Source organism: Phocoena phocoena, chromosome 5, assembly GCF_963924675.1.
Source record: "Phocoena phocoena chromosome 5, mPhoPho1.1, whole genome shotgun sequence".
Lineage (NCBI taxonomy): Eukaryota > Metazoa > Chordata > Mammalia > Artiodactyla > Phocoenidae > Phocoena > Phocoena phocoena.
This window is the reverse complement of record NC_089223.1, coordinates 20,229,135-20,517,492: the sequence shown is the minus strand read 5'-3', so window position 1 is coordinate 20,517,492 and position 288,358 is coordinate 20,229,135. Positions and strand designations below refer to the sequence as shown.

The following is a 288,358-nucleotide window of genomic DNA, read 5'->3' as shown; positions in this document are numbered from 1 at the left end:
TATATACACACATACATACACACAGTAAGTCCCCTACGTACAAACCATCAAGTTTCAAAGATGCAAACATGCATCTGGTTTCAGAAAGGAACCAGAACCTGTGCCATCAACGTCAGGAGCAAGTGAAATTGCAGCTTGCCCTCCATCTCCTATTGCTGATGATCCTTCAGCTCTACCATCTCCCACCTCCTCTCCCTCCTCCAGTCAGTAACTCTTCTTGCCTGTTCACTCGATACCAACCCCTGTATGCCAGCTGTTTTACTGTGCTACTGTACTTTCCAAGATACTGTACTGTAAGATTAAAAATGTTTTATTTTTTGTGTTTGTTTTTTATGTGTTTGTGTGAAAAGTATTATAAACCTATTACAGTACAGTACTATATAGCTATTGTGTTAGTTGTGTACCTAGGCTAACTTTGCTGGACTTACAAATTGGACTTACGAACGTGCTCTTGGAACAGAATTTGTTTGTATGTAGGGGCTTACTATATATACAACACCACCTATGAAAAAATAAAATTTTGCCATTTACAGCAACATGGATGGACTTGGAGGACATTATGCTAAGTGAAATAAGTCAGAGAAAGGAAAATACTGTATGATATCATTTATATGTGGAATCTAAAAAATACAACAAACTAGTGAATATAACAAAAAAGAAGTAAGCTCACAGATACAGAGAACAAACTGACCAGTGGGGAGGTGGGAGGGGCACTGTAGAGGTTGGGGAGAGGGAGGTAGAAACTCTTGGGTGTAGGACAGGCTCAAGGATATATTGTACAGCATGGGGGAAATAGCCAGTATTTTATAATGAATGTAAATGGAAACTAACCTTTAAAAATTATCTTAAAAATTGAAAATTTTTTTAAATAAAATTTTCAAAAGATTCAGTATTCTCAAAGAATATTCGAAAAGTAGATATGCATTTCTCTAATTTTTACCTTAATGAATGCACTTTAAAGATGTGAGAAAGTATAAATATATGACAAGGGTGGGGGGAGAACAAACTGTGGCATCACAATTTATAACACACACACAGACACACACGCAATCAACAAAAAATTCTGATCTGTTGATTCAGTTATAATGTGCTTTATTAACATAGATCATGACTTCCTTTGTGAATCATCACATATGCATTCATGGCATCATTTTCAAAGGCTTCTGTCCATTCCCAACACAAAGTGTTAATCCACCCTCCACTGCTGCCTTTGATTTACTTTCAGACAAATCTGTGATGCAAACAACTCCGTGCTCTGAATCTTTTGGGGTATGGGGTCTCAGCTCCCCTGAGGACAGGTGGTCATGCCCTCCTCCCGAGTACTCCTGCTGGTCAAGTGGGCCCTGAGAGGAGAGGGGGCTAAAGGACCTGAGGACTAAGGGTATCTTTGGGTAGATTTCTAAGGGCCACCGTCACACAACCCTAAACCCAGCATGTGATCCCCACCAACCCAGCAGCATGTCCCCTAGGCAACAGCAAGCCCATACCTATTCCGGAAGGAGCTCAGCCCCTACGAATCAGGCCCAGGGAACCTGCACTTCTGGAAGTTCTTACCCCAAACCTTCACGCTACTCAGTGGTCTCAGGTGGCCTCTGCCATATAGCTCTAGCTCAGTGCTACTGAATACGGGTCTGACAGAGTAACATCGGCACCAACAAAAAGCTTGTTAAAGATGTCATTTCATGAGCCTCACAGGAGAATCATAATTAAGAGTGGGGCCTGGGTTCCCCCCAAATTTGTAAGCGCTTTAAAGCCTTGGAAGAAATGTTTGCTGCGTGGCTCCCATGCAGTTTCTCGTTAGTATCACACGATGAGTGTTTAGCAATCACATCACCTGTGCCCTCCCCACAGCGTCTATTGGTCTGGGTGGGAGCATCTGCGTTGTTTTAACTCCAGGTGATTCAAAGGTTAGGCCCGGTTTAAGCGCGAGGGCTGCTTGGGTACCTTGATGAGAGTTGCTTCCAGTCTTTGGTCCTTTTGCCTCTGGGGAGGTATCGGTGTCTGCTCTACGTGGGATTGGAAGGGGCAGGGCGGTGCAGCCCACTTGCTCTATGCTGTAGCAGAGTTTCTGGGCATCTGTGTGAGGGGAGAGCACGTGCAGACAGGAAAGAAAAAGCTCACAGTTTGGTCTCCACGCGGGAGCTCATTGTTCCTGAATCTCTCTTTTTCTGAAGGTTGGCATTTCAGCGTTTCAAGGTCTTTTGCCTGTGGGTATGGTGGGCACAGGTGAAGGAGTTGTGCTGTTGCCGTTGAAGGCATATTCTCAAGATGCTGATGTGATTCCTCAACATGGTATCAATGAGAAAATGATCAAGAGCAGGAGGTAGAAGAGGACGAAATGGCAGCTTCTCAGGTAAATGTCCCGTCCTGGGTCAGAGGCTGTGTCTGCTTTTCCTCCTGAAATGTCCTGGATTGAGAACCTGCAAACCTTTCATTTTCTAATTCTGACGTTCCTCCCTAGCAAGGTTGTTTTCACCCACTTGTTTTTTTCCTTCTTGTGATAGTCATAGTCAGCTCTTCAGAATATTTCTCCCCTGTTTTCCAGAGCCTTTTCCCCATTGTCTGCATCCAGGCTCCCTATAGAGCACGGAGAATTCTCACCATGAATTAATGACCTTCAACTCTCGAAATTCCTATTCCTTTTGTGAAAGATCAACACGGGAAGGCATTAGTATCCAAACTTCCCTATGGGATAATTTCAGGTGTTGAGATATTAGTGAAGAAGGGGAAATGGAATGATTAATGTACATCGGAATGCAACATCAACTTATCACGACAGGATTAAGAAAATGCACTTTTAAATGGGATGGCATTAGTGGTCCAGATAACTCAAAGTTCTGAAAAAAAAAGTAATTAGGAGAGACTTGCTCTGTATATTGATAAGAAAAACTATTTAAATACAGCATTAGAGGCAGAGAACATGGGAGGTATATGTGGACTGAAATTTGCATAAAATTGACATTTTTTCATGTTAGTTTCAGATTATGTTTTTCTTATGTATTTCACCTAGAATACCACAGCAGTGATAATGTGTCTTGTGTGCTTCAGTCACCTGATAATCATTTGTCCCATTACTCCTGCTGTTCACTGGTTCAGGTGCTTCCTGCAAGATTCCTTGGCTATGAAGCTCATATATTTCTTGTATCTTTAGTAAGGATTTGGTGTCATTTGCTGAGAAATGTGCATAAGCCATCATGGTAGGTCTGGAAACTCGAATTTCTTCTTAGTTTTCCTTTGCTTGTAGTTTGCTTTGAAAAATAAACATTGTCACCTTTGTTTATTAAAGACATTGGCTTTTCAAGTGGAGTCTGTAGTCAGTCAAGCCTTGCTCTTGTAAGTTTCCATTATACTCCACACTCATGCAACAGACATATGGTTCTTTTTCACTTCTTTGTATTTTGAAGAAAGTTTACAAGAATCATTTTATTAATGTATGTCAATTGTGTTAAATTTCTGAAATATAGCCCAACTCAAATGATAAATATTTTCAGACATCAAAGATTCAGAACCAATAGCTCTAACTTATTGTATATCGTTGAGTGTATGTCTCCCCAAGTAAATTTATAAAATGCAAAGTGTATCATCCACAAATAGCTTCGTAAGATTTATCCAGTTAAAAATAATTAGTATTAATTCTTCTTTAAAAGTCTGGTAGGATTCACCAGTGAAGCCATCTAGTCCTGGTATTTTTTTGTTGGGAGGTTTTTGAGAACTGATTCAATGTCCTTAATAGTAATTTTGTCAGTTTGCGATTGTTTTATTTCTCCATGATTCAGTCTTTTTATTTTTTATTTTATTTATTTATTTTTTTTGCGGTGCACGGGCCTCTCACTCTTGTGGCCTCTCCCGTTGCAGAGCACAGGCTCCGGATGTACAGACTCAGTGGCCATGGCTCACGGGCCCAGCTGCTCCACGGCATGTGGGATCTTCCCAGACCGGGGCACGAACCCGTGTCCCCTGCATCGGCAGGCGGACTCTCAACCACTGCGCCACCAGGGAAGCCCTATTTTGTATTTTTTAACTCTTTCTTTGGCCCATTGATTCCTGAGGATCGTGTTGTTTAATTTCCACATATTTGTATATTTTCCAGACTCTGTCCTGTTGTTCATTTCTGGTTTCTTACCATTGTGGTTGAAAAAATACTTAGTAAATGAAGTAAATCAGAAAGAGAAAGACATATCATATGTTATCTCTTATGTGGAATCTAAAATATGACACAAATGAACCTACCTATGAAACAGAAACAGAAGCACGGGCATAGAGAACTGACTGGTGGTTGCCAAGGGGGAGGGGTTTGTGGGACAGTGGAGTGGGAGTTGGATTTAGCAGATGTAAGATTTTATATATAGAATAGATAAAACAACAAGGTCCAACTGTATAGCACAGAGAACTATATTCAATATTATATGGTAAACCATAATGGAAAAGAATATTAAAAATATTAAGAATGTGTATGTGTGTGTATATATATATATATATATATATATATGTAACTGAATCACTAAAAAAATACTTAGTATGATATCAGTCTTCTTAAATTTGCTAAGACTTGTTTAGTGACCCATCACATGATCTGTCCTGGAGAACGTTCAATGTGCAATAGAGAAGAACATGTATTCTGCTGCTGTTGGATGGACTGTTCTGTTTTTGTCTGTTAAGTCCATTTGGTCTAATGTATTATTCAAGTTCAATACCTCCGTATTGATTTTCTTTCTGGATGATCTATTCATTGTTGAATGGTGGGTATTAAGGACCCCTACACTTTTTTTGTATTGTCTAGTTCTCTCTTCAATCTGTTAGTATTTGTTTAATACATTAAGGTCCTCCACTGTTGGGTGTATATTTATTTGAGTGTTGTCTTCTTGATGAATTGACAACATAATCATTATATAATGACCTTAAATTTTTTCTTGTTGCAGCTTTTGCCTTAAAGTCTATTTTATCTGGTGTAACTCTAGCTACTGCTGCTTTCTTTTGGTTTCCACATGTATGGAATATCTTCTTCTAAACTTCACTTTGAGCCAATTTGTGTTTTTAACCCTGAAGTGAATCTCTGGTAGGCAGCACACAGTTTGATCTTGTATTTTTATTTATCTAGCCACTCTATGGCTTTTGACTAGAGAATTTAATTAATATATCTATGTTTATAGTAATTATTGATAGGTAAGGACTTACCACGGCCATCTTATTGTTTCCTGGATGTTTTGTTGTTTCTTCTTCCTTTTTTCCTCTTTTGCTGCCTTTCTTTGTGAATTAGTGATACCCTGTAGTGGTATGTGATGATTTCCTTCTCTTTATATTTTCTGAATCTACTGTAGGTTTTTGCTTTGTGGTTCCATGAGGCTCATGGAAAATGTCTTGTAGATACAACAGTCTATTTTATGTTGATAACAATTTAACTTCCATCAGATACAAAAAATCTACTCTTTTACTCCCATCCGCGAATTTTTGTATATGGTGTTACAATTTACCTCTTTGTATACTGTTTACACGTTAAAATTATTATAGCTGCAGTTATTTTTAATAATCTAATTCTTTAACCTTTATATACTAAATTTAACTGTTTAACACGCCACCATATCACACTATTAAAGTATTCTTACCTAACTATATACTTACAAGTCTACTGTGTATCCTCATATGTTTTCATGGTCCTATTAATGTCCTTCTATTTTAGCTTGAGGAACTCTTACAATTTCTTCTAAGACAGATCTAGTGATGATGAACTCCCTCAGCTTTTGTTTTTTGAAGAGTTTTTAATCTCTTCATTTAAGAAGGATAGTTATGATGGATAGAATATTCTTGGTTGGCAGGGGGTTTTTTGTTCTTTTAATTGAGCAATTTGAAAATATCATCCCACTCTCTCCTGGTCTGTGAGGTTTCTGCTGAGAAATCAAATTTTAATCCTATGAAGGTTCTCTTGTAAGTTATAAGCCTCTCTCCTCCTGATGCTTTTAAGATTCTTTGTTTTTGATAGTTGACAATTTTACTATAATGTGCTTTGGAGAAGAATTTTTTTTATTTTGAGTTAAGTTTGTCTGGTACCCTATGAACTTCATGAACTTGGATATCCAAATCTATTCCCTGACATGGAAAGTTCTCAGCCACTATTTATTTAAATAATCCTTCTGTCTATATCTTTTCCTTCTAAGACTCCATAATTTATAGGATGTTTCTTTTGATGGTATCTGTAGATCACATAGTCATTCTTCACTCTTTATCTTTGCTCTCCTCTGAGTGTATACTTTCAACCTACCATCTGCTAACTCATGGAAAATTTCTTCTGCTTGATCTGTTTTGATATTGATGATGCTTATTGCATTTTTTTCTTGTAATATATTGAACACATAATATTATTTAAATTTAAAGCGTACAGCATGGTGATTTGATACATTTACATATTATACTATGATTGCCATTGTAGCAATATTTATCACCTTTATCATGTCACATAATCATTATTTCTTTTTTTAAAATTTTTATTGGAGTATAGTTGCTTTACAATGTTGTGTTAGTTTCTGCTGTACAGCAAAATGAATCAGCTATACGTATATCCCCTCCTTTTTGGGTTTCTTTCCCATTTAGGTCACCGCAGAGCATTGAGTAGAGTTCCCTGTGCTATACAGTAGGTTCTCATTAGTTATCTGTTTTATACATAGTACTGTAGATGTGTCAATCCCAGTCTCCCAATTCATCCCACCCCCCCCTTTTCCCCCCGTAGTGTCCATACATTTGTTCTCCAAGTCTGTGTCTCCATTTCTGCTTTGCAAATTCGTTCATCTGTACCATTTTTCTAGGTTCCACATATATGTGTTAATATACCATATTTGTTTTTCTCTTTCTGACTTACTTCACTCTGTATGACTGTCTCTGGGTCCATTCACGTCTCTGCAAATGGCACAATTTCATTCCATCTTATGGCTGAGTAATATTCCATTGTATATATGTACCAGGCCTTCTTTATCTATTCCTGTGTTGATGGACATTTAGGTTGCTTCCATGTCCTGGCTACCTTAAATAGTGCTGCAATGAACATTGGAGTGCATGTATCTTTTTTAATTATAGTTTTCTGTGGGTATATGCCCAGGAGTGGGATTACTATGTCATACGGTAGTTCTATTTTTAGTTTTTTAAGGAACCTCCATACTCTTCTCCATAGTGGCTGTATCAATTTACATTCCCACCAACAGTGTGAGAGGGTTCTCTTTTCTCCACACCCTCTCCAGCGTTAATTGTTTGTAGATTTTGTTTGTTTGTTTTGGCTGTGCTGGGTCTTCCTTGCGGCATGTGGGCTCTTCTTTGCTGCGAGTGGGCTCTCTAGTTGTAGCATGCGGGCTCTAGAGCAGGGGTCCCCAACCCCCAGGCTGCACTGATCTGCAGCCTATTAGGAACCAGGCTGCACAGCGGGAGGTGAGCAGTGGGCAAGCAAGCAAAGCTTCATCTGCCACTCCGCATTGTTCCCCATCACTCGCATTCCCACCGGAACCATTCCCCCCTCCCCCCATCCATGAAAAAATTGTCTTCCACAAAACCACTCCCTTGTGCCAAAAAGGTTGGGGACTGCTGCTCTAGAGCACGAGCGCTCAGTAGTTGTGCTGTGTGGGCTTAGCTGTGGTATGTGGGATCTTAGTTCCTCTACCGGAGATTGAAGCCGGCCCCCTGCATTGGGAGCATGGAGTCTTAACCACCGAACCACCAGGGAAGTCCCTGTTTGTAGATTTTTTGATGATGGCCATTCTGACCGGTGTGAGGTAATACCTCATTGTTGTTTTGATTTGCATTTCTCTAATAATTAGTGATGTTGAGCATCTTTTCATGTGCCTCTTGGCCATCTGTATGTCTTTGGAGAAATGTCTATTTAGGTCTTCCGTCCATTTTTTATTTTTTAATTGAATTGTTAGTTTTTTGCTATTGAGCTGCATGAGCTGTTTGTATATTTTAGAGATTAATCCCTTGTCAGTTGCTTCGTTTGCAAATATTTTCTCCCATTCTGAGGGTTGTCTTTTGGTCTTGTTTATGGTTTCCTTTGCTGTGCAAAAGCTTTTAAGTTTCATTAGGTCCCATTTTTTTAATTTTTGTTTTTATTTTCATTACTCTATGAGGTGGGTCAAAAAAGGTCTTGTTGCAATTTATGTCAAAGAGTGTTCTGCCAATGTTTTCCTCTGAGAGTTTTATAGTGTCTGACCTTACATTTAGGTCTTTACTTTTTTTTTTTTTTTTTTAATTTGGCTGCACTGGGTCTTAGTTGCTGCACACGGGATCTTCATTACGGCATGAGGGATCTTCAGTTGCGACATGCAGGATATTTAGTTGCAGCATGTGGGATCTTTAGTTGCGACATTCGGTCTCTTAGTTGCAGCATGCAGGATCTAGTTCCTTGACCAGTAATTGAACCCAGGGCCCCTGTATTGGAAATGCAGAGTCTTAACCACTGGACCACCAAGGAAGTCCCCTACATTTAGGTCTTTAATCCATTTTGAGTTTATTTTTGTGTATGGTGTTAGGGAGCATTCTAATTTCATTATTTTACATGTAGCTGTCCAGTTTTCCCAGCACTCCTTATTGAAGAGGCTATCATCTCCATTGTATATTCTTGCCTGTTTTATCATAGATTAGGTGACCATAGGTGTGTGGGTTTACCTCTGGGCTTTCTATCCTGTTCCATTGATCTATATTTCTGTTTTTGTGCCTGTACCATAGTGTCTTGATTACTGTAGCTTTGTAGTATAATCTGAAGTCAGGGAGCCTGATTCCTTCAGCTCCATTTTTCTTTCTCAAGATTGCTTCAGTGGGGACTTCCCTGGGGCACAGTGGTTAAGAATCCACCTGCCAGGGCTTCCCTGGTGGCGCAGTGGTTGAGAGTCTGCCTGCCGATGCAGGGGACACAGGTTCATGACCCAGTCCAGGAAGATCCCACATGCCATGGAGCAGCTAGGCCCGTGAGCTATGGCCTCTGAGCCTACATGTCCGGAGCCTGTGCTCCACAACAGGAGAGGCCACAACAGTGAGAGGCCCACGTACCGCAAAAAAAACAAGAAACAAAAAAAGAATCCACCTGCCAGTGCAGGGGATACGGGTTTGAGCCCTGATCTGGGAAGATCCCACATGCTGAGGAGCAACTAAGCCCATGTGCCACAACTACTGAGCCTGCTCTCTAGAGCCCCTGAGCCGCAACTGCTGAAGCCTGAGTGCATAGAACCTGTGCTCCACAACAGGAGAAGCCACTGCAATGAGAAGCCTGCACACCACAATGAAGAGTAGCCCCCGCTAGCCACAACTAGAAAAAGCCCACATGTAGCAATGAAGACCCAACACAGCCAAAAATAAATTAATTAATTAATTAAAAGAAAAGATTGCTTTGGCTATTTGGGGTCTTTTGTGTTTCCATACAAATTGTAAAATTTTTTGTTCTGATTCTGTGGAAAATGCCATTGGTAATTTGATAAGGATTACATTGACTCTGTAGATTGCTTTGGGTGGTATAGTCATTTTCACAATATTGATTCTTCCAATCCAAGAACATGGTATATATCTCCATCTATTTTTGTCATCTTTGATTTCTTTCATCAGTATATTATAGTTTTCTTAGTACAGGTCTTTTGCCTCCTCAGGTAGGTTTAATCCTAGGTATTTTATTCTTTTTGTTGCAATGGTAAATGGGATTGTTTCCTTAATTTCTGTTTCTGATCTTTCACTGTTAGTGTATAGGAATGCAAGAGATTTCTGTGTATTTATTTTGTATCCTGCAACTTTACCAAATTCATTGATGAGCTCTACTAGTTTTCTGGTGGCATCTTTAGGATTTTCTATGTATAGTATCATGTCATCTGCAAACAGTGACAGTTTTACTTCTTCTTTTCCAATTTGGATTCCTTTTATTTCTTTTTCTTCTCTGATTGCTAGGACTCCCAAAACTATGTTGAATAATAGCAGAGAGTAGACATCTTTGTCTTATTCCTGGTCTTAGAGGAAATGCTTTCAGTGTTTCACCATTGAGAATGATGTTTGCTGTGGGTTTGTCATATATGGCCTTTATTATGTTGAGGTAGCTTCCCTCTGTGCCCACTTTCTGGAGAGTTTTTATCATAAATGGGTGTTGAATTTTATCAAAAGCTTTTTCTGCATCTATTGAGATGATCATATGGTTTTTATTCTTCAGTTTGTTAATATGGTGTATCACATAGATTGATTGATTTGCATATATTGAAGAATCCTTGCATCCCTGGGATAAATACCACTTGATTGTGGTATATAATCTGTTTAATGTGTTGTTGGATTCTGTTTGCTAATATTTTGTTGAGGATTTTTGCATTTGTGTTCATCAGTGACATCGCTCTGTAATTTTCTTTTTTTGTAGTATCTTTGTCTGGTTTTGGTATCAGGGTGATGGTGGCCTAGTAGAATGAACTTGGTAGTGTTCCTCCCTCTGCAATTTTTTGTATGAGTTTGAGAAAGATGCGTGTTAGCTCTTCTCTAAGTGTTTGATAGAATTCGCCTGTGAAGCCATCTGGTCCTGGACTTTTGTTTGCTGGAAGATTTTAAATTACAGTTTGAATTTCATTACTTGTGATTGGTCTGTTCATATTTTCTATTCTTCCTGGTTCAGTCTTGGAAGGTTGTACCTTTCTAAGAATTTGTTCATTTCTTCTAGGTTGTCCATTTTATTGGCATATAGTTGCTTATAGTAGTCTCTTGTGATCCTTTGTATTTCTGCAGTGTCAGTTGTAACTTCTTTTTCATTTCTAATTTTATTGATTTGAGTCCTCTCCCATTTTTTCTTGATGAGTCTGGCTAAAGGTTTATCAATTTTATTTATCTTCTCAAGAACCAGCTTTTAGTTTCATTGATCTTTGCTACTGCTTTCTTTGTTTCTGTTTCATTTATTTCTGCTCTGATTTTTATGATTTCTTTCCTTCTACTAGCTTTGGGTTTCTGTTTGTTCTTCTTTCTCTAGTTGCTTTTGGTGTAAGGTTAGGCTGTTTATTTGAGATTTATCTTGTTTCTTGAGGTAGGATTGTATTGCTATACACTTCCTTCTTAGAACTGTTTTTGCTGCGTCCCATAGATTTTGGGTCATCATGTTTTCGTTGTCATTTGTTTCTAGGTATTTTCTGATTTCCTCTTTGATTTCTTCAGTGAGCTCTTGGTTATTTAGTAGCATATTGTTTAGCCTCCACCTGTTCTGTTTATTATAGTTTTTTTTTTTTTCCTGAAATAGATTTCTAATCTCATAGTGTTGTGGGCACAAAAGATGCTTGATACTATTTCAATTTTCTAATCATTGTTTCATTATTGTGGTTGGAAAAATTAAGATCTAGTCTATTAGTAAGTTTGATTATAATACAATACCATTGTTTATATTCACTATACTGTGCATCAATCTTTAGGAATTATTTACTATTAGTTAAAAGTTTGTACCCTTAAACATCTCTCTTATTCCCCACATCTCAGCCCCCTGATAACCAACATTCTTGTGAGTTTGGCTTTTTTTTTTTTTGGATTTTACATATAAGTGATATCAGGTAGTATTTGTCTTTCTATTTTTGATTTATCTCAGCATTATGTACCCAAGGCCATCAATGGTAGAAAATGGTAGAATTTTCTTCTTTCTAATGGCTTAATAATATTCATTGTGTGTATGTATATGTAGATAAATATATAGATATAAATATCACATCTTTCTTATCCATTCATCTGTTGATAAGAACCTAGGTTGATTCCATATCTTGGCTATTGTGGGTAATGTTGCTGTAAATATGGGAGCGCATATATCTTTTCAAGTTAGTGCTTTTATTTTCTTTGAATAAATACCAGAAATTGGAATTGCTGAATCATATAATAGATCTATTTTTACTTTTTTGAGAAACCTTCATATTGTTTTTCATAGTGGCTGCAAAAATTATATCCCCACTAACAGTTCCCGTGTTCCCTTTTGTCCACATCCTCACCAATGCTTATCTCTTGTCTTTTTGATGATAGCCATTCTAACGGGTGTGAGATAATGTCTTACTGTGGTTTTGATTTGCATTGTACTGATGATTACTCATGTTGAGCACATTTTCATATGTCTATTGGCCATTTGTATGTCTTTTTTGGAAAAACAAAAACCATTTCCTTTACCCATCTGTACATTGGATTAGTTGGTATCTTGTGGCATTTTATGAGGTTTTTTTAATGTACTTTGATTGTATGCCCCTTTATTGAATATGTAGTTTGCATTTTTTCCCATTTGGTAGGTTAACTTTTCATTTTGTTGATTGTTTATTTTGTTGCACAGAAGCTTTTAAGTTTGATTTATTCTCAGTTGTTGATTTCTGCTTTTGTTGTTTGTGCTTTTAGTGTCATATCCAAAAAAAAAAAAAAGTCACATCATCAAAACCAATGTGGAGGAGTTTCTTACATTTTCTTTTAGGACGTTTATGGTATCAAGTCTTAGGTTCAAGTCTTTGATCCATCCTGAGTTAATTATTGTGAGTTGCTTTATATAGGGGTCCAATTTTATTTTTGCTTACATTTATCCAGGTTTTCCAACACCATCTATGGAAGACACTATTATTTCCCCATGGTTGTTCTTGGTTACCTTGTCAAAAATTAGTTAGTAGTGTTCCATGTAGAGACTTTTCACCAACTTTACTAAATTTATTCCTAAGTATCATATTATTTTTGATGCTATTGTAAATTAGATAGTTTATTTTTTCAGATGTTTTACTACTTGTGTGTAGAAGTACAACTGATGATGTATGTTGATTTTATATACTGCAATTTTACCTACTTTGTTGATTAGTTACAACATTTTGGGACTCCTTTGGATTTTTTGTATACAAAATCATACCATCTTCAATGAGAATTTTCTTCCTTTCTGATTTGGGTGCCTTTCTTTGTCTTTCCTGATTTCCCCAGCTAATACTTCCAGTACTATATTGAATAAGAGTGATTCAGTGGACGTCACTGTCTTGTTCTTGTTCTTGGCAGAATAGCTTTTACCTTATTAGCATCAAGTATGATGTTAGCTGTGGGCTTGTTATGTATGGCCTTAATTATGTGAAGGTATGTTCCCCCTATACTCAATCTGTTCAGAGTTTTTAATCATAAAAGAATTGTATTTTGTCCAGTGCTTTTTCAGCATCTACTGAAATGATCATGTGATTTTTATTTTTACTCTATTAATATGGTGTATCCCACATATTTGTTTGTGTACCATTGAACTATTCTTATATCCCAGTGATAAATCCCATTTGGTCCCAGTGGATAATGCCTTTCAGGTATTGTTGAATTTGATTTGCTCATATTTTGTTCAGAATTTTTGCATCTATATTAATCAGTTTTATTGGCCTCCAGTTTTCTTTTCTTGTAGAGTCTTTATCTGGCTTTGGTGTCCCAGAAATCCTCCTCTCATAGAACAAGTTTGGAAGTATTCCTTAGTCTTTCATTTTTTGGAAGAGTTTGAGAATTACTGGTGTTAATTCTTCATAGGTTTGGTAGAATTCACCAATAAATTCATCTGGTCCTTGAGTTTTCTGTGTTGGGAGCTTTTTTGATTACTGATTCAATCCCTTATCATTGGTCTGTTCAGATTTTCTTTTTTTTTTTTTTAACATCTTTACTGGAGTATAATAGCTTTACATTGTTATTCAGATTTTCTATTTCTTCCTGATTCAGTCTTTGTAGGTAGTGAGTTTCTAGGAAGTATCAGTTTCTTCCTGAGTATCTAATTTGTTGGCATACAATTGTTCATAGTAGTCTCTTATCATCCTATGTATTTCTGTAGTATGAGTTGTAATGTCTCCTCTCTCATTTCTAATTTTGAGTCTTCTATTTTCCTAGTCTAGCTAAAAGTTTGAAAGTTTTATATTTTTGAAAATCCAGCCTTTAGTTTATTGATCCTTTCTTGTATATGTTTTATTTATTTATTTCCACTCTAGTCTTTATGATATCCTAACCTCTGCCAACTTTGGAATAAATTTCTTTTTCTACTTCCTTGAGGTGTAGAGTTAGATTGAGAGCTTTCTAATTTCTTGTCGTATGCACTCATCACTATAAACTTTCCTCTTTGAACTTCTTTTGCAGCATCCAATAGGTTTTGGAATGTTGTGTTTCCATTTTCATTGGTTTTGAGATTTTTTTTAAAAAATTCTCTTTGGCTTTCCTTTTTGACCCACTGAAGTGTACTGTTTAGTTTCCACATATTTTTAGATTTTCCATTTATGCTCTTGTTGATTTCTAGTTTTATATAATTGTGTTCAGATATTTGGTATAATTTTGATCTTCTTAAATTTGCTAAGACATATTTGTGTCCTATCATATGATCTTTCCTGGAGTATGTTTCATGTGCACCTGAGAACAAGTTGTTGGATAGAATGTTCTATATATGCCTGTTAAGTCCAGTTGATGTAAGGTATAGACCAGTGTTTTCCTGTTGGATCTATCCATTGCTGAGAAGGGAGTATTGAAGTCCCCTACTATTACTGTATTGTCTATTTCTTTCTTCAGATCTGTGTTTGCTTAATATATTTAGGTGCTTTGATGTTGGGTGTGTATATATTTACAATTGTTATATCTTCTTGATGTATCAACCCTTGTGTCATTATATAATGACCTTCCTTGTGTCTTGTTATGGTTTTTGGCTTAAAGTCTGTTTTGTCTGATATAAGTATGGCTACCTCCACATTATTTGGCTTCCACTTGCATGGAATATAATCATCCATCCCTTTACCTTGACCCTAAGCGTGTCTTTAAAGCTTAGGGGACTTCCTCTGGAAATGAGGGGATTTCCCTGGTGGTGAAGTGGTTAAGAATCCATCTGTCAATGCAGGGGACATGGGTTTGAGCCCTGGTCCAGGAAGATTCCACATGCCGCAGAGCAACTAAGCCCGTACGCCACAACTATTGAAGCCCTAGAGCCCGTGCTCCACAACAAGAGAAGCCACTGCAATGAGAAGCCCGCACACTGCAATGAAGAGTAGCCCCCACTCACCACAACTAGAGAAAGCCATGCAGCAACAATGACCCAACGCAGCCAAAAAATAAACAAATAATTTTTTTTTAAAAAGTTGAAATGAGTGTCTTATATGCAAAATGTAATTGGGCCTTATATTTTTTTATCCAGCCAGCCACTCTAGGGCTTTGATTTGTGAATTCAATCCATTTACATTTAAAGTGATTTTTGATATGTAAGGACTTATTACTGCCATCTTATTAATTACTTTCTGATTGTTTTGTAACTCCATTGTTTCTTTTTCCCCCTCTGTGTCTATCTACCTTTGTGAGTTGGTGGTTTACCGTGTCAGTATGCTGTGTTTAATTTTTTAATGTTTGTGATTCTACTAAAGATCTTTGCTCTGTAGTTACCATGAGGCATACATAAAACATCTCATAGTTAAAACAGTACATTTTATGCTAGTAGCAACTTATCTTTGTATGCCTATAAGTGTTTCGTTCTTTTATTCTTCTCCTTTCATATTTTTATGTCATGAGGTACTTCATTTTATCTGCATATTTGTTAAAACACTATCATAGCTATACATTTTTCTATTAATTTTTTCATTTCATTCATTTCAGCTCCAGATTTTTTTTTTGGTTCTTTTTTACAATTTTTGTCTGTTGTATTTTTCTTTTCTTCATGTTTTTTCTGATTCCATTGAATTGTTTTCCTGTCTTTCCTTGTAGCTCACTGAGCTTTCTTACAGCAGTGTTTTCTCATTATTTATTAGGTGGATTGTAGATTTCTAAGTCTTTGGGATTGATAAATGAAAGACTGGCAATCCTTTAATGTCATTAGATTACTTTGATTTTTTTAAATTTTCTTGGGGTTTTCTGCTGCTGTTTTCACTTCTGAAGTAGTAGCCACCTCCTCCAGCATTTACTAATTGTCTTCAGGAGAGAAACACCTTCTGCCAGCCCTCTAGAGATTCTGAAGCTTTCTCAGACCTTTATGGATAAACCTGTTTCACGGTTCCTATCACATCTTTGGCGGAATTCTTGAGCTTATATGCTGTCTTTTGATCTTGCAACACAATAGGCTGGGTACTGACAGCCCCTCTTTTCTTCTCCTAAGGGTGGTGCTAATGCAGAAATTTATGGTCTGTCTCTGGCCTGCAGATGTGAGCCATCTACCTGTGTGAGTTCTCAAGCTGTGTGCCAAATCTTTCCCTCAGTGCCTTGGTTGGGAGCACACATGCTGAACTGACCACAGTGTGAGGATTTGTGTTGGTACAATTTACAGAGGACCAAGGGTGCCCATTGGCCAGTTGGGAGGATCTATGGGTGAGGCCTCCCTGTTGGCTCATGGATGGGCTTCTTGATGGAGTCTGTAACACAGCTAGTAGACTCTGCAGCACATTAATGCCTTACCAGAATCCTATCTGCTACGTCTTCCCCACCCCCGTCATGCAGCTCAGGATTCAGCACTCTGGAAGGGGCCAGAAAATAACAGGCCTTTTTGGCTACATCCCACACAGTTGGAGAAGCTTCATGCTCACTCACATGCCTTCACTTGCCCCTGCAGGGGAAATCATGGGCCAGGAAGATCTCTCTTGGCCCTAAATTGTGCAATCTTGGTGGAGGTGTGATGTTGGTAAAGTGAAACTATTCCCTTTACTTTGTCCAATGTATCCAAACTCACATATATATATATATATATATATATATATATATATTTTCCCCCTCCAACATTGTGCTAGCACTTCTCTACTAGAAACCTGGATATCCTCAAAGCCTCTTTTATTCATGAATGATGGATTAAAATAGTATTTTCCAGGTGCCCCTGGGCTTTATCCAAGAGAAGCCAGTTAACAGATGACTGCCAAGTCCAGAGCTGGGACTGAGGTCTCTATGCCTATTACCCTGTGCACAGATGGGTGAGATTCCTCCTGGTCCCCTTGATGTATGGTGCTGTATACTACACCTCCCACAAAGACACTTGTCTGTGAATGAAGCCAAGTTGTTGTTGAAGGGGGACATGAAGCACATGTTATTCAAACTTAATGCTGATGGAACTCCTCCCTGAAATATATTCAAGTCAAATTGAGTAACTCAACGTGAGCTTCCTTTACTTTGCTTTTATCTTTTCTTTGGTCTTGAGACCTCAACCAGGAGGCCGTTTGGAGTCTTCCTCACTAAGGGAAGAAATCCTAGAGAGAGAGAGAGAGAGAGAGAGAGAAGCTTCCCTGAGACAGATTCTCACATGGAAAAATGATTAGGTTCTTTGCCCTTCCTAATACAATCCCATTCTCAGATAAAACCACCCACACTTTCTTGACCCAGGTCAGAGTTTCTTCCCATGTTGGCTAAAGACCAGAACAAGTCAGGGAACTGTTTCCCTTGCTCTTCACCTATAGGAGTTCTCAGACTTTGCCTCACATCATTATTACTTGGAAAACATTAAAAAATTCCCATGCCCAGGACTGAAAATGATTCAGTAAAATAGTATTTCTGGGCATCAGTATTTTTAAAAGATCACCATGTTATTCAACTTTGCTGTCAAAGTGAGAATAAGTACTTTCCCTACTTAGTAAACATTGTGCATGTGGGTCACCTGCGAATATTGTTAAAATGCAGTTTTTGTTCCAGGAGGCCTGAGTTGTGCCTAAGAGTTTGACTCTGACACAGTTTAGGGACATAGACTACACTGAGACTACTAACATCCTCTTTTACACTCAAGTCAACAAAACTTGGTGACAAAACAAAACCAAAAAACCATATAAGACATGACTGGAAGTGAAAGTATCTGTACAATATGTAACATTGAGAGGATCTCATTATCATGAAGAAACCAACCAAATACAATTTCTAGTGAATTTTAATAACCAAAATTTATAAGATGAAGACAATATCCTCTATTATGGTTTTCAGTAGAACTCTCTCTCAGAGAGACAAAAATTCTAGGTTCAGGAAAGGCTCAGCTTAAAAAACACAGAAATTTTCATCCCCATAGGTGTCTATTTTATCCTGTTTCCCAAATTCCAGTCACTTGCACACTGAATACAAGTAAATGTTAATTAATTAATAGCTTCCTACTGACATTATAACTTAATATTTTCCTATGTGTTGACTCAGTTTCTTATTAATTTACTAATATTTTCCTTTATTTTTCTTTCAGTTCTATTGAGATATTATTGACATACAGTACTGTAGAAATGGTGGGTGTACAGCATAATGACATATGTTGTAAAAGGATCAGCAAACAATTTAAATTTTTAAAAAGTTTACTAAATACTTCATATGACAGTTTGGTGACCTCCATTTAAAACAAGTTCAATTTACACAATTCATAACATTACATGAAATGGGCTGTGCAATTCTCAATATTATCTGATGTTCTGAAATTTGTACATAAACCACAGCTGGGGAAGTGCTAATTCATGAGGCAAATTCTGCTCCTTTCTTCTTTCTTTTACTCCAGTAGTCGCCTCTGAGCCCTGTTAGCTTGGAGGCTGAATCTTCCGTGCCTTGGGGCAGGGCGGGTCACTCCCCTCAGAGGAGACCAGAAGGTCCTCCTGGAGAACGTGGACTGGGACATGGGTCAGTATCACCCAGGTTCCTCTAAGAGGTGAAACATCTGACTTGTAGGAGAAGGCTTCTTAGGAGGATGAAATGAAAGGTGTTCTGAACCTGGAGCCCTCCCCGCATCCCTTGTCCCATCATGAAGACAATTCTGAGGGGTTGGTCTGGAACATGCGTAGATGGTGGAGGTTGGGGGACAGTGCAGGCCTGGATTGGGCTCAGGTGAGGTGAGTTGGGTAGAGGCTGGGAGTCAATGCTTAGCATTGGGGCAGGTGTCCTTATGGTCATTTGGCGTGCCTGTGTGAATCCAAGTCCAGTTGTACTGGGAAGAGGATAAAGGCTGTGGATAATTCCACAGATCAGGTCTCTGAGTATCCTCAGAGGATAAAAGGGTCCTGAGTCTTACTTTTTTGTGAGAAGGGGGTAGGTAGGAGGGGAAGACCTAGCAAAACAGGATGGAGACCCAGGCAGATCTCTTGCCTGCTGCCTGAGTTTGGAGTCCTGATCACATTTATGTTTGACATTCTCTGGTCTGCACATTGAGTCTACACTTCAGTGCTCTGTGGTTGGTGACATGGTCCAGACCAGATGTATGGTGACAAGCTGGGGAACATCATACGAGAAGCTCCCAGGCCTGTTGGCAAGGATGTTTGAGCCTTGACCAATGTGCTTCGGCGTAGGTTGTGAGGTTTAACGATATCCTCATCCTGTCCTTTAACTGGTCCACAGGTTGAGAGCAAAGAGCTCAGTACAGAGCTCTTGATGTAAGGCTGTGCATGGCAGATGGCCCTCATATCAAGTGTCTTGAGTGATGGATGACCTGTGAAAACAAGTTCCTTGACAAATTTTTTTAGTGACTGTGTGCACAGCAATTGGCTTGGAAGGATGCGGGAGAAGACACCACAACTCTAAAGTATATTTGAATTGCCTCTCAATCAAGAGAAAAAAATAGAAGCAAACAAATAAAAATATTTGGAACCTATGGAATTAAATTTCACGGTCAAAGAAATAAAAACAATCATTTTACATATGAAGAGGACACAACGTCAATGATGGTCAGGGGAAAATACATTACAATGCCAGTGTTGTAATAGTTTTTTCCTCCCCATTATATTGGAAACTTAAAGTGCCTTTGTAGCATCTCTTGTCAACATCAGTGGAAACAAGCCCCTTGATATATTCTTGCAGGTGGTATACATGACTAACGTCCTTTTTAAGTCAGTTTGTCCCCTCTTTTGCTTCCTCAGGTTCTTGGTTTTAGGAGTGCTGTGGGACTGAAGTTTGTGTGATGACCTTGATATTTCTTGTGTCTTTGGGCCTCTGGTCAATCTCCTTCAGGCATTGATAACCTGATTTCCTGAAGTAGAAGAAAAAAGGCAAAAAAGTCATATAGAGATTGAATCAAGATGGAGGAATAGAAGGACATGGTGTTCATCTCCTCCCATGAATATGTCAGAAAAAGTCTACATGTGGAACAGTCCTCACAGAATACCTACCGAACGCTAGCAGAAGATCTGAGACACCCAGAAGTGCAAGAAAGGTCTCCATGTAATGAGATAGGATAAAAGAAAAAAAGAAGAAAACCTGCACCCCTGGGAGGAAGCTGTGAAAGAGGAAAGGTTACCTCACCCTGGGAAGCCCCTTCACCAGTGAGGAGATCAGCTGGGGCAGAAAAGGAGCTTCAGAGGGTTGGAGGAGAGCACAGCAGCATTTGCAGCAGACAAAACAGAGACCTGCACAGAGGATCTGTGCTACCTTGTGCAGTCCCCAGCCCAAGAAGTGTGCCTACTGGTATGTGGAGTGGGGCTGGGTGTTAAAACTGGGGCTTCAGAGGAAAAACCAGGGGAGAGGACTGGGGTTGGCTGCATGAAGACAGCCTGAAGGGGCTGGAGTGTGGTACCGGCCCAACCTGGGTGTATGCAGAAGAAGCACAGGCCAGCCATAGAAGCAAAACACCATTGTTGGGGGGGCGGGTGAAGGGAGGGGCAGAGCTGCCATAGCAGCCTCCTTCTTGGTGCCACCTCTATGAGCTCTGGGAGCTCACAAGCAACTCTTACGAAAGTGGCTATTGAGGGAACATATCTCAACATACTACAAGCTGTTTCTGACAAACCTACAGTCTATATGATACATAATGGTGAAAAGCACTTAGCTCTGGAACACAGACAAGGATGCCCACTCTCACCACTTTAAGTCAACATAATATTGGAAGTCTATCCATACCAATCAGATAAGAAAGAGAAAGGAAATGTATGCAAATTGGGAGGGAAGAGGTAAAATTGTCATTATATGCAGATGACATGATACTATATATAGAAAACCCTAAAGACTCCACACGAGCTACTAGAACTGATAAACAGATTCAGCAAGGTAGCAGGATACAAGATTAATGTACAGAAATCACTTGCATATGTTTACATTAAAAATGAAATATCAGAAAGGAAATGGAAAAAAATCCCTTTTAAAATTGCATCCAAAAAACTAAAATACTTAGGAATAAACCTGACAAAGATAGTGAAAGACTTGTATGCTGAGAACTATAAAACATTAATAAAGGAAAGTGAAGATGACTCAAAGAAATGGAAAGATATCCCATTGGACTGGAATTATTAATATTGATAAAATGGCCATAGTACCCAAAGCAATGTACAGATTTAATGCCAACCCTATCAAATCACCCATGACATTTTCCACAGAACTAGAATAATTTTAAAATTTATATGGAACTACAAATGACCCAGAATTGTGAAAGCAATCCTGAGGAAAAAGAACAAAGCAGGAGGCATAACCCTTCCAGACTTCAGACAATACTACAAAAGCTACAGTAATCAAAACAGCATGGCATTGGCACAGAAACAGACATATGAATCAATGAAACAGAGCCCAGAAATAAACCCACACACCAATGGTCAATTAATCTTCGACAAAGGAGGCAAGAATATACAATGGAGAAAAGACAGTCTCTTCAGTAAGTGGTGTTGGGAATGTTGAACAGCTGCATGTAAATCATTGAAGTTAGAACACATCCTCACACCGTGCACAAAAATAAACTCAAAAGGGCTTAAAGACTTAAATATAACACATAACACCATAAAACTTGTAGAAGAGAACATAGGCAAAACATTCTCTGACACAAATCGTACCAACATTTTCTTATGTCAGTCTCCCAAGGCAATAGAAATAAAAGCAAAAGTAAACAAACAGGGCCTATTCAAACTTACAAGTTTTTGCACAGCAAAGGAAACTGTAAAAAAAAATGAAAAGACAACCTACTGAATGGGAGAAACTATTTGCAGATGATGCAACCAACAAGGGCTTAATTTCCAAAATATACAAACAGCTCATACAACTCAATCACACACACAAAAAAAATAATTTAAAAAATGGGCAGAAGACCTAAATAAACATTTCTCCAAAGAAGACATACAGATGGCCAAGAGGCACATGGAAAGATGCTCACCATCACTAATTATTAGAGAAATGCAAATCAAAACTGCAATGAGGTATCACCTTAAACTGGTCAGAATGGCCATCATTAAAAAAGTCTACAAATAATAAATGCTGGAGAGGGTGTGGAGAAAAGGGAACCCTTCTACAGTCAGTGGGAATGTAAATTGGTGCAGCCACTATGGAAAACAGTATAGAGGTTCCTCAAAAAACTAAAAGTATAGTTGCCATATGATCCAGCCATCCCTCTCCTGGGCATATATCTGGAGAAAACTATAATTCGAAAAGATGGGTCTCCTGGGTGGAGGGCTAGATAGTCTGGTGGGACAATCCTTCATCCATCATCAGTGCCTGCAACCTCTGCTCCTTCACCTACTCCTGCTGTGGTCAGCAGTGGTCTGAATGATCTATTTGACCTCTCCATGAGGATAGGCATGGCGCCTGGTGGATATGTGTCTCCAAAGGCTGTCTGGCTGCCTGCAGTAAAGGCTGAAGGAGATTTCGGGAATATTTACTCACCGCCAAGGGCACATCTATATGGAAATGACCTTCACCAACAAAGCTCTGCAGCACATGACAGACTTTGCAGTTCAGTTTAACGATAATAGGTTTGGTGTCATCCCCAGCACTCCTCTGGCCATCCCTACACCACTGATGCCAAACCAGAGCGTTGATGGCTCCCTGCCTCTCAGCATCTTGGGCCCATTCATGAAGATAGAACCTCTGAACAACCTGCAGGTGGCTGTGAAAAACAGCACTGATGTCTTCTACTTCAGCTGCCTCATCCCACTCAACGTGCTTTTTTGTAGAAGACAGCAAAATGGAGTGCCAGGTCTTCCTTGCAACATGGAAGGATATTCCCAATGAAAATGAACTTCAGTTTCAGATTACGGGATGTCACTTAAATGCTGACACTGTTTTCAGCAAGTTGCAAAACAACAATGTTGATACTATTGCCAAGACGAGTGTGGAAGACCAGGACATTCTGTATCAGTCCGTGAAGCTCACTAATGGCATTTGGATTTTGGCCAAGCTCTGTAGACCAGCCAGGAAACCCCAGTTACACGCTGTCACTAAGTGCAGAGCTCCTGACGTCTCCCAGTACATCTTTCAGGTCAACAACAGTGTTTTGAAAAACTAATAGACTGGTCCGGTGCCCTCCAGCTACCGTCATTGGTGCAAGCCAAGAACTCTTAACTGGAAGAAATTGTATTGCCATGTACAATCTGAAGCCAAAAATACTGAGGCCACACACCAAGGTAGTGACTAGTCTAACCTGTACTAACATTAGGGCACACTCTGTTGGATAGTTTTAGCTTCTTGTGAACATTTGTAACCACTGCTTCAATCACTTCCTACCTCTTGCCACCTGCTGCTATATGTCCTTACTTGTGGGCTTCTCCATCCTGTGCCAGTGGCTGGCATTTTTGACTGTCATTTTTGTTTTGTTTTGTTTTTTTGCGGTACGCAGGCCTCTCACTGTTGTGGCCTCTCCCATTGCAGAGCACAGGCTCCGGATGCACAGGCTCAGCGGCCATGGCTCACGGGCCCAGCCGCTCCGCGGCATGTGGGATCTTCCTGGACCGGGGCACGAACCCATGTTCCCTGCATCTGCAGGCGGACTCTCAACCACTGCACCACCAGGGAAGCCCTTGACTGTCATTTGATATTTTGTAATCAAGAGCTCACTTCAAAGGCAGAAAAAGACAAATATTAAAGCAAAGCAAAGTGTCATTGAAAATAAAATCAGGTTGTTTGTTGTTTTTTTCCTACTCAGTTGTTTGAGCATATTATATATTTTATATATTAGATATGTTTTTCAAATGTTTCTTCCCATTTTGTAGGTACACTCTTCTCTCTGTAAATTGTTTCCTTTGCTGTTCAAACCTTTATAGTTTTTTAAAAAATAATTTCCCTGGAAACTATGCAATCTTTTTTTTTAAATTAATTTATTTTATTTTATTTATTTTTGGCTGCATTGGGTCTTCGTTGCTGGGCATGGGCTTTCTCTAGTTGCGGCGAGCAGGGGCTTCTCACTGCGGTGGCTTCTCTTGTTGCAGAGCACCGGCTCTAGGCACACGGGCTTCAGTAGCTGCAGTGTGTGGGCTCAGTAGTTGTGGCTCGCGGGCTCTAGAGCACAGGCTCAGTAGTTGTGGCGCACGGGCTTAGTTGCTCTGTAGCATGTAGGATCTTCCCAGCCCAGTGCTTGAACCCGTGTCCTCTGCATTGGCAGGCGGATTTTTTTTTTAACATCTTTATTGGAGTATAATTGCTTTACAGTGGTGTGTTAGTTTCTGCTTTATAACAAAGTGAATCAGCTATACATATATATATATATATATATATATATATATATATATATCTCCCCATATCTCCTCCCTCTTGCGTCTCCCTCCCACCCACCCTATCTCACCCCTCTAGGTGGACACAAGCACCGAGCTGATCTCCCTGTGCTATGCAGCTGCTTCCCACTAGCTATCTATTTTATATTTGGTAGTGTATATATAAGTCCATGCCACTCTCTCACTTCGTCCCAGCTTACCCTTCCCCCTCCCCATGTCCTCAAGTCCATTCTCTACGTCTGCATCTTTACTCCTGTCCTGCCCCTATTGTTCTTCAGAACCTTTCTTTTTGTTTTTTTAGTTTCCATATATATATATGTTAGCATACGGTATTTGTTTTTCTCTTTCTGACTTACTTCACTCTGTATGACAGACTCTAGGTCCATCCACCTCACTGCAAATAACTCAATTTCGTTTCTTTTTATGGCTGAGTAATATTCCATTGTATATATGTTCACATCTTCTTCATCCAGTCATCTGTTGGTGGACACTTAGGTTGCTTCTATGTGGCAGGCGGATTCTTAACCACTGAGCCACTAGGGAAGTCCAAACCTTTATAGCAATCTATTTTTCAATTGTTTTTGGTTTTGTTTTTGTTGCCTGTGTTTTGGGGGTCATATCCAAAAATACATTGCCCATACATACCACTGTAAAGAAGTTTTTTTTCCCCTATATCTTCTTCTATTAATTTTACAGTTTCAGATCTTATATTTAATTCTCTAAACCACTTTGAATTAATTTTTGTATATAGTGTGAGATATGGGTCTAATTTCTTCCCTATGCTTGTGAATATTCAGTTTCCCACTAAATTACTGAAGAGAGGATCATTTCCTAATTGTATATTCCCAGCACTTTTGTCAAAGATCAATGGATTGTAAATATGTGGATTTATTTCTGAGGTCTGTATTTCGTTCTGTTGTTCTATATGTCTGTTTTTATACTACTACCATACTGCTTTGATTACTATGCTTTGTAGTATGGTTTGAAATTATGAAACATGATGCCTTTAGCTTTGCTCTTTGTGCTCAAGATTGCTTTGGATATTTTGGGTCTTTTAAGGTTCCATATGAATTTTAAGATTTCTTTTTCTATTTTCTGGGGAAAATGTCTTCAGAATTTTGACATGAATTGCATTAACTCTGTAGATTGCTTTGGATAGTATGGACATTTTAACAGTATTAATTTATTCAATCCATTAACATGGGTGATCTTTCCATTTTTTTGCGTCTTCAAATTCTTTCATCAATATTTTATAGTTTTCAGTGTATGGGTCTTTCACATTCTTGGTTAACTTTATTCGTAAGTATTTTATTCTTTTGGGTGCTACTGTAAATGGGACTTGTTTAACCTTTTCTGATAGTTTCTGTTGTTAGTGTATAGAGCCACAAATGATTTTTGTATGTTGATTTTGTATCCTGCAGCTTTATTTATTTATTAGTTTGAACAGTTTTTTGGAGGTGGCATGTTTAGGGTTTTGTAGATATAAAATCATGTCATCTGCAAACAGAGAAAATTTAGCTTTAATTTTATGATTAGGATTTACTTTCTTTACTTTTCTTGCCTACTTATTCTGGTTAGGAATTCCAGTACTATGTTGAATAGAAGAGGCAAGAATAGGTAACCATGTCTTGGTCCAAAACTTAGAAGAAATGCTTTCATGATTCATAATTCAATATACTGTTAGTTTTGGCTTGTCATATGACTTTTAATGTGCTGAGGTATATTCCTTCTATAACTAATTTCTTGACAGTAATTTTCATGAAATGAAGTTGGATTTTGTCAAATAATTTTTCTGTATCTATTAATATGACCATATTTTCCCTTTATTCTCTTAATGTGATGTAACACATTTATTGATTTGCATATATTGAGCCATCCTGCATCCAGGCATAAATCCCACTTGATCATGGTGAATGATCCTTTTAATGTGCTGTTGAACTTAGTTTGCCAGTGTTTTGAGTATATTTCATCTATGTTTTTAAGGGATATTGATCTGTACTTTTCTCCTAGTGCCCTCATCTGGTTTTGATATTGGAGTAATGCCTCATAAGATGGTTTGAAAGTGTTCCCTTCTCTTTAAATTTTTGGAAGTATTTAAGAAGTCTTAGCTTTAATTTCTCTTTAAATATTTGGCATAATTCACCAGTAAAACCACCTGGTCCTGGGATTTTATTTATTGAGAGGTTTTTCGGTACTGTTTCATTCTCTTTACTCATTACTGGTCTGTTCAGATGTTCTGTTTCTTAACTACTTAGTCTTGATAGGTTGTATGTTTCTAGGAGTTTGTCCATTTTTTTCTATGTAATTCAAGTTGTTTGCATAATACTTAGTAGTCTCTTATTGTCCTTTGTATTTCTGTGGCATCAGTGTAATGGCTTTATTTATATATATATATATATATATATATATATATATATATATATATATATATATATAAAATGTATGTATATATACTCGCTTTTTCTTAGTTATTCTAACAGTTTGTCAATTTTATCTTTTTCCAAAAAAACTCCTTAATATTATTATCTTTCTACTCTATATGTGGTCTTTATTACTTTTTTTTTCTTTTTTTTCTTTTTTTGCTGTACACAGGCCTCTCACTGTTGTGGCTTCTCCCGTTGCGGAGCACAGGCTCTGGACGCGCAGGCTCAGCAGCCATGGCTCACGGGCCCAGCCGCTCCGCGGCATGTGGGATCTTCCCAGACTGGGGCACGAACCCATGTCCCCTGCATCGGCAGGCAGACTCTCAACCACTGTGCCACCAGGGAAGCCCTTTATTACTTTAAAAAAAAAATTGATTGGAGTATAGTTGATTTACAATGTTGTGTTAGTTCCATGTGTACAGTAAAGTGAATCAGTTATACACATATATATATATATCTACTCTTTTTAATATTCTTTTCCCATATAGGTCATTACAGAATAATGAGTAGCGTTCCCTGTGCTATGCAGTAGGTCCTTCTATTACTTTTATAACTGCTAATCCTTATTTATTTCATTCTGCCAATATTGGGCTTAGTTTGTTCTTTTTATAGTTCCTTTTGTTGTAAAGTTAGGTTCTTTATTTGAGATTTTTTTTCAGAGACAAAAGACTTTATTACTTATGGCACAGCAAGCGTGAGCACAATATTGTATTGGGTTTCCCTCCCCCCACCAGTTCCAACAGGGATGACACAGAGGGATCCAGTGGAGTGTTATGTGTACTCAGTTGTGTTACATTGATGAACTCCACTGAGTTTGAGGATTCCATTGCTTTTAAAATGAGAGGTTAGCAAGCTTACTGCTTGTCTGAGGGAGACACATTACCTCACTCCTCAAGGCTGTTTGTTACAAACACACTCCCAAGAAATGGCTCCGTTAAAATGCTGTCAGGCATGCATTCCTTTTCTTTTTTTTTTAATTGAAGAATAGTTGACATACAGTCGTATGTTAGTTTCGGATGTACAACATAATGATTCAGCATTTAAGTTTATTACAAAATAATCACCATGATGGGTTTAGTAACCAACTGTCCCCATCCACAGTTATTGCAATATCATGAACCATATTCTTTATTCTGTATATTAAATTCTTGTCAATTTTTATTTTATAACTGGAATTTTGAACTTCTTATGCCCCTTCACCTGTCTTCTCCAACACCCACTCACCTCCCCTCTGGCAACCACCAATTTTTAAACTCTGTCTGTAAGACTGGTTATTGTAGCTTTGTAGTCAGGGAGCATGCTATCTCCAGCTTTGGTCTTTTTTCTCAGGATTGCTTTGACAATGTGGGTATTTTGTGGTTCTATATTTATTTTAGGCTTATCTGTTCTAGTTCTGTGTGAAAAATGTCATGGGTATTTTGATAGGGATTGCTTAAACTCTCTAGGTTGCTTTGAGTAATATGGTTATTTTAAAAAGATTAATTCTTCCAATCCAAGAGCATGGGCTATCTTTTCATTTATTTATGTCATCTTCAATTTCCTTCATCAATGTCTTATAATTTTCAGTATATAAATCTTTCACCTCCATGGTTAAATTTATTCCCAGGCATTTTATTATTTTTAATATAATAATAAATGTTTTTGCCTTAATTTCTCTGATAGTTTGTTATCAGTGCAGGGAAAAATAACGGATTTCTGTACATTAATTGTATATACTTCAAATTTACTGAATTTATTTATCCTAATTTGTTGGTGAAATCTTTAGGGTTTTTTTTACATATTATCACGTCATGTGCAAACAGTGACAGTTTTACGTCCTTTACAAATTAGATCCTTTTTTTTTTTTTTTTTTTTTTTTTTTTTTTGCGGTACGCAGGCCTCTCACTTTTGTGGCCTCTCCCGTTGCGGAGCACAGGCTCCGGACGCACAGGCTCAGCAGCCATGGCTCACGGGCCCAGCCGCTCCGTGGCATGTGGGATCTTCCCGGACCGGGACACGAACCCGTGTCCCCTGCATCGGCAGGCGGACTCTCAACCACTGCGCCACCAGGGAAGCCCCCAATTTTTATTTTTATTTTTGTCTTCTTGCTGTGGCTAGGACTATTAATACTGTGTTGAATAAAAGTGGTGAGAGTAGGGATCCTTGTCATGCTCCTGTTCTTAGAGGAAATTCTCTCAGCTTTTAACCATTGAGTATGATGTTAGCTCTGATTTTGTCATACATGCCCTTTATTATAGAAATGTATGTTGCCTTTATACCCACTTTGTTGAGAGTTTTTATCATAAATCAAAATTTGAATTTTGTTGAATTTTGCCATCTGCTTTTGCTGGAGGTATGAAGATGGTGATATGATTTTATCCTTTCTTCTGCTGATCTGGTCTGTCACTTAAATGATTTACATATATTGAATCATTCCTGCATTGGCAAGATAAATCCCATTAGATCATGGTGTATGGTTCTTTTAATATATTGTTGAATTCAGTTTACTAATATTTTGTTGAGGATTTTTGCATCTATGTTCGTCAGGGCTTTTCACCTGTAATTTACTTGTTTTGGTAGTGTCTTTATCTGGTTTTCATCCATGGGTGTTGCTGGCCTCAAAATAAGTTTGGAAACAATACTTCTTCAATTATGGGGGATAGTTTGAGAAGGATAGATGTCAACTTTCCTTTGAATGTTTGGTAGAATTTATGAGTGAAGCCACCTGGTCCTGCACTTCTGTTTATTGGAGTTTTTCGATTACTGATTCAATTTCATTTCTAGTAATTGCTATGTTTAGATTTTTTATTTATTCCTGATTCAGTCTTGGAAGATTGATGTTTCTGGGAATTTATCCACTTCTTCTAGGTTGTCCAATTTATTGGTGTATAATTGTTTGTAGTAATCTCACGATACTTTGTATTTCTGTGGTGTCTCTTGTAACTTCATCTCTTTCATTGCTGATTTATTTGGACCCTCTCTCTTTAAAAAAAAATACTACTTTTGTCTTTTATTCTTTACAGAAGCTTAATAAGTGTTTGATCTACTACCCTTACTATATGTATACTTTTTCAGTGAGATTTTTACTTTTGTGTGTTTTCTTGTTACTAATTAATGACACTTCTTTTAAGCTTAAGTAAATTCCTTCAACATTTCTTATAAGGCTGCTTTATTAGTGATGAACTCATTTAGCTTTTGCTAGTCTGGGAAACCTTTTTTAAAAAAAATATTTATTTATGGCTGCCTTGGTTCTTTGTTGCTGTGCGCAGGCTTTCTCTAGTTGCAGCGAGTGTGGTTACTCTTCGTTGCGGTGCACGGGCTTCTCATTGCACTGGCTTCTTTTGTTGTGGAGCACGGGTCCTAGGCGTGTGGGCTTCAGTAGTTGTGGCACGCAGGCGTCAGTAGTTGTGGTGCACAGCCTCAGTAGTTGTGGCTCGTGGGCTCTAGAGCGCAGGCTCAGTAGTTGTGGCGCACTGGCTTAGTTGCTCCGTGGCATGTGGAATCTTCCAGAACCAGGGATCAAACCTGTGTCCCCTGCATTGGCAGGTGGATTCTTAACCACTGCGCCACCAGGGAAGTCCCAGGTATAGGAAACTCGTGATCTCTCCTTCAATTCTGAATTGTAATCTTGCTGGTAGAGTATTCTTTTTGTAGGCTTTTTTCCTTTTAGCCCATTGAATATATCCTGTCACTCCTTCCTGGTCTGCAAAGTGCGCTGAAAAGTCAGCAGCTAGCCTTACAGGAATACCTTGCACATAACTAGTTGCTTTCATTTCAGTGCTTCTATGATCTCTCTTTATCTTTAATTTCTAATACTTTAACTATAATGTGTCTTGATGTGGATCTGTTTGTCTTCATCGTGTTTGGGACTCTGTGTTTCCTGGACCTGGATGTCTGTTTCCTTCCCCCAGTTAGGAAAGTTATCAGTTATTATATCCTCTAATAAGTTCTCTGCCTCTTTCTCTCTTCTTTACTTTCTGGGACCCCTATAATGCTCATGTTAACATTCTTGATGTTGCCTCAGAGGTCCCATTACCTATTGTCTTAATTCTTTTTTCTTCTCGTTACTCAGCTTGGGTGAGTTTCACTACTCTGTCTTCCAGATCACGGATCTTTTCTTCTGTATTATATAATCTAATGTTGCTTCCCTCTAGAGTGTGTGTGTGTGTGTGTGTGTTTTAATCTCAGTTACTTTGTTTTTCAGCTGTTTGGGTTTTTTGATATTTTATTACTCTTTGTTGAAGTTTTCACCATGTGCATCTGTTCTTCTCCTGACTTGAGTGAGCGTGTTTAGAATCACTACCTTGAACACTTTTCTTGGTGTGTGTGAGGAGGGGGTACAATGCTTATCTCTGTTTTATCTAGTTCTTTTTCTGATGTTGTGTCTTGTTACTTCATTTGTAACATACTCCTCTCTTTCATTATGTTTCCTAATTCTCTGTGCATTTCTAGTCATTAGCTCCAGTTCATTACCTTTCCTGGTCTTGGAGAAGTGGCCTTATACAGGAGATGGCCTATAGGGCCCAGCAGCACATTCTCCTGTGGCCAGCGGAGCCAGATGTTCCAGCGGTGTCCCCTTTCTGGGCTTCATACACCTTTCTGTTCTGGCAGAGCCAACTACTGTGGACAAGCTGGGAGGCGGTGTTGGACACTGACCTAAACTGACGTGAGGCCCAGCATTATGTGATTTCCGTGGGTGCTGGTAGGAAAGGCACACCTCCATTATGGGTGGCTGTGTGGCGCTCCAGGTGCACAGGTAGATAGGGTAGGCCCCCAGTGTGTCTGGTTGTGAGGCCTGGTGGTGCAGAAGTGCTGTAGGCGTGGTGGTTGATGGGGCAGGCCTTTGATACTAATCAGTTAGAGGGAAGACTCTAAAATGTTGCCTGCCAATGTCTCAGTCCCTAGCAAGAGTCCGAGCTGCCTCTTGCCTTTCCAAGAAGCTCTCCGAGATGAGCAAGTAGGTCTGAGCCAGGTATCTTTCAAACCACCAGCACTGCACAGGGACTGAGAACATGTGAGATTTTGTGTGTGCCATATGAGAGCAAAGTCTCGGTTTCCTTTAGCCTCCAGCTCTCCTGAAAGTAAGCCCTGCAGGTTTTCAAAGCCAGACCCACTGTGTTCTTTTCTTCCCAATGCAGGAACCCTGGGCTGAGCAGCCTAGTGGAGGGCTCAGACCTTGCCCTCCTTGTGGAGGACCTATGCAGTTGTGAGATCTTCAACTGTGGGTCATTGTGTTGGAGGTGTGGGCTCTAACTAGACTGTGTTGCCAATCCTCCTACCCGCCTTGTGGTTTCTCCCTCTTTATATCTTTAGTTGTGGAAAATTTTCTCTGCTAGTCTTCAGGTCATTACAGAGGTAATTTCTGTGTAAGTTGTAACTTGGGTGTGTCCATGGGAGGAGGGGAGCTCAGTATCTTCCTACTCTATCATCTTGATCCCCTGTCAAGAACTTTTTTAAAATATATGCATTTATAACTGTAAATACAACTCTTTGAACGGAATTGTGTTTTCTGTATTCCATAAGTTTATGTACTTTGTGTTTCCAATTTTGTTTGCTTTATGTCTTTTATTTCCCTTTTGATTTATTCTTGTATGCATTGGCTCTTCAGAAGCTTGATGTTCAATTTCCAAGTGTTCTTGAATTTTCAATTATTCTTCTTAATATTGAATTTCAGCTTCATACCATTGTGGTTGGAAGAGTTACTTGATACAATTTCAATCTTCTTGGATTTTTGAAGACTTCTTTTGTGGCTTAACATTTGATCTATCCTAGAAAATGTTCTATGTGTACTTAAGAAGAATGGAAAGTTTGCTGCTGTTGAGTGGCATGTATTATATATGTCTGTTAGCCTCACTTGATATCAAGTGTGTGTTCAAGTTTCTGATTGATAATCTGTCCAGATGATCTATAGTGTTGAAAGTTGGGTATTGACATTTCTTACCATTATTTCATTTCTGCACATTTTCCCCTTTATATGTGTTAATATTTTCTTTATATGTTTAGAGGCTCCAATGCTGGATATATACATATTTATAATTGTCATAATTTCTTGATGAATTAATCACTTTATCATTATATGCTAACCTTTGTTTCTGTGAGAGGTTTGACTTAAAGTCTTTTTTGCCTGATAATAGACTAGTCAGGTAATTATCATTTGCATGAAATATCTTTTTTCCAGTCATTCAGTTTTATCCTACGTATGGCCTTAAAGTTCACACGAATCTCTTGTACCCAGTATATAATTGATCTTTTTTTAATCCACTCAGCCACTGTATGGATTTTTAAAATTGAAGTATAGTTGATTTACAATATTACATTAGTCTCAGGGGTACAACATATTGACTTAATATTTTTATAGATTATGCTCCATTTAAAGATATTACAAAATAATGGCTATGTTTCCCTGGGTTGTACAATATATCCTAATTTGTTTATTTTCTACATAGGGGTATTGGATTAAGAGAAACAAACTACCATCATTCCCTCCCCCCTTCACTCTTCCCACCAGTAACCACTAATTTATTCTCTGAGTCTATTCCTATTTTGTTGTATACATTCCTTTCTTGCATTTCTTAGATTCCACATACAAGGGAGAACATAGAGCATGTGTCTCTAACTTATTTCACTAGATATAATACATTCTAGGCCCATCCATGTTGTTGCAAGTGGCAGAATCTGATTCTATTTAATGGCTGAGTAATAGTCTATTGTGTATACATCTTCTTTACCCATTCATCTGTTGATAGACATTTAGTTTGCTTCCATATTGTGGCAATTGGAAATAATGCTACCATGAACATTGGGGTGCATGTATCCTGTCAAATTGGTGTTTTCATTTTCTTTGGACAAATACCCAGCGGTGTAATTGTTGGCAAATATGATAGTTCTACTTATAGTTTTTTCAGGACCTCCGTATTGTTTTCATAGTGGGTGTACCAATTTACAATCCTACCAACAGTGTACTAGGGTTCCCTTTTCTTCATATCCTCAATAACATTTGTTATTTGTAGACTTTTGGATAATAGCCATTTTGACAGGTGTGACGTGATGTCTCGTGGGTTTCTTTTTTTGCCATTCAATAAAATTTTGTTTACAAAAGAAGATGGTGGGCTGGATGTGATCTGCAGGTTTGGTGTGCTAATGCCTGGTAATTGGAGGAGAATAAATACCTTTACAATGTTAATCATTTTTTTCAGGTTGACATTTAATGACCTGTAATAGATTTTAAAATTTTTCTCCCTAAAGGATATTTGAAGTCTGTGAGTCTCTTTCTGTTTTGTAAATTAGTTCATTTCTATCATTTTTTTAGATGCCACATAAAGGTGATATTGTATGATATTTGTCTTTCTCTATCTGACTTACTTAGTATTATCATCTCTAGTTCCATCCACGTTACTGCAAATGGCATTATTTCATTCTTTTTTTATGGCTGAGTAATATTCAGCTTGTCTGTATGTACCACTTCTTTAGCCATTCATCTGTCAATGGACATTTTGGTTGATTCCATGTCTTGGCTATTGTAAATAGTGCTGCAGTGAACGTTGGGGACCATGTGTCTTTTCGAATTCTGGTTTTCTCCCAATATACGCCCAGTAGTGGGGACTGCCAGATCATATACTAGCTCTATTTTTAGTTTTTTAAGGAACCTCCATACTCTTCTTGATAGTGGCTGTTACCAGGTTACATTCCACTAACAGCATAGGAAGGTACCCTTTTCTCCAGGTCCTCTGCAGCATTTATTGTTTGCAGACTTTTTGATGATGGCCATTCTGACGGGTGGGAGGTGACAACTCGTTGTAGTTTTGATTTGCATGTCTCTAATAATTAGTGATGTTGAACATCTTTTCATGTGCTTTTTTTTAAAAAAAAAAACAGTGTGAGTAAAATTTACCTCATGAAATTGGCCTCTTGAAAGTCTGCCCTGTTTTGAATTGTTTTTCCATTACCTACCCCAGGACATTTATTGGGGGCGCCTGTCATTTACAACCGTGAAGTCTTTGTGAATATTAAAAGACCCAAAAGCACTGGTTTTAAACTTGCTGTTACAGTAAATGGCCACAAGGTGGAAGGATTTCTTCATACCCAACTCTGGTTCCTGGGGCACAAGAACCATAGTGGAACTTGAGTTCCTGGGTTATAAAATAGAGTGGAATGTGCCATAAAAAAACACCCCAAAACTTGTCTCATTACTTCTTGTTTTTTTTATATATTTAGTTTTTTTATTGGAGTAAAGTTTATTTACAATGCTGTGTTTTGTAGGTGTACAGCAAGTTGATTCAGTTATACACATACACATATCCATTCTTTTTCAGATTGTGTACCCATATAGGATATTACAGGGTGTTGAGTAGAGTTCCCTGATCTGTACAGTTAGTCCCTGGTGATTATCTATTTGATATGTATTCGTGTGTATATGTTAATCCCAACCTCCTAATTTATTCCTTCCCCCCACCCGTCAGCTTTGTTAACTGTAAGTTTGTTTTCTAAGTCTTTAAGTCTGTTTCTCTTTTGCAAATTAGTTCATTTTTTATCACTTACTAGATTCCACCTATAAGTGATATCATATGATATTTGTCTTTCTCTGACTTACTTCACTTAGTATGATCATCTCTAGGTTGACCCGTGTTGCTGCAAATGGCAGTATTTCATTATTTTTTTATGGCTGAATAATATTCTATTGTGCCCATGCGCCACTTCTTCTTTAGCCATTCACCTGCTGATGAACATTTTGGTTGCTTCCATGTCTTGGCTATTGTAAATAGTGTTGCAGTGAAAGTCGGGGAGTAAGTGTCTTTTCAAATTCTGGTTTTCTCTGGCTATATGCCCAGGAGTGGGACTGCCAGATCATAGGTAGCTCAATTTTTAGCTTGTTAAGGAACCCCCATAGTGGCTGTGACCAGTTTACATTCCCACCAACAGCATAGGGGTTTCCTTATCTAGCATTTATTGTTTGCAAACTTTTTGATGATGGCCATTCTGACAGGTGCAATGTGATACCTCCTTGTAGTTTTGACTTACATGTCTCATAATTAGTGATGTTTAGCGTCTTTGCACGTGTTTTTTTTTAACAGCGTGAGTAATATTTACCTGTTGAAATTGGCTTCTTCAAAGTATGTCCTCTTTTGAATTGATTTTTGATTGCCTACCCCAAGACATTTCTTCCGGGCAAGTTCATTTACAGCCCCACAGTACTTGTGAGTGTTACATGCCCAGAAGCGCTGGTTTTTAACTTGCTGTTATGGAAAACGGCCACAAGGCGGCAGCATTTCTTCATGACCAACTCTGGTTACTCAGGCAACCAGAGCTTTAGTGGGATTCACGTTCCTGGGTTGTAAATTAGCGTCAACTATACCAGAACAAACACCCAAAAGCTTGCGTCTCATTACCTATTTTTTAATTTTAATTTAATTTTTATTTTTTGTTGGAGTAATGTTGATTTACAATGTTGTGTTCCTTTGTGGGTCAACATCAACTTCTTCAGTTCTACATATACATATGTCTATTCATTTTTGAATTCTTATCCCACATAGACTATTATAGAATGTTGAACAGAGTTCCCTGTGCTACAGTAGTTCTTTTTGATCACCTATTTTATATGTCTTAGTATGTATATTTAATCCCAACCACCTAATTTATCCCTTTACCCCACCTTTCCTCTTTGGTAAACATAAATATGTTTTCAAAGTCTGTGATCTGTCTTTTGTAAATCAGCTCATTGGTATTAATTTTTAGAATCCACCTACAAGTGATATCATATGATATTTGTCTTTATCTGACTTACTTCACACAGATGGACCTAGGGATGATTATACTATGTTGCTGCAAATGGCATTATTTGTCTATTTTATGGCTGAGTAATATTCAGTAGTCTCTATGTACCACTTCTTTATTGATTCATCTGTCGATGGACGTTTTGGTTGCTTCCATGCCTTGGCTGTTGTAACTAGTGTGGCAGTGAACGTTGGGGTGCATGTTTTTCGAATTCTGGTTTTCTCCAAGTATACGCCCAGGACTGGGACTGCCGGATCATATGCTAGCTCTATTTTTAGCTTGTTAAGGAACCTTCATACTGTTCTCCAGTGGCTGTGACCAGTTTACAGTCCCACCAACAGTGTAGGAGGCTTGCCTTTTCTCCACACCCTTGCCAGCATTTACAGTTCGTAGACTTTTTGATGATGGCCATTCTGGCTGGCGCGAGGTATACCTCGTTGAGATTTCGATTTGCATGTCTCTAATAATCAGCTAGCTATGTTGAACAATTTTTCACGTGCTTTTTTTTTTTTTTTAATGGTGAGAGTAAAATTTACCTATTGAACTTGGCATCTTGAAAGGCTGATGTCTTTGACTTCTTTTTCAATTACCTACCCCAGGACATTTCTTGAGGGTAGGTGTCATTCATAGCCCCAGAGTGCTTGTGAATATGAAGTGCCCAAATGACCTGGTTTTTAACTTGCTGTTAAAGAAAATGACCACAGAGTGGTGGAAGGATTTCTTCATGCCCAACACTGGTTACTGGGGCAACCAGAGCCTTAGTTGCACTCCTCTGTGCGTCGTAAATTACAGGGGAATTAACCAGAACATATACCCAAATGCCTGTGATAATCGCTTCTTGTTTTTTTTAAAATTTAATTTTTGTTGTTTTCCTGGAGTAAAGTTTAATTACAATGTTGTGATTTGTAGGTGTACAGCAAGTTGATTCAGTTATACATATACATTTATCTATTCTTTTTCGGACTCTGTTCCCAATAGGTTATTAAAGAGTGTCGAGTAGAGGTCCCTGAACTATACAGCTGGTCCCTGTTGATTAGCTATTTCGTTTGTATTAGTGTGTTTACGTACATCTCAACCTCCTAATTTATCCCTTCCCCCCAACGTTCTCTTTTGGTAACCATAAGTTGTTTTTCTAAATCTGTGTCTCTTTTACAAATTAGTTCCTTGGTATCACTTATTTGATTCCACCACTAAGTGATATCATATGACATTTTTTTTTGTCTCTATGTGACTTACTTCACTTAGTGTGATCATCTCTAGGTCTATCCACGTTGCTGCTAATGGCATTGTTTCATTCTTTTTTATGGCGAATAATATTCATTTGTCTCTATGTACCACTTCTTCTTTATTGATTCATCTGTTGATGGACATTTTGGTTGATTCCATGCCTTGGCTGTTGTAACTAGTGTGGCAGTGAACGTTGGGGTGCATGTTTTTCAAATTCTGGTTTTCTCCTGATACACGCCCAGGAGTGGGACTACCGGATCATACGGTAGCTCTATTTTTAGCTTGTTAAGGAACCGCCCTACTGTTCTCCCTAGTGGCTGTGACCCGTTTACATTCTCACCAACAGTGTAGGAGGGTTCCCTTTTCTCCACTCCCTCGCTAGCATTTACAGTTTGTAGACTTTTTGGTGATGGCCATTCTAACTGGTGCAAGGTGATACCTCTTTGTAGTTTTGATTTGCACGTCTCTAATAACTAACTTTGAGTCTGTTTCTCTCTTGAAATTAGTTCACTGGTATCACTTTCTAGAGTCCACCTATAAGGGTTATCTCATGATATTTATCTTGCTCTGTCTGACTTACTTCACTTAGTATGATCGTCTGAGATCCCTCCGTATTGCTGCAGATGGCATGATTTCCTTCCTTTTTATGGCTGAATAATATTCTGTCGTGTCTATGTACCAGTTCTTCTCTATCCATTCATCTGTTGATGGACATTTCGGTTGATTCCATGTCTTGGCTATTGTAAATAGTGCTACAGTGAATGTTGGGGTGAAAGTTTTTCAAATTCTGGTTTTTGCTGTTTATACGCCCAGGACAATGGAATGTTACTCAGCCGTTAAAAAAAAAAATGAAATAATGCCAGTTGAAGCAACACGGGCGGACTTAGGGGTGATCATACTAAGTGAAGTAAGTCAGAAAGGAAAGAGAAATATTACATGATGTGACTTAAAGGCGGAAACCAGACATTAATACAAAGGAACTAATTTACAAAACATAAACAGCCTCACAGGCCTAGAAAACAAAAGTATGGATACCAAAGTGGAAAGGCGGTGGAAAGGGACAAATGAGGTATAGCATGTTCCCCATAATATATGTGAAATCGATAATCAACAAAGACCTACTGTATACCACAGGAAACTCTACCCAACACTCTTTAATAAACTATATGGGGAAAGAATCGGAAAAAAACCCAGATATATTTCTATGTAAAACTGAATCAACTTGCTGAACACCTAAAACAATACAACATTGTTAAACAATCTACTCCAATATAAAATAAAACAAATTCAAAAACGAAATGCCTCCTACGTCCCTCTCAGCCCTCGGTGACCTGCGCTTGTGTCACATCTCCGGCATGGCTCCCAAGGATGGACTGACCTGGGACAGAGGGACCTGGGAAGGATGGTGCAGAAAATTAGCCCTCCTTGGACCTGTAGTGCCTGGTCCCGACGGCATGGGACCACAGTCTCCAGATCCAGGTGGGCACTCCTACCCCTGAACCAAGCCCAGTGCACCCAGAGGATGGTGGACTCTCTGGGCTGGAAGAGCTCTGAAAAGTCAGCTGGTCTCCTGCTGGTGAGTTTCCTGCCTCCAGAGGACAGCTCTCTCTGCAGTATGGTGTCCCAGGGGTTGGAATTTGCCCGGGGGTGAAGTGTAAGGGCAAAGAATTAATGAGACGCAACCCCTTAGGTTGTTTTTCTCTTTTTTTCTTTTTCTTTTCTTTTTTTTTATTTTTTATTTTTGGCCACGTGGCATGGGCAATCCAATTTCCCAGACCAGAAATTGAACCCGAGCCCCTATACTGGAAGATCAGAGTGTTAACCATTGGACCGCCAGGGAAGTCTCCTTGATTGATTGTTCAGTCCCATACCACTCGAATTTACACCCAGAAATAACAACTTTCTCTCAGGTTCTTGTGGCGAGAATAACCAGCTTTGGGGATGAAGAAATCCTGCCACCTTGTGGCCGATACCGCAACGACAGCTTTAAAACCAGTGCTGAGCACTTCATATTCGCAAAGCCTGGGGGGCTGTAAAGGACACCTGCCCTCAAGAAATGTCCTTGGGTAGGAAATGGAAAAAAGAATTTAAAACTCTGACGACCGTGAAGAAGCCAATTTAAAGAGGTAACTTCTACACACATGAATAAAAGAAAAAAAAAAAAAAAGCAAAAGTCAAGGTGCTCAGCGGCCCTACCTATCAGAGAAACGGAAATCAAAACTACAAGGAAGGGGGCTTCCCTGGTGGCGCAGTGGTTGAGAGTCCGCCTGCCGATGCAGGGGACACGGGTTCGTGCCCCAGTCCGGGAAGATCCCACATGCCGCGGAGCGGCTGGGCCTCGGACCAGTCACAATGGCCATCATCAAAAAGTCTACAAACAATAAGAGCCGGAGAGAGGGTGGAGAAAAGGGAACCTGCCTACGCTGCTGGTGGAAATGGAACCTGGTAACTGCCACGATAAACAACAGTATGGAGGTTCCTTAAAAAATTAATAATAAAGAGACCAGATGATCCAGCAGTCCCACTCCTTTGGAGATATCCAGAGAAAATCAGCATTTGAAAACACCTGTGTACCCCAACGGCCGTAGCATCCGTATGTTCAATGGCCAAGACATGGAAGCAAAGAAAATGTTCACAGATCAATGAATGGACCAAGAAGATGGAGTACATATAGACAATGGAATGCTGCTCAGCCATAAAAATGGAAATAATGCCACTTGCAGCAACACGGATGGACTTAGAAGTGATCATACTAAGCGAAGTAAGTCAGAAAGGAAGGGGAAATCTCACATGCTATCACTTATAGGTCTAATTCAAACACTGATACAAAGGAATCAATTTATAAAACAATATCTGGCTCATAGACTTAGAAGACAAACATGTGTTCACCAAAGGGGAAAGGTAGCAGGAAGGGACAAATGAGAAGGTGGGATTAGCATATATGCCGGAATATGTATGAAATTGATCATCAACAAGGACCTACCGTTTAGCACAGGGAACTCTACCCAACACTCTTTAATAACCTATATTGAGAAGAATAGGAATAAAGAACATATATGTGTCTACGTGCGACTGAATCAACCTGCTGAACACCTAAAACAACACAATATGATAAGTAAACTGCAATATAAAATAAAAATTAAATTTAAAACAATGCCTCGTGCGTTCCCCTCAGGCCTCAGTGACCCGGGCCGCTGTGCCATCCCTAGAATATGAGCCGGCTTGGGTCCCAAGGCTGGGCTGACCTGGGACAGAGGGACCTGGGAAGGATGGTGCAGCAACTGAGCCCTCCTTGGACCTGTAGTGCCTGGTCCCATCTGCGTGGGACCACAGTCTCCAGATCCAGGTGGGCACTCCTACCCCTAACGAAGCCCCATCCCCCCAAAGGACGGTGGACTCTCTGGGCTGGAAGAGCTCTGAAAAGTTACCTGGTCGCCAGGTCTCTTGCTGGTGAGTTTCTCACCTCTAGCCTCCTCCCTTACAGTCTCCCCACCTCCAGAGGACAGCTCCCTCAGCAGAGTGGTTTTCCAGGAGTTGGGATTTATCTGGGGGCGAAGCGTGAGGTTGAAGTAATGAGACAGAACTATTTGGTGGTTTGTTTTTTTTTTTCTTTTTGAACTCCACGTCCTTCTATTCCACTGTCTTGTTTCAATGTGTATATGATTTTTTTTGCCTTTTTTCTTCTACTTCAGGAAATCAAGTTATCAATGCCTGAAGGAGATTGACCAGAGGTGGAAGGACATAGCAAATTTCCAGATCATCTCACAGACATCAGCACCACAGAACCCCTAAAGTCCAGAACGTCTAGAAGCAAACGAGGGGACAAACTGCCTCAAAAGGGATATTAGTCATGTATACTCCCTGCAAGAGTACATCAAACGGCTTGTTTCCACTGATGTTGACAAGAGATGCTACAAAGGCACTTTACATTTTCTATATAAGAGAAGAAAAATGATTACATTGGCTTTGTAATTTATTTCCCCCTGACCATCATTGAGGTTCGGTGCCTCTTCATATGTAAAATGATCATTTTTCTTTTACAGTGAAATTTAATTTCATAGGTTCCAGATATTTTTGTTTGCTTCTATTTTTTCTCTTGATTGAGAGGCAATTCAAATATACTTTAGAGTTGTGGTGTCTTCTCCCACATCCTTCCAAGCCAATTGCTGTGCACACAGTCACTAAAAAAATTTGTCAAGGAACTTGTTTTCACAGGTCATCCATCACTCAAGACACTTGATATGAGGGCCATCTGCCATGCACAGCCTTACATCAAGAGCTCTGTACTGAGCTCTTTGCTCTCAACCTGTGGACCAGTTAAAGGACAGGATGAGGATATCGTTAAACCTCACAACCTACGCCGAAGCACATTGGTCAAGGCTCAAACATCCTTGCCAACAGGCCTGGGAGCTTCTCGTATGATGTTCCCCAGCTTGTCACCATACATCTGGTCTGGACCATGTCACCAACCACAGAGCACTGAAGTGTAGACTCAATGTGCAGACCAGAGAATGTCAAACATAAATGTGATCAGGACTCCAAACTCAGGCAGCAGGCAAGAGATCTGCCTGGGTCTCCATCCTGTTTTGCTAGGTCTTCCCCTCCTACCTACCCCCTTCTCACAAAAAAGTAAGACTCAGGACCCTTTTATCCTCTGAGGATACTCAGAGACCTGATCTGTGGAATTATCCACAGCCTTTATCCTCTTCCCAGTACAACTGGACTTGGATTCACACAGGCACGCCAAATGACCATAAGGACACCTGCCCCAATGCTAAGCATTGACTCCCAGCCTCTACCCAACTCACCTCACCTGAGCCCAATCCAGGCCTGCACTGTCCCCCAACCTCCACCATCTTACGCATGTTCCAGACCAACCCCTCAGAATTGTCTTCATGATGGGACAAGGGATGCGGGGAGGGCTCCAGGTTCAGAACACCTTTCATTTCCTCCTCCTAAGAAGCCTTCTCCTACAAGTCAGATGTTTCACCTCTTAGAGGAACCTGGGTGATACTGACCCATGTCCCAGTCCACGTTCTCCAGGAGGACCTTCGGGTCTCCTCTGAGGGGAGTGACCCGCCCTGCCCCAAGGCACGGAAGATTCAGCCTCCAGGCTAACAGGGCTCAGAGGCGACTACTGGAGTAAAAAAAAGAAGAAAGGAGCAGAATTTGTCTCATGAATTAGCACTTCCCCAGCTGTGGTTTATGTACAAATTTCAGAACATCAGATAATATTGAGAATTGCACAGCCCATTTCATGTAATGTTATGAATTGTGTAAATTGAACTTGTTTTAAATGGAGGTCACCAAACTGTCATATGAAGTATTTAGTAAACTTTTTAAAAATTTAAATTGTTTGCTGATCCTTTTACAACATATGTCATTATGCTGTACACCCACCATTTCTACAGTACTGTATGTCAATAATATCTCAATAGAACTGAAAGAAAAATAAAGGAAAATATTAGTAAATTAATAAGAAACTGAGTCAACACATAGGAAAATATTAAGTTATAATGTCAGTAGGGAGCTATTAATTAACATTGATTTGTCTTCAGTGTGCAAGTGACTGGAATTTGGGAAACAGGATAAAATAGACACCTATGGGGATGAAAAGGTCTGCATTTTTTAAGCTGAGGCTTTCCTGAAACTAGAAGTTTTGTCTACGAGGGAGAGTCCTACTTAAAACCATAATGGAGAATATGGTCTTTATCTTGTAAATTTTGGTTATTAAAGATCACTGGAGGGCTTCCCTGGTGGTGCAGTGGTTGAAAGCCAGCCTGCCAATGCAGGGGACACGGGTTCATGCCCCGGTCCGGGAAGATCCCACATGCCGCGGAGCAGCTAGGCCCGTGAGCCATGGCCGCTGAGCCTGCGCGTCCGGAGCCTGTGCTCCGCAACGGGAGAGGCCACAACAGTGAGAGGCCCGTGTACCGCAAAAAAAAAAGGAAACACAGCAACATGGTAAAGCACCAATTTACAAAGGTAGACACAGAGGGGAAAAGGAAACAATGGAGTTATAAAACAATCAGAAAGCAATTAATAAGATGGCAGTAAGAAGTCCTTACATATCAAAAATCACTCTAAATGTAAATGGTTGAATTCACAAATCAAAGCTATAGAGTGGCTGGCTGGATAAAAATGTATAAGACCCAATTATGTTCTTTATATAAGACATTAATTTCAGCTTTAAAGACACACATAGGCTCAAGGTAAAGAGATGGATGATTATATTCCATGCAAGTAGAAGCCAAATAATGTGGAGGTAGCTATACTCATATCAGACAAAACAGACTTTAAGCCAAAAGCAATGACAAGACACAAAGAAGGTCGTTATATAATGATACAAGGGTCAATAAATCAAGAAGCTATAAATATACACAGCCAACATCAGAGTAACTAAATAGATTAAGCAAATACAGATCTGAAGGGGAAAATAGACAATATATTAATAGTAGGGGACTTCAATACTCCACTCTCAGCGATGGATAGATCATGCATATAGTAAATCAACAAGAAAACACTGGTCTATATACTACACCAAATGGACTTCACAGGCATATATAGAACATTACATCCAACAACTTATGCTCAAGTGCACATGGAACATACTCCAGGATAGATCATATGATAGGACACAAACATGTCTTAGCAAATTTAAGAAGATCAAAATTATACCAACTATCTGAACACAGTGGTAGAAAACTAGAAATCAACAAGACGACATCTGGAAAATCTGCAAATATGTGAAAACTAAACGGCACACTTCCAAAAAATAAAGTAGGTCGAAAAAGAAAGCCAAAGGAAATTTTTTTTAAATCTCAGAACCAACGAAAATGGAAACAACATACCAAAACCTATTGGATGCTGCAAAAGCAGTTCATCGAGGAAAGTTTATAGTGATAAGTGCATACAACAAGAAATTAGAAAGCTCTCAAACATCTAACTCTACACCTCAAGGAAGCAGAAAAAGAAGAAATTTATTCCCAAGTTGGCAGAGGGAAGGATATCATAAAGACTAGAGTGGAAATAAATAAAACATATACAAGAAAATCAATAGAAAGGATCAACAAACTAAAAGCTGGATTTTCAAAAATATAAAATTCACAAACTTTTAGCTAGACTAGGAAAATAGAGAAGACACAAAATTAGAAATGAAAGAGCAGACACTACAACTGATACTACAGAAATACATAGGATCACAAGAGACTATTATGAACAATTGTATGCCAACAAATTAGATACTCAGGAAGAAACTGATACTTCCTAGAAACTCACTACCTACAAAGACTGAATCAGGAAGAAATAGAAAATCTGAACAGACCAATAACAAGGGATTGAATCAACAATCAAAAAATTCCCAACGCAGAAAACTCAAGGACCAGATGACTTCATTGGTGAATTCTATCAAACCTATTAAGAAGAATTAATGCCAATGATTCTCAAACTCTTCCAAAACATTGAAGAGAAAGGAATACTTCTAAACGTGTTCTATGAGGCCAGCATTTCCAAGACACCAAAGCCAGACAATGAGTCTTCAAGAAAACTAGAGGCCAATAAAACTGATTAATATAGATGCAAAAATTCTGAACAAAATATTAGCAAATTCGACAATACATTAAAAGGATTATACACTGGGGCGAAGTGGGATTTATCACTGAGAGGGAAGAATGGTTCAACATACACAAATAAATATGTGGGGTACACCACATTAACAGAGTAAAAATAAAAATCATAATCATTTCAATAGATGCCAAAAAAGCATTGGACAAAATATAATTCTTTTATGATGAAAAATTCTGAATAGATTGAGTATAGGGGGAACACACCTCCACATAATTAAGGCCATACAAAACAAGCCCACAGCTAACATCATACTCAATGGTAAAAAGGTAAAAGCTATTCTGCCAAGATCAAGAACAAGACAGTGATGCCCACTTAATCACTCTTATTCAGTATAGTACTGGAAGTATTAGCTGGGGCAATCAGGAAAGACAAAGAAAGGCACCCAAATCAGAAAGGAAGAACAAAAATTCTCATTATTTGAAGATGGTATGATTTTGCATATAAGAAATCCCAAGGAATCCCAAAATGTTGTAACTAATCAACGAAGTGGGTAAAATTGCAGTATATAAAATCAACATACATCATCAGTTGTATTTCTACACACAAGTAGTAAAACATCTGAAAAAATAAACTGATTTACAATAGCATCAAAAATAAGATACTTAGGGCTTCCCTGGTGGCACAGTGGTTGAGAGCCTGCCTGCTGATACAGGGGACACGGGTTCGTGCCCCGGTCCGGGAAGATCCCACATGCCGCGGAGTGGCTGGGTCCGTGAGCCATGGCCGCTGAGCCTGCGCGTCCGGAGCCTGTGCTCCGCAACGGGAGAGGCCACAACAGTGAGAGGCCCACGTACCGCAAAAAAAAAAAAAAAGTACTTATCTCAACACCCGCCATTGGTAGATTCAAAGAAATCTCTCTAAAAAATCCAATGGCCCATCCACCTCACTACAAATAACTCAATTTCGTTTCTTTTTATGGCTGAGTAATATTCCATTGTATGTATGTGCCACATCTTCTTTATCCAGTCATCTGTCGATGGACACTTAGGTTGCTTCTATGTCCTGGCTATTGTAAATAGAGCTACAGTCAGAAAGAGAAAAACAAATACCATATGCTAACACATATATATGGAATATAAAAAAAAAAACAATGGTTCTGAAGAACCTAGGGGCAGGTGTTTATCCTGTTCTGGTATTTATCCATCAACAGATGAACGGATAAGAAAGATGTGATAGCTATACGTATATATACATACACACAATGAATATTATTCAGCCATTAGAAAGAAGGAAATTCGACCGTTTTTTATATTGATGTACCTTGGGTAAATTATGCTGAGATAAGTCAAAAAGAGAAAGACAAACACTATGTGATATCATTTATATGTAAAATAAAATTTAAAAAAAAGCCAAACTCATAAAAACAAAGAGTAGAATGTAGGTTACCAGGGCCTGAGGTGTGAGGAATAGGAGAGATGTTGTTTAAGGGTACAAACATTAACTAATAGTAAATAATTCTTAAAGATCTGATGTATAGTGAACATAAACAATGGTATCGTATTATGATCAAACTTGCTAATAGACCAGATCTTAATTTTTCCAAACACAGTAAAGAAATAATGATTATGTGACATGATAGCTGTGATAACTACTGCTACATTGGCAATCATAGTATAATATGTAAATGTATTAAATCACCATGCTGTACACCTTAAATTCAAATAATATTATATGTTCAATATATTACAAGAAAAATAAAAGAAACACAATAAGCATCATCAATATCTAAACAGATCAAGAGGGCTTCCCTGGTGATGCAGTGGTTAAGAATCCGCCTGCCAATGCAGGGGACACGGGTTCGAGCCCTAGTCCGGGAAGATCCCACATGCTGCGGAACAACTAAGCCCGTGTGCCACAACTGCTGAGCCTGTCCTCTAGAGCCCACGAGCCACAACTACTGAAGCCCATGCACCTAGAGCCCGTGCTCCGCAACAAGATAAGCCACCGCAATGAGAAGCCCGCGCACCGCAACGAAGAGTAGAACCCGCTTGCCGCAACTAGAGAAAAGCCCGCACGCAACAGCGAAGACCCAATGCAGCCAAAGATAAATGGATAAATTTGAAAATAAATAAACAGATCAGAAGAAATTTTCTGTGAGTTAGAAGACAGTAAGTTGAAAATATACACTCAGAGGAGAGCAAAGATAAAAAGAGTTGAAGAATGACTATGAGATCTATAGATACCAACAAAAGAAACATTCTGTGAATTATGGAGTCTTAGAAGGAAAAGATAGAGATGGAAGGCTTTTTAAAATAAATAGTGGCTGAGAAATTTCCAAATCTCGGGAGAGATTTGGATATCCAAGTTCATGAAGCTCATAGGGCACCAGACAAACTTAACTCAAAAAAAAAAATTCTTCTCCAAAACACGTTATAGTAAAACTGTCAACTCTCAAAAACAAGGAATCTTAAATGCAACTAGAGGAGAGAAGCTTATAACTTACAAGAGAACCCTCATAAGATTAAAAGTTGATTTCACAGCAGAATCCTCACAGGCCAGAAGAGAGTGTGATGATATATTCAAATTGCTCAATAAAAAAGAAAAGACAAGAAAAACTGCCAACCAAGCATATCCTACCCACCATACTTGTCCTTAAATGAAGAGATAAAAAAATCTTTTCAAAAAACAAAAGCTGAGGGAGTTCATCATCACTAGATCTGTCTTAGAAGAAATTCTAAAAGAGTTCCTCAAGCTAAAATAGAAGGACACTAAATAATACCGTGAAAACATGAAAATACACCATAGAGTTGTAAACGTAAGTACACAGTTAAGGTAAGAATACTTTAATAGTGTGATATGGTGATGTGTTAACCAGTTAACTTTAGAATAAAGGTTAAAGGATGAGATTATTAAAATAACTGCAGGTATAAAAATTTTAATGTATAAACAATATTCAAAGAGGTAAATTGTAATACCATATACAAAAATTCACAGAGGGGAGTAAAAGAGTAGGTATTTTTGGATGTGATGGAAGTTAAATTGTTATCAACATAAAATAGACTGTTGTATCTATAAGACATTTTCTGTGAGCCTCATGGAACCACAAAGCAAAAACCTATAGTAGATTCAGAAAATATAAAGAGAAGGAAATCATCACATACCACTACAGGGTATCACTAATTCACAAAGAAAGGCAACAAAAGAGGTAAAAAGGAACAAGAAACAACAAAGCATACAGGAAACAATAAGATGGCATTGGTAAGTTCTTACCTATGAATAATTACTGTAATCATAAATACATTAAATTCTCTAGTCAAAAGTCATAGAGCGGCTAGATAGATAAAAATACAAGATCAGCCTACACGGGGAAAGAATCTTTAAAAAAAGTGGATATATGTATACGAATAACTGATTCCCTTTGCTGTACACCTGAAACTAACACAACATTGTAAATCAACTATACTCCATAAAAATTAGGAAAAAAATACAAGATCAAACTATATGCTGCCTATCAGAGATTCACTTCAGTGGAAAAAACACAAATTAGGCTCCAAGTGAAGCTTTAGAACAAGATATTCCACACAAGTGGAAACCAAAAGAAAACAGCGGTAGCCAGAGTTACACCAGACAAAATACCAGACAAAATAGACTTTAAGGCAAAAGCTGCAACAAGAAAAAATTTAAGGTGATTATATAATGATTATGTTGTCAATTCATCAAGAAGACAACACTCAAATAAATATACACCCAACAGTGGAGGACCTTAATGTATTAAACAAATACTAACAGATTGAAGAGAGAACTAGACAATACAAAAAAAGTGTAGGGGTCCTTAATACCCACCATTCAACAATGAATAGATCATCCAGAAAGAAAATCAATACGGAGGTATTGAACTTGAATAATACATTAGACCAAATGGACTTAACAGACAAAAACAGAACAGTCCATCCAACAGCAGCAGAATACATGTTCTTCTCTATTGCACATTGAACGTTCTCCAGGACAGATCATGTGATGGGTCACTAAACAAGTCTTAGCAAATTTAAGAAGACTGATATCATACTAAGCATTTTTTTAGTGATTCAGTTACATATACATATATATATATATATATATACACATTCTTTTTTAATATTTTTATATTTTTAATATTCTTTTCCATTATGGTTTATCATACGATACTGAATATAGTTCTCTGTGGACCTTGTTGTTTATCCATTCTATATATAAAGTCTTACATCTGCTAAATCCAATCTCCCACTCCATCTGTCCCACAAACCCCTCCCCCTTGGCAACCACCACTCAGTTCTCTATGCCCGTGATTCTGTTTCTGTTTCATAGGTAGGTTCATTTGTGTCATATTTTAAATTCCACATAGAAGTAATATCATAGTATTTGCCTTTCTCTTTCTGACTTACTTCACTTTACATAGTATTTTTCAACCACAAGGGTAAGAAACCAGAAGTGAACAACAGGACAGAGTCTGGAAAATTACAAATATATGGAAATTAAACAACATTAAGAATCAGTGAGCCAAGGAAAAATTTTAAAATACAAAATAAAAAGACTGAATAATAAAGAAAGAAAACAATCTCAACAGACCAAATTACTGTTAAGGAGATTGACTACTGTTAAGGAGTTCTCAAAAACCTCCCAACAAAAAATACCAAGACTTGACGGCTTCACTGGTGAATTCTACCAAACTTTTAAAGAAGAATTAATATGAATTACTTTTAACTGGATAAATCTTATGAATCTATTTGTGGATGATACAATTTGCATTTTATAAATACACTAGGGGAGACACAATGATATAAAAGCAGTTAGAGCTATTGGTTCTGAATCTTTGATGTCTTTGAAAATATTTATCATTTGAGGTGAGCTATATTTCAGAAATTTAACACAACTGAGCATACATTAATAATATGGTCCTTGTAAACCTTCTGGAAAATGCAACGAAGTGATAAAGAACCATATGTCTGTTGCATGAGTGTGGAGTATCATGGAAACTTACAAGAACAAGCCTTGACTGATTACAGACTTCACTTGAAAAACCAATATCTTTAATAAACAAAGATGGCAATGTTCACTTTCTAAACCAAACTACAAGCAAAGGAAAACTAAACAGAAATGGGAGTTTCCAGGTTTACCATGATGGTTTATGCATATTTCTCAGCGAATCACACCAAACCCTTGCTAAAGATAAAACATAAAACTCCATAGAGGAGGAAGCTTGCAGAAAGCACCCGTGAACATGAGGTGTAATGGGACAAATGATTATCAGGTGACTGAAGCACACAAAACATTATCACTGCCGTGGTATTCTGGGCAAAATACATAAGAAAATCATAATCTGAATCTATCACGAAAAAAATGTCAGTTTTAAGCAAATTTCAGTCCACATATACCTCCCATGTTCTCTGACTCTAATGCTGTATTTAAATAGTCTTTCTTATCAATATACAGAGCAAGTCTCTCCTAATTACTTTTTTTTTCAGAACTTTGAGTTATCTGGACCACTAATGCCATCCCATTTAAAAGTGCATTTTCTTAATCCTGTTGTGATAAGTTGATGTTGCATTCCGATGTACATTAATCATTCCATTTCGCCTTCTTCACTAATATCTCAACACCTGAAACTATCCCATAGGGAAGTTTGGATACTAATGCCTTCCCGTGTTGATCTTTCACAAAAGGAATAGGAATTTCGAGAGTTGAAGGTCATTAATTCATGGTGAGAATTCTCCGTGCTCTATAGGGAGCCTGGATGCAGACAATGGGGAAAAGGCTCTGGAAAACAGGGGAGAAATATTCTGAAGAGCTGACTATACTATCACAAGAAGGAAAAAAACAAGTGGGTGAAAACAACCTTGCTAGGGAGGAACGTCAGAATTAGAAAATGAAAGGTTTGCAGGTTCTCAATCCAGGACATTTCAGGAGGAAAAGCAGACACAGCCTCTGACCCAGGACGGGACATTTACCTGAGAAGCTGCCATTTCGTCCTCTTCTACCTCCTGCTCTTGATCATTTTCTCATTGATACCATGTTGAGGAATCACATCAGCATCTTGAGAATACGCCTTCAACGGCAACAGCACAGCTCCTTCACCTGTTCCCACCATACCCACAGGCAAAAGACCTTGAAACGCTGAAATGCCAACCTTCAGAAAAAGAGAGATTCAGGAACAATGAGCTCCCGCGTGGAGACCAAACTGTGAGCTTTTTCTTTCCTGTCTGCACGTGCTCTCCCCTCACACAGATGCCCAGAAACTCTGCTACAGCATAGAGCAAGTGGGCTGCACCGCCCTGCCCCTTCCAATCCCACGTAGAGCAGACACCGACACCTCCCCAGAGGCAAAAGGACCAAAGACTGGAAGCAACTCTCATCAAGGTACCCAAGCAGCCCTCGCGCTTAAACCGGGCCTAACCTTTGAATCACCTGGAGTTAAAACAACGCAGATGCTCCCACCCAGACCAATAGACGCTGTGGGGAGGGCACAGGTGATGTGATTGCTAAACACTCATCGTGTGATACTAACGAGAAACTGCATGGGAGCCACGCAGCAAACATTTCTTCCAAGGCTTTAAAGCGCTTACAAATTTGGGGGGAACCCAGGCCCCACTCTTAATTATGATTCTCCTGTGAGGCTCATGAAATGACATCTTTAACAAGCTTTTTGTTGGTGCCGATGTTACTCTGTCAGACCCGTATTCAGTAGCACTGAGCTAGAGCTATACGGCAGAGGCCACCTGAGACCACTGAGTAGCGTGAAGGTTTGGGGTAAGAACTTCCAGAAGTGCAGGTTCCCTGGGCCTGATTCGTAGGGGCTGAGCTCCTTCCGGAATAGGTATGGGCTTGCTGTTGCCTAGGGGACATGCTGCTGGGTTGGTGGGGATCACATGCTGGGTTTAGGGTTGTGTGACGGTGGCCCTTAGAAATCTACCCAAAGATACCCTTAGTCCTCAGGTCCTTTAGCCCCCTCTCCTCTCAGGGCCCACTTGACCAGCAGGAGTACTCGGGAGGAGGGCATGACCACCTGTCCTCAGGGGAGCTGAGACCCCATACCCCAAAAGATTCAGAGCACGGAGTTGTTTGCATCACAGATTTGTCTGAAAGTAAATCAAAGGCAGCAGTGGAGGGTGGATTAACACTTGTGTTGGGAATGGACAGAAGCCTTTGAAAATGATGCCATGAATGCATATGTGATGATTCACAAAGGAAGTCATGATCTATGTTAATAAAGCACATTATAACTGAATCAACAGATCAGAATTTTTTGTTGATTGCGTGTGTGTCTATGTGTGTGTTATAATTGTGGTGCCACAGTTTGTTCTCCCCCCACCCTTGTCACATATTTATACTTTCTCACATCTTTAAAGTGCATTCATTAAGGTAAAAATTAGAGAAATGCATATCTACTTTTCAAATATTCTTTGAGAATATTGAATCTTTTAAAATTTTTATTTTATTTAAAATTTCTTTTTAAATTTTTAATACAATTTTTAAAGGTTACTTTCCATTTACATTCATTATAAAATATTGACTATTTCCCCATGTTGTCCAATACATCCTTGAGCCTGTCCTACACCCAAGAGTTTCTACCTCCCTCTCCCCACCCCCTATAGTACCCCTCCCACCTCACCACTGGTCCCCACTAGTTTGTTCTCAGTATCTGTGAGTCTGATTTTGTTTTATTGTTATATTCACTAGTTTGCTGCATTTTTAGATTCCACGTATAAGTGATATCATACAGTATTTTCCTTACTTTCTGAGCTTTGTGCGTTTCAGACTCTGTAAATTGAGGGAGTTGAATTTGTTCCTCACCCGAATTTTGCTCCATCAGGACAAGGAGGTTTGTAAACCCCAGAGGTCCCCAAGGTGACAGTAAGAATACTGCAATGACATTTCTGGAGGACTCGCCAGGGGCCAAGTAAATTCTAAAACCTTCATATCATCTCAGCCAGTCTGCACCAAGGCACAAGCCACAGAAGTTGCCCTCGTTAGGCCCATTTTACAGATGAGGAAATGGAGGCCCAGGGAGGACATGTAACTTGCCCATCTTCTTCACCTGTATGTGGTCAGGTCAGGATTTTGACCAGAGCATGCAATCTCCCACCCTCTTCTGCCTCCTGTGAGAGACATGGCAATAACATCTAACGTTTGTGTAATGATTTTGAGCCTCCAAACTGGTCTTGTGGGTTCCTTTCCATTTAAACTTGCTCTTCTCAGAATGACCTTATAACACAGGCTCAGCCTCCCCATTTCACAGATGAAGAAACTGAGCCTGGGTGAAATCAACGTGGTTGTCAGAGGGAGGCAACAGAGCATTGTACAAAGAGTGTGGAAACGGGGCATACTTGGATTTCCCTTTCGAGCCGTGGGTCATTAAGAGATGTCCTTTCCCTCCCATGCCTCAGTTTCTCTATGTGCCCAGTGCAGCTGGGGGGTGGGGGGGTGCAGGATGTGTGTCTCCTCATAGTAGAGAATACTCCGCACACACCCGGACACATCATGGCCCTTCCTAAAGTGGCAAGTCTTCAGGCTCCAAGTCCAGCGCATCCTGCATCCCGCCCGCTGCCCTGACGTGGGGGTGAGGAGTGCCCTGGTGGTGGGTGGATGGTGGCTCTCACTGTGTGCCTGTCAGACTTGAACCATGAGGCTCAGCCGAGCATCAGGCCAGAGTCTTGCTGCCAGGTTTTATTTGTTGGGGACTGTGTTTGGCACTCCAGGACGGCCTTGTCATCATCTGTTTCAGGCAGCCCCTCATCTGTGTGTGGCCGGGTCGTTTTTCACCAGGATGGTATGGCAGGGCTGTCGCGAATGTGGGACAGAGAGATCTTGTCCAAAAGGAGGGGTGGACGGTGACACACACGGACAGAACTGCTCTTTCCCTGGGGCTTGTAGACCCATCACCCTGGGTCTCTGCCTCGTCGTCACATGGCATTCTCCCTGGGTCTCAAATCTCCCTCTCCTTCCTCTTGTAACGACCTCCCCACAAGATCCGTAACTTAATTACCTCTCACAGACCTCCTTCCCAGGTTTCAGGGTTTGGCACGAATGTATCTTTTTGGAGGGCCACCACTGACCCTGCAGCAGGATCTGACACCAGCTGCCAGTCTCCCCATTCGGCTTAAAACCATGCAGCTGGCTCAGAGCTGGGAGCTGAGCCAGGTCTCGAAGATTTGGGAGTCCAAGCTCTTTTCCACTCCCGTCAGGCACCTCCTTAGCCTAAGGAAAGGGCGTGTGATGTGCTGGGAAAGAAGCCGGGCAAAGGGCTGTGGGAGGGTGTCTGTAGGGGGATCTGTGCTGAGCTGAAGCTGGAGGCGCCTCCGGAACACCCAGAGGAGGGCCGCGCCTGGGACAGTTTGTGTGCCAGAACCCAGCCTGCAGGGCAGGAGTGACAGGAAGCCGTGGGTAGCCTGCGGGCTGAGGGCAGGGGGGAGGGCTGATCAGCACTTTCCATCCAGGTGCTCCAGGTGAGGGGAGACGCCTGGGGGAGAGGCTGCAGCGGAGATAGGAAGAGGAGAGGAGGGAGAATGAGGCTAGGCTGAATTCCGGGGTCGTGGCGAGGGAAGCAGCTGAGGTGCCCTCCAGGGAGGGAGGGAGGACAGGCTCCGGAGGCCCAGGTTTGTTCTGGGCAGGTTAAGTCCATGCCTGTTGGCTGTAGGTTTAGGAGGGAGTGGAATACCAGGGGCCAATAAATCACCTGTTTGCCAGGTTTGGAGCCAATTAAATGGCACACACAAAAAGGGGGCAGAAGGGACATCAAAATAGCAGCCTTGTGACCAAGGAAACTGACAATGGAAAATGTGGTTTATGTCTGAGGACAAGCGGCTCCCCAGACTGAGCCCCAGAATTGGCCGGACTCACCCCAAGCCCAGGCAGCCCTGGACCGCAGGCATCCCCACTGTGCCGGGACACCCAGGGCAGGGAGGGGCAGAGGCTCAGTCGTGCCAGGAGCGCAGCAACTGCGATCTGACCACCGTCTGCCTGGTTTTCACACCCACGACTTTTCCCTCCTTCCCAAACCAGGGATGCCTGCTGAAATGATGAACGAAGGAAAGGAGGATAGGGAGGGATGCGTCTCTGTAGGAGGACTTCCCAGGTAGCCTGTGAGGTAACACCTTCTCTCTCCTACTTCCTAGTGATGCAGAACCTGTTTCCTCGTCTGCAAAATGGGGATGATATGTACTGAGACTGGTCGTAATAGCAGTGCCTAACACATAAGCAGGGCTTTCTGTGTGGTAATGTTCTCCCTTGTCACATGTACTCTTCATATGATCCCTGGGAAGTAGTCACTCTCGTTACCATTTCACGGAAGAGGCGGCGAGGTTCAGAGAGGTTAAGTAAGTTGCCCGGGCTCACCCAGCTGCCAAGTTGCCTAGCCTGGCTTTGGACGACATGATGTGGGCTGCTTCTAGGGTACCCTGCTGCGTGGAGATCAGGTGAGCTGTGTTTGCGGCATGGTGCCTGTCACACAGGGCAGGTACCCGGCAATAGTCCCTGGGGGTGGGCGTCATCAGGGAGGGCCAATCCCACCCCCGCGACCCACAGGGTCTGCCCACCTTCTGCCAGGTGAGCCACCTGGTGGCCTCACTGGGGAGGAGGGTGGGTATCCACATCGTGCTCTCTTTCTGGCCACCAGGTCCTGGGGAAGGGGAAGGCCCACCAAGTCGTTTTCCAGGAGTGTGGGGAACTGTGGAGGAGCCAGCTGCGGCAGAGCTTTTTAAAGACAACTGTGCTTATCTATAAATAGCCCCTGACTCCTTCTGAGTTCCTGACACTTCTGGGATGGCGAGATAGGTAGCGCCCTGCCTGTGCACTGCGCACCACGACTGTTGGGTGATCGTACAGTGGAAAGGAGTCCGGGGCCAGCTGGGGCAGGGTCTCACGAACCAGACACATCTTCCACGGAAACTCAAGGGCCAGCCATGTCGCCAGCTGTTCCTTTTGTCAAGTAAGGACTTGTACAAACAGGATCACTTATTATCACCATCGTGTCATAAAAGAAACACTCTGTTAATGCCAAAAAAAGAAGAAATTGCATAATCTCAGAATGAAGGGCCGGCCAGGGAACTGAGTACATTGTTTAATGGAAAATTCAGTGCAGGGTCCTAGCTGTTCTAATCCTTCCAGAATCTGATGAAAACAGTGATGGACAACACGTGCCCCTGGGGCCTGGTGGTGGGGAGTCCCAGACCCTAAAGCTTTGAGGTGCTGACCACACCTAGGGCAGAAGGGTGGACAGATGGACAGATGGCCTGAGATCGGGAGGCTGGGCATTATGCTGGGTCCCTTGGGTGTGGGGTGAAGAGGATACCTAGCCCCTCTCTGAGATGCAGCTGGCTTATCTGCAAATAGGGATGCTGACTCCCACCTCGCAGGATGGTACTGAGAGTGAGATGGGGCAATGGATGAGAATTTGCAGTAGCTCTGTTGTCCGGACGAGAAGTCCTCGTCACGATCCCCTTTGCAGGTTGCACAGTTAGGGTGGTCCTGGGGCCCCTGGAGTTGCCTGGGTCAGGGTTCTGGGGGTGCACTGGAGTTAGTGGGCAGCTGGGAGCATGCAGAAGTGTGTCCTAAAGAGGCCTGCCAGAAAAAGAAATTACCAATGCTGATATGAATTGAATGGAGTCCCCTCAAAATATATATTGAAGTCCTAACCCCTGGTGCCTTGGAATGTGACCTCATTTTTATTTATTTATTTCTTTATTGGCTGTGTTGGGTCTTCCTTGCTGCGCACGGGCTTTCCCTAGTTGCGGCGAGCGGGGGCTCCTCTTTGTTGTGGTGCACGGGCTTCTCATTGCGGTGGCTTCTCTTGTTGCAGAGCACCCGGGCTTCAGTAGTTGCGGTACATGGGCTCTGTAGTTGTGGCTCACAGGCTCTAGAGCACAGGCTCAGTAGTTATGGTGCACTGGCTTAGTTGCTCCGCGGCATGTGGGATCTTCCTGGACCAGGGCTTGAACCCGTGTCCCCTGCATTGGCAGGTGGATTCTTAACCACTGCGCCACCAGGGAAGCCCCATGACCTCATTTTGATATAGGGTTCTTGCAGATATAATTAGTTAAGATGCAGTCATACTGGATTAGGGTGAGCCCCAATCCAATATGACTGGTGTCCTGGTAAGAACAGACACACATGCAGATGGCCGTGTGACAACAGAGACAGCGATCACAGTGCTGCAGCTAGAAGTCGAGGAAGCCAAGGGTGGCCCAGGGGAAGGCCACGAAGGATCCTCTGACACCTCTACTTCAGACTTCTAGCCTCCAGAATTTTGTGGCAGTACTCCGTTACGGCAGCCTTGCAAACTGACACAAATGCCTAATGCAGGTAGGGCACAGAGTGGGAGCTTGATAAATGTTTGCTGAAGGAATGATGTTTATTGAGTGCCTGCTGTATAGCAGGCAAAGAGCTGAGGATGTGATGAGAAGTGAACTTTCCCTGTGTTTGCTCCGTGCCGTGTGCTCCTGTGAGCACTATAGGGTACTCATTCATCGATGCACAGGACAATGCTTTGAGGAGCGTACTACTGCTGTTCTCATTTTATGCAGGAGAAAACCAAGACACAGAGTGACAAGCCACTTGCTAGGGTCTTGTAAGCTGCTCTAAGTCCAGAGCCCTGGCTGGTCAGCACTGCAATACTGCCTCCCTGCTGGTGGCACGGTATACAGTAGGTGCTCAATACATGCTGACTACCCCATATGTGTTCACTGCTTTTCCCCAGCTCTGCTGAGAAGGTTCTGGGATTCTATGACAGTCCTTGGTTTTCAAACAAGAGAAGGATTTCCTTTCCCACCTCAGGCTGCCAGAGCCTCTGGTTTGCTGGTTGAGATACACTGAATAAGGGCTGATTTGATTCTATCTTTAAAATTGTCACTTCCTCCAAGAGGCCTTCCCTGACCGGCCCTCATCTCTATTAGCATCCTGTTGTAGATTGAATTCTGTCCCCCCCAAAAGATATGTGAAGGTCCTAACCCCTGGTATCTGTGAATATGACCTAGTTTGGAAATAGGGTCTTTACCAAGGCGAGCAAATTAAGAAAAGGTCATGTTAGATTAGGGTGGGCCTTAATGTGACATGATGGGTGTCCTTATAAGAAGAGGCACAGAGGGCTTCCCTGGTGGCGCAGTGGTTAAGAAACCACCGGCCAATGCAGGGGACATGGGTTTGAGCCCTGGTCCAGGAAGATCCCACATGCCGCAGAGCAACTAAGCCCATGCACCACAACTACTGAGCCTGCACTCTAGAACCTGTGAGCCACAACCCCTGAAGCCCGGGTGCCTAGAGCCTGTGCTCTGCAACAGGAGAATAGCCCCTGCTCACTGCAACTAGAGAAAGCCAGCGTGCAGCAACAAAGACCCAATACAGCCCAAATAAATTAATTAATTAAATGAATTTTTAAAAAAAAAAAGAAGAAGAGGCACAGAGATACACAAGGAAAATGCCATGTGATGAAGGAAGCAGAGATTATAGTGATACATTTAGGAACCAAGGAATGCCAAGGATTGCTAACCAGCACCAGAGCTAGAGGGAGGCCTGGAAGAGAACTTCCCTGGGCCTCCAGAGAGAGTGTAGCCCTGCGAGCACCATGAGTTCACACTTCTGGCCTCTAGAACTAAGAGAGGACATATTCCTCTTGTTTTAAGCCACCCCGTTTGTTGTACTTTGTTATAGCAGCCCCAGGAAATGAATATATACCCCAAGCTTCGCCACAGGCCGACTGTGCTCCTCCTCTTCTAACTTCTACCCCACGTTCTTCCAGCATATTCCAGAACTCAGGTATCTGAACTTCCTCGATTTAATAGTTCAGAGGACATGAACATTCTCCCCTCTGTGCATTACATCTCTGTGTATGCAGGGCAAGGAGGTGCAGTTCTAGAAAAATCAAGGGCTCTGGAGTCAGCCAGTAGTGGATTAAATGCTCGGCTCTGTCACTTACCAGCGCTAAGAACTTGGGCCCACCGGGCAACACCTCAAGCCGCCTCTTCCAGAAAAGTGGCCACAATGGCACTGCCTTGAGAGATGTGAGGACTAAGTGGGACAGATGTGCAAACACCTGGAGAGTACCTGATTCTACCTGATCTTCTACAAACGTTTCTTGAATTGAAATGAATACAATAACAAACCCCCAGTGGGGTGGTTCATTCAATAGATGAAATTAAATTTCTGTTAATATCATAGGCTCACAAAATTGAAAAGATTAATTGCACCATATTTTCACCTGCAATTTAGATACATGGGGAAAGAATAACTCAATTATACCAGGTTTTGTACTTTCTAAAAAGAAAAAAATGTGAAAGGGAGGTAAGTTATTCTTTCCCTACATTAAGTGAATTCACTGCTCATTAACATGGCTCTGCTTTTGTATTCTTCAGCTTCCTAAATATAAGAGGCCCGATTTATACACCCCACTTGAACACTTTTAGAATGCCTCAAAATTAGTGTTGATTTAATTTATTTTCACCAGAGATTTGCAAAATATTTGCCTATTTTGAACTGTAGGTGATTCATTCGGGGAGAGAATAGGTGGTGTCTGCAGGGCGGGTGCTCCCCGATGCACAAAACCGAGCAAGCGGGGAGGAGATGGGGGCTTGCAGGGACCCTTCCCCAGCCTCCCGCCTCTAGGTGCACCCTTCCCAACCCGCCAGGGGCTTCTCCTGGGTGCAACCTTTCCCTGAGTCTGCATCACCCAGAGAAGAAAGCTGAAGCTCCTTGGCTCGGTTGGGATGCCCTTCATGAACTAGCCCAGGCTTGTCACACAATGCACCTGTACCCTCATGGTCACCTGCCTCACTCCAGCCCGCCACCTAGTGGCTCAGAGCCGCACAAACAGGCATCAGTCTGCGCAGCCTGGTTACCAAAGCCCCTCCCTCCAAGTTCCTGTGGAGCATCCCATTTCCTAGGAAGGCATTCATTTGCTCACCCCTCCCCCTCCTTCCCAGCCCGGGAGGGCTCCTCTGGGCTGACACAGCCCCCGCTCTTCCTGCTGCTCCACAGCTCCTGGAAGGCAAAAAACCTTCGGACAGACCCCATCCCAATCCAGTGCCTGTTCGTCCCACTGAACTGAAAAACAAGGCCTCCAGTAACACAATCAATTCATTAATATCTGAGGTCCTCGAAATTGAGCATATTTTTGAGTGGAAGTTTATTAAATGTTTGTGAATGAATGAATGAGTTCGTGGGTGAGTGACTGAATCAGGTGTTCTCCTTTGGAAGATTTTTCAAGCCCTAAGATGTAATCAAATTATATTAGCTGCAGCAAGTCTTTTTAAAACCCTCACATTGAGAGCAAATTTAATTATATTATTTTAAAAATTCCCCAAGATGCAATAAAGTGCAGTGAAGTCCTTTCCATAATCCTGATATGACCAGCTAATGCTGTTAAATCAGAATTTTATAAGCATGGTTATATTGGATCTGATTTCACTGAATTTTATCATAAGATGATACATTTGTTTTGAACTGAATGGAATGGAACTGAAATCTATAGTTCTTACCCTTCATCAAGCACCATGCTGGGCACTTTTATATACATTCCAGCATCGTACGGAATGCTGGGCCCAGGTGACGCTTCATCCTGAACGTTTTCTTCATCAGTCATCACCATCACCATCAGCACCACCACCATCATTACCATTATCACTATCATTATCACCACCACCATTACCACTGTCACCGCCACCATTATCACTATTACCATCACCACCAGAACAACTAATATTGGGCACTTTACTCCATGTCAGGCACTTGCCTCAGTATTTAACATGTTTTTTCAGGTAGACCTCACCCCCCCCCCCCATAAAACAGACACAATTATCTCAATTTTTAATAGAAGAGGAAACTAATATTAGGATAAACTCAGGGATTTTCTCAAATACCCAGCTAGTGAGTGAAAGAGCTGAAAATCAAATCAGATGCTCAGTCTCATTCATTCATTCAGCAAATACTTTCTGAGAGGGTATCCTAGTATCAGGCACCGATCCAGGGGCTGAGAGGTACAGAACTAAGAAGACAGAGGCAGGAGGTTTACATTCCACAGTGCATGTGTATGTGTGTGTGTGCATGTATGTGTATGCGCATGCCTTCAAGCAAGCATGGGTGTGTACATCTGAGTGAGGCAAAGACACAGACAATGAAGAAGTAAACAAATAAATGAACAAAGACAATTTCAGAGAGATACAAGTGCTGTGATTCAATTAAAGCAGGGTGATGCGACAAAGGTGACGAGGCAGGGCTACTTGAGACTGGCTGGTCAGGGAATACCTGTGTAGGTGACATTTGAATTGAGGTTGAAAATACAAGGGGTTGATCTGTTGGCGGAATTCCAGGGAGAGGGAACAGCAGGTGCAAAAACCCACACCAGCCACAATCCAGCCATGTTTGGAAGAGAAAGAGGCTAGTGAGTCTCCAGGGTCCTGAGCAGGGGAGAGAGTTTGGAGTAAGGTTGGGATGAGGGGCAAGGCCAGGCCATGTGGGTAAGGGTTGGAGTTTGGGTTTATTCTGTGTGCAGTGGGAAGGGTTTTGAGTAGGTCAATGGCATGGTCTTTCTTATGTGTTAAAAGGCCATTCATGCTGCTGTGTAGAGACAGAATTGAAGGGAAGCAGGATTAAAGATGGGGAGACCAGTCTGAAGGAGCCTGTGGTCATCCAGGCAAGAGACGGTAGTTGTCCAGACTGTGGTGATGACCATGGAAGTGGGGGAATAGAAGCATTTGAGATCCATTGGGGAAACGGAGTCAACAAGAACTGATCAGTTAGACATGGGGGGGTGCAAGAAAGAAGGCTAAAGACCCTGATGACAGCGAACACTTACCCAAGGCCAGACACCGTTCAGGTGTGTTGTTGGAATAGAAGAAAAGAGAAGGAAGGCACTGCTGTTGGCACTGTGGAAACCAAAGGAGGAACTGAGGTATGGAGAGCTCAGCTCACACAGATAGAAGGGAGCAGAGACAGATTCAAGGGCAGGTGGAAAAGTGAGTCCAGGGTAGCCTTGTTCACACCTGATGGCTGTGAGCTCCTGGCAGGGGTGGCTTCATCAGATCAGAGGTAGGTGGGTCCCTTGAATGCAATTGGAATTTGTGTGGTTGGATTTCTGGGTAGATTTATTGAACGTGCCATTTCCTCTAGTGTAAAGGTTTATCTCCCATTTACTTTATGCCACAGTCTGAATTGGTTTTTTTCATTGCACTTATTGATTTCTAAATTTCCCATTTCAACTTTCCCTCTTGAATATCTCTTGTGTTTCAGCTCACAAATCCTTGACACACTGCTCTAGCCCTGTCTTTGGATTGTTATGGGAAAAACAGAGATGCAGACTAAGTCACCATCTCTCAAGAAGGTCTCCTGTTTGAGTCTTTTGTTTTCAAAGTTAGAGTGTTGTAACTTTGTAATTGTCCTTTCTCAACCACAGGAAACCCAGTTTCACCTAGCTTCCTGTCTGAAAAGTTTGAGATGTTTTCAACACTGTGGTTAAAACAATGGTTGGATTATCCTTCTTAAGAATTGAACACTACATTGTCGTTGTTTTCACACCCTGACGTTCACTCTAACTTTGAGTCAGGTCTTTCAGTGTTAGCAAATTTCCAGAGCTGAAATGTACTTCAGCAACTATGATCAACCCTACCTTATGATAGATGAGGAAACTGTGCTCTAAGCAAGGAAAGTGATTTGCCCAGAGAATGAGGGCTGATCTTGAACAGGACCAGTTTAGGATAGGACATGGGGAGTGGATAGATGGGCCTTACTTAGTGTATCAGTTAGATGTCACTGTTTAACAAACCACCCCAGAATCTAGAGGTTGAAAACAACAACCATTTATTTGCTCATGATCTGTAATCTGGGCAGGTCTCAGCTGGGCGGTTCTTCTGCTGGTCAACCTGCTCAGTGACCTCCAGCAGTCATGTGGATGCTGACTGGGTTTCAAGATGCCCCAGCCAGGATGGTTAGAACAGCTGGAGGCAGACTGGGCTGCTCTCTTTCCAAGGGAGAGTCCAGCAAGGTAGCCAGCCCTCTGCAACCTCATGAGGAAAGTCAAGAGGAACAGCTCGGCTAAGCCTAGTCAGTCTAAGAACCAGGGAAGGTGAAAAGGCACTGCTGTTTAAGGAAGAGTTTGTAATGCAGCAGCAGCTGACTGGAACACTTACCCAAGATCTTCCCTTTTCTGTCTCCATGTCTGAAAATTCTTTCCTCAGATCTTTCACAATTGATCCCTTCTCCTCAATCATCTCTTCAAAGGTCACTTCTCAAAGGCCTCAACCAGTCCTGTGTGCTGGTTGCCTCAGTAGCTGCCTTGTGCTCTGAGTTCACGGGAACAGGATCTGGTGTGGACATTGGTGGAGCTGTGTTACAGGTGGGGTTTGTGTCAGCGGCTTGTCTTCTGCCTAAATGCCAAAGTCATAACACAGAGATCCATGTCAACATTTGAAACAAAAAAATTTTTATTAAGGTATAATTTCATGCAGTAAAGTGTATCCTGAGAGTACAATTTGATGAGTTTTGACAAATGTGTAACCTTTACCCAAATCAGCTATTGGACACCCCATCACCTCAAAAAGATCTCTGGCTCCCCTGTCCAGTCAATTGTCCTGTTCTTGAGACTTTGGTTGTTATTACTTTAAATTTCCTCCTCTATTCTTCAGATTGGGTAAATTCTTTTGATCTCTCTTCAAGTTCACTGAGTTTTTCTTCTCAGATTTGTACTGCTTTTTAGTATATCTAGTGAATTTTTTATTCCAGGTGCAATATTTTTCAGCTCTAGATTTCCCATTTAGTTCATTTAGTAGTTTCTATTTTTCTGCTGAGATTATCTTTTAATTCACTACGAACTTATTTTCCTTTACATCCTCGAGCACAGTGATAACAGCTCTTTTAAAATTATCAGCTGCAAATTCCAACATTTGGGGTCAGTCCCAGTTGATTCCTATGTTTCTTCTTATGTCAAGTGATTTTGGTTTGTACCCTGAACTTTGTGAGCAAAATGTTGTAGACACTCTGGATTCTATTATGTTACACCTAAGAGTGTTGCCTTTTTTTTGTTTTATAGATAGTTAACTTCTGAATTCAAACAGTAAATGTGTCCCTTGCAGAACGGAGCAGCTAAAATCTCAGTTTAGTTCTTCTAAGCTTGTCAGAGCCTTTTGGTATCTGCCCTGTGAAGCCGCCTTCTCCTGCAGGGAGGAGAGGGGAAACCCTGGGAGACCCAGAAGAGGGACTGGACGGGTGTAGGGGCCAAGGGGCCAAGGGGCTGGGGAGGAAGGAAGGGAGGACCCTGTGCCCGTGTGACAGGGGAAGCTCCAGGGCCCACTGGTTCCAGTGCTGAGAAGCTCTGAAGGCAGGAGCGTCATTCTGACACGGAAAGAAGCCCTCTGTCCCACTTGTCCTCTCCCCAGAAATCCACCACACCCAACTCTGCTCATCCCACTGCTCAGGCAGCCCTTCAGATCAGAAAGGACAGAGATGGTCCCTAGCCATCTCCTTTCCAGACCAAATCCCTCTTGATTTCTGGTTTAGATTTAGGGGCACCCGCTGCAATACCAGCCTCATGAAGATAGATAATGAGGTCCCTCCCAGGATGGGGAAAGATGACAAAAGTAACCAAGGCTCAGGGAAGAGACCTTTCCCTTGTTGGTAGCTGTTGGAGTCACCCTGTGTCCCCCCCACTGGCCCTCGCACAGCCTGGGAGCATCTTGGGCTCCACAGGTGTCTCTTGCACAAGAGAATGAGACATCTGCTTGGGTGGCTTCTGCTGCCCTGGTTTCCCAGGCTCTGTACAGTCATCTGCTCCTACGCCTTGGAACGAACACTGAGGGTGTCACCCTTCACAGCCCCCTTGGCAAACTGCTGTCCCTCATTAATATTCCACAGCAAACCCAGTGAATCATTCCCACCTCACTTCTGTTTTAAATCCTTGGCACTTTTAGTTTCTATTTTTATATATTTTAAAATTAAGGATTATTTGATACATACAAATAGATATACCATAATGCTGTGTAGATCATGGAGCAGAACAATAAGTAAAAACAGCTGTGGGGTTTCCCTGGTGGCACAGTGGTTGGGAATCCACCTGCCAGTGCAGGGGACACAGGTTCGAGCCCTGGTCTGGGAAGATCCCACATGCTGTGGAGCAACAAAGCACGTGCACCGCAACTACCGAGCCATGTGCCACAACTGGTGAAGACCGTGTGCCTAGAGACCGTGCTCCACAACAAGAGAAGCCACCGCAATGAGAAGCCCACGCACCACAACGAAGAGTAGCCCCCGCCCACCACAGCTACAGAAAGCCTGCGTGCAGCAACGAAGACCCAACACAGCCAAAAATAAATAAATAAAATAAATTTTTTAAAAATAATAATAATAAAATTAAATTAAAACAGCTGTGAACCCTACCCTGAACCTAGAACATACTATTCTATGTGCTCCTTCCTGCCCAAACCCTCCCCCTCCCCCTCCACAAAAGTAACCACTCTCTTGAATGGTATCTCTATCATCACCTTGTTTCTTTACAGTTTCATCACAAAGCTGAAGCCCTAAACCATCTAGTGCTTAGTTGAGCCTGGTTTTTGAACTTATGTAAACAGAACATTCTGTGTGTGTCCTTCAAGGAGCTGCCTTTTCCACTCAAGGTTATTTGTTGATACATGTAGCATTCTGCGTTTCACTTTTACTGCTGTGCACCATTCCCTTATATGAATGTGCCAGACTTTATCCATCCTCTTGTGAGTGGACATTTGGGTTGTTGCCCATGCTTTGTTCTTAAGATGATGCCCTGTGGCCATTACTGTACGTATCTCCCAGGATATGGGCTGTAAGAGTTTCTCTAGAGTGTTGACTAGAGAGAGATTGCTGGGTTTGGGGTGTCACGTCATCAGCTTTATTCATGGAACACTGACAGTGTTCTGAATCCGTTGTGCCAGTTGACTATACCCAGCAACGGAAGACCTCACCAACTCTCCATATTCACAGACCTTCTAGATTTTGCCAGTCTGGTGGATGTTAATGGTCTTGCCTATGAATTTAATTTAATTTTCCCTGGAGATCTTTTCATATGTTTCCAGGCACTTCTCATGGTCTCCTGTAGGAGATAACATTTCCTGGTTTGGGCAATCATTTTTATCACCTTCTTTCACTTCTTGTTGACATTTACAAGTTCTTTGTACATTTTCTGTATTAATCACGTATTCATCGCATATGTGGCAGATGCATTCTCCCTGCATGTGTCTTGTCTTTGTTTATGGTGTCTTAAGTTCTCGATTTAGTGTAGTAGAATGTCTTCCTCTTTTGACTTAAGAAATTCCATCCTACCCCAGGGTCATAAGGATACTCTTTTATAATATCAAATGAAAGTTTCAAGTGCAAAATGTTTTTCACATTTAAATCTTTAATTTGCTTAGAATTGATTTTTCTGTAGGGTTTGAGGTAGGGATCTAAATTATTTTTTTCCAAAGGGAGAACAAATCTTCCAGCACCATTAGTGAGTGGCCTACTCTTTCCCACTGATTTATAACATCCTCTCCACATTACATCTAGTCTCCTTACATGTGTTGTCTGGATTCTATTCTGTTCCTAATTGTCTACCCTTGCACCAATATCACACTGCCTTAAGGTTTATAATAAGCTTTATAATGTCTTGTTATCTGATCGTGCAAGTGCCCCTCCTCCTAAATCCATTCCTCTTCTAAAGATAAGTAACTAGCTACTCTATTCCTGCATTAGTGAACACACTCAACTGTTTGTCATACTGCCTTTGCACTGGTGCTGTTTCACTTCTCTGGGGCGCCCCTCTCCCTCTTTCCTCTGAGTAACTCCTGCTGGATCATAGGCTCAAATCAAGCCTCATTGCCTGCAAGCCTCTGGAACCATCTTGCAAGACGAACCAGGTAGTTATTCTTTTGGTATAACCCTCCTGCACTGAGTTGTTCTTGCTACTTTCTGCTCCCTCCCGCCTTGCCTCCCACTAGCCCTGACTTGCTTCATTTTCACACACCCATCAGGAGAGAGCTGGGAAAACTAGCCTAGAGCCTTCCTCCCTCCTGGACAGTGGTGCTGTTCCAAAGCCTTTGATCCCTTCTCTTGGAGTTGATGTTCTCCGCAGCCTGAGGAGAAAGGCTCGGGGACCTCTATCTTTATTTTCCAGGCAGAGGAAGTGTCCTCACCCCTCTCCCCTCCCCCCACCATTGCTTTCCTTCTGAATCACTGCTAGAGCCTGGGATGAGCCCAGATGGGACCTCAAGCCTGTCCCCTCACTGGGAGGACGTGGGGGGAGACAGAAATGTCACTCAGCCCACATGGGATCAGTCATCTCTCTGCACCAGGCCCTAGGCCTCCACCACGTGCCAGCACCACGCCCGGCACTGTCCCTTCTCTTGGGTCTCAGTTAGTGGACCTCATGTCCAGCCCATCAACTGCCTTGGCTGCCCCTGCCACCATGTCCCGGAGCCCAGCCTCCTCGCTGGTTGGTGTGGCCTTCACTTCGCTGACACCGACCTGCTGTCACTAGTGTGGGCTCTGGTGAGGCGGCCGTGCCAGTGGCAGAGGGGCAGGCTGTGTGGCGGCCCCTCCGTAGCCTGGTCCAGGCTCTCCCACCTGGACCCAAAGAGCTGCTGGCTGGCTCAGCAACACCACAGCCTCGGCTAGAGGACTCTCGTCCTGGTTGTGGAGGCCACTTGGCAGGCGAGCTGGCAGCTGGAGATAGGGCCCTCGGCGGGTGGGGAGCTTGTGGGCGGGGCCAGGCTCTTCTATGCCTCTTCCCGCACTTGCTCCCTCGTGCCCAGCTTCCCTGGTTGCACAGGCACAGGGTTCTCCCTTCCTCTCCCACAGCCCCTCTGTCCCTGCACCAGACCAGTCCAGCTTCTGGGACTTTCAGTGTCTCCCCTCCTCTTGCCTGCAGTGAGTCACCAAGCCAGGCCACCAGTACCCCAGGCCCTGCAATTGCAACATCCCGGTCAGCAACCTGCCTCCGTCCTCACCCCCACGGCAGCCTCTGCTCCCAGCAGCTAGAGAGAGGCCTCCGGATCAAAACTTTCTGCTCCTGTCTCCCACTGGCTTCAAACCCTGGTGGCAGCAGCTCAGCATAGCTCTTCTGCTGGAGTCAGCACTGCGGGGTCAGCCCCTGATTCTCCAGCCACACTGGATGGCAGGCAGCTAGGGAGGGGCCAGGTGCACCGTGCTCCCCTCTTTCCCATGCCTAGAGCCCAGCTGATGCCTTCCCACTCCTTCAGCTTCAGGGCAGACAGCCCCCACTCCGTGAAGGCTGGTCTGGCCTGCCCAGTCATGTGGCCCTTCTCCAACCCGCCCTGTGCACCGTGAACTTCTGTGCATGGTGCGGCTTGCCACTCTGTGGTGCAAGCATCTAGAGTTTGGTATAGGGTTTGTCTTGTTGCCTCTTGTAGCCTGAGTGTCTGCACTGAGTATGGCCTCAGCCTGGGAGATTGTGTCGCTTCTGCATTGCTGTGTTCCGGTCAGCTCCTCCCCAGTGGAATGAGAGATCTTTGAAGGCAGGGACCAGGCCTTATTCCTCTCTGCCTATAGAGGCCTAGCATGAAGGAGGTGTTCTGTAACTGTTTGTTGAATGACTGAATGATTGAACAAACGAATGAGTGAATGCAGGACAGACGTCATTGTGAGGGTACCCAGGGGAGGGACTTCACATCCATACCAACCCACTCAGGGTACCATGTGGACAGGCTATTTGGGGACCTGCAATAAGGACCGAGATCCCCTGTGTCCAGACACTCTGCAGGGTTGATCCAGGTCCCCTGGCTGCAGGGCTGAAGTGCAAGCATGCAGGCTGGACAGACAGGCCTGGTCCCATTCCTGGGCAATGACCAGAGTTCGGAGAAAGCACAAAAGATTCCTGCTGCAAAATCAGACTGGGCATAAGATAGTTTAAAAATATACAAACCCGGGCGCTCTGTGAAGCCAGTGGTGGAAAGGTGGGTGCAGAAGAGGCATGGGGGCAAATGAACATGTTTGGCTTTAAAAACAGCCGAAGCGTCTAACAGCCGGGGAGCTTGGCTTGAACATTCCAGCATGTTCTGTTGATTTATGGCTGTTGCTAGGTAACAGAGTACACTGAGGCGGGTGTGATTTTAAAGCTGCGGCTCCTGACCAAAGAAAAAACGATTAATCGGGCTGGGGGCTGGGGGGGAGTGTAAATGCAGCCCAGAGGATAGGAACGGTTAGCAGCAATTAGAGCAAAGCCAAGGGTAGCCAACCCTCCATGTCTGCAGTCCTTCCCGGGTGCGTTCAGCTGCGAGGGTGGAGAGCCAGCTGCTGACATGGCTTCTCCTTCAGAAAGACGCCAGCGTGAATTTATCTTTTAGTTTGCAGTAAATTGATTTAGTACGTGTCCGATTTCTAACACAGCACCGCTAGTGTGCAAAACTAGTGTGAAGTGTGTCATCTTGATGGGCAGGAGTCATTGTCCTCACTTAGCTTACAGAGGGCTCCAGCCTCTCAACAGCTCTGTTCACCTTCTGATACTTCTGTGTACCCTGTTGGGGTTCCAGGGTGAGCGAGACAGAAGTCCCCACCTGGTGGAGCTGACATTCGGAGGAGGGGTTGGGGGGAACAGATACTAAATAATAGTCACACTTAACAAGCAAAGTGTATTTTATGCTACAAAGTAAAAAAAGCGAAGCCAAGTAAAGGGGTCCAGGAGTAGGGGTGAGTGTCTTTTGTGTGGGGGCTGCAGTCATAAGTAGGAGAACCCTGGTTGGCCTCACTGAGGAAATATTTGAGCAAAGTCTTAAAGGAAGTGAGAGACTAAGCCTTGGAGATAAAGGAAGAACAATACAGGTGGAGGGATAATCCAGCAGGTGCAAAGGCCCTGAGGCAGGTTGGAGAAACAGCAGGGAGACCAGTGTGTCTAGAGTGGAGTGAGGTGGGAGGAGTGGGGAGAGGGAAGCAGATCATGTGGGGTTCTCAGGCCACTGGGAGGACATCGTGGCAGGAAGAGGGGGGCACTTGGTGGGGAGGGGAAACTGCAGTTCACTGGACCATTCTGTGCCAGGTCCTGTGCTGGGGGTTTGTGCATCTGAGAGGGGTGAGACTCACTTACCTAGTTCATGGACAAGCAGGCTGAGGGCCCTGGGGAAGGGCCAGCAGGAGGTCCAAGCTGCTGAGTGACGGAGACTGAATTTGGGCCTTTACCTGCTGGCTCCTTACCTGCATTTTCCTCCTACAAACTCCTACTTATTCTTCAAGCCCCAGCTCAAATGTTCGCTCCCTCTGAAGCTTTTGCTGAGCCCATCTGTACTCCTTGTGTTTGGTGTCCCTGCAGCCCCAGGACCTCCCCCCGACACACACACTTATATTAGGGCTTAGGATCCCTCTTCTGGACCATGGGCCCTTCAGGGCCTGTCCCCAGGCTGATTTACACCTGGTCCCCAGAGCTCACTCAGCAAGTGGTTATTGAACAAATGAATGGGAGGGAAGGGGAGAGGGAGAGAGGGAGCAGGTAGAGGGGGTGGATGGACATGTGCAGAGCAGCCTGTGAGAGAGAGGGAGAGAGACGAGTGATGTATGGGGCAGAGGGCGGTTAGCTGGGAGGAACGTACACTGCAGTTTGTGTCTCTCCCACACTCACACGCTCTTTGCAGGCCCATGTGTGTCCTGTGGCTCCAGGATTCCATCTTTCAGATGGCAGGTGCTGGTCCCAGTCCTGGAGAACTGGGCTCTGTCCCATCATACATATACATATGTACATACATACATACGTACATACATACACACATACATACATACGTACATACATACATACTTACATATGTACATGCATCTTCACTGTGTACACTGGTAGCTGCCCCTGGAGCCCTAACCCTGTACAGACCCCTGCAGGCCCCCCTTGTCTCTCTATCCCACCTCTATCACCAATACAGGGACTTCCCAGGGGCCTGGAGGCAGCTGGGCTGAAGGGCGGGACAGCACGGCCTCCAAGAAGCTAGGATGTGCCTTCTGGGGTCTCAGCCCAGCTCCAGTTCCTCTGGCTGCATCCTCTCTGACTCAGAGCCCCCTTCGGTCTCTGCTTGGATGGGGGATTGCAGCAAATGTGTAGGACTTGGCACCTGGACGCTGGTGACTGTGGGGAAGTAGGAGAAGAATGAACTCTACTTTTGTAGAGAAACTATTGCACATTTACTATGGCCTAGTACTGTTTTAGCTGTGGAGCCCTGTGCTCATGAAGTGTATATTCTAGAGACACAGATGGAGAGTGAATAAACAAACAAGGAAATGATATTTTGTCAACTATGTTCTTCTAAATTATCACATAATGCTAAGTGCTGTGAGAAAAATGGAGCAGGGAAGGAATCGGAGAGTGACAGAGCTGCCATTTGCAACGGCGTCACATCCAGGAAGGCCTATCTGAGAAGGGGATATTTGCACAAGGACCAGAGGCAGAGAAGGAGGCTAGGGAGAGCCTGAATCCGCCCGGGGAACTCACGGCTGCGTGGACGCTCCACTTCCTCAACTGCAAAGAGGCTCCCGTGACACCCACCTGGTCTATTGCCAGCAAAGCACCTAGCGCCATGCCTGGCACGCAGTAGGTGCTCATCATACGGCAGAGAGGACAGCTGTGAGAGCCTCCAGTTCTGGGAGTGGCCATCCCTCTGGCTCCCTGGGCGGGAGCGGCTCATGCAGCGCCCCAGCCTCAGCGACCGCTCGGTGCTCCTCTCATGCTGGTCGCAGGTCAGAATCCCGACCCCGAAATCCAGTCCCAGACCCGAGGCCCGTGCCCTGCACACAGACCTCCCTGCTGCAGGGGGGCGTCTTGCTCCTTGTGTCCACGTTTCAGAGTCTCCCAAATGCCCTGGGCCCTCTCGGTGATGTGGCTGAGTGTGAGGTCCTGGCAATCAGAGCCTGGAAAGCATGTGGGTGCAGGCAGTCTACCTGGGAGGGGATCCCAGGGCTCATCGCTTGCTCCCTGCTGTGGGGAAAGGGGGTTCCGGTCCACTGAGACGTGGAAGGAAGGTTCTGGAACTGATCCCTGAAGGAGAGGGGCAGCAGCAATTCTCCAGGGATTCTTCTTCAAAATAAGTCAGGGGTGCCCAGGTGGCACTGACTCCCCGCACTCCAGGTTGCATGGGCTCAGGACCCAGGGGTGTTGGTGAGGCCTGGGGGCAGAACGCAGCATGACGCCAGAGTGCTAGAGGGGACCTGGCAGCCGGGCCAGTCGGAGCCTGGCCAATGGTCCACCGCAGCTGTGGCTAGAACCAGAGGACGGCGGAGGCTGTCGTGGCGTCTTTCCCAGCACCAGTCTCATTCTTCAGCACCATGACCCTGGGCAGGCCAAAGATGGGACCTCCCTGGACTCAGGGACTAGTCCAGGAGTGGGCAGGTGTCCAGGCTGGGGTCTGTGAGTGCAGAGAGCAGGGACGGCTTTCCTGCTCCAGCAGAGATGCTGTGAGATGTGAGCTGCTGCTAGCCGTGGTCTCCCCACACCCAGAGAAGTCCGCCTGTAGCAGGCGGAGAACGAGGCCAGCCCCTGGGAGAAACAGAGAGGAGAGGCGGATGATGTCCGATGAAGTTCACGCCCCAGGAGCCATGTGTCCCCCAGGTTGGGTCTGCTTTCTGAGGCTTGGATTCATGTCCCCTTTTTGCTAAGCCAGTTTGGACCGCCTTTCTGTCACTTGCAACCCGAGGGTGCTGGCCAACTCTTCTCATCATCCCTGGCACCATTGGGCCCTCAAGGACCCTAGTTCTCAGGCTCTGCAGCAAGGTAGTAGGTAGATCCCAGCCACAGTGACAGATGCCCCAACTCCAGCCCTGCTCCGTGACAGGCCCAGGTGCCCTCCCGTATGAATCTGTTGCCTCTGCCTTGGCTCTCCAAGGCCCCCTGGGTTCTGACAGCCCCACTGGACTTGCCTCTCTGGTTCCCTGAGGGATGCTTGGGATGGTCCTGCCACCCAGCATGGCCCCTGGCTTGACCCACCAAGACATCTGAGCCGGCCCAGCACCACCGGCCCATGGCAAAAACTTTGTGGGGCAGCCTGCACCACTCCCTATGGGAGCCACTGTGGTGGGAGGGAAGGAGAGGGGCTGGCCATCTGCGTTGCTGACAGCCTTCCCCAATCATCCATTCATTAATCCATCCAACAAGTACTGCATGAGCTTCTACTTCCTGCCAGGCACCAGGGGTGGGGGTGGGGTGGGGGGGATGGTGCGTGGTAGGTGGGTGGGAACACAGCACTGAACACACAAGCAAAACTCCCTGCAACTGTGGAGCTGACATTCTCCAAGGTTGAAATGGGGGAAGCGGGGGAAACAAACAACACTAAGATAAGTTGTTAAAATATATGCTATGTTAGTGATAATTACTAAAGAGATAAAAAGTAAAGCAGAGCAGGGGGTATGAAATGATGGGGCTAAACCTGCAATTCTAGATGGGGTGGTGCCCGTTTTTTAGCATGGGGAGAGGTTGGAACCCAGTGCTAGAGCCAGGCTGCCGGGCTTCACCTCCCATCTGTTGCTCATGAGTGATCTGATAGAGATTACTCAACTGCTTTAAGCCTCAACTTTCCCATCTGTGAAATGGAGACACTAATAGTGCCTACCCATTGAGGTTTTGGGGGTGGAGTGAAATAATGCATTTAGAGCATTTGCACAATGCCATGTGAGTGGTTCCCCAATCTTACCTTCTCTTCGTGGCCTGAGATGTGTAGATTCCCTCATGCTCCGTGTCCAGGAATGTTACGCTCAGGAGAAGCGAGGAGTATGACCCTCATTTTTGAGGTTTAAACGCTAATGTGGTCTGTGATCATCTGGATGGCTCTCGTCCATCTGTCCGTCTGGTTCCCCATGAATCTGTCCCTCGAGTTTACTTGAGACCTTGAAGTCAGGAATGTGTGTTAATCATTGGTCTCTGCTCCAATGTCCATTGCAGGCCTGATACTTAATGGTGATCAATAATTTCTAACTAAATTAATGGATGGTGAATAAATGCTGTAAGGACTCAGCAATGACTTCAAACATTGAAGTAATCAATGAAGGCTTCATGGAGGAAGTGTCACGAGAGGGTGGCTTGGAACTGCCAGTGGGAAAGAAGAACCCCGTCTCACTGTGGCAGGCTGGGTCCTGGAGCCTCCCCTTGAAAGATGAACGTGTGTCCCCAGATGAGGGTCTGGCTCTGGGCTGCTGCACCGATCTCCTGGGAGCCTGCCCTCAGGAGACTTGGAGTCTTTTTCCCTGATACCGCCAGGTCTGGGTGGGACATGGGGATGAGCATGGGGCCTTCAGGACCCTCTCCCAAGGTCTGGTCAGAGGGGAGGCTGAGCGGAGGCTGCACGCTTGGCTGGCAGTGCTGTGAATTATTGATCACCAGAGAGTAATGTGTAGGCAAGGTCATTTCCCTCCTAGGCCAAACTGCTCCATCGTGTCTAATTACCTGTTTTCCAAATTTCCCTAGGGCTGGCCTGGTGTGTGGGGATTAGTTCTGTGCCCATTTATTTTGCTTGAATCCAGTCTGTGGGGTAAAACGGGATGCCGTCCATTTCTCTTTGGTATTAAGTTTGAAAGCTGTGGATGGGATTAATTCAGGTGCTTAAATGGGGGGAGGGACTCTTGCTTTACCTGGTACTGCAAAGAGGTGTTGCTCTGAGCACCCCATCCCCTCAAGGCTTGACTTACTTGTTTGAGCGGTGGGCTGGCAGAATCTGAGAAATGAGGGGCAATCCATACTCCCTGAGCACCTGTGAGGTACCAGGCTCTATGTATATCATCTTCTTTAATTCTCACTGAGATATCCAGATAAAATAAATATAATACACCAAAGTGGGTAACCAGATGAAAAAACGGGTTTTCAAAGAAAAATGTTAAGAGCAGGTTGCAAGGATTGTTCCACCCCTTCCTAACAGGGTAGGGTGGTGGGTGATGATGGGAAGTTGTGAGGAGTGTTGCTCTGGAGGGGGCTGTGCTGAGGCTCCTAACACTGCCAAGTGGGAGGAAGGGGAGGTACCTGCCCATTCTCTGGAGCCAAGTGTGGATGGATGACTCAAAGCTTAAAATGTACCTGATGGGTTTCCAGCCAAGAAAGAATAACAGGGACCAGATTTACCTTCCCACCCAAAACAACTGAAAAACAAGACACAACATCGGAAACAGTGGTTTTCAAGAGACTGGACAACAGGCAGTAAAGGATAGTGATCACTGAGAAATGAAAACACACAAGGAGAGCCCATGATTGCTCCAGCTTATGCCTTGAGAGTTTCCTGGCCATGTGTCAGGGAGACATTGTCCAAGCTGAGTCTGGTAAAATCCTCAAGCTGAGGAGACTGAGCTGAGATTCTGGGGAAATCAAGGAAGCTAGAGTACCCAGGGCAGAACAATGTAGAGGAGAGAGCTACAGAGAGAGTTCTGGAGGTATGGAGAGGTCCAGCATGAGCACTCAGCTCAGAACTGTTCAGCCCATACGTGGGAGGAAATTGCCCAAAGTCAGGGAGAGAACCACCCAAAAGGACCAGAGGGAACAGTGTTTCGAGCACACACAGATTTGGGAAGAGTGCCTGCTGGAAAAATTCACACTTCACAGGGCACTGGGCAGCCTACTCAGGCAAGCCTTGGAGAATAATTTGTCCCAGATTGAGAACTGGTCCAAATGTGCTTAGCAAATCACCAAAGTAAGACTTGAAAGGATCAAACTGTTTCTGAGTTAACAACAAGCCAGAACATAGCTCAAGAATAGCTATAGAACTACAAACATACCCAGCATCCCACAGGGTAAAAGTCACAATGTCTGATATTCAGTAAAAAATTACCTATAATGGAAAAGAATCTAAAAAAGAATCTATATCTATATCTATATCTATATATATATACACACACACACATATATATATATGAATCACTTTGCTATACACCTAAAACTAACACAACATTGTAAATCAACTCTATTTCAAAAAACTTGTTTTCAAAATTAAAAAAATAAAAGACAGAAAACAATGTAAAAATTACCAGCCACGCCAAGAAGCAGGAAAATACAGCCCATAATGAGAAGAAAAGTCAGTAAGTTGAAGCTGATCCAGAATTGACACAGATGTTAGAATCAGCAGACAAAGATGCCAAACCAGTTATTATAACTCTATTCCATTTGTTCAAAAAGTTAGAGGAAAGATGGAACATACAATAAATATAGGTTTGGATATTAAAGATATTTGGTTTAGGATATAAAAAATCCTAAACCAAGCTATTGCAGATGAAAACTACAATGTCTAAGATGCAAAACACAACGGATGGGATTAACAGCAGGGTAGACATTGCAGAAGAACAGATTAGTTAATTTGAAGATAGCAGTAGAAACTATCCAAAAAGAAACAGAGCATAAAAAAACAAAAATAATAATTTAAAAGAGAGACAGAGCTTTGGTGAGCTGTGAGACAACTTCAAGATGCTTAATATATGTGCAATTGGAGTCCCTGAAATAGTGAACAGGGAGGAATAGAAAAATATCTGAAGAAATAATGACCAAAAACTTTCCAAGTTTGATGAAAACTATACACTTACAAATACAAGAGTGTCAATGAACCCAAGCACAACGAAAATGAAGAAAACCCACACTAAGGCATATTATAAGTAAATTGCTCAAAATCACTAATAAAGATAAAATCTTAAAAGTAGCTGGAAAGGATGAGGGTGGGGGGAGAAGAACATGTTACATACAGAGGAACATAGATAAGGATTACAGAAGATTTCTTGTAGAAAACAATGCAAGTGAGAAGGCAGTGGAGTAACATCTCTAAAGTACTGAATAAGAAAAAATATGTACTGTCAACCTAGAGTCCATATCCAGAAAAAAAAGGTCTTTCAAGAATAAAAACAAAATAGGGCTTCCCTGGTGGCACAGTGATTGGGCGTCCGCCTGGCGATGCAGGGGATGCGTGTTCGTGCCCCGGTCCGGGAAGATCCCACATGCCACGGAGCAGTTGGGCCTGTGAGCCATGGCCGCTGAGCCTGTGCGTCCGGAGCCTGTGCTCCACAACGGGAGAGGCCACAGCGGTGAGAGGCCCGTGTACCGCAAAAAAAAAAAAAAAAAAAAAAAAAGAGAGAATAAAAACAAAATAAAGGCTTCTCAGGCCTATGAAAACTAAAAGAATTCACCTCTAGCAGATCCTAAATATAATATGTTAAAGGATGTCCTTCAAAACAGAAGGAAAGTGATACTAGATGAAATATGGATCTACACAAAGGAATGAAGAGCATTACCATCAGACGTGGTAACTGCACAAGTAAATATATAATATTTTCCCTTATTATTTTAGTCTCTTTAAAATATAATTGGCTCTTGAAACAAAAATAATGACAACAGAGTGTGTGGTTTATGGCATATATAGCACAATGTGTCACAATCTGTGACTAAAATAATACTTAGAGGGAAATTTATAGCACTAAGCATCTATATTGGAAAAAAAGAATGTTCTCAAACCAATTATCCTAGGCTCCACCTTAAGAAACTAGTAAAAGAAGAGCAACTTAAACCCAAAGTAAGAAGAAGAAAGGAAATCATAAGGATCAGAAGAGAAATTAACAAAATATAGAACAAAAATAATAGGGAAAATTCATGAGGTCAAAAGCTGTTTCTTTGAGCTTTTGTATCAATAAAATTGATAAACCTCTTGCCAGATTTATGAGGACAACAAGAGAGAAGACAGTATTACCAGTAGCAAGAATAAGAGGGTGACATCACTACAGATCCTATAGATATTAAAAGAATAATAAGGGAATATTATGAACACCTTTTTGCTAATAAATTCAGTGACTTAGATAGAATGGATAAATTCATTGAGAGACAAACTACCAAAGCTTACTGTAGAAGAAGATATCCTGAGTAGTCCTATAAGTATTAAAAGAAATTGAAGTGATAATTTAGAACCTTTCCACAAAGAAAACTCCAGGCCCAGTCACTGATGACTTCTATGAAATATTTAATGAGTAAATAATGCCAATACTACACAATCTCTTCCAGAAGATTGAAAAAGGGGGAACAGTTCCCAAATCACTCTGTGAGGCAGCATTACCCTGGTATCAAAACCAGACAAGGACATTTTGAGAAAAGAAAACTACAAACAAATATCAATATCCCTCATGAACATCAACACAAAAATTCTTTTTTTTTTTAACATCTTTATTGGGGTATAATTGCTTTACAATGGTGTGTTAGTTTCTGCTTTATAACAAAGTGAATCAGTTATACATATACATATATTCCTATATCTCTTCCCTCTTGCGTCTCCCTCCCTCCCACCCTCGCTATCCCACCCCTCCAAGCGGTCAAAAAGCACCGAGCCGATATCCCTGGGCCATGCGGCTGCTTCCCACTAGCTATCTACCTTACGTTTGTTAGTGTATAGGGGGAAGGGTGAGCTGTGACAGGGCGAGAGAGAGGCATGGACATATATACAACACGAAAATTCTTAACAAATCTAATCCAACAACAGGAAAAAATGATAATACATCATGACTGAATGGGTTTATCCCAGGCGTGCCAGCTGGGTTTAACATTTGGAAATTGATCAATGTAATTCATCACATTAACAATAAAAAATGCAAACTATACAATCATCTAAACAGACACACAAAAAGCATTTGGCAGTACCCAACCTCTATTCCTGATTTAAAAAAAAAAAAAATCTCTCAACAAACTACAAATAGAAGTGAACTTCCTTAATTTGATAAAGAACATGTCTGAAAAACCCACAGACTTAATGGTCTTAAATATGGAATACTTCCCCACAAGACAGAGGACAAGGCAAGGACAGCCACTTGTACCATGACTATTCAACATTGTACTAGAGGTTAGAGCCAGTGCAATAAGGCAAGAAAGAGAAATAAAAGGCATTCAGATTAGAAAGAAGGAAGTAAAACTGTCTTTATTCACAGATGACATGATTGTCTGTGTAAAAATCCAATGAGATCTACAGAAAACTACCAGAATTAATAATACATTTAACAAGTTTGCAGGATATAAGATCAATCAGAGTCTAAATTTTAAAGATATCACTTACAATATGAAGTATGGAGAAATAAATCTAACAGATGTGAAAAACCTATGCACTGGAAATTATAAAACACAAGATAAATTAAAGAAAACCTAAATAAGGAGAAAGTGTTCTATCGGTTGGAAGACTCAATATTGTTAACATGTCAATGCTCCTCAAGTCTATAGACTCAGCCCAGTGCAAATTAAATCTCAGTAGGCTTTTTTTTTTAACTGACAAACTGCTTCTAGAATTCATATGGCGATGCAAAGGATCTAAGATAGTCAAAACAACTTTGAAAGAAAAGAACAAATTTGGAGGACTAATATGATCTAATTTCAAGAACTTATTATAAAGTTTCAGTAATTGATATTGGTATTGGTGGTATTACGTCAAGGTAAACAAATAGATCAATGGAACAGAATAGAGAACCCAGAAATAGACCCACACATTTATGGCAGCTGATACAGCTGATTTCGAACAAAAATAAAAATGTAGTTCAGTGGAGAATAAATAGACAATTGGTGCTAAAACAATTGTGTGTGTGTAAAAATGAACTTCTATACTTCAAAAAGCATGAAACTTGTCTCGCATCATACACAAGAATTAATTCAAAATGAACCATAGACCAAAACGGAAAACCCAAGCCTATAAAATTTCTAGGAAAAGTTAACAGACTTTTCTGAAAAAAACAGATTGTAAATATTTTAGGCTTGTGGACATTATGACCTCCATTGCAACTATACAACTCTGCAATTAGTGGCCATAGAAAATGCATAAATGAATGAGTATGGCTACGTGTCAGTAAAACTTTATTACTATGTTGAATCCACTCTGGGAATGCAAGAATGGTTTAAAGACAAACTATTAATTTAACTCACTCCATTAATAGATTAAAAGGAAAAAGCCAGATAATCATATCAATAGATACAGCAAAACAAAGCAACTAGCCAAACAAAAAAAGCCCACATTAGACAAAATTTGACAGTAATTCTTGATAAACTCTCCCAGAAAACTAGGAAGGGTGAGAAAGGGCACCTATCAAAACCCAACAGTAAACATTTTTTCATGTGGAAATTTAAAAGCATTGCTAGACCAAAGACAAAGATGCCGTCTGTCACCACTGCTATTCAACTCTACCTTATACTGGAACCAGCTGAGCCAGACATAAAATGGGGAAAGACTGGCAAGAAAAGGCACAAATTGTCTTTAATTGCAGACATGATTGTCTACATAGAAAATCCAAGGTAATCTCTCAAACTATTTAAAATCATATAACAGTTCAACATAACTGCTGGGTACAAGACAGCACACTAAAGTTAATAGCACTTCTCCTGAACAGGAATACAATTGAGAACATATAAGAGAGGCAAACTCCATTCACAAAGGCAGTAAAATCTATAGGGTACCTAAGATGAAATCTAAGAACAGATGTACAAGCCCTGTATGGAAGCAATATAGCAGCACGGGTCAGAGAAGAGCCTCCAACTCAGAATGCCTGGTTCTACATTATAGCCCTACTGCTAATTGGCTTGGGTAAAGTACTTGACCACTGTCTGCCTCAGTTTCCCCATTTGTAAAGGGAGACAATAATATGTACCTCTGAGTTAAATATAAGCGTTTAGAACAGTAATTGGCACATATAAATGTTTGCTATTATTGTTGGGAAGAAAATTACAGCACAATTGAACATGAAAGAATATCTGAATAAATATAGAGATAGACCATGCCCATGGATGGGACAATTCTGCATTAGAAAAATATCATTTTCCCCTGGTTAAATTTATAAATTCTTTGCTGTTTCAATGAAAATGACAACAGGCTTTTTAATGGGATCTGATAAACTGAAAATTTCTATAGAAAAGCAAAGGTCCAAGAATAGTCAAGACAATTTTGAGAAAAACAAAGACTATACCATTTGATCTACTTGATACTGGCTTATGATAAAACTATAATATCTAAGGCACATAGGCCAGATAAAAAGACCAATGGAATAGAATAGAGAGTTCAGAAATAGACCCACACATATACAGGAACTTGGTATAGACAAGAGCTGGCATTATAATCAGAGGGAGAAAGATGGATTAGTCAATAAATGATTTGGATATTACGTACTTCGTGTGGAAAAAAAGTGTATAATTAGATCCCTACCTCACCCCAAACAGAACATTATGTATAGATGGGCTAAATGTAAATATAAAAGAAAGACGTTCTATAGCTCACCTTCATAACTCAGCAGGTAGAGAAGTCTTTATTGAAGAGGACACAAAAGGCAAAATACTTAAAAGAAAATATTGATAAACTTCACTACATCAAAATCAGCAACTTCTGAAGGAAAACAATACCATAAACAAATTTAAGAGAAAAGCAACAAATTAGAAGAGAATGTTTGAAACACACATGATGAAACAGAGGATAGGTAGTAAAATTATATAAGAAGGGTTTCCCTGGTGGTGCAGTGGTTGAGAGTCCGCCTGCCGATGCAGGGGACACGGGTTCGTGCCCCGGTCCGGGAAGATCCCACATGCCACGGAGCGGCTGGGCCCGTGAGCCATGGCCGCTAAGCCTGCGTGTCCGGAGCCTGTGCTCCGCAGCGGGAGAGGCCACAGCAGTGAGAGGCCCGCGTGCCGCAAAAAAAAAAAAAAAAAAAAAAAAAAATTATATAAGAAGCTCCAGGGAATCAGTAAGAAAAAAGCCAAAGGAGCAAAGGAAGATCAGACAATTCTTAGAAGAGGAAATGGAGATTCTCAGCCTCACTAGTCATCAGGAGATGCAAATTAGACAACCATCATCTATCAGCTCACCCACCAACTTGAGGTGCATTTACTCAGTTTCAAGTGCTACTCAAAATTCGATACACTGCTGTAGGAGTGTAAATTGTTTCTTGCTGTGGCAACATGTACGAAGTTAACTATATACATATACCATAACCCTGCCTCCAGGTGTCCATACTTGTTATGAGGAATCAGGTAAAATGATGTCACTGTATCATTGTTTGAAATTCCTACAGGTTGGAAACAACCTAAATATGCATCCAAGTGGGTGGAGAGGATGGGAGAAATAATAAATTAATTGCAGTCACTGCTCATAAATGTTTAACAACCTACTACCTAAGGGAAAAAGCCTGAATCTGTAGCATTTGCTGATTTCCGGGCTGTAAATAACTCCCACCAGGGCTGATTCCTAGTTACCACCATGACATCACTGAACACAGAGTCTGGAAGAGAAACACGCAATCCGTTCCTGCAAGAAGGTTCTTGGGGCAGGCTCCGGCACACCATTGTTTGTTTTCTCCTAGCATTCGAGATCAATAAAGAAACTAGGTAGAGCTGAAAAAATAAGGCTTAGAGAAAAAGCAATTTGCAATATGGTGCAATCAATGTGGTAATGTTTGTATAAATTTTAAAATTACACAAAATGATATAATGCGTGTACATGTGTTAAAGAACAGAGCATGGATGAGAAGAAAACATAAATTTGGGGGCAGAATTTGTAAAAAGAATGGGAGGATTAAGACTAGGAAGGGATGCAAAGGAGCTTCAATATCTCTGATTTTATTTCTTACATTAAAAGATTCTAACATATTAGATGTCAGAATCTTTTTTCTTTTTTGGATGCATTGGGTGTTCATTGCTCTGCGTGGGCTTTCTCTAGTTGTGGCGAGCGGGGGCTACTCTTGTTGTGGTGCGCGGACTTCTCATTGCAGTGGCTTCTCTTGTTGCAGAGCATGGGCTCTAGGGCACACAGTCTTCAGTAGTTGTGGTGCGCAGGCTCAGTAGTTGTGGCTCGCGGACTCTAGAGTACAGGCTCAGTAGTTGTGGCGCACGGGCTTAGGTGCTCCGCGGCATGTGGGATCTTCCCAGACCAGGGCTCGAACCCGTGTCTCCTGCATTGGCAGGTGGATTCTTAACCACTGCACCACCAGGGAAGCCCAGATGTCAGAATCTTAATACTGATTCCTTTGAATCGATATTCAAAAGGTGGGGGATTGTAATAATATACTCTAGTCTCTGTTTATTTACATCTCATTAAAATAAATACACTACAAAAAATAAAGTATGATCATGTTTGTGTAAAAACAAAACTCTCTCTTGAAAGGCCCCAGAATCAGACACTCCAAAAGGTTTCTGGTAATTATGTTTGGATTCAGGACAACACTCTTCCTATTTTCCTTTCTTTCCACATTTTCTATCATGAGTGTTACTTTTGCAGTGGCAGAAAATCACCACTAAACTTTGAGTGTGTGGCCAGATGACAACCCTGGGTCCTTCCCTGGTAACATTGCTCTTTGATGGGTCTTAGCACATTTCAGCGTTCTTAGACATTCTCTATCCAGAGGCACTGTGACCTAGACTAAGGTGGGTGGCTGGGTTTTTTGTTTTTTTTTTTTTTTTATGTATTTATTTGGCTGTGCCGGGTCTTAGTTGTGGCATGCGAACTCTTAGTTGCAGCATGTGGGATCTTAGTTCCCTGACCAGGGATCGAACCCAGAGCTCCCTGCATCGGGAGCGTGGAGTCTTAGCCACTGGACCACCAGGGAAGTCCCAAGGTGGCTGGGTTTTTGTCTAGCCTTTCACTGGAGAAAAATCCATCCGGGTACTGCTTCAGGCCACCTCTCCAGATAGTTCCCAGTGGCGAAAAGAACCAAGAGACCCCCTTGAACTCCCTGTGGGACCTGGGTAGTCACAGAGGGGAAAGGTGGCAGAGAGGTAGTTACATTAGTACCAGCTAGTATGGGCTGACTGTACAAGATTTGGATTCACACAGACCTGGGTAAATCTCAGCTCAGCCACTTACTAGTGCATGACTTCGGAAGTGACTTGGTGCCTGTTTATTCATTTATAAAATGGGTACTGTTGTAGATTCTGCTATAGTGCAAAATATTTGTAGTCCCTCCTTGGGGGAGGATTGTACTTATATGTGCCCTTGAGGTCATGTGGTCATGTGACCTATAGTGTCCCTCCCTGCCCTTTGAACCCATGAGTCGTGGTTATGTGACTTACTTGGGCCAGTGAAGTTGTAAGAGTGAGCTCATGACACTCATCTCTTGTTCACCTCTATCATGACCCCAGCAACGCCCAAATGTAGGGCTGCTTGGTCAGCCTGGCTCCCAGAGTAAGGATGACGATGATCAGAGCTGCAGCCAACTTGTGACGGGCATGAGGCATGAGTGCGAAATAGATTCTATAAGGCGCTGCATTTCCAAGGGTCATGCATTGCTGCAATACAACCTAGTCCATTCTGGCTGATACAGAGCCCTCATGTTTTGAGGACAAAATGAGATAGCACCTGTAAAGTGTTTAACTACAACCAGCTGGCATACAGGGTTGGAGCCGTCGGGATAAGTGAGGTTATGTTACAGTAGCAAATAACCCACAAATCTCGGTGACCAAGCACAGCACATGTTTATTTCTCACTCACACTACACATTTAATGTGGTCCCTGTTCTTTGTAATCATTCAAAGGTAAAGCCATCATCAAGATAAAGATCATGGTTTTATCTTGACATTTGCTTTTTCAAGACCCTAAGTCAGGAGGGAAAAAAAAAAATCTGGCAAACCACACTCAGGCTTTTAAAGTTCTAACTCAGAAGAGACACCAGTCACTTTCTTTACATTTCACTACACCTTCTTATGACTATGCCTAATTTTTGAGGGGACAGGAAGTGCAGATCTATCCAGTACGCAGGAGGAGGTGGGAAGCAGGACGTGTGAGGTCAGCACGAAGACCTCCCTGTGGCCATTCGATGAATGGGAGCTGCTGTTAGAGTTACTGTTCATGATGACATTTAGGTTGATTCCAAATGGAGACAAATGGATGTGGGAATGGCATTCTAGGCAGGGGACAAGCATGCGCAAATGCACAGAGTCTTGAAAGGGCCAGCCTTGTTCAGAAAATTGCAGAACAGGTCGAGCATACAGGGAATTGGTTAGAGATGCAGTTTGGGACCACATTACAAAGACCTTAGAATTTAGACTTTAGCGTGTAGAAACTGGGAGCCTTGAAACATTTTAAGCAGGAAAGTGAATGGTCAGCTTTCAGTCCACATGAGGGAGGGGTGAGCCCCTGAATGCTGGTGGGGTGGTGAGGCCGGCATGAGAAGGGGGAGGGTTTGAGAGCTCTGAGAGCAGGTCAGCAGGACTGAAAGATGGACAGGCTGTGAAGGCTTAAGGGTGAGGGGTCGAGGATGACTCCAGCTCATCCCGAGTGGGAAGGAGGACGAGGGCCAGTCTCGGTTTCTGGAGAGGATACCTAGTGCAATGCTGGAGGTAGTGAGTAGCTAAAATCACAAACAACGGTAATATCTTGTTTGACAAGGTTGTGGAGCAACAGGAACTCTTACATTAGCTCTTTGGTAAATTCTTTGATATCAGTTACTGGAGCTCCACATACACAGATCCCAACATTTGGCAATTTCCTAATGAGCATATACGCCCAACGGAAGTAAGTCCAGGCAGACCTTTATTCGTCACAACCTCCAACTGAAAACAAGCCAAGTGCCCATCACAAGGAGGGTACATTGCAGTGTATCTGTACAATGGAATACTATAAAACAGTGGAAAATGAATAAACTACAGCTGCATGTATATAATAATGAGTGAAACTCAGACACATAATATTGAGCAGAAGAAACCAGATAGGAAAACATTCACACTCTATGACGCTACACAAAGACACCCACCAGCAAAATTATAGTGTTAGAAGTCGAGATGGGGATTATCTTTGGGGTGGAGAGAGTGGGTCGTGAGGGAGGCCTTATGAGGATGGCAGTGGCCTCTTTGCCTGATGTAGGTGGTAGTTACACAATTTCACTTTCTCAGAGAGGTCCTCTCCACTCACCCTTTATAAAATAGACCCCTCCATCCATCTCCATCCCTGCGCCCTGCTTTCTCTTCTCACTCATCATGACCTCCATGTTATACGTTTACATTGTCTTGTTGACCTCGCCCCACTAATACGTCAACCCCATGGGAGCAGAGAGTTTGGTCTGTTCTGTTCTCATTACCCCTGTGCTGGAAATGGGCCTGCACATAGTAGATGCTCAACAAATAGTCTTCGTTAATGAAAGACAAGGGAGGAGGAGGTACAGAGAGAGAGGTTGGGGTCAGGAGAACAGAGGGGCAGGATGTGCCGAGGGGCAGGGATGCCTGCAGATACAGGAGAGGAAGCAGTGGATGGCATGAGTTTGAGTGGGGTGGAGGTGGGCACGAGCACGGGAGGGGCCTTGGCTCTGACGTAGGGGTGCTTCAGGAGAATGGAAGAGACAGTCCAGAGGAGCCCTGAGGGAGTCAGAGGAGACTGCATGGGGGTGCAAGGGGCTGAAGCTGAGCCTTGGGGCCCAGCAAGGTTCAAGACCATCGACTCCTGGGTCCCCAGCCTGGCTTACAGGTTGACGAAAGGGGTGGATCCTTGTGTTTGGCCAGGGCAAGGCCCTTTTCACTGTGATCCAGGGCATCCTGGAAGACAGGGTGGGTATTTCAGCGGGACTGCCAGATGGGGAGGCTGGGGGTGAGGGGGTCTCCCCAAGATCAGAGAGGCGAGGGTCAGCACGATGATGGTAACGTCTAACATTCCAGAGCACCGATGAGGCCAGGCCCCTGCTAAGCGTGAACTAGGCACACCAGCCTGTGATCACGTCCATTTAACTGACAAGGTTGTGCTTGCCTGGGGCCCCTTCACTGTTAGGACTTGAACCCAAACTGTCCAATTTCCAGTATCTGAGGCTGCAGCCACTTGCTGTATGAGCTAGAGAGGTGAGTGGGGAACAGACAGAGAGTGGGATGCTGAGTTCTGTTGTTAGGTGCGGGACACTTGAGCAGATCAGGCTGGTGGGTGATAGAGAACTGGATGTCAGCCTCTTTCACATCCTGAGGGTCCTTGCGTTCACCTGGCCTTGGAACTGGATCTGCACACCTGTGCTATGAGGTGGACCTTGTGAGAAAGCTGAGGTGGGGACAGGTGCGGGACCTGTCCCGGCTCACTCAGCAACCAGGTGGTGGCGCTGGCAGAACCCCAGGCCCTTCCTGGGTCCTGCCCTTTCACTTATGCCCTCCAGGGTGCTGGGGCGGGGGGTGGGGGGGGGGTGAGGGGGGAGAAACTTTCACCTCCTTATAGGTTCATTCTGGGCATTTCTATGGAATAAAAGCTCATATCTAGCTTCAGAAACTCCCTCTCACCTCCCAGCAAGAAACCTCAGGTGGCTTCCACCTTCCCCAGTCTCTCTCACAAACCCATCCTCCTACCCCAGCCCCTTCTGGACTCTCCTGTCCCCACTGCAGTTTGGGGAGATGCCTGGAGTCCCCAGAAAGCCAGTTGAGAAGAGGAAAGCATCACAGAATTGCAGGAGTGAGAGAGACCAGTGGCACCTCCCTCCTGTGGCTTGAACCACCCCCAATCTCAGGCCAAGGGCCCCTTCAGCTTTGGCTCCCCTTGGAGGCAGTCTGAACCCTTCCTACTCTCCCTTTCCAAACTGGTTTTGCCGAGCACCTAGGAAAGCCTGCTGGTGTGTGTGTCGGGGGAGGGTGCTGGGGGGGGGTGTTGATCCATACCCAACACCTCTGACACACCCACTGGGGGCTGGGCTCCCTGCAGGCAAGGGGTCAGCTTGGAGGAGGTGGCAGCTCCCCAAAAGAGGGAACAAATACGTTTTGAGCGCCTGCTCTATGTGAAGCACTGTGTAGGATGCGAGGGGGTGGCGGGTACACTTATGACTAAGGGAAGGGAGGGGGTAGGTTCCTGCCTGGCAGAGGGAGGAGGGACCCGCACTTCCCAGCCTGTTTTTGGAGCGTACCCAGCACTGTTTCACCACTTTATCTCACCAGTAAGTAGAGAGGTGAGCATGAGAAGAGATCTCGGCGCTCTGCCTGGAGGAGGCCTACTACCTCCAGCCATCTCATCCAGAGTTTTGCCTTGTTTGTAGGGTGCTGATTCCCCCCGCCGCCCGCCCCCCCCCCAAGTCCGTCCCCTAGCTTCTTCCCACGGGTCCAGTTTTGCCCTTAGGAGGTTCCTGGAAGTGCGTCTGCCTACCCTCTTTTACCAATGAACGGGGGCTCTTGTCCCTACTCCCCACCCCCGGTCTTCGGCCGCTGTGAAGTCTCCCATTCTCCAGATTCGCCTTCAGCCGCGCCCCGCTCCCTTCCCTGTTCTTCTGGTCGCCGCGGCCCTCGGCCTTGTGAGGCTGCCCACCTGTCCTCCCCTTTTCTAATCTCCCCACCCATGGGCCATACACAACTGGAGTACCTGGGCACGCAAGGTGACCCTCAAAGGCTCAGCTGACCGTGTGCCCCCCAAGGTGGCCATCTCCTTCCTCCCTCCCCCGCTGGCAGACCCAGGGACCAAAGGTGCCCACCCGCGAGGCCGGGAGCGCGGAGACGCAGCCTTTGCCGGGGCGCCGCCGCACCTGCAGGGTGCCGGGCTGCCCGCGCGCGCGGCGGGCTGCGCGGGACGTGGGGGCGGAGGAGCGGGCGGCGCGAGGGAGGGGCCTGCGAGAGTGGCGGCGGCGGCGGCGGCGGCCCCAGCCCTAGCAGCCTGGCTCGGCCTCGGCTCGGTCGGCGCAGCGCCGCGCGCGTCCCCTCCCGCCGCCGCCGCCGCCGCCGCCGCCGCCGCCGCCGTAGCCAGGCGCACCGGCACCAGGCCTCCGCCGCCGGGCGCACCGACGCAGCGCGCACCGCCGGCCGGGATGCGCTCCCGGGCCCCGGTCCGCCCCCACCCGCGGCCGCCGCCCGCCCGCCGCGCTCAAGCCTGACCGCGGCGCCCGTCCCGGCCGCCCTCGCCCGTCCCCGGCTGCCCCCGGTCGCGATGCCCGCCCCCCGGGGCCCCGGTGGCCCGCGCCCCTGCTAGGCTGCGGCGGCATGGCCCGCGCGCCCGGCGCGACCTCTGCGGATTGCAACGGTGTGCGGCGGCGGGGCATGCCCAGGGCACCGGGCACGGCCTTCAATGGGCGAGGACACGGACACGCGGAAAATTAACCACAGCTTCCTGCGGGACCACAGCTATGTGACTGAAGGTAACGTACGTGTTGTCTGAGGCCCCCTCCGGCCGGCCGCGGCGTGGGGATGCCGTCGCACCGAATGCCCTCCGAAGGTTTGGACCGCGCGCTGTGTGTCGTGTCCCCCCACCCTACCCTACCCCGCCCCGGGTCCGGGAGGGAGGGAGCCTGAGGGCGCCGGCCTCCGCTGCCCAGCAGCCCGAGAGCGCAGCGCCCTCCTCCGCGCCGCCCTCCGGCAGGCAGCTTTCCGCCCCCAGGCCTGGTGGCATCCTGAATCGGCCCTGGCCCTCATTTTTAAAAAGGCCACCTCTGCGGCTAATCTGGTGAAGAAATACCGGGGAAATTTAGTGGCTTAGAATACTGGGTTTGCCCTGTCCAGAGCCCGCAGAATTTTCTAGGCTGCCCACTCCCTGGAGACGAAGTGGGACCCGGGGGTGGGGGTGGGGGTAATCCATTGCCAGATTCCCCTAGAGGCTCGCGGTCTTCGGCCCCTCCCTGTACCTCGAGAAGCAGGGCCCCTTAGTGGGTGGGAGAAGGTGTCTGGTTTGGGGTTCATCTTTTATTCCTGGCGAGTTGAACTAAGACAGGAACAGCTGGCCCTAAACTGTCAGAATTTTCCCCCAAAGTGGGACATGCCACCCCAAACAGGCCCTGCATTTGAAATCCCCTAAATTGGCCCTACAGCCCAAGCCCAACCGCCACTCCGAGGCTGGTGGGATCTAGAGGGTAAGCGGCCCTCTCTTATAAGCCTGTAACTTCCAAGGGTCCCTCTGCTCCACCTTGCCCAGGGAACGGTGGGGACAGCTCCCGGGCCGCAGCCGGGGGCCCGCGGAGTGGAGCCTCCATTGAGGATGGGGAGAGCTAGCCGCGGGGTGTCAGCATGCAGCGGTGGGGACACTTGTGCTGGAGACCTTCCCGGGTGAAGGGGCCGTCTGCATCTTCCCTGGGGGCTGCTGGACTGGCTGCAGAAGTGTTTGTGGGTTTTTAGCAAGAGGTCCCCTGATGGGTGCCTCGGTGGGAGGGGCCCTGGGCCTTGCGTGCCACGGGACTGGTGCGCGTGGGAGCCTGTGTCAGGAACCCGTGTGGGTTCGGAGCGGTGACTCGACTCCAGGGTGCTGTCCGCCGCGCTGATGCCTGGCTCCGCCGGACATGAGGCCGAGGAGCCCGTAGCCCGAGCCCTGCGGAGGCCTAGGGAGCACTGGGCCAGCGCGGGGTGGGCTCCTGGGCGTCCTGACCCAGGGGAGCAGAGGCTGGGTGTGTAACCTGGGCGGACATATGCTGAAGAGTGGCGCTCCCCGCTCCCCGGAGGAGAAGTGCTGAGTCACGCTTTGCTGATGGGTGTGTGTAGGGAGAGGGGGCAGGGCTGCTCAGGCCGGGTGAGGGCTCTGCCCCAAGCTAGGGGTTTCGGGGTGGGGGGCGTCCCCAGGCAGCTGAAAGCGGTCTTTTGTCGCCTGCCTTGGAGAGACTGAGGAAGGATCAGCGTGTTTCCTGGTGTTCTTTCTGCTGGCAGCCTGCTGAGAGGCAGAGGTAAAAAGGCTGCTGGGTTGCTGGCAGGTGCCCCAGTGGTCTGGCTGGAGCCAGGAGAGAGAGGGGATCTTGGCAGGTCATTGTGGTCTGGTTTTCTGGAGGAAGCCTCCGTTTTCCCATCTCTACATTGAGGATGATGGGACAGGGCACTGGGCGCCGTGATTTAAAGTATTTAAAAAGCACTGCCTGACTCATAGCGGACATTTGCAAACCCTAATTCCTTCTTTATTCTGTCTCCCGCTGTTTCTCGCACAAATTCACCAGCTCTTAGAAGGGAGGAACAAGGGAGAAGTGCATAGTTATCAGAGTAAGAAGTGATGATTTTAATTCTTCATTCATAGAACGCATATTTACTGAGTACCTACTATGTTCTGGTCGGTTTTAGCCCTGGGGACTGGACACAGTCCCCACACTGTCCCGTGGGCAGCCTGTATTCTAGAAGGGAACGCCGTTACGTGGATGGATCTCTTTTCCCCATCTGTGAAATGGGAGTGAATAATACCATTCTGCCTAGAGGTATTAAGGTTTCTGTGAGGGTCAGATAAGATGGTGGATGAAAGAGCTGCCTCGGAACTACAGATTGTGAACTGGCAGCCCAGGTATGTGGAGGACCCATTATGTGCTGAGGCCTCACAGGAGCTCCACATACCCCGCATCCCTATTTTATAGATGAAGAAACTGAGGCGTGGCCTTTGTCCATGTCCCAGATTGAATGCCAGAGTGTGGAAGGCACAGAGCTCAGGTCCTAGGGAACCTAGGACCAAGATCTGAAGTTCCCGCCCTTGAGAAAGCAATAACAATAATTATTAGAATTATATGAGATTTCTGGCCTCCCTGCATGAAAACAGACTTTCACACTGTTGATCTTGCCTGCATTTTGTGCTCAGAGCACAGAGTAAGTTACAGATTTGGATGTCAGACAGACTCGTATTCGAATCCTTCTTCTGACTCTTCAGGTGCTGTGCAACCTCGGACAAGTTACTAAATGTTTCTGGGCTTCACTTTCTCCCTTTAAAGGGAGGAGTAATAGTGACTCATCTTACAGGGCTGTTGGAATGATCAGTGGTTTTGCTAATTTAGGAAGCACCTGGTACAGTGTTCGGCCTGTTGGAAGCACTTAATAAATGGCATTGTTATCATTTAAAAGTATTGTTCCTGGAGGAGCTTCACAAGCAAATAATGGATGCTGGGAGTTTGTAAAAGAACCAGGTGTACAAATTCCTGTTCCACCTGGTCACTTGGTCACAAACACTCACAATACCCCAGTGGCTCTGATCTACTTCCTGTTCCTTAAGCAGGAAGTTTTTTCTTTCTCTTGGGGTATTTGCACTGGTTACGTCCACTACCTGGAACACCCACTTCCTGCTCTTCCTTCTCATCCTTTAGGTCTCAAGTTAAATGTCATCTTCACCAGTGTGAGTCTTGCTTGAGTTCCTCAATTTCTTCTTGTAACATCTCAAATACCTCGGGGAGAGTTTAGGTTTTGTTAGTCATTCACACCTTAGTGTGAATTAGAGCAGTTTTTTCCCCTCTAACTCTTAGCTCAGCTCGGCTGATTGAGGGCTGTTGTGATCATAAGGCATGAGTGCATGTCACTGTGGGGCACAGAGAACTTGGCAAGGATGGGTGAGTGTTGGGGAGAACAGTACAGTTGACAGTAGAAGGACCTGAGCCCTAGAGAAAGGGGCCCCAGGGATAGGAGAATGCCAAGGAGTCTCTGTTTAGGCTTTTCTCAAGAGCCAGATATGGCTCTTGGAAGGACTCTTCCTGGCTGTGATCTCTTGCTGCAGCCCCAGGACTCAGCTTTAGGGTGGTTAAATAGACATTTTTAGGCTAGATTGAATCTACAAAATACATTCATCCTCCTTCATGCAGTAGCATTTACCAAGCACATCCTTTTCTGAGTCTGGCCCTGGGCAGGCAGTGATGGACCAGTGTACTCCCATCCCCCTTGCAATGACTGGTCCCAGAATGGACGTGGGAGTCCTTTCTGGAGGTTGAGTGGAGAGTAGAGTGAGCTGCAGGAAGCTGGTCCCTCTCTTGTGATGGAACACAGAAGCCTCCATTGTTGCTGGCGGCCGCCTTGAGACCATGGAGGGAGCCAGTCTGAAGCCAACAACACCGTTGCTGGCAGAGCAGACAGTGAGTGAGAACTGGGGATGTCGGTGACATCTATGACTCCTGGATTAACCAGGCCTGATGTCCACCACACCTCTGGGCTTCCAGTTCCGTGAACTGTTACATTTACTCATTGTTTCAAACTTTCAACCAAGTCTCTGTTACTTGCAGCCAGCAGTACCCCGACTCGTACAGCCTTTACTGACTATCTGGAAAACAGAAAGACTGCCCTGTCACTCACGAACGAGATGCGAGATACAGAAAACCAGGAGGGATGTTGATTTGTTTGCTTTTTGTTTTAGAAATCCTCTTTGATTTTTTTCACGCGCTCAAGTCCAAGCTGCAGAGTTCTGATTTCCCCTCCTCGCGTTTCCAGCCAGATGAGGTATCCCAAGATCTGGTGTCAGGAGATCTGGTGGGGTCTGGAGACCTGCCTTCCCAGTGGGGTCCGCTCTGGGTCTGTAATCTTGGGCAGGTTTCTCTGAGCCTTAGTTTCTTCTCCAGGTTGCTCCTTAGGTCACTTGAAACAAGGGACGTGCAGTTATTTGATGCTGTAGCATCTTCTCTGTGGACTCCCCACCGTGCTTCATGAATGGAATATGTTCAGTGAACTCATGGCATTAAATGGCTTGGTGTGTGTGATTGTGCCCAGCCCAGGGCCTGGGGCACAGTCAGTACTTAATAAATATTGTCCATAAATAACTATGTCTGTTCTTCAGGGGTTAGAGTTAGACTAGCCCTTAGAACTGTCATCAGACTGGCTAACCTAATTCCATCTCCACCCCCAGAGAAATTGTGCTGAGAGGGGAGTTATGTCTGGCAGGGACCTGAGCCAGCCCAGTAGGAGAGCGGAGAGCCAGCCTTTGATTTTTGAAATATTTGTTCCCTTTGCTTCCACTTAGGAGCACCCCTTCCATAAGTTTGCCTGGGTTTTCACGAGCTCATGTTGTCTCCACTTCAGGGAAGGAGGCTGCAGTGGGACACCGGTGGCTGTCCCCCATTAAGTCACATCACCTCTCTGAGCCTCAGTTTCCCTGCATTGCTTCCTGCCCTGGGTTGTCACAAGGTTCTGAGGAGTAAAGACCATGTGGACTCCAAAGGTCCACCTTTGGGAAGGGGTTATTGTTATCCGTTTCCCCAAACTGTCAAGGAAGCCAGACCTCACTTAAAGGTTGGTGCAGTCACCAAGTAGGGGTTTTCTCATTTTCTTGCTGCAAGATGGAGATCAAGAGCTAGTAAAATGTTTCCGCATCATCTCCTGGTTTTTACTTGCTACGGTTTGGGGGTTTTATCCTTAAAGTCAGCAGAGCTAAGGGATGTTTCTCTAAGGTGTTTAGGTCTTGACACCTGAAGCGTGGCTGTATGAAATACTGGGGCTTAAAGGGGAGGATTACAGAGTAACAGTGCAGATGAAGAGGAAAGACCAGCCTCTAGATACATGTTGTTAGCCATTTGCCACAGTTCCTGCCCATCTCTTTTAAATGCCCATGTCTGTTTTTAATAAAAGCTTTAATCTCTCCATATAAACCATTTGGAAGGGTACTTTTAAGTGTGAGGTTATAAGAATTTTCCAGTGCTTTGCTGCAGAGCTGGTGTCCTCTGAGTGTGCAACCCGTGTAGGTCCCATATTCGGAAAGACCAAGAACCCTGCGCTCCGTTTAATTCTCTGCTGTCCCCATCTTGAAATTTTTAATAATTGTATCTTTGGACCCGTGTTTTGTAAGTGACATCTGATGGGACAATGGAGCACACCTGTGAACACAAGTGACACATGCAACAAGCGATTCCGCTGTTCCTTGTGTGGCTTCCGTAACATGCTTACCTTGTGTCACTTTAAGTGTCATGGAGCTCCCCAGCGTCCTGGGGCCACCAGAATTCTGAGCATAGGCACCGATCAGCATGTCTGTGGTTGCGTAAACAGGGGCACTGACAGCTCGAGAGGCCACGCTTTCCTTTTGAATCAGAACTTGTTTTGAATGCAGAAAGGAGGCAATGACATTCTAAGAAGCATAAGGACCAAGGAACCCTATCATATCCTTTGTTAATCGTGTGACATCCTTGGGCTAGCTAATCAACGCTTCTGAAAATGATGGCACCAAAAGAAAGGGAAAGATGGACAACCATAGTTCCTGTTCCCTTCAACCGTCATTCATCGAGGGTGGAGGTGTGTGCCTAGAACGTGCAAGCGTCAAAAGGTGAAATAAAACGTACAGTGTTCCCACTGCTCTGGTAAGAACAAGCTACGTATGCCTGTAGGAGCTACCAGATACGAATTGTGTAATTCAGGGATTCTGCATTCGAGTTCAGTGCTCTTCTGTTTGCATTTAAAGCTGGAATTACACAACAGAATGAGCGATACAATTCATGCTAATAATTTAAATTTTTTTCAATTGTCATTAAATAGCAAATAACTAAGACAAGTCATGGGAAAAAAATGAGGAAGCTTTATATTTTTGTACCTTTAATGATACTTCTCCCTGCTTTTTATCCTCTGCATTTTCACTTTGCACCGGGGTCCGCAAATGCTATAGTTGGCCCTATTTTGCTGGAGGGAGGAGGCTGGAATTCCTGGGATGGTGGAATCCTTGGCCCCGCCTCTCACCCCCTTGGCTTTTGTGATTGGTGGAACTGGTGAGAACCTGTCACTCATTGGACAATTTTTCTCTGTTGGGCGGGGCTGTAGTATTGAAAGTCTCTGCTTCACCCCTACCCATGGGGCCCCAAGAAGAAGCCTATGTTTCCCTCATTTCAGAGTCCAGCCTTTAGACCTATCTCTCCCCACAGGCCCAAGAGGAGGGGCAGTGGAGTAGGGTTCCCTAGCTCACTCCCCGCCGCGAGTTTACCATCAAGGAAGAAGAATTTTTTTGATTTCCTTCTTGTCCATCTTCCCCGTGTGTTCTCAAGTCCTCGCAGGGAAGGGTGTGTAACTGGTTACCTCGGCTCCGCCCCCAAATTCCACCATTTTATTGGCTGCGCACTCTTCCTGTGATAGGTGTCATAGTTCAACTCTTCACCCCCGACTGATGGATAACTAGGTTGTTTATTTTCTTTTATAACTAACACTGAGGGAAGGAATGCTATGTGTGTAGGAAGACACCCTATTCCCATCCCTCGCCCCAAATCTGGAATAATTTTCTTCAGAGAGAGTCCCGGACATGCAATTTTACCTAAAAATCATGAACGTGTTTAACGTTCTCGACACACGTTGACAGATTTTACCTCATGCTGATCAGCATTAAGTATTCTCATTGGTTTGACCTTCGCCAATATCACAGATGAAAAATATTTGTTTAAATTCATGTCTGAATACCAATGAGGTTGAACATTTTTCCCCTTTTGTTCAACGGACATTTACTGATCCCCCTTAAATGCCAGGGGGAGGTTAGATGCCAGACGTACAACATTGAAGGACAAGGTCATTCATTCATTCGTTCACTCAACAAACATTTCTGGAGCACCCACTACGTGCTAGGCAGAAAAGAAGCCCATGTCTCTGGGCAGGGAGAGTGAAGTGGGGGTGACAGGAAGGAGGGAAGAGAGCTGAGGCCAGAGCCCCACGGTTCACCAACATCTAAGGGACAGAGAACGAGAATTCTTGGTGGCCACCCAGGTGGGAGATAAAACAGGAAGGCTCTGGAGTCACAAAACGAAGAGAATCCTGGAAGGGAAGGGAGAGAGAGGGGGCTGGCAGGAAGAAAGCTGGGTCACCCAGCCTTAAATGCTGCCAAGCAGCCAGGACAGCGTTGGGAAGCATCTCTCAGGTGCCCACACCCACCCAGCACCTGGTTCCCTTGCATTCTATTTGGTGATGCCATCTCTCCATGAGCCTTTATAGTCTGCACCCCTAGTTCTCCCCGTTGGCACACAGAATAGGTTGCTCTCTGTGACCTGCTCTCCAGGATGTCTCCTCACGCACCTGACACCCCCGCCCCAGTCTTCCTGCCCTGGGACAAATGCTCCAGGCCCCAGAAGGCACCATTTCTAGAGCTCCACGCTCCTGGTTTCATTTCGTGGACACAGGCCAGGCTGTGTCTTTGAAACATGGGCTCATCTCTCCCAGGATCTTGGATGCCAGTGAGAGAGTGGGCTGCCTCAGGAGGAAGTCTGGAGTTGCTGAAGCAATCTGCCAGCCCCACAGCACCCTGGGGTGTCCTGTTAATTAACCTTGGTCTCCTCACCAGTCAGCCCTTGTGCAAAATTACTCACCTGGTCTTCAGCATTAAATAATTATGAAACGAACATAATAGCCATTATTATGATTGACCATTTACTGATGCCAGATGTGATACTGAGTGCTTCATATGATTGGATCCTCACAAACCCCAGTGTGTGTGTGCACGTGTGTGTGTTTTACCCCATTTTACGACGGAGAAAACTGAGGCTTGGACACTTGCCCAGGGTCACATGGTTTGTAAGGGGCAGAGCTGGGGTTTGAATGCCGGCCATCTGCCTGCAAACCCATCCTCCTAACCTCCACATTGCCTGGTTGTTGGACCAACAGGGAAGGGACAGGTGGCCCATTCAGTTCTGGCTTTGCACCCAGCTTCAGAGGGTCTCGCAATTTGAACCCAGGACTGCCTGGCATGGTGCTAACGCTGGACACGTAGCAGCACGGCATCTCTCCTAGCCACACGTGGTGAAGGTAATCCACGTGGGTCAGTGGAAGAAGGGATCCCCTCCACTGCATCAGTGGGGGGATGATCACAGTTCTATAGAGGACGGGTGCTTTGGCGCTACAGGGAGTGGCATTCACAGGGTCGGGAGTGATGGAGTGCTGAGGCACAGATTTCTAGTGCATTCCAGGCAGAAAGAACAGCATGTGCAGAGTTACACATGCTTGTCCCTTGACAGCATCTAGGCTCCTCTACCTGAGCCCAGGTTGTAGTTGCCAGCCTGCCTGGGGACCAGGGCCCACCTGGGGCCTCTGCGCTGCCCAGGATGGCATTGCCTCCTTGCACAGTGGGATCCATTGTCCTCCAGAACCCTGGGCTGAATGGCACATTGAGGCAGAACAAAGGCTGCTCAGAGGTTCCGGCTGCCCCAAGCAGGGATGGGATCTCCAACTGCAGACCAGGGCCTCCTCTGAACCAGCCTGGCCTCTTGCGTCCTCCCGCCCCCACGCCCTGCAGAGGTTGCAGCCCTGACCCCCCAGGGCTGCCAGCCCTGCGCTCTGCTCCTGGGCATGGCTGTGAGCCTTTGGCAGGTTCTCCAGCCTCTGAACCAGTCGACTCATCCCTAAAAGAGAGGGAGAACTACTAGCCACGTGGGCTTTTTGTATTAAGGGCAATAATGTGCGCATTGCACTTACACCCCAATAAAAGGGAGCTACTTGTGTTGTCATTACCAGCTTTTGAATTTCCTTTTATAATTTCAATAACGTTTCAATGAAAACTTTCAAATAGGTACAAAAGTAGAGAAAATCGTATGTTGAATCGTTCCTCATCCATCCCCTCGCTTTTCAGCTGCTCTCAAGATTTTGCTGTACTTTCTTCATTTACTTTCCCATCCTTAAGAATATTTAAGTAAATTCAAGACTCCTGTCATTTCACCCCTACGTCAGCAGGCATCTCTGAAAGTACCACTATCTCACCAAACAAAATGAGTACGAATTTCTTTCAATCTAAATTCTGGTCCATCTTAGCAAGACAACTATACTTCAGTAAAAAATAAACAAACAGGTTGATTCATTCTGGTTCACCTCAGCAATGTCTCCAGTTATCTCAAAAATGTCTTTTTAAAGTTGCTTGGTTTGACCCAGGATCTAAAGTCCTGCATCTGCATTTGCTTGTTCTGTCTCTTAAATCTTTTCTGATGGAGATCAGTCCTCCATCCTGACTTGATAAAGACATTCGTTACTGTTTCGTAAGGATTACAGTTTCATCCCCACAGTCTGTAGTCCCTTTCTGAATCCCAGTTGCCTGATGGGACCGGATGCTGACAGGTGTTTGCCTGGATCCTGGGAATCCCCTGGGCGCGCCCCTCTCTTTTAAGGACCCCTCCTCACCACTGATCAGCCGAGAGGTCCTGGGCAGGTTGTTCAGCAGTGCACACCATCTCCACCAAGAGCTACCCAAATTGCAGACTCAGGAGCAAAAGGTTTCTGTTTGAAGACATTGAGTTATAAGGTTATTTGTTACACAGCGATAGGTAACTGGAATAGTCATAGATCCCCGAAATTGAATTCCCAGTACTGTCCGGCTCCTTCTGAGGCCCCTTGTCCAGCTGCTGTGCTCTCTCCTAGATTCTGTGGCTCCCTCAGGACCTTCCAGTAACTTCCTTCTTGCTTATGTTAGCCTGAGTCAATTTCTGTTCCTTATAACTTAAAGAACCTTAATTCCCAGTCCCAGCCAGGAGGGACGACTCAGCTCAGATCATAAGACAGGACTGGAACCTGGCCTTTCTGAAACATTGGACCCGGAGTCCTGCCTCATGCAACATCAGCGGATATATATCTTGGACATGCCTGTTTCCTCTGTACACAGCTCGGCACCTGGTACCCACCTGGTGCCCACTAGGTGCTGGATAAATGTGTGTTTGAATGACTGAGTGAACAAATGGCATGTCTTCAAATCTGACCCCAGAATAGTCCAATTATTTTCCCAAATGCCACACCTCCACCCGGCGATCTTCAACTTTGCACAGTTCCAATGTGTACGGATTTTCAGTCACCACAGTTTGGTTCAGTGATGCCAGTCCCCCAATCACATAGCCCAGATTTCAGCTACCACAAAATGGTAACTGTGAGTAATTGCATAAAGTGGAAACTTCGCCATTTGCTCTCCAGCCCACAAATCACTAAGTAAATTGCAGACGAGTATTGTGATCTGAGACCAAGTCACTTCTTTCAGTGTCTGTCTCTGGTTGGTCCCTGTGTATCTGTTGGTTCACACGTAGATAGAAAAGCATGTGGTGATGTTGCCTCCTTGTTTCCTGGTGATAAACCCACATGACATTTTACAAAAATGGATAGTCAAAAGAGGAAATCTGGCCCACAAAGATGATGCTCAGCAAAAAAGAAATAAAAGGAAGAAGAAAAGTAATAATGCTGGCAGAGAAATTTGGATTGGATGTAAATGGAGTTATAGAGGAAACTGCTGATCCTGGGAATGTTGAAGCTGTGACCATTCGAGACTCTTATATGCAGCCAGCGGAACTAAGTAACTAAGTCAAGGTGAACTTATTGACATAAATGAGAGAAGTGCCTGTGACAGAAAAAATGAAGATGTCCCAGGGGAGGTGACACTGGCAGCACACTTCATGTTAAAGGAACTCTTGAAGCTATTCCACAGTGTTGAACGTGCAGAGGATAGAATCTTGGAAGCGGATCTGAACTTAGAAAGGCAGTTCTTCAAGGCATAGAAAAGATGTTTGCCCAGCGTCGCAAGTTATCCAACAAGCAGAGGAAGCCAGCACTGTTGAAACTAGTCTGGATACACTTTTTACCAAGAAATAAAACACTTGAATTCTCAGTGTTTCTAAGGTTTTACATGAATGTGTACTAAATAAAATATTAGTTTTACTCTTTCTTTATTACCCTCTACATTTATAACCATCAGTAAGAGAGTTTTTCATGTCTTTAAAAAGTTTTTTTTTAAGATCGTGGAACTTTTGTAATTTCCACATTGATTATTAAGATCACTTTGAGTGTTTCAGCTTGCACGGTCATTTTTAGGGTTCCACACAGTTGTGCAAAGTGAGGTCTCCCTGAACTCATGCCAGATGGGCAGTGTCTATCCTGTGTGGCCCTTCCACATGTCAAGGGCATGGTGATGTTGAACCATGGCTGGAGGATTGGAGTTAGTATCCTCCTTATTGAAAGCAGCAGCTCAAGACAGTTAGGTAACTCAGATTCCTCACTGCAAAAACGGTTAGGCAGCCAGTAGATCAGTGGGAGAGAGGCACTTCCGTCCACTGTCTTCACTGTGCAGATCGCTAGCCAGCCTGTCTGCTTCGGGAACAATCCGTCATGGAATGAACTGGCTGAAGGAGTCAAGGGCTGAGCGATAGTGGTTCCTATACCAGCTTTCAATGTGAAAGGTGATTAAAAAAGAAAAAACACCTGAATATTTTCCCCAAGGAGAGGTAAGGCTCTTTATTGAAGCTGTGAAGATATAATCCGTCATCATAAGGTATCCCATATTGTCATACTCTGGGGGCTAAGGTGCATGTATGTTAAGATGCTCCTTGCAAGATTTTTCTTTATTTTATCTCATTGCAGAAACGTTTGCAAGTGCAGAAAGTAGAATAAAGAGGGGGAAAAAATAACATCCTTGACTCCATTGCCCCAGAAACATTGTTCCAATTTTGTTATATTTCTTTCTTACTGCCCCCCTGTAGATTGTAATATAAATACAGTTGTTTCTTTTAAAATACTTAACGTGCTGAAACATTCCCCTCTATTATTACAGACTCTGAGTAAACAGTTTTTAATGGCTGCATAATAGTCCATCATGTAGATTTAATTACTTATTCAGTAGCTATGCAGGCTTCATCTGCCAGCCTGGGGTTTGCTGCCTACAGTGGGTATGTGGGTGGGGAAGGAGGATACAGGAAAGAGCAGGAATAAGGCACAGCCCCTCCCTTGAGAACCTCTGGAGCCAAGGAGACATGAACAGGTGATCATAATACAGTGTGATGGGAGCTGGGATGCAGTGGGGTCCTGTCGCAGCCTGGGAGCAGATGGGCGGAGAGGCTGAGTCCAGAGCAGAGGAGCGGCTTGTCCAGCAGGGTAGTAGCGCGCAGGGGAGAAGGCATCCCAGGCAGTAGGGGTGTTATGGACAGAAGCTCGCAGGTGAGAAACAGTGTGGCTCTAGGGTTGCCGGAGCATTAACTTGTGGGTCTTGGAGCTCCTGGGCAGTCGTGGCGGATGAACAGACAAAGGGGCCTTGGTAATCTGTCCAGGCAGAGAAGAAAGAGGGAACCGAGAGTGACCAGAGGTCTCTGGGAAGATTAGAGAGTGAAGTGGGGGAGTGAGGGTCAGAGGGGGACGAGGGCACTTCCAGGAGAGGCGAGAAAGCCCCAGTGAGGCGCCCAGAGCCGGCAGTGGAAGGGGATGGAGGTGAAGGCGGTGGGAAGGAGAGGTTGTCGAGGCAGGGCTGGGGCAGCATGCATGGTGGAGAAAGGAGGGTTGAGCCTCCTCTCCTCGTCTCTGGTCGATACCAGCGTGTTCCCAAGGCTGGTAGGTGTGGATGACAGTGTGTAGAGGGTGGAGAGACCTCCCACTCTCGGACACTCATATCCCAACTTTGGGTGTTTTTTTTGTTTGTTTGTTTGTTTTGCGGTACGCGGGCCTCTCACTGTTGTGGCCTCTCCGGTTGCGGAGCACAGGCTCCGGACGCGCAGGCTCAGTGGCCATGGCTCACGGGCCCAGCCACTCCGCAGCACATGGGATCTTCCCGGACCGGGGCACGAACCTGTGTCCCCTGCATCGGCAGGTGGACTCTCAACCACGGCGCCACCAGGGAAGCCCCCAACTTTGGGTGTTTTAAATTAAGATATGTTGAGCATCCTTGAGAATGTACATTTTTTCTGTATTTCAGGTTATTCCTATCTCTGACTATATGGGAATGCAATTTCTTCATGAAAACATAGGAGTGTTTTTAAAGGGCTTAAATAAGGATTTGAATATCATGTCTACTAAACTAAAAATAAAATGTATCAAAATTTTTCATGTGGTGATCTTTAAAAGAGTCCACATGTATAATGCAGCTCTGGAGTAATCTGTAGATTATAGCAAACCCCTCAGTCTCTGTCTCTCTTGCTTTAAAAAAAAAAAAAAGGATCAGTTTCAGCTCCAGTACATCGTGACTTATGGCTGTGATCATTGTCTCTTGATGTGTGTCTGATGGGTGATGGGGCTTTGACTGCACAGGAGAGGAATTGTGCTGTGACCCTTCTCTAGCGTGTACAGGTATCTCGTCTTCATGGTAGAATAGTAATGGTGACGGCCATGACGAGGGAAGCTGCCATTTCTTGACTGCAACGATATCATGAGACACATGTTTATGATCTCATCGGAACTTTATACCCACTATGAGAGGTGGTGGGAATGACCCCCTTTTATATCCCAGGAAACGGAGCCCCAGAGAGGTCAGGTCACACACCTAAAGTCACACGGTGGTGTCATGGTTACCACTACTACGTAACAAGTCGTTCTAAATCTTAGTGGCTTAAGACAACAGCGGTTTTATTATGTGCCCTGGATTCTGTAAGTCAGGAATTTGGGCAGATCTGTTCTACATGGCAACTGCTGCATCTTCCTTCTAGGCTGCTGGGCAGGCTGCTCTGGGCGCGCGAGGGTCCAAGACGGTTTCGCTCACGTGTTCCGTGTGTGGTGGGGCTGGTTCCCTGGGGACCATAGACGTGGCCTCTCCAGCATGGCGGTGTCAGGGCACTGGTTTGCCAGATCAGGTGTCCCAGGATCCAGGTGCGAGACCCGACTTGCTGACCTCCTCGGAGTCTCCCATCACCAGTTGTGTGACTTTAATTCAGTCCCGTCACAGGCTGGCCCAGGGTGGAGGGGAGTTAGATTCTGCCTTTGGTTTCGGGACAGGCCAGGTCACACTGTGGAGAACAGATGGGATGGGAGACAGTGCTGGGACCCGCTTTGAGAAGCAGTCTGCTGCAGACGGCCGGCTGAGCCAAAATCCGTCCTGGGATGCGTCTGACCTTGAAGGTGCTGCACCTCCCTTGTCTCCCTGACCAGTAACAGGATGCAGAGGCCTTGTCCTCCAGACCACTTCTCTGTCCAAAAATATGAAAAGCATCCCATGCTTTTGCCTATTAAAATACAGAATTTGTGACAATGTAGATCAACCTTGAGGTCATTATGCTAAGTGAAGTCATACCGTATGATCTCACTTATATATGGAATCTAAAAAAAGCCAAACTCAGAGAAACAGGGGCTAGAATGGTGGTTGCCAGGGGCTGGGAGTGGAGGAAATGGGGAGATGTTGGTCAAAGGGTCCAGTTATAAGATGGATAAGCTCTGGTGATCTAATGTATAATCTATACATTATATAATCTATAATCTATAGTATAATCTATAGCATGGTGACTATAGTTAATAATACTATATTATATATTTGAAAGTTGCTGAGAAAGTAGATCTTAAATATTCTTCCCACAAAAAGAAATGGTAATAATGTGCTGGGATGGTGATTCAGCTAACAACACGGTGGTAATCATTTTGTAACATGTAAGTATATTAAATCCACACATTGTATACCTTAAACTTATTCAGTGTTATTTGTAAATTACATCTCGATAAAGTTGGAAAAAATAAATACAGAAAACAAGAGGTGAGTAAAAGCTTTTTTTAGGAGGTAGAGTAGATTCCCACAGACCCGCCTCCCTGTGTGCATCAGGCTGAAGTTATTGATAGAAATGGGGGGTCAGGGGGCTTCCCTGGTGGCGCAGTGGTTGAGAGTCCGCCTGCCGATGCAGGGGACACGGGTTCATGCCCCGGTCCGGGAAGATCCCACATGCCGCGGAGCGGCTAGGCCCGTGAGCCGTGGCCGCTGAGCCTGCGTGTCCGGAGCCTGTGCTCCGCAACGGGAGAGGCCACAGCAGTGAGAGGCCCGCGTACCGCAAAAAAAAAAAAAAGAAGAAGAAGATGGCTTGTTCTGCGGGAGGGAGAGGCGGGGAGGAGGGACCCCACCGTGCACCAGCCGCAGCCCCGTCACACACGGTGTCCTCCTGAGTGGACAGCTTCCCAAAGGCCCTCCTCTGCCCCAGCCAGGGGACACGGTGGGGACAGATCCACCACCCACCCCTGCCAACCATTGCATCTTCTTGTTGTACCTCATCTCACTGAACTGTGAAGAGCCCTAGAGGAGGGGGTGGTTCTGTCCATTTTACAGATGAGGGAACTGAGGGTCCCAGAAGTTAAGACCTCCCTCAGCCAGGAGGAGGCAGAGCTGGGGTACACTGGGACTGGTTCCCGATACCGCAGGCACTCCGATGCCTTCGAACTCCACTCCTTCCCTTTGGGGGCCCCTCCCCCCCATGCTTTGTCCCTGGTGCGTGTACATCTGTAGAGCGGACGGGCACCAAGGGACTCAGGTACCCACTGCCCATGCACAGTTGACCTGCCTTGGCCCCCCTCCTGCCTCCATGTCTTCAGCTCTAAATCGGGGCCAGAGGACTCTTGGGGTCTCCTCAAGGGTGGTCTGAGATAACATGTGCACCTGCTACTCAGAAAGGTCCCGTCAGATGTTTGTCTTTCTGCTGAGCAGTGGAACCAGAGGAGGGAGCCGCACCCAACACATCCACGCCTATCAGCATCCCAGGAAAGGGTGCTCCAGGGTGGCTCCAAAGGCCTTGACCCTTGACTCTGACCCACCAGAACCCCAGTCCTACCTTTTAACCAAGCGAGGGTGACCTGCAGCGTGGCCGTGAGGAGCTGGAGCCGGGCATGGGGGAGCAACCCATACAGGCGGTGGGTGGCAAGCCTGCCAGGGTGGCAGCCTGGCCACCTGAGCCTCTCAGTCTCCTGCAGCCCTGTGGTGTTCTGAGAGGGTCCTGATCTGTGCTGGGCCAGAGGGTGAATTGGACCTCTCCAGGAGAGCTTTGGGCCAGGACATCCACAGGACAGCAGGACCCCAAGGACCCACATGGCTTTATGCCAAGGACTCAGTTGATAACTTTGCTTCCAAATGCTTTGGAGCATTTGTTGGAGCTGGGAGCCCCTGTGGTCCACCCTGTGAACCCCAGGCATGCCTTGTTCTGGCATCTTCCCTACGAGTGACCCAATTTTCATTACTCCAAACTGGGACACTTTTCTGGCTACATGTGCTTGTCCATATGGGGACAGTGGGACGGCAGGTGATAAATTGGGGCAACGGCTGAAAACTGTGGGGTTGGACTTGTATCCTTGTAAGGGGCTGTGCAGCATGGTGACAGGTGACGACGCTGGGCCTAGAGACCCCTACACAGGCCCAGGCTGTGCTGCTGATTGGCTGTGTGACCCCGGGGGAGCCGCATAGCCTCCCCGGGCCTCAGTTTCCTCATTTGTGGAATGAAGACTCTGCATTGAGGGCGTAGATGCCAGTGTGTTCTCTGAAGCAGGCGCGTGTGTCGAAGGAGGGGGCATGTGGGTATGAGGCACACTTGCGAGCAGGGTCCCATGCAGACCCAGGGAAATGACCCAGGAGGACTTAGATGGGACGAAGGGGAAACGGGATGTGCCCCAGGAGCTGGGAAGTGCGGAAGAGCCGGCTGCACCCTAAGGGTTAAACTTCCATGTTCATAACGCTGGGGATCTGACTGGCGGATGGATCTGATCGGGGGACATGCAAGTCATTCTGAAGGGACAGATGGCCCACGGGCCAGCAGGAGGTGGCTAGATCCATTTCTGTATCTAAGGAAGGCACAAGTCTGGTTTTGCAACAAGCAGAGAGGGATCTGGTCCCCCGTGTCTCCCATCTAGGCTGCTGGGGACCCCACTCCCCAGCCCTCATTCTGGGGGGAGGGTGCTTCCGGACCCCCTCTACCCTCACTTGGCTACTACTGGGCAGTGGGGATGGGGACTTGACTCTGATTTGTGGGTTTAGGGATGAGTTGTGACATGAAGTACAGGCCTGGGTTGGGTCAGTGCTGCGTGCTGGGTGAGGCCCTTTCTGGGTTCTGGGAGAGCAGGTCCCACTGGGGTTTGCATGTACACCCCGTATGCCTGATGTATGCCTGATTCTACGTACCTGACTCTTCTCTCCCCCTCGAGGCGTTTCACACTTGGACAGGAACAGGGGTGCCATTTACTGGGTCGCCAAAGCAATCCAACCAAGTCCCTCAGAGGACTGGGGATGGAGGTGGAGGTGGAGGGGGAAGGGTACTTAATACAGTTGATGGGGCTCAAAGGAGAGAACATCCTTTGTCCTCCTTCAGCCTGGCCACCCCAAACCTGGCTGCATGGGACAGCTGGCACTGCGGGAGGTGGCCGAGAATTAATTATGCTTCGGCTTTGTAAACAGGCAGCTATAAAAACCTATCAGCAGTGGAGCACCTTCTCCATAAAACAGGCTCAGCTGGATTTATAACCTGAGGCCTCTTCTCCAGGGCTGCGCACAGAGAAGGAACAAAAGCCACAGCCCCCCACCGGCCAGCTGGCCTGCCCCCTCCCACTCTCCCTGCCCCTCCCCTGACTACTCAGAGGTTTGATACTGTCCATTGCAGAGAGCACAGAAATCCAGGAAATGGAAGAGAAGGCACATTTGCTGTTAATGTTTTAGATGGAATTCATCACAATAAAAAGTTAGATTTAGTTGGAGAGCATGGGATGTTTAGGAGAGGAAATATCCAGAATAGGAAAACTTAATCATGCTGAGAAGGCTGGCCATATAGGAAGGGAAGGAGACTGACAGGTTTGAGAGAATTTACAGAAGATGTTCAGGAATCTTTGTTTGTGGATTCACCCAGACAGCCCACAATTTATTAAGCACATACTATGTATCAGGCGCTTTGCTGGGAGTGGGGAATATGGCCATGGACATGACTGACAAGGTCCATGCCCTGAGGAGTCCCTAGAACAGACCAGATGGACAAGGGGTCAGTGACGGGACAGTGGCAGGGAGGAACCTAGGGGCTGGGCCGCCCAGAGTGGGGCCCGGGTGGTGGGAAGTCAGGGAAGGCTTCCTGGAAGAAGTGAATTCTTTCAGTGCATATTTATCAGTGCCTGCTTTGCACCGCCATTGAGATTGGTGTTGGAGATACAGGACCCCAAGCAAGTTCCAGAATCTAAAGGAGGAGCACGAGTCGGGGGAGAGGGGAAGAGGGTTCCAGAAGGTGAGGAGGGATCAGTCAGTGTGAAGGGGGAGGCAGCGACAAGCCTTGTTCAAGCCCCGCCAGGATGTGGAATTGTTATCTCTAATTGACAGACAAGGAAATGGAGGTGAGGGCTTCACAGCTCCTAAGTGAGTGGGCTGGGATTTGAAGCCAGGTCTTCGGAGGCCAAATCAGCCCTCACTTAGGTCTGCACGGACCTCCTTACACTGAGGGCTCGGGGATGGGTACCACGTCCAGGATGGCACATGGGTTCGTTGGCCGGCTCTGCCGTCAGCCTTCCTTCGTTACTGGCTGGGCTGCTGAAGGGCCGGAATTCCCTGAGCTGACCCACTGTGCAGATCATCTGGCGTTTCCCTCCAGCGCTTGGCAAGTGTTGAGAGTGCGGCTGAGCCATTGCTTGATCTTTCTTGGACCCAGATGAAGAACTGGGTAGCCATTCACCTGTCCTTTGTTTAGCTTAAAACTGGGGATGTTGATGCAGGCAAGGGGAAGCCAGTGTTTGTGGAATAGGTGCTAGACACTGGCCAGAGGTACCCCGACGCTTATCTCAACAGGCCTCTGCAGTTGGTGCTGGTACCACCCACCCCCATCCCCTAGATAAGAAAACCGAGGCTCAGAGAGGTCAGGCTCCTTGCCCAGGGTTGCACAGCCAGCAGGGTGGTGGAATTGGGATTCAGCCTCAGCCTTGCCTGACTCCAAAGCGAATGCTGTTTCCACCATACCCTGCACCTCCCAGAGCTAATTTTGCTGCTGCAGGGAACTCCACCCCCCAGAGCGATCTAGGACAGGCAATGTGATGAAAGAAAATTAAGAGAGGGCATCCCACAGAAACTCGGCTCAGAGGTTCCCATGGCAGCCTCTGTGGGCAGATTGGGATCGGCCTCTTTTCAGTCCTCGCTGGCCCTGGGAGCCCCATTCCCGCGTCCAGGACTGGCCGTTTCTCTGGAAATCATAGCCCACCAGCATTTGGCATCTGGTGAAAGGAGAAGAGAAAATTCTGGCTTCTCAGACCAGGGCCTGTGGGGGACGTCATGCGTTTCCAGAACTCTCAGGCAGGGGCTGGAGGGGGCCTGCGCGTGCTGCCCCGGTGACACGGATTTCCAGGACTTAGAGATTCTCCTCCCTGCTGAATATATTGCTGTCCTGCCTGTTTTGTGCACAGGGCCCAGATGGAGAACTGGGTAGCCAGAGGAAGACCTCCTGCCATGCATGGAGCGGTGGACATCGTGACCCCGGAGCCCCGACCCACGGAGTTGGGGACCAGCTGAGGGGCACGGGGTCGGGGAAGGGGCTGCAGGGTCGCGATGCCTTCCGTCCGTACGGCTCTATGTTTTACTTTCTCTCAAAGACATATTTCATGGAATTTTATTAGCCATTGCTTTTATAGTCATTAAAAAATCAAACTCCTTTTATTATTAAAAACCAAAGTCATGTATTCCTATGGCAACAAATATTTAGAGTAGCAGAGTGGTATAACGTGGCAATACGGTTCTTCCTGAATTGGCGCATGGCGTTTGCACCGTGCTCTTTAACAGATGCAGAGGTTTCGTTGTGAGAATGGAGCACAGTCGATTAAACAGTCACCTAGAGAGACTTTAGGTTGTGTCTAGTTTTTTGTTGTTGTTTTTCCTCTTTCACGTGATGCTGCAAATCAACACCCGTGCTGTGTATCTGAGGACTAATTCCCACAAGTGGGTACTGGGGGGTCAAAAGGTACATGTATTTTTATTCTGATTAACGTCACCAAGTTTGCAGTGCCTGTTTCCCCAGTCCTCACCCGCACAAAGCCTTTCTTTGTGAAACAGTCTCGGGACCTCCTCGGTGCCCCCGGCGAAGTCCCCGGCTGCCCATGTGGGAAGACGCTGAGCCGAACGTTGTGCCCCGTCCCTGCCCTCAGGTGCCCTCGGTCACAAGAGCTGGCCGGGTTCTGCAGGGATACCTCTTAGGGGTGGCGGTTGGCTGGTTGGTTAGTGAGGCCGAGCGTGGGGCACCTGCAGGGGCCGCGAGGGGCTCCCTGCTGGAAGGATCGTCGTCATGGACATTTCAGCCATCTGCCAGGATGAGCACTGAGCCCCCATCCCGGGTTTAGCAGGACCTTTTGGGTTAACCAGTGAGCAGCTTCCCTTGCTGATGCAGGTGCCTCTTAGTGGAGCACGGCCCTCTGGGGTCACGGCCATTGCTTTGTGGTCCCTTTGCTTGTCTGGGACGAGGGACCAGCCAGGCACAGATGAAAAGGGCTTGGAAGTGGCAGTTCTCCAGGAGTTCTGCTCCAGGAGTTCTGGCTGAAGGCCCTGGGGAGGGTCACTTGGCTTCCACAGCCCCAGCTTGCCCCTCCCTGGGAGGGAGGAGTGGGCCCTGGGACCAGGGGGAGGGACAGGGTGATTCAGACACAAGGAGACAGAGACGTGGAGCGGCGTGCTCGGAGGGCCTCGTTGGGACCCCGGCCTGAGCCTTCATCTCCGCAGCTCGGTGGGCTGGGCCAACCCAGGCAGGGCAAGGAGGTCCCGGGACTGCTGTTAAGAGGGCTGCCTGCAAGGCCAGGTGACCTGGGCCTAGGTCCTGGCCGGCCACCCATCTCTGTGTGACCTCTGGGGCCTCAGTGAGCCCATCAGCAAAGCAGGGATAACAGATCTCACATTAAGGGTGGCTGTGAAAACTACGTGGGAAACAGTGGAAAGGGCTTTGGAAGTGTCTGGTGCAAAGTGCCCGGTGTTTGCAGGAGAGACTTCTCAGGAGCTGGCGGTCTTTGGAGACCCTGCTGAGGCAGGAGTGCTCTTCTCATATGACTGTGCATGACGGCCCACTGCATCCCACAAGGGCGTGCAAGGAGCCGGCCACTCTCCTGCCCCCAGGAGGGCTCGACGGGTATTTGCTGCATGAACCAGAGAAACTTTCCGTAACATTTTAGGATTATTAGACAAACGCATACAGAAACCAGTGCGAGGAGAGGGAAGCAGTGATTTCGGAGCTGCAGGGGGTGTGGGTGCTTCTGTATCCCTCTGCTGTTACCCAAGGCACTTGAGAAAAGGGGACTCTAAGTTCAGGGGCTTGTCCAGGTCACGCTGCTGGATTTGACCCCGGGCCATGTCCCTGCAAACCTGGGCCTTCCTGGGCCGGTGTGAGCCTTCTCCAAGGGAGACAGATGGACGTTGTTTTAGATGCAATTGCCAGTCTTCTCCTTGTCCTTCAGTTGCCAAGGAAACGGTCTTGTTGCCCCCATAGAGGCGGGAGTGAAGGCCAAGTCTTCCCCGAGGCCCTGGTCGTCTCCGCTGGAGAGAGTGGGTAGGTGGCGTGGGGCTGGGCCTTGACATTTCCATGGCGTCCTGAGCGCCAGTGAGTGCCTGCCTCCCTCCGTCGCATTTATCCTGAGCTCTTCCGCTGCAGAGAAGAACAACAGCCGTTATGGGGTTATTTCAAGGGGATTCCCATGGAAACGGAGAGTGGAAGGAGGCTCCTCTGAAGGCTTGTGCAGTGGGAGTTGCCACGGCTGCGTGTCCCCCCACCGAAGGGTGTAGGCGCCTCTGCCGGGACCTTCTCTGCACCCCCCTGCATGCTCTCCTCGGCCAGCAAGGGTGAGCCCAGCCAGCACTGCCCACCCAGGCCTCCAAGGCTCCTTCACATGAGACCCCAGCCGGCTCCCAGGGACCTCAGGACCTGGCTTTCGCCTGCAGCTCCCTTTTCTGCAGCGGCTCTTGAGCTGCAGCCAGCAGCTTCCCAGGGTTCCTTTGGAGGGCCTCTGTGCTTTTGAGCCCATTAACCAGCCATTGCCTGGAGAAGTCTGTACACCCCTTGGTTTTCTCCTGCAGCCCTCATGCATTCATCCACTCACTCCTTTATCCGGCAGATTTGTTTTTGCACCAGAGAATCCTTTGGTCAGTGAAAGAGTGCTGACGTGGACTGCATAACCTCTCTGAGCCTCACTTTTCTCATCTGATTAATGGGAACATGGGTGCCTGCCCTGCTTGCCTCATAGATGACTGGTGAGGGGCAATGAGAAGGTGGGCTGTAGGAGGGGAGTGCTGTGCAGGTGTCATCAATATTTCCATGGCCACGGGATCGTGGCTGATGGACAAAGCTCCTGGAGGCAGGGAGACCCCTGGGAAGTGCGTCGGGGTCTCAGACCCCTGCACAAGAGCCCTCAGGATGGTGAGACTCTCATAAGCCCCTGCGTGGGCACAGCGTGCAACGGGCTTCCCACCTGTAGTTTTCATTGATCCTTGCACCAGTCCCATGAGGTGGGTGATGTTCATTTCCATTTTACAGATGAGGAAACTGAGGCTCAGGGAGGCAACATGATCTTTGCTCACACCTGGGACTCAAGCCCGGGTCTGACTCCAACTGCACTGCTCTTTGCAAGGGTCCAGTTGCCTCCCAGTGGCCTGGTTGCCAGTCCTGCAGTGGAGGTGGGTTAAGACCACACTGGGGGGAATATGAGTCTCAGCATGTGCTTAGAAAGGTCTCTTGTGCCACTTGGATTAGTGATGCTTAGAACTCTGTTTTTCTAAAACTTTACCATCTCCGCAGCCTGTTTACAAAGCTCTGCTTTTGTGGGAGATGAGAGCAGTTGCTTCACTTGTTCTTGGAATATTTGGTTAACAAGTGTACAGGCTGAACTTCCTCTGACAGTCTGTCCTTTTACAAACTTAGGTAATTAAATTCCCCTAAATTGGTTCCAGTCGGATTAATTAAGTGCACAGTTGCTGACGCAGACATGCAGATCATCTTGGCGTGTCCTATCTTACCTGGGGAGCAAACACAAGAATCTGGAATATTCTTAGGTGTTACAGAGAGATTACTAGGAGTCACCCTGAAAAGGCTCGGAGAGAGGTTTTTGGTGCTGCTGGGCCAGGGGTGTGAAGGTGCCGCACAGAAATGACTCTTGCAGCCTACTTATTGGCCTAGCGGACGTTTTCTGACCTCTGCAGGATTGTCACGTGTGTCACAGTAGAAACTGCTGAGTGCAAAATCATCTGCCCAGCTAGTCATCGCTTGGAAACATGGAGACGTCTTGTCAGCCTCCAGCCCCATTAGTAGCCTCTGAATTGCAGAATTACTGGTTTTTCTGATCGGGTGTTTGGGTCCAAACTCCATCATAGGCAGAGAGCACAGGCAGTTAAAATATGTGGCCGGGCACGGTGGCTTGCACTGCTGTTGGATCGGGCGGACTCAATACCGGCCTCATCACACCGCCTTCAAGCCTGCGTGGGCCGAGCTAGGCAGCCGGGTAGGATGCACCCAAGGAGCCATCTGTTTGCAGCCCTTGGACCAGATGGTCTGCAAGGACTCCTGGGAGGTGGAGTTGGGAAGGAATACATTTACTGAGCACCCAGAATCTTCCAGAGCCTCTTTATAGCCCTACAAGCTGGGCATTGCCATGCTGTTTATACAGACCAGGAACATGAGGCTCAGAGCAGCTGAGTCACTGGCGAAGGTCCCACAGCTAGGAAGTAGCAGGGCGGGATTTGAACTCCGGGCTTCCTGACCTCTTAGCTCATGTTCTTTCCACCAGTCTGCTAAGGTTCGTGATCACCGTTCCAGCTAAGTGCCGCGGCAGTGACTTGTGGGAAATATCCATAAATAGAGAGTGACTCACACGAGAGTAAGGTGGCTCCTCTCAAGGCGCCTGATGACCCCCAGGTCCCGGGGTGCCCTTGGGCTTTTGCATGCCAGTTTGAACTGCTTCCTGCAGCAGTATTGGTCAGCCAGAAGGGCAGGTTTGGTCTGGAGGGCACCCTGTGTGTGTGTCGCAAGATGCCTTTGCCTATAAAAAACCTTTGTAATAAAATCAGTAGGAGATGGAGAAGCCAAATTCAGTTTTGAGAGATGGCAGTGGTCCTGTTAATGCTGATCTGGCTGGAGTATAGAGTTAGTCCTGGCGGCTGTCAGGTGCGTGGCTGGGGTCATTGTGAGAGTGGGGCCGAGGAGGAGAGAGGCAGGGACCTCATCTCTGCTGGAAGTTTAAAAAGTTGGGGCCACCGTAGGGCTTTGTTCTCCAGGATCCCTGGGGGGAAAGCAGGGATTCCGACAATGTGTGGAAATGGATGGTGGATGACAGCAGGCAGGGGGGCCGCCAAGCACAGTGTGATTTAGGATGTGGGCTTCAGAGCCCAGCAGACTGTGGCCCTGGGCAAGTCATGAGAAATCTCTGAGCCTCAGTCTCCTTGCTGGGATAGAAATAATATAGGTGCCTCCCTTGGGTGAATTCTGGGGACCGAGAATGCATCACGGAGAGCACGGGGCCCAGCCGTGCAGCCAGCAGCTGCTTCATGCTGGGGCGGCAGTAGGAGCCTAGACTCTGGAGTCAGGCGGACCGCATGCATTCAAAGCCCCGCCCCTCTTATCGCTGTGTGGCCTGAGGTGGGTTGCTTAATCATTCTGTGCCTCCATTTCTTCATCTGTAAAATGGGGATAATTAAACTGTACTCAGGCCTTAGGGTTGTTGGAAGCTTAAAGGAGCTAATTCACATAAAACACTTAGGGAGTGCCTGGGACACAGCAAGTGCTCAGTTTATGTTGGCGGCTCTGGTCCTGGCCGTGGTCATAATCATCCTCACCGCATCCTCTCCGCTGGGGCCTTGCTCTTTGTGGTGCGCAGTGGGGCCTGATGCCACCTGAACGAAATTGAACTGAATGGTCAGCAGAGCGTCACGATCACGGATCGGTGGCCCGCTTCCTGGTGTGGGTTCCGGAGTGTCCAAGTAGGTTGGTCCTGAGCCCGAGCCTCTGCCCACTCGCCCACCTTCCTGCCAAGAGCAGGCAGAAGCTGATGCTCTCACCTCCCACCACCCCAGGCAGGAGAATCGTCTGCAGTGTGACGCTTGCAGGGGAGCGCAGGCCTTCTGCTGGGGGCGGGGAGGGGGGGCAGATGGCCGGGAGTGGCAGGCCAGGTGCTGGGACCCAGTGAGAGAGATGGCATGTTAGTCTGGTGGCCTCCTTGCCCTGGGTCCACCTGAGCCACTGTGGCAGTCTCATCGCTTGCCAAGATGCCACGTGTCACAGCCTCCTGAGTCAAATCAGAACATGACAGCCTGGGCTCAGCCGCTCAAGGAACAGGATGAATCCGAGAGCGAGGTGTCATCTTGGCCAACTGGCTTCTCCCACCCACAGTCAGTGTGTGCCTCAGACGGGCTGTGTACTGGGTCTGACCAGGTGGTTGGGCGCCTTCTGCCATGGGCTGTGAACTGTGCAGGGAGGAAGTAGGGTGGAGAGGGAAGAAGCCACATTTGACCGAGAGTTGTGAGCACCAGACATTTACTTCCGGTAGTGCTGGGAGCGTCTGTGTCCCCGAGTTACAGATGAAGACATTGAGACTCAGGTGCTGGGTCCTTGCACAGAGACGTGGTGCCAGGTGGAGTCATGATCTCTCCCAGGTGTGAGGGCCCCATCTCCTCTCTTTCCACAGCACCACCCCTTATGACAGATGCAGTTCACCTCTGAGGTCCCTTTCCTCCTCTCTGAGATGGTAACGAGGGGAGCAGAGGCCCGGCTGAGGAATGGAAGTCTAGGCTGGGGTGAGGGGCAGGGACCCGGGCGTGCTGAGTGGGTAACACAGCTGCAGAGCAGGAGGTGATGCCCCGACCGTGAGCCAGGCAGGCATGCCTCGGGGGGCACTCCAGGAGGGGGTCACAGCCTGAGCAAAGGCCAGGCAGTGAGAAAGTGTGTGTGTGGGGGGGGATTGCAGACCATTCAGTAAGCAGGGTTGTAAAGTGCAGGGTGGGCGTCGAGGTGCAGGTTGTGGAGGCTTCGAAGGGCAGGCTGAGGGGCTGGATTTTCCCTGCAGCCAGCAGGGTCAGGCAGGGCTTTGAGCTGAGCAAGAGACCGGAGCTGGGTTGAGAAGGACCACTGCAGTGGTCAGTGTGGAGAGGGGCTTGAAGGTGAGGAGATCGGAGGTGGAGGCTGTGACCGAGGTTGTCCAGCCTCTGCCCATGTCCCCTCAGACCCCGGCACTGTTTTCATGCAAAAGGCCCCCAAAGTGCTTTCTCTTCCAGGAGCCTGCCCCTGGGTCTCCCTCAGGCAGCTGGATCCCCCTTTGCCTATGCGCCGGGGAGCCAGAAGCTCCTGGGGATCTCTGTCTTCCAAGGGGCAGCCCTCACCCAGTGCCTGACAGGTGTGGTGCCACAAATACCCCAGCCCCCTTTCTCCTGATCTGGACACTCTGATGGTGACCTACGGCGGTCCCTAGAGCTCCCCACAAGATTGAGCCGAAGTCGCCCTCCTTGGGACTTTTCATGGTCTCACTGCCCTCTTGGCCTCCTTTTCGTCCTGGTCACATTCCCCACACCCTTCCTGGTTTTTCCTGGGAACACTTCCTCATCACTTCCTCGCAAATCCTTGCCTCAGGTCTGCTTCTGGACCCAAGCTAATACAGGACAGCGAAGAGGCCAACTTCGTGCTCATTCAGAAGGAAGTTCAGGGCTTCCCTGGTGGCGCAGTGGTTGAGGGTCCGCCTGCCGATGCAGGGGACACGGGTTCGTTCCCCGGTCCGGGAAGATCCCACATGCCGCGGAGCGGCTGGGCCCGTGAACCATGGCCGCTGAGCCTGCGCGTCCGGAGCCTGTGCTCCGCAACGGGAGAGAGAGAGGCCCGCGTACCGCAAAAAAAAAAAAAAGAAAAATCTTTAAAAAAAAAAAGGAAGTTCAGGGACATGTCAAGAGACCGGACCCAGGAAGTGGCTGTCAGCTGTGCCAGGAGGCTCTGAGGCAATGCCAGGTGGGGAGGGAAGTGCTGGGGCTATGGGCTGGACCCGAGGCCGGGAGTCAGCACCATGGACAGAGTCAGGAAATGCCGTTGTGTTGCTCTGCACCGTGGACAGCTCCAGGGAAGCCCCACCCCCTGCCTACTACCTAGGGTCTCTCCATTGGCTGGGCCCCAGAAACCACAGTGGGGTTTAAAGAATCGAGCGTGTTACATCCAGCCTGTTTTCCCACCCCTGAAAGCCAGGTCATCTTCTGGTCAGTACCATGGTGCCCAGGGCCTTGGGCCTCCCTTAGAGAGTGGCTGTTCCACCCTCCCGACACCCACCCTGCAAATCCTTGGCCCAGAGGGACAGGAGCTGACAGGACTCTGGGTTTCCCTGTTTCTGCTTTCCTGTTTATAAGATTGAGATTCTGGCTTGAGCTTGGCAGGGCATAGGACTGACTGTTTAGGCCTGAAGTTCTAAAGGTAGGTACCCTTTTCTAAGATATTCCCAGACAATGAATCCATGGGGCATTTGCTCACCTGTCCATCTGTCCATCCAGCTTGTGTTGCTTTCCAATTTTTGGCTGATCCCCTGCTAGGCACTGGGGACCTAGAGATCGCTAGGTTCCTATAGTCATGCCCTGGGGAAGTACCTGTGTAGAGAAGGACAGTTGGACAAAGAGACAACTACAGTGTCATCTTGGCAATTTCTAGGAAAGAAGGGGCCACGGGGCTGTGAGACCTCTGTGTAGTGATGGAGAGATGGAAAATGGTGGGGCAGTGGTCCTTTAGCTGGTCAGGGATCAGTAAGAGTTTTCCAGACAGTGAAGTAAAAATAGAGGGCAGGCTGGGTGGAGGTGTTGGCCCCTAAAAAGTGTGAGATGGCACAAGGAACAGCAGATAGCAAGGTGTGGTTTAAGCTCAGGCTGGCCAGGATGGGGCTGGAAGTGTGGATTTGGCTAGTAAGGACTCTGAGAAGTGTGTGAAGGCTCTTGGACCTGACCATGGATGTAACCTGGAGGGAAGAGTGGACAAGATGGGGGAGTCTGGAGGAAGGAGGGCGGTGGGGAGACTTGCAGATTTTCCAGGGGAGGGGAGTGGGTCCAGGGCCTGGTTGTGACCAGAAGTGTCCATCAGCCCAGATTTTGTCTCCCTAATTTAGAAGAAAATGAGAAGATACTTTTCATCTCTGCTCTTCTGGAATGGAAATGAGCTATTTTGAACCATGCTAAAGTTAGAGTTCTAATTTTCCTTTTAATCCATGTCTCATTTAGAGCATTAGAAACTGGAAAAGCAGCCCTGTATGAATGTAGTGCCATAAATCAGTGCACGTCACGAACTGCAGAACAAGTCATTACGACAAGAGTGCACACCCTTGCATTTATAATAAATCTAATTCTTTATGTTTTTAGGCTTCAGACTAGAGTAATTAGTCATTTCTGCTGATCCTGGCAAAGCAATGCTTATGCAGGGTTAATGGAAAGCAAATTTGTTTGAACTGCTTTTGCTGTTGCCGTGAATGTCACCACGGGCTCTTCTGCCTGTTTCTAGAGAGGAAGCATCCTATTTATTTCACTCTTGCCTTTTCTTTTTGGCAATCATAGTAACAAACACCGTTTATTGAGGTCTAACCACATCCCTGGCACTGTTCAGGGATTCAGTGTAAAAGGGTCCCTTGTCCACAAGTAATCTGCCCTGTGTGTTCTGAGGTCCTCTGACTGAGCACGTCACATACTATGTTTTCTCTGTGCCCACATCACGCCATGTCAGGTTTCTACCCCCTAAACTATAGTGAGTCAGGAATCACTTGTATACCACTCATATATTCACATCGTACTTTTTGTTAAAAATTGGCCCTCTATCATAAATGGAAGCCAGCAAACCGGGCCAAAAACAAAAAGTAACTATGAAGATAAGTGCAGGTGTTTCCGCCCAAGTAAGATATACGCATTCCCGAGAAACCTCTTAATCTGCAAAATTGCATGCTTACCACCATCCAGGCTGATGGACAGAATAAGGCTGGGGCAGACCACCGGAAACCCATGCAGCTTCTAACCAGAACTAACAAAAATAGTAACAATCCTATAAACATCTAGCACGGTTCTAAAAAAAAAAAAAGTTAAATTCCTAATAAATATTCCAGCAAATTATACAACTTTATCTCGAAAAAAAGGCAAGGGTCGTGTGATGGAAAAGGCTATAAAGAAGGGAGCTGAAGTACAGATGGTAACAAGTCCCAAGTACAGAAGAGGGAATGGCCCACCAAACACTTCCAGACTGAGCCATAAGGAAGAAGTGCAGTGAAGGGCGTGGTTTCCTGTGCTGGGTTCCTCTGCAGCTGCTAGGTAGGTTCAGCCCTTGTGTGTTTCGCGTTCAGCTGCTTCCACTGGCTGGCACAAAACACACTGAGACAAATTGTGTTTGAACCAATCCGACTTTCACATTAAACTGACAGCACTCTCCTGTTAGCGAATCATGTATGACCTAATTTGCAGTGGTTGTAGCAGAACTGGCTGTTCCATGGCAAGCAGCATGATTCAATGCAGGCTAGAGATGGCTGTGACAGAGCTGTGGTTCGGAACTCGTAATCCAGTTCCTGGGACGAAAAAGGACAGGAAAGAGAGGTTTTATGGAATTTCTGGCACAGATCCATGAAATGCAGTCTGTTTGCCTTCCAGAAAACCTCGTGAAACTGCAGCTAAGCCAACAGCAGAACTCTTTGGTCCAGAAGCTTGAAAGAAGAAAAATTAGCCCAGAATTTCTATACCCTCCCTGCCAAAGGTCCATGGTTCTGTTATGGTGGGAAAACTTACTTATAGAGGCAGGAGACCCCGGTTCACTTACACAAAAGTGAAGGCAGTTTATCTGGATGGGGTTGTTGTGAGGATTCAGTGAACACGGTGTGAAGGAGAAGACAGTGGAGGTGGGGACGATGGCATTGAAGTGGTAAAGGAGATGCTCGAGTGACACCACCTGTTGTTTCCATAGGAGGTTGGGAGAGGATGACACACACCATTGGCCGCTGTGCCTTTCTCTGTGCACTAAGTTCCAGGGCCTATTTATGAGTCTTTACAAGTACATTTCAGTAAACACACAGAAGACAGATGGCAGGGGACACAACTCCTTCTGCTTCTCCTCTTTGCCACAATGGAGTTCAGTTTTGAAGAAAGGGCCCCAGCAGATTTATAAATGACGGAGTCCTGGATGAGCTCTGTTCCCAGCTTCCTCTGGCTCTGGTCAAGTCCTACTCCTCTCTGAGCCTCAGTTCCCCATCTTTAAAAGAAAGGGTTTGTGCCAGATGGACCCAAGAGGTTTTTTCAGGCCTTACATCTCAGTTCTCCTATTGCCAGCAGAGTACAGGGATGGCTTAAGCGAGAGATATTCTTGATATGAGCAATTCCAGTTGCATTTCTTAACAGCCCAGCCTAGCACTTCCCCGGCTTTTTTTGAGGAAATAGAGCAAGATGCTTGTCCTTCACCTTGGTGACCACTAAACTGGGATGTCCAAAGAAACCAGGAGGGGCATGTCAATGAGCAAAGTACAAAATGTGTAAGGGAAAACAGTGCAGTGTGATGCTGGGAGAGGCAAGGTGACATCCAGGCCTCGGAGTGGTGGGGACTGTAGCATGGGGGCGAGCACAGCCTTGTGGGGCTCTAGAGTGGTCAGCGCTCACAATTTCTGAAAAGAAATAAGAAATTTGGGGTTTTATATCAAATCTTTCCTGAGAAGCTTTTAAGCATTCAGGTGTGGGCTGAGTCACCAACAGACAACTTGGGCACTTGCACTCTGCTCTGTACTCTATAGAGAGAGAGAGGTTGGTAAACTGCGGCCCGCTTCTGTGAATGAAGTTCAAAGGGGACACAGCCACACCGGTTGGTTCAGAGATTGTGGATACTTTCATGATGTAGCGGCAGAACTGAGTAGTTGCGACAGAGACAGTGTGGTCTGTGAAGCCCGAAATGTTTACTGTCTGGTCCTTTATAGAAAACGTGTGCTGACCCCGGTCTATATTATAGAGTCTTTATGGGGCAAGGGAAATATTCTGGATTTAGAGCCCGGATGACCCAAGTTCAAAGCCTGGCTCAGGGAATTCCAGTTGTAAAATGACAGAGTAAAGACAGCATTTCCCTTTTCTCCTTTTGGAAATTATCCTGAAGCAACAGGTGGAAATGCAAATGCCATCTTTGATGAAACCAGAGCATCTGGAAACTCATACATGGGGAAGTCCAGTAAAGGTCAAAAATGGATGCAGGAGAGGTCCAGAGGGAGAGGAAATTCACAGCTGCAGAAGAGCTCAGACAGAGCAGGAGAGCGGAACGCTCTGCACCCCGTGTTGTGCACACAGAGGGCAAAAGCTGCAGCCCCTTTTGTGGAGCAGGACTGAGTGCATCTGCTAGCATGGGAGACCCCCCCCCCATATCTAGGGTTTTGTTTCTAATTGAGGTATAATCGCCATACAGCATTTTATTAGTTTATGACACAATGATTCAGTATTTGTGTACATTGGGAAATGATCACCACAGTAAGCCTAGTTAACATCTGTCACCACACAGTTACAATTTTTTTGTGTGTTGAGAACTTTTAAGAACTACCCTTGGGGCTTCCCTGGTGGCGCAGTGGTTGAGAATCCGCCTGCCAATTCAGGGGACACTTTTCGAGCCCTGGTCCGGGAAGATCCCACATGCAGCGGAACATCTAAGCCCGAGCACCACAACTACTGAGCCTGTGCTCTAGAGCCCGTGAGCCACAACGAGAGAAGCCACCACAATGAGAAGCCCACGCACTGCAACAAAGAGTAGCCCCCGCTCGCCACAACTAGAGAAAGCCCTCATGCAGCAACGAAGATCCAACACAGCCATAAATAAATAAATTAAATAAATAAATTTATATAAAAAAAGAACTACCCTCTTAGCAAATTTCAAGTATACAATACGGAATTATTAACTATCATCACCATTCTGTACATTGCATCCCCGTGACTTATTTATTTTACAGCTGGAGGTTTGTACCTTTGAACCACTTCATCCATTTTGCCTACCCTCAAACCTCTGTCTCTGGCAACCACCATTCTGTTCTCTGTATCTCTCCGTTTTTTGTGTTTTTAGGTTCTACATATAAGTGAGATCATAAGGTATTTGTCTTTCTCTGTCTGACTTATTTCACTCAGTTTAATGCCTACAAGGTCCATCCATGCTGTCAAAGATGACAAGATTTCCTTCTTTTTATGGCTGAATAATATTACATTGTATCTCTCTCCATATATATGTATACACACACACACACACACATATAGGTACACACACATATATATATATATCACATTTTCTTTATACATTCATCCATCAGATCTAGTTTTAAACAAAGTAAAAGCAGAGAAGTTTGGACTGAACATGGTCTCACATGGACAAACCATAGTTTATAGAAGCATCTCCTGGGGAGACAGGGTAGGGAAAAGAGGCTTTATATGGGGTACAGACCTGCAGCCTCTGTTCCTTGCCCAGAAAAAAAGTAAAGGCTGAAAGAACTAATCCTCACACCCTAGATCATAAGAGCTGTCTCACTTTTTGGACTATCTTACATGTGACTCTTGTATAAACTGATGGCTCAGGAAGAACTCACCTCATACAAAGATGAGTCATAATCTGTAAGAACTGGCACAGGCTCTATATTAAGTTACCATAAACAACCAAGAAAGTAACAGGTGAAGAATATGCATAAGAAAAATATTGCCACAACAGGGATGAACATTTCAACTGTACATAATGTCTTCAATTAATGAAGACATGCTGGAGGCAATCCCACCTATAAAACAAAAGTACAAATTTGAGATACAAGAACTCAGGAGAGGTGGCAATGTGACAGAAGAGGATGAAACCTGATACAGCAGAGCTCAGTAAAATAGATGGGCTGAAAAATAAGCCCAACAACAAGTGAAGCCCACAGTGGAATTATCACAGCAGGAAATGCAGGAAACACAGCGAGAGATCTGGAAGAGCAGTTGTTGGTAAAAGCAAGGCAAATTCATGTAAGTAAAGAAGGGGTAGAGGGGTAGAAAAACAGTGATACAGAAGGCAGAAGGGGATCCAACATCCACATAATTGGTGTCCCTGAAGATGAGAATGGAAATAATTAAATTTTAAAATATCTATACAATTCAAGAAAACTTTCCATACATAAGATGTGAATTTATGGATTGAAAAAGAATATAGTAAGTGACTGAGGATATATTGATATGGTAAAGTCAACACAAAGACATATCACAGGGAAAGGACTAATTTCCTTATAAATCAAAAAGAACACCTCCCAAAACTTCAATAGAAAATAAAGGATATAAGAAGACTGTTCAAATAAAAGGAAATATAGATATCTTTTACATGAAAAGATGTACTCAATCCCACACATCATAAGAAAATTTCACGTTAAAATGAGATACCAACTTCATCTATCATATAGACAAGGTCCAAGATATCTGATAATATATCATGGTGGTGAGGATGTAGGGCAAGCAGGAACTCTCAGGAACTTTTGACTCAAAAATTTCACTTCTAACCATTATCTAATAGAGATACTCACACAAGTGAGAAATGACATTTGTCCATGAGATTCATCATAGCATTGATGGTACTACAAAAGGATGGAAATAGCTGTAATGACTGTCAATAGGGAACTAGTTAAATCAATTATTCCAGAGTATGATCATGTACAGTAATGAAAAGAATGAAACACGTTGATGTACGCCGATACAGAACAATGTGTGAGATTCTTGGGTGAGTTGAGCAGGGTGCAGAAGTGTGGATGAAGTATGGCACTGTTTATGATTAAAATACGGTATCTTATGATTGCTTGTCCATAGAGTATTCCTAATAGGGTAATGCACTTGAAACTGTTAACAGTGGTTGCCATTAGGCAGAAGAGCTGGGTACAGAGGGAGAAGGGTGTTAGGGAAGCTCATTTTCACTGTCAGTTTTGTTGTACCCTTTGCATAACCAAAGGCTACACAGCTTAGAGAGCTTCTGGCCCTAAGCTGTTTGAGTCCAAATGCTGGCTGGTCCACATACTAGATGTAACCTTGGGAAAGTTACTTCACCTCTGAGGATCTCAGATACGTATAATGGAGTTAACGATAGTACCTACTGCTATAGACTGAATGTTTGTGTCCTCCCAAAATATATATGATGAATCCTAACTCCCAAGGTGATGATATTAGGAGGAAGGGCCTTTGGGAGTTGATGAGGTCATGAGGGGAGAGCCCTGATGACTGGGAACAGTGTCTTGTCCAAGAGACCTCAGAGAGCTAGCTTGTCCTTCCCACCATGGGAAGTTATAGTGAAAAGACAGCTGTCTATGAGGATGTGGGCCCTCACCACACATTGAATGTGTGGCACCATGGTCTTGGACTTCCCAGCCTGTAGAATTGCAAGAAATAAATGTTTGTTATTTATAAGCCACCCAGTCTAAGGTATTTTTGTTATAGCATCTGAAGTGGGCTAAGACACTACCTCATCAGGTTGTTGAGGATTAAGTGAGTTTATTCAAGTGAAATAATTAGGACAGAACCTGGCAGTAACAAGTATAGTCAAATTAACTATTCTATTACCGTGTCCGTGGTTGAACCCAGGGTCTGGATTTGGAGCCCACATACCTCTTGGCCCAGTGGAGATGGCTGACTTTCCAACAGATCAGCCACAGCCAGGCAGTAAGAGGTCTGGAGAGGGGTGCTAAGGAGGGGACCACCAGCTCATGCTGAGGGAGGCAGCCCAGGAAGCCCATCTTGCTGGGTCTTAATGAATGAATGGGAAAATGGGGCAGTACCATTTCACACCCCTCAGATCTGCAAAGAGACCTTGAAGTCTTGTAATACCAGGTGTGGGATGGGGGTGGAGAAATGGAGGGTCACATACACTTCCATCGGAAACATAAATGAGAGGAAACCACTTGGAAAGGAATTTTCCAACATGTAGAAATGTGAAAGATGTCCCAGGCCTACAGCCCAGCTAGTCCCTTTCTCGGTAAATAGGATAGAAAAACTCTTGCAGCTACACACATAGAAATCCATTCAACAGTATTCTAAAATCCCAAAAGCTCCAAAAGCCAAAAGATATTTTGTAACTTGTTTGGCAGGAAAACATGACTTAAATTGATGTCTTAAATTGATTTAAAGTCTTTATCTTTTTAATGTAAATTTTCATGTGTTTTGCTACCAAAATAGAAGTGCGTTTGAGTATGGAGTGCTGGCACACCCCAGATCCTCCCAGGGTGTGATTGTGGTATACAGAAGCAGGGCCGGGACCTGGTCTGACTTGTGCTTGGCAAGGTCCCTGGAGGCTGGCTCAGAGCAGACAAGTGTGGAAGGGGAGCGGGGAGACCAGAAGGGCCAGTTGGTTTTTTTGTTTTGTTTTGTTTTGTTTTTAATTTAATGGCTGCGTTGGGTCTTTGTTGCTGCGCGTGGGCTTTCTCTAGTTGCGGCGAGCGGGGGCTACTCTTCGTTGCGGTGCACCGGCTTCTCATTGCGGTGGCTTCTCTCGTTGCAGAGCACGGGCTCTAGGCGCGCAGGCTTCAGTAGTTGTGGCTCGCGGGTTCTAGAGCGCAGGCTCAGTAGTCGTGGTGCACGGACTTAGTTGCTCTACTGCATGTGGGATCTTCCCGGACCAGGGGCCGAACCCGTGTCCCCTACATCAGCAGGCGGATTCTCAACCACTGCGCCACCAGGGAAGCCACCAGAAGGGCTAGTTAAACGCTGGCCCATCCTCCACCCCAAGACTGCACAGCTGGACAGTGTCAGGGGCACGCTTGAGATCTTGGGGCTCCAGGCTCTCTCAGCGGGTTCCCCAGAAGCTGACCCTGAGTTGAGGGTGGGAGCGCAAGTGATTTGTTAAGGAAGTGTCGCCAGGGGAGACCAGGCAGGAGCGAGCTGGGGGAGACAGGCTGGGGGAGGGTGTGGCTGCATGTGAAGGGATTTTCAGCCTGAGCTCTGCAGATGTGCCCTGAGCTTGTCCACACTGCTGTGGGCCTGGAGTGTGGAGGCCTCTGGAAGCCGCTGAGGCCCTGCCTTATTTTACCCAGGAGGTGGGCCTCATCCAGGGGCATTCTAGGAGGCTCATACTAGCTGTTGAGAGCCAACTGTGAAAGCTTTGATTCTGTGAGCTGGTCATCATCTGGCTGGTAGTTTGAAATTGGCTGTGGTGGGAATATTCACACCATGAATGTGGGCAGATGCTACAATTCAGGACCCAGACAGTTGTTAAACTTTTGCCAGCGCGCTCCTGCCTGCCTTTCAGACCTTCTCCTCCCTCAGAATTCCTCTCCCCCTTTGCTAGATTGTGCTGACTTCTGGCCTTGAAAACCGAACAGTATCTGTCATCTAGAATCTCAGGCACCCTCCCCTCATGAGTGGGTTCCCTTAAGGCCACTCTTCTCAAAGTAGGGCAGGTGGCCGGGTGCCCAGCTCTAACATCCGCCTCTTCTAATATTTACATTAAATAAAACAACGATAAGTATCTTCAAAGTTGTAATTTGGTGAAAGAAGGAATGAATAGATTACAAAATTGACCTGAATTTTCTAAATGAACGTATCAAAGACATTTTATAGTGGCCAATGGCCACGATTTTTCCAGCCGCATCTGCAGGAGATTCACTGTGAAGTTAAGGGTGTTCAGTATAATGGGGAACCTCTGGCTTTGGGCCTTTTCTCACACTGAGACTTTGAAAACCAGTTCTCCCAAGCACCCTGGGGGCAGGGGTTGTCACATACGGAATTCACCTCTCTCTTCCAGGACCTGTGGGCCCCTTGGGCATTTCACTGATACAAGGCAGTAGGGGTGGAGCAGAGGAAGCATGGCCTTAGGAGCCAGACCACTGGTGCAGGCTCTGTGACCTCAGGGTACTTGCTTCACCTCTCTGGGCCTCAGCTTCCTTCTGGGAAATCTGGATGATCCTCATGGACCCCCAGGGTTCAAGGGAGTCAGGTGAGACAGTGCAGGTGGCTGCCATGAAGGACTGTACCCATCAAGGATATAGTTGTGGCAACTTTCGTTGATTCTGGTTCAGGGGAAAATGCAGCTCATCATGGAAAAGGACACAGATTCACACGGCCATTTCTTGGGAAATTCACATCCCCAAGTTTGATGCTGGCCCGGATACAAGGTGGTACGACCACCTAGGCCCTGGGTAGCATACTAAGATTACGAAGGATACTGGAGGATACAGGTGGGGGTCAGGCTCCTGTGGCTGCAATATATGACCTTAGGCAAAGCATTTGGCTTCTCTGGGCTTCTGCGTGGAGCAGGCCACCTCCATAGAGGGTCCTCAGACCTTCTCGGATGCAGTGGAGGCACAGCTGGCCCTCATTCCACGCCCTGCTCTTCAAGGGCCGTCCTGCACTCTCAGACCCTTGCTTCTTGGATGTGACTGGGCGTTTGTTTATCTCCCACCAGGAGTTCGATCAAGAATCGATGTCCGTGGTGTCAGCACACAATAAAGCTTCAAGGAGCTAGTTAAACAGTATGAGATGGGTCATAAGTTTGGCTTTTCATTCCTGTCAGAGCTTCCTTAGTACAGAAAGCGAGAAGCCAGACAGAGCAGCGTGGTATATTCCGCAGTGTGTTTGATTTAGAGCAATGGTCAGGCCTGCCGAGCACTTCATGCTGTTTGTAACTTCAGACTCTCAGCTGTAATTCTGATCCACGGTGTGGGAATTTATCATCATTCTCAACTGCTTACTTTTAAGTTTCTTTTGAAAATGTGTTGATCTCTTTAATGATTTTTCTTCTTTGCTGTCTTCAATTAAAACCCATCTTAGTGAGGCTTTTGAACTTCGTTATTGTCTTCCTACCAGGGGCTGGGGCCTGAGATTTACTGTTAATTGGTCATTGATTATCTGATTTGAGCCACACATTAATTATTTTAAGGGATGTGAAAAATTAGCTTAGAAATGAAAATTTGAATGGGGTGCTTAAGTTAGAAAAAAGGTAATGTCGTGGTCAGAAATTAAGACTGCTTCTGCGCTGTTGTGTGGTTTAAAACAAGGGTGGCAACAGCAGCCTGTGAGCCAAATCCGGCTCACCACCTGTTTTTGTAAATAAAGTTTTATTGGAACCCAGCCATGCCTGTTCATTTACATATTGTCTGCAGCTGTTTTTTCACTACAAGGGGGGAGCTGAGAAGTTGCAACAGAGGCCGCATGGCCTGCAAACCTTACATATCGACTATCTGGCTTTTATAGAAAGACTGCCAATTGCGATTGTTAATTTTGTCTGTCAACTTGGCTGGGCTGTGATGCCCAGTTATTCGGTGAAGCATTATTCTGGATGTTTCTGTGAGAGTGTTTTTGGATGAGATAATCATTTAAATCAGTAGACTTTGAGTAAAGCAGATTATCCTTCGTAACGTGGATGGGCCTCATCCAATCAGTTGATAGCCTGAATAGAAGGAAGATTAACCTCCTCTGGGCAGAGGGGAGTTCTGCAGCAAATGCATTTGGACTCAAACTGCAGCATCAAGTCTTTCTGGGTGTCCTGGCTGCAACTTTGAGCTGATCCCTTCACCTCTCAGGGCTCTGTTCCTGTACCTATAAATTTCAACCAAATACCGCCCACTTTGCAGGGCTGTTGTTCGTGACTGACACGTTTAACAAGGGGCCCAGCACCTGCTGGGTGCCAAGTTCCCATCATTGTCAATTACTGTGAATGAATTGTCTGGCTTATTCATCAGTCTCTTGTGCGTTTGGCCCAAATGAGTCAGCCCTTCAGGCCTGCTAAGCTCCAGCTGCCCTGACAAGATGTGGTTTCTGAACCCGAAAAATGGTGGCCCTGACCCTTGTCAGCAGTCACAGGTGGCTCTGTGACATTGATCTCTTCCCTGTCCCCGACCCCCCTCAAGAGAACCAAATAAGCCCCTGGACTGTGCGGTCACCCAGGCCCAGTGGGAACCCATGGCTTGGCTGTAAATGACAGCACCAAGGACACGGTTGTTGAGTTAGTTGGGAGGAATTGTCCTGCTAGGATCTCCCAGGCTTCATTTGAGCTCTGAGGTGCTGAACTTTGAGACTTTGTTCTCCAGCTCAGTTCTTTCATTCATTCAACAAACATTTATTGAGTACTTGCTGTGTGCCAGACACTGTTCTAGGCATCAGGTATACAGCAAGGGCCCACCAGACTGGTCCTGGCCCTCCAGGCTCCATGCGTGCAAAGCATAAGTACCAGGGCTTAGAGTGTTACCCTCACCCACTTTGGCACACATTGACACAGACTGTTTCCAGGTCAGATTTTCTCTTCTTGGACTGCAGTTCTGCTCTGTCCCTGCTGGAGGTGAAGGTGCAGGTCAAGGTGGAACAGACCTACCGGTGTGAGCCCCACCCTACTAGTCATCTCCCTGTGGCAGCAGCTTAGTACGGGACCACAAACCACCCCCCCACAGACGCACCCTCTGTGGTGTGTGCCAGTTTCCAGCTCACTTTCAGACCCATGGAAACGATTATTAAAGTTAGCTTTTGAAACTGGCTTCTCCCCATTGGGGCTCTCAGGGACAGTGCAGCCCGCAAAGCTGGGTGAGCAGGAATCGCTCAAGTGTTGTGCCTTGTGGGCACTGTTGGACCAAACCTGGGCCCAACCCAGCCGTGTGGGTCTCACGAGCAAAGAGGAGGGCTCTGGGCCAAAGAGGGGAGTGGGAGTGACCTGCAGTGAGGTGGGCGAGATGCAGGCTTGCAGTCAGGGCTGGGCATAAATCCCACTCTGCCAGCTGACCGCTGGATGACTTTGGGCAGGTGGGCCAACCTCTTGGGGCTTGTCCTTCTTTATATAAAACTAGGAGGCTGAATGCAATTTTTCGATGGTGCATCCAGCATCCACTTTCCAGGATGCTGTTCCAACGCTGCTCCATGGTAGTCCATTCTGTGTCTTCTAACCTGACACTGAGTGTTTCAGAACGCTGGCAGGGTGCACGGAATGAAGTGGGAGCGTTGCAGGCTTTGTGGGATGATACTGTCCTCATGTCTGAAACATAAAGACCACCCTTGTCATGTGGGTGTAAATGGCTGCAGCAAACTTTTGCATGCTTCCCCGAGCAGACTGAGCAGGCCACTGCCAGTCTGGGTCCCAAACCCTTTGAGGACATCTGTCCGGCCTGGCCTGAGGTCACAAGCACTAGGGCAGGGCCCCTTCTTGTGTCTCTCCACCCCAGTCCTCAGCCTGGAGCCTGTGGCACGCGGTAAGCAGACAGGAGGTGCCTGCAGAGAATGCACATGTGGATGGAAGGATTCTCATGGTGGGGATTTTTTGCAGCTGACCATGGAAGTAAGCTGGACCCCAAGGCCACCTTCCCACCCCTCCCTCCCTGGTGCTACCAGGCGATTAGTGTGTACTGCAAGGGCTGCAGGCTCCTGGCCACTGTCTTATCCAAGTAGCTGCTTCCTGACACTCCCAGGCTGGGCAAAGAGACCCAGTTGCTCCCCAGGACTGAGCCAGTTAGAAGGGGAGGCGATTGGTGTGGCCCTGTGGGCACCATAGCAACAACTGGGTGCCAACTGGGTCCTTGGATCCGAGACGCAAGGGCAGCAGGGCCTGTCTCTGGGAAACGGCACATCCCACCCCCACCCGACCCGGTCCTGATGGGCTACAGAGCTCTCCAAGGCGTGCCCAAGCATTGATTCTGGGGCCCTGTCCTCTGGGCACACCAACTTGCCTGAGCAGATGCCCTTCCCCACTATCTCAGTCTGCTCGGGCTGCTATAACAAAGTACCATAGCCTGGGTGGCTAAACAACAGACATTGATTTCTCACAGTGCTAGAGGCTGGAAGGCCAAGATCAAGGTGCCAGCAGATTCGATTCCTGGTTAGAACCCACTTCCTGGCTTGCAGACAGCCACCTTCTCACTGTGTCCTCACATTACCAATGGAGAGAGAGGAAGCAAGCTCTCCTGTCTCTTCTTATAAGGGCACTAATCCCTCATGAGGGCTCCACACCCATGACCTAACACCCCCCAAAGGCCCCACCTCTAAATACCATCCCATTGGAGGTTAGAGCTTCAACATGTGAATTTAGGGGGATACAAACATTCAGTCCACAACCCCTGGGTTCCAAAGGTAGAGTGGATTCACAAACATCCAGCTTGTGCTGCTTTGCTGGGGACGGGGAGGGACATGCTTTCCCAAGGGTCCTGTGTGTGCCGAGTGAGAAATCCCAACTGCTCAGGCTGCCCTGTCCTCTGCTCCCACAGAAAGGCAGAGGGGTTCGCTTTTGCTCAGAAACCAAAAGCCACATGTTCACACCTGGGCAGGTGGCAGAGGTGAACATACGCTCCTGAGTCTCTGCTTCTGCACATGTGCTCTGAGCCCCACGGAGCTGAGAGCAGGCTGCTTCAGGGAGAGATGGCAGGAACCCCCGGGCTTCAGGCTGCACCTTTGTAAGACCCGGCTGACCCCAAGTCCTCACCAGACTCCCGGGCAGGGGCTGGCATGACCCGATATCCAGGTGACACCACTGCCCCCAGGTGGTTTAGATCAGAGAGGTTATGCGTGAGTCAGGGACACACAGCAACACGAAGAGCTGAGTGCGGCCAGCATCAGGCTCCCGAGCCTGTTCTTAATTTGTGGAATGGATGTCGCCGAGTGCCTGCCCTGGGGGCTGGCTGTGTCCTGGGAGGGGCAGACAGTGAAGGGATCATTAGGGAGCAGCTCGGGCTGCTGTAGGGACACAGCAGTGAAGGCCCTTGACCTTCATGCAGCCTCTCACACGGGGCACTCAGCACTGCCACTTTCTTCCTCTCGTCCTCACGACAAGCCCACATGAATGAGGATAAGAATAACAAATGCTTTCTTGGTACCTTTTGGGCACCAGGCTCAGGCTGAATTCTTTGTCCATATAAACCAATTATTCCTCAAGACAATCCTAAAGGTGGAGGAGACTCTTGTATCCCTATTTTACAAAGGAGGGAACTGGGACACAGAGAGGCCACCTAACTTTCCCAAGGCCACACAGCTAGGCAATGGTGGAGTCAGGATTTGAACCGGAAAGTCTGGCTCCAGGGTGTTTGGTTGGCCATTTACAGGTGAAGAAACAGAGTCTCCAAGGTGAGGTCCTCGTACCAGCTCTCGTGGGAGGTGTGGGAGCTGGTCCCATACAGTTCCAAACACAGGGATGTGGTCCTATCCCCACACCTTTGCACCCCTAGCCCTCTGCCTACACTGTCAAAGCCCATGAGCAGTGAGGAACCTGCAGCAGGGCCTGCTCTGAGGAGGCCTTTCCTGGTCTCGTGCAGGTGCACCTCACCGACAACGCCTACCTGTTCGGGCTCTGTCTCCCCCACTAGAGTGAAACTTCCTAAGGGCAGGGACCATGTGTTGCATGCTTACTAAACTACCCCCAGGGATAACGCAGGGCCTGGCACGCAGCAGGGCTCCATGGATATCTGTGGAAGGACTGAGTAAGTGCTGGGTGAGGGCGCTGCAGTCCCTTCCATGCAGGGCCGTGGCAGAGAGCGAGTGTCCGACAGGCCTGGGACAGATGACAAACACAGGTTGTTCCCTGGATTAGAGATGGTGCGTGTAAAATGAACACTGTGTGGCTGGCACTTAGCAGGTGCTCAGTGGTAGTTTTTATTTTAAAAACTCCAGTCGAGCACGTGTGACATTTCTTGAGGCCCTACTATGTGCTAGGGCCTTTGCATTTGTTACTGTGTTAAGACAGCATAGTGTCCTCCCAAATTTATATGACAAAGCCCTAACCCCCAGCACCTCAGAATGTGACTGCATTTGGAGGTGGACCTTTAAAGAGGTGATTAAGGTAAAATGCGGTCACTAGGATGGGTCCTAATCCAATCTGACTGGGATCCTTATAAGAAGAAGAGATTAGGACACAGATATACACAGAGGGATGACCATTTGGGAACACAGAAGGTGGTCACCTACAAGCCAAGGAGAGAGGCCTCTGAAGCAATCAGCCCTGCCGACACCTTGATCTTGGACTTCTAACACCCAGAACTGTGAGAGAATAAGCACCTAAGTTACTTCTTTAAGCTCTGGAAGGGGAGTACTTTTCCCATTTTTACAAATGAGGCTGCTTAGGCTCAGAGAGGTCACAGTACTTGCTGGTAGGTGTTGGTGCTGACATTTGAACCCTGGTCCACGTGTCTTTCTCCAAGGCTGGTTCAGGCCAAGTGGATGCTAAGCTCAGAGGTGGCCGTTGAAATCTCAGTGTCGTGATTGGCTGGTTGCAAAGTCACACAGTGACATGAGGGTGTAGGAGCCCCATCAGCCTCCCAGACTTAGGTCTCAGTTTCCCCTTTGGGTCTGTGCCTCTTCAGGGTTGTAAACTATTTGTGAGACACGGGTTTTACCACTCAATCCTCTACTGAGTTTAAAAAAAAAAAAAAAAGTCCACCAATGCCGCATCAGGGCTGTAGTCTCAGGGGCAGGACTCAATTTATGCAGCCTGAAGCTGTTCCTGAAACATGAGGAATTCTGGGTTCTTTTCTCCCTTCAAGTTGACTCAGCACCCTGCATTTAGCTCAGCACATGGTGGGCATCTGGTTACGGGGAGGTGAAGTAAAATGACGGTCCTTCTGTAGACTGTCTGTACCTGGCCCGTTCACCACGCCCTTTTACACCCCATCTTTCATTTGATGCCATGATCCCTGTAAGTGGACGGGGAGGGACTGTAATTTTTCATCCTCCGGGTCTCAGCAGGTGTGGAGGAGCTACCGGCAAGCCAGGCGGCTCCCTCCCTGGGCAGCCCTGTGCCAGGAGCCCTCTCGTCTTTACTCTGAGCCCCCTCCCCTTGGAAGTCACCTCGCTGGTTTGCAGTTTGTGGCCCATCTGCCTGTGAGCCATGCCAGCCAGGTCTGCGGCAGCCAGTGGGGACCTGGCACAAAGCAGGTGACGCTACCCAGAGCTGTTTGTCACGGTGATCCACAAACACTTACAAAGCACTTAGGTGCCAATTGGGGTGCTCTGAACTGCCAGGAACGGGACGGGCCTGGTCTCCAGCTGGGGCTTGAAGACTCGGCGAGAACTGGAAAACCAGAATTTTAAATGGCAGCCTGGGAAGCAAAGAAGCAGGAAGCACGTGACTGCCTTTCAGTGGGGCCGACCAGCCGCTCGACCCCACAGTTGCCTCCAGGGCCACTGAGTCCCGGATCGAGTCGAAGACTGATTCTCCCTCGGCAGCATTCCTGCCTGAGTCCAGGGGAGTATCTGATTGGCCCACGTCGGTCAGGTGCTACCCAGGAAGCACTGTGATTGGCTGATCCCAGGTCACATGCCCTGTATGGGGGAGGACGGAGGGAAGGGTCTGACACCTTCGTTTCTGTGGACCGTGTGCAGTGAAGATACGCCCCAAATAACAAGAGAGTTCACGCAGACCGGTTAGATGGAGTATGGAAGCCCACCACTCCCACTGCATGCCCCCCAGCACGTTTGGGGTGAAGGGAGACAGGAGGAGATCAGACTTCGGATAGAGCCATGCTCTGTTACGCGGTGCCGACATGGGGTCGTGCTTCCTGCCTTTGATCCCAGTGGTCCCTCTGCCTGGAAGACCTTTTACCCTTTTAAGAGCCCAGCCCCTGCACCCCCTCCTCCAGGAAGCCCTCCCCAAGCCCACCAAGGAGAACCAACTGCCCCCCCCACTGCAGGCAGCAGCAGCCTCTCTCCCAAGGCTGGTTGGTGGGCTGGGAAAAGCCGGGGCTTGATAAACATGCTGGACATTCGCCTGAAATATCCCATCAGTAACATTCAGCACATATTTATGAGCATTTAAGAGTGCAAGCACAGTCCTGGCCCCTGGCGTCAGATACTCCTTTGTGTCACCATTGTCAGGGTTTGCACTGAATGGCCATGCTATCTCATGTTTACCAGCTCTCTCTTCTCAGGCGTTAGGTTTCTGTCTTACTCTGTTTAATACCATCTGCAAGGTCCCAGAATCCATCACTTCCATCAGCATGCCCTGCAGTAGACTGAAGAGCACGGTCATGCAGTCTAAGGGTGACCGTGTCCCCAGCAGGTCACCGGCCATCAGCAGGTCCCTTTCTGGACCTGAGCAGGTGGGAGTGAGAGGTGGGTGATGGGAAGCAGTGAGGGGCCTACCCCTGGGGTTCACAGGCAGGGGTGTGGCCGAAGCTCTGTAGAAAAAGTACATTGGTCCCCGGTACCAGAAGCCACATGGGCAGCTCCGAATCCCAGCTGGGCCTTGTGAGAGCCTTGCTGCCTGTTCACTGGGTGGGAGGGAGGTGATGCTCTTGATTCGAGCACAGCGAATGAGCTTATCCTCACCTTTACTGCCAGTGGTAAGTTCTCATGGAAGGAGACATTGGCAGTGGGGCTTCGCAAGAAACAAGCCATTTGTCGTGGCCATGTGCCAGCCTGCATGTCGTCGCACAGCCTGTCCTTGGGAAGTCTTGCCCGCCTGTCATGTGGGGTAGAGCATCTGTGTGCCTGCCTGTGTGTGTGTGTGTGTGTGTGTGTGTGTGTAGGACAGAAGTGTCCTTACCCCTGATGGTACAGTTCCCCAGAGGAGGCAGTATTAATGGGTGGAAAAAATTGGAAGCTCTATACTATGGTGGGTTGGATATTGTCTCCCAAAATTCATGTCTACCCAGAACCTCAGAATATGACCTTGTTTGGAAATAGGATCTTTGCAGATGTAATTACTTAAGATGAGGTCATACTGGATTAGGGAGGACCCTAAATCCAATGACTGGTGTCCTTGTGTGAGGAGGAGGGAGAATGTCACGTGAAGACAGAGGCAGAGTCTTGAGTGACGCATCTGTAGACCAAGGAACACGAAGGGTTGCTTGCAAACACCAAAATCTGAGAGAGACAAGGAACGGCTTCCCCCTCAGAGCCTCTAGAAGGGGCCCACCCTCCTGACACCTTGACTTTGAACTTCTGGCCTCCAGACTGTGAGACGATACATTTCTATCGTTTCCGGCCTCTCCATTTGCAGTGGGAAAGGAAATGAAGACACAGCCCCAGCCCCTAACTTTCTGACTCCAATTTTCTTCATCTGCAAAGTGAGGTATTGGACTAAAGCAGGGGCGACACACCTTTTCTGTAAATGGCCAGACAGTAACTATTTTCGCCTTCGCGGGCCTAAAATACAGTGTCTGTTGTATATCTTTCTTTGGTTTGTTGTTTGTCTTATTGTACAATCCTTTAAAAATTCAAAAACCATCCTTGATCCTGGGCTGGATTTGGTCCACGGGCTACAGTTTGCCAGCCTGGAACTCCAGGCATTAATTCTGCCTGTAGGGAGACCCAGTCCGTCATCAGGCCACATGGTCATGGATTCTGCTGTTGGGCCATGTGCCAACGAAGAAGGAGCCAGTCTGGAGCCCCCAGGGGTCAGTTTTCAGAATTGTCAGTGGGAATGATGACTGGTTTTCCCAAAGGAAGGCCACAGGGGACAGTGCTGGGCAGGGACATGCCTCCCTGTGTCCATCCCAGGGCTTGTCTCTCTTGTTCGACTTCACTCCCTGGTGCTGGGCACAGGGCCTGGCATATCGGGAGCTCAGGGGAGATTTGTTTGAAGGAATCTTCTGGAAGCCCTCTCTGGTCTGGGTACTTGTCCAAGTTCCCTCTTCCATAGCAGTGACTTCCCCGGTGTCATTGTCGCTTTGGGAGGGCAGGTGCTCTGGCTGAGTCACCTCTGTACAGTGTTTGATGGCGAAGGGGTGAAGAGTCAGCCAAAGTGAGGTACCTCTGACAGGTATCGTCCAGGCCAATTGGAGCCTCAGTCAACCCTAGCACAGCCAGAAGTTCAGTCGAGGAGATGCGGAGTGTAGAGAAAAGGGAGAAAAGGGAAATGATCTCTGAAAGCAGCATGAGCTGGTGTTGGGGGCACGGAGTTTGGCGTTAGACCCGAATTTGAATGCTGGCTTTGCTGCTTGGCTGCTGTGTGACTGTGAGTGAATGTCTTAACCTTGCTGGGCTTCAGCCTCCACTCCAGGAGAGTACAAGCCCTCCCTGTCGTGTCTATCCTGAGGACGGGGTGAGGTGTGCGCAGCCTGGCACACAGGGTACCTGCGCTTAGCGACAGCTCTGTTGTTAGGTGGCTCTGACTGATAAAGCCTTGCATTTTTGTCAAGGCCTCTCTTCCTCCAGAGTGGGTTTGTGTCCCCTACCCCTTTGGCTACTTCCCATCCTGGCTCTGTCCGAGGATTGCCATGGCCACCTCACTGTACAGATGAAGAAACGGGCTCAGCAAGGGAGGTGACTTACCCAAGGCTACAAGGCAAGGCAAGTGGAAGAATGGGGACCCGGCCCGGTCTTCTTCCTACCCTCTTCTCCCCCGTCCGGGTTACTGCCTGCTCAAGGCGTTGTCTAAGCTGTGGACGGTCAGGCACATGAGCCAGAGCTAAGGGAACACTCCATCATCTCAGATCATTGGACTGAATGGCAGAAATCTGTGGGGAAGGCTGCCGTTTGAGGCGTGGTGACCCCACCGAGCACCCCCATGGTAGCTACTCCAGGCACCCACCCTCCCCTCCCCATGCATGCACACACAGCCCAGATTCCATCCTTAGTTAGATTCTCCTGCCTTAATCAGACTGTGCCCTGAGAAGGCCTGTTGCTTGCCCTCAACTAGAAGCATCTTTGAATTATTGCTGCAGGGCTGAAGCCATGGACTGGGGGTCTCTGGGGCCTCCCCTACCTGAGAGCCTCTGCAGGAGAATGTGTTTACCCAGAAGCTAGAGCAGCAACCAGAGGGAACCAGGCAGGCTGGGCCCTGGAAATGAACCCACTTGAGGTGCCCTTGGGATTCTAGGAGCTCCGAGCTCAGCCTGTTGCAGGGAGGGGGATGGGCACTCCCAGGAACACCAAACCCAGGTCACAGAGAGGCAGGGGCACCAGGAGCCCCGGGAAGGGTGGTGCTTTCTAGCAGAAGATTCCCCAGGAGGCCTGAAGCCTGGGTCAACAAGCAGTAGAATTGGGGGAAGGGCTGCGCCCTTGATGAATGTAACCCAGAGGAGGATCCAGGTGAAAATCTAGTCCATGGGGCCTAAGGATCTCTATACTCTTCTTGTTTTCTTTCTTGTTTTCTCAGAAGCAGCATCACCACCAGCCTCGTCCCGTCCCCTTTCACTTAGTCCCTCCCGCTCCTCGTCCTTTGTGATGTCCTTACAGGTGCCCCATCGAGACATTGGCCAAAGGGGGCGGCATAGAGCAGCACAGTATCACTCCTGGCACCTTGCTGTGGACACTGGAGGACCTGGCTTAGGTGTGCTGGCCAAATGGGCTTCCTGCTGCTGAAGCCCAGAATTCACTGGCACACCCACACATCTCTGGATTCTGGCGGCATGCAGGGGCAGAGCAGAGCAGGCTTCCCATGGGCACTGGGCTCCCAGGGAGGGGAAAGGAGGGGCCACGCCCCTCACACCCAGCCCTCCTTCCAGATGCACTGATCAGAGTGGGTCACCCTCCCTCCCAAGGAGGGGAGAGGCCGGGTGCTTGTGGTGGAGGACACAGCAGGAGTCAGGAAGAGGTGTCTTTTGCTCCCCCAACCCTGTCAAATGGTCCCAGCCCTCCTGCAGGGTGGCGACAGTGTGGCCCAGTGGTCAGAGCCGAAGTCTTGAGAAACAGAAGGATCTGGATGCAGAGCCTGGCTCTGCTATTAGGCATCTGTGCAGCTGGAGGGCATGTTGGCAGCCCAGGACTGGCCAGAGGGTCAGTGGAACTGGAGCAGAGGTGAGAGAAGGCAGAGCGGGATGACAGAGAAGCCCGGACCTGGTGACCAGCCTGGCCAGGGCTCCCACTTCGTCCTGGAGAGAGCAGCTGAAGAGGGGTTGGGGTGGGCGAGACTGGAGGCAGTGGTGGGAGGTGCTAAGCTGGGCCGAGGCTGGAGGTCCCAGAGGAGCATGACAAGGGACATGAAGATGACAGAAGAGACAGGCTGTGCTGCTGGATTGGCTGTGGCATTTTTGTCGGGTGGTAGAGGCAGACCTGGGTTTGAACACTGGCTCCCATTCTTGGGAGCAGGATGACTGTCAAGTTGTGTGACCGCTCTGAACCTTAGTTTTCTCATCTGTGAAATGGGGATACTCCCCGCTGTGGGGTGGTTGTGTGCATGTAAAGCACGCAGTCTGGGGCTGGGCATACAGGTAGCATGTCCTGGCCCATATGTTATCACAAGGGAGGTGGGAGGGGGCACTGAGCTGACTCCAGCTTTAAGGGGGCTGACGGGTGGAGGTAGTGGAGGAGTGGGTTTGTTTTGGAAGACGGTGGGCTCAGTCCTAGACATCTTGTGTTTAAACTGCTGGTGAAAATCCAAATAGAAAGACTCAGCTTGACAAGCAGGGATTGGAACAGAGTTGGACCTGAGGTCCTTATCACTTGTCCTGTGGATACAGGAGCTGGACGCTCTGTGTGGGCTCAGCTAGACCTGGGACAAAAGGGGAAACCATTAGGGGGAGACCTGAGGGGAGTACGTTCTCACCACCACAGCTGCCTTAAATTGGAATGGGCTGTGCAGGGAGACAGTGAGTTCCCCATCAAGGGAGGTATGAGAGTCTTGGCTGGAGATCTCCTTGGGGGCCCATGGAGAGAGGACACCAGAGAGGGTTGGACTGGATGGCCTTCAGGGGCCCTTCTGAGCATCCGCAGCTCTTCAAAGCCCTTGACGGCTGCCTGGCCTCTGCACAGCGTTTGGGACATAGAGATCCTTTCCGAAGTGTCACTGTCACCGTGGCCCAGACACTCTTGGGCCTCAGGCTGGGCAGAAGCAGTAACACAGGCACAAAGTTACCTTTACAATAAGATACTGAGCAGCCACCAAATACAAATGGATTTGAACAGCTGGAGGTCTCACTCACCTTGAGATGTGTCGCTGGTAGTTTCAGAGGGGCTCAGAGACCCCGTGTGGGCTGTAACAGCGGCCCCGCCGGCACTGGCGGGTTTGGGCCTCCTTCTTGGCAATTGACTGGCAGCATGGCGTCGACTGCAGAGCCACTGATTCTGACGAAGGGAGTGTAAAGAAGCGACGGGGGCTGGGGCCGGGGCTGGAGGAGGAGAATGAAGCCCCGGGGGAAGAGGAGGGCATGAGCTGCGGCTTCCGGCGATGGTGAGGGGCTGGGAGGTGGCCGATCCAGGGTGGGGACTCCAGCCCTGCCACTTGCCGGCTGTGATCCTGGGCCAGTCACCCCGCTTCTTGGGCCTCAGTTTCTCCACTTGCCAACAAGAGGGTTATTGGGATGTTAAAATATAAAAGTGGGGCTCATGCGCCGGCTTGCAGTGGAAATCTGAGTTTGCTTTGCTGCCATCATCCCAGGAAACAAGGCCCGTGCTCTTGTGTAGGCAGAGAGGACGGCCAGGGTGTTCTCACCCAGCAGGGGTCAGGCCCTGGCTCTGATGACCACACCAAGGCAAGTACTCGTGGCTTCCTGGATAGGCACCCAGCAGCATCTCTCTGACAAATTAAATTATGGGTTGAGATGGGTTTTGCTGGCGTCGCCGATGGGGCTTCATCAGCGATAAAATTGGATCAAGTGTGGAGACTCTGGCTTTGACCCCAAGTAGCTGAAAAAGCCGAGGGTTCAGCTTCAGCTGGTGGAGTGTGTGTGCGTGTCAGTGAGTATGAGTGCGTGTGTGTGTTCACTCTGTTTATTCTCAGGGGGAAGAGCAGGAAATTTTAAAGAAATGTTTATGTGTCAGTCGCATAAGTGGGGCGGGGCGGGCGGTCTGTGACTCTCTCAGTCGCATAAGTGGGGCGGGGCGGGGGGCGGCGGGCGGTCTGTGACTCTCTTAGAATCAGCTTTGGTGCTTGGCTGACTTTTCTAACACAGGGCTTTAGATGAGGGTGCTGTCGGACGTCGAGAGAAGGCAAAATTGTCAAGTTCCAAGTACACAAAAGCTCTAGGTGGGGCCTTCTGAGGTACTCGGGTTGGGATCCGAGTCCTGACTCTACCCTCAGAAGTTGTGCTGCTTTGACAGTTCTTCATTTTTTGTTCAAGCACACAGTCGGCACCTAAGGAGTACCTACTGTGTGCCTGGGGACATAAAAATAAAGGTGCAGGGCTTCCCTGTTGGCGCAGTGATTGGGAGTCCGCCTGCTGATGCAGGAGACACGGGTTCGTGCCCCGGTCCGGGAAGATCCCACGTGCCGCGGAGCGGCTGGGCCCGTGAGCCATGGCCGCTGAGCCTGCGCGTCCGGAGCCTGCGCGTCCGGAGCCTGTGCTCCGCGGCGGGAGAGGCCGCAGCGGTGGGAGGTCCGCGTACCGCAAAAAATAAAAAAAATAAAGGTGCAAATTATCATAATATTTGGCAGGGGACTTAGCCTCCCTAAGCCTCATCTTCCTCACCTGCAAAATGGGGTAATACCACCTACCGTTTGTGTTATTTTGAAGGGACAGTACAATGCGTAACAGCAACATCTAGCGTGACACCCGGCACGTTGTTTATAAATAAATATTATGTCCCATCTCTTCACCTTCTCCTGGCTGCTTTCGACTGGCAAATAATTATCAACTTCTGAAGTCATTAAGAGAACGGCTTTTTTATTATTATAATATCATCAAAACTGACCTTTTATCCAAGGCAGCTTTTTAAAGTCATCCAGTGAGGATTTACCCTGTGTGCTTCTCACTGGGCACAGGCCCTGTTCAAGCCATTGCTGGGAGGTGTTGGCAGCTGCTCTGAGGCACTCACGCGCAGGGTGGGCTCGGGCTGAGAGTCTCAGAGCCAGAAGAAACCCAGTGCCTAAATGATGCTTCAGTTTCCCTCCACAACATTTTCTATGAGGGAACCTGCCCCTTCTGTTTGCACACCTCTGGTGACAGGGAGCCCACCACCTCCCTGCCGTTCTACCTTCTGTTGCAACTGGTAATTTCTCTCCCTGAGTTTCCACTCACTGGACCCGTTTCCGCTCACAGACCAGGCCAGCTCACTCTTAATAATAAGAACCTCCAGGATACCTAGCAGTGAGCCTTGTCTTCCCTGAGTTTTGTCTTCTCCTGGTTAAACATCCCACATTTCTTCAAGGGTGCCTTTTGCAAAAGGGTTTGGGACTCCTTGTACCCCCTGAGTGCTCGGCTCAGAATGAACTTGGGTTTGTTTCTGTTCCCCCAAAGTAGCTCGGCTATGATTGAACCCAGCTCCCCAGCAGACGGCAGCTCAGACCATTGTCTGCCCCGGTCCTCATGGCACTGTCCAAAGTAACACTGGAAAAATCCCTAGAACACCCTCAGTTTCTTCATCTGTAAAATGCGAATTCAATGAACACTTCCTGGTGTTGCCATGGTGATTGCGAGAGGAACAGCGGGTGTGCAACGCATGGAGATGCTCAGTCCACGTGGCTGCCGTGATCATTATTCATTTATTATTGGCCTGGACCCCTGGAGAGTTCCTTTACTGAGCTGGGCTGGCGGATGTGGCCCAACTACATCACCAGTCTGATGTAGGGCCTGTCACACCCACTGCCACAAGCAGGAAGGGCTAAGGGGAAAAGAAGGAACCTGCGACTGACCTTCTTTTTATTACTGGGGTTTTTTTTTTTTTTTTTTGCGGTACGCGGGCCTCTCACTGTTGTGGCCTCTCCCGTTGCGGAGCACAGGCTCCGGACGCGCAGGCTCAGCGGCCATGGCTCACGGGCCCAGCCGCTCCGCGGCATGTGGGATCCTCCCGGACTGGGACACGAACTCGTGTCCCCTGCATTGGCAGGCGGATTCTCAACCACTGCGCCACCAGGGAAGCCCCTGACCTTCTTTTTATTAATGAACACTTAAGTAACCCTTACTGGAGAACAGACTTGTGGTTGCCAAAGGGGAGAGGGGTGGGGGATGGAAGGATTGGGAGTTTAGGATTAACAGATGCAAACTATTATATATAGGATGGATAAACAACAAGGTCCTACTGCATAGCACAGGGAACTATATTCAATATCCTGTAATAAACCATAATGGAAAAGAATTTTTAAAAGAATGTATATATATATATATATATATATATATATATATCTGAATCACTGCCATACAGCTGAAATCAACACAACATTGTAAATCAACTATACTTCAATAAAATTTAAAAAATAAATAAATAGCCCTTACTGTTTGCCAGGCACTGTTCTAAGTCATTTTCAACTATTAACTCATTTAATCCTCAAAACAATCCCTTGAGATGTTATTATCCCCATTTTTCAGATGAAGAAACTGAGGCATCATGAATATTAAGTAACAGAGGTAAGTGGCAGAGCCACCAGGATAGGAGGCTGTTGGAAAAGTCCAGGTGGAGAAGAGACACAAGCTTGAAAATTTACAAGTGTGTGGTTGGTTTGGGGAGAAACACAATTTGTGTGGAGCAGAGGGAGAGCATAAGGAGGAAAGACGGGAAGAAGGTTGAAAGGGTCCGGGAGAAGGGAACCTCCTTCATGATCCTCTTTGCTGTGTGCCAGGCCCCAGACCGGAGCATCACGCCATCAGCACTAATCTTCGCACCAGCACTGGAGGTAGGCGCAGGCAGCCGGGCTGGAATCCTGGCCCTACCACTTCCTGGCTCTTTGACTGTGGGCACCTGACTTGCCCCTCTCTGACCCTCAGTCTCCTCATCATTAAAATGGGAGTAAATAATAGTCCCAAGTCCACAGGGCCATCGTGAGGATGAAATTATCAGCGTACATGAATGACTTTGATTGTGCGCATTTCTAAAAAAGAGCGACTTGTGCAGACTCACTCGGATGCTAAGTGGCCGGGCCGGGTTTCATCCTCACCTGTCCACACACCAGCCAGGATGGTCACCTCCATGGCCCGTTCCTTTCCATGCCAGACACACTCCTGCCACTGCACCACATGGTACCTGTCACTCAGCGTGCCCCGCCCCCCATTATCTTTTTGATATCTTACCTTCTACCTAAATCTGAACTCAAATCCCAGACCCCCCAGCGGGTGCCTGAGCTCTCCTCTGCCCTACAGGATCTCCCTCTAGTGAAGACTCCCAATTATTGTCACTACGGCTGCTTCCGGAGTTGGGTTGAGGTCTCCTCCTTCGCGGTGGGTGGCCAGGGCACACCCGGAGCGGAGGGTTAATTAAATCATGCAGCGAGGTTTGTAGAACACGGGATGCTTCATTAGGCCCTGCGTGAACAAGCACGCCCAGCCCGCTCCCGCCTCACATGCAGCTGTAATTACAGCTTACACGTGGCTTCATTAGCTCCGTGAGGCCGCCAGGCGGGCTCCTGCCTTTGGGCCCCGTAGAAAGTGGCCCTGAGGCTCAGAAGCCCAGTTCTAAGCAGGCATATCCATCTCTTGCCAGCTTGGTAGTGGTGCGGAGCTGGGGCCCTCTGTTTAATTAAGGGCATCCGAGGGGCACATGTCAGGTTTAGATGGTGACGCAAGGCTGGCTCCTTTGTATAAACTGTGCTTCCTGAGAGAAGATTTCCCCAAACTCTGAAACCAGAGAAGGCTTTAGGTGGAGGTGAAAACGGAGGTTTTATCAAACAACTGCCAAGTGAAAGACGGGAAGGGCATTTCAGGTCCCTCTGCTCCAAGCTAGTGAACTGCGTACCTGGCACTCACTGGCCAGTTCTCCAGAAAGCTCACTGAGGCCACGTCGGATGGGGGCTTCATGGTGAGGGTGCCCTGGGATCCTCTTGGGGCCTCTGAGACAGCGACGCCCCCAGCTGGCTCTGCCCTGCTGAATTGGACCCAAGGCAGCCACCCCTGGTCTGCTTCTGGTCTACCTCCTCAGTAGGTAGGCCCCTCTACCCACTGGCCTCCGCAACCTTTGCCCTTGGGACTTCTCACAGTGTCACCCACAGACCTTTAGCAGACGCACTCGGGGGCTTGTTTAAAACACATATTCCCAGGCCCCACCCAGGCTTCCTGGGGCGGGACCCCAGAATCTGAATTCTTAACAAGCACTGATGTAATTGCCATGCCCTGCTCTAGACTACAGCCATCCCTTGGTATCTACGGGGGGGTTGGTTCCAGGGCCCAAGAGGTCCAAACTCAGCTGATGATCCCTGATATAAAATGGCCAAGTATTTGCTTATAACCTATACACATCCTCCTGTATACTTTAAAGTTGTCTAGATTACTTGAAATACCTAATATAATATAAATGCTGTGTAAATAGTTGCCAGGCTCGGGGAAAATTCAAGTCTTGCTTTTGGGAATTTTCTGGATTTTTTTTTCAAATATTTTTTCAGATATTTTTCAAATATCTGAGGATGCAGAACCCACTGAGGACCAGCTTTATTTGTGCTTCTCTGTGACCTCAGCCTGCAGGTCCTGCAACCCCTAGGAATCCTTACATTTCCTGAGCTCCCCGCTCACACCTGGTCTGGGTTCCACTCTGGAGAGAAACGTGATTGGCTCAGCTCTCTGGGCAGCCTGGTGGTTGGCTGCCTGTAAAAGGGGATGTCTACCTCTTGCTCCAATCAGCTGAGGTCAGTGTGAGGATGTGGTCATATGGTAAAGAACCCTGTTGCTGCTGATGCCAGTTGGTGGACAGGGCTTAGGGGCAGTAATGAAGTCACTGCTGCTGTTAGTTTATCAGCTTATCTAACATCTGACCCCTTTGGGGTTCCTAGTCTTTTCTGCCATTAAGTGTTTTGGTTTTTTTTTTGCGGTACGCGGGCCTCTCACTGTTGTGGCCTCTCCCGTTGCGGCGCACAGGTCCGGACACGCAGGCTCAGCGGCCACGGCTCACGGGCCCAGCCGCTCTGCTGCATGTGGGATCCTCCCGGACCAGGGCACGAACCCGCGTCCCCTGCATCGGCAGGCGGACTCTCAACCACTGCGCCACCAGGGAAGCCCCATTTAAGTGTTTTTTAACCAACCTAATGACACACACAATTTTTTAGTTCCCAATAATTATTAAATTTTCACCATACTCTAAATCAACACTGAGCAGTAGAAATGTAACAGGAGCCACCTGTGTAAATTGTGATGTTCTAGTAGCCACATTACACAAGTAAAGAGAAGTAGGTGCAATTAGCTTTAATAGTTTACCTACTTATCCCAAATATGACCAATACGTAATCCATATAGACATTGTTAATGAGATAGTTCACATTCTGTCTTTCATACTAAATCTTGAAATCTGGTGTGTACTTTACACTGACACCACATCTCAGTTCGGTCTGGCCACATTTCAAGGGCTCAGTGGCCAGATGTGTCTGGTGGCCACTGTATTGGACAGTGCGGCTCTGAATGATGACCTTGCTTTATATCCTTTTGAATGTATTTTTACCCCCTTTTGAATAGTTAAAAATAGCTTAGGGACTTGACAGCCCATTGGTTAAGAGTATTTGACTTTAAAATGTTGGCTTTCCAACCGGAAGTGCTCATAAAATCTGCTGGAGTCTTGGAGGATTAAGTCCATCCATCCTGACTCACTGTGTCCTGTTTATGTCGGGTACTTGCTGACCAGGCCAGGTAGCCCGTCATCAATGTGCATTTCTGATCAGTGAGTGTATTTGTTTTCTGGGGCTGCCATAACTTGTTACCACAAACTCAAGGGCTTAAAACAACAGAAATTTATTTCTCAGAGTTCTGCAGCCCAGAAGTCTGAGATGAACTTGTTGGGAAGGCTGTATTCCCCCCTAGCCTCTAGGGAAGAATCCTTGCTTCTTCCAGCTCCTGGAGGCTGCCCGCATTACTTGGCTTATGGCCACAGTGTTCCAATTTCTGCTTCCTTATCGCGTGGCCTCCTCTTGTCAGTGTGTCTCTCCTCTGTGTGTCTCTCTCTTTTTTAAAAATTTATTTATTTATTTTTGGCCGCGTTGGGTCTTTGTTTCTGTGCACGGGCTTTCTCTAGTTGTGGCGAGCGGGGGCTGCTCTCCGTTGCGGTGCGCCCGCTTCTCATTGCGGTGGCTTCTCTTGTTGCAGAGCATGGGCTCTAGGCGCGCAGGCTTCAGTTGTTGTGACGCACGGGCTCAGCAGTTGTGGCGCACCGGCTTAGTTGCTTCGCGGCATGTGGGATATTCCCGGACCAGGGCTCGAACCCGTGTCCCCTGCATTGGCAGGCGGATTCTCAATCACTGTGCCACAAGGGAAGCCCTGTGTTCTCTTATAAGGACACTTGTCACAGGATTTAGGGTTCACTCAGATAGTCCTGGATGATCTCATTTTGAAACCCTTAACTTTATTACATCTGCAAAGACCTTTACAAGTAAGGTCACATTTACAGGTTATGAGAATTAGAATGTGGACACATCTTTTGCGGGGTCACCTTTTAACCCACCCCAGTGTAACACTAATGTGTGACAGTAAGATTGAAGAAGCAAGGAGGACGAGACGGCGTTTTATTTTTCTAAGCTTTGAAATACATACAATAATAGTGGGTTATGAAAAGCCAGCTATATTCGGCATCATTTCCCACGTAACGGGATGTGCTGGTCCACATGGTCTGGGGTTCAGATCACTTTGGCCAGGACTGGATGGGGGTTAATTTGATAAACAGGTATGTCAGATGCATTCAGGAAAGCAAACTGAGAGACAGCAGAAAGGCAAGAAATTGTTCAAAAGTAGACATGGTGATGCTTGTAACATGCTCTGAATAGGGCCAGGCTTAGCACCAGCACTTTATAAATGCTACATTTCATCATCATCATTGTAATTATCATTATTATATATTTATACCCATATCATATACCTCTGTATTATTAATGCGGCCGATGATAGGTAAAATAAGGGAAAAAGAGACCCCTGCAAGGATACAAAGCAAAGAATTGAGCTGAATCCGTAAGTCATCAAATGGGTTTTGATGGCAAAAACCTTTGTTTATGAGCTCTCCCAGCTCCTCACTGATGCCGTTACCCACGGTCATGCTTGTTCATGGCTTGCTTTATATTCCCATCCTTCTTTTATATGATCGTCAGAATGGCAGTAATTTGGGTTTGCAAATGAGGTTTTCTTGATGCTCTCGTGTCAGCATCTGGATTCAAGACGGGCTGCTTCCCAGACCCGGACCCTCCAGTGTGGCCCCGGGAGCAAGCCCAGCCCCTCCCCCTTTCTAATCGCCCCCAGGAGCCTGGAGGATTTGCTAATGGGCTCAGGAAGCTATAAACAGTAATGAAAGTGCTTGTATTACTGCTGGCATGGGATTGCCCTGGGGGTACCATCCCCGTCATTAAATTGGGGATCCTCCTGCCTTTGAGAAGGCTTATCCTCCCTGTGGCATTCATTCATCCTTTCATCCCCCCTCCCAGCCCCTTCATTTGTTCATTCATGTATCCATCCATTCGTTTGTTCAGAAAACCACTGTCAAGTGCCTGTTTAGAGCCAGTTTGGAGCGCAGTACTTCCATTCCCCGCAGGCAGTGTGGGAGGTGGCCAGGCTGCGGTGGGAGCAGGCAGGAAGGGCTGTGGGAGTGCCCTGACCTGGCTCTTCTACTCAGCAGCCTCTGGATCATGGGAAGTTCCTTTCACCCTTCTCTCTTGGCTTCCTCATCTATAAAATAGAGAGACTAGTGTAATAGTAGCTACCTTACGGAGTGGCTACGAAAATTAGAGGAGGTAGTGGATGTAATGTGCTGCCTGTCACAGGGCAGTGACAGCCAGAACCCCTAACCCTTATGTAGCACTGCTTTTGTGCCAGATACTCTTCTGAACACTGTTCATCTATTAACGCACCTCATTCTCCCAGGAGCACTCCTCTGTTTGCCTCTTGGCTCGCGTGGGACCCCACTCTCCTGGGCTGCCCACTCCATGTCAGAATCTCCACTGCAATTGGCCGGGGCCCTGAATCCACCTCGCTCTCCCATACTCCCTGCTTTCGTGCCCGCTGCAGACCCTCGCTGCCCGTGTGCTCCTGCTTCCCCCAGGGAGACTGTTAAATACTGCTTCCTGGGCTCTACCCCAGTCCTCCCCCCAACTCAGAAAGGTCATCCCTCCACGTCTCAGCTCCTTTGTCTCTAGGATGACAAGCTGACAGCTTGGATGTCTCACAGTTGATGTTCCAAATGTTCAACTAAACACACTCAGAGGACGCACCTTGGATCTGCAAAGTGCCACGCAGAGGGACTAGTTCAGGGGCATCCCTTCCCTGTGGGCCTCGGTGGCTCTGGTAGAATGGGGTGGAAGGATCTACATGTAGCTGCTTTCCCGGCTATGGAAGAGCAAGTTCCGCGTGCATTTGTAGGGCACCTTCTGTATGCCAGCTCCTTGCCGGGCCTGGGGAGCCTTGGTGCCCTGGAGGAACTTGAACTTCAGGGAGATTAAGGCACCTTCAGCCTGGCCTTGGATGGGGACCCCTGCCCCACCGAAGACCCACAGGAGCTTTCCAGAGGCCCATTAGGTGCCCAGCGCTCTCCCACTAGCAACTCCACCTCTTGGTTAAGGAAGGAAATCCCCACAAGTCCCCTCCCAGGGATACCAATTCCTCAGAGTGGACAAACTCTGATAGCCTCCAGGAGGAAGCAGGGACCCGAGACACCACAGGTGGTTTCTAGTCTCTGCCAGGTATGAGTTACTTGATCTCTCTGAGCCTCAGCTTCCCCATCTGAGAAGTGGGTATAATAATAATCTACCTTATAGGAGGTGGGGGAGGGTCAGTGAGGCAAAGCCTGACATGCAGTGAAAGCTGATTAACCTCATGTTAACCAGAGACAGGGAGCAGCTGGGGGAGGGGGGGGGATGACTAACTCCCAGGAAGACGGCAGCGGGCCTGCCTGCTGCTGGTATGTAGCAGTGGTCCATGATGGTCAGCCGACCGGAACTCAGTTGAAAGACATGAGGAAGGGCAGCTTCAAAGGAGGCCCTGTGAGACCTGGCTAGGAGCAGCTGCAGAAACCAAAGCTCAAACCAGCATCTGCATGGGACACGTGACCTGGGGGTCCTCCGGGTGGGCCTGGGGGCCCAGTTCTCGGGGCGGTTCTAGCCTTGGGCCAGCCGTGAACCTGGGCAAGTCCCTCCACACTCTAGGTCTCCCTTTCCTCATCTTTACAATGGGAGCCTCCGTGCCAGGCCCCTAACCCCCTCCTGGGCTGTCATGAGAAACACACGGCTGGGGAGGCACATACCTGAGTATCCCGAGCAAGGTGTGTCCCCAAGAGCTTCAGTTTCCGCTCGGAAATCGTAGGCTCTGCTTTTCCCGGCTTGGTGATTCTCACCAAAGGGGGCTGATCTGGAGCGATTCTCTTGGGAGGTCCATCCCCTGTCTCCCCTCCCTGCCCTCCTCCCACCCTGTGGGAATCACTCCAAGGATACAACTTAGAATAGGTTGTATCCCTGACAGGGATGCCACGTGCGGCAAATAAAAAGACAGACTGCCCAATTAAATCTGATTTCAGGAAACGATTCTTTTTTAGGATGAGTATGTCCCATACAATATTTGGGATATACTTATACTGAAAAATGATTATCTAAAGTTCAATTTTAACCGGGTGTCCTGACCTTTTCTGGCAACTCTAGTCCCTAGATACACTGGGAAGTTGTAGAGCTGCAGAATTTCTGATCCAGCCGCCACTGCCCACTTTACAGATGAGCAAGCACCAGAGGCAGGGTCAAACAGCGAGGCGGTGGCCAGCTGGGAGGGAGCTGGGTCCCTGACCCCCACCCAGTGCCTCCCTTCCACTGTGACAGCGATGGGGGTGCAGTGGCACAGTACAGCCCCTCAGATAAGAGGGGGTTGTATTTTTAAGCCCCCGGAACCAGAGGAAAAGGTTCTGAGCTGAGAGAGCATCACCCGCTGCCTGAGTAACGACTGTGATGCTTCTAGGAACCGGGACCCCAGCAGCCTCACCTCCCACCCGCATTTCTCATAAACTTCACACACTCGGCAACAGAGCTGTGATTTAAGCGCCATCTCATTTCTGCCTTTTTTTTTTTAATCAAATGAAACATTGGGGAGGGGGAGGGGAGCAGAGGAGGAGGAAGGACCAGAGTTCTTCTTTTTCTCGTCTGCAGACCAATTCCTGACGTGGGCATTGCCCTGGTGTTTCTGGGACCCCGCCTTTTTTTAATGCATTGCACTGTGAGTGACATCCCGGCGGATTTAATTATCCCACAGATGTGGGGATGCGCCTTCCTGCCGAGAGCGGTAATTGAAGTCCTCAAACTGCTCTGCGGTTCTAATTAGCCCAAAGCGGCTCCTTCTGGCCTTGGTAGAATTTACAGTGCCTCTTCCTCCTGGTTTACCAGCCGGTCCTAGAACGTGTGTGTTAGACAAGAGACAGCAAGAGGACACACAGATTTCCTTGATGGGCTGGTCACCGCAGTGGGCCATTCAGGGCCTTGCAGACGGGTGGTACTGGAGGCCCCGTCTGCCTCCCTCTGCCCCACTGCCATCGTCCACAGGACGGGTGCTTCAGCCGTGCACGTGCACGCCCCTTCCCGCCGGAATGCCTCCCCACCAGCAGTGACCTGTCAGGACTCAGCTTGGGCACCTCCTTCTCCAGGAAGCCACCCCAACATGGAAGCACTGGCCACCCCACGTGGTGCTTCTTTACCGCTCTGACTCCCCCATGAGACTGGGAGCTCCTGAGGGCAGGGGCCTCGGCGTCCAATTCACCCTTGGCCTGGTGTGGTGGCACAGCACATGTCTGCTGAGATGGAAGGCAGGAGAAAGGAAACAACGAAAAGGAGAGGAGAGAAGGAAGGAATGGAGGGAGGGTGGGCAGCATTTTAGCCATTCTGCAGAGGAGAAGACCAGGGACGTGTGCCTGGAAAGTTGCCGAGCCAAGCACCCCACCTGCTAGTTCATCGTGCTTTCCATCTTGGGTCTAAAGGAGCAAGGATGAGTTTCTCTTTGATTTGATGAAACAGGAACAGCTTTTGAGAGAAGCCACAGGTAAAGCAGAAAGCACAGAGGCTTCAAGTGAGGCAGGTGTGGGCGCAAAGCCCAGCTGCACCTGCCGCAGGACCTCGGGCGGGCACTTCAGCCTTCCAGCGTGGGTCTCCTCAGCCGTAAAGTAGAGACCATAAGCCTCACCTCCCTGGTTGCCCGGTGGACCAGAGGGGATAAGAGCGGCAATATCTGCTTCCCACATGTTACTATTTATCCTCCAGCAGTCCCGTGAGTTACTCGATGCCCTCATACCATTAATCCCAATGTGTAGAGGAGGACGCCAGGGCACAGAGAGATTAAAAAGCTAGCCCAAAGTCACACAGCTAGTGAGTGTCAGAACCAGGGTTGGAACCTGGGTCCCCAGACTCTGATATTGGTGCCTTTGACTGTTCTGCTCCACTGCCTGAGGTATGTAAGCTCTAGTACCGCATCAGGCATCCAGTAGGTACTTAAGTGGCAGCCATTATTGTCATCATCCCCAGCACCCTCTTGAGCACTGTTGTCCCCCACCGTGGTGTCCGGGTGGGAAATGCCCCCTCGTGGATTCTGCTGTTTGAGCTTGTGACTTTCCTCCGTGGGTTGACTGCCAGCGCGCTTGGAGCTGATCTGTGGTCACCGCTCCACGGTTGTGGCCCCCCGGAGCCACTTGGATAAAGTCACGATGACAGAGGGCTCTCAGGCTCACAGTCCTGCAGAGGAGAATGGAGTCCTCAAGCCCAGCTCCAAGGGGATCTCAGGCTAGGATGCGCCAGAGCTTAGGGCTTTGCATGTGTTGAGCCCCGGGCTGCTGTTCCACACTTTGGCCTTGCCCTTGGTCTCTGGGAGGCTGGATAGCTGCAGCTTTTCATCCATGAGCTGTCTGGGATCAGAGGTCCTAGGTTTATGAAGATCACCCTCATAGCCAACGCGTGAAACAACTTACAGGAGAAGCACGTGTAAAAATACTTAACTGTGGAGATGAGGGAGGCAGCCTAAGACCGCTCCTGGAAGTACACAGAAGCACCTTCGTTAAGCATTGCTGCAGTGTCCATTTGTGGGGTTGCTTCATAAAACTGCATCCTTACCATCAACGGAGCCTCGGAGATGGAGAGAAAAGTCTCCATCAGATTTTTCTAGAAGGGCAGGCAAGCTGAATAATTTCTAACAAGGTTAATAATTCAAATGTTAGATACAATTTCAGACTTACTCCCATAATGCAGAAGTTTTCTCTGTGGTGATAATTATCTTTGGCCGAATACCAATTTCATTTTATTTTAGTTTTTTCAAATACCAATTTTAGTACCAGCCATGTGCCATTTGGCCAAAATGTGCATTGGAAACGTGTATACTTTCTTTTTTTTTTTTTCTTTTTTTTTTTTTTTGCTGCATTGGGTCTTCATTGCTGTGCACGGACTTTCTCTAGTTGTGGCGAGCGGGGGCTACTCTTCGTTGCGGTGCACAGACGTCTCATTGCGGTGGTTTCTCTTGTTGTGGAGCACAGGCTCTAGGCGCGCGGGCTTCAGTAGTTGTGGCGCGTGGGCTCAGTAGTTTCAGCGTGCGGGGTCTAGGGCGTGAGCTAGTAGTTGTGGTGCGTGGGCTCAGTAGTTGCAGCGTGCGGGGTCTAGGGCGTGGGCTCAGTAGTTGTGGCACATGGGCTTAGTTGCTCCACAGCATGTGGATCTTCCTGGAGCAGGGATTGAACCCGTGTCCCCTGCAGTGGCAGGCAGATTCTTAACCACTGCACAACCAGGGAAGCCCAAGGAAACCTTTATACTTTTTTTTTTTTTTTTTTTGCAGTACGCAGGCCTCTCACTGTTGTGGCCTCTTCCGTTCTGGAGCACAGGCTCCGGACGCGCAGGCTCAGCGGCCATGGCTCACGGGCCCAGCCGCTCCGCGGCATGTGGGATCTTCCCAGACCGGGGCACGAACCCGTGTCCCCTGCATCGGCAGGCGGACTCTCAACCACTGCGCCACCAGGGAAGCTCAACGTGTATACTTTTGACAGAGTGTCTATGTGGGTTGAGACCCTTTTTCCCCTTGAGATGTTCTCTTGGCCCCTTCCAGCTCAGACTCCTTCACACACACCCTTGACTGTAACAACCCCGTGAGCAGAGGCAGCGGGTTATCCGAGACATGGGAGCCATGAGCTCATCATCATGCCTCGTTGACTCACCTTAACTCCTCCTTTAGGCTCTGGGCATTTTGTGACAAATGGCACCATCCTAGGAGCATGGGAGAGTCCTCCATGGGCCAGGAGCTCTAAGCACTAAGGAATGTTGCTCAGACCAATAGATACATTAATAGGTCAAATACTCAAATTGCCCAGCTACTTTTAGGACAGTGATTGTCAAACATTTTGATGTTAGGATCCTCTTAAACCCTTAAAAATTATTTCAGATCCCAAAGAGCTTCTGTGTATGTCGGTTGTATCCATTGATATCTACCATATTAGAAGTTAAGACTGAAACATTTAGAAATATTTATATATTAATCCATTTAAACATAGAAATAACAAACCATCACATAAATAATATTTTTTCTGAAAAATAACTGTTTTCCAAAACAAAAAAAAATTAGTGAGAAGAGTGGCATTTTTGTAAATCTCTTTAATGTCTGGCTTAATAAAGGACAGCTGGATTCTCACATCAGCTTCTGCATTCAGTCTGTTGTGCTATTTTGTTTGGTGGAAATGTGGTTTCCGCCACACAGATACATCACACGGATACGTCGTTGGAAAAGAAGGACCCCAAGAACACCCAGGGGTCCTTGGACCACAGTCTTAAGAACTGCTGATTTAGGTGATTGATGAGGCTCAAGATGAAGGTGGAAGAGAAAGCATGTGATCCCCAGGTCACTTCCTGCATTGACAAGGAAGCTGCATCTTAGGGCTCTGACAGCATCCAGCCTGGAGCTGGACCAAAAGAGAAATAACAGCAGTGATTGGCTTGTCTTCAGGTCCCCAGCCAACACCCTTTGGCTCAACTGTCCCCAGCAGTTTTATTTTATCCAGCTACAGATATTGTCTGCAGCTTCTATCATGCCCCTGGACTGGACATTTCTGGAGGAAGCCTGCATCTGACCCCATATCAGCTGCCCACTGATTTTCAAATTTCTCTGCTGTGTTGCGTGGTCACCCCACCCCCTAATGCCACATCAGAATGGTCCTGACTTTGCCTTTTCTCGCTGTTTCAAGCCTCGGCATCTGAGCGTGCCCTGGAAAGGGCTTTGTCCGCGGAGGAACGCAGCCTTGGGTTTCTCCCAGGGTCAGCTCAGGCTGCCCACGCTGGCTTCTGGCTTCCGGTCGGCCACTGACGAGCTGTGCGCACTTGGAAAGGCGGGGCGATTATTAATTCATTCAACATATGCAATTAATGAGATTCTACCACGTGCCTGGCACAATCCATTTCTCATGCCCAGGCCAGGGTGGGTCAGACCTCCTGGGACAAATCTAGATGAATTAGAAGCTTGATAAATATAAATGATCTCAGTTGATGAAAAATGTACCAAATGATTGTTTCCCTTGATGTAATTACTCGGGTGGTCGCCTTGCCCATGGAGCCTGTAGGGTGTTAAGTCAGCAGTTTTCTGGAGGCTTCAGAAGAGAGTAGGTGGCCGCTGCTGCTGTTTTTTCCCCTTTACTGCAAACAAAGACTTTTAAAAAATGTTATTATGAGGCTTCCCTGGTGGCTCAGTGGTTAAGAATCCGCCTGCCAATGCATGGGACATGGGTTCGAGCCCTGGTCCAGGAAGATCCCACATGCCATGGAGCAACTAAGCCCGTGAGCCACAACTACTGAAGCCCGCACATCTAGAGCCTGTGCTCCGCAACAAGAGAAGCCACTGCAATGAGAAAACCGCACACCGCAATGAAGAGTAGCCTTCACTCGCCCCAACTAGAGAAAGCCCGCACGCAGCAACGAAGACCCAAGACAGCCAAAAATAAAATAATTAATTAATTAATTTAAAACATGTTCTTATGTGCCATAAACTGCATCTACTTAAAGTGTAGAGTTCCATAGTTTTGACAGCTGTATGTGCTTGTGAGACCACCACCAGGATTAAGAATCAGAGCATTTTCCATCAGCCCCCAAAATTTCCTTGTTCCATTGTGTGGTCCATCCCTGACTACATTCTGTGTCCTGGTGACCACTGATTGGCCTGCTGACAGTATATATTAGTTTGCACTTTCTAGCATTTCATGTAAATAGAATATAATACAGGGCGCACTCTGCCTGGCTTCTTTTACTCCACATAATCATTTTGACATTCATCCCATTGTTGTATGTGTCAATAGTTTTTTCTTTTTTATTCCTGAGTAGTCTTTCATGGTTTGGATCTATCATAATTTGTCCATTCCCCTGTTGATGGGTATTTGGATGGTTTCCGGTTTTGAGCAACTGTGGGTGAAGCTGCTGGGAACAGGTGTGTACAAGTCTTTGGGTGTTCGTGGGCTTTCGTTACTCCTAATGGGGAGAAATGGCTGGGACATATGATAGGCATATGCTTAACTCTGTAAAAAGCTGCCAAGCTGTTTCCCAAAGGGATGATATGGTTGTGCGTTCCCACCAGCAGTGAAGGAGATTCCTGGTTGTGCCACATCTTCACCAACTTGATATTATCAGTCTTTTAAATCTTAGCCACTCTGATGAGTGTATACACTGGTATCTCACTGAGATTTTAATTTGCATTTCCCTGGTGACTAATCTTCTGAGCATCTTTTCGTGTGTTTCTTGGTCATTCATATGTTTTGCTTTGAGAGGTGTCTGTCCAGATCTTTTGCCTGTTTTTAATTAGGTGGTTTGTGTTCTTATTATTGAGTTGTACGAGGTCTGTATACATTCTGGCTACAAGTGATTTGTCAGATGTATGGATTGCAAATATTTTCTCTCATTCCGTCCTTGCCTTTTTATTTTCATAACAGTTTCTTTCAATGAGCAAAAGTTTTGAACTTTGATAAAGTCCAATTTACCCATTTTTTCTTTTGTTGTTGATGCTTTTTATGTCTTGTCTAAGAAATCAAAGTTGCAATGATTTTCTTTGATATTTTCTTCTAGAAGTTATTTAGCTTTAGCTTTTATACTTAGGTCTCATTTCAACAATTATATTTTGAGCCTTTTCCACATAATTTTATATATGGTGTAAGGTAAGGGCAGATGTTAATTTTCTTCCCCATTTTATCTATTTATTGAAAAGACCATCCTTTCCTCATTGCTTGGGTGCTTTTAACAAAAACCAATTGACCATGGATTGGAGGGTCTATTTCTGGATTCTCTGTTCAATTGATCTATGTGTCTATCCTTTTCCTGTACCACACTGGCTTGATTCCTATAGCTTTAGAGTGAATCTTTGAATCAGGTTGGCTAGGTCCTCCAACTTTGTTCCTTTTTTGTAAAATTGTTTTGCGAGTCTATGTCCTGTTCTAATACGAACACATATTTACTCATTCAATCCTTGCAACCCTCTGAAGCAGTATTATTTCATGAGTATCGAACCCATTTTACAGGAGAGGGAAACTAAGGTTCAGAGGGGATGAGTAGCTTTCCTAGGTAACTGAGAGGTGGAGGTGAGGTTTGAACCTGGAGTGTCTGGCTGCAGCGTCCTGGTCTTAACCACTAGGCAGTCCTGCCCTCTATTTTGGGTTCTACCCATTCCCTGTACAGACCTCCACCCCAGCACCTGGGCGGCTGGAAAGAGTTTATCAGTTTCCTTGTCCATCTCCCTGTAAGCTGCAGACTCCATGAAGACAGAGACTGTCTGGATATCCATCACTGTGACTCAGCCCTGGGGGGACCTGATGCAGAGCGGACATTTGGTGAATGTTGGGTGAATGAATGGATGAGTGGGTGGACACCAGTCAGCTCTGGCTGGAGGGCCAGGTCCCAGCCAGCCCAAGACCTCAGTTGGGAGCTACTGTCCAGATGAAGAAGTAGAGGCGGAATCCTATGGCCTGGGCTGGCAGCAGGGATGGGGAGGCTGCAGCTTTCCTAGGGACACAAGGATCACCAGGTGTAGGGCTGAGCCCCGCCTCCAGGTCGCCCCGCACATGCTGTTGAGACAGAGATGCCTAATATGCTTCTAGGAGGGGAGAGGGGAGGGTGAAGGAGGAGGGGAGGGTCTAGGGCCTGCAGGCACCTCCTCCCGGCCAGTGGCCGGTGCAGAGTAGACTGGGGTGGAAAGGGGCTCCGCGAAGCTGCAGGAACAGGTTTCCCTCGAAGAGGGGCAGATTGAGGGGAGAGGCGGCTGGAATGGATGCTGCTGTGCCCACCATGCTGCTTGCCCGCCTCCTCTGGCTCCCATATACCCTCCCCCTCCTCCTCCCGCCCAAGCCAGCGAGGTCGGTGGAGGAGACCCACGTGGCACCCGGCTGTCACCGTCACCGAGGCCCAGTTCCCTCCCTCTGCGCCCACAGCCTCAGACTCGCACAGCACTGACAACATCACCCGGATTTCTTTCCCAGGCAGTAAACTTCTGTTTTCTGAAGCTGGGCCCCGGCATTTCCCATGGGGGTGATGGTTGTTCGCAGCTAGGGGGGAGCAGTGGGTGGTGTACGGGGGCGTCTGGTCCTGGCATCCGTGATGCCAGGCCAGGTGGGGGCTTGCAAGGGATGGGGAGGGTCCTGCTGACGGAGACATGGGGTTTCCAGGGGCAGGCTGCCCTCAGGGTGCCAGCAGTGGGGCTGCCGGAAGAGTCTCGCTCAGACGCCGAAGGCTGGGACTTAGCCCTGAACCAGGTTGTCTCTGCCAGTGTGGACTTGGGACCTTACTTCACTCAGGGTGTGTCAGGGCCATCTCAGCTCAGGAACTATGTGAGCTGGTTGTTCAAGTTTTAGGAGTTTCATGAGCCGGTCGTTAAACCATGGGTGGCTTGAAGCCCACAGACTCAGCCACGACTCCAAGTTTTCTCCTCCACACCCCCTCCCCGCCCCCGCAGAGCCAGTGGTCAGTGTTCACCAGCACACCGGAGCCTTAGTTTCGCCATCTGGAAGTGGGGTCACAACCTGTAACTGAGGTCCTGGGTGTGAGGTGCTCGAGATGGAGCGTGAAGCCACATAGAAGGGCGGTTACCACGCTGGCCGACAGCAGTCATCCACTCAGCAGTTGCTGAATGGCATGCTGGGAGTTTATGTCTCCAGGAAAAACCCAGGAAGGGAGCCCCAGAACCCACAGCAGACGGGGCAGAGGAGGGCTCCAGACCTGCCCGGCCCCGCAAGTCCTGCCTGCGGGTGCCTCAGTTTGCTCATCTTTATAATGGGTGCAGGCATCCCTGGGTGGGAAGGGGTGTTGGTGTGGTCGGGTGCAGGGCACCAGGCACGAGACGTGGCCTGGGAGACCATGGCCCCATCACATCCCGTGGAGGTGCACGTGGTGAAGGCACCTGGGGCCGGCCTGACCCACTTTACCGTGTTAGGAGCGCAGGCCCTGGGGTCCACCTGGTGCAGAGAAGCCACCTGTTCCCAGCAGGAGGACAAGTTCAACCCTCAGAGCCTCGGTTTCCCCACGTGGAAATGGCAGAATGCCACAAACTCCTCGGTCTGCCGCGGGCTAATGCACATGGTGGGTGAGGGTCCTAGCTGGTGCCCAGTGAATGTGACCTCCCCAGGACCCAGCTCCCACCAGGCGGTCAATGTGTAACCAGGATGGGAACACTTCCAAAGCCACTCCTTGTCCGCTGCCCCGTGATCCAAGTGGAGCGGCTGTGCTAACGGCCTCAAGGCTGGAGAAGGGAGCCACAGGAAAGCTGGGACTCTTTCTGCCAGGGAGCTAGGCAGCGAGCCTGGTGGCCTAAGGAGCTCCCACCAGCAAAGTGGGTCCCTTGGAGATGACAGCACCAAAACAAGTGGGCCTGCTGTGCGCCGAGTTCCATGCTGAGCCTCCATCCACAGCATCTCATTTCAGATGCACCCTTGTGCCCATTTTACAGGTGAGGAAACCAAGCCTCCAGAGGTTGAGCTAACAATGGTCTGCAGCCAGTGCAGAGCTGGAGCGCCCCTGCCCATCTGCCTGTCAAGCCCATCCCAGGCTGTTTCAGCCCCTCTCAGGGGGGTGCCTCAGCCACACCTTAACAGGATGAACTGTCACCCTCTACCAGACTGTCACCCAGAGGCTGGGACACGGGGTCTTTCAAGAGGACGGGCGAGGTGTGCAGCAACATGGATGGACCTAGAGATGATCACACTAAGAGAAGTAAATCAGACAGAGGAAGACAAATATCATATGGTATCACTTACATGTGGAATCTAAAAAATGATACAAGTGAACTCACTTACAAAACAAGAAAGAGACTCACAGACATAGAAAACAAACTTATGGTTACCAGAGGGGAAGTGGAGGGGGATAAATGAGGAGTGTGGGATTAACAGGTACACACTACTATATATAAAATAGGTAAACAACAAGGTCCTACTGTGTAGCACAGTTATACTCAATATAAAATATATATATAATTTTTTATAGATGTATAACTGAATCACTTTGTTGTACACCTGAAACTAACACAGCATTGTAAATCAACTACGCTTCAATTAAAACAAAAAAATTATTTTAAAAATAGGAAGGGGGAGGAAGAGCAGGCTGGTTGTCTCCCCCAGGACACGGGACAGACTGGTGGGCGTGGGAGGGGCTGCGAGGTGCCCATTAGGCCGCCTCTCAGTTCCCACCGCCTAGCATTAGGGCTCAGTAAATACTTCTTGAATAAATAAATGGCCCCGCTGGGGTGCCTAAAGGGTGAGGGTCGTGTTGGGAGTGGAGAGACAGAGGGCTGGCGAGGGCCACGGGGAGCCACATAGGGCTCTAGGGAGGGTTGGGGTACGATGAGTTTTCAGTTTCAGCAATGTCCCTCTGGTCACCGGGTGGCCTAGTCCAGGATAAAGGCAGGAAACCCAAAGGGGAGGCGGCCGCAGTTGTCCAGGAGAGAAGTGACGATGGCCCAGGCCAGGGCAGAGGCAGGAGAGGCAGACAGAGGAGAGGCAGACAGAGGACCCAGCCGGCTCTGCCAAGCATGACCTCAGCACCCAGCTCAGCGCCTGAGCCCCGTCCGCCTACCTGGCGCAGACACGGGCCTGGCGAGGGGACAGATGGACACACTGATGTGACGGAGCCTGAAGGGTGTTCTTGTCACAGTGGCATTTGGCCCCTCTTGCCCGCCTGCCGGCTGGGGCCTGAGGAACTGATACAGAAAGGATGGGGCCCTCGGGAGCCAGGCACTGAGAGGGCAGAAGCCAGCCCCGGCCAGCTGGCCCGGCCCAGACTCAAGCCATCAGTCTAGATTAGCATCAGGCCTCCATCCCCCTCCTCGCATTGCGTTCCCTGCCCTGGCACGGGACAGCATATTACAGCTTGCAGAGCCCTCCAGCATGGCCAGCTCTTACCATCACCACCGCACAAACCGGAAAACTGAAGGATGAAATGACAGCCAGAACTGGGTGGGATTCAGAGCCAGGTTCCCCCCAACAGCAAATTCTCCATATCTTAAACCTCTCTCTTTCTCTCTCTCATTTATTAATTCTTCCCCACCCCACTTTCTTTTAAAATCCAGACAGTTCTCTGATTAGGTTTGCACGTGTAATAATAATATACTACTAATTGCAGCTAGTGATTTTTAAGTAGCTTCTTGTTGCCTCATTAAATCCTCCCGATCAACCCTGAGATGACAGTATTATACCCATTTTAGAGATCAGAAAACTGAGGCTCAGAGAATGTCTGTAACTTGCTGAGAATCACGCAGCCCCACTAAAGTGAGTGCTCTCACTCCCAAACCTCTTAGCACTTTACCAGTGGCTCTCAAACCTCAGTGCATCACTGAAGAACCCATCAAAATGCAGATTCCGGGTGCCAGCAATTCTGATCCGTGGGTCTGAGCAGGGCCCTCGGAATCTTCATCTTTAGGAGAGAAGCCCAGGCAATTGTGCTGTGGGGCCTTCAGGAGCTTGTGCTGAAAGCAGGCAGGCTAGGAGCAGGTGGTCTTCTCTCTGTCCCTTTCACCTTGACCCTGTCCTGAGGCCAGCTGCTGGCCTCAGGCCACCTGGCTGCTTTGAGGGGCCTGGAGGGCCATGCTTCAGTCTGATGTGGGGAGTCATCCCTGCTGTGAGCACAATCCAACCTGTCCTAGCGTCAAACCCAGCAGGCTGACCGGGTCTTGCTGACCACAGGCCAATCCACAGCTGCCCTGCACCCCTGCCAAGCCCATCTGCCTCTGTGCCAGTCAGGCCAACAGCTACTTAGCAGGGGCCCGTCTGGGCTGGCGCGGAGGAGGTGGCAGCCATGGTCCGTGGCCTCCCTCGCACCCTGACCCTCCTGGAGCACCCACTGTAGGGGCAGCACTGTCCCACCCTTACTCTGGCTCCTGCAGCAGCCCCTCAGCCTGCAGAGCTGGGAGCAACCATGGGTCAGGGTTCTGGGGACACAGGGCCATTCTTAGGTGCCCAACCCCCTTCAAGCCCTCTTTCTGGGGCCTGCCTTCAAAACCATCATGATCACAATGGAATATTATTCAGCCATGAAAAGGACTGAAGTCCTGGTTCACACTGCAACACGGGTAGACCTTGGAAATGTGATGCTGAGTGAAAGAAGCCAGACACAAAAGGCCACACACTCTGTGGTTCCATTTATGTGAAATGTCCTTAAAGACAGAAAGCAGACGAGTGTTTGCCAGAGGCTGGGGAAGGAGGGAATGGGGAATGACTGCTGCTAAAAGGTATGGGGTTCCTGTTTGGGGTGCTGGGAATGTTCTGGTATAGATAGTGATGATGGGTGCATAACACACTGAATGTACTCAGAACCCCTTACGTATACATTTTGAAATGGTGAGTTTTATGTTACCTGAATTACATCTCAGTTTTTTAAATGGTAAAGTAAAAGCAACGACGGTAAAACCATCATGTTGCCAACGCCTTTCTTAATAGACGAGGAACCAGAGTGAGGCCCAGAGAGAGGAACTGCGTTAGGCAAGTGAGTGGCAGGGATGACACAGAGGCCCCTGCTATCCCCCACATGCCTGGTGAGCATCTGCTTCTCTGGTATTTACTTAACAAACCCTTCCCAGCAGTCGCCCATGTGCCAGGCCCTGGACAGGGCGCAGAAGGGAAGAGCCCATCTATGTTAGCGAGGGATACACATAGGAGTGTCATTAAACCCAAGTTGGATCATGACTTCCCAGCTCAAAATGCTGTGTGGTTCCTCTTTCACTTAAATAAAATCCTAAGTTCTTCTTTGCAAGGTTCAGGGACCTGGCGCAGCCCACCTCTCTGAGCTCATGTCCTGCCCCGTCACCATCACACCCTGCCCTCCTTGCTGAACTGCAACAGACCAATCTCTCTCCTACCTCAGGGCTTTTGCATGTGCTGTCCCCCCAGATATCTGTGTGGCTTCCTCTCTTGCTTTCTGCAGGTCTCTGCTCCAATGCTCCTCTTCCAGGAAGTCTCCCCTGACCTCCCCAGCTAAAACAGCACCTCCAACTCTCCCATCCCTTATCATACTTTAGCTTTTATCTTAGCCCTTTTCTCCTTCCCAGAAATTTGCTTATTGTCTGTTTTCTCCACTAGAGAGTGAGCTTCTTGTGGGGTGTGTACACTGCTGAGTTCCCAGCATTTGCAACAGTGCTTGGGATACAGTAGGTCCTCAATTAATTTTTTAAATTAAACTTCTTATTATGATAAAATATACATAAGATAAAATTTACCACTTTATTTTTAGGTGTACAATTCAGTGGCATTAATTAGAGTCACAGTGCTGTGCAACCATCACCACTATCCATTTCCAAAACTTTTTCATCATCTCACACAGAAACTCTGTACTTTTCTTTTTTTTGAGTCTTTTATCCAAAGTCCACATTAAAAACATCACACTCTAGCCAACATTTTCCCTTTAAACTATAACTTAAACCACAGCTCCCCATTAATATTCTTTTGAATAATAAATGGACAGTGAACAGATTTACTGAGTGCCTGCCACATGCTAGGTGATACGTGGGTAAACCTTCCAGCAGCCTTGGAGGGTGTGTATGACCATCTCTTTTTCACAGACGATCAGATCAATTCAGAGAGGTGAAGTGCCTTGTCCAAGGTCATGCAGCTAGTAAGAGTGAGATCTGAACACAGATCTTGCCCCTTACCAGGCAGTGCCAGAACCATGGAATAACTACACTTTAAGGACCTAAATTCAACCAGCCACAGACCCTCTGGCTGTTCCGTACCCAGACTTCCCTCTGCTACCCCTCTCCCCAAAGGTCATTATCTGAGCCAAATATTCCCAAGCATACTCAGCTCTGGCTGACTGACTATATTTTATATATATGTACATATATACACATATATATTATGGGAACCATAATTCAAGGTTCCAACATTCCATTTCACCTGGAGCTCTTGGAGCAGGTGCCGGGATAATGGAAGTGTTTTTCTCAGCCTTTAAGATTAATCAGTACTAGGCCCAGTTTAAATGTTTACATAACTTGTCATCCACTGGGTGTCCTGTTTGGGTGCACTTTCCTTTTAAAAAGCTAGCTTGACGGGGTGCCGTTGGATCCAGGACTCACCCAGTTGGCCCTGTGGGACATGGAGAAGATGAGATGTGGCACCGTGGGCAAGTTCCCAGCACAGTGCTTGGCCCTCAGGTTCTTGGTCTGTGTTCCCATTGCCTCTCGTCCTCAGAAAAAGAGGAGGTGACCTGCCCTGAGTCACCAGTCAGAAAGAGGCGGAACAGGCACTAGATCTCGGGTGCAGGGTGGATGTCCCATCCGTGAGGTGGGACCATGGCTCCTGTGTGATTCCAGGGGGCAGCGTGGCCAGTTCCATCTCCCACCTGTGGGCAGCTGGGGCTTGACACCCCCTTCCTGCCCTAACGTGAGAGCTCCGGCCCCTCACAGGCAGAGCCGGGGTCTTGGGCCTCCGGGGTGCATGGGTGGGAGGTGGAGGGTGCTACGTGCCCCACACAAACCCTCCCAAACCTCCCACCAGCCCCTTCACATCTACCTCCATCCAGGTGACCCAGGCACTGTCCAGGGGGACTTGCTTTGGCCCAGCCACGGCATCCCAGCTGTCCCCACCCCGCCTCTGACCCCGGCCCGAGAGCTGCCCTCACCCTCCACCAAGTTCAGGCTGCAGGAGGGAACTTCTCACCAGACCTGCTTGGGGATCGGGGACTCAGGCAGGTCCACGCCTTTCCCATCACCCTCGGAGAGCTAAGTGGCCCCCATCCAGCGCTGAATGTCTGGTGCCAGCTAACGGTCCAGACTCCGAACCAGACGTGGCCTTTCTCCTTCTGCACCTCCACAACAGGGCCTGTTTGTGCTGGAGGCCAACGGTGGGGAAGGGGACGGGGTCCTGCAGCCTCTCGCTCACCACTGGCCGTGAGCCTGCTGGTGGCTCTCCTGCTCTGGGAGGGCCTGGCCGGTGGATATAGCTGCCCGTTTCTCTCACGGGTTCTGCATTGGGTGGTCTGGAAATTTCCTGCCAAGCTACCTCTTGCAGAGCCCTTGACCTGGGCAGTCAGAGCTGTACGTCCCGTGGTTTTCCTCAGCCCCTGGGCACAGTGGCCTCCCTCTGCCGCTTTCTCTTTGCCCGCAGGGGAGCCAGCAGGCAGGACTAAGATGACATAAGCCAGCCTGCTCTCTCCTGTCCCCGGGAAGCACATGGATAAAAGCCATTCGTCTTTCCACATCCCGGGCAGAGTCAGAGTCCAGACCCTAGACCCCTTTTGCTCTCCGAGTCTCAGGCTGGGGTCTCCTACCTTCAGGAAACATACTTTGGAGCTCTGCGAGGGCCTCACTAGGCTTGGGGAGGGAAGGTGGCACCCTCCCCCATTCCCCCCAAAAGGTGTAAGTGGAAACCCTCCCTCAGCATCTGCTTTCTCCCAGGAAATGTCTTCACCAATCCCCAGCCATCTCTCTTTTTTTTTTTCTAATTTATTTATTTTATTTATATTTATTTTTGGCTGCATTGAGTCTTCGTTGCTGCGCGTGGGGGTCTACTCTTTGTTGCGGCGTGCGGGCTTCTCATTGCGGTGGCTTCTCTTGTTGCGGAGCACGGGCTCTAGATGCACAGGCTTCAGGAGTTGTGCCCCGCGGGCTCTGGAGCGCAGGCTCAGTAGTTGTGGCACACAGGCTTAGTTGCTCTGCAGCATGTGGGATCTTCCCAGACCAGGGCCCAAACCCGTGTCCCCTGCGTTGGCAGGTGGATTCTTAACCACTGTGCCACCAGGGAAGCCCCCCAGCCATCTCTGATTCCTTTAAATGTCTTGAGAAGCACCAGCCTGGGGGTCAAGGTCAAGGGGTAAATCCCAGCCCCGCACACACCAGCTGGGCAGCTTTTGGCAACTTATTAATCCTCTCTGTGCCTCAGTTTCTTCACCTGTACAATGGAAAGAGCACTCGGGTGGCTTCAGCAACACAAGCTGAGACCAGAAGAGTGATTAGGGTTGCCGGGGTGAGCCGTGAAGGAGCAGTGCTGCCGTCAGAGCACAGCGTATACAAGGCACCTTGGTTGGGTGGGGATGGGGTGGGGTGTGGGTGTGAGTCCTACTGAAAAACTAGGCTACAGTCAAGAGCTTTTTCTGATCAGGAAAGTCTTTCCTTTGAAATGACTTCCCCACCTCCAAAAAAGGGTGATCTACAAAGCAGAGCTGGGTGGAATGGCCACGCTCTACCCAGCAGCCCTTCTGTCTCAGTCAGCTACTGCTGCGTAACAGACCCCAGGGCTCAGTGGCTGCAAACAACAAGCGTGCGCTTCTGCCCCTTAGTCTTTAAGCCGACTAGGCATCTCCTCGTGTATTGGCAGTGCTCATTCTGACGTGTACGGTAGCTCTGGGTCAGGAGGTATCTCTGCTGGGCTTGCTGCCATGTTCAGGGGTGAACTGGCTGTGGGCTGGCCTAGCATGGCCTCAGCTGCACTGGCTCGCCCACATGGCCTCTCGTCGTCATCCGGCAGGCTCGCTTGGGGTTGTTTCCGTGGCAGAGCAGGGGTCCCAGAGAGAGCAGAAACTGAAGGCCTCTTGAGGCCCAGGCCTGGACCGGCACCCCCTAACTTCCTCTGCATTCTGTTGGCCAAAGCAAGTCACAAGCCAATGCAGAGTCAAGGATGGGCGAACAGTCTCTGTCGCTGGACGGGAAGAGCCCCGGAATCACATTGTATAAGATGTGGATACAGGAAGCCGCTGATGGGGCATCAACGTTAAGTCTGCCACCTTTCCTTGTTCTGCAAGACCCCACTCCCATTTTACTGTTTCCAGGAGGCCCTCTTGGATCTCACCTCACCCCATCCTGAAGTGGTCCCTTCCCCTGGCCACCTCTTCACCTCCTGTGCATCTCCCTGGACCCAGAGCAGCCCTTGAGGACAGGCTCCTTATCCCCAGGGTCCAGCCTGGCCCCTTCTCTCCAAACCCAGAGAGGAGGCTGGGTAAGATGCTTGCTCACAGAGTCCCGTCCTGGGCGGACGCTGGGCACACGGAGCCTCCTTCCTCGCACCGAGCTCTTTCATTCAGCAGCAGACAGAACCTGTTTCCTCTCCCACCTCCCTCCTCATCAGCCCTGATGCCTCTGACAATACTAATTAAACGCAGCAATCCCATCAGGAGGATGAAGCTGGGCTTTCTGAGGGCCCTCACTCTGCCGTGAGCTGTGATGCCGATGGACCATTAATGGTGGCGACAGCACTTACAGTGATGAATGGTGAGATGAGCGGGGGGGCGTCTCCCTGATGAGCAGCTTAATCTCCTCCTCGAATTTGCAGGCCTCTGCCACGATTTCCAGGGAGATTTCCAGTCCACGGAATCCTTTGAATTTCACAAAATCCCTAGGAGAACTGTGACCAGGCAGGGATGACAGTTCCTATTTTATGGGTGAGACAGTTAGGGCTCAGAGCGTGATTTGGATGCAGTCACACAGCTAATAGGTACCGAGGCTGGGACTGGAATGCCTTCCTCTTGATGAAAAAGACACAAGGGGCACCTGTGAGATCCAAGGGCTGATCCTCCCCACGTGACCCCAGGAGGAGCCGCAGCCCAGGGTGCGGCCTGGGTCTGCAGAGCGTTGCCCGCACAGCCTCTCGTTTCTGCTCTGTTCTCTCCGTATGTTGGCTGGGGAAGCTGTGACAAACTACTCAGTGGCTTAAAACAACAGAGGTTTCTTCCCCCGAAGTTCTGGAGGCCGCAAGTCTGAAGTCAGGGTACCCAGCAGGGTCGTGCTTGCTCGGAACGCTCCAGGGAAGGATCTGTCACAGGCCTCTTCCAGCTTCTGTTGGCGGTCAGCAATCCTTGATGTTCCTCGGCTTGTAGATGCATCACTGCAGTCTCTGCCTGCATTGTCACATGGCCTTCCCCCCATGTGTCTGTGTGCCCCTGTGTCTTTACATGACCTTCTTCTCAGGACACCAGTCGTTGATTTAGGGCCCATAGAATCCAGTATGACCACATCTTAACTTGATCATCTGCAAAGACCCTATTTCCAAATAAGGTCACAGTGACAGGTACCAGGAGTTAGGAAATCCACATATGTTTGGGGGACCCCGTTCAACCCACAGCATGGTCTTTGCCCGTCCCTGGCTCTGGCTCTCACAGTGCACCTGTCACTGGGCTGGTCACTTGGGACAGCACTCCTGACTTCTTCCTGAGCCCATGCTGGACCACAGTGTGGCTTTCTGGCTCCCAAACCAGTTGGCTCTGGGCTTGCACTGATAGAGCTGCGCCATACCCAGTCCCAGGGGGTTGACTGCTGCCTCTTTGTCCAGTGGTCCAAGCTGCCCCTTCCAACTCTGCCTTGCCATTTGGGGGACTCCCAGAGCTGCAGCAGAAAGAAAAGGGACCTCACAAGTAGAAGGGCACCTTGGGTTTTCATGGGGCTGTCATCACCCACAACAGGGAGGCTTGGAGCACCCTCATACGTGGGCCTGGCGGACCTCTCCCAGTGGCTGAGTTGTGACCCTGAGCCTGAGGCATCAGCTGTTTGGCAACTCGGCCCTGTGGTGCAGGGACTGGGACCTGCCAGGGGAATACACTGCAAAAGCCCTGCCCTGAATGGGACTTTGGGCCAATGCCTCACCTCCTGACCAAGTTCCTTATCCGTAAAGAGTGAGTGATGGTAGGGCAGTGGGTTTGTCCTGAGATCCAGTCACTGGTCCGTGGAGAGCTTTCACCAAAATGTCTTTATTTGCCCTTTATCCTTGAAGTATAATTCCACTGGATACAGAAGTCTGGGTTTACAGGTGTTTAAATTTCCCTTCATCACTTTAAAAGCCTTCGGAACTCTGTTATTTCTGATGAGAAATCAGCAGTTATCTGAGTCTTGGAGCCTCTGAATATAATATGTGGTTTTTGTTCTACCTGCTTACAAATTTTCATTTTTGTTTTGGTTTTCAGCAGTTTGACGGTTAGGTGTGATTTCTTGGTATTTTTCCCACTTGGAGTTAGCTGAGCTTCCTAAATTTGTAAATTAAAGTCTCTTACCATATTGGGGCATTTTTCAATCATTACTTCAAGTCTTTCTTCTACTCTATTCTCGCCTCTCCTTCTGCAACTCCAAGTACACACAGACATTGGATGTTTTCCGGCAGATCCCCGAGGCTCTGTGCTTTATCTTTTTAAATTTATTTTCTCTCTGTTCTTCAGGTTGCGTAATTTCTACCGATATATCTTCACGTTTACTAACTCTTTCTTCTGTCATCTCAAATTTCCTGTTGAGCAGTTCCGTGATTTTCATACGTGGTATTTTTCAGTTATGGATTTTGTCCATTTAACTATTTTTAAAATAGCTTCTATTTCTCTGTTGAAATGTCCTTTCTTTTCATGCAGTGAGAGCAAATTTTCCTTTATATCCTTGGACATAGTTATAATAGCTACTTTAAAAATCTGCATTTGCTAATCCCAGGATCCAGGGAACTTCAGGGTCTCTTTCCTTGATGGTCTTTTTATTCAGTATGAGTAATATTTTCCTATTTCTTTGTATATCTTCGTATAATTTTGGCGAATATCCTGGGTGTTGAGAATGACAATACCGTAGAGACTCTAGATGTTTAGTGTGTCCCTCCAAAGAGTGGTTTGGTTTTGTTTTGCATTTGTAGGCAGTTAACTTGGTTGAACTCAAGTTCGAACTCTGTCCCAGCACAAATCCTGGCTCATGTCTTTTAACCTTAGCAGCTCTGCCTGGAGTCTGTCGTGTGTACGTGTGCAGTTTGCAGCCAGCTAAAGATTGGGGCAGAGTTTATGTGTTGCATTTGGGGACTGCTCTTTAGACCCCATTTCCAGGATTAAATACCTCATTTTGCAGCTACTAGGATTTCCCCAGATTCTGTCTTCTGGTTTATAGAGCCTAAAGTATGACTTTCTATCTGAGTTTCAGTAGCCACGTGGCACAGACTGGGACCTGTCCTCAGGCTAAAAGCCGTGAAAATAAGAAGTTCACCCAGTGTTGCCTCTTCTTCCGATTGCTGTCTCCCCTGCAGGGCCTGACATCTAATGAGGGGCACATAGTGGGCATGAGACCACAGTTGTAGGAGAGACTACTGTACTGGGGGGCAGGAGGGCTCTCCAGGAAGGCTTCCTGGGGGAGGTGGTATTGAGGCTGGAGATGTGTCAAACATTCCAAAATGAGAGCATGGACTTTCCAATTGCATGATTTTACTGATGACAACTTCCAGCTCTCAGGGGAGGTAACTTTTCCTAAGGCAAGCTCTAGAAGACACTGTAACAATGAATGGATGTTAAATACCCACCAGCCCCTTCCTGGGACGGAGGAAGCAGTGCCCTGGCCTGAGGTCTGTAGTTGCTCTGTAGATGTTTGCAGAAGGGGACTGGAGGGGCTGGTGGTCAGGACTCCCAAATGTGTACAGTGAGGTTGAATCTCAGATTTATCTGGCACATTTCTGAGCTGGCAGGCCAGAAGCAAAGATGAGAAAAAGCTTTGACTTTCTGTCTGGTAAATTTTGGTTAGTCATCATTCCTTGGTGTTACGGTCCTTCAACCCTCCCAAACCCTCTCACCTCCAACATCTCTCCTGAGTTTCTAATCACGGGAAGACTGTACTATAGCCATGCTACAGAGGACAACCTGAGTCTCAGAGCAGTGAGGTAGCCCACCCGAGGTCACGTAGCCCAGGCGTTGAAGCCAGGACTCCAACCCAGGACTTCAGATTGGTCCATGAACAGCTCAGGGGGTTGTCACTGTGGATGGGCCTCCATCCATCTCCTCAGTTGCCAATAGAAATGATAGTCATATCTCCCTCAGGGGCTGGCATGAGGTTCAAAGGAGGCAGTGGATATAAAACTGACATATAAATTGTAAATTCCTGCAGGTGTTACTGTCTGTTACTGTGGTAGCTGCCCAGCATTTATGGACCACATTTGCTCTGGATACCAGTGGTTACATTGGCGTTTTAATTAATAGTATTGTTATTTTTCCATCGTAAAAATAATATATATCATGCATATGTCCAAACTCATTAAATTGCCTACTTTAAAAATGTGCATTTTTGTGTATATCAGTTACACCTCAGTAAAGCTATTAAGAAATATACATTCATTACAGAAGATCTAGAAAACATGGAAACATAGAAAGAGAAGGAAAAAAAATATTTTCTTTCAACCGCCCTAAAGCAATCTCTGTTTAACGTGGTAGAAAAGTCTCTCCCAGCTTGTTTTCCCTCTGCCCAGTTTGTTTGCTGTTCAACATGGCTGTGATCACTGGTCTATATAATTAAAGACATTTTACATACAGTTTTATATCCTGCTCTTCCCCCCTAAGGGCGTGCTGACATGAAACAGCAAGAACCAGAGCCACGGGCAGGAACGCGGCACTGCTGGGCTGTGCCTCCGGCTGTGGCCCTCCTGTGTCCCTGGGCCAGGCAGGCTGCCCACACAGGGACAAGTGTCAGGCAGCCGGGCCAATTCCACACTCAGAGAGCATCTCCGTGATCCCAAAGAGCGGCTCTCCTTGTTTTTTATTCCCTTTATTTTCAAGTTTAATGAAATGTGCTCTCATCCTGATCAGTGAGTACATCCAGCCCATTATCCTGCTTCTGAACCGCCTTCCCTCTGTCCTCTTTCCTTTTGCCGTCAGAGTTGGCATTTACCTGTGGCTCAGAGGCCAGTGCGGGTCAGGAGCTGCCTCTGAAGGCACGTGATTGGAAAAGGAAAAGGCATGTATGGAATAGCAAATAGGACTGGGAAAACCACTGCAGGCTGAGAGAGCAGTTCTTGAGACAAAAGGTAGCTGGTATTTTGAGAATCAGCGAGGAGCCTGAGTCGGAGTGGGAGAGCAGGGCTGAGAGTAGTAGGAATTGGGGTGGGGATCCGTTACCTTTCATTGAGTTAAAACACGGGGCATTCAGCACTAACATTTTTTGTCACACATCTGCCAGCCCTGCTGATCTAGGATTGGTTGGACTGGGTGACCAGGCAGCTCAGCTGGACGGCTTTGCTGCGGGCCTGGGCAGGTCCTCCTCCGGGGCCGCGGCAGAAGCGCAGGACGGCGGCTTGTCTGCTGGCGTCCCGCAGGCCAAAGCCCATCACAGGGCACGGTACCCGGCTCAGGGTGGGAGGCAATGCCAAGTGCCAGGGGCAAGTGCGGGACAGGGTGAAGTTTTGGGCTCCTGACGTGGCCTGCCTTGGGGGGCCACAGGTCGCTCAAGGCTTTAGATACTCTGAAGACCTTCGCTTTTCCTCTGTCGGTGGGGAGCCTCTAGAGGGGTCCGAGAAGGCTCCCTGTGGCTTCTCTGTGGAGGCCAGCTTGCGTCTGGGCCAGGAGAAATGGAGGGGATCGGATGGGAGACTGTTGCAGTCATCCAGGCGAGAGGCGGGAGAAGTGATGGAATCTGGATGTATCTTGAAGGTTGAGACAATAGGACTGGATTTGGAGGGTGAGAGAGAGAGAGGAGAGAGTCACGGTGACCCAAAGGCTCAGGGCCGAGCCAGCGGGAGGATGGAACTGCCTTCATCTGAGGCAGGGAAGGATGCAGACGAGGGGGTTTGAGCAGAAATACCCCATGCGTCGGGGTGGGGGAGGGGTGACCCATCATCCTGGCGGCTGGAAGGAGGACACAGTACGAGAACCTGCGTGGGGCTGCCGGGAGGAGTAGTCAGATGTGTGGTTTGTTTGAAAGTAGATCCATTGTGCTGAAGCCTTTGGTGCCTACAGGGTCCAGGCCAGGAATGGGAAGGTTACAGGGGCGCCATCCATGGGGAGCTCAGTGGAGGCAGGGAGGGGCACAGTTGGTCTCTGTGGCCCCCCAGAGTTGGGCTAGTGTCAGACTTGCATCCCAGTCACCTGGTCAGCACACGAGGAAACCCCAGACTGCTTCAGGAGGAAGGGGAGCAGGAAGGAAGGAAAGACACCCGTGAACGGGTCTCTGTCCCACGGCCAGCGGGGAGGGGGCCGGGCCCCTGGTCAGTGCTCTTGCTATCCGATGGGGGCCCTGGGGCTGGACGCGCAGCTCTGGCCACCTGCACAGCACTGGGTCCTAATGAGCCACATCCTCCTGTCTCTGTTCCACCACAGCCGATATCATCTCTACCGTCGAGTTCAACCACACGGGGGAGCTGCTGGCCACCGGCGACAAGGGTGGCCGGGTCGTCATCTTCCAGCGGGAACCGGAGGTGCGGCGGGGCCTGGTGGGAGGGGGACTACGGCTCAGCCCGGGCTTTAACCCGCAGGGGGCCTCTGGGCATCCTGCCGGGATGCCTGGGCTGGATGAAAGGGCGCCGCGGCATGCAGGGATGGGACCGGGCAGGCCCAGGGAAGGGAGTCCACCGGGTCGACTCACAGCACCATATTCTGAACCCCCTCCGCTGAGTGGAAGTTTGCTGATTGGCCACTGTGTCCTAGACCCTGGAGAAATAGACTCCTGATTAAACTGCCCTCTGCCTTGGAGAGCTGGTGCTGTGCGGCCAGAGCTGGGTGGAGGGGAGGACGGACCCTTCTGCAGCTGTGGGTGGCCCTCTGTCTGGGGTTGGCGCTTTTGCTCAGCCCCGGGCCTTGCCCCAGTGAGGTCTGCTGTCTGGAACAGCCTACCTGAGGCAATGTTTCTGAACCACTGGAAGAACCTGGTGCTTAAAAGGCCCCATTTGTTGAGCACCTACTACATGCAGACTCCTCACTTTGTTCTCCACGTGCTTTTCCCAGTTACTTTTCACTGCCCACCTCTGAGGGTGGGGACTGACACCCCGTTTCATAGATGAGGATGCCTGCACAGTCACCCAGCTAGTGAGCAAAGACCAGGGATGGAAACCAGGACTGGGTGTGGTCTGTCACTCACACACCACCCTGCCTTTCAGGGCTGGGATTAGATGCTGAAGACAGGATCTAAGGTGACACCAAGGTGGGGGGAGGAGAGGAATGGGGGAGGGAGGATAGGGGAAGCAGGACGAGGAACAGAAGGAGAAGAGGGGGCAGGAGAGAGGATGAAGGGGGGAGAGGAGCTGCAGTATCATCCTCCCCACAGCTGACGTTCCCTGAGCTCTGACTTCACCTGTGTTCACTCCCATAACCCTCCCTCATGACAACCCTCGTGGTGCCATTAGGTGCTATTGTCATCCTCATTTTACAGATGAGGAGATCAGAGCTCAGAGGGTTGCAATAACTTACCAAGAGCACAGAGCCAGAAAGCAGGTAGCTGAGAAATTGCTTATCCAATGAGCCCAGTACTGTGGCTGGAGCACTTTGATTCATGAGAAGGACCAGAGGATCCCACTGGGGATTGCAAAGCCAAGTCTTCTTTTTGCCAAATTGCAGAAAGAAATTAAATTGGTAGGTGCGCAAGTTTCTCAGTTTTGAATATTTCTCCTTTAATTTTTTTCTTAATTCTGGTCCCACTGACCTTCTCCATAGCCAGTGCTTACAGGAGATGAAGTGAATTAGAGGCAAAAATATTGAAGAACTTTAAAGCTTTCCAAAAACACAGCAGGAAAAGAAATATATAAATAGATACTTTTGAAAAACCAACAGAAAACTTGAAATTGTGCTTGGTTGACTACCTTTGTTTTGCTCCCGGGCAGTTTTAGTTGTAGTTTCATGTTGTCATATAAACTTGAATTGTCTACCAGGAAGTGGTCCCTGGTACCTGCGATGGACTCACCACCTCACTATTTTGGGGGCTCCACCGGGAGGTCCTTACTATAATGAGCTTGGCTGACCAAACCAGAAGGGGACCCACTCAGGAAAGCTGGGGGGAGGATACGCTATCCCAGTCTATCCCCGTGTCTGTCTGACATTGCAGGGTGTCTGGCCCCAATGTTAAATTTGCTCCAAAATGCGTTCATTCCTCCAGTCAGACCCAAGTTGGACACAAGGATGTGGGAGCAGATCAGAGCCTTGGCCTTGGTGCCAGACAGACCTCAGTGGAGTGAGTGACAGCACTTTGTGGACATGTGGCTTTGGGGGAGGGGCGCGGGGGTCGACTCACCTCTGAGCCTCTGCTTGCTCATCTGTAAAGTGGGGGGAGTCATGGTGCCCATCACAGAGGGGCGTCGAGGATAGAATGAGAGGAGGCGTGAGCAGCACTTAGCTCAGTGTCCTGTGTACAGTAGGTGCTCAGTAAACATGAGCTGGCGTGGTTGCCCTTGTTCTTGCTTACTGGACGGAGGAGGTGATGGAGCTTGGCCATGGCTGCACAGCAAGGTACCGGCCATTTAAAAAGCAGAGAGTTTCCTTGGACCCTGGCTCGGATGCCCGGTCACCATGGCTGTTCCAGGCCCTGCGTGGGTTGGACCAGTCCCGTCCCTGTCCCAGTGCCGGCTTCCGCCCCGCCCCACCATCCTGGAGCTCAGGGTCTGGTTTCCTTGCAGAGTAAAAATGCGCCGCACAGCCAGGGCGAGTATGACGTCTACAGCACTTTCCAGAGCCACGAGCCGGAGTTCGACTATCTCAAGAGTCTGGAGATAGAGGAGAAGATCAACAAGATCAAGTGGCTCCCTCAGCAGAATGCCGCCCACTCCCTGCTGTCCACCAACGGTGAGGCGTGTGTGTGCACGTGTGTGCAGGCACGCGTGCTCTTATGCACACGTACTGTAGCAGTTTGTCATCAAATGCCATGTCTCACCTCACTTACATTGTGAGCTTTTTCCTAGGTCTTTAGAACTCCTGAAAAATAGTATTTTGAGCAGCGGGTAAATTCCATGCAGCGAATACACTTGCTCACCGTCTCCTGGTGGTCGGCTGGGGGCTTATTCCCTCTGCTGTAACTAGCAGCTCCTTGAGCATGTCCGTGAATACTTTAATTTGGGGACGGACAAAGGAGGCCAGGTCAGGGAAAACAGTCAACACTCAATTCAGACTTGCCTCTTTATCCACAACCCCCATAATCCCAGACCACCCCAGAGTGGAGGGTGTCACCGGGTGATCTGGGGTCCTCAGTGGATGGTGCAGGAGGAGCGCTGGTTGCCCGGCCGCTGGCCATCTGCCTCTGGGAGACGGTACGCATCCCCAGGGAAGCCCCCAAGGAGGCTCCCGGCCAGACCCCTGCTTTGCTGCGGTCCACTCAGAGGCTGCGGTTCCTGGGGCCATCTGGCCTCTGCCGGCAGTGGGCCTGGAGCCAGAGGCCCCGCTTCCCACCTTCACGTCCACCGCTCATCCTCCTTCACCTCTCAGCCCCATCATAAAAGGCGCCTGGGGTGGGAGTTAGGAGGGTCCTGGCTTCTGTCCCAGCCTGGGGACCTTGGGGAGTGGCCTTGCTTCTCTGAGCCTCAGTTTCCTCACCTGTACTCCCTCTGGAGTTGCAACAAGGGTGGAGGGAGGTGTTGCCCACCCAGCACCCCAAGGCCAGCCAGTACTGCTTCAGGGTAGATGAATCTTATAAGATGATGCCACCTGCCTACCAAAGGGAGTCAGACTCCTTAGGGCGGTCTTCACGGCATCCCTTAAACCGGTCAGACTCAAGCCACCACCCCATCTCTGTGTCCGAAGGCCGGCTCTCCCTGCCCCCACCCGGCCAACACCCCGCCTCACCCCTTAGGCCTCCGCTGGGTGTCAGCTCCCACTGAGCCTTCCCTGCCCGCTCAGCAGAGTGAGGTGTCCCTCCCGTGGGCCTTCCCACCCCTGCCGACCCTCCAGGGCTTGCCCTATGGAGCTCCTGCCATTCTGATTGTCTGTGTCCCCTGAGGGGTGCCTGGCACGGAGTCATGTTCAGCAAACCCCGTCTCAGAGGCAGAGGGGCCCTTCCCAGGTGCTGGAACAGAGGTAATGAGAGGTCCCCCACCACCAGAATAGGTCACCCAGGGCAGAAGTCCCTAATGCAGTTAACACCCTGGTCCTGCCACTTCCTCTTCTGAACTTGATGGCTGTTCTTGCCTCATAGGGTTTTGGGGAAGCTGGAAGGAAATGACATCGTAAGGAGCTTAGAACAGGGCCGGCGTCTGAGCCTCGTTCACGTGTTGCTTTTTTGTTTTTAATCATTTAACAGAGTGTCGTTCTCTGCCTGCCTCTTCGGAGGAAAGGGCAGCTTCAGGAATTTCCTAACACCCACACCCTCAAAGCTTCCCACCCCCAGTTTTGAATCCCAGCTCCACCCTTTCCTAGTAGCCTGTCCATGGGCACCTGTCAAGTGTGTAATTGATAGCAGTTTCTCCCCTTCCTCCTCAGGAGCATGGAGGTGATTGTTTTGGGTGCTGTACCAAGAGCTAACAGGATGGGTGTATGTGTGTGTGTGAGTGTAGACAGATATGGATATAGACGTAGACTTAGGTATAGATATATAAGCAGAGGTTTATTTTCAGGAATTGGCGTGCCTGATTGTGGAGGCTGGCAAGTCCAAAATCTGCAGGGCGGGCTGGAGACCCAGCGAAGGGCCTGGGAGTCTGAAGGCCATCTGCTGGCAGAGCTCCCTCTTCTTCAGGGGACCTCGGTCTTTTTTCTCTAAAGCCTTCAGCTGACTGGGGGAGGCCCACCCACATGGTGGAGGATAATCTGCTTTAGTCCATGGATTTAAAAGTTAATCTCACCTTAGAAAATACCTTCAGAGTGACATCCACACATTTGACCAAATATCTGAGTAGCGTGGCTTAGCCAGGTTGACATCTAAAATGAACCGTCACAGCTGGGAAATGTTACTCTTTTGATGTTCTTGGCAGGATTCCAGAGAAGTGAGGCTTCCGGAGAGCTGAGTTTCTGGATGGGCGGGATGCATCTCAGGAAATAGGATGCCAATGAAGTGTAAAAAACAGGAAGCTTCGTTAGTACAGTTTTTGCGGAGATTAGTTGAAAGACTGATAACTGCCCTTGAAAGGGTCATGCCCTTTGACCCAACACTTTCACCTTTGGGATCCATTGTGAGGAGCTCGAGCATGACGACAAACGTTCCCTTTGCAAAGATGTTCATAGCATCAGTTGACAGGAGTCAAATTAGAAAGAAACTTCACGTCCAAGAACAGGACAAGGTTAAGGAACTTGTGGGTTCATGCACCCTTATCTAGCAGACCCGAGTGGGAACTCCATTCTCCATGCTGGTGTTCATCATGTATCTTGTTTCACTTTGTTCTATTTTTAAAGATAAAACTATCAAACTATGGAAGATTACCGAACGTGATAAGAGGCCCGAGGGTTATAACCTGAAAGATGAGGAGGGGAAGCTTAAAGACCTGTCCACGGTGACATCACTGCAGGTAAGATGTGACACACGGACAGTTCTGGCAAGTGAAGAGCAGTTTGTGCTTTGTTTATTACACAGCGAGGATTTCAGGACTGGAAGGGCCATGGCGATCTGAACCACGGTCAGGTTCCGATCCAGAACTTTAAGAAGCCGGGCTGCTTACTTGCTGGGTGGCCGCCATCATTCTCCTGCTCTGTGCCTCAGTTTCCTCCCCAGCAAAGCAGAGAGGATCATCTTTCTTCTGGAAGTCCCGTGAGGATGAGGCAAGGTGATGCGTGTCCATGAAGCCCTTTTCAGCTGCCCCCGAGGCTGGAGAGCAGGGTCTCTAATCCCTTGTTATACAAATAGGGAAACCGAGGCCCAGAGAGAGGCAGCAACTCTCCCAGAGCAGCTCAGCTGAGCAAGTGGCAGAGCCAGGAGGAGAACCTGTGAGCGGAGCGTTGTGGGTTCCCGGCCCTTTGCCGAGGGCCAGAGGGACACCCAGAACTTGTGATTCTTGCAGCCTTTATGAAGGCTCAGTGCAAAGATTGCCTTGATGTAAGAGCGGCCTGGAGGGGTTAAGTGGCAGAGCCGTGTGAAGGCAAGCTTTTGCTCCCGATGCGGTGAAAAGCAAAAGGACTCATGTTTCTTCAGCAGGGAGGCTGGGAGATATGAAAGAGTTCTGGAGTCACAGGACCCGGGTTCAAATCCTGCCTCCGCCGCGTCCTGGCGGTGTGACCCTGGGCAGGGCTCTTGGCCACCACGAGCCTCTGATTCCTCATCTGGAACAAGAACAGACACTTGAGCATGTGTCTCCCAAGCACTCTGGCTATAAAATCATTCAGTCCTCAGCAAAATCCTATAGAGGGTACGTGATTGTCATCCCCATTTTACAGATGAGGAAACTGAGAGCTGGATCCAAACCCAGGGAAGTCTAGCTCCACAGTCAGCATCAGCATCCAGTCTCCTCCGTGAAGTGGAAGTGAAGCTCCTGCCTCCCAGGGGAGCCATGGGGATGGTTAGCGGCTTCTTGCAGGAAGCACACTGAAGCCGCCTTGTCTGTCCCTGGCTTCCAGAACCTGGTGGCTTTCAGCCACCCCTGTGTTTGCTGGAGGTGATGCCAGATTTATTCATTCAGCCACACTTACTGAGCGCCTGCTGTGTACCGCCCAGCCCTGCTCTAGGCACCAGGAGGCCACAGTGAATGAAGAGTCTGGGGGCAGATCCGGTCTAAGCCTGGGACAGGCCCTGCTCAGGGAGGGGGCCTGAGTCCCAAGACTGAACAAGGTTGAGCGTCAGGAGGTGACTGCACTCTTCAGCAGATTTGAAAGGTCTGAGTTCACATCACACGGAATGCTGTCTCCCTGGGTTCCTACCGTGGCTGTGTTTGCTGCTCCGAGCGGGCAGTGGTGCTGCCTGGTGCCGCGGTGGTGCTAAGGCCCCTCCAGGCTCCCAAACTGCTCACAGACCCACCACCGCTGGTCAGATGGCTGTGGCCGTTTCCCTTCTCTGTGCCTCAGTTTCCTCACCAGCAAACAGGAGATAACGATTCGTTTTCTCTGCAACGGCTTAGCAAGCACCCCACACTCAGCACCCAGCCGACTGTCATAAATATGAAATGGCAATCAGTGTTGTTCCCAGAAGGAGGAATAAATGTTTAAACACATTGGCCTCTAAATGACTGGCAAATTGCACAAATAAATTCTGAGAAAGCAGGGGAGCCAATTAGCTTTGACATTGAATAACGGGAGTGAGGGTGCCCCCCGCTCCCCCCACCTCCAAGCCCCAAGAAAGTTTATGAGGGTTTCATCTGGTGGGAGGAGGCAATTATCACCTCTTGATTGGCCTGGCATTTGCGGCAGAGCCAGTGGCCCATGAGAATCTTGTTTATTTCCCACCCAGCGTCTGAGATTTTTCTCTGTATGTCACACACATCCCGAAATGGCACTTAACTGTAAACTAAGGCTGAAGGAGAAGAAAGGGGGAAAGAACGTGGGTGCCTGGGTCTTTCCTCATCCAGCCTCTCACCTCGTCTCCTCCCCAGTTCACCCAAGCCTCCCGAACCCTGGGAAGCTCTCTACGTAATCTGGGCCATTTGTGCTAGAGGCAGCTTTTATTTACCGAGAACCTGCTGTCTGCTAGGCCCTGTGCTAGGTCTCTGGGATCCCAGAGCTGAGCAAGGTGAGATTGAGTGCCTACCCCCGAAGTGTACCCAGGCCCCCAAGGAAATAAGACATGGAGTCACCCCCACACTGGAGGTCAGCTCTGTGACACAGGGACACACAGGAATGCCTTTCTCTACTTTGTTTATTTGGTGAACTCCTATTCATCCTTTAAAACCCTATTAGCCTCCACCTCTGAAAGTCTTTCCTACACGAGCCAGATGAATCCTTATCCTTCTCTGTCCCCTCTAGCCTTTTGCATCCCACACTGCTCTGTCCTTAGTGTTCATGTGTCTGTCCTCCTGGCCTTCATCTTGACTACACTGTACCTTCTGGAAGAGCGCGGGTGCGAGGAAAGTTTTATTCATGAAACCTCCAAACCTTCAGGGCAGGTTTCTCTTCCCTCTTCCTCTCCTCTTTTTGCTTTCTGGCTTTGAAATATGGTCTGGGGATGGCGGTGCATGGCTGGAGCACTGGGTGAACAGTTCCAGGGCTGCCAGGGGAAAACAACGTTGCCGGAAGGAGGGGAGAACAGACTGAGATGCTGAGACTTTGTTAGGCCAGCGATGCCCTGACCTTCTCCAGGAGCAGGTGTGGCTTGAGAGAGACTCCAGGGATCCCCAGGGCAGGTGGTGGCCATGCCCTGAGGGAAGGGAAGGCAAGATTCAGAGCTGACGTAGAATATCTGACACCGGCGGACATGCGGAAGGCCCCATAGAGGGGCCCAGACACACCAACACTGACGCGCGAGCAGACAGTCCCGAAGCACAGGCTCAAAACAAGAACCACCCAGAGCCAGGTGCATACACACGCATGCACACTCGGGCACATGCATGTGCACGCTGACACACTCATGCACACATACCCAGGCTCACACACCCACACAGGCTCACACTGGGCGCCCTGGTACATGAGAACATCTCACGGTGGCTGCAGAGCTGCCTTGTACCAGAAGGAATGCTTAGTGCTTACCCACCCCGACTGCAGCACCAAAGCTGTCACCTCCCATCTCAGCTGTCCCCCAGGGAGGGACATAGCTCATTTGTTCATTGACTCACCCATTCACTCATTCACCTGAAGACCTGTCTGTGCTGGGCCCTGGGCTGAGTACCAGAGATACAGAGATGAACACAAGAAGACACACAGCGCCCCTAAGTGCTGCCCAGTCCATTGGGGAAACAAACAAGAAGACAACAACTTACCACGTGGTCAAGGCCATAATGAGGGATTACAGGGCCTTGGGAGCCCCAGGGAGCCCCAGGCCTAGCCTAAGAGTAGGTGGGTTTGGGGGAGGTCCCCTGGGAGAAGGAGATTCTCTAGGGTCCCACGTCAGCCTGTTTCAGCCCCTCCCCATATGTCACCTCCTGGTCACTCTTCCAGCCAGGCACCAGCCCCTGCTGCCCTGTCACTCTGTCCCCTCACCTGTTTTATTTTTCTTTAGAGCACCTACTGCTTCCCGAGACCACACACACACACACACACACACACATGTATCAGCCTATCATCTTCTCTCCCACGTGAGTGCAAGCAGTGGGTCCCCCATCACCTGCTGCCACCCAGTTCTGAGTGGATTCATGCCATTCTACCTGGTGCTTGCTGCCCGGGGCTCAGGAGCCCTGCAGGTAGCTGACAAAGGTCTGCATCCCCCTTCACCGGAATGTGCTCTGTTCCTCACTCCGAGGATGGCCTTGCTGCCTCTCTCCTGGGCACAATTCCCACTGCCCCTGCAGCACCCCCCTCCCCCCACCCCCGTCCAGGCCCACTCTGGAAACTGTGTCTGTGTAAGCCCTGGCTCAGCCACCCCTAGTCACCCCCCGAGGAGGGGGAGGAGGGCACTGTGGACCGAGTGATGTTCCAGGCGCACTTGACCTGCATCAACTCATGGAATCCTCACAGAAGCCCTGAGCAGGCACCAGCATTACCCAGTGTACAGATAAGGAAACTGAGGCCCAGAGAGGTGAAGGCCGCAATGGAGGTTAACACTAGTAGGCAGGGTTGAAGCCGAGTCAGGTTTCAGGTCTACACCTTTGCGCCGTGACGCCCCGGGGGCAGTCACACCTGGCTTCTGGTCCTGGCTCTGTCATTTCCTGCCTCTGTGACTTAGGAAGCCCAGTTCATCTTGGCATCCAGTCTTCTCATTGGTCACATGGGGATGGCAATGCCAGCCCTCATTTTCTGGGGCTGGGCCAGGGAGAGATCAGTGAGGCCGTGTCTGTCTGTCTGTACCTTTGAAGACCTTACAGTTTACTGGAACGGAGAGTCGTGCCCAAAACACCCCGCAGTGCACACCGAGAGCCCTGATAGCAGTGTGTGCAGTGTGCTGGGGGTGAGCAGGGGTGTGGCAGGCTGTACATCCAAAGGGCTGTTAACTCCAGATCTTGCAGGAGGAGTTGGGGTGAGCATTCCAGGCAGAGGGTGCAGAGAGAAGCAAAGCCGTGCTATCTGACACTGTCTCTGGGAGTTTGTACGAGTTCCGCTAACACCAGCGGCTGTAACAGCCCCCGGGCAGAGTACACAGAAATGTATTTCTCACTCAAGGAAAGCTCCGGTATAGGCATCCTGGATGGCACACGGCTCTCCTGCAGGGACACAGGCTCTTTCCATCCCATGTGCCTCCATCCCTAAAGCCTGGATCCTCACCTTCTGGCTGTGGAAAGGGAAGAGGGCGGAGAAGGCACAGCTGCCTCTTAACCGTTAAGCCTTGGCCCCCAGGTGCCGGGCATCAGTGTGCTCACACCCCAGCGGTCGGGAAAGTCATGTGGCCACGCCCAGCTGCAAGGGCAGCTGGGAAATATAGTCCCTGCCTGGGCAGCCACTTCCCCGTGACAAGGGGACACAAATGTTTGGTGGAAAATCTGGCTCTGCCACAGTACCTTCTCCTTCCATTTTAGAAGTGAGGAAATTGGGGTGCAGAGGGGTTCAGCCATTCATTCAAAGTCACGCAGCAGGTTCAGAACCAATCCCAGGAGGCCAAGCAAAGGAGGCAGGCTTCCCTGCAGGGCTGGTGCCGATGGACGTGGCCCCGTGGCATTCCTGACTTCTGACACGGGCAGGATGGACACCCACTGGCGGGCTCCAGGCCTCTCCTTTTGATCACGTGGCCCTGGACGTTTCCTGCCAGCACCCCTCCCCCATCACCTCTCCCCTTGCTCTGACCGCCCCTCCTCCTCCGCAGGTTCCCGTGCTGAAGCCTATGGATCTGATGGTGGAGGTGAGCCCCCGGAGGGTCTTCGCCAATGGCCACACCTACCACATCAACTCCATCTCCGTCAACAGTGACTGCGAGACGTACATGTCCGCGGACGACCTGCGCATCAACCTCTGGCACCTGGCCATCACCGACCGGAGCTTCAGTATCCTTTCCTGCCGTGGCGCGGCCCCACCGTGGACGCCGCCGGCCGGGTGGCTCCCAGGTGGGAGGTCAGTTGGCCTGCTGTAAGCCAGCGGGCTTGGGAGCTTCCGCTTTGTTCAGCCTCTTTGGCGGGGTGCCTCCTGGCTCACAGTGTGAATGAGGCCGAGGTTTGGAATTATGATGAGTTTATGAAAACTTTACAACCGTGGCCGCTGAGGGTTACATTTGACCCCTCGCCTCCTCCAGGGTGGCCATCATCCCGTCATCTGGGGGCCTCACTGGGGACCATGGAGGGGATGGAGTCCTGGCTCAGCCCTCCCGGGCAAGGGGTGGCCGACCTCCCTGAGACAGTCGACTGAAGGCTTCTCTGGACCTTCCTCCCTGGGCCTGAGGCAGGCGCGTCAGTGTTTGATGAACAACCTTGGGGTCCCGCCCAGGGCTTAGAGGGACACCTGGGGTGTCATAAGCCCAGCTGGATGGGGTCAAGGTAGGCAGCCCCGCTTGGTGGCCCCATGTGTCTGGGCAATAGGATTATAGGATTGACTCCGGCCCCCACTGACTGGTGAAGAAAGAACATAGGCCTGAAGAGGGGCCCAGGCTGAGGCTTGGCCCAACGAGGGCTACAGTGGACAGAGCAGGCAGGTTACTACCTACAGGTGCCACTACTCTACAGACAAATAGCAACAACAACAATGATGGGAATAGGAATAACGCCCAGTGAGGCTCTGTACCTGATAAACACCTGTTAACGAGAACTCGATTCACCCCCATGTTAACGAGAACTCGATTCACCCCCACAGTAATCCTGGGAGGCAGGTTCTCTACGGTGAGGAAACGCAGTCACAGAGCGCCCGGGCTAACGTGGTTAGAGCTCACAGCAGCCACTGGGAAGCTGGCTTCAAACCCGGGCCCTCCAGCCCCAAGTCCTCATTTCCAGCCTTTCCACCCAACTGCCCTTTGTGAAGGATGCTGCCCAGACGTGGGGTGGAAGAAGGTGGGATGACCGCCCCCCCCCAAGAGATGTCTCTGACTGTCCACTTGGTGCTGGGTGCCGGGTGGCCCTGGACAACCAGAGCTGAGACCATACAGCTCCTGCCACGAGAAGCTCCCAACACAGGGGGTCGTGCCTGCTGTGCTGTCCTCTCACAGGTCAGGATCGGGCTGTGTCCCTTGGAGCAGAAGCCAGAACTGGCGGGGAGGGAGTGGGGTGGAGAAGGGAGCAGTCGTGGGGTGGGGGGCGCGGTTAGAGGAGAGAAGGAGTGATAAACGGCTTCTGGGGGGCCGAGAGCCAGAAACTGGCCAGAGACCACAGGTCAGGGAGACCTCGGAGCTGGGAGGGCTGAGAGCAAGCATCTGATGTTCCCTGAGCCCAGCAAGAGGGTGCGGGGCAAACGCCTGGGCTTCGGAGGAGCCACTGGGAGTCTCTGGGAGTCTGCTTCTACCACGTTAAGCTCTGTGACCTTGGTGAGTCACTGCACCCCTCTTGAGCCTCGGTCTCCTCCCTGACCCTTCCCCCATAGGACGGCAGCGTTCAGCGAGCCCCCGTGAGACACCCAACACCACACCGGTGCTTAAAGCGTGTCAGGAAACGTTAGCATCTGTTTGCTTCCTCCCTCCTTAGTGCTCGGGGCCTGGAAGGCAGAAGTGGATTGGGATGGTCGGGAAGGTTCCAGGAGGAGCTGGGGCTGGAGCTGCTCTGAGGGGTGGGAACTCAGTCTGGCCGCATGGAGAGGGCCGGGCTGGGCTGGTCCTCTGCTGGACCCTCCACTCAGGCACAGACCCCAGCAGGTCCCACCCCTCCCTGGTCCTTAGACACCAGCTAGTCAGGGGTCAGAACACCCGTCTCCAGCTGGCTCACGCAAAACAGACGTTTACTGACTTATGGAACCAAGAGAGCTGCGAATACAGGTGGATCCAGGGGCTCAGACAGTGTCCTGGGATGGCTCTCTCTGCTTCTTGCTTCTGATCTCTGCTCTGGCTTCAGCCTCCACATGGTGGTGAGTTGACACCAGCAGTTCAGGCCCCGCCCTCCCAGAGTAAAGTCCGGGAGAAAAGAGACCCGCTGTCTCTGAACTGTCCCACCAAGTCCCCAGGTGGCACCCCGTGGGCTCTGCCTGGACCTCAGGGGCACCCCTGAACCCACTTCTGTTGGGGGTGCAATGCTCTGGTTGGCCAGGACCCTCCCTGGTGCTGGAGGGGTCAGCTCCACCTCCAGCAGTGTCTGGATCTGGGAAGGGTGGTCTCCTTGGGAGAAGCACTGCTCCAGGAGCTGGGGGCCCCTCGTGGTGGGCGGCACAGACAGACATCCACTGCCAGGTCTGAGGTGCTGACCTGCTTCCCAGCAGAATGAAATGAGGAGTCACACAGGAGCTCCAGGTCTGCAAACGGGGCAGGCGTGGGACTCAGCTTCCTGCACAGCACTCTACAGCTTAGAGAGCAGCTTGCCATTCACAGTCTCACTTGGCGCTCACAGTGGCATGAAAGCCACCCATCAGTGGCAATGTTATCATCACCCAACTTTATGGATGAGGAGATGCAGGCTTGGGGAGACCGGGGCTTGGCCCAAAGTCCCCCCGCCGGGGACAGAGTCCCGTGGCCTGGCCCAGTGCTTCTTGCCTTGCCCTCGGGCTGCAGCCTTGGGACAGCGGCACCCACCCTCCTGGAGCCTGGGTTTCCTTATCCTAGGACTAGGGTGGGGACCGTAAGCCCTGACCAATTTATCTCCCTGGGCTATTATAAGGATTCTATGACACCGTGAATGCTGAGGCCCTTTAAAAATTGCAAAGCCCTGCAGCTGTGGAAGGGATTGTTTAATTTTGTTCGTTTAACCATCAATTTCTCTTCTGTCCCAGGCTCCATGCTGAGCCCGGGGGACACAGGGACAAATAAAAGAAACTCAGCTTCTTCCTCAAGGGCCTCATGCACTGCTGGGAGACCCAGCCCTGACCTGGGTGGTACCGGTGGCGCCATCCTTGCTGTAACTCAGGTCTCCACACTGTGCCTGGGCTACCAGGGAGGACTGAGGAGGAGGCAGGGTTGGGATGCTCCCAGTGGCTTGAGGAGGCTACCGCAGGGCCCAGGGCGCACGGGGGTGACGTGACGAGGCAGGAAGGTGGGGGGTGGCCAGGACAGCTGCAGCGGGCCTGGCTGATGGTGTCAGTGGGGGACTTACTCCTGGGGACCCCGATCTCCAAACATCGATCATTTGCAAACCTCCTTTGCAAGTGTTACTACGTCTGTACACCATGCGTTCTCTCATTTACTTTTCCAATCTTTTTCTAATTTGTATTAATTTTCTTTAAGTCAAGTAGCTTTAAGTTTGCCTAAATAAATGCATTTTGAAAGGGACTTTAATTTTACTAGCATAAATGAAAGTGAAACGTATCATATACCATAAATAGGAGGTAGCTATAGAGATAAATGCCGTGGAAAAAAAAAGCGGGGGGGAATAAAATCCATCTTCAGCCCTGTCCAGTAGAACTTTCTGTGATGCTGGAGAAGTTCTCTGTTTGCACTGTGTGGTATGGTAGCTTCCAGTCACGTGTGCCTATGGAGTACCTAAAATGTGGCTAGGGTGACTGAGGAACAGAAATGTTTATTTCATATAGTCTGAATGAATTCACACTTCGAGTTAAATAGCCACACGTGCAGACCCGTAAATGCCGCGTGTTAGACCCCGAGGCAAGTTCTTTCTGTCGGACGTGGGGACGAGGAAGTACTTCAGGTGTTAGAGATATGATCCCGCAAACAGAGAGCTCCTCCCTCGTTCAGCAAAAGGACTAGAAAGTATCAATAACTGAAAGCCTTGCTTGGTGTCTGAGTCTGTGTTCTGAAGACTGTCCAACTCCCTAACTGCTGTCAGGTAATAAGAAGCTATCGCTGCGCTGTAAGCAGGGGAGCAGTACTGGTCACCTTGCAGGGGGCCCCCTAGGGCTGTGGGTGTATGTCGTGGGTGGAATGGATTCCAGCAGACGAGTCTGGAAGCCAGGAGACCGAGTAGATCCAGGGAGACATGGAGATGGGTAGGGTGGAGCGTGGCCATGGGCAAGAAGCCGGGAGGTAGAGCGATAGTTAAAATATAGACTTCGTAGATATGGGGCTGTATCATAACTGACTTTTGGACTAAGGTGGCCAGGGGACATTGGAACAGGTTAGTTGTTATTAAGAAAAGAGGACTAATCCATCCCAGGACTGCAGGCAGACCTGCCCAGTCATTACTGTCAGCTTCACCTCCTAACACAGATGGTGCCCTGTCCACACATTGGAGGGTACACCGTTCGCCAGTATATTTAGTGAGCACCTACTGTGTGCCAGGCCCTGTGCCCAGTGCTTGAATTAAAGAGACAAAGATCCATGCCCTCCTGGAACGGACATATAATGTAATGTTGATAAACCGTTAGTATAATAGACAAAGTATCCAGTACATGAGCAGGCGATAAGTGCTGTGGGGAATGAGTGGGACCAGTGAGCACAGTCGTGTGAGTTTTTCTCCAGCCACGTTTTGCTGCATGGCTGCAGGGGCAGAGTAGGTGGAAAGGGAGCCAGGGTAGCGGGTTTGCAAAGTGAAGATGCAGACATGGGGCTGATGGCATATGCAAGGGAGTGAAAATAATGGTTGGCTCCAGACTCTAAGCCAGGTTGAGGAGGTGACAGCTAGTGACAAGGGGGGAGCATCAGTGGATTGGGGGGTCCCCGAGGGATGCCAGAGGGGCTTCTCTGGCTGCAGATCTTGCCACATAACTCTGTTGAACCTGTGTGTAGCCTTTAATTTTGTGAAAATGAATTGTTAGTTGATCAAAATATACAAATGTTTTGGCCCTTAGAGATAGGAGAGTGTGAGCGTTACAGAATACTGGAGACACCAGGGCGGGGCTCACGGCAGCCCTGGCCTGTAGAACCTAAGTACCAATTAGGCAGGCAGAAGCAGCTGAGTGGAGTCTCCAGGGTATGTGGTGGCTGTGGAAATGTCCCTTGATGAGATCAGTTCATCAGGGAATGATTTTGCACAAGGCACTCCCCATGGCCTGCTGCGGCTTGGCGACTAGAGTGACAAGACACAGGGACCCAGAGCAGAGACACCTGGCACCGTCGCATGGCGTTCAGCCTCCCCTGGCAAGAAAGGTGTCAGGACTGTGGGTCGTAGGTGTGATGATGGGTCTGATAGCAGCCAAGTAATTAGAAGAGGCGTTGCATTTCCAACGTGGGAGGAGGCCAGAAAGGCAGCTGTGACTCCACGCTGAGCTGGGGAATTGCTCTGAATTTTGAAACACCTTTTGAGCAAGTACCTCCTGGGGGATTCTGGACCTAGGGGTTCACATTCCTTTAACTCTTGCTCTTCAATGTCTTGATTTGCCCTGGTGCTGCTGTTCAGTCCTCAAGGCCACTGGGAGTTTTCTGCTATGTTACCATCTCCTTGTGTCCAAATAGTAACACTTTCTACTTAGGCAGAATTGATTTTTTAGCAAAGGTTTTTAAGAGAAAGGAAAACCTTTTTAATAAAGGAGAAAAAGTGTGCATTGTTTTCACCAGTAAGAATAGTGATAAAGCTGACTCAGAGGACCTTTCCTCTTCTAATTCTAGACTTGGCTGCTCTGAACAGAGGGAGAGGAGCCTGGTACTTCCTGAGCCTCTGCCATGTGCCAGGCACATACACGGTGCAGCGCCTTTGTCTGTCACCGAGGCTTCCAGCCTCCTTCCTCTCTCTCACCCACAAAATGGAAAGACGTGCCAAGCACTTTCCATTCTCCCCCGATGGCTCTGGAATCATGCCCTCCTCTCCACTCGAACCAAGGCCCAGCTCAGGTCGTACCATTCCTGCCTGGACTGTTGCCTGAATCCCACCTTGCCCAGCCAGCTGGCCCTCTACAGAGCTTTGAGAGTGGCTCATCAGAGCCTCTGGTCTGACCACATCAGTCCCCTGTGGAGAGCTCTCAGTGGTCCCCAGCAGCATCTGGAGAATGTCCAGATCCCTCAACAGTGCCCAGCAGCTCTTGGTGACCAGCCTTTGCCCACCTCCCCAGAGTCCTGTGCGTCAGGCTTGCCCACACCTTCACATCACTGGGTTTCCCTTCGTGTTACAGGGGTGGGGGCAGTGCTCTGCCTTCTGCTGATGCTTCTCTGGAGGAGCCTTTCTCCCTCCTGTAGCCTGGCTGGCTCCCGTTTGCCCACATGCATCACTGACAGCCCCCTTTGCCTGGTCACCTCTGCTCTGTCCACCCTGCACCCCTCCCAGGCTGGTCCAAGTCCCTCTGGGCCCACACTCCCTGGTCACAGTGGGCTTTCATCATCTGTTAGTATGAATGCCTCCCCCATTTTCTGCTGAAACCCTTGGGATTAAGAACCCAGGCTGAGCCCTCTCTGTGTCCCCACGCATAATGCAGGGCCTGGCACATCGTAGGTGCTTATGAATGGTTGTAAATGGTGACTTTGGAGGGAGGAAGTTCACAGTTTCCATCTGGTCTTAGGATATAGATGCCTCCTTGCAAACCTGGGCTCCAGGGTCGGGGGCTCCGAGACCCCAGACACTAAAGAGAAGCGCTCTGGGCTCCGGCAGAATTGGGCTCAGACTCATTGCTTTACCTCCTTTGTCATCGATTTCCATGACTGCAAAATGGGCCAAATTCCTTATCATATGGATATTTGTAAGGAGTAAAGGAAGCATTCACATAAAGGGGCCTGGCAGTTGGCCGGTATTATTTTCTCCCTTAGACGGTGGCCCCTCAAATACTTAAGGCTGTTTCTCATCTTCTCTGGTCATTGAAGCCCTTTTTCCCCAGTGCCATCTCCACATCTATTTAAACAACCTCTCAGTCCTTTAATGCCAATATTTTGAGGCTCTTAGGCGGCACTGGGTGATTTTTCTTGAGTTTGAAGCATCTTAAAGGTAACAGATTGCACAGGAGGCCTCAGCTGACGGACCTCTGCTTTATTTTTAGCACCCAGAAACTTCTAAAGATGGTTCAGTTGATTTTTCTCCCCACTGAGCGATTTCTCATGGTGGAAGCTGGCATCACACCAAGTCTTAGCCTGGAACAAATTCCTAATTCCTATTTATGGAGCAGGTGCTGAAGCTAGGCTGGATGTTGAAGCAGTTCCAAATCTTGGTTAGCACTCGGCCACCTGTGGACTGGGCTTCTTTTCTGCACAGGGAGCTAAGGAGGGGATCGACCAAGGCCCCTCCATGTACCAGACTCTGTGCTGGCCAAAACCCTAGAGCCTGGGGTTCAACCCTGCCTTCAACACTCACACAGCGACCCTGACAGTCACTCAGGCCTTCTGAGCCTCACTTTTCTCCTCCATTCAAAGGGGTGTGCCTCCTGTGCTGGGGGCTGTGAGAGCAGCACGGCAGGTGAGCATAGGGGCTGATAGGCTATAAACACAGGACCTATACCAGCCCATGACCACCATCAAGCACCTCACAGGCTGCCTCCTTTCATCCTCCCACAGATAAGGAAAGTGGGGCGAGTCTGCTTAGAAATGCCCTGAGTCTGAATCTCCAAAGTCAACATTTCACCCAGAAAGCATGTTGTTAAACTGTTATCAGCACCACTGCTTTGGGGGCTCAGCAAGGCCAGGCAGTTGGTTGGGTTCCGCGGCAGCCGATGGCTCCTGTGCGCTGTCCGTGGTGCTGACCCCATCCGAAACCAGAGCTGCATCCCACCATCACCCTCACCACTTCCCACACCACCTTCACCTCTTACTGAGTGCTTTCTCTGTGCCAGACAGCACTCTGTCACCGTGCACATATTCACCTATGTAATCCGCCCGACATCACTGTGGAGTAGACAAGATTAACATCCCCCTTTTAGCGGGGAGTAAACTAAGCCACAGAAAGGTTAAGTAATCTACCCAGAGTCACCCAGCTGGCAAGTGGGTGGGATTCAGACTTGGGGCCTCTGGACGCAGAACCCATGCATGTCATTGTCACGCCACACTGCCCCTCAGTCGTGATGGTAACGGCCCCCAGGACGGCCACTGTTACTGCACGTTTATCGCAGGCACCGAGCTGAACGCACCGCACTTACTACACTTAATCCTCACGGCAGCTCGTGTAGGTGGCGCTGTCATTCTCTCCATTCTGAGAAGTGGGTGCACCTGCCCATGGCCCTCCTAGCCCTCAGCCACTCAGATTGTCCGTCCAGTCCTGTCAATGCAATAACGTTTCTGGCTCTTGTTTTACATCCTAAGGGAAGCAGGTGCTTTTTGCACTGTTGCAGGACAGAGTGGGGATTGATTCGTAACATAAGTGGCCGGATGCATGGGGTTTGGCGGCTGTTTGATGTTTCTAACATTTCCTCTGGGTGGTGGGACATGCAACTCTATGGCGCTTCCTGTCTCTTCCTGAAAGGCCTCTGTGGCACTTCTGTAACACACTCCTGATTAAAACCCCCTTGACCCCAGACCACAGCCCTGTCAGCTGCCCTGTGTCCCTCCGTCTTGGGGCTCCAGCAGCCTTACCCTCTGCCTGGATAACTCCTGCTCACCCTCTGGCCTCGGCTTAATGCCTTTGCCTCAGAGGACCCTTCCCTGACTCTCCAGACCAGTCAGGGCCTTGTTATAAATCTCATCACGTGCACCCTGTATGTCTCTCCTGGAGCATCCATCATGGGGCTAATATCTGGTTTCACTGCTGGGCTAGGAGCCCTGAGAGGTTGGGACAGGGTCTGGTTTGCCCCTTCTCGGTGCCATGAGAAGGTAGCCACCTAGGTGTGTGTCCAAGCTCTGTCCCACCTTGGGTTTCCCCTCCCAACTCTGGGTTGGATACAAACCCAGGCATGTAATCCAGCACAAACCCTCACTGTCTTTCCAGAGTGTCCTTCCAGGCAACAAACATTATACCTTTTGCACCCTGCTTAATTTCATATTTGTTTCAGAGGAAGAGAAATACTGATTCTGATTTAACTCACTTTAATTGCTGTCAAAAGCACCAGCCATGTGCTAGGACCTTTATCTCCTTGATGAAGGAGATGTCATCTCCTTAAATCTTCATTACAGCCCTGCAAAGCAGATGGTATCCACTCATTCTACAGATGAGAAAAGCAGGGCACAGAGAGGCTGAGAAGTTTTCCAGAGGTCACACAGCTGTTATTCGGTGGGGCTAGACTGTCAAGCCCTGGTTTTTGTGACTCAGAAGTCATTTCTTGCCTGTCTAAGCATTTGGGAATCACATAAGCTGGCTTTTGGAAGAGGTGTGCAGTCTGGCTCATCACACAGAGAAAACACTCCAGGGTTTCAGTGGGCTTGCGCAGTGAGCGGTTACTCAGAACAGCCCTTCTCCCACGGCCCAGCATGGTCCCAGCGACCTGGTTCTTCTGTTTGAGTGAGATTGCACCATCATAGTTAATAAGGTTCTGAGCAGGGAAGGGAAGGAGGCTGTTGTGGGGTGAATTTTGTCTCCCCAGAATCTGTATGTTGAAGCTCTAACCCCCAGCGCCTCCGGATATGACTGTATTTGTAGATGGGTCTTTAAAGAGGTGATTAAGGTAAAATGAGATCATTAGGGTGGGTCCTAATCCAGTATGACTGGTGTCCTTATAAGAAGAGGAGATCAGGACACAGACACATACAGAAGGATGACCACATGAGGACACGCGGAGAAGATGGCCACGTGCAAGCCAGTGAGAGAAGCCTCGGAGGGAGCCAGCCCTGATGACACTTTGATCTTGCACTTTCAGCCTCCACAACTGTGAGAGAATCATTTCCTATTGTTTAAGCCACCCAACTGTGGCATTTCGCTATGGCGGCCTGAGCAAACTAAAACAGAGGCACAGGTAGCCAGGAACCTCCAGTAGGATCTGACGCGATGAGGCCAGATTGTTCACAGTTCATGTTTGTAGCCAGGTCATCTTTTGGAGAAAATTTGCTGAAAAAAAGCAGCTTTGCTGGCCACACCCCAGCGAGACTGCCTCCCTGTGCAGGAGGCCTACAGGCCCCTCCACACTAGTGTCCTTGGGGGGCCTGTGTAGGGCACCTCGGGCGGTGTGGCCTTTGGCAGAACCGCCTCCATCCTTACTCCGCAGCTGCCTGGTCACCATGGTAACAGGCCCCCCGCCACCCCGCTCCTGAGCGTATGCTCCTACCAGGACATCTGGATAAACCACACTTTGGTCAGTTCAACCAGTGGAGCTCAAGGCCACATCCTTCTCCTCATGGAGCCCTTGCCCACTCTCAACACCCAGCTTGCCCAGGATACAGCCAGTCCAGCGAGCCCCAGCAGCAGGGCCTTTGTGGGCGCTGACCCCGTGGGAGAACTCCACGTTGTGTGGAGGTGCATTCACTCCAGGATAGAGTGGGCAGTGGGAGGAACACCGGCTGGAAGTTCGGAAGCCAGGATTCCATCCTTGTTCTGCCTCCACCTCTGACCCTGTGCCGGTCACCTCCCCACCCTCATCTCCCTCTCCTCCTTTGTGGGATTGGAGGGTGGGTGGTCCCTTCCGCAGGGACATCCAGGTCCCCGACCTGAAGGGGGCTGCCCTCACCAGCCCTCCAAGGGCTTGACTGTGTTTCAGAGCTCAGTTACTGGCTGTGTCTTTACAAGCATTTGTCGTGGCGTAGCCGCTAAACCCCATCACAGTAGTTGATACTTGTGTAATTCTTTGGCATATATGGAGTGCTTTACATACCTATTTCTCGCTGGAGCCCCTCAGTGGAACGAACCAATGATGTTTATTCATTTCACGTGCCTGACTCATTTTATGGTCAGCGGAGATTTGCCCAAGAGATGAGTGATGGCCCTCATACCGGTGCTCCTGGGATAGGTAAGGGAGACCAAGGCTCTGAGAAGTGCACCTCAGACCTCAAAGGAGTGAGGGCCACAGCAGCATAGCCACCTTCTCTCCAAAGTTTCAGGACCCTCCCAGTGGGATCCCACAGGGCGGTGTGGCTTGGAACTGATCGGCCATGGTGCCTGGGGCTGGTGTCACCCCACTGGTTTCAGGACACCAGGCGATGCTCTTGGCAGCAAGAGATGAAGGAGTTTCTATAAAAATCTCTGCAAACCTGATGACTCTGCAGAGGCTCACCTGGATTACATTCCTGTGTCCTTGGCAGTAAGAACCACAGACTTCCTTCTGGAATGGAACAGGACAAACCCGTTTCTGCGCTTTACTGACCCCCAGGCGTGTGGCACACTAGCAATAAAGGGGGGCTTCTGTTACAACAGCAAGATTGCAATCCCTCTTCTAAACCTGGGCTACTTCTACACCAGTGGGGAGAGGTGGGAGCATGAATCCACCAGTTTATAAAGCTTGATGGGAACACGGCCACACCCATTCATTTCCATATAGTCTGTGGCTGTTTTTGCATCACAGAAGTGGAGTTCAGCAGCCTGGACAGAGGAGATCTTGTGACCTGCTAAACCTAAAATATTTCCTCTGGCCGTTTACAGAAAATGTCTGCCAACCCCTGGTCTAGAGGGTTACATGTGTGCTCATTCACACTTGGCCACTGAAGGAAAAGGGGACTGGAGCCAGACAGCTGCCCGAACCAGAGCTATCTTCCCAGGCCCCCGGGTGCCCCAGGGAGGCAGCAGCCCCTCCTGCCCACTTGTCCACACTCCCGTGGCTGTGTTTTTCCTCTCGTGTTCCTGGAGCCTCAGCTCACACTGGTCCAGAGAAGTTGAGTGACTGGCCCAAGGGAGGCGCCGCATGGATCTAAGGCAGATTTAAGCCACTTGCCTGCCGTGTTATGCCATGTGCCTTCTTAGGAGTTCACTTCCAAAGCACCTACTCCTTGCCAGGCCCTGTCCTCAGCACATCACGTGCGCCATCTTAATTAATCCTACCGCTACCCTAGGAGGTAAGGCGTACCATTGCCATTTTGAACTTGGGGTAACTGAGGCACAGAGAGCTTTAGAAACTTGCACACACAGCTAGCAAGCAGACAGAGCCCGGATTCAGCCCCAGGCTGTCAGGGGCCGGAGTTCTCGTCCCCACTCTGCTTTGCCTCCCAAGTCACAGCATACTGCATACTGCATATTGCAGCTTCCGGAACTCAGTTCCAGTCCCAGGCTGGTTCCCCCTCTGCCTGGCCCCAAGCAAGTGGCTTCTCTTTGCGGAGCCCCCATTTCCTCAGCCACAGAAAGGGGGGGGGCACCTCACTCACACGTGGAGAGGATTGAACAGACACAGATGTGAAGCTATCTGATCAGCCCGCAGGGCATTTCAGGTGGGCACAGGTACCAGTCTGGTATAAACTGGAGCTTGGGGTATAAATGGTCTTGCCTGCACCCAGATGAGTGAAACAGATGATAGGTCAGCCAGTATTTGCAGCCTGAACAGAAGGCCTTCTCTTGTGGGTGGGGAGTAGGGGAACCCAACCCCCATTTTAGGGAGTTCACTCTAGCTGAGACTGGGGGGCTAACCAGAGGCGGGGAGCCCCACTGAGGCTTAGGCAGCCTGGGCTGAGGGCCAGAGCAGAGGGACCTCCAGGTGGACGAGCACAGGCCACGGAGGCAGGTTGGATGTGATGGAGGGAGAGGGAGGGATCCAGAAGCCGCCCTGACTCCTGGCTCTGCGTTTCAGGGCTGGGGCTGCTAAAACAGGGAACTGCAGGGAAAGAAGAGGTCTGGAATGGAGGTAGAGGAAGCTGTCCGTGATAACTAGCATTGCACCCGTGTCTTTTCCCCAGCTTCCAGGAAGCAGACTGGGTGTCTGAGTTCCCAATGGATGCCATAACTTCCCACAAACTGGGCAGCTTAAAACACCAGAAATCTATCGTCTCATGGTTCCAGAGGCCTGAAGTTTGCAGTTAAGGTGTTATCAGGGCTGTGTTCCTCTGAAGCCTCCTGGGAAGGATCCTTCCTCGCCTCTCCTAGCTCCTGCGGCCCAAGGCATCACCCCAACCTCTGCCTCAGATGCCACATGGCCTTCTCCTCTGGGTGTCTCTGTTTCTCCTTCGGTGTCTCTTATAAAAACACTTGTGATCAGATTTAGGGCCCACCCAGGTAATATAGGAAGACCCCATCTTGAGATCTCAACTTGATCATATCTACAAAGACCCTTTTTTCCAAATAAAGTCACATTCACAGTCTGTGGGGGTTAAGATGTGGACATGTATTTGGGTTGGGGGGGCAGAGGGGAGGCACCATTCAACACACTGCACTGGAGGAAAATACATCGCGCTCAGCCAAGGGGTGTGGACCAGAGCTAGTCTACCTTCTCCCTTCATCCTCTCCGCGTGACCTGCTCCCCTCTCCGCCTACCTGTGTCTGACACTTTCCTAGGAGGGAAAATTGTTCTTAGCTGCCAAAGTGTGATTGAAAGTTAAGCAAAAGCCATCAGACACTTGGAGGACAACTAGATGGAAAAATAGAACATGAATAATTCATCCAGCTTTGCCAGGGGGCGGGGGGCTTGTAAAGGAGTCTAACTGTGCTCCTTCCCAAGAGAGGTCAGTCCTGCCATGAAAAAAGCACTGGCTACACGTGGGATTCATGCAGCTGATTCTGAAGTGGGCATGGGGGAAGCCACCTGTGGGTTAATCCCCGAAATGAAAGCGTGCTCCAGGGTCATACTCAACCCCTGATTTTGCAGATAGGGGAAACCGAGACTTACAGATGGAAGTGATTTCTGCATGTGGAACTGAACATTCCAGAGAGAGGTAAAACCAGACCCTGGCCCAAGGCCCCCAACTTCCAACCCAGCACTGGTCCTGCCAAAGTCTAGGCCACTGTGTATGGTCAAGTGTCTCAAAGTCCACAGGCATGTGGCCACTCAGGTGGGAGTCCCGGAGGAGTGTTTGTGGTGTCTGTTTGGGACGTAATTACCGTGCTCTGGAGGCTTCTCCGCACCTAGTTCGCTGGTCAGGAGTCCGTCTCCAGGCCCCTGCTCTGTGATGTGGCCATGGGGATTCAGTAGGGACATACCCTCTCGATAATTTGGCTCTCACACACCCGATGGCGGTGAGGAGCTGGGCACCCACAGGGAGATCCTCGTCCTGTGATGAGCGGAGCCAGAGGTCTTGGAGAAGCCGTCCCGGGACTGGGTGATGGTGGACCCGCTTGGATGGCCACGCCCTGAAGGACGCTGTGCTGTCCTGGAGGTGCTGGGTCAGGCTGTGGGCCCTGGGATTCAGAGGCACACATTGGCCATGACTGTGCTTTTGTCTTCCTCCCCCAGCATCAGGTGGAAAGGAAGCTCTGTGCTTCACATCATCTTTCTCCAGCACCCACTGTATCCTGTCCTTTGTTTGAAACAGCAAGAGAGATTCCCCGAGTGATGCATAGGCTGTAAGAGCCGTGGTCCACGGCTGTTGATGGGACCCAGGCATTGGAGACTCTGTCTCCTCAGCCCATGCACAGGGTCCCCGGTCCACGTGGGTTCCCCCCATGGCCGGCTCTGTGTAGCCCTGGTTCAGGCATGTTAGCTGTAGAGCCTGCAGACATGACTGAACCCCGCAGACTTAGCCATCATGGCCTCGTTCAGAGTTCTAGCAAGTGTTTGCAGAAGGCAGGCCAAAGCTGAACATGGTGGTTGTGATGCGGTCGGGGGCAGTTGGAGTGCTGTGGGTCACGGGAAACAGGAAGCAGGAAGCACGTGGACTATAATCAGGCAACACCCATTTGCTTGGCTTTGGCCCCTATGTGAGCCTGGGACCAGCGTCTGGGGGCCTGAGAGAGGAGGCTTCACGCCACCACACTGCCCTCTCTCTGGCCACTGGCGTCCACAGCCTCCCAGGTTAGAAAGATGGTTCATAAACCCCAGTTTCAGTCTCCAAGAGCCAGAGTTCAGACGTCATACCTCTGATCCCTTCTCTGTTGGGCTGGATTCCAGAACATCTTGAGGCCGGGAAGGAAAGAGTTTGGACACTGACGCAGTCAAGGGGGTTAGGTGATCCTGAAGTAATAATCAGAAAGTCTCAGAGGTGACAAGAGCCTGCTGATTGGCCCTGAGGCTCACGGCACAGTACGTGCCGGCTCTCAGAACTTCAGCCTGGAAGTGACACGCATCACTTGTCGCTTCTGCCCTCCATTCATTGGCAAAAGCAACAAGTCACAACGGCCTGAGCCCCCTCAGGCCGGGTGACAGGTCTCCCTGGGGTGCTGAGGGAACCACCTACAAGGCGAGGCATCTTTACTCCCTGAGGAGGGTATAACCCTGGGAAACACGGTAAAACCCCACGTCCCCTGACAAGCGACACAACCGGGACTCAAACCTGACCTGCGTGCCCTAAGGCCTGGCACTGCTGTTTCTCCCAGGCCCTCTTTGGCTTTTGTGTCCCAAGTCCTGTGGGAGAACCTCAGTCCCCGTTTGCAGAACATCTGACAGGTGCTGTACTCATGCGCGTTTCTTAAACGACGGCACTTTTTCTCCAGACACCATTTGAAGTTCAGTAGGAAATTAAAGCCGTTCTAAGCAGGCAGAGCCCATGGAAAGTCATGAGCGGAGGCTCAGGCTGAGAAGGATGGGGCTGCAGGTTGATGATGGAATTCACATTCCAGAAGTCTTGGCTCTTTTTCTCTCTCAACCTTTAGTCTCACTTTTTCATGATTTAATCTCTGCTTCTTATCGTACCAGAAAACCACAGTTTCCTGGGAAACCAATTCAGGCGCTGACGACATAGCTCCTTTTTTCCCTCTCTTTCTATTTTGATGTGATTCTAAGTTTCTGGTTAATGGTGTGCTTCTAGCAAGCAAGATTTGAGCATCTGCACAGAAAGCCTCCTCTGATTGCACAGATTCAACCATCTTTTCTGATGTTTTATAAATTCTACTGTTTATAGAAGTCAGAAAATGCCTCTTTCTTACTGAGAGAGGAAGCAGCCTGGGGCAGGTGGAGGAGGGGGTGCTGACAGCAGATGAATGTCAGAGTTTCAATCAGTATTTTCCAGATAATAAAAAATAGGGCTTCCCTGGTGGCGCAGTGGTTGAGAGTCCGCCTGCCGATGCAGGGGATGTGGGTTCGTGCCCCGGTCCAGGACGATCCCACATGCCGCGGAGCAGCTGGGCCCGTGAGCCATGGCCGCTGAGCCTGCGCATCCGGAGCCTGTGCTCCACAACGGGAGAGGCCACAACAGTGAGAGGCCCGCGTACTGCAAAAAATAATAATAATAATAAGAGCAACTGACATTCGTTGAGCTCTGCGATGTGTTAGGCAGTTGCCGAGGGCTTTGCCTCTTCTCATCTTCACAGCAAACCTATGAGGATAGAACTGTTAGCCCATTTTACAGATGAGGAAACTGAGGCATGGGGAGCTGGTTGGATGGTGGGGGGACTCACCCAGGATCACACAGCCAGGAGGTGGCAGAGCTGGCATTCTCTGAATCCAGAGCTCACATGAAAAGAAGAGGGAGGAGGGGGCATTTCCATAAGAGGGAACGGGCTGTGCAGAGCCCCCAGGGGACTGGAGAGACCAGAGACCGAAGGTGTCGCTGTTCGAGAGGAAAGTGCCTTTAGGGCAGAGCGACTAGTAGGATCTGAAGCCAGAAAGGTAGAGAGAGGCCAGGGCATGCCAGGCCTTGAATGCTACAGCAAGGGGTTATGATTTGCTGTTGTAGGCAACAGCGAATGGCCAGGAATCCAGCCTCACCACTTACTGCTGAGCCACCCTGGACAAGTTGTTTACCCTCTCTGGGCTCCAGCATTTCAGTCAGAGATACTTCCTTTCCAAGCAACAAAATTCTTGACACTAAACAGAAAATGGACTTATTGGGCCCTATATTTAACCGTCCAGGGGTTACCATTTTCGGGTGAATCCTCACCTAGGATTCTAAAGGTACTGACAGATCTTTCTCTCCATCCACTCTGTCTTTGGGGCGGTCTGCCCCAGCCCCAGGCTCCGGGTTTCCCCTTGTCATGGCAGCAGATACAGTCCCTTCCTCTCCACACCACCCAGCCCGCAGAGATGACAGAGCTGCATCCCAGCGTTCCCAGTATTCCAAGTCTGGAGCCCCTCCCCTGGCACATCTGACACCAGATGCTATCCCTCGTGGTGACTGTGAGTGGGAATGGAAGGCACGGATTAGAGCTGAAAACCCAGAAAAGCAGAGAACCTTTTCCCCAAAGCAGAGTCTTGATGCTGTGGGCGGAAGGGAGTGGGCGCGGGTGGGGGGTGGGGGGAGGGGAGAGGGGAGAAGGGGGAGGGCGGGGCGGGGGCGGAGGGGAGCCAACCGATACCTGTCCACTCAGCTCAGACACGATTCACAGAGTGACGGGGAGAACTGCAGTTGTTCACCTAGTGTGTCCACAGCCCAGCATGTAGTAGGCACTCAACAAACGCTCCTGGCCTCCTGCTTGGCAACTGAAAGAGGAGGGGCAGAGGGGAGAAGCCTCAAGGGTTGCCCTGCGTGGGGCAGGGCGGCGGATGGGCACTGGCTGGAGAAAGGGCACAGGTCAGGGAGGAGGCGGCAGTCCCGCCTTATGGGAACAGTGGGCGGGCATCCAGAAGAGACAACCAGCAGTTGTTCGACGACAGTCAGGTCTGCAGCTTGGGGACTGCGTGGCGGGGTGTTTGTCCAGGAGTCTCAGGAACGGAGCCAGCTCAGATGCGGGGTAGGTGGGTGTGCCGACGAGAGGCGTCGGGAAACCCGAGGGTCTCTGAGCTGGGAAAGGCAGAGCCGCGAGGGCGCCCTTCCTTCACCGCCCCTTCCTTGACTCGGCCACCCAGACATCGTGGACATCAAGCCGGCCAACATGGAGGACCTGACGGAGGTGATCACCGCGTCCGAGTTCCACCCGCACCACTGTAACCTCTTCGTCTACAGCAGCAGCAAGGGCTCCCTGCGCCTCTGCGACATGCGTGCGGCCGCCCTGTGCGACAAGCACTCCAAACGTAAGTACGCATGCCCGGCGGGGCATGTCTGGGTCTGCACTTGTTGGAGCTGCAGTCCCCCGTCCATGAGCCCCAGGGCTCCTCCAGCGGAGTCCTGGGAACAGCCCCTCTCTGTGCGCCGAGCCTTCTCCTGAGGGCTGAGGTGTCAGCACTCAGGGTGGCGAGGGCAGATCTCCCTCTCTGGGTGGAGCGAGGGCCAGCGGGGCACACACAGCCATCCAGGCAGGCTGTCTGTACCTGCCATGCTCCAGGCACTATTCTTGACACAGGGCTGCAGCAGGAACCAATGGACAGACAATAAACTCCTAACCAGGTGATGTGATGTCCAGAGTGGTGAGTGGTTTAGTAAACAGCCGCCAAAAAGCAGAGTATAGGGAGGGTCGTGTCAGTGCCACTGACTGAGGAGGTTACAGTGGAACAGTCTCTCTGAGGTGCTGAAGAAGTGCGCCATGCAGATCTCTGGGGGAAGAATCTTCTAGAGGGGGGACACTGCAGGGGGCAAGGCTCCAAGATGGGAAGGCACCAGTGTGGCCAGATGATGATGTCTGTATAATGGAATATTGTTCAGACATTTAAAATACTAACTTAGGAGGTTTTTAATGACATGAGGGAATGATGTTTAAAGATTCCATGGGGGAGAAAAGCAAGGCAATGGCTACTTCACTGAAAGAATGGAAACAGAAAAGCATGGAAAGAAATACTTCCAGAAATTGTCCCTGAGTGTGTGTGCAGGAAGGATGGAATTTAGGGAGAATAGAGATGGTTTTGTGTCCGCCCACGCTGCTTGAATGACGTTCTTCGTGGGCTGGATGTGAGAGTCAGAGCTCCTCTTGGCTTCTGTAACTGTGTTAGCTGGTTCCCTGGGGTCTGAACAAGCAGCCACCCACCAGGGCGGCCACCACTCATACATTTCCCCAGCCCAGGCACACAAGCATAGATTCCAGGCACGTCCTCGTCATACGCCCGGTGGTGTGGAGCTGCGTGTGAATCAGCCCACAAAGTCAAGTGCAAGAGCTGTAACTTTATTTTGATGACTCAACTCCATTGAATTTCTCGTCCCCTCTCCTGGGGCTGTGATGAGTATTAATTAACTATAGGGCCACGGAGGAGTCTGCCTCTGGAGAAGTTCCAGAAGGCTTTGGCACGGCCAAGGTATGAAGGGAGGGACATCGCACCTTTTGACTACCAGGGGCTTTTTCAGTGGCTGGTGACACTGAAGGCAGGAAATTTTTGCATAAATGCAAAAATTATGCTTTTGGCATAAATGTTCATAGATGAAGTTGGCCTTTAATTTTCTTTGCCTACACTCTTTGCCCAGTTTTATTAAGAAGATGGTTCTCTTGTAAAATGAGCTGGCCGATTTCTCTTTTTTCCCTAGAATATTTAGTATAATATATCAGCTCCTTGAAGTCTTAGTAAAACTCAAGTGTAAATCTTTTTTGATTATTGGTTTATATAGGTTTTCTATGGGAGTTAATTTGCATCAAAAATGTATGTTAAATTTTTCTAGAATTTTCTTTTCATTCTCAAACTCAATACTCTGCACTTTCTCATTAATGCCAGTGGCAGGATTGTTCATCAGTCTTTGTACAATACATTACAGCTTCTGTTTTCCTTCCCTCATTTAATTTGCCATAAGTTGTGAGTAGAGGAGATATCTGCCCTGCTGTTTGCTTTCTCCAGATCGCGTTTGTTCTTAGCCCTTGTCTGGCAAGGCCTTGTCTTGCCAATTAGGTAGTTATTTTTAATCAGATCAAATGGTTGTTATTGGAGCCAGGTCTCTTTATAAAGAGACTTGGAGGTTAGGACCCATTCTTTGCATCTCACTTCTATATATTTACTTAGTTAGTACTCAGAACTCAGGGGATGGCTGATAGAGACACCCCCAGAGATGAATGGTCACAGCATCATTTTCTCAACAGATAAGACCGTGATTTTCTGTTCTCTGAAGGAAGGGCGTCCCGGATCACAAGTGGATCACGTGTTGACTTCTGCCGTTGGGCCGATGAGGAAACCGAGGTCAGAGAAATGCAGTGGCTTCCCCAGGCTCCTCCCCGTCAAGGGCAGAGCCAGGAAGCACGGGCTGCTGCTACCTAGCCCACAGCTTGCTGTGTTTCTCCAAAGCAGTAGAAATCCGGGTCTTTTGTCTGCTAGTCATTATGACAGGGTAACCATGGAAACGACTGTGCTTGAATCCTCAAAATAGACAGTTATTTCTGCTTTTCACAGCACAGAGTCTGCCAAAAGGAAGGGCTGTGCCGAAGCACGAAGATTCCCTAGAATAGGTGGTAATGACAATTGCTCCCCCTGGTGGAACCCCTACTCTGTGACAGCCCGATGCTGGTTGAAGCAGGAACCGCAGTTAACATTGGTCAAGGGCTTGCTACACACCCCGAGCTGCTCGAAGTTTACATCTCATTAAGTTCTGAGAGCTACCCTATGATGGAGGTACTCGATTATTCATTTTATAGATGAGGAAACCGAGTGTATTGGTTTCTTCTGGCTGCTGTAACAAACAGTGGCTGAAAACAACACAGATATATTCTTTTACAGTTCTAGAGCGCAGAGGTCTAAAATTTAGGTGTTGCCAGGCCTGCATTCCTTCTGGAGGCTTCGGGGAAGAATCTGTTTCCTTGTCTTTTCCAGCTTCTAGAGGTCACCCACGATCCTTTTCCATCTTCAAAATGCATCACTCCAACCCCTGCTTCCATCATGCCATCTCTTCTGCCTTTGACCTTCCTCCTTCTCTCTTATGATTACAGAGGGCCCACCTGTAATCCCACCCAGGATAATCTCTGCAGCTCAAGACCCTTAACTTAACATCTACAAAGTCTTGTCATGTGAGGTAGCATGTACAGGTTCCAGGGCTGAGGATGCGGCCGTCTTTGGGGGCCATTATCGTTTATCACACAGAGGCACAGAGAGGTTAAGACATTTCCCTAAGGTCACACAGCTAGGTGGAACCAGGATAGAGGCTCCAGTAGTCTCATGCCTATCAGCCTGTGTTCTTTCTCACTTAATCTTCACAGAAGCCTTGAGAACAAAGAACTCTTATGGAAACTGTGGATGAGCCAGGTTCACTTAAAGGGTCTGGGTGGGGTAGACTCCCAGGACTCATCCCTGGTAATGGAGCTGGGATAGAAAGACCAGACCTAGCTCCCCTCTGTTGGAGAGGCTCCAGATATCTGGGGGCAGAGCCAGGGTAAAGCCCCCAACAGAGGGCACAGCCAGGGCCTTGTAGCTGGATCCTGAGGCCCGTGTGGCAGGAGCAGAGTCGGGGGAGGTGGGGGTGAGGTTAGAGGCGCACGGAGAGAGGAGGCTGCACATGTGGAGAGCAGAGGGTCCACATGCAGAGGACTTTACAGACCATGGTGGGGGCTCTGGGTTTACTCTGAAAGGACAGGAGCCACAGGGGGCTTTGCCTGGCTGTGTTTTAATAGGAGCCTCCTGGCTGCAGAGAGGAGGGTGGAAGTGGGGGGCCAGCTGGGAGATTAGCCCAGTAACCCAGATGAAGGATGCTGACACCCCGAGCGGGCTGGGTGCAGTGAGTGGAAGGTTGGCTTTGCCCACGGACTGAATGGAGAATGGAGGGTGAGAGAGGGTGAGGGGTGGCCGCAGGCTTTGTGCAGAGAGAGGGCGCCTGGCTTTATGGAACAAGCAGACTAGTAAGTAAATGGGAGTGTGACAGCGGGCAAGTCTCTGAAGGCTTTGCGGCTGCTCTGATGTGGTCAGCTTTAAATTAAGGTGGTCGGAGGAGGCATCTCTGCACCTTGAAGAATGAAAAAGAGTGAGCCTGGGACGAGAGGTGGCAGAGGGAAGGGGGTGAGGGGCGTTCCGTGAGAGGGGCTTGGCTGCAGTGGGGTGAAGGGACAGCGGGGGGCCACAGTTGGGGTGGACGTTATTTTGTCCAACGGAGTCCATCACACGGTGCTGAGCAGGGGACAGTCATAAGCAGAGAAGAGTTCATTGTGCCCACCGCCTTCGAGTGACTGCCTGTCCCGGCCCCGCCGCACGGCCTCAGCCTTCCCGGTGGCAGGGGGGCGGGGGCGGGAAGGTGGCCTCGCAGGAGGCATCTCCCCCAACAGTGGCATCGTGCGGGAGCAACAGGTACCCTGTGGTCCACAACCCCACCGCTTCTCCCTCGGCTGCAGGGACCACCTCCCCACCGCAGCTCCTCCTGGAGCCCAAGGTGGGAAGGTGGGACTAGGCTGGATGCGTGTGCTCGTCATTCAAGTGGAGGCTCTCGTATGATATCAGAGCAGAGGAGGGACCCATTACCAGGGCAGCCAGGAGCAAGGACTGGGCAGGACCCGTCTGCTCCTTCAGGCCCGTCTCCTCCTGTGCTGTCCACCTCCGCAGACTGCAGCCCCACTTCCGTATGGCCATGTTTCTCTCAGGGTTTCACTGCCCTGCGCCATTGTCCCTGAGCGTATGGCTCAAGCCAGGGCAGCTCTTCCATCAGCCCTGAACCTCCCTTCATCCCAGCCCCATCTGATCAATTCTGCCTGCTCAGTTTACCCCCCACTTCCCGACCCATGCCCAGAGAAGACCACCCACGTGCTGACAATGAGGAGTGGCACATAGCTGGTGCCACTGAGAGGGACACAGAGCAAAAGCCACGGGCTCCCAGAGGCCACTTCTAGCAGATACAGGTTTCACTGCTGTGCCTAGATATGTAAGTGGCATCATACCAGGTGGGGAAAGAAATATGTCAGGAAAGGCACGGAGAAGAGGCCACATAGGCAGGCAGCACCAGAAGGTCCTGTCCACTCTGTGAGCAAGGCTGGGCTCTGAGCCTGGTTCCAGGCTGGGCAGGGATGCCAGGATGACCGATGACAAAGGCAGAACCCCCTGCCCCAAGAGCTCCCAGCCCCATGAGGTGACCAGGCATCCTCACTGATGCCATACAAGAGGGCATCCCGGGGCTGTGAGGGCAGCGAGGGTGAGCATTTCATTTCTTCAGAGAACATCTGGACAAGCTGCACAGAGAACAGGATGTTTGAGTTGGGGTTCTGAAGGATGTACAGGAGTTGGTGAGAAAGACAGAGGCTAAAAATGGGAAAGGAAATTTCAGGGAGAGAAAACAATGTGAAAAATAACTATAAAAACAGTTATGCAGTTTTATTGAACAGCTACTCAAGTCTGTCACTGGGCCCGGTGCTTCTAGGTATTACCTCTGGAGGTCTAACCATGCTTGTCCTCCAGGTGAGGAAACTTGGACTCAGAGAGGTTAAGGGGTTTGTCTGAGGTCACCCAGAGCTTGGCTCTGCCCTGCTGCCTGGTATATGGCCGGGCAAGGGTTAGGATGAGGCAAGCGAGATGCCTAAGTCACAACATTGAAGGAGGCATTCATTTAAGGCGACCCCAGAGTGACTTGTTCCGTGTGGTGCCCTAGGGGTCTTGCTTGTCTCACCCTGTTCGAGGCCCTGGGAATTTAGGTATGTGAAGCTGGAGCAGCAGGGCCGGTTGGGGCCCAGTTAGGAAGGAGCTTGGCAGCTACATGTGGGATCTTGAACCTTGATCCTGCGGGCACTGGGAACAATGGAGGGCTTTAAGCAGAAGAGGGACACATCAGAGTTGTGTGCAAGGCTGGAGAGGAAGGCTGGCCCGCACCTCAGGCTTCACTTCTGTTTCCTTGGATCACGGGTGATTCAGAACCTCCCCAGGGTCCCTTCACTTCACTTAGGCGAGGGAGGCAGGAAGGGGTCTCCTCACCCTTCCCCCGTGTGTGACAACAGTGACACCCAGAGAGGAGGATGCCATTGTCAGGGAACCAGCTAGGGCCATGAGAGCCTTAATTATGCAAAGTTATTTTTTTAAAAAAAACGATCGGACAGAGATTTCTGCTGTTTCGGAGCCCTCCAACTACAAAATAATTAGGGCAGGCGAGAGAGGTGGGATAGAGCCCACCACAAGTGACAGGGGCTCTGGGATGCAATTCTTTGAACTCTCGGCAGCAATAATTACTGTGAAATGTCCTTAGTGATTCCGTCAATTAGAAGGGAGACCCTCTTATCTCTTATTAATGGCCTGGGGACGTGCAGGTTGTGTCTGGGGGGAGGGGGAGGGATTGATACGGAAGATTCTGCAGTCTTTTGACAAAAAATATTTGTATCAAAAATTTCATAGAAATGTTTGACAAGAAAACTAAGAACTTCTAGGTATAACTTTTTTCAGGCTTGTTAATATCCTTCCCGCTAATCTTTTTCAGTTCTGGTGATTTTGTGCTTAAAGAAACCATCAGAAGTGCCCAAGTACAGCCAGAACTGAGGTTGCAGTGGGCCGTTTGGTGCTTCTGTTTTCAACTATGGATTAGGTCATCCTCTCAGCCCTTGACCTTTGTGGTTTCCTGCTCCTTAAAGCTAGCAGAAGACGCAGCCCCTGGCTCTGTGACATCCGGTGCGGATGCTCCTCTGTGATTTTGGTCCCCATCTGCCTACCAAAACCCCACAGAGCGTGCCAGGAGCCCTGCCGGGTGCAGGGCGGAGTGAGCAGGACCAGCCCTAGTGGTTTGGGTGGAGGCTGGAGGAATCCACCGAGGCAGGCGAGGGGTACAGAGTCGGGGTGCAAGAGACAGACCCCGCTTTATGCTTTTATATCTTACCTTCTGTCTGACGCCTAGCAGCAGAGATGCTAATTCAGTCGAGAGAGAGTTCCTGCCACGTACCAGGGGAAGTGCTGGGGGCTACCCAGATCCCTGAAGAGAGTTTGAGGTGCATCTTCTTTCAAACCTTCTGCCCCATTTCTCCCAAGTATTAGGTCTATACCCCTGTTCATTTAAAGACAATACAGAATCTCAGTGCTTTAGTTTAAGTAAGAAATCAAATACTGAATTTGTCTTTATTCCAGGCATCTAAGAGGGAAATGTCATTGATTTAAATTTTTTGGCTTAACAAAGAAAACTTACGAATGTTTATACCTGCAAAAATAAAGGTGTCAGTGTACCAGGGCACAAAACACGATTATGTGAGATGACCAATCAGAATGCAGAGGTTTTAGAGGCTAAAGGTGACCCACAAGGAGGTCTCCTCCCCACTGCAGGGAGGGGAATCCTGGAGAAAACCAAATCTTGCCATGCCCTTCCTCTCTCCGAGCCCTTCTGTGGCTCCCTGTTGCCTACAGGATGACGCCCTTCCCATGGCTTACAGCCCCTCGCTCTCGCCTTTCTCAGCCTACGTGGCCTTCGGCTCATCCCTGTCTCAGGGCCTTTGCACATGCTATGACTTCTGCCTGGAGTCCTACTCCCTGGTATCTCACTTCATTCACGTCTCTGCTCAGATGTGCTCTCCCACAGAGGCCCTGTCTATCCAAATCAGCAGCCCCCATTTCTCTCTGTCTCCTCACTTACTTTATCTTTCTTCCACCACGGCCCAATGGTATCACATGTCACTGAGTTTTACTGTCTGTCTCTGGGAGGAGATTGTGGGCTCCAGGAGAATGGGGGTGTTGCTCACTGCAGCATTCCAGGACCTCAAACAGTGCCTGGCTATGGTGGGCGCTCAGTATGGACTGGTTAACTGAGAGGATGAGTGAATGCATGTAGGCATGACCACATGAGAGCATCCGATCGGCATGAAATGTTTCCAGCCACCCTGGAGAGGGGAGCTGGGCAGGAGTTGTATCTCTGGGAAAGGCAGGAGCAGTGTCTACCTTGGACAAGAAGAAGAACGGGTTCCCAGATGGGGGTAAGGGGCTGGGACAGACCTAGGAAGTGGGATATGGGACTTTCCCACATAGGAGGGGCCAGCAGGAAGGGCACTCCTGTGAGCCTCTGGGGACATGTGATCTCTGCTTCCCTGTTTTAAGCCTGGAGCCTTGAGACAAGTAGGCAGGGCAGCCACTCAGCCGGTGCCCATGGGGACAGCTGGTCAGGTTGTCAAATGTTTAAAAGTCCTTCCAGACTGGCTGTAGATGGCTGCCAACCCACCACCCCATCCTCTTCCCTGACCCCCAGGCCCATCCATGGCCCAGGTCCTAAGTGGTCAGCAGGGACCCTCATTTCCATCCTGCTGCAGCACCAGGGCCACTGTAGGATCTGATTGTCCAGTGAGGTGGGCAAACTACTGGGACAGCCAGCAACAGACATGGAACTTGGAAGAGCTTGTCCTGCTGCATGGGGACCTCCCTGTGTCAGGAAGCCCTGGCTATGGGGGACAGCAGGGAAGGGATGCTGCTTGGGGAGCCGCTCGCTGCCCACTCTGGGATCTCTGGTAAAGGCAGCAAGCTGTTTCCTTCAGGGGTCAGGTAAGCAACTTCCTGTGTGGAGCAGCTGGTCTAAAATAAGAGGAGGTGGGTGGCAGGCAGCAAACGGGACTCAGGCTGCATCCGTGGTGGCGAGGTTTGATTTTGCTACAACCCGCGTGGCAGACAAACGGAACATACCTATGAGTGGTGCTCGACCGTGTGTGCCCAGTGCACCATGAACAGAGGCCCCAGAGCCAGTTAGAACCACAGGTGGTGCCCAGCCTAGTCCAGGACGTGGTCCAGCAGCTTCGAGGATGCCCGGACACCTCACAGTCCTGGCATTTGGCATCACCAGCAGGAGGCAGCAGAGAGCAGCACATTGAGTACAGCTCTGGGTTCAAATCCCTCCTCCACCACTTTTTCCAGCTCTGAGGCCATCCATGCCTCAGTTTTCTTGGCTATAAAATGGGAATATTAGTGGTACCAACCTGATATTTTTATTGTGGGGTTAGATAAGGTAACACACGGGAAAGGCTCAGCACAGAATCTGGCTTAGAGTAAATGCTCAATAAACACTGTTCCAAGAGCTGGTTCTTCCTTCTTTGGAGGATCCGTCTGGGCCTGGGCCTGACCTGTATTTAGTTATAAGTTTGATGAATGAATAAATGACCTACCGCATGAACCCAGAGTGGAAATGGAGTCGTCTGTTGTTTGGACCCCACGGGTGGGAGCAGCCCAGTGACGGTGGTTGTTTTTGTCTCCGCAGTATTCGAAGAGCCCGAGGACCCCAGTAACCGCTCCTTCTTCTCGGAAATTATTTCCTCCGTGTCGGACGTGAAGTTCAGCCACAGCGGCCGGTACATGCTCACCCGCGATTACCTCACAGTCAAGGTCTGGGACCTGAACATGGAGGCGCGGCCCATAGAGACCTACCAGGTGGGCACTGATGCCTGGAAAACCTCGCAGCCCCTCTGCGGGTGGGAGACCCGCTGCCGCCTTCCCTGTGCTGAGAACTCACACTGAGGGGCTTTCCCAGCTATAGGGTGGCTTTCATAAGCCCATTTTGCAGGTGAAGACACTGAGGCTTGAGAAATCAGACAGCTCATCCCACCTAGCTCAGCCAAGGACAGGAGAACTTGCTCAGCCCCGCCTCACGGGAAGCTGTGTGTCATCTGCTTGCTGGCTCCTGCCCTGAGGCAGGGCTGTGACTAGGTCTGCAGTCCCAGGTCCAGGGGACAAAGGTGAGCATCAGGCTGGGCTCAGTTTGAGGGAGCAGACAATGGCTTCCCTCCCCTGGAGCCGGCGTCTGCAGTCCTACCATTAACGCAGGCTAAGCATTGCCCCCTCCCAGGGAGCATCCTTAGCTAGTGATACAGTGGTGAAGTGGGAGCGTGGTACATTTCTAAATCCTCAGTGCAGGCTTTGTCAGCCAGGCATACAGGATGAAGCATGGGACACCTTCCTGGAAAGTCGTTTATTATTTTTCTGTTATGATTCATCCATATATATTAGGGAATAGAAAACAAAATTCATGTGATGTTAAAATTTGGCGGAAATATTGGACTGTTTTAAAGCTGCGCCAGTTATGTCTTTAGCTGGGGCAGTCTGGGAGGCTTCTTGAAGGAGGTGACATTTGTGCTGGACCTCGTAGGATGAGTAAGATTTGGTTGTGCAGATGTGAGTGGGAAAACAGTACCCACCCCCTAGAAAACCCAGCCAAACCCTCATAGTGTCACCAAGTATTGGGTGCACACAGAGTGCCACATATATTTTTCTCCTCTATTCCTCACTGGCCCTGTGAATGGGGTGATATCAGCCCCACTTGACAGGAAGGGAACCTGGGATACTGAGAGCTTAGGATATGGGGAGCTGCCTTGCAGTTGGGCAGTGACAGCTTCGGGGCCCAAATGGGAGCTGCACAGCTCCCTTCCCTGTCTTCCTTCCCTGCCAAGGACTGGGGGAGGGCTGTGTCCTGGGAGGCAGAGGGCCCCCACTGGGAGGGGGCACAGAGCTGAGAGGGGAAGACGGGGTACTCAGAGCCTGACCTGGGACACGTGTGCTTCTGGCATCTCCACACCCACAGGGACGTCCGGGGCGGCTCCGGTGCCCTTGCCCCGTCCCCCAGCTTCCTTGGGATGACGGATTCGTGAAAGGACCCCTGTGTTAGCCACTTGTGTTTACTGCAGGCCTCCAGCTCCCACTGCACTTCCCAGGAAGGGGTCAGCCCCTCCTCTACCCTTGGGAATGGGAGGGGTCAGAGACTGGGGCGGGAATGACTTAACCCCTGCTCAGGCCTGTGGGACTGACTGTTCTGGCACCTTCCCAGAGCATGCCCTTCCCAGAGCCTGCCCAGGGACATGACTGTGTCCAGCCCTCTGAGGCCCCTCAGCCTTTCGTGTCCCTGGTGTCAGCAAAAGCCCCCAGACCCTGAAGCTAGGGACAGTGTTCAATGTGAGCATTTTGTGGGGAGAGGGTCCAGAGCCTTCAGATTCCCAAAGCACATGAGGACCCAATAAAGTGGGAGAATCACTGCTCTGGAGGACCAGGTCCAAAGCTGGGTGCTTGGCTTCTGGCCCAGCTGACCTATTGATTCTAAAATAGTAATCTTTATGTAAAACCAACATAACTAACATCTTTTAGCTGTTAGGTGCTAGAAATTGTGTAAAGCAGAATTGTGTTTGGCTGGCTTGCAGTACTGAATAGATAGGGGCTTTTCTCCCTTCACAGGACGCCTGGAGTATCTAGGCCACTAAGTAGTGGCTTTGTGACCTGCCCAGTGTCCCAGTAGCCACTTCTGTGATTTAGTTCACTATCGTTTGAGTGTTGGTTTTCTGCCTTCATGTTTGATACCTCATGGTGGCAAAACGGCTGCCACAACTCCAGGAACTATGTTGACCTCCATTCAGGAAAGGAGGAAGTGTGAAAGGCTGTGCTGCTTGGATCTGTGCTATGTTTTATTATGAACACAAAAATTTTCCCAGAACACTCCTGAGAAGACCTCTTACAACTCATTGGTTAGAACAGGCCCATGACCAGGCTGGAAAAATTAGTAGGCTTACGGCCTCTGTGGTTGAAGAAGACAGGGAGAAAAGGGTAGGGATGGGTGTTGAGTGAGCCTTAGCATATGCTTCATTGACCTAAGACCTTGGCACACTTTTCCTCTTCTAAGCCTCCCAGCTGTCCTGGGCGGTGGGGACAGTGTTCTCTCTATCCCATTTTATTTGGAGAAAATTGAGTTAAATGGCATATCTGTGGTGGTAGAGTAGCAAGCAGCCGACCTTAGATTGGTCTTTCTTACTCCATAGTCAACACCCTTCCTCACCCTGCCACCAGAGGGCAGGAGGCACTCAGTACGCGGGAGAGAACAGCACGTGTGTTTGGACGAGTGCATCAGTGAGGCTGCGTTGAGTGCAAGGAGCACACACAAACGTGCCAACCTGGAGGGGTGAACACGAGCATCTTAATCTGTGTCCAGAAATGACCTCAGGCACCATTGATCCCTATTCATCTTAGTCGTACACATACTGGGCTGGTGCTTTGTGCCCCACTAGACCCTGGGCTCAGAAGAAGGGAGGAGCCGTGGCCTCACCCTCAAGGGTCCCAGATGACAGGAACACAGTGAACCTGAGCCTGCTGTGGCCATGGGCTAGGAGACCTCTAGCCACAGACACACACCACGTGAGAGCCGCTGAGGGCTTTTGAGGAAGCAGAGTGGAGAAAGGGGAACAGCAGGGGGAGGGCCCTGCTATTTCTTCAGACAGGTGGCCCACCTGGGGAGCCCAGCCCCACCATCTCCATATAACCCCACTCATTTATTTTTAAAAAATGTATTGAGGCCCTGTGATGTGCCAGGCCCTGTGCACCCCACTGGGAAATTGTTAGGCAACAAGACAAGTAAGTCCTGCCTAGAGGGGCATCCGTTTCAGCAGGGAAGATGACCGGAAACCTAGCAAATAGGTGAAATAATCACAAGCTTCCAAAAGAGTGACAAACCAGGGGCTGAGGCAGAGAAAATAGGCATGCTGAAGCCTAGGGGAAATACGGGCATGAGCCCTCTACAGGGAGGGTGTTCCCAGAGGAGGGAAGAGCAAGTGCAAAGGTCCTGAGGCAGAAACATGGTTAGTGCGCTCAAGAAATGGTGAGGAGAGACTTCCCTGGAGGTCCAGTGGTTAAGACTGCGCTTCCAATGCAGGGGGCACTGGTTCAATCCCTGGTCAGGGAACTAAGATCCCACATGCCGCATGGCATGGCCAAAACAAAGAAATGGTGAGGAGCCAGCTGGAGCAGAGTGAACATATGGGAGAGAAGAAGAGCCTGAGGTCAGAGAGGTGACCGGGGGGACTTGAGTGCACCGGAGGGTTTTGAGCAGAGGCATGACGTGATTCAGCTTGGTTTCAAAGGGATCCCTCTGCTGCCTGTAAGATAAACCAGGGCTGGGGATTGGGGTGTAGGCAGACACAGGGAGAGCAGCCAGAAGTCGTCTGCAATAAGCTGGGTGGTGGTGCTTGGAGCAGGGTGGCAACGTAGGACAGATATGGTGAGAAGGGACTGGGCTCCGGATTGCTTTGGATCCTGGACAGGCTGAGTGTGGGTATGAGAGACAAGAAGTGTGTGGAAACACGCTGTCACCTGTGGCCTTTGTACCTTTGTCCAGAAAGGATGGGGGACGGTAGAGGGATCAGGGTTCACCAGCCTTGAGGGGTCTGGACGGTCCAGTGTGGGCTTTGGGGAGAGAGGTCCTGGCTGGAGAGAAACATCTGGGTGATGTCAGTGTATGGACAGAATTTAAAACAGTAGTGCAGGGAATTCCCCGATGGTCCAGTGGCTAGGACTCAGCACTTTCACTGCCAAGGGCCCGAGTTCAATCCCTCATTGGGGAACTAAGATCCCATAAGCTGTGAGGCAGGGCCCCAAAATAAAAATAAAGCAGGAGTGCAGGTTGAGTGGGAAGAGAAGGGCGGTGGAGCAAGCTTCGCGAGCAGGGCAGGCAGGGAGCCCTCTCTGGGGTGGGGCATGCCATCCGAGGCCTGAGGAAGTCCTGTGTTAAGAACCTTCCAGCCTGCGGGGTCAATATAAACACACGCTAAGTCAGGGCAGGAGCCTCAGGTGCACTGGATGCTCTGAGGAGTCAGAGAGAGAAGTTCAGCCTGGGGGAATCCAGGGAGGCTGCCAGAGGAGGAGACCTACTCTAAAGCTGGGTTTTTAAAGATGAATAAGAGGTTCCCCGATGGAAAAGGACAAAACCCCCCTTTTTCTTCCCCACCCCTCCCTGCACTTGACCCTTGGTTTGTGGCCAATGTCACTGCCCAGCAGGAGTTGGACACTTCTTTCTCTCCATCCCTCCATAGTTAATCGGGGTCGCAAACACCTCCCTGGTGCTTTGCCCCATGGTCGTTGCCCTGAACCCTCATGCGCTTCTCCGGCAGGGGGAATCTCATGACCCTCTTTTCAGACGGGGAAACCTGAGGCTCATAGCAGCTAAGTGACTCCCCTGGGTCACAAAGGGGCAGAGCCAGGAGTTCAGGCTTCATGTTACCCATTTACCTGCCCCTTCCGCCACCCAGAGGGCAGGGCCATGTCCCTGAAGAGAGCTGGCACCCAGGAGGCCCCGTGGTTATAGAGCTTGTGGGATGGGGCTACAGTCAGATGGACGCAGGTCATGGGGCATCAGCATCTCTCCTGTGGTGTCTGGTAACCCTGGGAGAGGATCCTGGCCTTCCACTTGTACGCTGTGTGACTTTGGGCCAGTTACTTAACCTCTGAGCTTCAGTGCCTCATCTATATAAAACAGGACAGGTGGCGTCTGCCGAGATCACGCTTGAGAGGCCTGTGTGAATTCTCCTTCCCCTTTTCTCCATGATGGTCACCAATGTGCTCACGGTGACCACCTGTCCTCAGAGGACATGACCCTATACCAAATAGTCACTTACATTTGATCCTGGAACAGCCCATGAGGTGAGTGCTCTTATCACTTTAAGGATGAATAAACCAAGGCTCAGAGAGGGTGAGGTCACTGTCCAGGGTCACACAGCCAGGGAGGAGCAAAGCCAGGATTTGGTCCCCTCTCTGGCCACAGCTCAGGGGTCAGCCGTGTGCCAGACTATGGACCCTTCCTGATGAGCAGGGCTGAGTTGGGAGTGCCATCCAGACCCCGGAGGACACAGCCCTGCTCAGTGAGACCCTCCTCCTGGACGGGGGCCAGGACTGTCGGGGTGCCCCCCTCGACTCACCCCGTCCCCTTCTCTCACCAGGTCCACGATTACCTTCGGAGCAAGCTCTGTTCCCTGTATGAGAACGACTGCATTTTTGACAAGTTCGAATGCGCCTGGAATGGGAGCGACAGGTAACCTCAGACCTTGGACCCCACCCACCTAACTAGGGACCTTCCACTCTGCAGGGCCGGCTGGTGACCTGGGCGGGATGTGTCAGGGGGACTAACTGTTATCAAGCCTGAGGAATCAAGGTGTTCCAAGGAGGCCCAGTCTTTCTTGTAGCAGCTTTGAGCTCTCAGCTCTCAGATTCAAGGGCAGAAAGGAAACTTCATGTTCTGAAACTATACCTAACATCTCCTGAGTGGTAGTGGAAACATCTTTAGTCAATTCCGGGTCCCTCACCGTGCAGCCCCTTCCCCACGTTGTCAGGACTGAGGGCTGTTCAGGTGCCAGAGCCCCGAGGCGGGGAGGGCTTTAGCCACTGGTCTACACCCACCTCCACCCTCCTCCGGCCATCGTGGTTGTAGCTTCAGGCCCATTGGGCTCCGGGGAGCATGGCAGAGCTGCTGCACCTTTTGTGGCTGGGGGCTTCCACAGGTGCAGCCGCCTCTCACAGCCCCACCCACCTGGGAAATGGCTCTGAACCTGACCTGAGTTCCTGCTTCCCCATCACCTGGCTCAGCCCAGGGCGAGTGTGGACAGGGAAGGCCCAGGGCAGGGACCCAGGTGACCAGAACTTGCAGGGCTGAAAAGCACTCTGGCCAGGATATCGGCCTGTTGCCCGTCACACTTCACAAGCGGAGCGGGTTTGGCGAGGGAGAAGGCACGGAGTGAGAGCCGGCAGCCTTCAACTCAGGTGCCATCCCGGGGCGCGTCCATCCACGTGGACCCCGTCAGTCCTGCGTGTCCAGCCAGGAGCAGGCTGGGCTGTCCCCGAGTTCTGAGTGTGTCTGGCACTGCCGTGGTCATGTGAGAGCTTCTGTGCTACCACCCTGTGTGGCTGTGAGCACAGACCCACCGGGACCACCAGGGAAGATGGGTGGGGACGCAAGGGGGGTCGAGCTGCTGTGTCCAGGAGTGGAGGATCCCCTAGAGCTTCTGCCAGCATCTTGGGGCTCAGGAGTCTCCAAGTGGACAGTGCTCTCAGAGGGACCAGTATGGTGGGCACAGGGGGTCCGCTGAAGGACACTTAGAAAACCAGGTGGAGGCCCTGGCCTGAGACTGGGCTGATGCAGCGGGGTCAGAGGGGACCCGCGGCACTCCCTCCAGGGGCCTGCCCACAGGCTGACACACTGGGGGTTCCCCAGGGATTACCGGCAGTAGGTCTGGGGCTGGGGAGTCTATTAGAATCTCAGAAGACAGCAAAAAGGGGATTCCAGTACTACTGCGTGTGTGTGTCTGTCTGCCTGTCTGTCTTTCTGTGTTGGGCTCCCAGTGGTTGTGACCACTGCCCGCCTTTCCTTCACATCACCACCAGGGGGCGTCCATGAACGGGCATGCTGGGCTTCCAGAGACAGGAGCCGCCTTCTCTTCCTGGCTTTTGGGTGCCCAGCCTGGAGCTGCTGTCCTGCCTCTCACTGCCATACACTTTACATGCCAGCCACCCCAGCCCTGGTAGTCCCTGCACCTTCCTCCACAACCCGCTCTACTCCCACCCCGTGGAACCCTGACCACACTGCACCTGGCTCACTCCTGCTGTCACCTCACTTTACTGACTCAACTCAAGGCCACCTCCTCCAGGAAGCCCTCAGGGTCCTCTGCATCTTGACACCCCCAGCCTCCTGGGTTTTCCTTCTGTGTCTTTGCATTTATTACATGTTTTCATCTTGCCTCTGTTTGCCTTCCCCACTGGTTGAGGTGTCGCTGGGAGTGGGACTGTAGCTCAGCCCATCCTGAGCCCCTCACTTGGGGCCTCAGGAGTGTCCAGTCAGTGGTTGTTGACCTTCTGGAAGGCATAGGGGTATGCCACCTCCTTCCACTTCAACACAAGCATCCCATGAGCCCAGCAAGCCCCATAGAGGAGGATCCCAAGGTAAATAAAGCCTGGTCCCAGCCTTCCAGGAGCTCAGAGGCAAAGGGGAGAAGCAAGTGCTGCCCTCCAGGGCCCCCACCCTTGAAAACCAAAGCAAACCTGAATCCCTCAGCTCAGCGTTTTCTGTCCTTCTCATGTTAACGGGAAGCTTCCAGCATGCCAGTTGTATAGGTAGCAGCACAGAGCAGGTGGACATCTGATAACCCTCACAGCGCCCGTTACCCAACTCTAGCAAGACTTAGATGGGCAGCCTGGGGGCGAGGAAGGGGCAGAGGTTTGGGGGTCAGACACCCTCGATTTCCAGACCGTGCTCCACCACTCTCCAACTGCATGCTTGAATAAGCCACCTGACTTCTCTGAGTCTGGTCACCTGGAAAGTAGTTCTAATAAATCAGGACTTTCAAGGGCTGCTTTGAGGATAAGACGCTGTATGTGAAACTCCTGGCAAGGCCATGGCTCCATATTGGCAGCAGATGGTCCGATGATTTGCACACACCGGTCTGTTGTTTGTCTTGTCTGAAAGAACCCTGCGGAGCCACCAAGACCCACCTCAAATGCCACCTCTTCTAGGAAGTTCCCCTTGATCTGTTCTGCCTGGGAAGAAGGTATCTGTGTCAACCAAGTATCTTCCAGTTGCAGGAATCAGATAAGCCTAAGCTTGTTCTGAGAAGTTCCAGCAAGGCTACCCCAGGGCTCATGCTGTACCTTTGGGGCCATCTCCTCTCTGTCCACTCCCATCTCTGAGCCTCCCTGCTTCTTCTTAAACACTAGCCTCATCCTCTCCTACTACAGATGGCTCCCCCTTGCTATTCGGGATGGTGACCCCAAATACTCCCCCTTCCATTGTCCTCCCAGCCCACAATCACCCTTCTAGGTATATGGAAAATTCTCATGGAAGGATCTGATTGGCTTTGTTTGGGTCACATGCTCACTTTTGAGCCAATCAGCATGGACATGATTTATTGCATGCCACAGTTGGCCAGCAGGGGGCAGTAGAGCACCATGATTGTCACACTCTCCAGAACCACAGGGATGGGGCAGGAGCCTTTCCCCAGTGGAAAGAAGAGAGCCTGGGGACAAGGGCAGCCAGGACCTGTTAAAAGAACCTTCTAGAATGTTAGAGAACACCTAAGAATGGGAGCAATGGGCCATTCTGTCCCAGTGTGGTTTGCAGGGTGCTGAGACCTGGTGTTCCCAGGTGAGAGAGACCCCTCCCTGCAGGTGTGGTGGGGCTCCCTCCCCTCCCCCAGAGGTGTCAGCTGGATCCCGCAGCCAAATGGAAGGAGGATTAGCAGCTGTGTGGGTTACAAATAACTTGAATGATCTCACTCTCCCTTCCCCTGATGGCTCAGAAGAAGGATGGGTGTTGTGTGAAAGCACCCACCGGGTTCTGTGAACTGTTCCCTAGAGAAATGGGTCGCGGGAGGGCTGCCTTCTCTCTTCTCTCGCCCCTGCCAGCAGGGAGGGAGGGGGCGAGGCCCCCCTGGTCGGGCCCCTTGGCACGCAGATTCCTACTCTCTCCTTCTGCTTCCCTAGTCTTGGGCTCCCAGTCAGACAGGTGGGTGGGGCTTCAGGCCCCACGGATGGTTAGAATTCAGAAATACCTGTTGGCATTTAATACATAACAGGAGGTGGGATTTACTGAGTTCAGCACTGTTCTGTTTTACCTTGTTATCCAGTCCATTCTCACCAGGGGCTGGGGTCCCTCACCCCATTTTATAGATGGGAAAACTGCACGGGGAGCTAGGAAGCATGTCAGGGGCAGAGCTGGGATCTGGACCCAGGTGGCTGACCCGACCCAAGCACTGTCCACACTGCATGTGCTTGTGGAGTGTGCCTTTGCCTTTGCGTTTTAGGCCCAAGTAAAGCAGGTGGAGAGAGAAAGGCTTCCTTCCCTGTCTTCCCCAGGTCACCCGGCATCAGGGCCTCCTGCCCGGCTCCTGACCCCAGTCTGAGCTGGTGAGCTCCACCCTTTCTGCTCCACAGCAGCTGCTCTGGGCCCAGGGAAGGGAGGCCTTGGCCCTTGGGACTCTCTGACTCCCCCATCCAACGTGCTGCCCCTACCCCCAGGCTGCGGGGCTGGTATGGGTTTTAAGAGCTTCTAGGTGGGTCTGTGCCCCTGCAGGCCACCCTCCTCCTTTGCAGGCTCTGGGAGGACCACCTCATAGGGTGGGGGTGAGGGACACCGCAAGGAGAGGGGAGATGAGGGAGGGGTGGAAGAAGGAGAGAATCCACCTTCTCTTGCTGCTGGCTTAGCAGTGTCATCCCAGTGTCACCCAGTGTCCCAGGGCCAGGCAGAGCGGGCGATCAGGAAGGACCAAAAGCAGGAGTCCCCTCATCATGAAGCCCGGCCCTCCTGCCTCCATCGGCACTGACCTCCTATGCCTGGGCCCCAGTGCCGGGGGCCCACCCCGCGACCCGGCCTGATGCAGAGCCTGACACCAGCGCACGCCAGCTGTGGGAGGGACAGGGGGCGTCTGGCGGGGTCCCAGGCAGGCCCCCCTCTTGTCTGTGGAACCAGACAGGCCTGGTGGGCTTGCTGCCCCGAGTCGGGAGGTCAGAGTTCATCCCCACTGGTCACCCCCGACCCCCGAGGCCTGAGGAGTCCCTCCGCAGGGCGTGCACACGCATACACACGCACAGACGCACGCTGGCAGCTAGCGCAGTGCACCCTCCCGCTCCCTGCCTCGGGTCCTCCTCGCTCACCTTGCAGAAGGGGCTCCGGGCCTCTGTCCGGCCCTGCATGCCTGTGCCCGCAGCCCCACTGCCTCTCCTGAACACGAAGACTCGGGCGCGGCTTCCCTGCACCCGCAGCGGCCCCTGGTCGCTGCCCCCTGCTCGCCTGCCCTCCTCTCGCCCCTCCAGCCCTGCTGCGTCTGAGAGGCAGGAAGAAGGGCAGTGGAGAGCGCGGATCCAGGGAGCGGTTCCCCGGCATCACCTCCCGGGCTGTGTGGGAAGGCCAAGGTCAATATGACGGGCCTTGTCCCTGCAGCACCCCCTGCTCCCCCCCGCCCATCCCCTGGCCTTGGGACACTTGGGCGCTGGCTGGCAGGATGGCCCCTCTGACCCCACCCCCAGCCCCTCGGAGGCCCAACCTCACCCTGCCCTCCTCCCTGTCTTCTGGCCCAAACAAGGCCGACCCTTGGCTGGCTGAGCCGCTGCACTCCGGTGATGACCCGGGCAAGGGTCACACTCCTGGACCCCGAGGAGAAGCCGCTGGCACACACAGCAGCCCCAGGGCAGCCCCGAGAGACCTGGGCTTGCGCTCCAGTGACGCATGGGCGGTGGCACTGTCGTGAAGTCTCACGGGCCATAACTTAGGCGACATCAGAGCCAACCCAGCCTTCCCTGGTGTGAGCTGACCTCTGAGGAGAGAAGGGGGGCTTCTTTGGGAAGGAGGGAGCAGAGGGCACTGTCCCCCACCCCCCTATCCCACGCCAGCAGCGCTGGGGGGCGCCTCACGCCCACCCAGCACCTCCGCAGCATGTCATTTCCTCTGCAGCACTCGGATCTGTTCACAGCAGTTAAGGTTTCAGAACAGAAGAGACTATAGCCAGAAAGCGCGTTAGAGTTCTCCACCACCCGCCCTTCACGTCCGGGGATTACACAAACCTCTTAAAAGGCAGAACCCTTTGATTGCCACGTGCCACCCCTCCCCAGATAGCGTCCGAGAAGCCCCCTCCACTCACCCCTGGCCTGTCCCCTGTCCCTGTGCAGGGGGGTGGCCACGCAGCTTGTTTCATGCCTTCCTAAGTCTTCCGAGGGTGGCTGTGACTGTGTGTGACCCTGCCCCGGCATTCAGTGATCCATTCACTCGTTCATTCATTCATTCGTCAGATACTTAGTGAGCCCCTACTGGGGGCAGGTACCTTCTGAACCTGCAGGTCTGGCAGTGAATGAGAGAAGCTTCTGGCCCTTCAGTGCATTTGGTTTACAAAGCATTTACTGAGTTTTCGTCGTCCCCGGGGCATGAGGGCTGGGCGGCTCTGCTTGGTCTGTTCCTGTCCGCTGCTGCCAGGGGTTGTCTTTCTTTCAAGGACCACTTCCCACATAGGTGGCCAAGCCAGGCCCTGGGGACTCAGACAAGACACACCTGCGCCGGGAGCCCCCCCACCCCCACCGCCCCGCCTCTGCCGGAGAGGTAGAGACACAGGCGGGCGCTGCTGGCCCACGGGCGATTAGCGCTGCGAGGTGAGCCGGGAGGGCTCCCCACTTGCCCCTCCAGCTCCCATCTCCACCCTCCTCCACAGAGACTATACCTGGAGGCCGACCCCATGGGCTGCATCCACAGGCCTCCGTGCCCACTGGCTTCTGGCCGGGTTTAACCACTGAGGACCCTAGAAGGAGACTGAGGGTGGAGAGAGAGGCCAGAGCGTTTATTCCCCCTTGTTTCCTGTCATCTTGGCTGACTGTGTCCCTTTGGGCACAGCTCCCTGCAGAGGACAGCCCCCTTCACACAGACCTCTCTGGCTCTGTCTCTTTCTCTCTCTCTCTCTCCTGTGACTCCTCCCTCCCCTTCCCTCTCAGGCCTCCGGGTAATTTCAAAATCTCCAAATGTACCAGTCCCAGGGCACAGCACTTCCCCTGTGTTCCCTTAGAACCTTCCAGAACATTTGCGAACAGTCTTTCTATGGAGCGCCTCTCCTACCACCCAGTTGGTACGTGCCCTCTGCCCCCTGCTGGGGCCCGGGTGGGCCTCACCCCCTTCCGCCTGGACGCCCCTGGAACATCTGCGGAAGTGCCACTTTATAGAAGGGGTTTTCCATCCTCATTGCCCCCAAATACCTACCCATCCATCTCTGAACACAAGGTCAGAGAGAGCGGTTTGGGTGTCGAGGGGAGGTGGCACCAAGCACTAACCTGCAGGTTGTGGCTCTGGTGGGAGGCTGGCCTCACGGGCACACGGCCATCTCCAGGAACCGCACAGCCCGGGCAGGCAGCTGCTTGTGGGCCGGAACCTAAACGGGGTTCCTGGCCCAGACTTGCCAGGCCCCAAGCCAAGTGAAAGGTCCTTTCTGTGAAGGATCAGAGGCCGGAGGGGCAGACTTATCAGTTAGGAAGGAAACAAAGTGCTGTATCAATCACATTGGGAGACGGATGCCACTCTACCCTCTTCCCTCTGCTGGGGAGACCCCTCTCCTTGAGCAGTTTCAGGAACCAGGCAGCAGAGGGGCCTCCCCAACCCACACCCAGGCCATCAGCATCTAGAAAGGACCGACATTAAGACATGGTCCACAGGCGAGGTGACGGGTGACTTGTGATGACAACTTGTCCATTCTCATGTGGGCCCCGGGGAGGTGGGCTACAGGGGAGGTGAAGATGCTACAGGCTGGGGCCTCAGGTACCACACTCTCCTGGTGTCAGCTCAGGTTCTCCCACAAGAAGGAAATATGTTACCAGGACATATGTCACTTTCAGCCTGTGGCTCAGCGTCATTCGGGGAGCCTGAACATCTGACCCTACACAGCCCAGTGCACGGGATTACTCCTGTGACTTGAGTGATACTGAAGACATGGCTTATGTGCATAACCCTTGTAAACCGAGGGGTCCTCGTGGCTCATCTTGGAGCAATGACACCGTCAGGAAGCACAGTTCATCTCCTAAAGGGAGGAGGGATTCCAGTCTGTCCGCATCTCTCCTGAAGAACATTGAAGGGGACCACTTCCTTACCCTCAGTATCGTTTTCTGGAATTCACTCCCACCTCCCCAGTTACTTTGTATGGCCTGCCCCCAGCTGCTCCAAAACCCAACCCCTTTCTCCAGGCCCAGGCCCATGTAGGTGGTATTCTTTTCTCTCCCATCTCTTACTGTGTAGATTAACGTCCTTCCTCTGGTCCAACAGGAATCCCTTCTCCTTAGGAGAGGTAGGGAGAAGAGGTGGGGAGTGGCTAGACAAATATAGAATGCTCGTTAGGAGAACAGGGGAGGTCTGTGAACACCTGCACATTGATGGTGTGCAGACAGTGATCATTTAGTCACTCAACTATTCAGACAACAGGAGGGTCCTGGGTCCCCACCAGGAGGCCACATCTGGCTGATTCAGGGGCCTGCCTTTTGTCAGCGCAGAGTTTGTAGCCCAGTGTCTCCTGTGTTTCACTTTGCTCGTCTTCTTCTGTTGTTAGTCTTACTGAAAGTCTAGGGCTCTCTCTTTTGGACTAAAGGGCAAACAAAGTACAAGGGAATGTTTTTATAATGTTTGGGGCAGAGCATTAAACGGGTCTCAGTTCCTGGCCCTAAGTCTGTGTGCTGAGGCAGCCGAGATGTGAGGGAGGACAAGAGACCCTAAGAGAAGGTGGGAAGAGGCAGGCGTGTCCCCCGTCTGCTTCCCGGGCGATGGCCCTGCAGCCCCGGGAGGAGGGGCGGGCTTCTCTCTTCTGTTGCCCTGCCTGACGCCGCTCCGTCTCCCGCCAGCGTCATCATGACCGGGGCCTACAACAACTTCTTTCGCATGTTTGACCGGAACACCAAGCGGGATGTGACCCTGGAGGCGTCGCGGGAGAGCAGCAAGCCCCGGGCGGTGCTCAAGCCGCGGCGCGTGTGCGTGGGCGGCAAGCGGAGGCGGGACGACATCAGCGTGGACAGCTTGGACTTCACCAAAAAGATCCTGCACACGGCCTGGCACCCGGCCGAGAACATCATCGCCATCGCGGCCACCAACAACCTGTACATCTTCCAGGACAAGGTGAACTCCGACATGCACTAGGCGCCACACGGCCATGCGCGGAGTGGCCACCAGGGGGCGCCGGGCCGTCCGTCCAGCATCCCGGGGCCGGACCGCCTTTGCTGGTGATTGTTTGAAAACAGGAAAAAGGATTCACAGTAAACCGACGTGATTGTCGGCCTTGAAGTTCAGTTCTTTCATCCCGTACTTTAACCGCGTGCAGTCGTTCCCACCTTATTAGGATTTTTACCTCTGCGCGTTAATTTTTCACTCCAGAGGTTCCTTTCTGGGGACGAGGGAGCCCCGGAGCCATTTCTCTCGCGCGCCTCACTGGCCCCAGATCAGGGCTCTGGGGACGGAGAACGAAGCTCAAACAAGCCAGCCAGGGATTCTTTTGATGATAAATGGAGCAATTGCCACTGTTTCAGAGCCGAGGGTCTCACTGTTTTGCTTTTTGGATCGTGAATTCATGCTGAGAATTTGCAAGCTCTTTTAGGTTATTTTAATGTCTTTGAATATCCCAGGTCTGTTACAGTTTCTTGAGAGGAAGGGGAATGGAATCCCATGTGTGTGCCTGTTTTCTTCACCATTTAAACAACCCTTCGTGAGCATCTGCCCCGTGCTGGGCGTGGTGCCAGCCCCCCAGGCCCATGCGTCTGTCCCTGCAGCCGCCCTGTGGCTCTCCTGTCATCCTGCAACCGTCACTGACACCTCGTGGGAACTCATACTGGCTCCCTCCATGATCTTTCTGCATCTTCATCACGACCCTGTGAACTGGGTGCCTATTCATTTCCTCCATAAATGCCAACTGCGCACTGAGTGCCAGGCTCTGTGCCTGGTGCCAGGGATTAAAGGTGAATAACTTGTCATTCCCATTGTGCGTACAAGAAAACTGAGGCCCAAGGCCTGCACCAACCAAGGGGGGAGTCAGGAATCCCATCCAGGCGCTCCCACAAGGCCCTTTATAACCCACCACGTTGGTGGCTTATGTTAAAGCAGCATTCTAGCCTGGAAGCTTCTGGAAACATCTCTTCATCTTGTGAAGCAGGACAGAGCAGGTGGGACAATGACGAGGGTCCGGGGAGAATCGAGACACAGAATGCAGAAGACCCCCGGGGTGCCCCTCACCTGTTGGGTAACGAGGAACTCCGCCCTCTCTCCACCCCACATCTGTACCCCAGCTCCTTTTCCAGATGCACTGAACTGCCTCCAAAAGAAAATTGCATGTTATGACCATTTTAGGATAAATTTTCTTTTATGACCCTCAGTCCCGAAGGACACTTCCCCTCGGGCCACAGAGAATGCGGTATTTCCAGGACAGTTCCTCCCGCTGTCAGGACCAGATCGGCCCACCCACCCACCACGCCCACTTGTCTTTGCCCTTGGAACTGGCAGCAGAGCCACGTGGCTTGCATTTTGATTCAAAAAGCGGAGTTCAGAGGCCCAACCGAATCCGACATTTTTTTTTTACAAGATGTAACCTAACCCAGGAAATAGGCCCAACCCGAGATTTTTCTCAACAGATAATGGTCTACTTTTGTGTGTGTCAAAGCACAGCACGCATGTGCACTCACTTCCAGCCATACGATAATTACACAAGGAAATGGGTCCATTGATTTTTTTTTTTAATCAACATGAATGAAGAATGTTTGTCTATATATCACTGTAAAATCCAGGTGACCTGGACAGTATTATATGTACATATCTATTCTAACTAAAGTTAACAATCACAGGGATGGATTCCTCTTTTTCCCTTTGTAAAGAGGTTCAAAATGTGGTAAATTGTATAGAAATCTTGTTGAAGCCAAAATCCAGCTCTGAGGGCCTTACACAATTACTGGGGTATTTGGTGTGATCCATTTCCCTTTGTGATTCAGATGCTGAGAGGAAATTTGCATTTGCAGATAGAGGTTACTGTCAGATCATAGATTTAACATGGACCATTTCTACAAAGGGCAAATCTGTATTCAAAAGGAGGTCTTAATACAGTTCCTGGTTCCTTACTCTGTTTTAAACTTTGGATACCAAACCAGAAAGGAAAAAAAAAAAAAAGGGAAAGAAAGAAAAAGATCTCAGAAGAAAAAGCATGCCTTTGGATCCCTGGAAGATAGTGATGTCCAAAGCAAATTATGAATAAAATGTGTGTTGAGAAAAGATGCTGAGGGGGAGGGGCAAAACTAGACATGGCAGAAGGGCCAGTAACATAGTCACAAACTTTGCTTCCTTACCGTTTAAATTTTCTGCTCTTCTTGAATGTACGGGCGTTCACATAGTCATTGTGAAGTTGTTGAGTTGTTTTTGTTTTTATTTCAATACTCTCTGAGGACTGATCGCTCGGTGGCATCGGATAAGTGGTGGTAGAGTAGACAGGCCTGACCATTTTGGACTCTGTAACTCATAGGTGCATTCTTGTTTTCTTTGGTGTCTCACAAACTATCCAACTGTTGAATAAAATTATAAATATGTTAATACCAGCTTTTTCCAATAAAATAACAAATGTTACATGGAAAATGAGGCTTGGAATGCTGTTTGTTTTTAATGGGCCATGGGTCCCGTCGGGAGGCACATATGGCGGATGGGGATACACATGGGAAGCCTGGCTCACTTCCAGGCTTTCCTGCCTCCAGATTCTACGGCAGCCTTTAACCTTTCCGAGCTCTGATTTCAACACTGAGGAAATGGAGCTGATGATAGTACTGACCTCGTGGTTTGGGGTCGTGAGGGGAGGGGTGAGATTAAATTGGATAAGGCCTGCAAAGTTCAGTGCCTGGCACGTAAGCTCTCAATAAATGACAGCTGTCTTGTTTTGTTTTGTTTTGTTTTGTTTTGAAGCAAGGAAGCATAGCCCACCATGATTTTCAAACATTCTCACACTCTCCCCTCACCTTTTTTGAGCCTCACATCCAACTTGAGAATATGGCACAGATGAGGAAACTGAGGTTCAGAGAGGTGAAGGAATTGGCTCAAAATCACACAGCTAGCAGGTGCTGGAGCCACGTTTCTAGTTTGGTCCAGTTAACTCCTAATACGGTGCTCCCCCAGCAGCACCACCACACATGCTTCAGTGTCCTGGGGAACAGGATCTGGGAGGAACCAGACCACAGGGCATCTGGATTGGTTCTGGAAGCCAGAGAGTCCCAGCCCCACATGCTGCAATGGCTGAGATAAGCCAGAGACTGTGTGGGGAAGCGCTTCATGTACCCCGTGGCTTCCCTGCTCCCCTCCTGGGAGCCCAGGCCTTGCCTCCACTTTCAAGAGGGTGTTTTAACTTCGGGCCCAGCAGGAGGAAGGAAGTGGCTGTGCTGGTGGGTGTGCTGGCAGGACTTTGGCTAAGTTCTCCATCAACCACTCCACCCCAGGACACTGATAAAGGAGGGGAAACCACTTCCGGGCTGTGTGACCTTGGACAATGGGCTAACCTCTCTGAACCCCATGTGTAAATAGAGGGCGATGCCACTCCTTCTTGCTGGGATGACTAGTGAGGTAATAAAAAATACCTTGTTAAACCCATGGTAGTATCTCGTTTAGGCTTCATGTTTTGCCTTTTTGTGGGGGAAGGGGGGGAGTACTAGTGTTATACCCATTTTACACCTGGAGAAACTGAGGCTTAGGGAGAGTAAGATTTCACTTGTGCCGAAATTCATAGAACTTGTAAGTTGAGGAGTCTGAATTCAAACTCAGATGGTGGAAGTGCCGGCGCATGGCAGATGCCCAAAGGATGGTGACGATACCGTGGTCTCAGCCCTACCAAATCCAGCCCCACCCAGCACTGACTGAGCACCAGCTCTGGGACTCCACAGGTGTGATTAAGATGATGGACCTTGAGATGGGGAGCATATCCTGGATTATCCAGGGAGGAGCAGTCTGTCACATGAGTCCCAGAAGGTAGAGAACCTCTGTTGGCTGTACTCAGAGGGAGATGCAGCAGTGCAAAAAGGGTCAGAGACATGTGACATGAGGACTCCACCTGTCATCGCTGGCTCTGAAGATGGAGGAAGGGGCCACAGGCCAAGGAGTGTGGGTGGCCTCTAGGAGCTGGAAAAAGCAAGGAAATGGATTCTCCCCTAGAGCCTCTGGAAGGAGCACAGCCCTGCCGACACATCGATTTTAGCCCAGTGAGACCAGGTGGGACTTCTGACCGCCCCCCACCCCCCGCCGCAGACTGTAGGAGAATAAGTGTGTTGTTTTAAACCACTCCAGTTTGTGGTCCTTTGTCGCAGTGGTTCTGGGGAGTGGACACACTCAGGTCCCTTCATTCTGATCTCACAGCCAACACGTTCGGCAGATTCCTGCCCACTTTCACAGGTGAGGACCCCAGAGGTCCAAGTACTCGCCTCAGGTGGAGCAGCAAAGGCGGGACTGGCCTCCACGTGGCCCTTCTTGGGGGCAGCCAGGGTGGGGCCTTGCTGGGAGCTCTGAGCCGTGCTCAGGGGCTGGCAGCCAGATGGTAGCACAGAGGGGTGTGGGGCTGCTAGAGGGCCGGGGCCCTGCGCAGAGCGGCACACGTGGACGAGCCCCCGGGCTGAGCTGTGGGCAGGCCACAGGGCGAGCGCTCCAGGGGCCATGTGAAACAAGGCTCAAACTCTGCTCCCCTCGCCAGACCTCTTCCCAACTGCAGACCACCCTCTGCTCAGGTGAAAGCAGAGCCATCACCCTGTTTCCCCCGAGCCCTGAGCCTCTGAGGCTCCTGACACCCACTGGAGTATGCCCTTGAGCCTTGGCCTGGAGTACGGGCCCCTCGGTGACCTGCCCAGCTGCCCTGTCAGCATCCTTACCCTTCACGCTCCGTGTCGTTGTTGTATTAACAGCGGGCACTTCTGAGCCGTGCACTGCACCAGGCACCGTGCTGAGAGCTTTTTGTGAGCTTTTCTCATTTCCTCAGCAAGTCACCGTAAATGAGGATGCTGTGATTTCCTTATTTTACAAAGATGGAAACTGAGGCACAGAGAGAGAGGGGTACCTCACCCACGGCCACAAACTGGGGATCCGCCCCCAGGCAGTGTGCCCCCAGACTGGGTCCTGGGGTCGCCGCCACCTGAGCCACCTCAGGTCCCCATGGGTGCCGTCCGAGGGGTGTTTTCGGGCCACTGCTGCTTTTCCTCTGCTGGGAACTAACTGGAACAGCAGGCTGGCTCAGGGCCTGCAGAAGTGGAACCACTCGACGACGATACTTTAGCAAAGGCTTACCAGCTTGGAGGGATGGTTTCCTAGCAACGGAGAAGCTTATAGAGCTCAAGATAATTGCCCGAGTTGTGAGTGATTCATTTAAAACAGCCATGTCCTCTTTTAAAAAACAAAGCCCCATTGTCGCTACCTGGATGCTGTTAGAATTCCACATGGGGCCCACACAGTCAAGTGACAATGAATTTCAGAGAGGAACTGACATCCGCAAAAGGCAGCAATATTAGGAAGACAAAAGTAAAAATAAAAATGGAAAGGAATCCATTATTAAAATGATGCAAAAAGATGTACAAACATGCAAAATAGAGATGGATGGCTGGAGAAGTGACTTATTCATTTAATACACGTGTAACACCTATGAGGGGTGCCAGATGAGAACTAACTTCACCATTTACCTTTACAAACCTGCTTAATCACTCATTTGTTCGCTCGACAAATGTTCTTTGGGTGCCCACTATGTGAGCAACACAGAGGCTAAGTGGTTCAGGGCAGGGACGCTGGAGCCCAGTTCAGGGATTCAAAGCCTGGCTTTGATGACCGTTGTGGATCTTGGGGACATTACCTACCCTTCCCGTGTCTCAGTTTTCTCATCCACAAAGCATGGAGAATGATAGCACCTACCTCGTGGGGTGGTGCAGATCAAAGAAGAAAATCCTGGCAGAAGTGGTCAGCGCGGAGCCTGGCCCCCTGGAAGCATGTTGAATGACATCATCGCTCTGCCCTCGCACTGGGACCAAGCTTCAGTGACGTCTTGCCAAACCCTGCAGCTCGGTCCCTGTGGGAAATCAGGGTAGCCTGTGTCCATGCTGAGAATGAAGCCGCCTTGCGCGGAGGGCAGCAGGGAGCCTGCGGGAGGGAGGAGGGGGCTGGGGGAGGGCGAGGTCGGGGAGGAGAGGGGTTTGCTACACCCGGAGCCAGCAGGCTGACCAAACCACCGCCACCACTCAGGAGGGTGGTGTGGGCTCTGCATGCACCCCCAGGACCCCTGGCACTGCTGGCCAGACTCTGGAGTCCCTGCAGCCACGCAGGCTGGGAGGGCAGGGATGCGGTTCATCACCACCAGCAGCCACGTTCCCCTCTACTGGTAACTGGGCTATGAGCTGGTTCGGGAGAAACCTCCGCTCCTTCATGTGTGCAGGCTGGGTGCAGTGCTGGACCGAGTGTCTTGCCTGCTTTAGTCATGGGGTCAGTGTATGAGCCAAGCGAGGCCAACCCAACCTCTCCCCTGACTCTCAGGACAGGAGAAGAATGTTGTATCCATTCCAATTACTTCCAGTGACCAGAAATTAGGCCCGCAGCAGGGGAGGCTGGGAAACAGGGCTGTTCCTGGGCAGCCAAAGGTCCAGCTCAAGGTCAGGGCTCTACTACCAGAGAAGAAGGGCACCTGCGAGGGATAAAGATAAGTGGAGTGGTGCTGGTATCTGCTCATGCTGGAACCGTGCAGAACCCTGTGCGGGCCCCCTCCCAAGTACAAAGGTCCCTCAATGTCCCCTGCCTCTTGTTTGTATAAAAGCTGAGGTCTCCCAGGCCTCCCTGAGTCACAAAAGAGCAGGCTCGAGCAGTTAACAATGAGGACGATAGAGTCACAGATTCAGTAGCTGATGTACATTCCTGAGTTGTTTTACAGATACTATAACTGCCACCAGAGGGAAAGCTAACTGCATGATGACAGGACTGCAGCCATGACATAAGCCGCTCTTTCCTGAGCAGTATTGAATCTGTGGCCAGCACAACTCCAAGAACTGCCCTCAAGAGAACGGGATTAACACTACAGCTCATAATAATCTATATCTTTGTGGGCATCAAAATAATAGTAGCTTGTTCTGCCCGTATATGTAACTGGGCAGCTACAACTGTCAGCACAGAGACGCTTCAAACCCATGTCGCTACCTTTCACTCTAAGACCTCGACGCCCTTTCTCAGGATTAAGCAGTTACAGAAGATGGACCTTCATCCTTAATCCCATAGAAATGGAATGATATCTGAAGGGGGGGGATTTGTAAATAGCTCTTTGCAGGAAACAGTCCTCTGCAGGAAATCCCTTTTCTCTTGTCACTTTAGCAAAACTACATCGTGACTAACTTTTAAATCAGGCGCCCCCATGCCCTACTCATCTCTGGCCCAAGCACACCTTTCAAATCTTTTGCTCACACAATACCTTCCTGATTTGTTGGTTCTTTCTGTAGATCAAGAAGTAGGAATAAAGAATAAGTAATTAACAGATGACCAGATCGCTTCCCTAGCTTCCCCTTCAGTAATCTCACAAACTGTGTGAACAAGATATTATCTAAAGAAAGGTCGTGAGGAATTGACAAGTCTGCACACAAGCCTGCACACAGAGGGAGATGGCGACGGCCCTGAGCTCCCATCTCAATGATTAACTGAAATTATTTCCCTTATTCCCTTTAAAAACCTTCATGGGGCTTCCCTGGTGGTGCAGTGGTTGAGAGTCCACCTGCCGATGCAGGGGACGCGGGTTCGTGCCCCGGTCCGGGAGAATCCCAGCGGAGCGGCTGGGCCCGTGAGCCATGGCCGCTGAGCCTGCGCGTCCGGAGCCTGTGCTCCGCAACGGGAGAGGCTACAACAGTGAGAGGCCCGCGTACCGCAAAAAAAAAAAAACGTAGCTAGGTACCCTTTTAAGGATATCCTAATCTACTCATTTTGCTTTCTAAAAGTAACTACTGTGTCCATTTTATTTTTTCATCCATTCATTTCATATATAATTTATACCCCCCATCTCCCCCTATCTGCAGAAAGGTTTTGAGGCCCCTGGGAATTTCCACCTGTCAAGAGCACTTATGGTCAGAACACAGAGGTCTTCTGTCCCCCGTGTAACAGGAGGACGGCTACTCTCCTCCTCGCTCAGTACCGCCATAAATGTGTACTTCAGCTTCCACTACAGGAAGAGAACTTCAAACTGCTCTATGGAGCTGGGAGGAAATGGCCAGGCAGAGGGCCAGCAGGGGGGCTTGAGTCTGAGCTGCATTAAGACTCGGCTGTGTGGGCTGGAAGAGAACACTAACTTCCTGACCCACTCCATTTCTGTATGAGTTTCCTGTGGCTGCTGTAACCAGTGACCACAAACTTAGTGACCCAAAACAATCCACATTCATTATCTTACCGTTCTGGAGGTCAGACTCTGAAATGGGTCTCACCGGGCTAATATCAAGATGAAAACTCCCAAGCAGGGCCGGTTTCCTCTGGAGACTCTAGGGGAGAATCCATCCCTTGCCTTTTCCAGTTTCTAGGGGCATCTACATTCCTTGGTTCATGGTCCCTTCCTTCATTTTCAAGCCAGTAGCATATCATCCTCAATCTCTCTCTCCCTGATAATACTCCTACCCCTCTCTCGTAAGGACGCTTGTGATTGCATTGCATCCACCTGGCTAATCCAGGATCCTCTCCCATCTCAAAACCCTTAACCCATCTGCGGAGTCCCTTTTGCCTCGTTTAGAGGATTAGCACATAGACACCTCTGGGGGTGGTTATTTTCCCTCCCGCATCTTCAAAGTGGAAATGTCTATCTTGCAATGACTGCCATGATGATTAAAGGAGAAAACACACGAACCCTGGCAAATTGGACAGGAGCCTCTAAAGCGCTCATGGCAGGTAATTGTGGCCCCTTTCTCTACTGGGCATTATGTCACTTTATTATTGGCTGATGGTCCCCCCAGCCCCCCACCAGGAAACGTCACACCCACCAGGGTGGGGACTGCTCTGTTCACTGCTGCATCCCCTGTACCTGAGAAGAACACAGCACACCGTAGGTGCTCAGCATTTGTTAAACGAATGAATTTTCTTTATTCCATGATGACAAGCAGCACTTTTCCCCAGGTGAAGACCCTGCCAGGTGCAGGGAGCTCTCCCAGCGCTTCTCGGTGAGGTTTACGTGTGCACAGCAGGCTGGTGTGGCTTTAACCCTGACATCTGGACATGCAGATTGGGAGTTGGGATGGTTAAAGGATTCTGTTGTCTCACGGCACGTTCAGGAACGACAAGGTCCTGCTTTATGGACAACTTTGAAACAGGTACATGCAGAAATTTGGGTTTTTGCAGTTACATGACGTGTGATTGGGATATAGGAGTGGAAATGAAAAAATGGAAAAGAGCATTTGAATAACTGAACGTTGAAGAGCTGGTCTTTAGCAGCACGTCCACAGGGGAGTGCGGCCTTTCTGATACTGCTGTCCGCCCCTCAAGAGGATGGACAGGGCAGGTTCCGTGAAAGAATACCCCTCTGGGGCACTCAGAAGCGGGGGTGGTCTCACTGCCATGCGTGGGAAGCTCTGGTGCCAAACCCTCTCCAGGCCTCAACTGGGTCTTCCCCGAGCAGCGCAAACGCTCTGATGCTTCATGGAAGCGTCGTGAGACAACCCACCCACCACCACAGACCAGCCCCCGGTGCTCCCACAGGCCCAGAGAGATGAAGGCCTGGCAGGCGCTCAGACGTGGTGTGACCTGCTGGTGGCCCCTGCAGTCAGCACAGTTCTTTCCTGGCAGGCCCAAGCGTGGCCCCTGTGGGCAATGTTCTGAAAAGGGATTTTTTTTTTTTTTTTTTTTTGCAGTACACGGGCCTCTCACTGTTGTGGCCTCTCCCGTTGCGGAGCACAGGCTCCGGACGCGCAGGCTCAGCGGCCACGGCTCACGGGCCCAGCAGCTCCGCGGCATGTGGGATCCTCCCGGACCGGAGCACGAACCCGTGTCCCCTGCATCGGCAGGCGGACTCTCAACCACTGCGCCACCAGGGAAGCCCTGAAAAGGGATTTTAAGCCCCAGGAAAATGGTGGTTTCTTTGTGGCTCTGTAAAAAGAACAGGCTTTGGTTCTGTCCCAGCTCTGCCACCTCCTGGCCATGTAACTTTGGCCAAGTCCACACAACGTGAACATGAACCTTTAACAATTCTCATGTGTAAATGTTGGCAGGGGGCCGGCCATGGGACCTAGTTCTCAGGACCAAACAGCCTCATGTAAACAAAGTGACGCTCAGAGACCTAGGTCCCCTACCCCCCTCACAGAGGGTGGGGATCAGCTCCCAGAAGCAGGATTCTGCCGCCAACAGCCTGACCTCTGCAGATCCCTCCATGCGCCTACCACCTGGTCCTGGGCCCGGCAGACAGCGGCCTGTTTACCAACAGGAAAGGAGGACAGCAAGCAGGCCGGGGACCCTCAGGGCCACAGGGGTCAAGGCCATTTGGTGTTTATGGCCCCGTGGAAGCATCCATAGAAGTAGTATCTACCACCAAAGGGCCAGCTGGCCAGGTCTGCTGGGAGATGGGGGATGACCTTTCCACTGTCTCCTTTCTCCTCCACACGGTGCCTTAAAGTACCCTCTGACCCATTTTCCAGAGCTCAGCCCTGACCTTATGAGGACCCTGGCTTCAGAGTCAAGAGAGGGGCTCTAGCTGCCTGCAGGACAGAGACTCAATTCCAACCTGGCCTTTGGATCCCAAGCTCTATCCTCTGGAACCCCCTGGTGTCCTGGGCGACGCCTGAGGCGTCAATGGGTGCCCTGAAGGTTGAATAGTGTTCCTCTGACCTCACCAAATCCAGTCTCTCCCCTTGTTATCAAAATGGGGCAAACCCCACATCCTCCCAGAAGCCTTCCGGACCCCGTCTCCCTCCCCAGGCTGAAGTTCTGCCTTCTCTGGGCCCCCATAGCACTTCCTGTGTCTGAAGGCAGGAGGGCACTTCTGACTCTGCACTGGGGCCCACACACATCTGACTTGTGTGATTTCCCTGAGGGTGGAAACTGGGTTTGATTCCAACCGTGCAATTACAGCATCTGCTCAGCATCACAGGGCAATAAATATTTGTTCGAGGGCGGCAATGAACGCCATCAGAGCTCATTAGTTAAGTTAAATAAGGCATGTTTTCGATGATAAGTCATACGTATTAGCCAACCTTTTCTGGATGCGTAGTCACGAGGAAGTAAAGCTGTGATGCAGGCAGAAAGGCAAGACTGTGTGTCCCGGCAGGTTTGGTGGTTGGGAGGTGGATGCAGACAGAGCATCGTCTGACACCAGTCCCCCTGTTTGGATTAAGCCACTCCAATAAGTTCCGTTCAGCTAAACATGGTTATTTTCACAAAGGTTAAACTTTTTAAAAGCTAGACGGGACATTCGTCTGGTGAGGGCCTATATAAAGGTTCTTAATTGGTTCTAAAGTTCCATGAATGCTTAACTTCATTTAAAACATTCACAAGTGTACTGAGATTTACTAGTGCCTGACACTGTTGTGACCACCCTGCGATAAAATTAACTAGTTTAATCCTAAAAACAACCGATGAGGCAGGCCCTGTGACATCCCCAATTTACAGAAAAGGCACCGGAGGCCTGGAAAGTGTGAATCTGCCCGAGGTCACACAGCTGGGATGAGGGGTTCAAACCCACCAGGTGGCTTCCTGTTCTCATCTGCTGCATAGGTTACACCTGAACTTACAAATAACACTGTTTTTGCATGGAGTTCTGTACATTTGTTTTTGTTTATTTGTTTGTTTGGGTATAGAAAAGAATTTCTTTATTGCCTTGCCAGGCAAAGGGGGACACAGCGGGCTTCTGCCCTCAAAAACTGTGTGTCCCAACCCAAGGCTTTGGTGAGGAGTTTTATAGCAGTGGCTCAAGTGTGGGTTGCTGATTATTATCAGGGTGCGGGCAGGGTGCGGGTGCCTGCACTCCTTTAATCTGGCCTCAGGTAGTTTCCTGATGAGCTTCTCTGGTTCTTGAGGTTGTCAAACTGTGACCTTCTCTGGAATGAAGAACGCTTCATCAAGCACTTAACATCCTCCATTTGTTGGGGATTTTAGTTTTGTAGAAGAGCTCAGAGATACTGTTATGTGTATCCTTTGAGGCAGAACCAGGACCTGCCCCAAGGCTGCACTATTGTTTTTTGACTGCTCCTCCCTTGTCTCTGCATCACCTCCTTTCCCTGGTCAACAGCTGTTTGAACCTGCCCTTTGGAACTCAGGGAAGGTCACAGAGGCTGAAACCTATTTCCTACAAACAAGAAACAGGGGACACAAAAAGGCTTCTGTGGCTAGGAGCCCCACAAGGTCCTCCTTGGCTTCAAGAGGAAACCAGGAAAAAGGCAACATTGCTGCTAACAAAGTCCTAAGGAAAAGTGTTCCTTCCCAAATGGGTTTGGATGAGGCACTGGTTTTTACGAGGAAGTTACATCAGACCATCAATAAACTCTTGTAAGATTCTTCCATCCAAAGTCGCTCTTTTCTTTATTCGTGTTTATACCAATTATCTGTTCCTTGAGAATGTGAAAGAAGTTTCTCTTAAAACTTTCTTTTGAGACTGATGGGGGTGTGTTCGGGGCAAGCTGCTCCAAGATGTGCCACTCTGGCATGTGGATTATTTAGAACTGAAAGGAAGCAAGACCCAAAAGACTCAGGAAGAACCTTTGAACTTCACCCTTACTGCCTAAAATATTTAAGACAGAAAGCCTGTTCCAGGAAGGAGTTATCACCGTAGATAACTGTAGTAAAGTACTGAACGAAGTGTGGTAAACAGGGAGGAACCTAGCAAGGCCCATCTGATCAAATACATTTGGCTTTTTTTTTTTTAATTTTTTGGCTGCGTTGGGTCTTGGTTGCTGCATGCGGGCTTTCTCTAGTTGCGGAGCATGGGCTCTAGGCACGTGGGCTTCAGTAGTTGTGGCACGTGGGCTCAGTAGTTGTGGCCCATGGGCTCTAGAGCGCAGGCTCAGTAGTTGTGGTGCACGGGCTTAGTTGCTCCGCGGCATGTGGGATCCTCCCGGACCAGGGCTCTAACTCGTGTCCCCTGCATTGGCAGGCGGATTCTTAACCACTGCACCACCACGGAAGTCCCACACTTGGTTTTTTAAACAGCGTTTCATTGCTAAGTAGTTTTGCAAACCACTGACCTAACCCAGACTTACATTTTATAGATCAGGACACTGGGACCTAGGGACAGGGGCTGAATGGCGGATGCAGGGCAATCCCCATGAGACCACACCACCCCCTGCTCCAAGGAGGTGCTCTGCTCGGGAGCTGAATAACAGCGTGACCCAGAGGACAGGGCACCGGCAGATCTCGGTCTAATACTGGAACCTGTTTTCTGTGGATCAGGGCTGTCACGGCACCTGCCCCCTGCCCAGTGAGGATCATATGAGGTCATCTGCATTCACTCAGAAAGCCAGGCAGCTTCCTCGCCCTCCGGACAATCAGTGGGGAGTCTGGGAGGCAAAGCTGAACTGTGAACTCACTTCATGGCCTCACAAACCTCCAGATCAGAGAGGGGAGTGGGGCTGACATTTAACCTCATCTCATTACCTGGGAAGAAACCCAGAGGCACAAAGGGATGCCACCCTCCTGAGCACTTCCCAACATGGGATTTCAGGCAGACCAGACCAGGCAGGAAGACAAAACAGAAAGAGTTAGCAATGCAGGGATGCAGCTGCCACCCACCAAGGTGAGATGAGTCTTCAAAACGGAGGTGGCCACACCCTGAGTCAACTCCAAACCACAGAAGGATGTGTGAACAACTCCAGGTTTCCTGACCACAGCAAAGAACTGGACATGCAGCTCACTGGGTGGGGGGCACTGCCCACCTGGGGGCAGGAGGAGACCAGGCTGTCTTCAACCTCAGGGAAGAAACCAAAGGCCGGAGGGACCCAGACAGACATGTCCCCCTGCCCAAGGGACCCAGACAGGCATACACCTGTGCCCAGGGTGCTAAGTTTGCTGAGGGACCCCAAGCTGCTCTAGCCCCCCCTTAGATGGCTCAAGTTCTGATGATAATTCTATGGAATTATCATTGTTCATCACTGAATACAGGATACGGTTTCACAAGCAACACACTGCTGAACAACACAGCTACTGAACCACGAATAACCACGTATGTGCCCTTTCAGTGGTGATTTCAGTTTCACAAATAATCATGACCATGAGCATTTCACACCTAGTAAGACCCGGGCAGACAGCTGGGTGATGGCGCAAACACTGCAGGGGCCCCTGACCTAGTAGTGTCGGGGTCGCTCACTGAGAATCAGTTCTGCTCTTTGTAACCCCAGCTGCACTTGTATGTAACTCAGTACAAGGGTAGCCACCTGTTGATTCTCTTACACATACGAAAAAAAGGTTTCTTTTAAAGAAAGTAAAGGACAGTGGATTTCATCAAAGGTTTTTATTTCGGCTGCTTTAGGACCCTGACTTTCTGCTTTCTGGTTCTGAACATGGCCTAACGTTTCTGAGCACCGGGAGGGGACGCCCCGGGTTCCTTCTATTTCCTAGTGCTGGTGGATTCAGGCGAGACCCTCGCAAACTCACCCATTACCCACCAGACAGGAGAGCTGCGAGGCGGGCAGGCTGCAGGATGCAGAGCTCGGGGCTTCTGCGCATGCAGCCTCCGATCTCAGAATCAGGCAGGGCCTTGGTCATATGACAGAGCGGATCTGCAGGTCCCCAGGATCTACAAACAGCTGTCAAGGCTTAGCAGTGACCAAATAAATAAGAAAAGCTATCGTTGAGTTTACAGAGCAGCACTATTGGTTCTTTAAATAACAAACCCACACAGAAGTAAATGAGGGGCCAGGGCATGCGTGGAGGTGGTGGGGGAGGGAGGGCAGCATCTGTAAAGTGTTTCTCGGGCACAGTAATCCTGGCCTAGCCTGGCACACCAGCTGCGCACGGAGAGGTCGGGACTGCGGGTCGAGGCTGTGCATGCCATTTCCAACCACACTGGGCAGTCAAAGTGGACAGAGCTAAAGAAGTCAGCCCGTTCACAGAGGTGTGAGCAGACTACACGTGACAAATGGTCTCCAAAGCCCTGCGTTTGCGCATGCGTGCGGACACACACACACACACACACACACACACACACGCACGCACAGTGGTTAGTGTTGCGCTGTTCACCCGGGAGGCCGTGGGGGGAGGTCCTGGCAGCCACATGCACCGACACTCCTGCAACAGGACGCATCCTCAGGCCACCGACAGGAAGGGGAAGAAGAAGAAGTCGAAGGCGAACTTCACGGCGCCGTGCACGGTGCTGCGCCAGTCCCGCTCGACCTTCACCTGCCGCCTGGCTGGTGAGAGCTGCGCCATGCAGTTGAGGCAGCTGATGGCCTTGAGCTCGAAGACGGGCCACTTGCTGCCCAGGCGGCCCTCGAGGACGGTGCTGAACTCGATGACGCTGCCCTGGCGCAGGTGGAGCAGCACGTCCTTGAACTCGCTGCTGGCCCGCAGCACGATGTCCTTGGTGATGTCGTCCTCCTCGGGGCCGCGGGTGCCGTTGGCGCCACTGTAGGGCATGCCCACAGTGATCTCGAACTTGTGCCGGTCGAACTTCTTGATGTGGCAGGGGTGCTTGGCCAGCAGCTTGAGGCGGCAGAGCTCCTCCTCGGCCGTGGAGACGTTGCCCGAGCTGCAGGACGGGTAGGCCTCACCGTAGAGGCAGCGCACCCAGTCGCCGATGAAGAGCGGGAGCATGTTGATGGCCGACTCGGCGCTGTTGTCGATCTCCGTCACGCGGACATACTTGAAGCGGCCGGTCCACGTGACCCTGTGGCCCTCCAGGTGGCTGCAGAGGATCTGGGTGCGGGCCATGTTGGTCTCCTTCCAGGCCCTCGGCCCGCACAGGAAGCCGTACTGCTGCCAGGTCAGCGTGGAGTTGTAGACCTTCATGCCCTCCGAGCGGTACACGTAGAACCAGCAGAAGAGCACGATGGCCGTGATCCACACCAGGATCAGCTTGACGATGGAGCTCCGTGTCAGGGACTTGACCATCTCCACCGCGGAGAAGTTGGCCCTGGTCCACCAACGGACCAGCAGGGGGATGCTGCAGACCACCATGGTGACCACAACCTTGGTGAGCTCCAGGGACAAGAACCAGTGGGCCAACCGCACCGCAGCCATCAGCGCCAGGCCGGCCACCAGGATGGGGAGAGCGAAGAGGAAGAGGAAGTAGCCGATGGACGCACGCACCAGCCCCAGGCCGGTGGACTCGAGCAGGATGACCACGGAGAGCTCGCACCACATGAAGCAGACCAGGTAGGGGACCAGGTAGCAGTAGGCGCCCTTGAAGTTTCTCAGCTGGGCCATGCGGAAGAAGAGGTACAGCAGGTACACATAGAGCAGGCAGGGGATGCTGACGTTCAGGACGACGAAGTGGCCAACGGGCACCGTGAAGAAGGTCTGGCCCAGGAGCTTCAGGTAGCGCCAGTCGACGGGCACGGTGGGCAGAAGGGAGAGCAGGCCGGCCGCCACCTCAGTCAACAGGGCCCTCCTGGTGTAGGGCTCGGCCGAGGTGCTCAGGCTCATGTAGCTAGTGACCGTGAAGAAGACGGACACGACGGCCAGCTCCGAGCAGGGGATGCAGTCCTTGCTGGCGATGGGGAAGGAGAAGATGACGAAGAAGACAGACAGCAGGAAGTGGACGTAGGGCTCCAGGTGGTTCCAGCCGAAGTTCCCCTCGGCCTGCTCCACGTCCAGGTTGGGCTCGAATCGCAGGAGCAGGCTGGTGAGGGCACGGAAGCTCTCCCAGGCCTTGCTGTCCTGGAAAACCTTGAGGGTGCAGATGACCATGGAGATGAAGGACAGGTAGAAGACGACCAGGGGCACAAAGAAGGCGAAGAAGTCGATGGTGAGGTTGCTGACGATGAAGAAGAAGACCAGGGCGTTGATGTGGTGGGTAGGCACGAGGGTGGACAGCCAGTGCAGGCCCGCCCGCGACGCCACATCAATCAGGTACTCTTTCAGCTCCATGATGACGTGCAGCGGGTATCTGACCACCTGGGAGGAGGGGTGCAGACAAAGGAGGGGCACTGGAACGCGGCCAGGGTGGGAGCCCCACTCTCTGCCATGTCGCTGCTCTCTGTCACTCACCCGCACTGCCCCCGGCTCTGGGCAAAGCGAACTCGCCCGTCATTTCAACCACGGCCGGGCCCTTGGTCCGCACGGTCCCTCCACCTGTAACACCCTCTGCAGGTGGTGATGCTCCACGTGGTCTCACGAACCTTCCCTCGATCCCGCCCAATCCTGCAGGGCCCGGCCCCTCCCTCCCGCCCACCCCTGACTCCCAACCCTCCACCAGGGTCTCCAGACTTATGAGGGCTGGTCTTCGCTGCGAGACCTGGGGCGCCTGGCAGAGCCCACCTGGCCCCTTCTTCCCTCCCCACGGGCCTCACACTTGCAAAGATGACAGAGCACCGGGCTGCTTGCGTCTCAGCCACCCCTGTGGAGGGGACTTCACCGAGCCTCAGCGGCTCACCCATCCACCAAGGGGGAGAGGAACCACTGCTTTACCGGCCTACGCTGGGCTCTGACCGGCCCAGGAGCGGAGCAGGGACTCCGGGAAGGAGAGTTCGGCAGCCATGTGAATGGAAAGGGTTCAGCTGCGACGGGGCGGATGCGACGTCTTCACTGCGACAGGAGGCCCGATGCCAGCCGCCTGCACCCCCCACCCCTGTACACCGACTACTCAGAACAGACGCACAACCCTCACAGCCACGTTCAAGGGCAGCACCGCTCCCTGCCTTGGGTCCCACTCCCCCGGGCTGTGCTCACTGCAAAGAGCAGCAGAAACCCTAGGCCTTTTCCACAACAGAAGATGAATAAGGGGCTGTGAGGGAAATGAGGGCGATTCTGCCACCCAGGGTGGCCCCCATACCTGCCTGGTTCTCTGTACAGAATCCTGGAGGCTTCCAGCCCCACCACGGTTCCGGGGAGACGGGAGGGAAGCCGAAGGGGGTGAATAAAGAAAGTAGCTGTGGGCAGTGCCGCTGCTCACTCGGTCCTCCTCAAGGAGGACCGCACCAGGGGCTGGGTCCTCGCAGAGGTCACCCACGCCTGGGGGCAGCAAAGCCCAGCTGTGCCCAGAGCCCTGTCAGCGCCCTGGTGAGGTGGGCAGCACAGCCTCCACCCACACCCTGGGGACAGACTCGCTCTGCCCCACCCACCAGAGGGCCGAGGAGGGGCAGGGATCCTGGGTGTGTACAACTGAGTGGCCGTCATCTGCCCAAGAGCCGTGGCTGGCAGGCAACTCAGGATGACCAGGACGCCCGGGAGCAGCCAGGAGAGTGAGTCCCCCAGATGAGAGTGACCCGGGCTCACAGTGGAAACAGGAGTGTGTAAGACTGTGTGTGCGTGCATGCATGTCTACAGACACACACGCACATGCACGCAGAGCTGCATTCCTCCTGACGTGTTTGTGACGGTCCACTTACTCTCTGTTTTAGAATGGGCAAGAAAATGAACAAACCAGTAAACCAACTAAGGGCTCCCCCAGCTCACTGGGGCCAGCTTCCCAGAAGCAGACACAGCACCCACCCCACCTGGAGGTGGCACTAGGGGACGTCGGACGCCATAATGCTTGGTGTGGATTTCTGACACTTGCCAGACAGCAAACCAGTGTCTCCAAAAATAACCTGCTCCGGCTTCCTCTGGGAGGGGCCCCTTCGACCCAAAGCCACACACACCAGCTGAAACGCAACAGCGATGCAAAGAGCAATGGAAAGAGCCCGTGAGTGCGTCAGCGGCGGCCTCTCGGCTAATCCCTGTGGACGAGGCCTTTCTAACCAGACAGATGAGAGGCCCCCCCAGGGCGGCCGTTCCCACAGCCGTTCTCTCTCTGCACAACCAGCACTGGACAGCTTTGGGGGAGCTAGCCTGGAGGTACCCAAGTAGCTGGGACCTTAAAACTAATCTGAAATCCTATCCTAATGCTCAAAACCATTCACACTATTTTTTTTTTTTTTTTTTTTTTTTTGCCCATGAGGCCACACAATCACATGGTTGAGAGGACCTTTAAAAGACACAAAGCTTCTAGAACCTGATGTCCAATGGTGCCAGCCTCTGCCCGCACGGCGAGGCACCTGGGCCACCATGACCAGGAGTTCTCTCCTTTTAAGGTCCCAATTCTGTCCTTGTAGCTTTTACCCAAGCCCTACTTCTTGGGGCCCCACCAAATTGTGAGACTAGAAACCTTTTCTGTAGAGAAAGCCCAAACAAATTAAAATGAACTTTTCTTTGAGCAGGAGAGAAATTTTTAAAAATAAGTAGGGGGACTTCCCTGGTGGTCCAGTGGTTAGGACTCTGCGCTTCCGCAGCACAGGTTCGATCCCTGGTCGGGGAACTAAGATCCTGCATGTCGCACAGCGTGGCCAAAAAAAATGAGTAGGGAGTCAGTTCACGAAAGGACAGGACAGGGCAACCTGGCCAGGGCTGTGGTCACCAGTCGCTCGGCTAATGGGAGAAACCGAGCAAACAGCCTTTTACAACGGGGGAAGCCGACCAAGGAACCCACCGCTCACTCAGCAGGTCAACTAGACTCTGCTCGGACCTGAGTGAATGTTCATGTGCTGGATTCTCAATAATTTAATACAAAAACATTATGCCTTTAAAATATTCCTGAATTCATCTTTACGAAGGTTTCATCTGTCACCAAAGGCTTGAGAAGAGGCAGCTCGGAGCCTGGAACATCCCTGGGGGTCACATCAGCTCGCAGAGAGGCATCTGGCACTTCCCACTGGGGTGCTGAGGACTCCCCAGGCACGCGTCCTTTCTCTGTCCTCCAGGGGGCTAATAAAGGCTGGAACAGCTTTTAGTTCCAGGAGACGCCTGCTAGGATTCATCCTCTCTTTTTCCAAAGGCTTTTAATGAGACAAACTGTAAAAGAATCAAAGTGCTCTGACAACTTCAAAAACTGAAAGAAAAAAAAAAAAAGAGCCTTATTTCTTTTCGGAATACTTCTTCCGAAGAGATTCTTTCGGAATCTCTTTTTCCCAAAAAGGACTTTCAGATATCTTACAGCACTGAGCTTGTTACCAGTAAGGAGGGTAACATAACTTGCTGTCCAAACCAGGATGCCTTTGAAAGCAGGCATTATTAGTAATTATGCCAGAACAATGCAAACTATGGTGTCCAGGCCAGGACCACCTGGCCCATGGGTCTTTTCCCACTACCCTTTCACCTTTGACCCTCACTGGCATTTGGGGAGCACCTCCTCTTTGCGAAGAACCACAGCAAATGCTCCACCTTCCCTCGCTCACTTTAATAAGAAAACTAATGTCATTTGTGAACACACTTAGCCCAGGCCTGCTTCTGAGTGGGCCTTCAATAAAAGCCATGGCCTCTCTGGTTGGCTTCCTGGGCCATCCCGACCCTGTGTCTCAGAACCTTCACCCTGGACACCCTACCTGCCCTCAGGGACTCTCACTCAGCTCGCTGGTCCTGAGCGTGGCCTTCACACCCACCTCTCTGGGCTGCAGTATCTCTGTGGGACTTGCTTCTAAGTCGGCCTCCCCACCCACCGAGGGCAGCTTTCTGAGCCTCCATCTCCAGGCCCCAGCACGGTGCTTACGTCAGCACACTTCCTGTCACCAGCCCCGACCCCGCTCGCACACACACAGCCCACTCTTCCAGGCTGACGGCAGCTCACGCATGTCCCAAGGCAGCTGGGGATGCACAGAACCCGATGGATTCTTGCGTGACTAACGCCAGGACCTCTGTGACGCTTCGTCTGCTCAGAGGCCCTTGTGCTGGCCGGGGCCCTCCTGGCCAGTCGTGGTGATGGACCTGTCTGGGGCCAGATAGCCAGACTTCTGTAAATCCTGGTGTTCTCGGCAAAGTGAGATACAGACACAACTAATTCAAGCCCGTGAGCTGAACTGGGGGAAATCTGGTGAAGGGCGGTGTGGCCACACTGTACATCTGCACCCTTAGTCACAACCACGTGACCAGGAAAACAAAAGCTGTGACACCAGGGCCACACGAGCGGCCACTCCTGGCTGTCGGCATGCTAAGCCTCCCTCGCTCCCTGATGCCACTGCTGCTCGCTGGCCAACGGTGTAAGCGCACGCTCCCCCCTTCAGGTCGGCCCTCGGTCACCTCCCTGCCACTCTCTCCACACGACACCCGGCTTGCTCCCCGAGCCCCTGCAGATCCAGATAAACAGGCACCACTGCAGGGGCCTCCTGGCCGACTGAACACAGCACTCTGCTTTAGGGAAAAGGCATCTTCGAGGAACTGACCTCCACTCTGTGCCATAAACGGATAATTTTTCAAAATGACGAAGTCTAAGTGAAAGGCGGCCTCCAGGGCACGGCATCCTGTCCCCCTATGGCGTTTGGCAGGGAAGGATGAGAAGGTGCCTCTGCTTGTCCATCACCCACTGAACCTGCCCGCCCCCAACAGTGCCCTTGGTTTCAGAGCCTGAGCACACGTGAAAGGCCTCCCTTCACAAGGACGCGTCCTTACGCAGTTACGGTGACGTCCCTGCAGGACAGGCCTCCGCAGGGACAAGCTACACAGTCCCTGAGGCCCCCCACCTACAACTCCCCGGGGAGCACTGGGGGGCGCAGGGGGGCGCGGCCCGGGCCGAGAGCCCTCCACGGGTGCCTCCAGCCACGCTCACCTTCAGGCGCAGGGGCAGGTCCTCAGGGCTCTTGCCTGCCAGCTCGTCATCGTCGTCGTCCTGCAGGAACAGGTCGGCGGGGATGACGCCCTTGGCGTACTTCTTGGTGATCTCCACGAAGTCATCCAGCGCTATGTAGCTCTTGGCTAAAGCACAGAAGAGAACACATGGGGTCTGCAAGACTGCAAGCACTGTCACCCTGCGTGGCCAGGCGAGCAGGGGCACGCTGGCTGGGCCAGGCAAAGCCCTCCCTGGGCCCGGATGACGGGAGGAGAGAGGCAGACGGGCCTGCCAATGGCCTCCTCGCCTTGGTGATGTGCTGTCCCTCCCCCGAAGCGGCCCCCTCCCTAGCTCTTCAAGCCTAGGGGCTGCCTGAGCCCAGCTCCAACACTGACTCCTCAGCCACGGTCATCGCCAGGGCCCCTGTGATCCTTTCCCTCCCTTGGCCCTGGCTGCTCACAGCACTGACGCCCTGCAGCTCAGCCCCCTCTTAACCCCGCCAGTCAACGCGTATCCTCTGAGGACCTACTGTGTGCCGGGCCTACTGTGTGCCTGGCACACCTTCACTACCTCCACCCGCCATGTTCTGCCCTCTATCCCCCACCTCCCCACAGCCCATGCTGGGTGCCCCCAGGCCTCTGCCTGTGACATCTGCTTGGCCTGGAGCACCCCCCGGTGCCCTCCGAGGGCTAGCTGCCTCCTCACCCTCGCTGGCTCGGGCACCCAGCGTGCTTGCAGCCCCCGGCAGCTCTCTGTCCTGCAGGGACTGTCATGCTGCCCTCCCTGTCCCTCCAGAGTGCATGCTCCCAGTGGGCAGGGTCCAGATCCCAGAGCCCAGAACACTGACACCCAGTCAACAGCCCCAGAGAGACTGAAAATCCATCACGCCTCCAAGACTCTGGAGGCCAGGCCTGGACTGGCAGGAGGGAGCAGACACGGCGCTCAGGGTGGTGGGAGAGACAGCACAGCAAGAGGTGTCGGAAGCGCAGGACCGGCGGCCGTACTCACATTCGCTGCTGACCAAGCGCTCTAGCACCCGCCTCTGCTTCTGCAGCGACTTGGGGACGGGGCCAGGCTGCACCCCTCCGTCTGCAGGGGACAGAGCGGATTGAGAATCGGGGCAGGCTGACCGCCCCATTCCCTGCAGCCCCCCGGGAACCTGCCAGTGTACCCCGAGGACTGCAGGGCCTGGTGCCTCCATGCAGCCCCGGAGGGCAGTGCCAGGGCCACCCCTCGGGACTGTCACCTCTCAGCTTCCACCCCCAAGGGTGACTCAGGCCCCACAGGGCACAGCCCATCCCCTGTACGGGCGCGGCCTTGGCACTGGACACACCATACCCTCCGGTCAGCCTAGCCTGTCCCCATACACCTTTGCTGCTAGCGTCGTCACTTGGCGTGATGCTCCCCTGGAGGAGAAAGCGCCCGCCCCTACCGCCACACCCCCAACCTGGCAGGCATTCACCCAGCTCTCCCGCGCCAGGCTCCGAGGTGCACCTCTGCAGGGGCGGGGCGGGCAGGAGTTGGACCAGAGCGCAGACAGTGACAACAGGAAAGGAGGGGCACTGTGACTGAGGGAGGCCACGGGAGCCCCGAGTGGAAGTGGCCAGTGGGGGCGGGGGCAGCACGTGCAGGTGGCGCTGAGGCCTCACAGGGTCTCTGGGCTCCACACGGGGCAAGCACACCTCTTGGGGGTGCTGCCACCCGGCCACCTCTGCTCGTCCCAGAGGGGCAGTTCAGACAGGAGTCCTGCCCTGAGATCCCCGGAGAAGGGGCAGAGGTGCCCACCCAGCAGTCCTCTCTGATGGGTTGGCAGGTAGCTCCAGCCCCCAGCATCTACCCCTCGGGGCTGGAGAAGGCTGGGCGAAGCCCTGGGCAGAGAATCATTTTCTGAACAGCGGGAGGCAGGGGCTCCTCGAGGTAACGAAGTCACGAGTCAGGTGCCCCCCGCGCCACCAACCCAGGGAAATGGAGAGGCCACACCCAGTCAGGGACGCCCATTCTCCTGCCCCATCCATCCTTCTGGCTGCTGCCCGTGCCCTTTGCGGAAAGCCAAGTTAGAAGGAGGTGGGGAGGGCTGCAGAGGCTCGCAATGAGGTCCGCCCTGGACAGACTCTCAGGGGTTCGGGGACCTAGGTCCCTGCCCGCACCTCTCACCCTCCCCGCACTCCCTGTCCCTCAGGAAGAGCAGGACACCATTGGAACGACAAGGCCTGTGGCTCTGCCTGTGGGCAGGAGGGGAGGAAACCCCAAGGCGCAGAGCAAATCAAGGTAGAACCAGGGGAAGGGCCTGCTGGGCGCCCAGACCTCGGACTGAGCCAGGGCTCAGGGCACAGCTCAGGGCGGGGACCCCGGGAACAGGAGGATGCCTAGGAAGGACGCTCCCCGGCTTTACAGGACACCTGTGAGGTCCCCACAAGAAGGTCCCTGGAGCCCCCGCTTCGGCTCCCATGCGGAAGCGCCCAGGACTCCAACACAAAGGCCCAGGAGGCCGCATGGCAAGGCTGCGTACCGTGCTCGTTGACCTGGCCCACGTTCTCCAGCAGCTCCGACACGGCCACCTGCTTCTTCTTCTTGGGGTTGAGCTTCCAGTACATGACGAGGGCCGCCTTGCGCACGGCCCGCTCCAGGTCGGTCTCGGAGGAAAGGTGCCTCACCTCCTGCTCGTTCTCGGAGGTGATGCCTGAAAGAGCGGAGGCATCAGAGCCCTCGCCTCACCTGCCCAGAAGCTTCCAGTGACGCCCTGGCCCTGGCCAGCCCGCTTGAGGGGGTTGGGAAGGGATTCCTGCAAGCAGCTTTGCAGGCACCTTTGTCACCAGGGCTGAAACGAACATCTGACCGAAAGGGCATCTGGCCAAAGTCCCGGCCGGTGGGCGGCTCGGCCTGGGCTTTCAGCAGACACTCACCAAGTGGCCATGGTGGCCTGGTGCTGGGCAAGGACTCCCCATCTTCCTGGCTTGCTCCCCCCTCCCCATTTCACCCTCACAAGGACCCTCTGGTGGGATGCTGCTGTTCCCGCCTTACAGATGGAGAAACCAAGGCACACAGGGGCGGCCTGGATTGCCAAGGCCACCGAGTCAGGGAGGCAGAGCCGGTCTCAGACCCTGGTCAGTCTCACTGCAGTGAGCGGCCTGGGTGCAAGAGCGGGGCATCCCTGCATCCACAGCGCCCGCCCCTCCTAGGGCGCCAGGAGCAACTGTGTCCCTGCACAGACGGCCCTTTCCCAGGTAGGCAAGACTCACCCATGGAGAGACCGGGAGCAGGTTTCATGGGCTGGTCAGCAGCTGCCTTTCCCCCTGCTCCCCAACCACCTGGACGTCAGCAAGGCCCTTCCAGAGGGCAGAGAGACTAGGGATGGAGGATTGGGCTTTTTCTCCTTTGAAACGTCTCCGAAACTTTCAACCAGAGCCCACGTTTATGATCGGTAAGCACTCTACTGTGAGAACGTGGAGGCTGTGGGTCGCACGAGGCCTGGCCCCCTCCCTCACACGCCCTCTGGTCCTCGGGCCTGCCCTGGCTCCCTCAAGGCGTCTGGGAACCACTGGCTCCAACAGTGAGCTGTGCGGGCCGCACCGACTCGATCAGCCAGTGCAAGGCCGTCCTGCCTGCCCTGGAACGGGGAAGCTGGCTTGGTGAGAAATTTTGGCTAGCAAAATATGACCATTCCAAGTTGTCAAAGGCATCAGCCTAAGGTCCAGAGAGAGTAGATTCTATATAATAAATGTTACTTTAAAACATTACAATGCAAAACCAGAAGAAAACAAATACCAAACTACAGAGCACTTCTCTCTGGGTTTCAACGTGATGGGTAATTTCTATCTTTATGTTTTCTATATAGTTCAAGTTTTCTTTGATAACAATAAACACTTCTACAACCTGAGGGAAAAAAGGCCCCTTTCTGACACCCACTTTCATCTTTCTTCTGAGGTTTGAACCTTCAGGAAACACTCTTCCCTGACACCAGGAACAAGCCATTTCCCTTGGGCAGGATAACCTAGTAAGTGTCCACACGTGGGCAGGCTACACATCACTGCCCCTCCCAACACCCAGATCCGTCCTGGCAGTGAGTGCCAGCCTGAGTGGGTCTTCACTGGCCCATGGTCCCCAGCTTCTCGGCTCAGGCTGGATGGAAAGTCAGTTCAGAAAGTGCCATTCTGACCTCAGGCCCCCGTCGTGTTCTCCAACTTGGCTCCAGGATCTACTCCTCAATTTGGATTAGAACCCAGAGGGTATCTCCCTGTAGACACCACCACAAGTTAAAGAGGATGAAAATGGCTTCACTCCCTAAGTATCACACGTTATACTCCAAAAATGTCTAAATGGCAAAGCCACTGGCATAACAGAAACCACACTCATTGCTCAATGGCACTGCCAACAGCAAGTTTTCCTGCTGCTACTTTAGTTGTTAATTTAGCAAAGCAGCACGGCATGCCTCATGCATCCCCCCCCCCGCCAGGCCTCTTGACCCACCTTTTCTGTCCGCCAGGCACCGGCGGAGAAGCTTGACGGCCTCGCGCCGCCCCTGCTTGGCGGCGAGGGTCAGCCAGTCAACGGCAGTGCAGTTGTTGACCTCTTCATCCCCGTCGCTGGCAAGCTGCAGGTAGCGTTTCCCCACCTGCAAGCAGGACCCCGCCACTCCATGTGCTGCAGCGGCCTCCACACACAGCGCCCGGGCTCCCACGTCCTGCCCTGAGCTGCTCCCCACAGCTGGGCAACCTCGGCCTCCCTCTCCCTCTCCGCCCGGTGCTCCCTGCCAGAGGGGGGTGTCAGGACCCCTCCCCCACTGATGCGATGAGAGAGGGAGTGGGGGCATGAGGACAGGCAGGAAGCAGAGATGGTATCAGAGGAGGTGATGCCCAAGATCAGGTGGGAGCTGGACAGAGGAGGTGAACACGTATGTGCTCCCCAGAGGGCGGAGGGAAGAAACGACACCATGAACACGGAAACGCAACAAACGGGGGCCTGGCACATGGCGGGCAAAGTCAGGCAGCTCCCAGCTCCCAGCTTGCAGGCACCAGCTTCTCCCAGACCCACCATGCTGCAGGCCGCGGCCTGAGTCTCCCGCAGACAGCAGTGCTCACCTCCGTCTGTGCCTTGGGGTCCCCAGCCTTGGCCTTCTCCAGGACCTCTTCAAAGGGGGTGTCCACATCTCCCTTCGCAGGCCCTTTAACACGGGAGAACAAGCAGATGGACTGTCACCAAGCTGGTCCTTGTCACTTGTCTGAGGAGGGGAGGGGACGGCAGGAACAGACTTCAGCCCCAGGTCAAGAGCGTGACAGCAGATGCAGAGAGAAGGCGCCAGGAAGCTGCTTTCCTGGGAGCAAGGACCACAAAGCTGCCAGGCGGCGGTTCCAGTGTCTGCTCAGAGCTCGTGGTGGGAGACAAGGGACAGAGGGGGGCACCAGTAACCACCATCGCCCCCTCAGCTGACTGCAGCCAGAGCGGCTGAGCTCAGGCTTGAACGGAGTTCTAGAAAGATCCGAGGGCTCAAGTTCAAAAGCCCCTGACCTGAAGAACCTGCACCCCAATGCCCAGTGCCCCAATAAACAAACCAAATTCATGTTTTCCAAGACTGTCGTCTATACACACGACTGATTTTTGGAGGTCATAATCACGGTACATACATTTTGGTATATATATATATATAAAGTAGTGAATCACAACCAATTTCCCATGTTGCTCGGCAGTGAAATGCACCATTTCAATGGCTCAGAAATCCCACCAGGGTTCTGGGCCTCTCCTCTCCATAGGACCTTTAGGTTATTGCCATACTCCCTAATTTTATAAAACGGTGCCAACAAACCATTCTGTAGGTGTATTTTTTATTGGGGGGGGGGTCATTCTCCCAGCACAGGTTCTTCAGGTGAATTACTAGGTCCAAGGGTCCAAACATCATACAGCTCGTGCTATATTTTCTTTGTAAAAAGCTATCCTAAGTTACAAAAGCATCACGTAACTTCATTGATTTCACTACAACCTCTCCTGCAGTGGGCAGCATAACAAAAGCTTTTTTTAAAACGATCACTTTTTACCAGTCCCTTTCTTTGTTTTAAGCAACCAATACCCGGGCCTATGCCCGACACCACACCTTGCCTCGGCCATTGCCACACTCCACCTTAGCAGGTGCCTAATTGGGATTAACAGACTCTTGCTCTCTAGACATTTCTGGAAACAGAAGGCAGAATTCAGGGAAACATGAACAGTCCCCAGGAACAGCCACCGGATGACCAGCTTTCCCTACCCCTTCATCCAGGCCTTTCCCAGAACCAGGTCCGCCAGGCTCAGAGCCAGCCCCTGTGTGCAGGGTGCCCAAATCTACGGCACCCAGGAGCCCGGGGGACACAGCAGGGCAGGGGCCTAAAGCCACGCAGCCTAGGAGGTTCAAAGGCAGAGGTCACACCTAGCTTGGAGAGGACACGGGGGCCGGGTGGGGGTGTCTGGGGACGGCTCAAAAGGAGGCTTCTTAACGGGACCCACAGGTCAGGCGCCTGTACTGAGACCCTCTTGGTGGACAGCCTGCAAACATGATGACACCTCTCCCTGAGGAGTTCAGCCTGGGTTCCCTTGACCAGGTCCCAGGGACCTAACCCAGAGATGGCTTCAGGGCCCAGGACATTCATCCCACCCCATGGCCCCAGACCTTGGTGCTTCCTGAGTCATCAAGGTCAGTTCTCCCTTCGGCTGCCGTCACCCCCTTCGGCAAGGGCAGGAATGGACTTTCTGGCCAAGGGCTCAGACTAAAGAGAACAAATGGGAAGGGTGGGCTCGCAGGGAAGGAGGGTGTGTGTGTAGAGAAATCTGACCTGCCTGTGAATCTACCCTTAGCGTCAAAGTACCGCATGACCAAGGGAGAGTCATTTTCAATCCCATCGTCAATATCCATCCAGTAGGACAGTTTATGAAGAATGAGACGCTTCGTATTAAGTGCCTGGTCCAGAGCTGACGTTCCCAGTGTGCGTTCCTTTCCCCTCCCCACGTCCCACCTCTCGGCTGACCCCAGGGCCTTCCTGGCTCACTGAGGCCAGACTTCCCAGCCCAACACCAGGCACCTCTCGGAGTTCACAGCTCTTTTCTTTACTCACTAAATTCACAAGTCCAAAGACCTTTTTATTAAATCAGAATACGGAAGATTCAGGCACAGATCTGTTGGCTAAAAAGGTTATACTGTCCATGATTAATTTTTCGCAGACATTGTCCACAGCCTGACATTTCAAGAAGTCTCCTCGATATACAGAATCTCTTTGAAACATGCACCTCACCTCCCTCATTACCCTGCTTTCCATTTGGCACTGGCAGAAATAGGTCTACAATTACTCAAATGTTGGGCTCGTGCTATGAACCAATCGGGGGGTTCTGGCTTGTTCCAGCCAAGGAGGAACCCTCACATAAAGAACACCGCCAGACGCTGGCTGCGTCAGTGTGGATACCGAGGGCCACTGAACACACGAGTTCTCTGTGGGCTTGACCCTCATTCCTGGCCTCTTCCTAACCCTAACCTGATGTCCCCTTTGGGGACCCACCCTCCCCCACTCTCACAGGGTGGCTGCAGCAAGCCTACCTGGCCCATCCATCTCCCTGACCACAGCAGCAGGTTCAGGGAGGGACACAGACCCAAGTCAGGACAGTGGGGTCTGTGCTGGCTGCTGGGCAACGTCTCTTCCTTCTGCTGGATCTCAGCTGACAGACACCAGCTTGGAGGCCGAGGGCTGCCCTGGGGGAAGCCCACCTGAGAGTGAGGGCACGCAGGAAAGCAGAGCTGGGGGCAGATTCCCAATCATGTCATCTGAGTCCCTGGATACTCTACACTGTGCAGACATATGGAAGTAACAAATCCCCTGCACCCTGTTGTTTTGGGGGTTTTTTTAAATAAATTTATTTTATTTATTGATTTATTTTGGCTGCTTTTGTCCTTTGTTGCCGTGCGCGTCTTTCTCTAGTTGCGGCGAGCGGGGGCTGCTCTTTGTTGCGGTGCGCGGGCTTCTCACTGAAGTGGCTTCTCTTGTTGCAGAGCACGGGCTCTAGGCACTCGGGCTTCAGTAGTTGTGGCGCATGGGCTTAGTTGCTCCGCGGCATGTGGGAGCTTCCCGGACCAGGGCTCGAACCCGTGTCCCCTGCATTGGCAGGCGGATTCTTAACCACTGCGCCACCAGGGAAGCCCCACACCCTGTTTTTCTTTTTCTTTTTTTTTTTTTGCTTATGTTAATTTACAACGAGTTTCAACATCACCAGCAACTGAGAGTGTCCCGACTCTAGCTCATTTTTGAAAGTCTTTCTATCAATCACAAAACGGCAATGGCAGAGCTGCATGGCCCTGGGTAGTCTCCTCACCTCTGCGAGGATCCAGAGGACCAGCACACCCCCTCCTTTATACTATTTATCTCCTGCAGATCCCACGCATTTGAGAGACTTGTATCCACCACACCGCATTAGTAACTGATGCTCATTTTGTCATGAAATGGGAGGAGAGTCCCCAGGATGCTGTCCCCTCCCCCCCAGCACAGCCCATCTCCATTTTCCTGCGTCTCTCACGGTCCCACCAGCCTTTACGGAGATGATCTGTGTCCCACAGGTCTGACCCATCTCCATCCCCCAGTGTCAGACACAGCTCAGCAAATGCTGAACAGATGGGAGGGATGGACAGGGGACCGACAAGGGAATGGTCTCAAGCTTTCATCTCTGTCTCCCCAAATCCTTGCACAGGGCCTGGAACACAGCACACTCTTGGCCTGGAGACTGAACTGCCAAGCTCACCTCCCTGATCTGAGCAGGTTCTGAGTAGAAACAGACAAAGGTGGGTGGCGAGCAAGTCATGCTCCCACTCATCACCCACCCCAGGGCCGTGGGCTGGGGAGCCTCAGGCGTCCCTTCCCAGAAGTCCCGAGGGCTCTGCCAGCTCCCCAGAGATAGCTGAGAGCAAGAGAGAAGCTGGCTTCCATTTTCCACAACTGCTGAGATCTAGATTTGCTGGAGCACATTGTTTAAATTGTTGAACGCACGCCAAAGGCTCTTAAAAGAAGAGCACAATCTGAAACACACAGGAACTATGATGCCGTACTCCTGTCTCTAGGGGCTGCTGCCCTTCCACTGCCTCACTCGCTGGCCCTGGACAAGGCCTTAGGCTCCCTAAGGCCTTAGGCCTTAGAGTCCCTGGTCCTCTCCTGACACCCACCATGTGGGCTGCCGTGAAGGGAAAGGTGATAAGAACCCCAGGGCATCCCACATGTCCTCCTCATCGCTGTGGGCGGCGGGGTCACCTTGCACCAGGGGGTGTCCCAGCAGCCTTCGTGATGCTGACTCTGGTTCTCATGAACACACAAGAAGGACAATCCCTGCGACCCCGTCTTTTCCAGGGGCTGGCTAAGCTCCAAGGCAGGGGTCCCAGGCAGGAGGTCTGAGCTTCCCACAGGCCCAAGCAGGGGTCATGGACCTCACCCATCATCACTCACCCAGTAGACGTTTACTGAGCATTGGCTCCGGGCCAGCCTGAGCTCCAGGAGCCAAGGGCACTGAGCTGAAGGAGGCAGGACCCCCGCCCTCCCTACCCACCCAGGGGCCAGACGGGGACAATCACATTCCAGCAGTGCAGGCTCAGGGGGGCGGTGGAGGTGCCAGGAATCATCAATCCTGATGGCAGGGGCTTCCTGGAAGAGGCGACACCCAAGACTTGGAATGCAAAGGGGAGGTTAAAGGTTAGGGATGAAGGGCATGCTACCAAGTTTCCAAAGGTCCCAGGAAGCCACCAGGCCGGAGACAGCCTCACCGCCCCTGCCATCTGTCCTCACGACAGGTCATCCTGGAGTGAGGGGATCGGAGTGATGGCCTGACAACCAGACAGACCAGGGCTTCAGTCAGGGTCAGGATAAAATAACGTGTGTACAAAACTCCCTAAATCTTCAATAGCCAGCACCTTGACCGGACAAGGAGAAAGCGAGTCGTTTGTGGCTGTGGTTTGTCCCCAGGACAGCAGGGACTCAGCACTCCGCATCCCTTCCCGCACCACATCGTCTCCTGACCTTCCCAATCCCACCATCCCGCCCTGAACCCCGCTGGGAAACTGCCCCGCCCACGCCCTGCACCCACCTGGCAGCTCCAGCCAGAGACCTGGAGTCAGCCCAGCTTCCGGGGGCTTCTCCACCTGCCACGTGCCTCCCTGCCGGCCTCGGCTCCCACAGGTCATCTCCACGTAACAGAGGTCATGCCGCTCCTCTGGTTTAAATCCTCTAACGTTCCCCAGAACACCCATTCTCCTTATCCCGACCATTTGAGACCCCACTCAGTTGGCCGACCTCTTGACCCTGCATCCAACCCCTGCCCAGAGCCATCAGCCTGGGAGCCCTTTGTGCCCTGCACGTGGCGGTGGGCCCTGCCTGCCTTGCCCACTGTCTCCTGCACCCGCTGAGCAGGCAGGCCCTCGGTCAACACTGGGGTGAACGTTTCCTGCTGTGTCCAATTCAGTGACAGTGACGCCACAGAGAGAAGTGACGCAGCAGGGCCCAGCTGTGGCGGGCTGGGACCCCGAGGGTGCCAACCGGCCCAGCGCTTGCTCAGTGCTCCCCGCCCCTCCCCTCGGGGTCAGAAGCCAAACAGAGACCACATGTGTTTCCTGACTCTTCTTATCTGAAACTGGCAGTCTTGACTTGGTCCATCCTCTGAGGCCGTTTTGCTTCACCCAGATTGAAACCAAGCGCGTTCCCAGCCCCCATTTCCTGGCCCCACAGCTGTGGGGCCTTTGTGGCTGGACAGAGATTCCAGATCAGGCCCTAGCCTGCCCAGATGCCTTGGAGACGAAGCAGAGAATGCAGTGATCTTTGAAGGAGATGTGGAGATTAGAAAAGCCCAGTGGGGCGCGTTTCTGGGGACAATCAGGCACTAGTCCAGTGTGATGGAGCCACAGAGCTCAGGCCCTCTTCACCCAGAGCTCGGAGGTCCCTGCAGCTCCGCTGGGCATGGGGGCAGCGTGGGACAGGAGACTGGGATCACCCCTGTGCCCATCACTCAGCACTGGCTGCTTTGGTAAGTTGATGGCTCAGTTTCCTCATCTCTAGATGGGGACAAGAACAGAGTCTCCCTCTCGAGCTACCGTAAGGGGTCACGTAAAGCCCCCAGGTCTGTAGTGCACATGGCAGACGCTCCCCACCACGGGTCTGGGGCCCCTGCATGGGGCGGGGGCAGTGCTGAGCTGGGGGTGCTCACCTCAGGCAGCCGGCTTCTCAAGGGGGAAAATGAAACGGCAAGGCTGGGCGAGCTGGAGAAGGGCGGGGCACGGCCGGGGACTTTCCTAACTCATACAGAGCACCTGGAGCAGCGGCGGCCGAGAGAGTCACGGCGTCCTGCCTCGTGCAGGACACAAGGAAGCACGTGGGTGCACACGCGCACACACGCACACACGCACAGCTTGCAGCACAACAGCCTCCTGGGGGAGAGAAGAATCTGACACACACGTGAAGTCCCTACACCCAGACACACAGAGCCTGGAGCTGACACTGAGACCGGTCGCCCAAGAGGGACTGAGTGGGGCCGTGAAACTGGAAGGCTGCCCCGACATGCGAGGCAACACCCCAGGAGAAGCCTGAATAGGAAGTAAGACCGGCTCAGGGGGCAGGAGGCTTGATGACATCCACGAAACACATCGAGCTCCAGGCACGGACCCTCTCTGCACCACCGGGCAGGCACCTAAGGGACGAGGGGCCTTGACTCAGCACCTCGTCCCATGAGCCATGCCCAGAGCACAGGGTCCTAGCACGTGGACTCCACATGGCTGGTATGACTGCACCCACTTTACAGATACAGAGACAGGCTCAGCGAGGCCTCCCAACTCCCTCAAGGGCACACAGCTCAAGGCCACCAGCCCAGCCCAGCCAAGCGTCCCACCTCGGCCATCCCGGCACCATCTTCCTGCACCACCTCATGGCCCCGACACTCAGTAAATAAACAGTTCATGTGGACAGATGTACTCCAGAGTCCCGGCTGGGGTGCACTGGCACCAAACCACAGAGCGTTTTTCAAACTACAGACTTCGACCCAGAAGGTCACGGAACCAATTTACTGCCCACAAGCAGCATTTGTTTTTAAATAAAAGCAACAGAATGGAGACTATCAGACAGCAACACACACACTGAGGACAAGTATGGTTTTGGAAATTTCCATTCCCACTGGACGTGTGCGTGTGTGCGTGCAGGCCCGTGGGTGTGTGAGTCCGGTTACGACAGCACACATCTTTCTTGCTGTGGGAGGAGGTCAGAAAGTCCAAGAGGCGGCAGTGCCTTGAGAGCTGGGTAGGATTTCAACAGGTGGAGATGGCGATGGCATATTTTGGGCAGAGGTTCCCACGTGGCAAAGGGGAGGTGGGGGAACAGGGAAGGCGGAGGCGGATTTGGAGAACGTGGGATGGTCTCGGTGAGCAGGGAGGAGAGGGCGGTGATCCATGGAAAGAAGTCACAGGGCTTTCACCACCCACGGAGCTTTTAGACCCGATGTCCCCAGCGGGCTCCAGTCTGATCGCTGCACCTGTAACCGGAGCCAAGGACCCTACTTCACAGGTTTGGTCATTGTGAGAATAAGACAGACACACTGAGAAGCACTCAGTGGATTATTAGAAAAAGTAACGTCGATACCAACTATGTTTTCCCCAAATATCACAGCCAGAGGTCCAGGGATCCTCCCTTTCTTGGAACTCACAGTAGACTTGAGGATTTTTCCCTGCAACAGTCCTGAAAGCACAGAGGAGCCTCTCACACAAGGCTCCTGTTACAGCCCATTGCCTGGCCCTGCCCCCTGCTCACTCCTGGTGTAGCTCAAATCGCAGGCCAGACATGAGAGCATCACCAATCCGAGCCTTCCTTCCTCGCTGCCACCCCGTCACCTGGAGGTCCGGGGCTCTCTCTACCCCAAGCCCACCCCTGGCGAGGTCATTTCTTCCCGCTGGCCCTGCCTGCGCTGTGCCCTCTCCCCAGGCTCAGGCGTCATCTCTTCCCACAGAGCAGGGCCCCACCTCCCCAACGCCAGGCCCAGGGCCACCTCTATGCTCCTCACGAGACCGTGGACTCCTTGGAGGCAGGGGGCAGGCCTGAGGATGTGCTGCCGATGGCCACTCAGGGCCAGCAAAGGGCCATGCTCAGTGAGCAGCAGGTGGACAGAGGACGGACCAAACCCTGGTGTCCCTCCCCCAATGTCAGCAAGGCTGCCAGCACCACAACCAGCTGTCCCGTCACGCCCGGGTCCTCACACTATCTCATCTCTTCGCCTGGGAGGTGCCTCCTGGGATAGAGTGGAAACCTGAGGAGGCCCAGAAGTGGACTGGGGGAGAGGGGAAGCCCTTGGAAGCCTGGCCTGGGGATGGAGGATGGTGGTCCAGAGGGCAGCGGGGACCTGGGCCTGGGCCCAGCCATATTCCAGGCTGGCAGCCAGTCCCCAAGGGGAGTGGCCACGTGGGGCCCCCAGACCGGGCAGAGCTGCCTGACTGAATGGCCCCTGAGCAGTGGCCACGGTGCACAGGGAACAACATGGGCTGCCCCGAGTGCTGGGCGGGACCAGCTGGGGTGGGGAAGACTTCCTCCTGCCACCCCCCCCCATACAGTGCCTGGTGGGGACCCTGAGCAGGTGGGAGCTGGTGCTTTTGATTATAAATAAAATAAGGAAACGTGAAGTCTGCTGCAGCCCAAGTTTGTGAACTTAGGAGCAAAGCCCGCTGCAAGGTGAGAGTCGAGGGGCCCTGAGTGGAGCAGGTGGGCCCCCAACCACAGGGGGTGCCCTGCAGGAGGAACCTCGCAGGGGTGTCTGGACCACATGCCAGGACTCGGGTGCTCGCCCTGCTTCTAGAACACCCCCGGGGGAGGACAGTCCAGCTTCCCAGGCCCCATCCCCTTACCTGTTCCATCCACCCTTTCTTGGCTCCTGGCATGCGAGGCCTGGGGCACGGCCGAGGCAGCCGTGTCTCTCACATCTCGTCCAGGTCCAACCTGGGGTCCGGGAGCTCGGGGCGTCCCACTCTTCTCCTGCTCCACCGAGGTGGTGGCATTGAGCCGTGAGCGGGCCTGGGGCTGTCGTGGCAGCGGTGGAGACCGTGGGCCAGAGGGGCTCGGAGGACAGGCACCAGAGGCCATTCTGCAGCGAGAAAAGCAGAGGGTCAGACACATGAGGCTAGCCAAGCCCAGTCTGCTCTGGCCTCTAGTTTCTGGTAAAGAGAGGGGATGGAAAAGGGAAACAGGGTGGGGGCTGCCCAGCATTCTATGTGATCTCATTAAACCTCACAACAGCCCCCATAAGACACTCCCATTTTACAGAGCAGGAACTCGAGGGAGGAAACACTCAAGGCCGGCTGGCTCGGCAAGTCCCACAGCAGGCATGAGCTGGGCCCTAAGACTCAAGGCCTTGAGTCCCTGCCTCACCAGGCATGAGCCACGGGACCTCGGGTGTGCTCATCTGAGAAGTGGGGATGTAGAATGTCGTGAGGATTCAGTGAGATGGTCCACACGGCGCCCTGGGCACAGTGCCTGGCTGTGCTGGGATGAAAGCTGGCCTCCAAGTACATCCACCCAAAATCTGTGAAGGAGACCTTGTTTGCAAGAAGGGGTCCTTGCAGATGCAATCACGGATCTTGACATGAGATCATCCTGACTTAGGGTGGGCCCTAATCCAGTGACTGGTATCCTTATAAGAAGAGGGAAACACACAGACACAGAGAGGAGGGCACCATGTGAAGGAGGAGGCAGAGGTCAGACAGATGCAGCTGCATGCCCAGGGATGCCAAGGATCGCCAGCAACACCCAAAGCCAGGAGAGGCGAGGAAGGACTCTTGCTTAGAGACCCCAGGAGCAACCAGCCCCGCCGACATCCTGATCGCGGACTTCTGCCTCCAGAACTATGAGACAATAAATTTCTATTGTTTAAAGCCACCAAGTTTCTGTAACTTTCTTATATGAGCCCTAGGAAATGAATACACTGGCACAGAGTGAAAGTTAAATAAATGTGAGGAGAGGGGAAGGGGAAGAGGAGGGATAGGGAGGGCGAGGGGAGGAGGGAAGGGAGGGGAGAGGGGGAGCGAAATGGGGAGGGGAAGAGAAGGGGGGAACACAGCCCCTGGAGCCAGGATGTAGTCAGAACTGCCCACCTCCCAAGCCCTCCACGCTAGGCCTGAACCACAGAACAAATATCAGGGAACTTGAATGCACCAGATATGAACACATACTAGATGTGCAGTGACGGAAACCATGAAGCTGGTGTGTCAGAAGAGATGACTGGAACAGACTGGCAAGCACAGAGTGTCTACCACAGGGGAAGGGCTCCATTAGTCAATAATGCCATTTAGCAAAACAGCAAAAACCACCACTGACACAATTAAGGGCAACCATGAGCCCCAGACCGTGGAGCTGAGAGCTCTAGGAGTTCCCCAGCCAGAGAACCAGGATCAGACACAGACCCTGAAGAAGTCGGGACCACGTGCACTGTGCGGGGGATCCCCAAGGATCCCATGACCCTCACCACAGCCTCAAGGCCATATCCGTCCTCTTCACTGAGATGAGGAAATGAGCACAGAGCAGGGAAAGCCCGGCAATGAGGAATCTGGCTCCCAAACTGACCCGTCGTAGCTGTCGCGCCCTTGGCTGTGTCCACCAGCTCTGTGGTCCTGAGCAGGCCACGTCCCTCTCTGCACCTCAGTTTCCTCAACTGTAAATGGGGACAATCGTCTTACACTTGGGGACACTGTGAGGACCATATGAGACCAGAGACCACAAGGGACCAGGTTCCCAGGCATCCCCGGTGCCCAGCTCCAAGCTCTGAGACTGCCCCGAGCCTGCCAGAGTGGGTGCCTGACACGTGTCTGCAGACTGCTCACACAGCAAGAGTCGGAGGGGGCCCCAGGCGCCACACGCCACTTCCCCGGGGCTACACAACCATGTCTGCTCCATTCCTACTAGAGATGGGTCCCAGAGATCAGATCTCTGTCCGCCAAAGAACCCTGGAGATTTCAATCTGGACATTCCTCCCTCAGAGGGACTGAGCCCTTATTTTAAAACATCCCCCTGGCTGCAAACCAAAAGCAAGTCAAGCCACATGGATCTGCTTGGAAACCAACACAGTGCTTGGTGCTACTTCCAAACACCAGGCTTCCCGGAACCAAACAAAGAGGCAACTTTTGTGAAATTCGTCATCTGCCTGCACATGCAGACCCATTAGGCAGGCGGCCAGCTGTGGGCGGGGAAAGTCAGCCAGTGATTTAGCAGACAACCCAGTTGTGCAGGTCACTGGCTGACCCGAGACAAACCACATGGAGCCACGTCCGACCTGGAATTTCAGGAAAACACAGGTTCTGGCTGGCCTGTTGGGCTAAGTATTATGCATGTCACATTACAATCAAAATAATACTGTTTAAAGTAAAATCTCTGCTTAGTGAGAATGGATGAATAAAGGAGGATTAATTTTCAGGTTCCCTGAGAGTTGGCCAAACCCTTTTTGAATCAAAGGCCTTGTTATTTTAAAACAAACGAAATGATCCATTGCCATGGATGGGTCACAGGGAGGATCACAGGTGATCTCCCGGTGGAAGGACCCGCATGGTGTCTGGTGCTTTCTTTTCTGTCTTCTTTCCTGTGACACTGGGGCCCCTGAAGGCAGGGGCTACATCTCATTCACTCAGAATACCTGCCTGCTTGCCTTGCAAGGTACACCCGAGGCAGCCTGGCCTGGGGGAAGGAGCCCGGCTGGGGAAGAGCCTGCCCCATCTCACTGTGTGATCGGAAGCAGGTCCCTCCCTCCAGCCTGGCCCCAGAATCCCGAATCCAGACTCCTGACTGCAGGATGAGAGCATCAGCGTCCCGCTCCACCCCAGCTCCAAGACTCCTCCGATGCCTACGAGTGGGGCAGTCAATCCACACTGCCGCCCCATGACCAGAGCAATGGCTTCGAACCTGTCATTGTGTAAGATCCAGAAAACCAGAGTGGCCGGCATTCTTTCCACATGAGCACCCAGGCGTATTTTTATCCCATCAAAACACAAAATGCCAACATCACGGAGCTCGGCTGAGGGGCTGCCACCCCCTGAGAGGGCTGCTAGGATCATGCACCTACTGCCGTGGAGAATGATCTCACGTGGACTTCAGCCCGAGCTCTCTAACCCTTGCTCAGGCTGGCCCCACTCTGCTCTCCCCCCAGGGGGGCCACCCCGACCTCTGAAACAAGCCCCCATGGGAAGCCTTAAGGATGTTCACACACCCTCTGAGCAGAGCCTCCACCAGCAGGATCCCAGACCAGGGGAAAAACCAGGGATGCCCACGGTTTCACATTCAGCCCACTTGCTGCTCCCCCACATCCACGTGCCACTGTGGACCTCCACGCCTTTGCTCTTGCAGAGCACCTCTCTGGTGTCCATCACAGCTGTACTTTCCAGCACCGTCTAGAGAGGGCAGGTGTGAAACTCACAGCCGCTCCAGATGGTGCTACACTATATAGCTGTTAACCAGGACCTGTATATGAACGTTTAAAGATAAGGAAATGTTGGGCTTCCCTGGTGGCGCAGTGGTTGAGAGTCCACCTGTCGATGCAGGGGACACGGGTTCGTGCCCCAGTCTGGGAGGATCCCACATGCCGTGGAGCGGCTGGGCCCGTGAGCCATGGCCGCTGAGCCTGCACGTCCGGAGCCTGTGCTCCGCAACGGGAGAGGCCACGACAGTGAGAGGCCCACGTACCGCAAAAAAACAAAACAAAACAAAACAAAAAAAGATAAGGAAATGTTTGTATGACGCTGTTAAGTGGGATCTAAAGCAGCATGAGCTATTGACCTGAGTCTATTTAGGATGAAAACAAAATTCGTCTGCACAAAAAGATGGAAGAAAATGCCCCCACAATGGTTATACTATGTCTGAGTGGAGAGACTACAGGTAGTTTTATTTTATTCTTTTTCTAAATGTACTTCCCTAATTTTCTATAATGAACGTGCAAGGTTTTTGGAATTACCACAAAATGTTATTCTAAAACCCGTCTGTGACTGAGCCTGAAGGGAGAGGGCCCAGGGGTTCCCAGGGTCTGGGATGTCTGCTCTGGATAGCCCAGCAGCCTGGCACAGGGCTGCTCCTCAAGACAAGGGCACATAGCCCTTGGAGGTACCTATTTTTGCCCTAGAGTATTAAGGGCCAAACCAAGGGACATTCCGGCTCCACCCAATGTGCCAAGTTCCCAGGACTAAGCGGGAATAAGCTGGGAATGCTCCTCGCCTGGCCGGGGTGGGTCAGCGCACATGGACTGTGGGCCGATCCTGTGCCGGGCCCCAACTTGGGCCTCCCAGGCCCCAGAGAGGATCCTATAGGACTATAGGATCCTCCTCAGAGAACTCAGTCCAGATGGGAAGGATGACACCCAAACCGACAACCACAAAGAGGGAGCTCTTGGGGGCTGCAAGCACAGAAGGGGGCCACACTCAGCGGTGGAAAAGGGGCAGGGTGGGGATTCTGGATGAGTGGCCTTGACTAAAGCTTTAGGACAAGCAGACATGAGCCAGGCAAGGGTGAAGGGAGGGAGGAATGGAGGTGTGTGGGCATTTCAGTGGGGGACTGCCCAGGAGAAAGGGCAACGGACATGGCTTAAATGCAACATGGCTGGGAAGGTGCGGAAGTGACTCTGGGGCGGGCGCACAGGAAGGAGAAAAGAGGCTGAGCGGGCAGCTGGGACCTGGGGCAGGTCCCGAGGGCCTGAACAAGTGCCAGGCTTAGTGTGGGGTTGAACCTAGGGCAGAAGGAAATGCAGGCTGGTGCTGTAGCGCAGTGGCAGTTAAAGAACCATCAGGGCTGTATGGGGATGGCCCAGGGAGACCAGGGAGGGAGCTGGGTGGTCTTCCAGGGAAAGTGAGGCGGCCTGGCCGAGGGCAGGCATCTGAGTGCGCTCCTGGGCCAGGAGAAACAGAAGCATCACCAACTGAATGTGGGCAGCGGGGAGCAGAATGGGGCCTGATTTGTGTCCTGGGGCCATGGTGTTGGTGCCACTTGTGAGGAGGGTACCTGGGAGAGGGGAGGGAGCCATATGAGGCATAGAGCAAGCTCGCTGTCATAATTCTTACCACCACTATTGTGGACAAGGATTTGGTCTCTGTCCCACAGCACAGGCATTTTGGGGGTCAGGGACTGAACTAGGTTCCCCTCTGTGACCAGCCCCAAAGGCCTGTCCAGCCCTGGCCTGGGTGGGGCAGGGGAGGCCTGAGTGGGGAGTCCTCCACATACCCTTCCATCCTGGGAAAGAAGATGAGATGCGGTCTCCCAGCAAACTTTCCTGTGTCCAGGCAAAGGTCCATTTGCTGGGGGAGCAAGTATATAAAGGAACGTTCTTCTGAATCCCTGATCAGATGCCGAGGGGCTCCAGTGAGAATCACAGCCCCTTGGAGACAGAGCTGACAGGACGGGCAGTGGAGAGTATGGCCTCTGGGTTTCTGTTGGCGTGGCTTCCTCACTGAGTCTGCAGTGAGGTCAGGCAGCCAGCACAGTGGGTACCCAGGGCATCGTTCCCTCAGTGATGCATCACAGCAGAAGGGAAAGCCCTTTACAAATGGGCCAAGTGCCAGGGGTCACTGTCCAAGGTGAGGAGAGGCAAGCACTGGTTCTCAGCACCTGCCCAGGGGCAGAGGTTTCCCACCAGGCTCTGCATGATCAGCTGTGGGGTTTTAACTTCCTCATGGGTCAAATAGGGATATAATTCCTACCCCTAAGACTACTGCGAGGGCCAAATACTGTACAAATGTTAGTTCCTCGGAATTTCTTAACATCAACTACAATAAATGGTGTGAGAGGGCTCAGCTCCACCACGCCCCAAAGTCAGGTTCCCCAGAAAGTTTCCATCTATCAAAACAGAAATTGATGTTCCTGAGGGCCAGGTTCACACCAGCCAGGGCCCAGGGGCTGCCACTGCCCCTCGCCATGCCTTACTGAGGAGCACCAGGGGAGAGTAACTGCTACACAGATTCTAAGTGGGCAGTGGGGGCTTCAGTCTCAGAATCAGCCCCCTCAGGAGGGCACGTGCCCGCTTGGGGAGTGAACCCGCAGCACGCGCGCGCGCGCGCACACACACACACACACACACACACACACACACACACACACCCAGCAGCCCCTATGATGAGGCCCAGGCGCCTTCCAGCGGTCCCGGGGGCACTGAGGGCGGCCCGGAGTCCCAGAGAGCCAGCCGACGGCCGCGGAAGAAGGGCCATGACTGGGCAACTCGGTACAGGTGCTGTGGGACGCAGGGCAGGCGCGCCCCCTTCCACTCGCCGGGTCCCCAGCGCCACAAGCCGCCTGCCTCTGAGGCCGGTTTTCCCGCCGGCAGTGTGGTTTCTAAGCCAGGCTCGCGGGCGTGACGGTGCTCGGAGCGCGCAGTGCCCCGCGATGCCCGGGGTGCCCGGACTGGGGACGAGGGGGCGCGCACCCCGGAAGGAAGACGCGATCGAGGCCCGGGCAGGGGTTACCGTGAGCGTCGCGGAGAGGACGGGACCCCGGCCCTCCAACTTCTGGGGAACTTGCAGGGGACACTAGTACCAGCCGCCAGTCCGCTCAGATGGGGAAACTGAGGCCGAGGCGGGCTGCAAGTCCGGGTGCTCCCGGTTCTCTTTCCAGCCCACCCTGCGACCGCCCCTTGCCGTGAAGTACTCACCGGCCCGCTAGTAGGCCTCACGCGGCGCCGCGACGCCCTTGGGCTTCAGAGCTCGCTGCAAAGTTGCTCGAGAGGAGCTGGACGGACCGGGGCCAAAGGGTAGCAACCGCGACCGAGCGGGCGGCGCAGCTTACAGTAGCAGCGGGAGAGCTCTGCCCACAACGAGGGCAGGGGAGGGGCGGGGCCTGGGGCGGGGCCGCAGGCTGCCCTCCACTCTCGACGCGGCCAGGAGGACGCGGCGCCGACTCGGCCCGCTGAGCGGCCGGCGTGCCTGCCAATCACTGCTCTCCTCTGCCAATCACAGAGCGCCTCGCCTGACAGCGGCCCACTGGCCCACAGGGCCTCAGAGAAGAGGTCGCCGGGTGGGCGGGTCGGACCCGCCCACAGCGAAAGTTTCCGAGTGGACTCGGGCCCTGGCACAGACCCGGCCCTGCCACTCCACGCCCACAGACCGTCAAGTCACTGGGAAAGACGTGCACTCGGTGAGTAACAGGTGGTTGGACCCTCGGACGAGACTCGGACCACCTTTCACACACTACCCTGGCCTCAGCGTCCCCAAGTTCAGATTCATTATCATTGTTATTGCAATATTAACTAACACGTTGAGCGCCTACTATGCACCAGACGCCTTAATTTCGGCCTCACCAAAGATGGAGAGGGCTCCCCTAACAGAAGAACAGGGATAGGAAGATGTGGCCCATTTAAATGTGTACCTGTAACCAAGGGCTGCTTTAAATGCATGAAGTGCCACGTAGCACGCTTTCACAAGGTAAATGTGTGGCGCGAGGCTAAGGCAGTTTGGAAACCCTCCTTTCGGTTCTTCCCTGGGGTCTGAGAGGTGTGGTTTGCAGATAGGGGCAAAGGTCTATACTTGAGACAGGCCTTGGGGCTGTGAAGCACCGGTTGGCGGTGCGGGGCGCCTCCTGGGCTGTGTCTGCTGTCTGGTCCTCACAGCCAACCTGAGATGCCTGTTCTGGGTTATCATTGCAGAAACTGCTGCTCAGAATGGCTGCCGGGAATATGTGACCAATATTTCGGGAGCAAAGTTTCCAGATGGTTTGGGAGATGAGTTCTATCCACTGAACACACTACCTCGGGGACTTTTGTTAAAGCCACGAGACTCACATCAGGCACCTCACTTTATCCTCCAGCTGCCCCCTCCATCCGATCCCCATCTTCGTGTCTGACCCGGTGAGGCTCACAGAGGAAGGAAGGAAACAGGCGTCGAGCAGCACCCACTCTGCCCCAGGCTCAGTTTGGGGGTTTTCACACCTCAAGGTTTTTCATTTTATCCCCAATATCACCGTGAGGCAGGTGACATTGGGCGCATTTCTATCGATGAGAAGCCTGGGGCTCAGACATAGACGGGTATTTGTCCAAAATCACACAGAACTCTTTCCCCCTTGCAGTATACTAATTACAGAAAATTTGGAGAATTAACACAAAGTAGAAAGAAGAAAAAAAATCACTCAAAGGCTATTACTGTTTACATTTTGGGGTTTATGCATATTTAAGAAAGGGTTTCCAGAAGTTACTGTGATCACACTGCATGTGTTGGTATATGTGTGTGTGCACTAGAGCAAAGTCCTAGAAGCAGAATCACTGGATCCTGATAGGCTTCTTCAGATCTATAGATACATTTTACCAAAACAAGTTTCTCAAAGTTCCCTCCAGTTTACTTCCGAGGGGTACACACTGGCTTGGAGAATTACTTTATTTTTTTAGCCTTGCCTACTATGGCAAATGAAAAATGGTCCCTTTGCAATTGCAATTTGCATTTCCATGGTAATTAAGAGGCTGGACATTTCATATTTCTTAATTTTGAGAAGGATTCTCTTTCTCATTTGTCTATTGGGAGCTTAGAGGCTCTTTGAAAACTAATCAGATGAGTTTCTTTTCTTTCTAACCCACCCATCTTTACTGCCCATCCTCTCCTTCAGCATGGAGGGCTGGAGGCTGACCTGTATGGCTCCTGCAGCCCACCCTTGGGATCAGCAGCCCTCCTCGCACCTGCAAGGCTGGGAGCAGAGACCCCTCCTCCATTATCTTGGCAGGACTTTTCCAACTCATTTGTCACTGTCTACAAGAACATTAGCAGCTTGTCATCCATCCCCACTGGCTGGTCACTGCCCACCATCAAGGAGACCACCATCAAGGAAAAAACCTGTGAAGGGACCCAATAAACAGTGGGAAGGGGACAGATTGAACAATTCCTCCTGAGGAGGCAAGAGAGAAAATGAACCTCAGTCAGAGCACAGAAACATTTAACATATGCCATGGATTTTAAAAACTTTAAAAGTTGTAGGTAAATTCAGAAAGAGAATAGTCGCGGTGAGAAAAATTAGCACTGGAAGATAATGTGGAATAAATGCCTTAAAATGTGGAGGAACAATACATGAAAATCATCAGGGAGAAAATGAGAGGCTTGCTGGCAGTTCCAGGCGGTACGGCATGTAAAGAACAGGCACTCCAAAAGGAGCTGGAGGGGAAACAAATGAAAGAAATGCTAGAAGAAAATGTCTCTGGGCTGAAGATATGCCATAAAGTCTCCAACTCCAAGGATAAGTTATGAGAAAGTCTTGCAGAATTCCAGAAAAAAGCGGTCACAACCCAAACAAGGAGATTCAGAGTGGTGCCAGATTCCTAGGCAATTTTGGGACAATGTCCAGGGATTCTGACTGTCTGATCAACGCGCCTTTGCCCTGCTATGATGGAATTCATGTGTCAGGGCAGAAGAAGGAAAATATCTAACATGGCAAGACATAGAGAAGGCCCCTTTGACCCGTGGAAGTTTCCCTCTCACCGACATAGTTCAATCACAGCAGAAATCTCGAGATAAGACACAGAAAATAGTGGTGAGCAATGACCCTTGCAAAATATGTGGTTTAATCTAAATATGCCTGGGATTCTGTACAATAACTGCTAAATAGGGATTCTTGAAACATAAGCCACATACTGTAAGGGAAACCTGTATTAGCCTGAAAGTAAAAACTAGAATTGATCTTCAGGAGTTGAGCAAGGAGTGAAGTGGAGAAGTACAAGGGTCTGATTTGGTGCCAGGGAAGATGGGGAGAAAAATCTCATTGGGGAGGGGGACATTGTTACCATTTACTTTTTATACATCAACAGGGAAGTATCGTTTAATTATGAGTATCAGGAGTTGTAAAGCACCAACTGGTAAAAAAGAAGCTGAGTAGAACTTCTGAATTAATGGGCGGAGGTAGGGAGGGTGGAGAGAATGAGTAAAGAGACAAAATTAAGAAAGGGGGGAGACACAGGAAATAACAGCAATAACAACAAAATCTAATAAAAGATGAAAAATTTAAAACCATGGATATCAACTTTCATAAGAAATGTGAATGGGCTGAATTTCCTATCACAAGCCCGTAAGGCTGGGATAAAATCCAAATCTAGTTTAAGTGCTGTTTACAAAGGCAGACACCAAAAATGCTGACGAATAGAAGTCCAAAATAGTCTACATTTGAAAACTGAAATTTAAAAGATAACAAGAATGACAAACTAATGTTGTCTAAAGGATTCAAGGCAGAAAGCATTCACAGGAACAAAGAGGGGTATTATGTAATTGTGCAAGGTACAATCCACAGAGATTCAACAGTCATAAATCTTAATGCATCAGAAAATACAGCAGCTGTGATGGTTACTTTTATGTGTCAATTTGTCAAGGCCAAGATTTGGCCAAACACCAGTCTAGATGTTGCTGTGAAGATACTTTTTTAGACAAGAGTAACATTTATACCAGTAGACTTTGAGTAAAGCAGATGACCCTCTATAACGTGGGTGGGTCTTACCCAATCAGATGAAGGCCTTAAGAGGTGATGACTGAGGTCCTCTGAGGAAGAGAGAACTCTGCCAGCAGATGACCTTCAGATTTAAGTTGCAACATCAACCTTTCCCTGGGTTTCCAGCCTGCCCTGAAGATTTTGGACTTGCCAACCCCCATGATCACATGAGCCAGTTCCTTAAAATAAATCTCTCTCTAGATGTAGGTATAGATATAGAGATAGAGATAGAGATAGGGATAGATAGAGATAGAGATAGAGATAGAGATAGAGATATCCCCTATTGGTTCTGTTTCTCTAGAGAACCCTGACTGATATGGCACCCAAACTCATAGGGCAACAACTTGGAGATACTAAGAGAACTTATTAAAACACAGCTCTTGTCCTAATTCAATGCCATCTCTCTAGGAGGCCTGTCTTCACTCCCCCACGAAGTCGAAACCTGTGCTTTGCTGTTGAGTACTGAATGAATGAATGGATGAAGGAATGAATGGCTTCATAAGGACAGCGTCCAGACCCTTTAATGGGATATCTAAAAATGCCTCCCACACTTCAGTCCTATTGTCCCATCTGCAGTCCTCTGATGTCTCCCTGTTCTCAGATTCTGCATTCATGTGCTTGCCCACTTCTTTCCTATTTAAAGTCCATTTCAATTTACTCAGCAAACATCCTTCCTCACTTTTCTCTGTATGCTTGGCATGTAGCCCAGTGCCTACCAGTTTCAGGCATTGAGCTACATGCCAAGCGTACAGAGAAAAGTGAGGAAGGACGTTCGTGAGTTTTCATCTGAAGGACAGCAGAGTTGGGGCCTTTTTCAGACCCTCAGTGTATTAGGCCAAAAATGGTCCCCTAGATATCAGGTCCTACCTCCCGGACACTGTGAATGTTAGTTACCTCATTTGGAAAAAAATGTCTTTGCACTTGTGACTAAATGACATGTGAGGTAATTACATGAAATGGGGTGATTACCCTGGATTTTCCAAGTGGACCTTAAAGACTGTCACAAGTATCCCTAAAGGAGAGAGGCAGAGGGAGGTTCGACTCACACATAGAGAAGGTGATGTGAAGATGGAGCAAAGAGAGACCGGAAGATCCTGGCCTTGAAGATGGGAGTGATGCAGCCACAAGCCAAGGAATGCCAGCAGCCTCTATGCTGGAAGAGGGCAGGAAGTGGATTCTTCTTGATTTCAGCCCAATGATACTGATTTCAGATTTCTGGCTCCAGAACTGTTGTTTTAAGCCACTGAGTTTGTGGCAATTTTTTTACAGCAGCCACAGGAGATTAATATAATCCTAATGTTGTGTTGGGACTGTAGTCTTGCCGTCATCTGGTGTCCACTGGGGTCCTGCAGATGAGCTTAGGTGAGGCATGGAAATTCCAACCCTTGCAAGGGCAGCCTTGGATAAACATAACCGGAGTACTGAACCAACCCCTTGGCATTCAAACATATACTCATCAAAATCAAGGAATCAAGGGGCCAAATCACCCTCTTGTGGGTCCCAGGATGATAAACAAGCAGTATTGAGAGTTGGGAAATTGCCCTTGAACGACCAGGCCGAGTGTTCCGCAGACTCAGCGACCTAGGTCCTGAGTGTGTAACCTACTGAGCTAGTGAGATCAGAACAGCACGTGGGGTATGTCAGCCACACATTGGACATCTAGGACTGTGAGACCCCAGGATCACCCATGTATCCACATTTTAACAGGTTCCCCGGGGATTCTGATGCGCAGGGAAATTTAAGGCCCATGACTGTAAAGGCGAGTGATTGCGAGTGTGATCTTCACCTGGGCGACTGTTAGAGATGCAGAAACCCATCCCACCTCAGACCTCCTGAGTTAAGAGTCTTCATTTCAAAGAGCTACTCCTGTGATTCATGTAGATGGTAAAGTCAGAGGAGCCCTGCTGTGGGCTGCAGGTTCCCAGCCCAGGCTGCACGAGTATTAGAACCACCTGGAGAGCCCATCCTGCCCAGGCCAACAGAGCCAGAAGTTTGGATTTATGGGGAGTCCTGGATAGCTGGGAGCAGAAGAGCTGCATTCAGCATTTAGCAAGGTCTGGAGCACGTTCCAGCCGTGCTCCCACAGACCCCTTCCCAGCCTCCCTGCTGGAGGCTGTCCCACCTGCCCTTGTCCACCTCCAAGATAGGAAACTCTCTTTGGTGTTACATCTCAATGGGTCTTCCTGACACCATGACCGACCAGGTGGCCTCCCTCCGTCTCCAAGGAGGTGGTGGCTCCCCAAGATCACACATCACAGAGCTGGTCGGTGGCAGAGCCTTTGGGAGCAGGGCTCCCAAACCCTGCTCCCTCTATCCCCCATTTCTCTGACCATCCCCCCTCCCGCTCCCTCCTTTCCTATGTTCCTTTATACACCTGAGCTCACAGTCCACTCTGAAGAATTCTTAAAATTGCAGCAGAAGCGGCCAGAGGGCTTGGCACTGGTCACGTGGTTCTGTGTCACCAGGGCTGGGTGCTACATCAGGGCCCCCGCAGCCCCACCTACCCACGCCGGCCTGAACCTCCACCCACCCCACATGCACACCCCACACACGCTGCATTGTTGCCGGGTAGTTCTGAGCCCCCATGAGTCTGAGTCGTGATTTCCTCATCTCTGAAAGCACAGTGACTGCCACTTAGGGGCCTTCTGATGAGTCACCAAGTACATCGAGAAGTTTCATACTGGAAAAAAGAGCTTGAGGATGCCAAGGCAACTTTAGAGCAGAAGAAGGACAAATGTCCTCACAGAGGAGAAGCACATCCCAGAACCCCCACCTCTGTGTCCTCATCACCCCACTAGGTCAATAGGTGGGTTCTCCAGAAGAACAGAACCGAGAGGACATATATGGATATATAGAAAGAAATGTATTACAAGGTATTCTCATGTAATCACAGAGGCTGAGAAGTCCCGCAATCTGCCCTCTGTAGAGCTGGAGGCCCAGGAAGGCTGGTGGTAGTTCCAATCCAAGTCAGAAGGCCTGAGCCGATGCCAAGGGCAGGAGAAGAGGGACAGCCCAGCTGAAGTTGCGTGGATTCACCCTTTGTCCGCCTTTTTGTTCTATTCAGGCCCCGAACAGATTGAGGATGCCCGCCCACACTGGGGAGGGTGATCTGCCTTACTCAGTCCTAACTCAAGCGCTCTCAGACACACACTCGGAAATGAGGCTTTTCCAGCTCTCTGCACACCCCTTGGTCCAGTCAAGTCGGCACATAAACTTAACCATCACAGTCACTGCGGCACCAGGTGAGGTGCACCTCCTCCTCCAGCCTCGGGTCCCTCACCTAAGAAGTGGGCTCAGCCTGCTGCCCTGGGATCGGTGGAGAGGAGTGACCATGAAAGCCACCAAAATGGGGGCCTGGTCATGGCGTTGCTGAGGGCAGCTCAGAGGATGCTGATGATTTGGTCAACAAGCCACAGGGCACTGTGCCACCAGGTCTGGACCCCGCAGCAGCTGCCGTATTTGCCGGGAACCTACTACGCGTTTCCTCCCTGGGTTCTTCAGCAAGAGGTGGAAGGTTCTAAGGCACATCCCCTGTCCCTGCCCTGGAGGTTTGGTTCAGATGTTGGAAACACCAGCCACCTGTTAGAGAACAGGAATGAGATAACTGGGCAGAAGCTGTGCTGGTCTGCAGATTCCCAGCATGGGAAGAAATTGCCACTGGCTACAGTAGTCAGGGAAGTCTCCCTGGTGGAGGTGTCGACTTTACTTTTTTTTTCTTTTGGTTCTTCTTCTTTCTAAAAAGTAGACTTTATTTCTTTTCTTTTCTTTTTTTTTTTTTTTTTTTTTGTGGTACGCAGGCCTCTCACTGTTGTGGCCTCTCCCGTTGCGGAGCACAGGCTCCGGACGCGCAGGCTCAGCGGCCATGGCTCACGGGCCCAGCAGCTCCGCGGCACGTGGGATCTTCCCGGACCGGGGCACGAACCCGCGTCGCCTGCATCGGCAGGCGGACTCTCAACCACTGCGCCACCAGGGGAGCCCCAGACTTTATTTCTTAAAGCAGTTTTAGGTTCATAGTAAAATTGAGCAGAAAGTACAGATATTTCTAATATATACCCCCTACTCCCCAACACCCAGAGCCTTCTCCACTATCAGCGTCCCCCACCAGAGTGCACACTTGTTATAATCAATGGACCTGCATTATCACATCATTATCACGTGAAGTCCATAGTTTACACGAGGGTTCACTCTCGGTGTTGTACATTTTATGGGGGTTGACAAATGCATGATGACATGTATCCACCATTATAGTATCGTACAGAAGAGTTTCACTCCCTTAAAAATCTTATTCATCCCTCCCCCCACCAGCCCCAGAAACTACTGATCTTTTTACTGTCTCCAAAGTTTTGCCTTTTCCAGAATGTCATATAATTGGAATCACGTGGTATGGAGCCTTTATAAGATTGGCTTCGTTCACTTAGTAGTATGCATTTAAGTTCCCTCCATGTCTTTTCATGCCCTGATAGCTCATCTCTTTTCAGCACTGAATAGTATTCCATGGTGAGGATGTACCGGTTTATCCGTCCATCACCTACTGAAGGACGTCGTGGCTGCTCCCAAGAGGTACTGACCTTACATCAGAGAACCGAGCATGGAGGGTCATTAGGTAAGTCTGGCACAGGAGACTCACAGACCTCCCTGAGCATCAACTCAGGATACCCCTGTACCCCACGGGTTGTTGGGAAGGTCTGTGAACTAACCTGTGGGGAAGTGGCAGCACAGGGCCAGTGCACAGTGGGACCAGTGCATCCTGGTTCCCTCACATCACCCCCAAAATCATCACCCCTCCTTACAAATGGTCACTACACCTGGTGGTTCATTAAATCCACACAAGGACCCTGGGAGGTAGCTATTGTCCCCAGGTTATGGACAGGGAGTCAGAGGCTCTGGGAAGTCGAGGGGTCTGCCCAAGGTCATGCTGTGACACCTCTTTGGTCCAATTGTCCCCAATCCCTGCTACAGTGCCACACGACCCCCAGCCCCCACGTCTGAAACCCAACAAGCTCACCTGGGCAGGGGTTCAGGTGGCTCTGAGGAAGATAAAACGTGTCACTAAAGGCCCCTTTTAAACAAACACCCCCAGGCTGTGGGCTCCCAACTTCCTCCCGTGCCTTCACATGGGGCTGCGGCTTTTCCTCCCTCCCTTCTGAAGTGACAAGCTTTCAGTCCAAGTCCCCGCTGTCATCTTGACAAAAGCCAGAGCTGGTGGGAGACAACTTCTCGCTCATTTTAGCAGGAAACAATAGAAGAAAACTCAGGCATAAAGCACTTAGGTAATGTCAAGAGGAGCTGAACATTACCCAGTTCAAAATCCTCCCCAAAACTTTCCAGACACCCACTTAGCAGCAGCGATCAGAATACCACAGATAGGTGTCGACGCGGAGACTAGCAGGGAAAGCTGGGGGGGAAAAGCACTTTTGATATTTGTGGGAGCAGTTTGGACAGTTTAGCTAAAGAGATATTGTTTTTGATAATCGTTAGAAATATAAATTACCCAGAAGGCTTACTGTGATCACAGATAATTGTTTCCCCCAAGTTTTTGATACAATGGAAACTGTCAGACTCTGGCTGCAACTTGCTCTGTGACTTGCGAAAGAACTCCTGGAACAAGAAAGGAGAAGGAGCCTGGGTACAAGGGATTCTCTTGGCTGTTGCCTTGAGACTGTTACTTCGTGGTACATGAAATGCTGCAGAAATTCACTGAATTGAAGTTTTTCTCCTGGAGAAAATATGGTATCACTTGTTATCCACAGTTCAGGTTGCCTTTGTGCTGCCCCAATGCAGGGACCACAAGCTGCCGTCCTCGAGTACATAACACCTTGGTTCCCTGAGCCTAGGGGAGGACGGTCTGGCCGGATGTCAGCATGTACCTTCTGCCTGGAGAGACGCTGGGGCCCAGGATGTGCCCTACCAAGGGCAGCAGAGTTATTTTCAGAATAAGGCTCAGACATCTTCGTGAGGGCCTGTAGAGTCCAGAGGTAGCCTGGGGGCAGCTGGAGAAAGGGTAACATTTGAGCTAGATCCCAAAGAAGGAGCAGAGGTTTGCTGTAGGAAGAGGAGGGAAAGGGCCTTCCGGGAAGAAGGCAGGCTGAATGCAAAGGCCTGGAGAAGTGACACAGCAGGTGGGTCCAGGCAGAAGAACCTCCTGGCATGGTGGTTGAGGGCAGTCAGACTCATACATGGCAGCTGGCTTACATGAGAGAGGTTCCAAGGTGGGGGCAAAAGCAGATGCTGCACATCCCTGGAGACCCAGCCCCAGAAACTAGCATCCATTTCCGCCAGAAGTTCACAAGCTGTCATTCAAAATAAGTCACAGGGGAGCCAGCCCACATTCAACATGATGGGTTATGAAGAATTTACAGCCATTTTTAATCTACCGCAGCATGGGAACCCCCCAGGAAGTTAAGTGACCAGCCCAATGTCACAGGCTGAGGTAGTGGCAGAATCAGAACTCAGTTTCAAGTCCTTGGCTCCCAGCCAGGGCTCTTTCCTCATCACACAGTCCTCAAAGGCACTTGTCAAAATGGGAAAATATTTCATCTAAGGAGACAGTAGTTAGGATCGAGGCTCTGATCTTCTCGTTCACCAACTGTCCAGGGACCTTTTAAAAGAATCTGTTGAATTGAATGAAAAGGGCAAGTGGGAAGACTTTGTCTTTAGAGAAAAAAAAATAGGAAGAAGAGGGAGTCAGTGTTACTAAGCAACAAATAGAGGGCAGAATGATATGAACAGCATCAAATTAAATAGGGCTTCTCAGCCTTTGTCGAGTCACAGCTCACAGAGAAAATGGCACTTGTTCAGATTAGAGCAAGGCTGCTCCTGTGGGTGCTCACTGGCCCCCAGAGGCTCCAGGCATCCCCGGCAACAATAGATCCTAGCGCTGAGGAAATAACTATTCCAACACACACCAACCCATTTGCTGTCACCACCACCGCCGCCATCATCACCATCATCACCACGAACACTACCATCACCACCACCACCACCATCTCCATCATCACCACCACCACCACCATCATCACCATCATCACCACCACCACCACCATCATCACCATCATCATCCCACCACCACCACCACCATCTCCATCATCACCATCATCCCACCACCACCACCACCATCATCACCATCATCACCACCACCACCACCATCATCACCATCATCACCACGAACACTACCATCACCACCACCACCACCATCTCCATCATCACCACCACCACCACCATCATCACCACCACCACCACCATCATCACCATCATCACCACGAACACTACCATCACCACCACCACCACCATCTCCATCATCACCACCACCACCACCATCATCACCATCATCACCACCACCACCACCATCATCACCATCATCATCCCACCACCACCACCACCATCTCCATCATCACCACCACTACCACCATCATCACCATCATCCCACCACCACCACCACCATCTCCATCATCACCACCACCACCACCACTATCATGATTACCACCACCACTTTCATCACCATCATCATCAACAAGGAAATATAGCAGGAAAACACCTGAGTAACGTTTAGGGACTTTACCTCTCTTCCTCATCTCTAAGCCAGGATAGTGCTAGTTAGCATTCACTGAGCCCTACTAAGTATTATCTCATTTGATCCTCTCAACAACCATGTAAGGCGGATGCTATCTTTCCCCCCATTTTATGGATAGGGAAACAGAGTCCTTAAGTAACATGTCCAGGGTCATGCAGGTCCTGGTGGCAGAGGCAGGACTTAACGCCCAGCAGCCTGACCTACTCTCAACCACTCAGAGCTTCCCTCCTGGGCCTCTTGTGAGACTCAAACGACATCCCTCTTTTGTAGCTGAGGCTCAGAAAGCTTAAGAGACTTGCTCAAGGCCAGAGAGCCGGGGGACCAAACCTTGTCTTTCCCTCCTGGCTGGGGCCTCTGGACCTGAGTCCACATTGCCAGAGCCAGCTCTTTACCAGCCTGCCAGATTTTATGGTCTTCAAAAGACCACGGCTCCCTGGTATATCTGGCTGTTATCGCTCAGTGACCATTGAACCGTCACATTATTGCCCCTGGGTGTGGGTCTTTATCTACACCTGTCTCTGGAGCTTGCAGGCGGTTATCCTGCATGAATGGATGGAGTTAGACCTCTCTGGAGGTGAAATAAGATCGATCTGAACATCTGCCTTCTCCCCACACCTTGGGCCATGGGAGGGTGTGTTGAACAGAACTGCAAAAGGGCTCTGCGAATTATAAAGTGTTTATGAAACCTTGTGATGATAAACATAATTGGTAAGGCCTGCAGAACAACTGAGCTCTTGGATAGCAAGCTGCGAGCATCATTGTCAGGAAATTATTACAACATTTAAAGGATCTTATGAGAAAAATTGCAGGAACCATCACATCCAGCCCGGTGAAGATACAGCTTGTGGAAGCAGGAGAGTGCTGTGGAGCCTTTGCGCTGCTGCGCCCGCGGCTGGGGGCACCGTCCCCTACCCCTCTCCTGGCTCAGCGGGTCTCTGCTTGAAGCTCGTCTTACCAGTGTGGGATCCTCTGACCGCCTTGACCACCCCAGGGCACTCTCTTGGCCATTGCATTCCATCTGCAGGCCTGGCCATGGCTCTGGGTTGTTTACTTGTATTATTAGTCATTGAATGCATGAATGAGTGAGTGAGTGAATGTTTTCCCATCCTCCACACAGCAGTCAAAATGACATCAATCTGATCATATCATTCTCCTGCTTAAAAACCCTCCAAAGATGTCCCGATGCACACAGAAGAAAAAACTCGCTCCTTTCCCTGGCCTCCCTAAGTGACGCTGCCCTACCTGAGTTCATAGCTGTCTCCCCTGTTCCCACCTACTCAGCCACACTGGCCTCCCTTCTGTTCTCCGAGGGTATCAAGCTCTTCCCGCCTCAGGGCCTTTGCCCATGCTATTCCTTCCACCCACAATCGCTCCCTGACGCACTCCTCATGCAGCTGCCCCGTGCCCTCCTTCCTCCCAGACCGCTCTTTCCACGGCATGCTTGTCCCGCCAACCCCACGCATTACTGACCCTGCTGCAGGCCCTTTTAAGTGTCCCCTATTTGTTTGTGAACTGTATTTTTTAATCTCTCTTCCTTACTAGGCCTGTAAGTAGATTGACAGTAGGAGCCATGCTTGTTTCAGTCACTCGACTGCATCTGCCTTAACAAAGTGCTTCAAAGTGAGTGGGGGGCACTTAAAACACAGAAGTTTCTTCTCTCACAGTTCTGGAGGTCAGAAGTCCAAAATCAAAGTGTCAGCTGGGGTGGTTACTTCCTGGGGGCTCAGTGGGAGGATCCGTTCCAGGACGCCACCTCAGCTTCTGGTGGTGGCTGGCAGTCCTTGGTGCCCGTGACTCGTGATGGCATCACCCAGTCCCTGCCTCTGTCACCACGTGGCCTTCTCCCTGGCTGTCTGTGTCTTCACGTGGTGTTTTCCCTCTGTGTCTGTGCCCAAATTTCTCCCTTCTTCTAAGAGATTGTAAATCATTGGATTAGGGCCCATCGTCTTCCAGGATGACCTCAACTTAACTTGATTACATCTGCAAAGACCCTATTTCCAAAAAAGGTCTCATTCTGAGGTTCCAAGTGGGCATAAATTTGGGGATGATGCTATTCAACCCAGTACACCCATTATCCCTGGCAACCAGTCCATGGTATTTGTTGAATGAATGAACCAATCAATCAATTAATTAACCAGATGACCAGTGTCTCCTGAGGGAGGGTGAGCATATATGTTCTGGGATATTCCAGAGGGCAGGACATGGGGGAAGAGACAGGGAGGAAGATTTCAACTCAAAAGAAGGAAGGACTAGTCGTGACTGAGAAGGGCCAGCACGCCCCTATATTTCCTTATTTCGCTGACCCACTGGGCTTGACAGTCAGGCCTCAGGTCAGCATCACCCCAGGAACGTTGGTTACGGGCAGCTGTCTCACCAGCAGGTGAGCTTCGGCTCACTGGGTATTTGTGCCATGCCCAGCAAAGGCTGCATCACTGTCTTGCCATGGACTTTGCTGAGGGGCTTCAGATAGACGAGCAGAATCTAAGAGCCTTGGCAATTCCCTGGTGGTCCAGTGGTTAGGACTCCGCACTCTCACTGCCGAGGGCCTGGGTTCAATTCCTGGTCGGGGAACTAAAATTCCACAAGATGCACAGCAGAGCCAAAATAAAAAGACTCTAGGAGCCTTTCTAATCCCAATGCTGCAAGATTTATTATCACAACCAAGACTGCAGTGCTGGTCACACCCAGAGGGTGGTGCCCACCCATGCTCCTTCAGTCCAATGCATGGATGCATGGTGCCCTGGGTGAGGGGGCATGACCTTTGGTGTCACGCTGTGGCAGAGACAATGAACTGTCCTCCAAAAATGTGTACCCCTCTTTCCATAGTGCAGCTACTCAGCTGGGGACTACCTTTCCCAGCACCCCTTGCTCTGTATGTGGCCATGTGACTACTTCTCACCAATGGAATGCATGAGAAATGATGTCCCTTCTGGGCTGTGGATGTAAAGAAGCATGTGCCTTCTCTACACACTCATCCTCCAACTGCCAGCCAGGAGGAAGGTCTGTGAGGCCCTGGAAAGACTGAAGCCACAGGCTGGAAGAAGCCTGGGTCCCTGAGTCACCACGTGGAAGAAGGCAGCCCACCAACCAGGATCACCAGATTGCACTGTTGAAGAACAAAAACTACCTTCTACTGGTTAAGCTACTGAGATCTGGGGATTATTTGTTACAGCAACTAGCATCTTAACCAACACACTGATGAACCTCAGCTAGCCGTCTGGCCTTGGGCAAGTATCTTTCCTTCTCCTAGCCTCAGTTTCCCCATCTGTAACATGGGCGTAATACCTGCCTTCAAAGGTTTTTGTGAGTAGTGCACAAGGTCACTAACCCCATGTAAAGTGATTTGCACAAAACTTGGCACCAGTAAGTAGCCTTAACTGTAGTTAATTCCCTTTCCTGCCAAACCCAATGCCTTTCTTAGGTCACCTAAAAAATCTTTGTCACCTTCCTGCTGTGGGCCAGACAGGACTACACACACCCTCGTAGGGGTTTTCCTGGGTGGACTAGGACATATTTGAGTAACTAAACATCTAAACATAAACCAAAAGAAGTACTTACATTTATGGACAGGAGACCAGAAAGACAGAAGCGCTTGCTGGCCTCTCTCTAGGCCGTTCTGAGCCACGAAAAGAAGCATCCTCCACTGTCCTCTCCACCAGCAATTTCTGAATTCCAGTCCCAGCTCCGTCACTGACTCAGGGCCCTAGGGACCTGGGATAGAGTCACATACTTCGCTGGACCTCAGTCTCCCCATCTGTGAAATGATTGGATTGGGGCCTCCAGCTCTGTCCCTCCATCATCTTACACATCTCTCGCCACGCTCAGAACCCACTGTACCACACAGAGACAAATGTGCCTTTGCCTCTGGGTGCCTTAAAACTCCAGGCCTGTCAGACACCCTGAATTCCAGGCCCAGTGCCTGGTCTCCCATGGCCTTGAGAGCCATGAAGACAACTTATGGGTGGAGACAGGAGCTTGGAGATTAGTTCTATTTCCTTGGCAAATTTTGGGGCACAAGACAGAAAGCTGCAACAGGAAGAGACGCACAGCATCCAAGCTCAGGGGACCCTGGGAATCTCATGGTCCGACTGCCTGCACTTTATGGATGGAGACGTGGGCTGAGAGGAGAATCCACTTGCCTGAGGTCACCCTGTAGCAGTGGGGGCAGCACAAGCACTCAGCACCCCACCCTTGGCTCCCCCATGACGTGAGGCTGGCCCCTACTGCACGGATTTCACCTGAAGATCAGTGCTCTGACCTCTGATGGTGCACCTTTTGCAAATGCAGATTTCTGATTAAACTTGCCTTTGAGGAGGTGGGCAGAAAGTTCCTGTTTTGGGGGAGATGGGGGTGCAGGAGGATTTGACTCTTTGAGGTAACTCCCAGCCCTGGTCCTGACATTTTTTTCTTTTTCCAAGCAAATGGGTGGCAAATCAATTAATCACTTGAGTCTGGTGACCTCTAGTGGACATGTTTTTAATAGCAATATTTAGGACTAAATTGAAGGGACAAAGAACTCAGACAACTTCCTCCAAGCAGTTTATCAAGGGTTGTGACTCTAAGACTCTCGCATGCCTACACATCATCTTGGAATGTTATTAAAATGCACAGTCTGCCTTAGTGAGTCTGGGGGGAGTCGAGATTCTGTATGTGTGATACATATATGTGTATATGAGCTCCGAGATGACGTGGATGCTGCCGGAACCTAAGGCCAAAGTTTGAGGAGGGAGGAGATGGGGAACTTAGATTCACCCACCTCTGAGCACAGAGGTGCTTCCATCTGCTACCTCACCACCCTGACGTCAGGGAAAAGGCGGAGGTATGACTACCCTGAAGACACACAGCTGGCGAGGGCGGGGCTTTCACTGAGGACCTTGGAAAGCCAGCAACCCAACAGAGTAACATGTTGAAAAGTACTCTGGACAGCACACTACAGTGACTATCTGAATTAATAATACGTTAAGTAAAAGAACCAAAGTTAGACTTATATTTCTTCTGCAATACCTTTAACATGACAGTCTGCTTTAATAGTTTTTTGCGGTACGCAGGCCTCTCACGTTGCGGAGCACAGGCTCCGGACGCGCAGGCCCAGCAGCCATGGCTCACGGGCCCAGCCGCTCTGAGGCATGTGGGATCTTCCCGGACCAGGGCACAAACCCATGTCCCCTGCATCGGCAGGTGGACTCTCAACCACTGCGCCACTGGGGGAGCCCTGCTTTAATAGTTTTTAAATGAAACTTTGTCTGTAATATTTATTTACAGACATAAAACTAAATCACAAGTGGAAATAAACTATGATTTTTCGATTAGTATAAAACAATGTAGGAACTGAAGTCGGCCTGCAGGAATGAAAGATTAGTAGACTATTGTCCACACGAGATTTTCTTTTCCTTAGTAAAACAGAATCACCTTTCAATTCTGGCTGATGAAATCTGCTATATATAGAACCCATCACAAGCAAAATGCAGTTTCAGTTGACTTTCAAGGTTCTTTATTTTAAAATTAGAAGGGTCATGTAAAATCTTCTTAAATAGCCTCAGTGAATGGCCTCTTAGAAATTGTTCAGATTTCTTTGGCAAAAGCCAAATACAGGGACTAAACATTACTTTGGTCTCTCTCCTCCCTCACCTATATAAGCAAGGTATTAAAACAGCACAGAATATGAAATTTTTGCATAAATTTACAAAGTGAAGCAACTGTAATTTAAGGCAACCAAAAATATGTATCTATTCCTATTTAGTATTATGGGACCATAATACTAAATGGGAGCAACCAGACAGATAACACCGGACATATTTTGGAATGGATGAGGTCTGGCACCCTGAGCAGTCTAGCAACGACTTGGTCTTAGCTGAGCAAACTGGCTAAGAGGATGTATGCAGCATGGTTCTAAGTCTGCGGGATAGCTGCCAGGAAGTAACCTGAAGGATGTATGTCCAGGTTTTATGATTGTTTGTGGCTGATGATTGTTTGATACTAGCTGCTATATCATCATCACCAGAGCCAGAAGTCTCTTGTATTCTTTTGATGTCAACTCATGACTTTTTAATATGCAGTGTGTTTCAGCCCATCATTATTTATTTTTTGATTTTCAAATTGTCCCACATTTGGCCCTTGGGTCCCTTCACACTTGTTTCTGCACTCTTTGGACATGGTGCCATAATGTTTGAATGCTTTCTTCCTCTCAGGCATAACAAGCTGTCCAGATTCATATTGCATTTTCCCTACTCCAGACCTGGAATCAAGTATTCTCCAAAAGACACTGGTACCTTTCCATGAGGATGGGTATCTTTGAAACCAAACTCTGGAGAACAAGGATGTTCACTATTACTGGAGTATCACTGCATCTAGACCTCTGCAGTAAACATTGCTAAGGAATGCATGTTTTAGAAATCATTGTACTTTCAATAGGTACTGTAGAATAAAAACAGTGCTGTTTTTAGTATTATCGATGATTTTAGAATATAGTTCATGCACTGATTATATTTAGTCAAAATCCCTTCAGTGACAATTAATAAGGAGAAAAAGTGAATGTTATATAAAAGAATGCAATTATAGGACATAGGTTCCATAAGATAACTAGATATGTTAAGTAAATAAAGTTTTCTAAGTCATCACAGTTTTTCATCATAAAAAAATAAAGCCATAAAAGATAGGAGGTCAAACTGATATTTCTAATTCAAACGTTTCTTTATAGGGCTTTTGCCTAACTTATCTTTTTTCTCTTACACTGAATATCTTGATTCCTGATAATATTAACATAATATTAATTAGCTTTATCTTATGTTAAAAAGATTTCAAAATAACAATAGCAGTATTATTACTTACAATAAACTACTGAATTAAGTTTAAAATATTTTGCAGTTCTTTTTGTTCTTGGACTATATCTCGCCAAAGATATCCACTAAGAGTACTAAATTTTAAAATCACTTGATGTAATTCTTGATGTAATTACTAAAATATATATATACTGATATACAGTTAGATTCATTTATTTCCATTTGCTTCCCATTCTAAGATTTCCTTTTAAACAAAGTTTAAGTATAATTTTGGAATATGTAAAATATTTATATGATTTAAAAGTCAAGACTGTATGAAAGGCATTTCTGGAGAACTCTTGCTTCTTTTCCTGTCCCTTAAGAATTCCACCCCACTTCATTTATTTAGTTTTTGGTTTCTTCTTCCAGTATTTCTTTTAGCAAATATAAACAAATAGGTATTTATCTTTGAAATATATCCCCCTCTAATTACACAAATGGCAGCATACTATATACACTTTTCTGTCCCATGTCAGTACGTCGAAATTATCCTCATTTCTATTTACCACTGAATGGTGCTTCATTGTGGCTCTGTCATAATTAGTTTAAGCAGTCCTCTACTGATGCAAATTCTTTCTAGTTTTTTGCTGTTATAAATAATCCCACAATGAATGAAAACAAGCGCTTGTGGGGGGGGGTCGGTGTGCACGTGCACACTTGGGCATTCTTTTCTAGGGTCACACCAAGAGCATTTATTGTCAAACTTTGGGATTTTTGCCAATTCGATAAATGACAGATGGTATTTCAGTGTAACTTGAAGTTCCTCTGATTAATGAGTGGGCATCTTTCCATAGGTTTAAAGGCTGTTTGCCTTTCTTTTTCAGTAAACTATCTGTTCATGTCCTATGTCCATTCATCAGATTTGGGGTATTTCTCTTTTCTATTTTATTCTACTTTTTAAAAAGTTTTTTTGATGAGGACCCCATTTTTGGAGTCTTTAGTGAATTTGTTACAATATTGCTTCTGGGTTTTTTGTTTGTTTGTTTGTTTTTTTAATGTTTTGGTTTTTTGGCCAAGAGGCATGTGGGATTTTAGCTCCCCGAGCAGGGATCGAACCTGCACCCCCTGCATTGGAAGGCAAAGTCCTAACCACTGGACCGCCAGGGAATTCCCTCTCTTTTCTATTTTGAAAAGATCTTTATGTAGGAGAGAATAGCCACTTATCTGTGATATAAATTACAAATATTTTCTCCAGTTTTTCTTTTGTTTTTTCTTTTGCTAGCAGTGCTTTTTCTGTTAAGCAAAAGAGTTTTCTTTTCATACCGTTGAATATATGAATCTTTTCCTTCATGCATCTAGATATCAGTTCATAGTTAGGAAGGACTTCACTCATTTTCTCCCCAGCACTTGTATAGTTTTACTTTTGCCTTTTACTTCTCTGATGCATTTCTCTTTTTTTATATATATAAATTTATTTATTTTATTTTTGGCTGCATTGAGTCTTCGTTGCTGCACGCGGGCTTTCTCTAGTTGCAGCGAGCAGGGGCTACTCTTCGTTGCAGTGCGTGGGCTTCTCATTGTAGTGTCTTCTCTTGTTGCAGAGCATGGGCTCTAGGCGTGCGGGCTTCAGTAGTTGTGGCACGCGGGTTCAGTAGTTGTGGCTCATGGGCTTAGTTGCTCCGTGGCATGTGGGATCTTCCTGGACCAGGGCTTGAACCCGTGTCCCCTGCATTGGCAGACAAATTCTTAACCACTGCACCACCAGGGAAGCCCATCTGACACATTTCTAATTTACCCTGATATACGAGGTGAGGTATGAATTCAATGTTAAATTTTTGCAAATGGTTACCTAGTTATCTGTTACTGTACTAGTTTGGTAGAGCTGCCAAAACAAAGTACCACAGACTGGGTGGCTCGCAACAACAGAAACTTATTCTCTCGCAGTTCTGGAGACTAGAAGTCCAAAATCAAGGTGTCAACAGAGTCCTGTTCCCTCCAAAGCCTCCAGGGGAGAATCCTTCCTTGCCTCTTCCAGCTCACTGTAGTCCCAGATGTTCCTTGGCTTATAGGTACATCATTCCAATCTCTGCCTCTGTCTTCACATGGCATTCTCCCTGCATGTCTTTGTATCATCCTCCCTTTGTGTGTGTCTCTGTGTCCAAATTTCCCCTTCTTATCAGGAAGCTAGTCATATTGGATGAGGAGCGCAGCCTTCTCCAGTATGGCCTCACCTTAACTAATTACATCTGCCATAACCCTATTTCCAAATAAGGTCACATTCTGAGGTACTGGGGGTTAGGATTTAACATATCTTTTTGGGGGGACACAATTCACCCATAATAAGTACCATTTATTAAAATAGCCTTTTCTCCCTGTGACTTGAGGTATCTTTTGTTTATCATATATTAAACTTCCATATATACTTGAGTCTATTTCTGGAGTTTTATTCTATTCCACTGATTTATTTGTTTATCTACTAATATCAGAATATTTTCTTGTTTTGTTTTTTTTTTTATTTTGCGGTATGCGGGCCTCTCACTGTTGTGGCCTCTCCCATTGCGGAGCACAGGCTTCGGACGCGCAGGCTCAGCGGCCATGGCTCATGGGCCCAGCCGCTCCACGGCATGTGGGATCCTCCCAGACCGGGGCAGGCACGAACCCGTGTCCCCTGCATCGGCAGGCGGACTCTCAACCACTGCGCCACCAGGGAAGCCCCAGAATATTTTAATTTTAGTAGCTTTATCGTATTTTTTTTTGCAAAGACGTCCTCTTTATGATTGTGCTATGAAGGTCAAAAGTGAAATCAAGGATGTTACATCACACTATTAGACAATCTATTCAGAAAATTATGCCTGCTAAATCAACATTTGATTTATTCTTTGTTTGTTCAAAGAATTTAAAAAGAGTTGCCTTCACAGCCTATTCTAAACATAAGCTAAAACAAACTATTTCATAATTTGTCATTTCTTTTTAACTATAAAGTCACAAACATTCATTTATTTCCATCTTTTTAAATGGCTTCACTTCATACATTTTTTTTTTAAATCTCAATTTTCCTTGAGTAATGAAGACCTTCAATGTCGCAATTTGGTTTCTTTTGCAACAAAGATGTCTGCTTCCCTCTGTTCCCAGTTCAAGGCACTGTAGAATGCCGCAGTCCAGTCCCAAAGCTCCAGTGTAGGGGTCTTCTCTCAGTCAATCCCTCTGGTGCCCGGTGGTCTCCTTAGGGCACATATGGGACCCAGGACATGAAAGCATTTTTCCTAGAGGCCAGACAGTTTGACATGTGAGGGCTCAGAGCACTGGCCATGCACGCTCCCATTAATACGATGGTTGGATACCTGGTGGGCAAGACTCTGAGACAAAAGACAGGGCTGTTCCTACTTGCACGCAGGCCTGTGGGGGAAATGGTTCTTTGTCAAACAGTTCCTGGAGGCATGAGCAGTGTCCTTGCCAAGGGTAGCTACCCTAAATTCCTACACACAGCCCTTGTGTAGGGTGTTAGCTTTAGTGTCTTAAAGAAATGGAACAAAAATTAAATTGAGTTTTTAGCAGACATTACATTTTCTTTTCTTTGGAGTATAGTTTTTCCAGAAATTCTTATTTTTTTTACTTGATGCATAGTTGATTTACAATATTATATTAGTTTCAGGTATACAACATAGCGATTCAAAATTTTATAGATTATACTCCATTTATAATTATTATAAAATATTGGCTATATTCCCTGCGCTGTACAATATATCCTTGTAGCTCATTTATTTTATATATAGTAGTTTACACCTCTTAATCCTATATCCCCCCTCCCTTCTTCCCTTTCCCCACTGGTAACCACTAGTTTGTGCTCTATGTGTGTGAGTCTGTTACTTTTTTGTCATACTCACTGCTTTGTTTTACTTGCTACTGCATTAATTTATACATTATACTCCACTGGCAAGAGCACTGTTGTTAAGGTCATATTATTTTTAATAAAAACTGGACATTTTGCTGTGCTTCTTCATATGAGTTATTGCCAATTGAAATTTACAATTCAATTGTAAATTGAATTGTAAATGTAGGAATGTAGAAATCTCTAGGTTATGGATAACCGTCTGTATCATTGTATTAAAGAATCATTTTCCATTAGTAAGTCAGTCACAGAT

General features: G+C 49.5%; 2 protein-coding genes and 1 pseudogene across 2 annotated transcripts; 2 read left to right on the top strand and 1 right to left on the bottom strand.

Annotated features, from left to right (window-relative positions):
* Window positions 1-22,236: 22,236 nt before the first annotated feature.
* On the top strand, window positions 22,237-23,089 carry LOC136123943 (AP-2 complex subunit beta pseudogene; annotated as a pseudogene).
* A 66,071-nt stretch (window positions 23,090-89,160) lies between these two features.
* On the top strand, window positions 89,161-223,952 carry PPP2R2C (protein phosphatase 2 regulatory subunit Bgamma). The gene is made up of 9 exons (XM_065877336.1): window positions 89,161-89,230; window positions 172,478-172,575; window positions 174,763-174,928; window positions 177,461-177,573; window positions 182,877-183,054; window positions 200,657-200,821; window positions 209,772-209,941; window positions 215,257-215,348; window positions 223,661-223,952. The coding sequence occupies exons 1-9, from the start codon at window positions 89,161-89,163 to the stop codon at window positions 223,950-223,952; spliced, it is 1,344 nt and encodes a 447-aa protein (XP_065733408.1).
* Window positions 223,953-239,033: 15,081 nt separating this feature from the next.
* Window positions 239,034-259,562, bottom strand: WFS1 (wolframin ER transmembrane glycoprotein). Its single transcript, XM_065878008.1, has 7 exons — window positions 259,328-259,562; window positions 250,542-250,624; window positions 249,931-250,075; window positions 247,973-248,143; window positions 246,472-246,552; window positions 245,464-245,609; window positions 239,034-240,842 (listed from the first exon to the last, which is right to left on the bottom strand). Exons 1-7 carry the CDS (start codon window positions 259,560-259,562, stop codon window positions 239,034-239,036), a joined length of 2,670 nt encoding a protein of 889 aa, XP_065734080.1.
* Between the last annotated feature and the right edge of the window lie 28,796 nt (window positions 259,563-288,358).

Coding starts and splice junctions, on each gene's coding strand:
- PPP2R2C (XM_065877336.1), top strand. CDS start 89,161: ATGGGCGAGGACACGGACACGCGGAAAATTAACCACAGCTTCCTGCGG. Junction 200,822..209,771: donor GTGCGACAAGCACTCCAAAC/GTAAGTACGCAT, acceptor TTGTCTCCGCAG/TATTCGAAGAGCCCGAGGAC. Junction 209,942..215,256: donor GGCCCATAGAGACCTACCAG/GTGGGCACTGAT, acceptor TTCTCTCACCAG/GTCCACGATTACCTTCGGAG.
- WFS1 (XM_065878008.1), bottom strand. CDS start 259,562: ATGGCCTCTGGTGCCTGTCCTCCGAGCCCCTCTGGCCCACGGTCTCCA. Junction 245,610..246,471: donor GCGCTTGGTCAGCAGCGAAT/GTGAGTACGGCC, acceptor TCTGTGCTTTAG/CCAAGAGCTACATAGCGCTG. Junction 240,843..245,463: donor ACCTGCCCCTGCGCCTGAAG/GTGAGCGTGGCT, acceptor CCCTCCTCCCAG/GTGGTCAGATACCCGCTGCA.